The sequence below is a fragment of the Chiloscyllium punctatum genome, chromosome 14, assembly GCF_047496795.1.
Source record: "Chiloscyllium punctatum isolate Juve2018m chromosome 14, sChiPun1.3, whole genome shotgun sequence".
In the NCBI taxonomy this organism is placed as follows: Eukaryota; Metazoa; Chordata; class Chondrichthyes; order Orectolobiformes; family Hemiscylliidae; genus Chiloscyllium; species Chiloscyllium punctatum.
Window position 1 is genome coordinate 21,664,116 of NC_092752.1, and position 243,793 is coordinate 21,907,908.

At 41.4% G+C, this 243,793-nt stretch overlaps 1 protein-coding gene and 1 long non-coding RNA gene across 2 annotated transcripts; one reads left to right on the top strand and one right to left on the bottom strand.

Annotated features, from left to right (window-relative positions):
- Nucleotides 1-104,113: 104,113 nt before the first annotated feature.
- jade1 (jade family PHD finger 1) lies at nt 104,114-240,164 on the top strand. The gene is made up of 11 exons (XM_072584067.1): nt 104,114-104,356; nt 161,500-161,577; nt 167,103-167,188; nt 171,780-171,937; nt 181,646-181,836; nt 190,303-190,514; nt 200,174-200,341; nt 202,721-202,837; nt 211,530-212,039; nt 222,022-222,139; nt 237,122-240,164. Exons 2-11 carry the CDS (start codon nt 161,526-161,528, stop codon nt 238,126-238,128), a joined length of 2,619 nt encoding a protein of 872 aa, XP_072440168.1. The 5' UTR covers nt 104,114-104,356; nt 161,500-161,525; the 3' UTR covers nt 238,129-240,164.
- On the bottom strand, nt 138,102-143,495 carry LOC140485472 (uncharacterized). Its single transcript, XR_011962339.1, has 3 exons — nt 143,395-143,495; nt 138,512-138,721; nt 138,102-138,270 (listed from the first exon to the last, which is right to left on the bottom strand). It is a non-coding gene; the product is annotated as an uncharacterized lncRNA (long non-coding RNA).
- Nucleotides 240,165-243,793: the final 3,629 nt, after the last annotated feature.

The following is a 243,793-nucleotide window of genomic DNA, read 5'->3' on the forward strand; positions in this document are numbered from 1 at the left end:
CACTGACAATTCTCATTTTAAACGCCATTAATAATGTATCACCAATCTCTGAATAGCCAGCCGGATAAAAGCACTTTGAAGGTTGGCAGCAGGATATACAGCACAGGAAGATTACTCCAGTGTGATCCATGGTCCATGCTGCTGTGAAAGCTGTTCACTGGCCATCGGTTATTGACTTCAGCAGAAGAGGATCTGAGAGAGAGAAAACAAATCATTGCTATTTTTGTTTGCTGGAGACACTGGGGAAGGATGTTGTGTGGAAAATACATTAACTGTGTCAGTCAGTGTAACTCACTTAGTGATTAGCATCACTCTTGACATGGTTTGGTTTTACATAAACTTCCCATCACTGGTATATACCCATAATACAGCCTTCTCCAGCCAATAGTTTATTGTAATGGCTTCAGTGAAGACAGTGCCACTGACCATAAACCGAGCAAAGTGTGCGAGAAACTGCAGTGTCACACCAGATGCTTAGAAATTCTGTGCAAGTAAAGCACATTCTTTGAATGATTTAATGGAATTTCTTCTTTCAATTGCAAGTCAACAATAGGACAATTATTATAAACATGGACAGTTTTATAAGACCAGGTTAAAATGAAGAATGGTCAAATGCTGTTTTTTACTTTTAAAATGTATTATTAATGATGCAGCAACTTCCGAGTGAACATTCTTTACTTTAATGGAAGAAATATTAAAGTCAGGACAAGGTGGAACTGAGAAATCTGCAGAAGCTATTATCCAGAAATGTTTATAGCAAGGTTTGAATGCAGTGGCTGGTGTCTATTCAATAACTGCATGGGTGTCTAAATGTGGATCTATGGGGTGTTTTGATTTAAAAAGAAACTCTAACATCAGAGATGGCTCAATTCCAGTCACCTTAAACACTCTCTCTATCGCTGAATGAAAGAAAGGCATTTATACATGGCGCTATACACTTTGGACAATGAAATGGTTGTATGACAGAATGGAGACCTCCAGTGGTTCTGATGTGTATAACAGACAGAGGGGAAGATGAGTTCTACACATACTGCCTTTTGCTGTCATTTGTGTCAATTACTGTTTTATAAAGACTAAGGTAACCATTTACAGCTAGCTGCAATTTACAAACTTGAATAATATCTGTACATTACCGATAACATGGCTTGATGTTGTAGACATCTTAATACGGCAGTGCCTCAGGGCAGAAAACGATGATGGGAAACTTTAATACAGTTAGGTTCTAGAAGTTATTGTGCCAAATTTTGATTAGCTTTGTGCACTGCTGCGTGGATGAAGAAAAGAAAAATGCTGTAAATATCTTTTTTGTTGGTGACACAGACTGACTGCAATGATTTCCGAATAAGTACAATCACCACTCAATCATTAATTCACTGTGGATCGTTTTTGAGATTTATTGACAATCGATTAGTTGGAAATAAATGCAAACATTCTTCAATTTCTATGGCAGTCCTTTGTACTAATCAGTGTGGTGGTCACACATCCTTAATCCGAATTTAAGCTTGAACAGTTTGGGAATTGAAGCGTGAAAGCATAACAGAGAGGAGGGTGACAATTGGCCGATCTTAACTTGTTTATCAAAAATAAACTGTTAATCCCATCCAAGATTTCTCCAATCTACTCCAATAATTTTGTCCTGAATTGGAAGTTCCCAGTGGGATCAGCACATGTGCAAAGAATTGCCCAACACCAGCCCTAAATTTGCTACTGCGTTTACACCCCCTTTTCCTGTTCTCATTTTTTAGCAAAATATTACTTTTCATATGCTAATTTCTAATCCCCCGGATGAAAACTAGACAAGCTACTGAAGGTGAAGTCTCAAAGCACCAAAGCAGTCTAGGCATGACTTGTGCTTCACTAGTTTAGCTATATAATTTGTTATGGACTAAGCCAGACCGCTCAAGACATTCTTAAGCAGGCAGCTCAGACCATAACTTTGCAATTTGTTTTGGTAAGTGTACAGTGAAAATTACCCGGATTAAGTTAGCCAGGTTGACAACTAGATTTTAAAACAGACAAAAATGTATTCACAAAATTATACAATGGAACACAAAGAATAGAATAAAGAACCCCTACAGAACTCAGCCTATCCAAAGTAGGCTTAATTATGCTGTTCCGAATATACACAACAGTCCCAATAAGCGACAGTCCCTTTGAAAACCAGTATAAATGGAACACATGCTTACAGGTTGAAGTTGAAGGGCAGAAAGAGAGAGAGAAAGTTTCCACACAGTTCTCTGTTGAACTTCTCACCAGTTCAAGACTGAAATAAAACTGCTCACCTCAGCTAGAGAGCTGACTACTCCCCTCTCTTTATACAGGTCACTTCTAAACCATGACCACTTTGGCCTGAAGCCTCATCTGTTTACATACAAACAAAAAGCCTCTCAAATTTCTTTTCATCTCAATACCAAACCAGACTGATCGGAGCCCAGCCTGGTTTATTACCACTCTGAAAAATATCAAGGACAGAGTCTCCTTGAGCCAAGGAACAGTTTTTAGAAAAAAAAGGGACTAGCTCTGTGACAAATTCTCCATTCCAATAATCTTGCGGATTGCAGCTACTCCATAACTGCTAAGTGTAAAAAAATCCATCAATATGGGAACAGGACTAGGCCAATTGACAACAATAATAATAGCTGATCTGTGACCTAATTTCACAGAACCCTACTTTGCTTCATAACCCTGAATAGCTTTGGTTGACAAAAATTCTATTAATCTTAATTTAAAATTAACAATTGGCCTAACATCAATTGCCATTTTCAGAAGACATTCCAAATTTCTTTCATAAAAGCCAATCCTGTAAGCCTGGTTCTAATTTTAGACCTTAGCCTGCTGTTTATCCTATTAGTTCCCTTAATTTCTTGAAAGCTTCAACCAATTCATTCAACTTCCTGAGTTAAAGCAGCAAAAATGCTTCATTGTCTGCCAAGTGCTTTGGAATGTCCTGAGAGTCCCGAGAGGCTTCACGCAATTTGTACATTTTTTTCTTCACTTGAGCCATTCATCGAGTAAAGAAAGGATGAACTGTAATGAAGGATACACAACAGCCAATTTGTACAGAGCAAAGAACACAAGCACCAATGTAATAGTGACCAAGGAATCAGTATAGATTTTATTGATGTTAATGGTGAGAACAATGGAACCCTGACTATGCAGAAATAAGCCATTCGGCCTATCAAGGCTACACTGACCCTCTAAAGAACGTCCCACCCAAACTCAACTTTGGTGTATCCATAACTGGTTTGGGAAGGAGAGCAGAGTCATAGATCAGGTAAGTGACTGTGGGTTCGAAAAATTTAGATCATAGGTTGAGGGATCTGAAAGCTTCTTGATAAGTTCTAAAGGGAAATTGGTTCATTACATTGAACATAGAACATTACAGCGCAGTACAGGCCCTTCGGCCCTCGATGTTGCACCGACCTGTCATACCGATCTGAAGCCCATCTAACCTACACTATTCCATGTACACCCATATGCTTGTCCAATGATGACTTAAATGCACTTAAAGTTGGCGAATCTACTACCGTTGCAGGCAAAGCATTCCATACCCTTACTACTTGCTGAGTAAAGAAACTACCTCTGACATCTGTCCTATATCTATCACCCCTCATGAGGATTAATCATCACAAGATCTTTCTTTACAAACAAAATGACTAACACTTGGAATGGGCAGATTGTCGGAGGTAAATTCCTGGAATCGGTTCAGAATCAATTTGTCTTTGCAATGGAGTGTAGGGTTGTTCTGAATGGGATGCTTTTCTAAGATGAGATCAATGGCCTTCATCACCCTTAAGTATTTCAATAATCTTGTGAAATTCACAGCCAGAGAACGTCCAGACTGCATGTAGCATGCCAGAGTAAGGACCGAGAATGGAAAAAAATCATGGTCAACAAAAGTCACCATGACAACATACTGTGTACGTATCCTCCACATAGAGTGGGTAACACAGACTAGTTTGGTGTTTTTTATTTGACTGTTATTAAAATGTTTCGTTAAAGTTTTCCAAACTTCTTCAAATCAGCTCATGAGACTAACTGCTATCTGATGGCACCTATCGTCCAAAGATCTAACAAAATGTTTAATGGTTGACTTTGCATTAAGGTTAATATATCATTCAATGTAGAACAGGGCTTCAAAACCCCGAAACTGAAGCTCCAAATCCATTACATTAAACTGGGAGTCTGGCAGGAATGTTAGTGTATGAGTTGTAACTTTGTATTCTTAAATTATCATGGATAACCTGTGAACCTTTCAAGCAAGAAACTTCAAAATACCTGTGATTTTGAAAATGGTGGTGCTATTTATGTGTTTTTGGGATCCTGATTAGTATTCTTAGTTTTCCTGCTTGACCAGCCTAGCCATAATTATATGTAGTGAGGACCAAGCTTCAGAAGATCTACTCCGCTACCTCCACTTGCCCATTTCCCTCACCTTTATCAGTTCACCTCTTGCTCCTTCCTACAGTGCTAGGATGTGTCAGAAATCCTGTTGCAATTACTAGGACTCAGAAATTTCAGAACGTTTTAACAGGAATCAAAAAGGCGCACTTACACGTAAGCCTAGACTGAAAATCAGGCTGTAGTTCTTTGATCTCATTCTTGAATCACCTCAGGTCATTTATTAAGATAAAGTCACAAGATAATTAGTCAGTAGTATTACTGACAGACAGTTTCATTCTGAAACCAAAGGCTATCATTCGGAATTATAATCAAAATAATGTATTTTTTAAATGCTGTAGGAGTAAGTTTGAAATAACCATTAAGGTCTCAAAGAATATTTTATGACATTCCTTGCACAATGTAAATGTAACTTCTTTTCTCCAAAAGCTCCAATTTTGTCAAACACTTATTATTAACTAGTTATATTTTGCAGAATAATACAGTGCAGTGTTGTCCTCTTGTCTCTTGAATGCATTTGTGGTATTAGATAACCAAATTTATTGAAATGCTCTCGGCCTCCAGTTCTCCTGTACTGACTAATCTTTTCCCTACGGCCGAACAGATTTGCAATGAACATATTGGTTAAACAAGAATCATATAATCAATGTTGAAGGGTATGAAGTTTGCAAAGAAGGCTTTAATTCCATGAGGGACCATTTGCAGAGCCAGTCGTATAATCTGGCTAATCCCAAGTGCTGATTGATGTAATTGCTTTTCATTTTAACAAGGATAATAGATGCTAAATTACAAATAATTTGTCTTGATTTGATGAGTTACTTTTTTTCATTTGATGGAACAAAACCAATATTAAGGACAACATCTCAGTGCCAGAAATAATTAAATAACATGTGGGCGGCACGGTGGCCCAGTGGTTAGCACTGCTGCCTCACAGCGCCAGAGACCCGGGTTCAATTCCCACCTCAGGCGACTGACTGTGTGGAGTTTGCACGTCCTCCCCGTGTCTGCGTGGGTTTCCTCCGGGTGCTCCGGTTTCCTCCCACAGTCCAAAGATGTGCAGGTCAGGTGAATTGGCCAGGGTAAATTGCCCATAGTGTTAGGTAAGGGGTAGATGTAGGGGTATGGGTGGGTTACGCTTCGACGGGGCGGTGTGGACTTGTTGGGCCGAAGGGCCTGTTTCCACACTGTAAGTAATCTAATCTAATCTAATCTAAAAAAAAACATGACATTTATCAGTAATGATCTCTGGGTACACTCTGTAGGTTTCGTTTGTGTAAGTTATCATTTGTTAGTCCTGTATTTGTACAAAACAATGTCCAGTTGCTCATAATTATATTATAATCTTTCAATAAACTGGATGTAATCAGGTTGTCATTTTTCTCTGTTTCTTTGACGATTACTGCACAGAAAAAGGTTTTGGAAAATATTTCTTTTCAATTCACAGATGTTTTAAAGCAATTTAAGTTTTTAAAGGGGGAAACACAGATAAAAGGCTGGTTATTAGGCTAAGAGGAAGTATAAAAAGAAATTAGCCTTGTTCAGATGAAAGGTCATTGACCTGAAATTTTCTTCCTCTGCAGATGTTATGTTTTTTATTCAGATTTCCAGCGTTGGCAATGTTCTCTTAAGCATTAATGGTTCTTTGGGTTGTTTAGATGATCAGGAAACATCTCTCACCCAGTGTGTTGGAAACCTTTTGATCTGTCTTTGAGCTGAGAGTTAAGAAAGAAAACAGACACCAAAAAGGTCAGCCCAGCTTTAAAACAGGGCATTGCTCAGGCATTCAGAGAGCAATAGGTAGGCTCATTAAAAGAGAGGACTTGGCGGGGGACGGGGGTGCAATTTAGGATGGAACACAGAGGAATCAAGCAAAATGACCTACCAAAGCAAAATAGGTATCATATTTGTTATTGTTATTGTTATTGTTACAGTACAGCACAGTACCGGCCCTTCGGCCTTTGACGTTGTGCCGACCTTTTATCCTGTCCTAAGATCAAACTAACCTACAAACACTTCATTTTAGTATCACTCACATGCCTATCTCTTAAATATCTGACTCTACTGCCACTGCTGGCAGTGCATTCCACACACACACAACTCCTTGAGGAAAGAACCGACTGCTAACATCTCCCCTAAACCTTCCTCCAATCACGTTAAAATTATGCCCCCTTGTGATAGCCATTTCTGCTCTGGGAAAATGTCTCTGACTATTCGCTGTATCTATGCCTCTCATTAGCTTGTACACCTCTAGGGTGTAGGTTTGCTCGCTGAGCTGTAGGTTTGATATCCAGATGTTTCATTACCTTGCTAGGTAACATCATCAGTGGCGACCTCCAAGTGAAGCGAAGCTGTTGTCTCTTGCTTTCTATTTATATGTTTGTCCTGGATGGGGTTCCTGGGGTTTGTGGTGATGTCATTTTCTGTTCATTTTCTGAGGGGTTGATAGATGGTATCTAGATCTATGTGTTTGTTTATGGCGTTGTGGTTGGAGTGCCAGGCCTCTAGGAATTTTCTGGCATGTCTTTGCTTAGCCTGTCCCAGGATAGATGTGTTGTCCCAGTTGAAGTGGTGGGGTTTTTTTTCATCCATGTGTAGGGCTACGAGGGAGAGAGGGTCGTGTCTTTTTGTTGCTAGCTGGTGTTCGTGTATCCTGGTGGCTAACTTTCTTCCTGTTTGTCCTACGTAGTGTTTGTGGCAGTCCTTGCATGGAATTTTGTAGATGACGTTGGTTTTACTTAGATTAGATTACTTACAGTGTGGAAACAGGCCCTTCGGCCCAACAAGTCCACACCGACCTGCCGAAGCGCAACCCACCCAGACCAATTCCCCTACATTTGCCCCTTCATCTAACACTACGGGGCAATTTAGCATGGCCAATTCACTTAACCTGCACATTTTTTTGGATTGTGGGAGAAAACCAGAGCACCCGGAGGAAACCCACACAGACACGGGGAGAACGTGCAAACTCCACACAGAGAGTCGCCTGAGGCGGGAATTGAACCCGGGCCTCTAGCACTGTAAGGCAGCAGTGCTAACCACTGTGCTACCGTGCCACCCATGGTTTTGTCCATGGGTTGTACCTGGAGAATTCCTAGAGGCTTGGCACTCCAACCACAACATCATAAACAAACACATAGATCTAGATACCATCTATCAACCCCTCAGAAAATGAACAGGAAATGATATCACCACAAACCCCAGGAACCCCATCCAGGACAAACACATAAATAGAAAGCAGGAGACAACAGCTTCACTTCACTTGGAGGTCGCCACTGATGATGTTACCTAGCCAGGTAATAAAACGTCTGGATACCAAACTTACAGCTCAGTGAACAAACCTACACCCTAAACCTCAACCTGAGCTACAAACCTTGTACATCCCTATCGAGGTATATACTACCTAAGTTGTATCAATTGAATTAAGTAAATCAGATCATAACTTTTGACCTATATGATCATCTTTCTGTGGAATAAACCAATTTCACAGTCATTAGAGGGTAAAAAACAAGGGGAAAAGTAGGCATTTAACTCATCAAGGTGAGAAAACAAGCAGGCACTACTGGGATTTAAACCCAGGGTCTCCTGTTTACTAGGCAGGCTCTTTAACCATCTAAGCCATGGTACCACAGTACAAGATGATGATACAGTAAGCAAGCACCACTGCTTGCTGTATCAAACAGCATGATCTCCTGTTCACTAGACAGGTACTTTAACTACCTAACCCATGATGCTCCTGCTCCTCAGATGCTGCTATGCTTTTCTAGCACTACTCTAATTTAGACCCCACATTCAACCCATCAATCCCACTCAGCCATTCAGTGAGATTATGGTTGATCTTCTACTACCTGTCCTAGGTGTGACTGAACTGACAGCTCATATTTAGACTGCATAAGGTTTAATGCAGTAACTTCAATGAGTTGCAAATGTAATGAAAATGAGGAAGATACAAAGAGAGAAACAACCCTCAGTCCACCCAATTTAATCCCCTGCTACTCAAAATTCAGGGTTTATATATCCTTAGTGTTTTCATCTACACTAACTTGCTCAGTTAATTATTTCAAGCATTTGTCATCGTTTTTTAAAAGTATTCATAAAGTCTGTTTTAGATTTAATTTTCATTAAGTATAGGCCGAATTCTTGCCTCAATCATCTATCCTCTTTCAAAATGCATACAAACCATTTAATATTTTCCCTTGTGACCATGAAGCAACTCTCTTAATCACACTCCTCTAAAAATAAAAAGAAAGAAAGGTTTTCATTTATGTAATTATTTTCAGGATCACTGGAGGTCATAAATCACTTTACAGCTGATTTAGTCATTTTTAAAGGATGTAGGAATTGTAGCAGCCAATTTTTCAAACACAAAGCTCTCACAAACTGCAATGATGACTAGGTGACCTTTTTTTAAAATGTTGATTGAAGCATAAATATTGGCCACAACGACAAGAATCATGCCAGCTCCTCTTCAAAATATTACCGCAGCATCGCTTTGATTCACCAAATTAGGCCTCAATTCTGAAAGACTGCATTGCCAACAATGCAACACTCTCTCTATTCTGCACTGGAATGTCAGCCTTAATTATAGTATTCAAGCCCTGGACTAGATCTCGTACCTGAAACCTTGAGACTCATAAGACCTGAAGATATCGAAACAGAATTAGGCCATTCAGCCTGTTGAGATTTCTCCGCCATCTGATCATAGTTGATATGTTTCTCAACCCATTCTCCTGCTCTCTCCTCTTCCCCTTTGATTCCCTTACTAATCAAGAACCTGTCTATCTTGATCTTAAATATGCTCAATGATGCACAGATTCACCACCCTCTACTGAAGAAATTCTTCCTCAACTCAGTTCTAAATGATTGTGCCTTCATTCTGAGGCTGTGCTCTCTAGTCTCTCCTACTAGTGGAAACATCTTCTCCACACCCACTCTAGTGAGGCTTCTCGATATTCTGTAAGTTTCAATCAGATCCCCCCTTATCTTTGTAAGCTCAATTGAGTACAGACCCAGAGTCTTCAACTAATCCTCATATGACAAGCTCTTTCATCCCCCCCAGAATCACTCCTGTAAACCTTTACTGGATTCCCTCCAGGACCAGAACATTCTTCCTTAGATACTGACCCAAAACTGCTCACAATATTCTGAATGTGGTCTGGCCAGAGCCTCATACAGCATCAGCAATATATCCTTGCTCTTACATTGTAGCCCTTTCAAAATAAATGCTAACATTCCATTTGCCTTCCTAACTGCTAACTGAACTAGTGTGTTAATCTTAAGAGAATCCTGAATTTGGACTCCCTTGGTCCCCTTGTGCTTCACATTTGTGAAGCCTTTCCCCATTTAAATAGTCTACACCTCTAATCTTCCTAGTAAAGTGCATAACCTCACACTTTCCCATATTGTATTCCATCTGCCACTGTCCCAGCCTGTCCAAGTCCTTCTGCACGCTCCCTACCTCTTCAACACTATTTGTTCCTCCACCTACCTTTGTGTTATCTGCAAACGTAGCAAAAATGTCCTCAGTTCCTTCATCCAGATTATTAATATACAATGTGAATAGATGTGGTCCCAACACTAACTCCTGCAGAACTCCACTATTCGATGGTTGCCATATTGATAAAGATCCTTTTATCTCTTCTCTCTGCCTTCTGCCAGTCAGCCAATCCTCTACCCATGCCAATATCTTACTTCTAAAACAATGGACTCATATCTTATTTAGCAGTCGCCTATGTGGTACCTTGTCGAAGGTCTTCTGCAAATCCAAATAGATCGTGTACCCTGGGTCTCCTCTGTCTAATTTGCTCATTACATCCCAAAGAAATCTAACAGATTTGTCAGGGATAACCTTCCCATGATGACGCTGTGCTGATTCATCCTTAATAATAGACTTTAAAATCTTACCTATGACTGAGATTGGCCTAACCGAATTTCCTGTGTTCTGCCTTCCTCCATTTTGAAACAGGGATGTTACATTAGCCATCTTCTAGTCCTCTCAAATCCACTCTCACTCCATGATTCCTGAAAGATCACCACTAATGCCTCCATATCATCAATCATCTTCAGAATGCTGCAGTGTAGTCCACTCAATCGAGGTGATTTATCCACCTTCAGACCTTTCAGCTTCCTCAGCACCTTCTGCTTAGCAATGACCACTACATTCACCTCTGACTCTGACTCTCTTGAAGTTCTGGTATACTGCTGGTGTCTTCCATTGTGAAGACTGATGCAAAGTATGAATTTGGCTTCTCTGCCATTTCTTTGTTCATCAGCACGACTTCTCCAACATTATTTTCCAACAGTTCAATGTTCACTGTTGCCTCTGTCTTACCTTTCCGATATCTAAAAAAAAACTCTTGCAGTCTTTTTTTATATTATGAGCTAACTTATCCTTATTTTTCATCTTTTCTCCACTTATTGCTTTTTTAGGTGTCCTCTGCTTGTTTCTAAAGTCTTCCCAGTCTTCTGGCTTCCCACTAATCTTTACCACACCATATGCTTTTTCTTTTAGCTTTTGTGCTGTCCCTGACTAGCGTTGGCCAAAGTTGCCTCATCCTCCCCTTAGTACATTTCTTCTTCGCTGAGATGAATTTCTGCTGTGCCTCTTGCATGTTGAAGTCCCCCATGACTATGTAATAGTGTCTATCTTACATTTCTTTTCTATTTTCTAATTTATTTTCTCCCCTGCATATTGACTAATGCTAGGAAGCTTGTACATAACTACAATTAAGGTTTTTTTTTCCCTTTGCGATTCCTCAATTCTACTGCGATTCAGAGGCAAAAGTTCAATCAACTGACCCTTGATTAATGCTACAGGAATTAAGCTTTACCACTTTTTCCACACAGCTAATTGTTTTGTTTTGCTTTCGCCCTTTCCTTTGGCTTTTTCCTGAATGTTTTTTTTTGTCGCACTATGATTAGCATCATACCTCAAACCTGACTTGATTAGAGCTGTGTCGAAGAGGGTAGTGCTGGAGAAGCACGGCCAGTCAGGCAGCATCTGAGGAGCAGGAGAATCGACATTTCGAGCGTAAGCCCTTGAAGGGCTTTTGCTCAAAACGTCGATGCTCCTGCTTCTCGGACTCCTAGTTGATTAGAGCTGTAACAGCCTCAGTGATGTTTGTTCCAATGTTCTGGAAATTCTGTTTTTTATTAGCTCTTCTTAAACTGCTCAGAATAATGTCGAGAGTTTAAAAATGATTAGTCAATATTAGTCCCATGACTCTTTTTAATTGCTGATGATAAATCTATTCTATTCACTCTGTTCTTTTTTTCTCCAATATTACAGGTTACACATTCTAAGATCCTGGGTCAGGTTTTATTTGTTAAAGTCATAATTCTAAGCTACAAACTGTTGGAATGCAGTGAAGTTATCAAGAGTATCAGGATCCACGGAGTTTGCCTCTGAGATCCCATTTTCAGCAGTATATGGTATTAAGACTATTATGATTGCACCATTTGAGTGGACCCTGGCTCCTGTGTACAATATATCTGACCTGATTGTGACATTTGATGTTCTTTGATAGTTTGAGTTTATTCAGTAGTACAGTAGCGAAGCTGTGGCACTGAATAAACTTCAACATAAAAGCATACTTAATGACTCAAGATTGTCTCAGTAGGGTAGAACTTTTACTTAGTGGTTTCTTCAGCAGTTTGTCCTTAGGTAGTGATCTCATAATCACAATTATGCTCATAAACTCAAAAGGCTGAGAGCTTCCCTGTTAAGCTCCTGGAACAGGGTAATATTAGTTATATTGAAACTGTATTCTGTCTTAATCCAGGTTGCTTGCGCGGACAATATAATAGCTCATGAAAGTCGGTTGAATGCAAACTTTAGGCATCAAATGTTTCTAATAAAGCATTTTGACAGAGACAGAACACAAGATTCTATTGTCATGGTTAGTCCTTTTCTTGATTTTTCTCCAATAAGTGCATTGAGTGTAGGAGTAGGGAGGTCATGTTATGGCTGTACAGGATATCAGAGAGGCCATTTTCAGAAAACTGCATACAATTCTGGTCTCCCTTCTATAGGAAGGATGTTGTTAAACTTGAGGGGGCGCAGAAAGATCTACAAGCATTTTGCCAGGATTGGAGGATTTGAACTGCCGGAGGGAGTTGTGGAGGTGAGTACAATTAAAATATTTAAAAGGTATCTGGATGGGTATATGAATAGGAAGAGTTTAGAGGGATATGAACCATGGAAATGGCTCATATGAGCAAATGGAACAAAATCAGTTTAGGATATCTGGTCAGCCAGATGTGTTGGACTGAAGGGTTAGTTTCCATGCTGTAAAACTCTATGACTCTATGATTTAATAACTCCATAGGGAAGCAATAATAACCACAGCAAGGATTCACATAAACTACTTGGAGTGATTTTATTGCTCCTTCCTTCTTTGTTTTATTGGTAGGTTCTGTTAGTTGTAGATTCTTTGCATCCAGATGTGGTTTCTAGTTCCTCATTGGTCAATATCAATGCCTTTTCCTAGATTTTGGAAATCCTTTCTCGTTAAAGTATTTGATGCTCTCCTTCTGCAGAGTATTCTAGGAGTCACAAACTACTCAGCACCTTCAGATCTGATAATGCCAACTTGTTGTATGATGCAAAATGATTTTTCAGAACCATCTTCAGTGGACATTTTACAGGCGTGCCTTCCAGTTCAAGTACTGCTTTCCCTATGTTTGACATTTCTTTTATGTTGTGTTCTTCACAATATTTTTATCTTGTCGTCCAGTCTTGATATTTTCTGGCTTTTCTAAAATTATTACTTCTTTTTTCCTGGTCAGTTGTTCACATTTGCTGGAATGTTTTCTCTGCATAATGAAATTTCTTGTCTTTTATCCCGTTAATACAGTCTAGCTGATAATTGACAATTTTAGAGATTCTGCACAGGTCACTGTCTTTTTTGAGAGTAAATTTCTCCTCTCCCAGCAGACATGCCCTCATGACAGAATTATATATACCAAAACATCCCTGATATGATCAAGTTTTCAGTTGTCCAAACTTTCATATCTAACTAGCTGTATCAAAGTAGTTATATAATTATTATTAGCTTCCCTACAGCTCTGATGTTGCACAAATAACATGTAAGTAACATTAAAGTGAGGTTCAAAGGTTGAAAAGTCTCTTCAGTCTGTCTTTTCTGCTCCTCAGTGTGATTTAGACTAAAATACAGTTTGTGGCACTCTTCAGAGAAGATGGGAAGTGAATTGTCTTTGGGACCAATACCTGACATCTTCCCACTTCTGTGAAAGGAAGTTCTGGGCAGAAAGACCCATAGGTGCCTGCGCAACCAGGTTTCCACTTAAGACTCTTAAATAGTTAATTAACAAATATTAATAGATCATTTCAGGCCTTTTCCCATCTTGGTTGCAATTTTCTCAGCTCTAAGTGGGACAACTGATGAGCAGCCTACTTCACCAGTAAGGCTTCGTAGGCTGTGATAGTTGGGATGGTGTCTCAACGTGCAGTAGTTTCTGCATGATCATTGGGATATGGGATAGGTTGGTGGTCACTGGCCGCCAGTCCCACTGTCTTGGTTTCAGATTCCCATGGCCACCTTCTCCCACGATCCCCACCTTTCAAGACCGCACTCTATAGCACTTACCTCTTCCCTGAGTCACTTAACAGTCATGGGACTCCTGCCTAGTGCTGCCTCTGACTGGATGGCAGCTTTATCTAGGTAGGATGTCATATCCTGGGATCTACAGTTGGGGTGAAAGCCTGCTGCTATCTTTTTCAGTGCCTGATAGGCAAACGATAGAGGAGATCTGAGCGCGAATTAATGTGTCTCCATACTTTCTCAGACAACATAGTAAAACCAAGCAGAGATGTACATGGTAACTTATGCCTGGATGGAGGAGATACAGGCAGGGTTCTTCATGAATACTTTAAATCTGTCCTTACAAAGGAGAACAATGATGTTGTCATTATTGTTAAAGCAAATGAGTGTGAAATATCAGATACAATAAGTATGAAGCAAGACTGACATCCTTGAAAATCAGTGAATGATCAAAGTATCCAGGCTGTTATAGGAAGTGGAAATAATGGATGGTGTAGTGATCATTTTCCAATTCTCACTAGATACAGGTGAGGTACCAGATGATTAGAGGTCTGTGAATATGGCACCGTTTTTAAAAAGGGTGTGAGAGAAAGGCCAAATAATTATAGGCCGATCAGTCTGACTTTGGTGGTGGTCAAGTTGCTAGAGTTGATTCTGAGAGACAAAGTAAGCTGTTACTTAGTCAAAATGATAAATTAATTAATCAATGTTGGTCTTTTGCCATGGCATATATTAATGATCTCGACTTAACAGACCAGTAAGTCTCATGTCTGTCGTCTGCAAGGTGTTAGAAAGGATTCTGAGGGATAGGATTTATGACCATCTGGAAGAGCATGGCTTGATTAAATGCAGTCAACACGGCTTTGTGAGGGGCAGGTCATGCCTCACAAACCTTATCGAGTTCTTTGAGGATGTGACTAGAAAAGTTGATGAGGGTCAAGCTGTGGATGTGGTGTATATGGACTTTAGCAAGGCATTTGATAAGGTTCCCCATGGTAGGCTCATTCAGAAGGTCAGGAGGAATGGGATTCAGGGGAACATAGCTGTCTGGATACAGAATTGGCTGGCCAACAGAAGACAGCGAGTGGTAGTAGAAGGAAAATATTCTGTCTGGAAGTCTGTGGTGAGTGGTGTTCTACAGGGCTCTGCCCTTGGGCCTCTATTGTTTGTAATTTTTATTAACGACTTGGATGAGGGGATTGTAGGATGGGTTAGCAAGTTTGTAGATGACACAAAGGTTGGAGGTGTCGTTGACAGTATAGAGGGCTGTTGTAGGCTGCAGCGGGACATTGACAGGATGCAGAGATGGGCTGAGAGGTGGCAGATGGAGTTCAACCTGGATAAGTGCGAGGTGATGCATTTTGGAAGGTCGAATTTGAAAGCTGAGTACAGGATTAAGGATAGGATTCTTGGCAGTGTGGAGGAACAGCGGGATCTTGGTGTGCAGGTACATAGATCCCTTAAAATGGCCACCCAAGTGGACAGGGTTGTTAAGAAAGCAGATGGTGTTTTGACTTTCATTAACAGGGGTATTGAGTTTAAGAGTCATGAGATCTTGTTGCAGCTCTATAAAACTTTGGTTAGACCGTACTTGGAATACTGCGTCCAGTTCTGGTCGCCCTATTATAAGAAAGATGTGCTTTGGAGTGGGTTCAGAGGAGGTTTACCAGGATGCTTCCTGGACTGGAGGGCTTATCTTATAAGGAGAGGTTGACTGAGCTCGGACTTTTTTCATTGGAGAAAAGGAGGAGAAGAGGGGACCTAATTGTGGTATACAAGACAATGAGAGGCATAGATAGAGTCGATAGCCAGAGACTATTTCCCAGGGCAGAAATGACTAACACGAGGAGTCATAGTTTTAAGCTGGTTGGAGGAAAGTATAGAGGGGATGTCAGAGGCAGGTTCTTTACACAGAGAGTTGTGAGAGCATGGAATGTGTTGCCAGCAACAGTTGTGGAGGCAGGGTCATTGGGGGCATTTAAGAGACTCCTCGAAACACATATGGTCACAGACATTTGAGGGTGCATACATGAGGATCAGTGGTTGGCCCAACATCGTGGACTGAAGGGCCTGTTCTGTGCTGTACTGTTCTATATTCTATGTTCTATGTTACCTGGAGGACATAGGTTTGGGAAATTTGCAGATGACACAAAAATTGTCTGTGTAGTTGATTGTAAACAGGATGGCTATTGACTGCAGGATGATTTCAATGTTTAGTTGAATGGGTGGAAAATGGTGAGTGAAGTTCAATGTCGAGAAGTGTGAGGTGACATTCCTGATGAAGGGTTTATGCCCGAAACATCAACTCTCCTGCTCTTTGGACGCTGTGTGACCTGTTGTGCTTTTCCGGTGCCACACTTTTTAACTCTGATCTCCAGCATCTTTCTTCTATTTGGGGAAGGTGATCAAAGCAACAGAATACACAATACATGGGAGGGTATTAAGGCAAGAGAGGAAGTGGGAGATCTTAGAGTATATGTCTACAGGTCCCTGAAGGCGGCAGGACAGGTAGTTAAGGTGATAAAGAAGGCATATGGGATGCTTTCCTTTCTTGGACCAAGAATAGAATACAAAAGCAAGAATGTAACACTATAACTGTAACACCACGGGTTCAGCCAGAGGTCACTGCATTACAGGAAAAACATAAATGCTTTGGAGAGAATATGAAGGAGATTTACAAGAATGTTGGCTGGGGCTTTAAAATTGCAATTATAAGGAAAGATCAAGTAAGTTAGGATTGTTTTCCTTAAATCTGAGGAGGTTAAGGCATGATTTAATGGAGGTATACAAAATTTTGAGGGGTCTAGATAGAGTAGACAGGAAAGACCTGTTTCCTCTAGCCAAGAGATCAATTACCAATGGCATAGATATAAAGTGATTAGCAGAAGCATTAGAGGGGACATGAGGAAATTTTTCTTTCATTCAGAGTATGGAAGGTGGCTGGAATTCTCTGCCTGGTTTGATGGAGGAGGTAGGAGCCCTTAACCTCTCCAAAAGGTGCCTGGACCTCTGCCTGAAGCATTATAACCTGCAAGGTTATTGACCTGGGCGGGGGATTTGAATGGGTGGCTACTTTCTTTTTCTTGACCAATGCAACGAATGACCTCTTATTGTGCATTAACTTTTCTTTGGTTCAATGAATATTGACATTTAATTCATCCTCTAGTATACCTCAGTGATATTAAGCATTCTATTACTTTCTCACCCATTCAGAATGGATAATCTAATGACAGTATGGCCAAGGGTGCATCTTTCATGGCTAAAAGGAAATGAAGGTAAATGCTCTTACTCCTGAGAAAGATACCTGTACTAGAGTCAGAATACTTGTTGTTTAATTGCTAATTCAAAGTGATGAGATCTAAGAATCTTACTGCATTTATTGTGAGAATTTTCTTGCCATATAACTGCCTTGCAGTGGTTACCTTAAAACTGCAAATCCTACCTCCCAAAGAAAAAATAAAATCCACTTTAAAGTAACCCAGGCTTAATGCAGCAAATTGAGGGAGGGGAGTGATTATTTCTAACTCAGCTCCAGTTTGGATAAAATGAGCACCAAATTGGGAAAAAAAGTCAGGTTTGTTAATGGTACAAATATCTAGTACCAATTAGGTGGTGAACACACACAGTGCCTAAACAAATATCTCTCAGATTACTTACAATGTTTCCCATGTGTTCAATCATTAATGAACCGCAGCACTGAATCTGTCAGTCTTATTGCAAGTATATGAAATATGCCAGTTAGAGCAAATAATTGGAGGAACAGACAGACCCAGTCAGTCAAGAACAGAAACAAATGTAAATGCACCAACCAATTAAATAACCTTTTTGAGTGATTAGAATTGGTTAGGAGAGACTTTATCATAGGAACGTTTATCACAGGATCTGGAACAGATGGGCCAATGGGCTGAGAAGTGGCAGATGGAGTTTAATTCAGATAAATGAGAGGTGCTGCATTTTGGGAAAGCAAATCTTAGCAGGACTTATACACTTAATGGTAAGGTCCAAGGGAGTGTTGCTGAACAAAGGGACCTTGGATTGCAGGTTCATAGCTCCTTGAAAGTGGAGTCACAGGTAGATAGAATAGTGAACAAGGCGTTTGGTATGCTTTCCTTTATTGGTCAGAGTATTGAGTACAGGAGTTGGGAGGTCATGTTAAGGCTGTACGGGACATTGGTTCGGCCACTGTTAGAATATTGCATGCAATTCGGGTCCATTCCTATCGGAAAGATGTTTTGAAACTTGAAAGGGTTCAGAAAAGATTTACAAGCAAGTTGCCAGGGTTGGAGGATTTGAGCTATAGGGAGAGGCTGAACAGACTGGGGCTGTTTTCCCCGGAGCGTCGGAGGCTGAGGGGTGACCTTATAGAGGTTTACAAAATTATGAGGGCATGGATAGGGTAAATAGACAAAGTCTTTTCCCTGGTGTCGGGGAGTTCAGAACTAGAGGGCATAGGTTTAGGGTGGGAGGGGAAAGATATAAAAGAGACCTAAGGGGCAATTTTTTCACGTGGTATGTGTATGGAATGAGCTGCCAGAGAAAGTAGTGGAGGCTGGTACAATTGCAACATTTAAGAGGCATTTGGATGGGTATATGAATAGGAAGGGTTTGGAGGGATATGGGCCGGGTGCTGGCAGGTGGGACTAAATTGGGTTGGGATATCTGGTCGGCATGGATGGGTTGGACCAATGGATCTGTTTCCATGCTGTACATCTCTATGACTCTATGACTCTACGACAGCTCTCAAAACTGAGAACCCTGGAGCAACTTTTCTTGTTCTGTCTTGTGAGGTATGAGTGAGAACCTTTCTGAAGACAGCACTCATGGGAAAATAAAATGTTCTAAGCCTGTGGTAAATCTATGCAGAAACAATAACATTACTTGCATTGACGAGTTAAAGACACGAACCCATCACAAATGTAATCTGCGGTAAAGATTATATTCATCAAATAAATTTGAAACTTGCATGTACTGCCAAGTTTGATTTTCTGATCTTGTAGGAAGTATTTAGAAACTATATATTACTTAGCTGTTTAAATGTTGATGAAATTACAATGATGCTCTTGAATGGTACATGGTCTAAGTTGTTGATCTCTACTAGTATGTGCCAAATAAATGACAGCAATATCTTCGAAACTAAGGCCTCTCTCCTGGACACGGTGTAATCCATTTGTAGCATGGTTACATTCATAATTATTGCTGCAGCCTGAAGACAAAATACAGAGGAACCTCGATTAATGAGATGGGCAGGCACTGCTTTGTTCAGATAATTGATTATTTGTATAATCGATTTTACCTTAAACAAGGGAAGCCATACTGACCTAATGCTGTGCTATACCGGAGAATTTGTTTAAATCTATAAGTTTAATGAGTCTGCTATTTAAACAAACTAATCCTTGCATTCTGCAAATTACAGGTTAAATTGAGAAGGACTGAACCCTTACCATCACATAAATACTGTAAATGAAATCCCAGTATTAAACAGGGTCCCGAATAGCTTCTACGATCGCAAGGGTATTTGTCAGTTTCCGGGAGCTTTGTGTCATGATAGAAAGACAGAAGCATTGCCTTGCACATACGTTTACTTTCTTGGCCATTTTTTTTCACGAATGGCCCCGTAACGTGACGGGTATACTGTAAAACACTTACTTTTGCAAAGGGCTATGTAACACCCTTACCTAAAAAACATCCAGCCGCTGATGCTTGAGGTGCTTGTGTTTCTTTGTTTTTGCCAGTGTTTTCACATCTTCTTCAGTACAGGTAAATTAAATACACTTAACATCTTTGGTGTAACGTTTTTGTGGGACCTTGAGATCTTCTTCAGATAATCCGAAATTCAGATAATTGATATTCAGATAATCAAGGTTCCTCTGTACTGTGAAAAAAACCATGCTGGTGTCTGATAACAGGAGATGCTTGACACTGCATCAATTCAGACCGAGACACAGTAGTCATTAGTATCCTTCAGAATAGGAGATGGTCTGGTAGAGTACAATGACAATGTTAGGCTGTCAGAGAGGCTGAGACCTGAGGTTAATTAAGAAATAAAAATCAATATTTCTATTCTGTACGTTTGCCCATGATATTGTGGAACATGACAATTCATTTGTCTTCATTGAGCTACAATTCTTACATACCACCTTGAACTTTTCAATTCCTGAAAAAATGGCAGTTAAATGTAATTCTTTTAATGATTTGATTGGTTGTTTTTTTAAAAAGAAATACTCATTGCTTATTGTACAATTTTGATTGGTTGTTTCACAAAAAACAAATTGAAATCAATTAATTGCAAAAGCTTTGCATATCAAGAGATGTGATGTTAAATTATGTGGATATATTTTGTATCCTTAATAAATGACAACTCATAATGCTTTAAGATCAGATTATGATTAATATGGTCTGGTAGCATGGTGCATTATAAAATTATCCTCTAAGGTAGACAAGGTAGTGAAGAAGGTGTTTGGTACTTTATTGGTCAATACATTGAGTACAGAAGTTGGGATGTCACGTTGTGGCTGTACAGGACATTGTTTAGGCCACTTTAGGAATACTGCATTCCATTCTAGTCTTCCTGTTGTCGGAAAGATGTTGGTAAACTTAAAATGGTGCAGAAAAGATTTGCAAGGATGTTGCCGAGGGCTTCAGAAATCTCTTCCTTTGCTTACCATAGCAGCCTGGAGTACATCTCATCAGGCCCTGAGGACTTTATATCTGCTAAAATATTTAATACCTCTTCCTTATTAATCTTAATATGTTCAAGAATCTTACCCTATTCCCAATGAAATACCTAGCTACATTATCTTTTTCCTCAGTGAATATAGATGAAAGTATTCTTTTAAATCATCGCCTCTGCTCACTGGCTCCACACATACATTCTTTCCCTGGTAATCCTCTTACTCTTAATGTACTCATGAAAAGCCTTGGAGTTTTCCTTAATCTGTCTGCCAAAGATATTTCGTGACCCCCCTCTTTGCCCTCCTAATTTTGTTTTTAAGCTACCTCCGACACCCTCTAACATTTGAATGTCCTCTCCTGTTTTTAATGCACTGCACCTGACATATGTTTCCTTCTTTTCTTTATCAAATGCTCAATATCCCTTGACCTCCAGGGTTCCCTGGACTTGCTGTCTGTGCCCTTCACTGTTAAAGGAACATGCTGACCCTGAATTTCAATCAACAACTTTTAAAAGACTCCCACTTTCCAAATAAAGCTGTTCCCAGTCTACGTTTGCCAGATCCAGTCTGACGATATTGAAATTGGCATGCCTTAACTTCTGCTCTATCCTTGTCCCTTTTTATAATGATTGTCATCCTTACAAAGTTATGGTCACTATCCCCAAAACACTCACCCACTGAAACTTGAACCCCTTGACTGGCTTTGTTCCATAGGATTAGGTCTAACACAGTCCCACCTTTAAAAATGCACCTTTAATAGTCCATGCTGTCTAATCCATTCATAGTAAGGTGATCCCGATTCCTGCCCAGTTAAGTTCCCAGCCTACCCTTCCTATAGGTCCAGGAATGCCCTGACGATACCACCCAATGTTTCAGGACTGCAACCTTCAATCAGTATTACCTTCGCAATTGTATGGCCTTTTTTTAAGTATCAATGTTTCTTACAGAATCGTGTGGTGTTAGGGCACAAAAGGAGGCTAATCTCTCCATTGAATCTGCACGATCTATTCACTCAAATTTAAATCAGACTACGTTTTAAAAAAACCACATGCTGTACTTAAATCATCAATGTTTCAGGTCTGTGACCTTTCAACAGATGAAAGGTTTTGCTCATCAACCTGAACCATTAGCTCTGTTTCTCAGTCCACAGATGTCGATAGGCCTGTTGAGTATTTGCAGTATTTCCTATTTCTGTGACATAAGTAATGAACTGTGTCTGTTTTTTGAAACTGTATGGTTTAAATTAATAGTGTAGCATCTGGGACACACTCTGTAGTTCAGATTTAATGAATGATTTATGGGGTGGATTATTCTCCACAGTTCTCCTCTTTCCCCTGAAGTTATTGATTTCTAGCTACAGGCAGGAGGCAGCCTCACACTGCTGATGTCAGCGGAATATGGGACTGTATGGGACTTTGCAATTTGACACCAGCCCTGTTGCTTCGCAAGCACAGAGGTAAAATAAGAACTATAAGAGATAGAAAACACTGAGCATGCTGGATAGGTCAGGACACCAACTGTGGTGCAACAAGCAATAGATGCTCATTGAAACTTACAGACTGTTCATCAAAATGGACAGAGACTACAGATGCCACAGGGACTAGAACCATTCAGCTGGATGAGAAGCATCTATGGCACCCAGGCTGTGAGTGGTAAGCTGAGGTTTTGCTGTCATGAGCTGAAATTTTGGGGTCATGTGAACTTAGGACAAGGAAGAGAATAGGCCACTCAGCTCGGCCATTCAGAACGATCATGGCCAATCTGATTTGAACCACAACTCTGCATTCTAGCATATTCCCGATAATCTTTCATCTCCTCAGCAATCAGTAATCTGTCTACCTCGGCCTTAAAAATATTTACAGATGCTACATCCACTGCCAGCTGACATGAATGGCTGCTCTAGAGCTTTGACTCAGGGATAATAACCACATGTCCCCTTTCAATCACTGGAGTCCTTTTAGAAATGGGTGTGAACTAACTGACTGTACCTTGAGACCTGAATCCTGTGCAGAAGAATCCTGTGGAGAAAGAAAAATGCTCACTTAACTTTCAAACACTGCAAATGAAGCAGAGCCCTGTTATTCAGCACTAAAATTGGGGTAGGTGGGGGGTGGTGCAGGTCGGATGAGTTCACAGTGAGAGAAAGTACTCATCAATGGAGAAATAATATATAGAGAGAGAGATAGAGTTAACCTTTCAGCTCTGTGACCTTGCATCAGATGCTAATGTTGAGCTATTCTTAAGCCAATTCAAAGCCTGGAAAAGAGGGATGGGGTGAAGAGAAACATGGAAAAGTGAGCTTTGTGATTGGACAGAAGGCAAGATTGACTAAATGGCAAAGGAATGATGGTGCAAGGCAAAGGAAGTAAAAATTAGGATGAATATAGAAACCAAAGCTAAGTCCATGTAAATGACTACAGATTAATTTGGGGAATAGAGGGAGTTGAGTAGAAGGCTAATTTTTGTTTCCCAAAATGCAGCAGCACAGAGGCACCATAGACCACTCCCATCATCATCTTTTGTTAAAAATGTATTTTTGTTGAAAATAGATTTTTAAAATACTACAACAAATATAAAACAATACAATTCAAAACAACACAAAGAAAGAACACCAAAAAAAGGAAAAAACCCAAACCGCCCTCATGTACAAATATATACTGTAAAGATGTAAAAAGAATATATATATAATATATATAAACCCCAACTAACTACTTAACTAAATAAATAATAACTAACAAACCAATAAATAATAATAAATAATAGATAAAGTATAATTATAAATATAAAAAAATAAAATACAGCTCAGCCAAACAAAACACAAACTCTTGAATATTGAGAGCATTAATTTTCACCTATTCATACGTTCACAGATCCCCTCTCTGGATATTGGACTTATAAAGCACAATCATGACAGCTATATAAAAGCCCTTATTAGTGTGTGGACAAATCTGTGTCCAGGTATTCCAAAAAGGGCTGCCATGTCTTAGAGAAATTCTCAGTTCTGTGGTGTACCATACTTGTGAGAAAATCCAGGGGGATATGCTCCATAACAATCTTCCGCCAACTGGACAGGCCCGGGGGTTTTTGGACACCCAACCTAGCAAGATATTCTTTCTTGCATGGAAAGTGAGGATGTTGAAAAGTCTTTTCTAATGCGCATCTACAGGGATCACACTGGGCCGGCTAAGAAGAAGAGAGAAATCAGGAGGGCAAAAAGGGGACATGAGATAGCTTTGGCAAATAGAGTTAAGGAGAATCCAAAGGGTTTTTACAAATACATTAAGGACAAAAGGGTAACTAGGGAAAGAACAGGGACCCTCAAAGATCAGCAAGGTGGCCTTTGTGTGGAGCGGCAGGAGATGGGGCAGATACTAAACAAATATTTTGCATCAGTATTTACTGTGGAAAAGGACATGAAAAATAAAGAACGTAGGGATATAGATGGTGACATCTTGAAAAATGTCCACATTACAGAGGAGGAAGTGCTGGATGTCTTAAAAGTGGATAAATCCCCAGGACCTGATCAGCTGTACCCAGAACTGTGTGAAGCTAGGGAAGTGATTTTTGGCCTCTTACTGAGATGTTTGTATCATTGATAGTCACAGGTGAGGTGCCAGAAGACTGGGTGTTGGCTAACATGGAGCCATTGAATAAGAAAAGTGGTAAGGACAAGCCAGGGAACTATAGACCAGTGAGCCTGACGTCGGTGGTGGGCAAGTTGTTGGAGGGAATCCTGAAGGACAGGATGTACATGTATTTAGAAGGGCGAGGACTGATTCGGGATAGTCAACATGGCTTTGTGTGTGGGAAATCATGTCTCACAAACTTGATTGAGTTTTTTGAAGAAGTAACAAAGAGGATTGATGAGGACTGAGTGGTCGATGTGATCTATATGGACTTCAGTAAGGTGTTCAACAAGGTTCCTATGGGAGACTGGTTAGTGAGGTTAGATCTCATGGAATACAGGAAGAACTTGCCATTTGGATACATTACTGGCTCAAATATAGAAGACAGAGGGTGGTGGTAGAGGGTTGTTTTTCAGACTTGAGGCCTGTGACCAGTGGAGTGCTACAAGGATCAGTGCTGGGTCCACTACTTTTCATCATTTATATGCATGATTTGGATGCGAGCATAAGAGGTATAGTTAGTAAGTTTGCTGATGACACCAAAATTGGAGGTGTAGTGGACAGTGAAGAAGGTTACCTCAGATTACAACAGGATCTTGATCAGATGGGCCAATGGGCTGAGAAGTGGCAGATGGGTTGAGTTTAATTCAGATAAAATGCGAGGTGCTTCATTTTGGGAAAACAAGTCTTAGCAGAACTTATACACCTAATGGTAAGGTCCTAGGGAGTGTTGCCGAACAAAGAGACCTTGGAGTGCAGGTTCATAGCTCTTTCATAGTGGAGTCGCAGGTAGGTAGGCTAGTGAAGAAGGCGTTTGGTATGCTTTCCTTAGTTGGTCAGAGTACTGAGTACAGGAGTTGGGAGGTCATGTTGCCACTGTATAGGACATTGGTTGGACCACTGTTAGAATAATGCGTGCAATTCTGGTCTCCTTCCTATTGGAAAGATGTTGTGAAACTTGAAAGCATTCAGAAAATATTTACAAGGATGTTGCCAGAGTTGGAGGATTTGAGCTATAGGGAGAGGTTGAATAGGCCGGAGCTGTTTTCCCTGGAGCGTCGGAGGCTGAGGGGTGACCTTATAGAGTTGTATAAAATCATGAGGGGCAAAGTCTTGTCAATAGACAAAGTGTCTTCCCTGGTGTGGGGGAATCCAGAACTAGAGGGCATAGGTTTAGGGTGAGAGGGAAAAGAGATAAAAGAGACCTAAGAGGCAACTTTTTCACACAGAGGGTGGTATGTGTATGGCATGAGCTGCCAGAGGAAATGGTGGAGGATAGTACAATTGCAACATTTAAAAGGCATTTGGATGGGTATATGAATAGGAAGGGTTTGGAGGGATATGGGCCGGGTGCTGGCAGATGGGACTAGATTGGGTTGGGATATCTGGTCGGCATGGATGAGTTGGACTGAAGGGTCTGTTTCCATGCTGTACATCTCTATGACGCTATGACTCGCTGGGAGGTCCATCAGGACTGGGCACCTTTCCACTCTGAAGCTGCTTCACAGCCTCCTGCACCTCTTGCTCTGATAAGGGGGCATTGAGAAAAGACTCTTGTTCGGGGGTCACACCCGGGAGTTCCAGATCCTTGAAAAAGGATTCCATTGTGGCCCACCCCTACTCACATCCCTCAGATTGGTATAACTCACAGTAAAATCTCTGGAATGCCACATTAATCTTTTTGGAATCACATGTTAGGTTCGCAGACCCTTCCCTAATCGACCCAATGGCTTAAGGAGTACTACTTTTCCTGTGGAGATATGCTAGGTACTTGCCTTGGCAAAAGTACAAAGAACAAAGAACAAAGACAATTTACAGCCCAGGAATAGACCCTTCGGCCCTCCAAGCCTGAGCCGATCCAAATCCACTGTCTAAACCTGTCGATCAATTCCTAAGCATCTGTATCCCTCTGCTCCCCACCTACTCCTGCATCTATCCAGACGCATCTTAAATGAATCTACCGTGCCTGCCTCTACTACCTCTGCTTGAAAAGTGTTCCAGATGCCCACCACCCTCTGTGTGAAGTATTTGCCGCGTGTATCCCTTTAAACTTTCCACCTCAAAAGCACAACCTCTCATTATTGGATCCTTCACCCTGGGAAAAAGCTTGTCTCTATCCACCCTGTCTATACCCTTCATGATTTTGTAAACCTCAATCAGGTCCTCCTCAATCTCCTTTTTTCTAATGAAAATAACCCTAACCTACTCAACCTTTCTTCGTAGCTAGCACCTTCCATACCAGGCAACATCCTTGTAAACCTTCTCTGCACCCTCTCCAAAGCGTCCACATCCTTTTGGTAATGTGGCACCAGAACTGTACACAGTATTCTAAATGCGGCTGAACCAATGTCTTGTACAATTTTAACGTGACTTGCCAGTTCTTATACTCAACACCCCGTCCAATGAAGGCAAGTATACTATATGCCTTCTTGACCACTCTATCCACCCGTGCAGCAACTTTCAGGGTACAATGGACCTGCACTCTCAGATCTCTTTGCCCATCAACTTTTCCCAAGGCTCTTCCCTTCATTGTATAATTTGCTCTATAATTAGTCTTGCCTAAATGCATCACCTCACATTTGCCTGGATTGAAAACCATCTGCCACTTTTCCACCAACTCTCCAGTCTATCTATATCCACCTGTATTGTTTGACAGTCCCTAATGCTTTCTTCTACTCCACCAATCTTCGTGTCATCTGTAAACTTGCTGATCATATCAACAGTGCCCTCTTCCAGATCATTTATGTATATTATAAACAACAGTGGCCCCAACACTGGTCACCTTTCTCTATTTTGAGAAACTCCTTTCAACTAATACTCTGTGTCTCTTGTTGCTCAACCAGTTCTTTATCCACCTAGCTAGAACACCCTGCACAGCTTGTGACTTCACTTTCTCCATTAGTCTACCATGGGGAACGTTATCAAATGCCTTACTAAAGTCCATGAATATGACAGCAAAGGTAGGAGATAACTAACCCCTGGCATAGGCTTTGGCAGTTTCCCAAAGGATGGATGGACTACTAACTGAGCCTGAATTAATGTCTAGGAATGCCCAAAATTCCCTAGAGAAGTACTCCATAAACTTACTCTCCTTAAGGATAAAGGGATCCATTCGTCAGTGCCTCGGGCCCACTATAGTGTCCTTAATGTTACCCAACAGGTACACTGGAGCATGATCAGAAGTGGTAATATTACCAATCATAGAAGATGCCACCAAGTTCAGGGTTGCCACGGGGGTCAGAAAAAAATCAGTCCTGGTGTGACATTTTTGTGGATTGGAAAAAAACATAAAATCCCTGCCTGTAGGGTGGAGACGCCTCCAGATGTCCACCAACCCTAACTCCACACACAGATCCACTAATTGTTTAGTTTGTACAGAGGGTATCGGGGGGGCCTTTGGGCAACCTGTCTACTGTGGGATCCATGAGACAGTTCAAAATGCCAGGACTTGAGACTGATCAGTTTAGAGAACACATCTACCAAACATTTGAAGGGATGGGCTGGAGGGCAATAAACATTTAAAACACCATATTCTTCCCCATTTATCAGGGCTTTGAGAATTACAAACCTCCCATTGTGTCTTTAAAACATTCTAGTAACTTAAATGGGAGATTCCTCCTAACCAATATAGCCACTCCCCTACTTCTGGTATTAAAAGATGAAAAGTAAACCCGATCAAAGCTATTTTGCTGTAGTTTTAAATGCTCCCTATCATCCAAGACTGTCTCCTGTAACGAAGCACTATCCACCTTCTCATTTCTAAGACTCAAAAGTACCTTCTTCCTCTTAATTGGTGAGTGACTCCCCTTGACGTTCCAGGTACACTGTTTAATCAAGTCATTAGCCATAACCTTCTGCAGTAACATTTAAATTCCAGAGAGGAGGAACTCGAATTACAAATCGCTGAGCCTTAGTGTCACAAGATCCATCAAACAGAAAAACTACATAAAGTAAAACCACTACAATTAACAAACCTACAAAGCTATCAAAGATTATATACAACAAAAACCCAGAAGCAAACCAACACATAAAGCGGCAATGATGTTGAATAGGGGAATCAATCCCTTGCCCAAAGGGAGCAACTACCCATCCCCAAACCCAACTTCCCATCCCACTGCCAATACTGCAGCCTGGGCATTTAAGTCCCTGAACTAGGCATAAACTGCCCATAAGTCGGCATCTAGCCATCCCAACTATTTTCCTTCCCCCTAGCTAGAGCCGCACTGCAAACACAAGCAGAAAAGAAAGAAAATATACCATCAAACAGCAATGTGAGTAAAGAAATTGTGAAAAAAAGGGTAAGTCCCCTACCATCCTTTGGTACCCCAACTTAGAAATTGAAAGTACACACCTCAAACACCGCCAACATTGTTTAGACCAGATTATTACCAATTTTAAAAAAAGGAAAAGAAAGCTTGCTCCTTTTTTTTCAAGAGAAGAAATGACATACCCAAACAACACGACTATTTGTACATACTAAGTGGTTTAGATTAAGTTAATTGTCCACGAATTCTCTTGCCTTCTCTGATGTGTTGAACGTGATCCGAAGACCACCGGATACCTCAGAGAGTACTGGATCCCAAGCTCCCTCAGTCTTCTCTTGACACTGTCACAGGATTTTCTTTTCTGGATCACTGCCACTGAGAAGTCCTGGAAGAACATGATCTCAGAGCCCTCATAAACTAGGGCCTTCGGATCCTTCCCCTGGATTCTGAAATTTGCACGGTTCTCTCCATATCTCTATAGCGATGAAACCGCACCAAGAGAGGATGAGGACGCTGGTCCAGACATGACCTCTGCACCATGACCTGGTGAGCCCTCTCAATATTCAAACCTCTCATTCCAGCCTCCAAGTTAAGGAATTTCAACAACCAGTCTTCAATAAATCCTGCTGGCCACTCACCTTTCTTACCCTCCGGCAGACCGATGATCGGAATATTTTTTCTGGATGTAGGTTTGCTTGCTGAATTGGAAGGTTTGTTTTCAGATGTTTCGTCACCATACTGGGTAACATCTTCAGTGAGCCTCTGAATGAACCTCTGGTGGTGTAACCTACTTGAGTTTTCTTGGGTTGGTGATGTCATTCCCTGTGGTGACCTCATTTCCTGTGGTGATGTCATTTCCTGTTCTTTTTCTCAGGGGGTGGGAAACGGAGAATATTTTTTCTCCTGCCCCTGTTCTTGAGGCCATCAGCTTGGTCAAGCAAATTACAGACCAGCATCTCCAGGGCCTGGATCTTATCCTTGGAGGAACTAGCTTCCACTACTGTGACTCTGTGCTGTACTTCATCCATCCTTTTCTCCAGGTCTCCCAGCTGCTGTTCATGCTTCTACAGCATGATAGAGATTGGGGCCAGCTTTTCCTCTATCTGCTTCTCCAACATCTTGCGAGATTTTGCGAGCTCCTTCACCAGGGCCTGGTAAGAAATTGAGTCCATGGATCCTGCAGGCTGGGCCACAGGCCTGGCCTCGGAATCACCTCCTCCTTTCTTCAGCATCTCTGGATGTCAAAAACCAAGATAAGTTATTTTTTAACAGTTTCCTGGAACTCCACGACCGTCCCAGGGTATCATGGTCGTCTGGGGAAGGTGAGCTAGGATTTCGTCCTACTTGTGATGAGGTGCGGAGCCCTGCAACGTGATCTTCCTAGATCGCCGCCATCTTGGATTCCACTTCCCATCATCATCTTTAAAGAGATTAAACTGAGAACCTTCCAGTTCTGTTTGGCTCAGATATCAACTTGATCAACTCAATGAGAAACAGAAGAGCTGAACGTTATTGAGACTTCTCAAAACAAGCTTCACTTGGAAAATAGTTGCCCTAAAGCCACATTTCGCATGCGTATGTTTAGACATTTATTGGTATCTTTCTACATCTCAGTATCTTTAATAGGAAGGCCATTACTGCGATTGCTAATGAGCAAGACAAAACTGTACTCCACTGTTTTGTGAGTCAAATCTTTGAAGCACCAACAAAATGCAGAATTTGCATTTCTTAATTAAGTGGTGACAGTGACTTGAGTAGTTCATTAATACCAGCTTTCTAACATCATTGTGGCATTCTGCCAGCCAGTTGCAAATGGTGAAGAATGCAGTGCATCATCACAATTGTAAAATGTTTCAAGGACAGCAGGATCTGGTCCAATGAGTCATGAATATTTGCGTGCTCTGTTCTTCTACTCATAAATGCAATGCGCCACAAATTATTTACTTTCTTCCCTTTTAGATTATAAACCATGACTTTTAATTAAAGATGTTGTTCACCTTGTGGTATTTCTGATACATTTGCAAAAGCTCACAGCAATAAATATATATATCATTGAGCCTGCCATTTGTTTACATTTGATACAATCATATAAAGCAGACACACATTCCTGAGAAGCACAGGTCACTGACACTAACATATATCATACAGGAAAGTGTAAAATCAAGAACTTGAAAAAGAAAATTTGCTCAAATGCCATGGAGTGTTACTAACCAACACCACCATCTAGGGGTGAGGAATGAGACATTCAGATGTTTGGTAATTGCTGGTTTCGGCTATTGTTCTGGAAGAGAGCTCGCATTAACAATGGAAACGCAAACCTCAGAGAATGTAGAGCAGATGAACGTAAATGAGCTGAATACAGTACCATGCCAAAGACCTAGTTTAGAAACTTCTTGAGAGGGATCAGGGATTTGCGTAGGTAAAAGTTTAATATGAGTAGCCTATATTTGCTTTGAAGGTCCGAAATCTACAGCCATAACATACCAACCTAAATATCCAGTTGCGCCTGATAAGTGATCTCCAGAATCCACACTGTTAAAGATTTGGGGCTCAAAGCAATCAGTAAATTGAAAGAAAATGGGGGTGGCACAGTGGCTCAGTGGTCAGCACTGGTGCCTGAGCACCAGGGACCTGAGTTCGATTCCAGTCTGGGGCACCTGTCTATGTGGAGTTTGCACATTCTCCCTGTGTCTGCATGGGTTTCCTCCGGTTTCCTCCCACAGTCCAAAGATGAGCAGGTTAGGTGGATTGGCTATACTAAATTGCTCAGAGTGTTCAGGGATGTGTATGTTAGATGGATTAGCTGTGGGAAATGCGGGGTTGGGAAGGAGGGTGGTGGCGGTCAGTGTGAATAGAATGCTCTCCACCGAGTCAGTGTGGATTTGTTGGGCCACTTGCCTGCTTCCATACTGTAGGGAGTCTATACAAAAAAAACCCACTCGACCTGCAACAGTGCAAGGGTTAACCATGTTGATGTGAGTCTGGGGTCATATGTAAGCTAGGCCAGGTAAGGACAGTAATTTTACTTCCATAAAAGGACCTTAGTGAACCAGATGGAGTTTTACGACAATCAACAATGGCTTCATGGGCTTCATTAGACTCTGGATTTTAATTCTAACGTTGGCAGGAGTGTCCACCATATGCTCCTTGTGGATATAACATCTAGGCTTCATATTGAGGACATGCTTTAATTCAGTTGGTGGACAACTATAGGGAACTGAAAGCATTTGCAACAATCCAGACAAATTGAATTAAAGCATTATAGTAGTGACCATTCTGTGTACTGCTTTTCACTGTCCCAAGGACATGCAAAATTTTGTACAACTGCAAATTAATTTATTCTTCTGTTTTTACAAGATAAAATAAGCTTCTGTGCATTTGATAGGTAAATTCTACTTTAAAATGGGTTGTTAATTGTTGGAGTGGATAATGTCATGTGCATACACTAGCAGGCGTGACTTTAGAGAGAGTTTCATTAACTAAGATGGAAAGGAAATTGGATTTGAATGGTTATTTGTTGGAGGTTTTTAATCAAGTGAAGCTATCAAGTATAATAATTGCATTCTGAGATAAAATTTGATGATGGTTGAATATTTTAACCTTGTCTCATTCACTGGTGTACCATTTTCAGAATAATGGCACTTTGGTTTTGGATTAGCGTTAATACATTAGAGAAGAACTGCAAAGATGGTGCAATAATTTATATACATAAACTATACAAAAACAAAATCCTTAAACTAAATTAGCTTTCACTGCAGGGGAAAAAAAATCAGAAGAGGGCATGATCCAGGGAAGTAAAAATGATTAAAGGCATTTGTAAGAAGGTTACTTAATTTGAACTTTGATCAGAGCATCAGAGATTATGAGTACAAAGCTAATAATCCTTTCACTACATTATGGAAAAGTAGATTATATGCTGATTGCAAACACTGTGTTGATTTGATTTTCTTTAATGAAAGAATTGGATAATGTAGTTCAGCATATGTTTGAAGTTTACACATAGAAATAGAGAGGATCTAATGTAGAATGGAATGTATTAATAGTTTGCTGCTAAAAATGTCAACTGAGCTAAAGAGCTGACAGAGATTGAATAAGGTGAAGTAAGATCATGTCCAATTCTCCCAACAACCCACCCTCTCCTCCTGGCACCTTCCTGCCACCGCAAAACCTGTGCCCACACCTCCTCTCATATCTCCGTCCAAGGCTCCAAAGGAGCCTTCCAAATCCATCAAAGTTTCATCTGCACTTCCACACATGTCATTTATTGTATCCGTTGTTCCCGATGTGGTCTCCTTGACACTGGGGAGACTGAACGCCTTCTCTCAGAGCGCTTTAGAGAACACCTCTGGGACACCCGCACCAACCAACCCCACTGCCCCGTGGCCGAACATTTCAACTCCCCCTCCCACTCTGCTGAGGACATGCAGGTCCTGGGCCTCCTCCATTGCCACTCCCTCACCACCTGACACCTGGAGGAAGAACACCTTATCTTCTACCTCGGAACACTTCAACCCCAGGGCATCAATGTGGACTTTACCAGTTTCCTCAACTCCCCTTCCCCCACCTTACCCCAGTTCCAACTTTCCAGCTCAGCACTGCCCACATGACCGGTCCCACCTGTCAATCTTCCTTCCCACCTATCCGCTCCACCCTTCTCTCCAACCTATCACCTTTACCCCCACCTCCATCCACCTATTGCATTCTCAGCTACCTTCTCCCCAGCCCCATCCCCCCTCCCATTTATCTCTCCACCCCTGAGGCTTCCAGACTCATTCCTGCTGAAGGGCTCAGGCCAGAAACATCGATTTTCCTGCCTCCTCAGATGCTGCCTGATCTGCTGTGCTTTTCCAGCAACATACTCTCAATCTGATCTCCAGCATCTGCAGACCTCACTGTCTCCAAGGTGAAATATAGATTCACCAACATTCCAAGAGATACAGGAAATTATGACTGGTGCATTTACTTCCCCCGGTCATTAGATATTTTGTAATTAACCCATTCAGGGATGTTATTAAACACCCCTGGAGCAAATGGAATTTTAACCTGGGTCTCTAATCCCCAGGATCTGCAGTTCTCACTTTTGCCTCGTTGATTTGAACCTGGGTCCACCTAGCTCTGAGGCAGGGGATGCTACCACTACCACTGCACAATAAGAGCCGCTTCCCCAGATTGAGGGCATATGTTTAGGATGAGCAGGGAGAAATTTATAAGGGACCTAAGAGGCAACATTTTCACGCAGAGGGTGGTACATGTATGGAAGTGGTGGAGGCTGGTACAATTACAACATTTAAAAAGGCATCTAGATAGGTATATGAATAGGAAGGGTTTAGAGTGGTGTGGGCCAAGTCCTGACAAATGGGACAAGATTAGGTTGGGATATCTGATCGGCATGGACAAGTTGGACCGAAGGGTCTGTTTCTGTGCTGTATATCTCTATATCTATATCTCTAAAAGGCATCTGAATGGGTTTATGAATAGGAAGGGTTTGAATAGATTAGTTTAGGATATCTGGTTGGCATGGACAAGTTGGACTGAAGGGTCTGTTTCCGTGCTGTACATCTCTCTGACTCTATGATTCTAAAGCCGTACCAGTTTGTTGTCTGCATTTATGATATTATTTGAAGCAAAAACAAAGGGAAGGGGTGCGGAAATAGCAAAATACCATGCAGCATTGGCCTCCGACCTTACCACTTATGATGCCTTGGCCTCCAACCCCACCTTTTACAATGCCTTGCATTTTCTCTGAGCCAACAATTACACTATTGGCTGCAGTATAGGAAAAGGTTCAACAATTTAACCAGGACAATTAAGATGAGAATTTTACCTGCATCGTTAGATTTAGATTTATACTTTATTGTTACGTGTACTCAAGTACAAAAGCACATGGGTGGCACGGTGACACAGTGGTTAGCACTGCTGCGTCACAGTGTCAGAGACCGGGTTCAATTCCCGCCTCAGGCGACTGACTGTGTGAAGTTTGCACATTCTCCCCGTGTCTGTGTGGGTTTCCTCCCACAATCCAAAAATGTGCAGGCTAGGTGAATTGGCCATGCTAAATTGTCCGTAGTGTTAGGTGAAGGGGTAAATACAGGGGAATGGGTCTGGGTGGGTTGTACTTCGGCGGGTTGGTGTGGACTCGTTGGGCTGAAGGGCTTGTTTCCACACTGTAAGTAATCTAATCTAAAAGGAGTGCAGTGAAAAGTTTTCAATGTTGCCACACATGGCCCCATCTTAGTTACAAGTCCCTAGGTACAAAATGTTAAGAGAAAAATGGAAAGAAATAAGGAACAAAGTTAAAAGTTAAACATTACAGCATAAAAAATAAAGAAATAAAGTTAAACATTACAGTCCTTATTAGTATTAAGTCAAAAATAAAGAAATAAAGCTAAATGTTGTCACTTTCTCTGAATGAAATTTCTTTCGTCACATGACATTCTGGATAGTTCCATGGGATTTTTCACCACATTAAAGATGCTGTATCAGTGCATATTGACGTTAATGGCACCATTAAAGCTTGTCCTGTAAGGGAAGAGGGAGTGAGTTACTGTCTGGGCTGAGTTTGTACAGGTTTGCACTATAGCTTCAGGCAGTGTTTCTGCTGGGGAAGGAGAAACAGTAAGTTGAGAGTAAAGGGGCAAGGCAGCTGAGTGTAAGAAAGTGCCTCCAGTGTGAAAGTAGCTCATAGAACAGTGAAACATATTGCATTGATTAGTGGGTAGCTGTGGAGTGTTGTTTGAGCCAGTTTGGTGGCAGTGAAGATAGGTAGAAAGAAATGTAATGCAGTGGCACATTGGAGGAGAAGCACATACAGTGGGGCCAGGTTAGAAGTGCTGAGAAGGAACTGTGGCATTGCAATAACAAACCACAGAAATAGAGCAGCTTTAAAATGGTAAAACACCCTGAGGAACTGGAAGCAAAAAATTGACAAGGCTTCATTTTGAGATAAAATGCAAACAAAAATAAAACTTCCACCTTAGTCCTGGTTAAATTATCGAACTCCTTCCTATATCGCAACCAGAGCTGGGTGTAAGGCTGTGAGTTTTGAGCATTGCTGCAGCCTGATCGCTGGTTTGCTCATGCATCTGACTATCATTTGATGAAAGTAGATTTCCTTATGGATCCCCCCTGCTTTAATAGCATGTCCACATGACTATTAAAAACACAGGGACACCTCTAGGTTTTGAGTGTTTACAAACTGCATCTACCTCAAATCACCGATGTATATGCAACTCCACCTTTAAATTACACAGTCTTTCTTCAAATGAACAGGGGCATCATGGTCTTGCCAAAGGGTTAACTGTCCATCAGCCTCAAAATGAGCCATAAACGCACGTTGACGACTATAGAGCTGTCAGCAGTTGGTGTAAAGATTTATCTGGATTCTCCAATGTCCTTCGGGGAAGGAAATCTGCCATCCTTACCTGGTCTGGCCTACATGTGACTCCAGACCCATAATAATGTGGTTGACTCTTAACTGCCCCCTTCCTCTACAACCGTAAAAGATGTAAAACCTGCCGGCACACCACTCCCCTTGCCTCCATCCAGGGCCCCAAACAGTCCTTCTAGGTGAGACAAAGGTTCACCTGCCTCTCCTCCAACCTAGTTTACTGAATCAGGTGCACCTGATATGGTCACCTCTACATCGGGGAGACCAGAAGTAAATTCAAGGCACGTTTCACTGAGCATCTCAGCCAGGCCTGCAGGGGCCGACCTGACCTCCCATTTTAATTCTCCTTGCCACTCCCTTTCCGATATGACCATCCTTGACCTCCTCCATTGCCACAACGAACCAAACTGCACACTGGAGAAACAAAACCTCATCTTCCACCTGGGCAGCCTACAGCCCGGACAACTCAACATTGAGTTCTCCAATTTCAAATAACCTCCCTTCCCAGCCCCTCCCTCTGCCTTCCATTCCTCTGAGCAACCTTTCCTTCTAGCCACCAACCAGATTATTTCCTCCCATCAGCCAATCAGCTTGTACCCTCTACCTGTGTTCACCCCATCCCCACCTCACCACCCTGTCCCTACACCCCTTTTATCTGCAGCTCCCCCTACACCCACCCCCAGTCCTGAAGAAGGTTTACACGCGAAACGTTGACTTCTCTACCTCCTGGCTTGCCGTGTTCTTCCAGCCTCCTTCTTATCTACTTCTGAAATGGCCTAGCAAGCCAGTCAGTTCAACAGCAATCAGGGACGACCAACAAACATCAAATTTGGCAGCAATGCCGATATGTCATGAATGAATGAAGAAAGAAATGAGCAGTTGTGGCCAAAGCATTGATAATATTATCCCGTAGTTAAACTGGGTATTCTGTGTTGCTGCAAAACAGTTGCTGGTTTGCACAGATGTAGGAAACAGGTTGTAGCTGTGGCTTAAATGGCAACAGTCCAGTTTTTGAGTTGAGTTAGAGATTACCAGGAGGAGGTAGTTGGGCTTCCCATCAGCTGTACTGTCACTGTAGCTGGTGCAAAGTGAACGTTTTCAAACCTTAATTTAAAATTTACAAGACACCTGTGAGGCCCTATTTTGAGATGCCTGCCTGATAATGGGATTAAAACTTCCTCACAAATTAGCGTGAGCTAATCTGGAATGAATATCAAAGAAAACAAAGTGAACAACGGAAGCAGATCTTCATTAAAGCGTAAAAACTGTCAGTGAAGGTCATGCCAAGTTGATACTGTGGCTGATTTAATATCTTGCAGACATATTTAATAAGCATCACGCTTGCTGCAAGATGATGCAAGATCAAACAGAAAAGTTGCTGCAGCTTTACTATTTAGGAGATTATGTTTCTACGCATACTTTGTTTCTTATTATGAAACAGCCTGTTTGAGATGCTTTCTCAATTAGAAGCACAGTAAAATAATTCACTGCAGACAGGTACAAAGGAAAATAGCCAAATGATTATAATGGAACAGTTAACAAGTATAATTTGGCACATCTGCGTGGCATTCCAATGTTTGCCAGAAGGAATGCAATCCTCATTCCATAGCAGAAGCTAACAATAACCAAATACGGAAAACTATTCAGGAATTCAGTTCTCATTCCAAGATGTTACCTTATCAGAATTTTGGCATTTGCTTTCCACTTCTACATGTATAAATGTTTGATATTAATGCTGCTGTTAAGATATACATTCACTGTAAGTAACCAGATATAATTCCTACATCTGGCTGTGTGCTAGATCATGAGAGTTAACTTGTAGCGACCTATATTGAGAATCATGTGCATTTCAAATATGCTGTTTTAATTTATATGATTTAGAATTCAGAAGAAAATAATTACTTCATTTTAAAAAAAAATTGGTGATGATTGTCAGAGTGTTTCTGCAGGTGTTTGTGTGAGACATATTTGTACTGATGAGCTAGAAGTGAGAATCAGTTGAAATCTTCACATATATCTTCAGATTTTTACAGGTTATCACAGGGCGATACTGAATGGACTGTTGAGGTGTTTTCAACAAGAAACTGGCAATTGGAAGGGAAGGTAACCTGGACCTCTGACATGCCATGCATTTCCCTGTGTCAGTTTAGCACCTCTTCCTCTGAGTTAGGACTTTGAAAATCCAAAGGCTCTATTAACAGTAACCCATATCCAGGCTGACATGTCAATAAAGTGTCGAGAGAGTACTGCATTGTCAGGGCAGCACTTGAGTGGCACGTTAAATGAATGATTATCTGTCTATTCTGATGGTGCAGGTGGATGATAAAGATCCCAGGACACTGTTCAAGTAAAATAGCTGGCAGATTTGTCAGCACCTTGGCCATCATTATTCTTCTACTCAACACTGCCAAAAACAGATTCACTGCTCATTCATCAGATTTTTACTACCTTAGATTCTATATAAATCCTACTTGTGGTTCATTCCGTTTGTGAGATTGTGCTTCATTAAAAAGAGTTGTGCACAATAAGGCAATTTGCTGTGTTGACAAGTATTCTGAGACATGATAAGGCAACATAGCCTCATTATAGAGATCAATTGCAGAACTAGGCAGAAGTGAGGACTGCAGATGCTGGAAACCAGAGTTTAGATTAGAGTGGTGCTGGAAAAGCACAGCAGGTCAGGCAGCATCCGAGGAGCAGGAAAATCTCTAGATTAGAGTGGTGCTGGAAAAGCACCTTGGATGCTGCCTGACCTGCTGTGCTTTTGCAGCACCACTCTAATCTAGAGATTTTCTTGCTCCTCAATTGCAGAACTGCACTGGCAGAGATCTGAGAGTTCTTCAGTCAGCATGGGCTGAAGGAATTTAACAAAATTCATTATGTAGGCTCCTTGGCATACCTAGGAGTTCTGAGCCAACTTTCTCATCCACTGGCTGTTGTGATGTTACATGTATCTATGATTAGGCAAGTGTGTACCTTTAAGAAAGTTAAGAGATGATACCAGTGCCATGTGATATTCTTGTACTGTTGTATAAAGGTATCAACACCATCTTGAGTAACTACTGCTATACATTCTAGTCCATTGCGAAAGTCGGTTTGTCAACCAGCTAGAACCCACATGATATTAATGTCTGCGATAGAGTTAAAATGTATTTAGTTGCTCTGCAAATAAATTTTCTGACAGGTTCTCAGTAAGAAGCAAATTTCCAGGTTCATGTTACAAGAATAGCCACACCAGTAAAAGTCAAAGAACACGCCAAAGACTGACAGTGCTAAAAAAAATTAAACATTAAAATGTCAAAGGGAAACTGTAGAAGTGTAATAATATTAAGAAAATAATGTACACTTTGGCAGTATTTATATTTGAGGTTCCTGTGCTTAAATTGTTCTTAGTGTCTTAAATTTTTCTTCATTGTATTAACCTTTATAGAAAGGAGTACAGATAGAGTTGACACTTACAAAGAACCTATTGTTTGAATAGATTTACTCTACCAGTTGTTCTTTATACCATCCAATTTAATACCAGAGTCTACATTTAACCAAATATTCTACTGGTGACATTTATGTGATGTACAGCTCTTAGACATGAACTTACACCATGTCCTTTGGGAATCCACTAACTATATCATTCATTACAGCTGCACTTTCCTCAATGGTGTTACTCTCTACTAACAGGGCCTCGTGTTAGTTAAATCTGGCAGGGCAATAAATTACAGAATTCTCACAAGCAACTACTCTACTCAAAATGTGGTAAAGCAGCCAGTGTTTGAAAGCCATGGGGTTAGTAAGATGCAGCACAAGGTTTTCCTGCCACCTAAACACCCATTGAACATGTCTTCATTTTATGGAGGTGTGGGGATACTGAAGGCATTGTGTAGCTGACACACTCTTGGGCTTAGTCAATGGCCAGTTCAGTACTTCATCTAACCCCCAGCACTGTACTACCTGTGGCAGGGAAGGCCATGTGCCAAGTGGGTAGTCCAGCACCTTTAGCTTTGCAGGATACTGGTCCGGGCTTTGGCAATATCCCAGAATTACCCCTAGGCTGTCTTTCATTAGCTCCTCTTCTTCAAGGACTGTTGCAATCCCAGCCATGGCCACCGCTTGACTTTGGTACTTCTGGGATTCCAGAGCTGTCCACTATCTGAATAAATGGCAGCTGTTGAAGGCAGGACGGTTTTACCCTGAGCCAACTAATACACCATCAGACAGTCAATGGCTGCAGGGTAACTGGTAACTGCGGGGCAACTATATAGTCTCCACTGACTCTTCCAGTCAACACTACCAGCACCATGTTTTACTTCTATAATGAGACCATTAAATGTAAGTAAGACACAGGATATGTTTCTAGGAATGAACCAAAAACAGGAACTACTGGAGAAACTGTGGAAAGACGAGCAGAGTTGACATTTCGAGCAGAAGGGCCCAAACGTTCACTCTGTTTTCTCTCCACACCTGCTGCCAGACCTGCTAAGTTTCTCCAGTAATTTCTGCCTTTCTTTCAGATCTTCAGCATCTGCAGTGCTTTATTAATCTTTCCACTGCCTGCAAGAGGAGGTTCACAATATTTATATGAGTGGAGTGTGTTTTCAGGAGAATTAAAAGTTCTCTACCCGTGACTTGAAATTTCTGACAAGATGTTGGAAAGGTTGAAAGAATAAATTACATAACTAATTTTCCAATGTTCTCCATAACAAACATCTGCATTTACATGGCATTTTGAAAAAGGTCTAAGGCAGTTCATAGGAACATAAGTAGTCAAAATCTGTCAGCGCGCCATTTTGAGGTGTTGTGATAGGAGGGAGAGGGATAGGTTTTAAGGAATATTTTAAAGGAAGTAGTAGAGACTTGGAGAGGTTTAGGAAGAGAAATATTGAAGGTTTGAGCTCACAGCCAACTTGTCCCATAATGAAAGCAAACACTCCAAATACTGTAACAAACACAGAAAATGCTGGAGAAACTTGGTAGCATCAGTGAAGAAAGAAACAGAGTTAATATTTCAAGTCTGAATAAGGCCCTTCCTCAGACCTCAATTCCTTAGAACTTGTATTTTGAATGTTTCCTTTCTGAAACCTCTCCACCTCTCTGCCAGTTCCTTTTAAACAATCCTTAAAAACTATTCCTCTTCCTCCTGTTCATAATACCTCTATGTGTCAGAGTCTGACTGCTTACACCTCTGTAATGTGCCTTGGGCCTTTTAAAAGTTCTGAAGAAGAGTTATAGAATTGCTAAAATGCAGAAAGATGCCAGTCAGTCCATTGAGTCTGCACCAGCCCTTTGAAGAACAACCCATCCAGACCCAATCCCCTAATTCACCATGGCAAACCCACATACCAATGAGGCAAGTTAGCATTGCCAATCCACCTAACCTGCACATTTTTGGACTGTGGCAGGAAACTGAAGAACAAGGAGAAAACCACACAGACATGGGTGGCACGGTGGCAGAATAGTTAGCACTGCTGCCTCGCAGCGCCAAAGACCGGGTTCAATTCCTGCCTCAGGAATTCTGTGTGGAGTTTGCACATTCTCCCCGTGTCTGCGTGGGTTTCCTCTGGGTGCTCTGGTTTCCTCCACAATCCAGAAATATGAATTGGCCATGCTAAATTGCCCGTAGTGTTAGGTGAAGAGGTAAATGTAGGAGAATGGGTCTGGCGGATCAGTGTGGACTTGTTGGGCTGAAGGGCCTGTTTCCACACTGTAAGTAATCTAATCTAATCTAATCACATGGAGAGATCTACAAACTCCACCCACAGACATTCGTCCAAGGCTGGAATTCAACCTGGGTTCCTGGCGCTGTGATGCAGCAGTGCTAACTACTGAACCACTGTGCCTCCCACCTCTAGCATATCAAACAAGTCATATTGAACTTGAAATATTAACTCTGGTTCTAACTACACAAACGCTGTCAGACTTGCTGAGAACCCATCCTATTTCTTCTTAAGAAGTGACTGTCCCATTAACCTCTCGCCCTTTAAACTGTAAACTGCCTAAAGACTGCATGTTCGTATTGGCACCTCGTCCCTATAATTCAATTATGCCGAGACTACAGATAGGCAAAGTCTCCATGCCAGTTCCTTTTGGTGAGTTCATGTTCTGTCCACCCACGTTAACACTGGAATACAATTCAACACTCTCATTCCCTACGCCACACCCATATTGTGGTGAGAACTGTTTCTTACTTGCTCTTGGAAATAGTGCAGTGAAATAAATGGGCTGTTCAAGTGAGTGGAGTACTGTAGTAGAATTTGTTTAAAAATACTGGAACTACAATTAATTAGAGAATGGTAATATTCCTATCCTAGGATTGAAAGGTGAAAAATACTTGATAAGTATTTTCATTAATTGATGATGATTTAATTCATAAATTATGTTATTAGTTTTCAATAATCTGGTCATAATCCACTTGTGCTTTGCAATTGTTTTTCACTTTTTCCCTTTCAAAGAGAAAGTATGTGGATGAAACACTGTGATGTCATTTAGAACCCACAGAGTATTGATGATCTGCCAGTCTGGACCTGAATAAGGACTGACTCTCATGATTAATAACAGTTTGACACTCACACAATGTTCTCGCTTGCTGTGTTTCTGTGGAGAATGCTGGGGGGTCAGCCTTGCGCACTGTGCTTGCACTAACTGCAAAACCCTAAGCCCACTTGGGCACCTTCCACTGCAGCAAGTGGGATATCAGCAGAGTCAGGTTTTCTCTGACACTCCAAAGGGTTCAGGTGACAACGTGTCAGAAAAGCACTGAGCCTTGCCTGTCCTTTTGTTAAGTGGTTGGTTGTGTTACTGTGATAAGCAGGAAGCCAACAGTTATTCTGTCCTCACGATTGGTCTGTCCTGTCCCTCTCAAAAATATAACATCCTGTTCTTAAAAAATGTTCAATGTAACAGTCTGTCCAATAACTGATTAAACTGGTCCCTAACACTGGCAGATAGCTCAGGAATTCAATTTCAGGACATTTCTGAAGTGGAACAACAAGGCATGAATTATAAATAAGAAAACTCATGGGAGCAATTTTATAATTTAGCGCTCCTGCTGGGAAGCCATATTGAATAAGAACAGATATCAAACATTTGGACATGTACTGTGCTCTATTTTCCAACTGTTAGTTTCGAGCCTAGACAATAAAGTTGAAATATTGCTTCTTTGGAACTAATTTCCCTGATGATTTAACCTGTAAACTCATTGTATTGTGTACTACCAATCTGTACAATTCAGACAGCTAAGACTGACTCCAATGTACCAGTGTTATGGAGATGACAACTCAGTGGCATCCCATTGTGTTTGGAGTTGTGTACAAATTGACTTGTGAGTGGAACATGTTCACTATCCAATGACCCCTATGAGCTTGTTAATACAGGCAGTCCCAAGGCTACAAACATATTCTATTCCTAAGTCCATTTACAAGTTGATTTGTACTCAAGTCAGAACACAGTGCCAAACAATATAAGGAAGTTGTTCATAAGTACAGGAACTGTCAATATGTCAGATCATTAAAATGATACCACTGAATGGAATTGTGTTCGTAAGTACGAGTGTTCATAAATTGGGGACCCCCTGTATATAGGACATAGTTGGGAATGGTTAAGACTATGATGGACTTTAGATTAGAATAGTCAGTCAACATTCACTTGTGGACTATGACCACGTAAAACTGACTGATGTCTGAAAAACTGCACCTCACATTTTGTTTAGGCTGTGCCTTCAGAAGCAGAGTGATTTTAATTTCAACTGACTGGAGGATAAAGGCAAGGATTCAAACACTATTTTCTGGTAGACTTTTGGTTTAATTCATTCTACGGAAGTTTTACAGCAGGAATGAAATGTGATTTGTCATTGTTGTAGTTGCTGTTGTTTGATTTTTTTTCTTTCAGCTGTCAACATATTTTTTTCCTTGGTTGTTGGTAAGAACATGGAGTCCATTATTAATTATGAAATTGCAGTGCACTTGGAAGTGGATGGTAATTTAGGGCTGAATCAGCATGGCTTTGTCAAGGGGAGATTATGCCTGACAAGTCTGTTAGAATTCTTTGGGGAGGTCATGAGCAAGTTGGATTAAGGACAGCTGGTGAACATGATCTATGTGGATTTCCAGAAGGCCTCTGACAAGGTAACAGTCAGGAGATAGCTAAATAAGATAACAGCCAATAGTATTAGGGACAAGGTGCTGGCATGGATTGAGGATTGGCAGAATGACAGAAGGCATGGAGTCGGAAAAAAATGGGTCTTTTTCAGAGTGGCAGCTCATGACCAGTGGAGTTTGACGGGTTAGTGTTGGGATCATAATTATTCATGTTATACATTAATGATCTAGATAAAGGAACTGAGGGCATTTTTGCTAAGTTTGCAGATGACATAAAGAAAGGTAGAAGGACAGATAATGTTGAGGAAGTGGGGAGTCTGCAGAGGAACTTGGACAGCCTGGAAGTGTGGGCAAATAAGAGGCAGATGGAATACAATGTATGAAAGTGTGAGGTTGTGCACTTTGATAGGAAGAATAGAGGCACAAGCCAATGTCTAAATGGGAAAAGGCTTCAGAAAATTGAAGCATAATGGGACTTAGGAGTCTTAGTTCAGGATTCTCTTACAGTTAATATGTGGGTTCAGTTGGCAGTTAGGAAGGCAAATGCAGTGTTAACATTCATTTCAAGAAGGCTAGAATACAAAAGCAGAGATGTACACCTGAGGGTATAAGGCTCTGGTCAGATTGCATTTGGAATGTTGTGAGCAGTTTTGGTCCCCATATCTAAGGAAGGATGTGCTGATGCTGGAGGGGGTCCAAAAGAGGTTTATAAAATGAGGATTGGTAAAGGACTCTGGATCTGTACTCGATAGAGCTTAGAAGGATGAGGGGGGAGTCTGACGGAAACTTATGGAATACTGGGAGACATGGATAGAATGGATGTGGAGAGGATGTTTCCACTAGTCGAAGAGCCTAGGACCCAAGGTCACAGCTTTGGAGTGAACGAACGACCCGTTAGCATGCAGAAGAAACTTCTTCAACCTGAGGGTGGTGAATCTGTGTAACTCATTGTCGTAGAGAGCTGTGGAAGTCAAGTCATTGAATGTATTTGGAAAGAGATAGGTAGGTTTGTGTTCAGTAAGGAGGTCAAATGTTACAGTGGGAAGGCAGGAGAAACATATTAGTCATGACTGAATGGTGGAGCAAACTCAATAGGCCGAATAGTTTAATTCTGCCCTATATTGTGTAGATTTATGGGCCCCTTAAAATGTACAGGAGACCAAGAGCATCTCATCCTCAATGTCATTTGCTCTAGATGAGTAAGGTACAGTGTCGCTGCAGACTGATCTATTCTAACTGCTGGAGTAGGGCCTGTGACCTGAAGTGATATGCAGCCATCCTATCCTGTAGCTGTCAAAGTCACATGTGTGTTTTTTTTTGTATGCAATTGGCTGCTCCCAATCTGGATGCTCAGATGTATCAATGCTGTTGCTGACGTAATTTGTGGCAGATCACAGCCATCTCTCATTTCCCTGGGGTGAGGTCAGCGCTAAGATCTGGGCAGTAGAATTTGTCAACAACTGGCTTCCTCCAGGTGCTGGACTTTATAAAGGTGGTGTTGAGAGTGCCATATCATAATGCAACAGATCTCAACAACAGAAGAGGGATCTATTTCATCAATGTTCATGTCATCTGTGATCATCAGTATCAGAACTTAGAATTTTGTGCTTGGCAGATGGCATCATCCTTGAGATATCGCATGTTCCTGCTGCTGTTCAAGGACTGGATGCCTTACAAGGATGGTTACTGGGAGACAAGAATATCCTCTATAACCATGGCTAAATCCAGTATGCAATCCTTTACCTGAGGCTAAGCATAGATACAATGCAGCTTGTTAGCCCTGGTGGAACTAGTGATAGGCCTCCTGAAAATCAAGATGTTTGTAGTGGTTTTGAGGGGCTCTTACTGTATGGTCCGCAGTGTGCTGAATAATCCTTTGCACAATTGGAGCAGGCAAAGAATATTGGGTGCTGAAGAGCTCAGAGAGCAGCAGCAGATTTCAAGGAAGGAAGATGAAGACATTAGACAGGCAGATTGAGTCTTCAGCATGAGAGAGCACTGATGTATTAGGTGATACAAGCCAAACAGGATTTAATTGATAAAGTAAAAGCAAGGTACTGTGGATACTGGAGATCTAAAACAGAAAGGGCTGGAGGAAGTCAACAGATCTGGCAATATCTGTGGAGAGAGAAACAGAGTTAACATCTTGAGTACAATATCACTCTTCTTTGGAATTAATTTCAACTAAGTAATTGGTTGAAAAGGACTTAGAGTCATAGAGTCGTAGAGGCACAGAGTCATAGAGTCATAGAGTCATAGAGTCATAGAGCCACAGAATCACAGAGTCATAGAGTCATAGAGTCATAGAGTCACAGAGTCACAGAGTCACAGAGTCATAGAGTCACAGAGTCGCAGAGTCATAGAGTCATAGAGATGTACAGCATGGAAACAGACCCTTCGGTCCAACCCGTCCATACTGACCATAGAGTCATAGAGATGTACAGCATGGAAACAGACCCTTCGGTCCAACTCATCAATACTGTCCATAGAGTCATAGAGATGTGCAGCACGGAAACAGACCCTTCGGTCCAACCCGTCCATACTGATCATAGAGTCATAGAGATGTGCAGCACGGAAACAGACCCTTCGGTCCAACCTGTCCATGCCGACCAGATATCCCAACCCAATCTAGTCCCACCTGCCAGCACCCGGCCCATATCCCTCCAAACCCTTCCTATTCATATACCCATCCAAATGCCTCTTAAATGTTGCAATTGTACCAGCCTCCACTACTTCCTCTGGCAGCTCATTCCATACACGTACCACCCTCTGTGTGAAAAAGTTGCCTCTTTTATATCTTTCCCCTCTCACCCTAAACCTATGCCCTCTAGTTCTGGACTCCCCGACCCCAGGGAAAAGACTTTGTCTATTTATCCTATCTATGCCCCTCATAACTTTGTAAACCTCTGAAAGGTCATCCCTCAGCCTCCGATGCTCCAGGGAAAACAACCCCAGCCTGTTCAGCCTCTCCCTGTAGCTCAGATCCTCCAACCCTGGCAACATCCTTGTAAATCTTTTCTGAACCCTTTCAAGTTTCACAACTGCTTTCCGATAGAAAGGAGACCAGAATTGCACACAATATTCCAACATTGGCCTAACCAATGTCCTGTACAGCCGCAACATGACCTCCCAACTCCTGTATTCAATACTCTGACCAATAAAGGAAAGCATACCAAACGCCTTCTTCACTATCCTATCTACCAATGACTCCACTTTCAAAGAACAATGAACCTGCACGCCAAGGTCTCTTTGTTCAGCAACACTCCCTAGGACCTTACAATTAAGTGTATAAATCCTGCTAAGATTTGCTTTCCCAAAATACAGCACCTTGCATTTATCTGAATTAAACTCCATCTGCCACTTCTCAGCCCATTGGCCCATCTGGTCCAGATCCTGTTGTAATCTGAGGTAACCCTCTTCGCTGTCCACTACACCTCCAATTTTGGTGTCATCTGCAAACTTACTAACTGTGCCTCTTATGCTCATATCCAAATTATTTATGTAAATGACAAAAAGTAGAGGGCTCAGCACCGATCCTTGTGGCACTCCACTGGTCACGGGCCTCCAGTCTGACAAACAACCCTCCCCCACCGTCCTCTGTCTTCTACCTTTGAGCCAGTTCTGTATCCAAATGGCTAGTTCTCTCTGTATTCCATGAGATCTAACCTTGCTAATCAGTCTCCCAAGGGGAACCTTGTCGAACGCCTTACTAAAGTCCATATAGATCACATCGATTGCTCTGCCCTCATCAACCTTCTTTGTTACTTCTTCAAAAAACTCAATCAAGTTTGTGAGACATGATTTCCCATGCACAAAGCCATGTTGACTATCCCGAATCAGTCCTTGCCTTTCCAAATACATGTACATCCTGTCCCTCAGGATTCCCTCCAACAACTTGCCCACCACCGAGGTCAGGCTCACCGATCTATAGTTCCCTGGCTTGTCTTTACCGCCCTTCTTAAACAGTGGCACCACGTTTGCCAACCTCCAGTCTTCCGGCACCTCACCTGTGACTGTCGATGATACAAATATCTCAGCAAGAGGCCCAGCAATCACTTCTCTAGCTTCCCACAGAGTTCTCGGGTACACCTGATCAGGTCCTGGGAATTTATGCATCTTTAACCGTTTCAAGACATCCAGCACTTCCTCCTCTGTAATCTGGTCATTTTGCAAGATGTCACCATCTATTTCCCTGCAGTCTATATCTTCCATATCCATTTTCACAGTAAATACTGATGCAAAATATTCATTTAGTATTTCCCCCATTTTCTGTGGCTCCACACAAAGGCCGCCTTGCTGATCTTTGAGGGGCCCTATTCTCTCCCGAGTTACCCTTTGTCCTTAATATATTTGTAAAAACCCTTTGGATTCTCCTTAATTCTATTTGCCAAAGCTATCGCATGTCCCCGTTTTGCCCTCCTGATTTCCCTCTTCAGTATATTCCTACTTCCTTTATACTCTTCTAAGGATTCACTCGATCTATCCTGTTGATACCTGACATTTGCTTCCTTCTTTTTCTTAACCAAACCCGTAATTTCTTTAGTCATCCAGCATTCCCTATACCTATAAGCCTTCCCTTTCACCCTGAAAGGAATATACTTTCTCTGGATTCTTGTTATCTCATTTCTGAAGGTTTCCCATTTTCCAGCCGTCCCTTTACCTGCGAGCATCTGCCTCCAATCAGCTTTTGAAAGATCTTACCATATACCGTCAAAATTGGCCTTTCTCCAATTTAGAACTTCAACATTTAGAAATGGTCTATCCTTTTCCATCACTATTTAAAACGAATAGAATTATGGTCGCTGGCCCCAAAGTGCTCTCCCACTGACACCTCAGTCACCTGCCCTGCCTTATTTCCCAAGAGTAGGTCAAGTTTTGCACCTTCTCCAGTAGGTACATCCACATACTGAATCAGAAAATTGTCTTGTACACACTTAAGAAATTCCTCTCCATCTAAACCTTTAACACTATGGCAGCCCCAGTCGATGTTTGGAAAGTTAAAATCCCCTACCATAACTACCCTATTATTCTTACAGATAGCTGAGATCTCCTTACAAGTTTGTTTCTCAATTTCCCTCTGACTATTGTGGGGTCTATAATACAATCCCAATAAGGTGATCATCCCTTTCTTATTTCTCAGTTCCACCCAAATAACTTCCCGGGATGTATTTCCAGGAATATCCTCCCTCAGCACAGCTCTAATGCTATCCCTTATCAAAAATGCCACACCCCCTCCTCTCTTGCCTCCCTTTCTATCCTTCCTGTAGCATTTGTATCCTGGAACATTAAGCTGCCAGTCCTGCCCATCCCTGAGCCATGTTTCTGTAATGGCTATGATATCCCAGTCCCATGTTCCTAACCATGCCCTGAGTTCATCTGCCTTCCCTGTTAGGCACCTTGCATTGAAATAAATGCAGTTTAATTTATTAGTCCTACCTTGTCCCTGCCTGCCCTGACTGTTTGACTCACTTCTGTTCTCAGCTGTACCCGTCTCAGATCGATCTCTTTCCTCACTATCTCCCTGGGTCCCACCCCACCCCCCCACCTTACTAGTTTAAATCCTCCCGAGCAGTTCTAGCAAATTTCCCTGCCAGTATATTAGTCCCCTTCCAATTTAGATGCAATCCATCCTTCTTGGTCAGGTCATTTCTATCCCAAAAGAGATTCCAATGATCCAAAAATGTGAATCCTTCTCCCATACACCAGCTCCTCAGCCATGCATTCATCTGCTCTATCCTCCTATTCCTGCCCTCACTAGCTCGTAGCACTGGGAGTAATCCAGATATTACTAGCCTTGAGGAACTCCTTTTTAAATTTCTGCCTAACTCTCTGTAATCTCCTTTCAGAATCTCAACCTTTTCCCTTCCAATGTCATTGGTTCCAATGTGGACAATGACCTCCTGCTGGCCCCTCTCCCCCGTGAGAACATTCTGCACCCTCTCTGAGACATCCTTGATCCTGGCATCAGGGAAACAACACACCATTCTGCTTTTTCTCTGCTGGCCACAGAAACGTCTGTCTGTACCTCTGACTACAGAATCCCCTAACACAATTGATCTCTTGGAAGCTGACGTACCCCTCGTTGCATTAGAGCCAGTCTCAACACCAGAAACATGGCTGTTCGTGCTATGTTCCCCTGAGAATCCATCACCCCCTACATTTTCCAAAATAGCATACCTGTTTGAAATGGGTATATCCACAAAAGACTCCTGCACTAGCTGCCTACCTCTCTCACCCTTCCTGGAGTCAACCCATCTATGTGACTGTATCTGAGACCTTCCCCCCCCCCCCTTCCTATAACTGCTATCCATCACATACTGTTGCTGTTGCAAATTCCTCATCGTTTCTATCTGTCTCTCCAACCGATCCACTCGATCTGATAAGATTCGCATCCAACAGCATTTATGGCAGATATAATCTGCAGTAACCCTTAAACTCTCTTTAAACTCCCACATCTGACAAGAAATACATATCACTGCAAAGGCCATTTTTGCTCCTTCACAATCTATAGTCCCAGAAAATAACACCGTCTTATTCCTCTAAAAACACTGTTCCAGGTTAAATTAATAACTATGGCTTATATTTTAAGTTTAATCAAGTGACTTATCTCCAAAGACATATAATCAAGGAAGAATCCACTATACTCACTACTGCAGCCTTTCTCTTGGACAGACTTAAAACAACAATTAACTTATCTGATTCCGTGCTGTGAACTTTGCCCAACAGGTTCCTCCAAGATTAGTTGTGAATTTCACTGTTTGTTAATTTTCCCAGATGCACTCCGATGTCCCAGCGATACACGAATTCAAACAGCAAAGGCAGTAACTGTGCAGGTTCTCTCTCTCTCGCTCTCTCTCTCTCCTGCACTGTCCTCACCATGTGCTTCCTTTGACTGTTCTTCTCCGTTTTAAAACTGCTGTTGTTTTGACTTTTTTTCCCCCAAAGTTCCAAAACAATGCAACAGCATGTTAAAAAAAGTAATTGCTGCCCCTGGAATTCGAGGAAATCACCTTCAACACCTAAAATACCTCAACAAAACGGAGCAGCTCTTACAGCCAGAAAATTTTCCCGTCCTCCATCAGTTGCCTAATGATTGTTGTAAAATGTGGATTAATGTTGTTCCTGCTCACTGATAGTAGAACTATCATAATCATGATATATAACAAGTGGTAATTTCTTATATTGCAAAAGCAGAATAAATATGGAAATTATTTTCCAAGCTTATTGTTTTCTAAAGAAACATAATTTGAATGATATGTTGGAAAAGTGAAATATATTCTAAGAAGCAGCTAATCCTGTTTTCCACCACAGTTATTATGTGTGCTATAACTGTAATTTCCAGTAAAATAAATCATCAATATTATTATAGTGCACATTTACTGGACATGATAGGTTTTACTACCGAGTTTCCTACACCCATTGATCTGCATTCTTTGGAAAAGAATTTGTAGATTATTTGAGTTTGAATGTGATCTGTTTGGTTGGGAAATAACGTTTAGCCATGCGAAATGATTTCTTTTTATTGAACACACAAAATTATATATATTTGTTTATATAAACTTCACAAGGAAATAACAAGATTAACCTGCTTTTGCAGCAGATAAACTATTAGAACAGTATTTTTTAAATCTTGGCACCAGCCATCACAAACTCAAATCAAACTCAAGTTCTGTGCATAAGCATAACCCTGACCTTGCCGTACATGGTCATTTTAACACAGTGGCCTGCTCACATGTCACTTGTCTGTCCTCAGCACGCTGCAATGCTCTGTGAATCACAGTGCAAAATAGGGGAACAACATCTTCAGACTACGCATGTTACAGTCTTCTGGACTTACTATTGAGTTCAACACCTTCAGATTGTGAACCAAGTCCTATTTCTTCCTGTTCTTTTAGCTTCGCTAGTTACATTCTCTGTCACTGTTCTATCTTCCCTCCCCCCACTCTAGGGGACTGTCTGTTCTTTCCAATCTGGTAGCTAGGCACACCACTGTTCCGCCATTCTCACATTCCGATCTCTTAATCTGAATTTTTAACATCTTTTCTCCCCTAGCAGTCTACACTGCACCATCACCACGCTCCCCCACTAACTATTGCATAAATACTGCCCCTCCACACTTCAGCTCTGATGAAAAGTCATCTAGACTTGCAACGTCAGCTTCCTCTCTCTCCATGGATGCTACCTGACCTGCTGTGATCGCCAGCATTTGTTGCTTTCAGTACAGATTCCAGCATCGACAGTAATTTTCTCCTTCAAAATCAAATCACATGCAAGGACAATGTGGTTTCAGCCAGGAAGTCATGTGTGTGATTTTCATCGAGAATGGAGATATTCTTTATATCAGCACCCTAGGCTTCCAACCACTCCTTCATAACGGATCCCTGTTGCAGGTCAATGACTTGTGGCTGAACCCAGGTCATGTGAACTTTATGGTCCACCTCATCAATGCTCCAATTAACCAGGCTTTCATCATCTGCATTTCAACCACATTGATGGATACCGTGGTCTGATGGAATACTTCCCGGAATAGTCTGGTAAACACCATCTCCATCAGGCACAGCAGCTGCAGTTTCTCTTTCAATTGCCACTGATTAATGGTCAGGCAGGTAGGTTTTCAAACAGAAGAACATCTCCACTTTCGCTCTATTGAAAGCAGGGTATCAATCTATCACTGTTTCTATTGATCATGCAACAAACCCAAATTGAATTCATCAGCAGCATCTAAAAATACAGTTGTTGGCAGTGATCAGGATGGGGAGAAATCTATGAGAAAGGTCAGAACAGAGGGGAAGGGCTGATGCCATTATCAGGAGGGGTGGAGCAAGGTACGGCCAAGGCACTTCTCACCAGAAAGAAAAACAATAATTTTATAAAAAAGGCAAACCTGTCAGAAGCGGCTGAGAAGCTAAAAGAGGAATCTACAGTGCTTCCCGGCCCAGACCTTGGTTCAAAATTGCAGACTGATCCCTGCTATGGTCATGAAATGGTATAGTCCAAGTACTTTAGATGGGTCAGTTTTTGTCCATTGTGTGCAGGAGGGTTTCCTGACACAGTATGTAGACAGGCCAAAAGAGGCGAGACCAAGTTGGATTTGGTACTGGGTAATGAACCAGGCCAGGTGTTAGATTTGGAGGTAGGTGAGCACTTTGATGATTGTGACCACAATTCACTTATGTTTACTTTAGCGATGGAAAGTGTTATGGACTAGGCCAGACCACTCAAAACATTCCTGAGCAGGCAACCCAGACCATAACTTTGCGATTTGTTTCAGTAAGTGTACAGCAAGAATTACCCAAAGTAAGGTAGCTAGGTTGACTACTGGGTTTTAAAAACAGTCAGAAATTTATTCACAAAATTACACAATGAAACATAAAGAACAGAATAAAGAACCCGTACAGAACTCAATCTATCCAAACTAGACTTAATTATGCTCTTCCGAATATACACAACAGTTCCAATAAGCAAACCCCCTTAAAACACAGTAGCAAAAAGGAACAGATGCTTACAGGTTGAAATTGGAATGGCAGAAGGAGACAGAGGTTTACACACAGCTTACAGAAACTCTGGACTGAACTACTCAGCTAGAGAGCTGACCACTCCCTTTTCATTATGTAGGTCACTTCTAAAACATGACCACTTTGGCCTGAAGTCTCATCTGTTTACATATAAACAAAAAAGCCTCTCAATACCCTTTAATCTCTGGACCAAACCAGTCTAATTGGAACCAGGAGCTGGTTTATGACCCCTCTGAAAAAAAACCAAACACAGTATCCTTGAGCCAAGGAACAGCGCTTAGAAAAAAGGGACCAGCTTTGTGACCTTGTGACCATCAACATCCAAACTATGGCTTCATTTTTAAAACCCTTCAAAAACAAACTGGCTCGTAGTCTAAAACACAAAGATACATGATACTAACTATACACATACTAACATGCACAACCACATGCAAATTCAGGCCATGGCACACCCGCCACGGAATGCCCCCGTATCTCATTCAAGTCTTGATAACGTATTGGCATTCACGTTTTCGCGAACTGCCACATGCCCAATTGTCAAACTGAATGGCTGCAACAACAAACTCCATCTAAACAGTTTGGCATTTTTGTCCTTAAATTTGCCCACAAATGTGATGATCAGTGTATATGATTATCTCAGATGCATTGTTGCTAATATAAACAAGAAAGTTTCTTTCTCCACCATTGAATATTTCTGTTGATGAACGTTTAACTTCCTGGAAAAGTACCCAATGGGTCTTTCTATCCCTTTGTCAGCCTCCTGCAGGAGCACCGCACCAACACCCACATCACTGGCATTCATAGCCACCTTGAAAGGCTTTGTGTAATCCGGTGTAGCTAATACAGGAGCAGTGGTTAGCACAGTTTTTGGCTGGCAAGTGCCTTTTGACAGTCTGCTTTCCACCGAAACTTCTTGCCCTTTTTTAACAATTCAGTGAGTGGAACAGCCACACTGCTAAAGTTCATCACAAACTTTCAGTAAAATCCACTCAATCCCAGGAACCGTAGAACTACATTTTTCGTTGACGGTGTTGAAAATTCCCCAATTACTTTTGTTTTTGCATCCTATGGGACCACTTGTCCATGTCTAATAACATGGCCCAGGAAGGGGACTTGGGCTTTGGCAAATTCACTTTTAGCCTGGATTACCACCAAGCCTGCCTTCCGAAGTCGATCGACCAAGTCCGATAAATGCTGTAAATGTTCCTTTCATGTGTGACTAAAAATCACCAGGTCATCAATATACTCCACGCAGTTGGGTAATCCAGCAATGACCTTATTAGTCAGTCTTTGAAATGTGGCTGGAGCGTTTTTCATACCAAATGGCATGACTTCAAACTGATATATTCCATTTGGGGTCATGAAAGCCGAAATTGCCTTTGCTGTCTCTGACAGAGATATTTACCAATAGCCTCTGAGCAAGCCCACTTAGAAATGTAAGTTGCTTGTCCCACTTTTTTGACACAGTCCTCCAACTATGGAATGGGATATGCATTAGGCCTTGTAACAGCATTGACTTTGCAGTAGTCCACACATAACCATTGGGTACCATCTGGCTTTGGAACCATGACTCTGGGCGAGCTCCAGTCACTGTAACTCAATTCAATTATGTCTATTTTTTTTTACTAATCTTCTTACTCTGAGGTAATCTATTTTTAATAATCCACGTCAACTTCTCCTTTTCTCTGGAGGAACACATCTAGCTTCAGCTAAAACTCCTGCAGAACTCATAGAACTCCTATAGTGTGCAAACAAGCCATTTTGGCCCAAACAAGTCCACACTGACTCTCTGAAGAATAACCCACACAGACCCATTCCCCTACCCTATCACCTTACATTTCTCCTGACTAATGCATCTAACCTGCACACCTCTGATCACTATAGAACAACTTAGCATCGCCAATTCACCTAACCTGCACATCTTTGGACTGTGAGAGGAAACTGGAGCACCCAGTGGAAACCCACACAGTATGCGCAAACTCTACAGTGATAGTTGCCTGGGTCCATGGCGCTGTGAAGCAACAGTGCTGACCAATGAGTCACTGTACTGCCCCTCCAAATTGAAACCGAAAATACATACTTTTTTTCCAAGCTATGGGTGTTTCTGCTATTTAAAATTAATCAATTGCAGACCTTCCAAACTGGAGCCCTAATGCACGGCTGTTTACTTTATTCAATTGTAAAATTCTATCAATATAAATTTTTAAAAATTGTACTCGCCAGGGAGTATTTATCCCACACTGTGATTTAAAAGAAATCACCATGGCTACAGAAATACTTACATGTTAATCATTAGACAATTTCAGACACACAGAAAATCCAGATGCCAATAGTTCAGATTCAAAAATCCAAACTCAAAAAATAAATATTAGAATTTATATAAATCCCACATCTTACATCATATTTGCATATTTTAACTAGAATCTTTCTACTTTTCTATAGTTTCATGTTTGCCTGCTCAGAAGACCATGTTATTATGAGGAGTTGTGGGATGTGACTGACTTGCCATATTTTAACACCAGGCACAAGCAGTTGAAATTGGGTCTGATATTCCAGATGAGGCAGATCATCAGGGAGAGGAGAGATGCAGATTAGTGACAAGTACACTTGTGTTTTTGTGAGTTCAAAGCAATGAAAGTATGCACATAAATAATTGAACTAGCTTCCTACATTGCTTCTGACAACACAAACAGGCCACCCTGATCCAAGGGTTACTTCGATAACAATAATAATTCAATAACAAAACAAGTCAAAAGAACTGAGTGCAGCAAAACTACTTGGGTCAGTCTATTAATTTGATTGGTGGTCATAAAGGTCTACAGCACAGAGAGAGAGAGCCTTCAGCTCATTGGTTATGTGCTGGCCAAAAACAAGTGCCTAAATATTCTAATACATTTTCCAGTGCATGACACGTTACCTGGCATACCTTGGCATTGCAAGTGTGCAACTAAATATTTCTTAAATGTAACGAGAGTTTCAGCTTCTAACACTTCCACAGATAGTGAATTCCAGATATCCACCACCCTCTGTGTTCCCATATGTTTGAGGGTTGCTTTTCAGCATACACTTGACATTAACTATAAGGCTCTGGAACCATGTAGTTGAATTTCTGTTTGCTGTAAATAGTGTTTTGTGAAACAAGCCTTGCTCGCTGATGATATTGTGATACTTACTTCTGTGTAACTTTAAATTTGGGAGTTACCCATTGATGTAATATCTGTATGGCAAAATGGTTTGCCTGGCTCACTGATTTACCTAGATATATCTTCTAGTAGAGACCATTTTACCTCATTTATCTGTTAGTGTGGATAGTTCTATAGTCTTTTGTTTTTCTGTGCATCCTTCTTTGAAACATTTTCTTGTGATAATACCATTTTAAAAAAAAATGCTCAGCACTGTTTCCACCAGAGAAGATTCTTTGTTTTACACTATTTTCAATGCCTGGTGTCTGTCCTACCCACAGCATTGTCTTATCTGGTGTCTCTTTTGTGGTTTTATACCTTTAGAAATGAATAGATTAGATTACTTACAGTGTGGAAACAGGTCCTTCAGCCCAACAAGTCCACACTGCCCCGCCGAAGCGCAACCCACCCATACCCCTACATCTACCCCTTACCCAACACTACGGGCAATTTAGCATGGCCAATTCACCTGACCTGCACATCTTTGGACTATGGGAGGAAACCGGACACCCCGGAGGAAACCCACGCAGACACAGGGAGAACGTGCAAACTCCACAGTCAGTCACCTGAGGTGGGAATTGAACCCGGGTCTCTGGCGCTGTGAGGCAGCAGTGCTAACCACTGTGCCACCGTGCCGAATAGATTGCACAGATCTTCTATGCCAAGTCTAATATTCTCTTCTTAGAATTAACATCTTCTGCTTTACTCACCATCTGCAAAGTTGTCACTGGCATTACATCTTCTTTAGAATGTAATAAATCTGACAAAGACACTTCAGTAATATCTACAACATATTTTTACAGCCCATGTCATGGTGTCTGCATGCTAAAATAGCAATATCTGATCAGAGTTGCAACTTGCTTTATATAATATTAGAGTCAGAAGAATTTCACCATTTAAGGGTTTCCTGTTATTACAAGGACTTTTTTTAATTTTAATTTTTGCAAGCCTCATTGTCTGGACTGTTCATTGACAACCATTTTGCCATTGACTTAACTTGAACTTTAGACTGCTTCCACAGACCACCATCTTACAATGCAGCCTGTATCCGTGCCTTGGATTTGCAGATTTCTTTTGTTCTTGCATATCTTCCATAAAGTCTGAAGTGCTTTCTATCTCATTCTTTTTAGTTTTCTTATTTGTTGAGTGTTACCATAAGGTATGCTGTCATCAGCAATCAGCAAGATTTGTTTGTCTCTGGATCACCAGAATATTTTCTCCCTGTTTTCATTTCTTGAGGACTGAAGCCCTAGTTCCCTTGGTCGGTACCATTTAAAGTAAGTTATCTCTGCTCACTGTGCCATAACATGGATCCACCTTTGTTCCACTGCTGCTCATCAGTTTGCTGAGCACCATACCACTGCTGACCACACTGCAGCTCACCATGTTACATGGGATTGTTTCCTCAGGCCTGAAGTACTATAGTGTGTATAAGGATCACAATCTTTCCGATCTTTCTAACTGAAACAGGCTTGTTGATTAACAATATGAAGTTTATACAGTTGATATCGATAAGACCTACATTAACACAGAGGTGGTTAGGAAAACACCACCTTCAGGACTGTCTCCAACAACCTCTTGCTTTACTCTGCTCAAGCCTCTGTGATTTTATCACAATGGAATTCGGAGATAATGGATGCATTGGCTGCAACCTGAAAAGCCACCAATGTGACAGCTTTATTCAAAAAGGGAAGGAGGCAAAAAACAGGTAACTATAGGGCCAATTACTGTCACGTCTATTGTTGGAGAAGTATTGGAATCAAATATTAAGGAATTGATAGGGGAGCATATCGAAAATCATAACCTAATCAAACAGAGTCAGCATAGCTTCATTATAGGGAAATTGTGTCTGACTGATTTATTAGAATATTTTGAGGAAGTATGACCAAAGTGGATAGAGGGAAATTAGTAGATATGTTGTATTTGGAGTTCCAGAAGGCATTGGACAAGTTACCTCACAAAAGGTTAAGTAATAAGATAAGACTCCATGATTTTGGAGGTAGTATAGTGGTGTGGATAGCGAATTGGCTCATGGGGAAAACACAGCAAGTGGGATTAAAGGGTTCTTTTTCAGGTTGGTGACTTGGGAGCGGTGAGGTACCACAGAGAACAGTGCTGGCACTACAATTGTTTGCAATATATATTCATGACCTGGAAGAAGGAAGCAAATATGTTGTAATCAAATTTGAAGACAACACAAAAATCTGTGGAAAGGCAGGTTACGAGAGGGATACAAACAGAGATATTGTTGGTTTAAGTAAGTGGGCAGAACATTGGCAAATGGAGTATAATGTAGGAAAATGTGAAGTTGTTCATTTTAGAAAGAAGAACAAAAGAACAAGGTATTATTTAAATACACAAAATTGCAGATAGCTATAATACAAAAGGATTTGGGGGTACTTGCAATGAAACACAGAAAGCTGGTACATAGGTACGCAAGTCATCAGAAAGACTAATGGAACGTTGGCCCTTATTTCAAGGAGGTTGGAGTATAAGAGTAGAGAAGTCTTACTGCAACTGTACAAAGTGCTGGTAAGACCACATCTGGAGTACTGTGAGCAGTTTTAGTTCCCTTATTTTAGGAAAGATTCTATTTCATGGGAGGCAGTGCAGAGAAGGTTCACTAGGATGATCCCTGGTATGGAGGGATTGTCTTATGGGCAAAGGCTAAACAGGTTAGGACTCTACTCACTGGAGTTTAGAAGAATGGCAAGTGATCTCATTGAAACATGTAGGATTCTTAAGGGACTTGACAGGGCAAATACTTAGAGGAGAGTCTAGGACCAGAGACCATAGTCTCAGAATAAAGAGGTGCCAATTTAGGACTGAGATAAGAAGGAATTCCGTGTCTCAAAGGCTTGTGAGTCTTTGGAGCTCCTTGTACAGAAAGCTGCCGGGCAGAGCCCTTGTGTATATTTAAGGCTGAGAGAGATAAATTCTTAATCAATAGGGGAATCAGGGGTTATGGGGAAAGGGCAGGAAATTGGATGTGAATAGGATTAGCCATGATCCTAATGATTGGAGGACCACATTCAAGGGTCCACATGGCCTGCTCCTGTTTCTACTTCATATCGTCCTTTGGTAATTACTGCACGCCCTCAAGTATTAACCCTTTCAGATCAATATACACCAGATACAATCCTAATGCACTGCTGAAGAAGAGAATGCAAGTTAAGCTTTTCTCAACAACCAGCACAGAGACATGCACAGAGGAAGGTATAAGAATTACACCATGCTTGTTCAAATTACAACTGAGTTTCATATTAACATCTGTTTCTCCCATACTTAGTAGATGTTGTATTGTATGGTTTAAAGTTAAAAATTAAGCAATGTGAATATGCAATTTTGGGATGTAACATTCTTTGAAGATTTCTTTACAATAATGAGTGAAGATGTAAATTAATCTCCAAGCTTATTATGGGACACAGATGTAAGGAGACATGGATACAGACAAAGCACCCTCTTTTTGAAAGTTAAGACATTTCAACCTATTCAAAATTATTGAGTAATTACAGAGAAAACAGCGAGAGTGGATTGGACTGAAACTGAATGACAGTTAAATACTTAATAGAGTTTGATACATTATTATATGTCTTCTAACAATGTATCATCGTCTCAAATTTCTGAATAGAAGTCATTTTGATGGCACATACAGTATGATTTCCCAGCAGAACTTGACTTTTGTGTGTCAGATGTTCCAGTGGAGGGTATAGCATATCAAAACATTCATCACAAAGTAAGTTGTTAGCAGCCAAGAAGGTTATTTGCAAAATCTTGGCTTAATTAACTACAATTCTTACATAACTCTAGTTTCCACAAAATGACATGACTACAGAAAACAAAACTATATTAACCATATCTTTCTCTGGATCTTATCTTTAATATCCACTGGTTCCAATTCTATCATGTACAAATTGTCAGGTGAATGACAAAATGGGATAATCCACTTTATTGTGAGCTTTTCTATTATGATAATAAGTAAACATTGAAAGCTTGTGCTTCTAAACCCTTATCTGCTCTGCCTACTCTATACTCACAAATTGTAAGACTATTGTCTTCAGTTAGTGCAGGTCATTCTGCTATAATGTGACAGCTGTGTACCTTTGTAACCTCGCGCTATAGAAAATTGCTCTGTGGAAGATTGCTGTAGAAAATTGCTATACACGTTCAGTAGAAAGTTTGTGTTATCCAAACATCATCCACGATTTGTCAGTCGTGTTCTAGCCAATTTGGATTGACGAAACGCGCGTTATACCAGAACAACCTGTACTTCTCCTTCAAGATATCTTTTTATTTGTTCATGGACTGTAGGCATCACTGGCAAATCCAGCATTAATTGCGCATCCTTAATTGCCCAGGGGACAGTTCAGAGACAGACACACTACTGTGGATCTGGAGTCACATGTAGGTCAGACCAGGTAAGGATGTCAGATATCCTTCCCGAAAGGACATTAGTGAACCAGATCCAATTTTACAACCATTACCAATAGTTTCATAGTCACCATGCTGTTATTTTTTTTTTGATTATTGAATCTAAATTTCACGATTTACCATGGTGGGATTCAAGCACATGTAACCAGAGTATTAGCCTGAGTTTCTGGATTCATAGTCTAGTGACATTGCCACAATACCATAGCTTCTTTAACTCTAGTATCCTGTCAGTTTCTGAAAAAGAGAGAGGTTTAATGTCACTTGGTCATGCAAGTTAGGATTATCTTATTATCCCTAAAAATTTCCTTTATACCCCAATGTATGGAAAGGATGCAATATTTGAAAAATATATATTGCAATGTTCAGAGTCCTATAGCAAATACAAACTGGCAAACATGCACTTCATGGTTGGCAATGCCTAATGAACATAATGAGATCTGGAGTTGCTTGTGGTGTTGAAACCTGGCATACTTCTTTTGTGACAGGCTCATTAAGGTCTCCAAAAACATGAAATGTAAGGCTGGTCTAACAACGTCGGTATTCCTGCTCTGCGGATGCTGCCTGACCTGCTATACTTTTCCAGCACTAGTCTCATCTAGACTCTGATCTCCAGCATCTGCAGTCCTCACCTCCGCCTAACATTCTGACTTAATGATGTTTGTTAGTTCAGAGATCTGGTACAGGTTGCTGTTTGATAACGCACATTCTGGCAGTACAACGTCACTGAGGAATTAAGGAACAGTATTTTCGAGAATGCTTACTTCTGTTCACAATAGCGTGATTCCAGCGGTAATTGTTTTGCGCACTTTATTCTGTGCACGTGCCGAAGTCAGCTACCGACAGAGCAGCTTCCTGTGAAAGGTACACCACTCCTAGATTATCCCTTTTGTTGAAATGTTGGAGGGGCATAGTGACAAGAATGTTAGCAAGAAGCATCCTGGTCACAAAATTGCAGGTGGTGAACACAAAAGAGAGACTATAATACTGGAAGAGAAACTAGATATTATAAAGTGTTTTGAGCGTAAGGAGAGAATATGTGATATAGCTAGCTTAACAGGAATGAGGGAGTCAACCTTACCATGATGACCCTCTGTCCCTGCATTAACAATATTTTTTGAATATACTGTGTTAAATTTACTTTTAATTTGATGATAAATATGATTGATACCTTCATTCAGACCGTGCTATACTTTGTGTTAGACTTTTGGCTAATGTTTGAACGAAAGTGAGTGATATTTCTTGCTGTTCTGCCCCTAACCCCACTGTTTCCATAGGCCCCATTATTTATATTAAGTAATTTTCTATTAAGTGAGGTTTCACTGGAACGCAACTATGGTGTTGTAGGAGAACTAACTGTACAGAACTTAGCCCTCATAACACCTGTGAATGTCCTGTTGGTCATTTTTTTCTCCATCTGAATGATTTGGAGGACAAAAGACAAAATCAAAGCAGGCAAGTGCTCCGGCCAGATATCCAATCATCTTGTAACCTTATGTACCCTCAATCTGTAAAAGAAAAAAAAAAATTTGTATTGCACTTTTTACAACCACAAGATCTCTCAATGAAGTACTTTTGAAGTACAGTCATTTGGATTGCATTGCAATGGCAGCCTTGAATTTTGTGTTAAAGTCTGAGAATCATAGAATCCATGCGGTGTACAACAAGGCCATTCAGCCCATCGAGTCATCTGCCAATCTGAACGATATCCCATCCAGATCCAGCCACCTACCTGATCCCTGTATCCCTGTATTTCCAATGGCTAATCCACCTGACCTAATCTTTGAACTTTACAAAATGAAACTTAAAGCCAAAATCTTGTGAATTAGAGCTCAATGAGAGTATGACCAACAGAGCCATAGTGCAGATGACACCTGTAAAACATTATTGCTATGGATCGAAAAGCAAGAGAAGTCACCTCAATCAGGCACAAGTGTCCATTCTGGCCACCGCTCACAAAAATGTAAAGGCAGATATTATTTGTATCTTCACACAGATCAATTTGATGACAATACAGAGACCAATGCAAAACCATGCACATATTAATTTGGAAAGTAGACGAGAATTCATTAGAGTGTCTGCTCTCTTCTCCTCCGAAGCTGCTGCAGGTTCATATTGAGCAGGACATTTTGACTATTTTGACGTTGACAATGGTTGTTTTTAAGGCTGGATTCTTTTTAGCAGCCTTCTGTATTATGAAGGGTAGGTTAGCTCAGTTGGCTGGATGGCTGGTTTGAGTTGCAGTATGATGCCAACAGCATGGCTTCAATTCCTCTACTGGTCGAGGTCATCAGAAGCTCTTGTCTTCACCACCTTGCAGGTTTGGTAAACTCACTACCAGTCGTCTCTGTCTGGGAAGAGAGTGGCCCTCTGGGACTGTGGTGATTTTACCTGTGCATTCTGAGATGTTTTAAATGGTGGTACCCAAACAAAAAGACATGTGGGTTTTCTCTGGGGCGAAACAGTAATTAATTTGCTGGTGGTCTTGGAAGCAACAAAAGTGTGACAATTTGTATTCATTTATCACAATGCTTCTGAGGAGCTTTATAAAACATGGGATTAGAATTAGGAGATAGTTTAGGAATTAGGACAAGTTAAAAAATTTGGTCCAGGAGCTATTTCTTATATTGTGTCAAGGAAGAACTTCTGATATAGGGAATTTGAACATGAAAATTCAAGAAAGATAGCCACGATGTGGAGGTGCTGGTGTTAAACTGGAGTGGACAAAATTAAAAATCACACAACACCAGGTTCTTGTCCAACAGGTTTATTTGGAAGTACTAACTTTCAGGAGCTACCTGCTCCTTCATCAGGTAGCTGTGGAGCAGGATCATAAGACACAGAATTTATAGCAAAAGATTACAGTGTCATGAAACTGAGATGATCTGTTGAACAAGCCTGGATTGTTGTTAATTCTTTCCTCTTTTAGAATGGGTTGCATGTTTTGGTTCATTGATATGTTAATCCCAAAACTTCTTTTAAGTCACCTTCTCGAGATAACTTAAGGTTTTATAACAAAAGGTGACATTTCAGCTCAGACAATGCATCAAAAAGTGAGGTTAGAGTCTGTCTGTATCCCAATCTTAGATTATCCAAAGTAGGAATTTATAAAATGTTATATGAATTGATTGCCTGCATTGACTGCCTGCATGCTGTGTGCTTTTTGAGCAAAAGTAACTCTAACCTCACACCTTTAATGCATTGTCTGAGCTGAGATGTCACCTTTTTCTTATAAAACCTTAAGTTATCTCGAGAATGTGACCTAAAAGAAATTCTGGGATTTACAAATTAATGAACTAAAATCTGTAACCTATTCTAAAAGATGAAAGACTCAACAGCAATCTAGGTTTGTTCAATATATCGTATCAGTTGCATGCGTGACACTGTGATCTTTTGCTATAAATTCTGTGTCTTATGATAATGTCCCACGAATTACCAGATGAAGGATCAGTGCTGTGAAAACTAGTTTTTCCAAATAAAGCTGTTGGACTATAACCTGGTGTCGTGTGATTTTTAAGAAAGACAGCAACATTTTTGGGAGGCTACAGCTTGTCGAAGGGCTTGGAAGAAGCAGGAACGCTTGGAGATGGGTTAATCGCAAGATGGCAGCAGAGTAGCAGCACAATGTGAAGGCTCGTGCCCAGAGCTCATCTGCTCCATTCACTTTTATCTTTCTTTTCTTCTTTCACTGTTTTCTTTTCTTACTTTCATCTACTTACCTTCTGTGGAGAGCAAGTCTATGCAGCGTAGAGGAGATCAGTGCAGAGGAGAGTGAGCCCAATGTGGGGGTGAGCAAGCCCAACGTGGCAGTGAGAAAGGTCACCCAGACTTTGTGGCGGCATTGAGAGATGGCAGCTCTGGGGGGTGACCGAGAGCAGAGAGACCCAGGTCTCCCGGCATCTGCGGCAGCGGTGAGCACGGTGTGGAGATTGAATTTACCATTTGGGGAGAACTCAGTTGTGGATGCAGTGGTGGTGCCAGCAATGTGGCTTTGTCTGGTCTGGAGTGTGGCAGCAACCAGCAGCTCGGAGCAGAGGCTTTGGCGGTCGGCAGCATCACGGCTCATTGCGGTCTGGAGCATGGCAGCGGCTGGGGGCCTAGAGCGGGGAATTTGGTGAGTGATGGCATCACAGCTCATTGTGGTTTGGAGCATGGCAGCGGCTGGGAGCCCAAAGCAGGGGCTTAGATGGTCAGAGATCGAGCCTAATGTGGGAAGGGTGAGCTTGACGTGGTAGTGTGGAAGGTTTCCCGGCATCTGCGGTGGCAATGAAAGCAGGTAGCCTGAGGTCTTCCGGAGAGTGAACCAAAGTGGAGGAGATCCAGCCCTTGTAGGGAATGTTAGCTCAGCATGGCTAAGCACATTAGAAAGACTGATGAAGTTTTAACTTATTTCTTTAATTTTCTACTTTGTACCTAGGTACCTTTGTACCTAAGATGTCACTGGGAATGGCGACATTGTACACTTTACACTGTACCCTCGTATTTCTGTACTTGAGTACATTTGACAATAAAATCTAATTCTAAATCTAATCTAATTCTAATAGTTTGTACTGATAGTTGTGGGCGGTGGGGGGCGGGGGGGGGGAGGGCTGGGGGGGGGGTCAATGCTTGATTTTGTTTGAGATTATTTTCAGATTGCTCATAATCAGAAAGAAATTGAAAACCTTCCAGCAGAGTGGCTGTGGCTGTGGACTAACTGTCAAATGCCAAATTGCTAGTTATTTATAATCAACCAGAAAATACAATCAAAACTAAGTCAGCAGTGCTCGTCAGCTCACGTTTTAGATTTTTCTTAACTTGCATTACACGTTTAAAATTTCTTCAAGCCATTTCTTCAGGAAATGGTCACAAATCCAGAAATCAGTCAGGGATGTAAGGAAGAGGGTTGACCTGTAATGAGTGGTAATGACTTGGAAGCAGTGCATTTGGGGGTGGTGAAAGTGGAGGCAATCATTAATGCCAGAAAGGAATTGGATGGAATTTGAAGGAAATAACTTTGCAAAGCTTTGGGGATAGAGGCAGAAAAATGGAATGTGTTAAATTCTCTTCAGAGATTCAGCATGAAATTGTTGGGCTGAAAACTCTTCTTCTAACTGCTGTGATGACTCAATGCACAGAATTGCTTGAGGTGATTGGATATCTTGTCAACTGATACAAAGTCAATGAGGGGGCATGTGTTGCCTCTTCCAGGGAGGCTCAACACCTTGAACTACTGTCAACCAATAGACTACTGTGGGCCTGCCCCTAGAATAAGGTGCCTTTGGCTGCAGATCATAGGCTGGCAGTTATTGCGCGCAGTAGTGCCACCAAAGAGACTGTAGATTGAGCAAACAACATACTGCCCCACCCCCACAGGAGTCCCAGTATCTCAGAGGGTCCAGGACAAAAGGAGTTATGTGGGGCATGTTAACTTGGGCTGGTGATCGTTGGAGGGGAAGTCAGGGGCGCGGTCAGAAGCAAGGGCATGGAGGGTGACTCTCAATGGACAGCCCAGTCTTAGGTCCAGTGTCTCCATCAGGCTCTTATTGCCTTGGATACACCACCCTCCACTCTCTTCCTCCCATCCCCAGGTCACAAGCTGCCCACTAGGTAGAAGGTATTGTGAATGCTATGACAGGATCACTTGCAGTTGGGTTAACCCCAGTAGATCTTATTGGCAATTTAAAAGCCTCAATTGCTGGTGTGTCAGGAAGATTGACTACTACCCAGAGCTTAATTCTGGTGGAGACAGAAAAGGTTTGGATACGCTACCATCCTAAATACTCAAGAGCTCTTCCTGCTTCCAAGCTCACCATCTCTGGAAGCAGAAGATCCTGGCCAACAGCTTTGAGTGTGAGAAGCAGTTGCTTGTTAAATTGATTCCTTCTGGAAAGGTATCTTGTAGGAAGGTCATTGCTGATATGCAGCAATCAGTATATGTAATGTCTGTCTTGCTATTATGATGTTAATGAAATAAAAGTTTCAGCTAGGTTTCAGAGGCTGAAAGCCCATTAAACCATCGACCATTAATTATACCTCAAGGTTTGCAAAGCAGTAAAGGAAGAGATTTGTAAAGGATTACAGTTATTCTGTATTTAATCAATGAATACCAGAAACTTTTAACAAATGAGAAACAGTCAGATATAGTTGATGGGATCCTACCTGGCAATTACTGGCTGCTTAGCAAGACATCAATCATCAGAAACAGAATAGAAAAGCATATGTATGAAAATAGCTTCCTGAGTGGGTAAACAAAACAGCTTTAGCAGAGTAGAGGTTGCCAGAACAAACTTCACGGATTAGTGCATATGATGCCATATGACCTGGTGTGCTCAGCCTTCCAAGGAGGCCTTTGATTACCCCTTGTATGAAAAATTCCTTCTTAAAATTAGGTTACTGGGTATCATAGAATCTTGCCTGCCTAAAGGAAAGGGAGCTGGAGGTATCGAATCAGAGTGATGGGATCTTTGAAGTAAGGTGACCAAATCCTACATTGTTATTGATAATATATAAATTCATGATCTAGTGCTGTGTTAAATTTACTACCAACTCAAATCTGTCAGGAACTGTAAACATAGTGAAGAGCGCCAGGATTTACAAAGAGAACTGATTCGCAGTAAATGAAATTCAATGCCTTTAACAAAGTACTGGAGACTGGTGGTTAGATTGGTATTCTGCAGTGTCATTTACACAAACACATGGTAGGATTTAGGCCGTCCAGTAGTTAGCACTGCTGTCTCACAGTCCCAGGCACCTCGGTTCAATTCTAGCATTGGACAACAGTCTGTGTGGAGTTAACTTGGGTTGGTGATCATGGGCAGGGGGAGTCGGTGGTGGGTGGAGAGGTGTGTCAGAGGCAAGGGCTTGGAGGGTGGCTCTCAATGGGCTGTCCCAGTCTTAAGTCCAATCTCTCGATCAGGCTCTAATTCTCCCTTTGTCTGCATAGGTTTCCTCCCACACTTGCAAGGATGTGCAGTTTAGGTGGATTGGCCATGCTAAATTGCCTATAGTGTCCAGCAATGTCTGTGTTAGGTGGGTTAGCCATGGGAAATGCAGGGTCACAGGGATACAGGGGTCTGCATGGGCTGCTCTTTGAAGGATCAGCGTAGATTTGATAGACTGAATGTTTTGCTTCTATTTCCATGATTTGGGGAGCCTTGATGGCGTGAGTGCAAATTAGGAGGTAGCTGTCATCTGCACTCCCAGTGAGGATTAGCACTCATATGGATCATTCCTTAGGTAACTGTAATTACAGAACCTGTGATTTTTCCTTCCATTAACCTTTGGTAAAACAAAATGGATTATGTGTTTGCAATTTCCTAAGATTTATATCCTCCATGTGGCACTGTGCCAAGAGTTGCATAGGAGTCTTTGTTGGGGAAGCACAGATATAATCTGCATGACATTTTATTTGTTAATTTTAGAAAAGTAGGTTATGGTGTGTCCAAAGGGGTGGGTGGAATTTTGCCTTGGCAAGCTTTGGACTTCAAATATAGTCTCTGTGCTGCCAGTGAAATTGAGAGATACTTTGTTTCAATTTAAATCTACAATTCATTCCTCTGTGAGTTATTGTGCAGACATGATACAAATTGAAATGTTGCCTCTGCTGCGGTTTTGCACTGGACACCAGGGACAAACACTTGTCCCTTGCACCCATCATAGAAAATATATCAAAGAAAGTTATGGCAGACAGAAGTGGGTGTGGCAGAACATGAGCTCAAGCAATTTTTCACCTGCACTTTCCATTCAAAAAGTAGTGAAGAACAAAACAGAGGGGTGATTAAGTCAAAATATCTGGTAGTTAATAAGCTTCTTATTGACAACACTACTGAGTGAAGAAATCAAAAGAATGATGGGCATTAACCTGTAGGTGTGGTTTGGTCATCACTGAAAGGTATGCTTGGAATTTGTAAGATGAGGCATGCATCAATGTGAGCTGCTTTGCTGTTGTTTGAAAAAGACGAAAGGTGTTCAAAATGCTTGATGTATATCAAGTGTAAGAATGCAGCAGGTTGAGATATAAGTGGGTGTTGCTAAACAAAGTTGATCTTTCTCTGCACTATCTCTGTTACTGTAACACTATTCTGCATTCTGTTGTATTGCCAATGTACTCATGTCAGGTATAATTTGCCTGCATAGCATGCAAAACAATACTTTTCACTGTATCTCTGTCCATATGACAATAACAAATCAAATCAAAGCACTGTAAACTTATACAGCCAGCACTGATCTTGGCAAACATTTTCAAATTATTAGACTTCTATACCTAATCTGAGGACTATCTCACTGCAAAAAGTGCCAAGTCCCACATACCTCCACCTTGTCACGAAACCCTAATGCCTACTTTTTAAGGAAGAACCCTCTCTAAGCCAAAGCTGTTGATCCTTCTTTGCTTCATTTCTTAACATTACCTCCAGGCTCAGCTAAATAAAGCAACGCTTCCATTTGTATTATGCCTTTTATGACCTTATAATGTCCCAAAGCCTTTACAATCAATTATGTACTTTTGAAGTGTAGTTGTAGAGTAGGAATTACAGCACCTAACTTATTCATAGCGAGATTCCACAAATAGCAATGAAACAAAAGACTGGACAATCTGTCTTGAATGTCAACGATGGTAGAAATGTTAGTCAGGATACTAGGAAATTTTCAAATGAAAGTAAAGTACTGCAGATGCTGGAAATCTGAAATGAAAACAAAATACTGGAAAAAAAACTTAACAGAGTCTGGCAGCATCTGTGGGAAGAGAAAAAAGCTAACGTTTCGAGTCCAATATGAGTTTACTTCACAACTCAAGCTCTGAAGAAGAGTTACATTGGATCAGGAAAGACTGCCTGCCCTTCATAAAACAATGCTGCAGGATCTTTAAGATTAATCCTAAGAGACACCTCATTTTATGTCTTATTTGAAAGGTGGCATCTCCAATAGTGCTGCACTTCTTCGGTACTGCACTGAAATGCAATTTAGACTATGTATTTAAGTCTCTGGAATGATACAGTGATGCAGATGTGACTGTGCTACCATTGAGCAATTGTTGACACATGCAAACAAAACATGCAACCTTCCTCCATGGACTTTTTAATCATTCTCTGTCATCTTTAATATAGCTGTCAATGACAACTTGAAGTCCTGAATTTATAAAGGAAGGCTAGCTGTTTCTTCAAGGCAGCATAGTACTGCTCTTTTACACCACAATGAAATAGTTGTCAGCTTCATTCAATCACCTTTTTTGCAGCATTTACTTTATACATTGTGCATTAAGATATCTCTTTGTGTTCCTGTCAGCAGTTGTTTGTTCCTGACAGTTTCTTTTCTGCTTTTACCGTGGTTTTCCCCAGTTTGACTCTCCTAATGTGATGATGTGTGAGTATTTTTGCATATGTTCTCTCTCAATCTGTTCTTTCCGTTCAACCCTCTCCCCCATTCAGCTGCTCTAGGATTCTATCTCATTATATTTTCTTTGTAAGCTCTAGGTTTTATTGCTCATTAATCTGTCTGTCATTTTGGTTGTTCTTGTGCTTCATGCCTCCTTTTATTATTCCCACCTTGCATTCTGTCTCTATTACCTTTCATTTTCCTCATGTGACTGGTTCTCCTGTCATTTGTTTTTAAGTGTTCCCCACCTGTACATCATTTCCAGTTTCTTCTATTTTATTTGTCATCACGGACAGTCACTGGAAACTCGTGGAGCTGTATCGACCTAGAGAGTACAACATATTCAAACCATAACTAGTACAGTGCAACATAGAATGACACCTGATATTATGACACCAATCAATTGCACAACTTTTATAACATTCCAGATGTAAAGTGAACATTTATTCCCAGCTGTTTTAGTTTCAGTGCAGAAAACCTTTGTACAAAATGGTTCAGAATGACTGATCCACATCCCATTTGCAGCCCCCTATACTTGGGCAATCTTTTTCAATTTTTTCTTTGCTGGAATGTTATCCCAACTTTTATAACAATACAATTTAACTTTTGGCTCTTACTTTATTTAGCCATTTATTACTATGATATTCATGGTCTTCATGAGACGGCAAGACAAATAGTCATCAGGTCCTCATTCATATGAGGCATGTAGTTGTGAATTACACTTCCATGAAGATTTGAATCTATTTCCAGCAAGGTCTCTGATCTGATACAGCAGTGCTTATGCTATCTCCTGTAACATAAGAAACTAGGTGTGGATATTGTGGTTTTGAAGAATTCAACAGGTGTTTCTTATAGATTATTGTCATTGTACAAATATTACAATTCTTAGGCATCTAAATGTCCAGATAATATTAAGTTAATAGGAAACAGCAGAGGAGCCTGCTTCCAGGATAGTGCTATGCTTCAAATGATCCTGGGATAAAATGGAGACCAGGTCCTTTTTATCCTCAGGTCTCTTGCTATGATACAGTGATGATATCATGAACATGTCTCAGCGAGGTGAACTGTGAGAGTGAATGCAATGACCCCTTTATCTGAAGATAGAGTCCCAACCAAATATACATAATCATGCATTGTCAATTTGATAATTATAAAAATTGGATAAAACAGATTTAATAAAATAAAAAATTCAAGCTTCAATATAATGTTTTGGATGTTTGATACTTCATTCTGATCTTGTGATCACATGCCCATCTGAATAGGTATCCCACTGTCTGTGTCGCAATTGTATGAAAACTTGGTTGTCTTGCTGTTTGTTGCTTTCACTTAATATTTATTCACAATTATCATTGTCAGATTCTCACTCTCTTCATATATAATTGATATGTCATACATTGGTCTGAGCTGCCTTCAGTTCCTTTGCAATGTGGCACCATGATCAGTCATGAAATTATGCAATCTGGACTGGTTGTATATTTTTGAAATTTTGGGGAAATCCAAGCATTTGTCTTTGGATTTCTGAATCATACCCTTTGCTAAGTGCAAAGTTGTCTCTACCTGCTCCCTGGGCATATATCTCTTTCATTCTCCTGTGTCTCTGTAGAAGAATGTCATGTGTCTCTGAATGGTTAGATAACTGGACAGAGTTATTTATACTTGCTTTGTGAGTGTATTTGGATGTAGGTTTGCTCGCTGAACTGCAAGATTCATTTCCAGATGTTTCGTTACCCTACGAGGAAACATCTTCAGTGGGCCTCAGGCGAAGCAATGGTGAAAATTACTGCTTTCTATTTATATGTTTGGGCTTGTTTGGGTTGGTGATGTCATTTCCTGTGGTGATGTTATTTCCTGTGGTGAAGTCACTTTCTGTTCCTTTTCTTAGGGGTGGTAGATGGGGGTCTAACTCAATGTGTTTGTTGATAGAGTTCCGGTTGGAATGCCATGCTTCTAGGAATTCTCGTGCGTGTCTTTGTTTGGCTTGTCCTAGGATGGATGTGTTGTCCCAGTCGAATTGGTGTCCTTCCTCATCCATATGTGAGGGTACTAGTGAGAGAGGGTCATGCCTTTTTGTGGCTAGTTGGTGTTCATGTATCCTGGTGGCTAGTTTTTTTTCCACATATCTTCTCAAAACTCGCTTTGTGAGTGTGTGTTGTGTTAGGGTTGTAAATTCCTTCTTCATCATAATTTGAGCAAAAATGCAGCAATTCATTGCAAAAGCTTGTTTTGCTGCCTAACAATTAATCATAATTGATTCAATAATCTGTATTGATCATTCTGCTGAACCATTTGTGCATGGATGGTGGGGTGATGATCTGATATTTGATGCCGTCTACTTAGTACACAGTTCTTGAAATGGTTTGTTAGTACACTGCATTCACTATCCATTCCGAAGGTATCAAATAAACTGAAATTAGCACTCATGGGGTCAGCCACTTCCATGCTAGCTGTGAACAAAGGAAAATTTGGAGAAGTTGTTGAACAAAGGGAAATTTAGAGAAGTAATCCATGAGAAGATGTAATCTTGCTTCTCCGCAGTGAATAGGTGTGTTGCTGCTTCCATTCAAGGAGTGAATGAAATACGTGTGAATGTAAAGGCTTTCTGCTGTTGAGCTTGATACATGCCACACATGCATTTGTGAGCTATTGAATACATTGATTCATCTCTGGCTAGGACACAAATTCACAGCTGTCTTGTGTTCTTGCTAGTTTTCTTGTACTCTTGACACAAAATGAACACAATATGTTGAAGTAATGTTTTTAGTATGAGGACTTGTTTGCCCTTGAAAATGACTTATTGTACCAAGTTCATCCCTGTTTGGCTAAAATAAACAAGTCTTCACCAGGACCTTTTAATGCAGTTAGGCTACTCCTGGATAATGATCGCTTGTGACTGTTCACACTGGATCTGACTAAAGCATATCAGTTCAAGCTTGAGTGCATCTTTGACTTTATAGTCCATATTGTCAACGTATAGATCAAGCTGACCATGTTCACCTTTGGGTAATCTGCTCAACATGTCAGATATAATCATCCTGGTGCTTAGTTTATATTTTACTTCAAAATCATATCCTTGGAAATTGTTGACTGATTCAATTATGTCATGAGTAGTTTGTTGTGCCAAGGTGGGTGTGGTTTGAATCTCACAAATTGTGATTACAGTGACATCTGTGCATACTGGTCTTCCTACACGGCTGGACCACTGGTATCTACCAAATAGCAGATCTTAGGAAATCAAGATGAGCTTGCACAATGAATCTGCCAAGGCAATGCAACTGATTATCCATTGCACACTATGAAATTGTCTCTTATAAATGGCACCATAGAGGGCCACTTGCTGAAGTACAACTTTCAGGATATATAGGCATGTTGACAGCAATTCCTACAGTAATTCTACCTTTTAAAGTGTGTTGTCCTGCCTACTAAGTGGTATTAATGGATGTACAGGCTTCTGATCGCCATGTACCCATTGACATGGAGTGTGAGTTTGCCAATATGGAAAGCTTGGTCATCCTTTGAAATGTGTCTTTTGGTTGGTTGACTCTAAACCTTGTTGATGTGTTTGTGCACCATCTTTGCTCACGTCTGCTTTGTTCTGGAATCTGGCTTGGCTTTTGGAACCAGATTTCCTCTACTTGCAGACCCAGTTTCCCTTGGGCTGACATGCTTTACAGGTATCAAGAAAACCTGGAAGCTTTTGGGTAAGTGCATCACACCGCATCTGTTACAGATGTTGTTGGTTTGTTGCACTGTTCCACCTAAAGCACAGAATTGTTTTTAGCCTGCTACTTTACTTTTATATTTCCCACCATCATGAAGTAATGTGTCAATAGTACAGTCCTTTATCTTGCCGAAAAGATCCTTTTTAAAGAATTTCACTGGTGTACAAACAATGGCTAACTTAATGATAATTCTTCTTTGGAAAACTTACATTCATGGTATCACCTGTCTCATTTTTCCACAACTGATGGGGCCTTGGAAAGAATTTACCTTGTAAGTTTTATGTTGTGAATGTATATTTTGAACATGACTAACTTTACAGATATGATTGGATATTATTAACCCATTGAGCTACTAACCAGAGTCACAGTGGATTTTGTTTTGGTGTTTTTAAAAAAGTTTCAAAAGCCATCTAAGTACTGATAACATAACAGGGGACCAAAGAGTCATGCAAATATTTGTTTGGCAATACAGAACTTGAGTTTTGCTGAAAAGAGACACATTTTGTCAAAGCTTGCTCACATTAATGCAATTTACAAGAAGTAGCAAATTAAAGGGAAAACAAGACTTGTACTATGGGAGAGGAGAGTGCTGATTCATTGGCAAGTAGATTGGTAGAGGTATCGTCATGCAGATTGTATCAGTTAGATAATGACTGACAGTTAGCTGACAAGATTTGTTTAAATTTGAAACCCAGGTAAGTGACTTTGATTGGTCAAAGTATTACCCTCTAACATGAATCAATGGCTGTCATTTATTTAGTTGAATTGGAACAGGTGCAGGGTACATGCATGTTACTTCAGAATTTTAGCATCTGCAGTATTTTGCTTTTATATCAGTATGTGCTTACATTCTTTCTTTCTGCAAGGAACAGAGCCATGTATTAAAATATGTAGTTTGCAGTACATGCAAGTAATTTGCAAGCCTAACTGACAAATCTAAGTTGGTTGCTCAGGGATTATGTAGCAAATGCCATTCAATCATGGAATCACATATAATATTGACTACTTGGGTTTATGTTTTGCAAGTTTGAGGTGGTTTGGTCATGGCCAGCATCCTGTTTGCTGCAATAGCCAAAGGGATACAATGCTTGACATGACTTATCAAACTTTAGGACATATACATTGCATCACACCTGCCCTGAAGTTCCTATATTGCAATATTTATTTGTGTGATAAGCAGAATGTCATTTCGTATTGATGGCAACATCCTGTTAGTAGCAAATACCATTTGCATTGTGATGGCATAGTAGCAATGTGGAACAACGATATTGTTCACCTGTTGTTGAAATATTTGAGGTACCTGACCCTTCCAGGGCAATCAGATGTGGAGAGACCATTTTCAGAACTAAACGTGACAACCTTAGACTTGTTCATACTTTTGAGATAATATATGGTGAGAAATGATCTTATTAGGGTAGCCATTATCACCCAGAATGGCTTGTGTCCTATTTCAGCATCAAATGAGAGAGATCAGGACTGAGAGGGGTGGGAGAGAGAGTGATCAGGAGGACCTGGGAAGGGGGCTGGGGTGTGCAGTGCTGGTGGGAGATTGGGTTCCAGGAGAGAACTGGAGGGAAGGGTGGTGGAGGGAGCCGGAATGGGGCCATGGAAGAGAGACAGAGGGGAAGAGGACCTCCCATCTCCCAGGGTCACCTCCTCACCCACATCTCTGATGAATTAGCATTGACTGCCTTTTGAGGAAACAGGTTCCAAGCCTCAACTACTCCTTTTGTGTAGAAGTGCTTTCTAATATCCTGAATGGCCTGATCTTAATTGTTAGACCATGCTCCCTGCTTCTAGAATTTTCAACCAGTGGAAATAGTTTATCTTTATCTACCCTGTCTTTCCCCATTAATATTCTGAAAACCTCAACTGGATCACCCCTTAACCTTCTAAATTCTGGAGAATAAAGGAATAAAGACCCAATTTATCTAATATTTCTCAATAACTTAATCCTAAACTTAAATTAAATTGCATCAACACCAAAATATCCTTCCAAACGTGTGATGCTCATATCTGCTCACAGTACTCTATTTGTGGTCAACTAGGGTTTCTTATAACTGCAGCATAAAGTCTGCATCCCTAAACTCCAGCCCTTTAGATATGAAGACCAGCATCCATTAGCCTTCTTTGCTATATATGTGCCTGTTCATGGCATCTTAAAGAGCTAGGTATCTGAATCCCCAAATCTCATTGGACACTCAGTGTATATAACATCGTGCCTTCTAACAAATACTCTGATCTATCGTTTTTTGGTTTAATCTCACACTTGCTTATACTAAAACCCATCTGCCACAGCTTTGCCCATTCACCAAATGCATCAATACTGTGTTGTAAGCTTATGCTGTTGTCAATTTTAGGTCATCAGCAAATTTGGATATTTCACTTTGTATGCCATTATCCAAGTCGTTAATAAATATTGTGAATAATTGAGGCCCCATCACAGATCGCCATGGGACACTATTAGTCACTTTTGTATATGTAATCAATATATAAATAAAATTCTTAAATGCTGGAGGCACTTAACCTACACATATATTCTATTTACTTCTATGTTGTTGTTCTTTGCATGAGACCTGGTCCTATCTTCCCTGTCTTGTTTTGTCAAGGGGTGTTGGAACAACTTTGTTGCCTTTCTAGGAGACACCAACTACATCAGCATAGATCAGGGGTGGAACCTTGAGATTTCAGTGTGTGTGTTTAGTTCCACCTTGTTGGTTCCTTTGGTGAGTAGGCCTTTGGAAGATTATCACTGCAACATTCTTCAAACATGGGGACACCTTTTTAAGATGAGAGGAGAGAGATTTTAAAAAGACACGAGGAGCAAATATTTTACTAAGAGAGTGGTTACGTGTGGAATGAGGAAGTGGTGTGTGTGGGTGGAGTTACAATGTTTAAAAGACACTTAGATAAGTTCACCAAAAGGAAAGGTTTGAAGGGATTTGAGCCAGAAGCAAGCAGGTGGGACTAGTTTAGTTTGGGATTATGTTCGGCATGGACTGGTTGGACCGAAAGGTCTGTCTCCCTATTGTCTAACTCTATGACTCTGTGATGAAGAACTCCATTCAAACCCATGGACGGATTTTAATTTTCAGCTGTGGCTTTAGTGGAAAAGAAAACTGGATGAAGCATAGAGCTAGTGGCACCACCATCATAAATTAAAATAACCATAGTGAGGTTTACTGGAATGATATGCACAGGTTCAAAATATTAACTGGATGTTGTTAATTCAAAGGAATCACAACTTGAAATTCTAGCCAGCTGATATTGATGTCATGACTTATAAAATCATTAGAGTGAACAGTGTAAAGGACATTACAAGGAGAAGATTGCTGAATCAGAAAATTCATCCATGTGAAATGTTCATTTTTAGCAGGATAAAATGCTTACAATAAACAATATGAGACTTCCCATTGTTTTCCATCTCAGTAGCCCTGTTGTGCTATTCACCTGTCTTATTTTGCTCCATTACAATGTAATACTTTAGATTGGGTTTGGCAACAACAGGTGACACATTGATGATTGCCAAATCTTTTCTTTCTTCCAACCAGGTTTGAGATCCATGTGAAATCACCATCTGCTGTAAGTCCAGGAGAATCTCTGTTCATGTGGAAGACAACGTTTGAAATTTTGGCTTGTGGTCAACAGATCATTCGACTGCTCTTGGCCAGATTCTGTCTTTTTTGGACATCTTCTTCTGCGTGACTTGCTCCTCCAGCAGCAGAACTATGTGGTCTGCATCCAATCTTCACGAATGTGCTCTGATATATTCACTTTTTTACAGATTGCTCATCATGAAATTCAGCCTTTACCTGATTGCTATTAGTTCCATGCAAGAAACACCATAACATGACAATGCTAAACATGTTGAATAGATAATTCTACCATTATTAAAGGCAACATTTAAATTCACTCCCAACAAATGGGAAGCAAAAGTGAAGAAATGCCAGCTCATTTGCTACTAACATTGCTATAATGGAATTTGTCAATTAAGACGTGTGATCCTTTTTCAAGAATTTTTATCATTCTATGGTAAAGGGACATTATTGAAAAGGTCAGCATTTTTTTTGGCCGTCCCTAATTGCCCTTGAACTGAGCCACTTTCTAAGTTATTTCAGGGGCAGTTTATGGTCAACTTCATTGCAGTGGACTTTAACCACATGTAGACCAGATCAGGTAGGGAAGGTAGATTTCCTTCCCAAAAGAACATTAGATGAGTTATTTTTAACAACAATTGGTGATATCTTCATACACCATTACTGATACTAGCCAGATTTTATTAGTTAATTATAAATTCCACTTGTGCTGCATTTGGATTTGAATTCAGATCCCCACAGCATTAACTTGGAGTTCTGGATTACCAATCCACTGACATTACCATTATGTCTTCATTCCCCCCAACTACAAGGTGATCCAGGTTAGAAGACTCTAAAAGAATGAAGAACAGCTCAAAGTAAGGCCCAATAGACTGCAAGGCAGTAGTTACAGAAGCCATATATTATCCAACATCCTCCAACATGGGGAACGTCGGGGGATGTGTGGTGAAATCAGAAAAGCAATAGGCCAATCAGTGAGAAAACAGTTCCACTGAGAAAAAGGCAATGGAGGTTCATTGATTACAATGAACAGGTAGAAAGAAAGTTGTAACACTAATCTGAGTTACACAATATGGAAAACAGTGTTACTGAGGAAACTCTGGACATTATACAGAGCCTGTCTGTCATGGAAAGTCCAGCTACTACACTCACAATGGATGAATTTAACAAAGCTATTGACTTATTTGCCAAAGCTCCAGGTGAAGATACTATATTTCATGAACCTATCATCAATAAGAAACCGGCACTCATGCAGCATTTGCAGGAATTACTGTGTCTCTGAACGGGATAGTACAATAAGATATATGTTGTGCAAAGATTATGATCTTGTACAAGAACCAGGGTAACTTCAGCGATTGTAAGGAACATTGGCATATCTCCCTTACAGTCACTTTGAGAATGGTATTCTTCTGTGTTGCCCTTGTCAGACTGTATATTATGGTTGAGTGCATCTATCCTGAATCCCAGGGCGATTTCAGAACTGGAAGATCCATAGCCAGTATGATCTTCTTAGTCTGGTAACTGGAGGAGAAATACTGTGAACAAAGATGACCACTACATATTCCCTTCATTGACCTGGAATTTGGCCATACGAGCACAGCCAGTGTAATTACACTTTGAGAAAATTGTCTGTCTGTCTGTCAAAGTGTCAAAGTGCATTCTCCCTTTATACGTCAACATGATAGATAAAGCCAGCTATGGTCTTAAAGATGACAGTTTTTGAGATACCTTTCAGATCTACAGCGGAGTCAAAAAAGGTTGTGTTCTAATGCTGCCTCTTTAGCACAATCTTCCCATTGTTGATGTTATATACCTCAGGTAGGTCTACTTATAAAGCAGAACTGGCAGAAATCTGTTCCACCTTGATAACTTGAAAACCAATGCAAAAAATATGTCAAGTTCTCAACAGAGAGTTGTTCTGTGCTGATGACACCACAGCAGCGTTCCATACCGAGAAACACCATCAAAAGCAGGCTCCTTTGCATCTGTAAAAATTTGACCATCAGCAGCACAAAGACAAATTTCATGGTCCAGGAATTTGTCATACTGCTATCTGTTAGCATTGACAAGGTGATGTTGAAGGCTTTTGATAGCTTCACAACAAAGAGCAATCTGTCAATTAATGCTGACTCCTCAGATACTGAGGCAGTCCATGTCCAAATGCAACAAGATCTGGGCAATATCCAGGCTTAGGCTGAAACGTGGCCAGCTAACATCCATCTCAAAAAAGAGAAAGCTAACCACAGCCCCTTAACATTCAATGGCATAACCATCACTGAATCCCTCACTATCAACAACCTTAGATCTACCATTAATCAGAAACTGAACTGGACCAGCTACAATACCGTGGCTAGAAAAGCTGGTCAGAAACTAAGAATTCTGCAGCAAGTCACTCACCCCCTGACTACTGACTATCTATAAAGCACGAATGAGGAGAGAAATGGAAAACTCATCACTTGCATAGATCAGTGCACTCCTAGAACAAGTCAAGAAACTTGACATCATCCAGGAGATTGGCCTCACATCCACAAGTATCTACTCACTCCTCCAGTGATGGTCTGTAGCAGCAGTGTGTACCATATTCAAGATGAACTGCAGAACTTCACGAAAGATCCTGTGACGGCACCTTCCAACCCCGCTACTTTCCAAGAGGAACAAGGGCAGCAGTTACATGGGAACACCACCACCTGCAAATTGTTCTCCAAGCCACTGACCATCCTGACCTGGAAATATATCACTGTTCCTTCACTGTTGCTGGGTCAAAACCCTGGAATTCCCTCCCTAATGGTGTCGTGGGTCTACCAACAGTACATGGACTGCAATGGTTTAAGAATGATATGGAGGTGCCAGAATTTAACTGGGGTGGACAAAGTCAAAAATCACACGACCCCAGGTTATTGTCCAACAGATTTATTTGAAACCACAAGCTTTACGTGAATAAGAACCAAGGCTCCAAAAGTTTGTGATTTCAAATAAACCTATTGGACTGTAACCCAGTATCGTATGATTTTTGATGTGGTTTAAGAAGGCGACACAACATCACTTTATCAAGGGCAGCTAGGGAAGGGCAATCAATATTGGCCCATGAGTGAGTTAAAAAAAACATTGCATTGCAAAAAGCTGCAACTGCTATGTCCAAGTTGAATGAGAACGCATGAAACAACAGAAACCTGTCTGGGAACATTAGACTACAAGTTTACCAAGCCTGCATCCTGAGTGTTCTCTTCTACAGTGGTGAGACCTAAACAACATTGAATAGGCAAGAGAAAAAAAACAAATAGCTTCCACAATTGTGGTCTAAGGCATATCCTTTTGGTAAGGTAGGTTTATGTACTCACAAGATCTTGAATGCATTAGTTATGCACCCTTTATTAAATCCACGACTTTTATAATGAATCAACCACATTTATCAGATGGTTAACAGCCAAGTACCTGAAGTCCCTTTGTGCTTTGTCTTGACTTGTTGGGCATTCATACTTCGCTACAAGGACGCTTGCAAAGGAGATATGAAAATCATGGAAAATCGAAGAAAGTTTCAGGGGATCGGGACCTTTTAAGGCTGATAGAACAGGTGAGGAGTAACAGAATGCTCAATTGGGTTGAGAAGAGGGCCAAGAGATAACACAATGGCTCAGTGGGCAGCACTGCTGCCTCACAGTGCGGGGGACTCTATATATTGCACATTCTCCCCGTGTCTTTGTGGACTTGCTCCAGTTTCCTCCCACAATCCAAAAATGTGCAGATTAAGTGAATTGGCTATGCTACATTGCCCATGGTGTTCAGGGATGTATAGGTAAGGTGCATTAGTCAGGGATAAATGTAGCGGAATGGGTCTGGGTGGGATACTGTTCAAAAAATCAGTGTGGACTTGTTGGGCTGAATGGTCTGTTTCCACACTGTCGGGATTCTATGTTTCTACAACAGAGTCAAGTGAACCCTGCATCTGCACAGCCCACTCTTTCACCTGCAACAAGTGTGGTTCAGACTGCTATATGTGGGGATCCTGAGCTGCAATGTTTAACACCACATTGACCATCAACGCACAAACTGCTGCGCCACAAATTGGAGAGTTGTAAATATATTCACATCCAAAAATAGCAACGAAAGGCCTCGCAGGATGTGAGGAGACAAAACAGTGCAATGAAAGCTGGTGAAACTTTACATGCCCATAAATAGGTTAGTGCTGTCAGAAATTGTAGTTTTATGCTATTGATTGGAAACATGGCCACGCTAAGTGTGCAGTCACTGTAAACAGCTGCCCTCAATTCATCAGCACCAATATACTTCTGTTTTTTTTCTTGAATCTTTCAAAAGTTGGTCTTTATCTTTATTCACTTCTTTAGTTTTCCTTTTGGCCATGCTGTATTCCATAGGTTAAGAAAACTGGCAACTTGCGTGTTTGCTCTCTACTAGTGTCATTTTGCAACTGATTAGAAGTAACATATCACAGTTTTATTTGTAGAGCTGCTGTCTATCTGATTTTGAGCTCGAGATTTTGAGGGGGACGCCTCGCAGATTTCTAAAATGTAAATTCATAACACCTCTCTTTCCTTCTCTCACATCTGTATCCATTAGAGGCTTCAGAGGCCAATTTCAAGAATTTAAAAGAACAGAATTGTTTTCCCTTGTTACACAATCCTCTAGGAGAAGCAGAAAAAATATTGTTGCCAATTTAGAAAACAAACTCAAGGAAACTACTTGATCTCTGACCTCTAAGGCAATCAAGCATTCTTTAAGGAGGGTCCAGTAACGGTTATCATCAGTCACAGGTAACCCATCAGCCTTCTATAACTCAAGTTGCCTTACTCTTGCAGAAGGTAAAAACAATGACTGCAGATGCTGAAAACCAAATACTGGATTAGTGGTGCTGGAAGAGCACAGCAGTTCAGGCAGCATCCAACGAGCAGCGAAATCGACGTTTCGGGCAAAAGCAGAAACCCGTCCTGCTTTCATTGGAAAATGGAGAAAATCTATACCCAGCACAAGTCCAGCAATCTATTGTAAAACTTGATGACTATCCAAAGAGAAGCATTTTGGAGTCATCTATGGTCCTGATTTTAACTCTTTCCCCAACTAGAGGAAAGAGGACAGGGAGTGGAGAGAATTAAAGTAAACCCAACAATTTCCCACATGAAAGATCATTACCTTCCTGACTGAATTGAATTGAATTGAATTTATTGTCACGTGTATTGAGGCACTTTACAGCATCATCTGGAAGGCAGCATTTTCTTGCTTTTACAAGCAATAGGACCTGACTGTAATTCTTGTCTATGTATGTGAGCAAGGGAGCAGCAAGGCCCTGACTGGGATCATGGAGCAGACAAATCCCAGGAAGGTATTCAAAAAACATTCTTAGGCTGCCTTGTGAGCCAAGTGGGATGCTGTCCTCAATCCTTCAAAGAAACCTTTAATCTCCCTTCCACTGACCAAACAAAATTCTTACAAGCCTCAAGAGTTGAGGGTGGTCAATCTTTAGAATTCTTCACCCTGGAGGTCAGTGGAGGTTCTTTCATTGAGTAATTTAAGACAGAGATCATTGGATTTCTAGACATCAAAGATTTCTAACCATTTGAAGATAAAGTGGGAAAATGGTAATGAAATAGAATATCAGCCGTGTTTTCCTCAGCTCAGGGACCAAACAATCTTCTCCTGATCCTATTTCATATGTTTTGAAAGTGCAGTCACTTTCAAACCCCTGATACTACCAGCAATTTCCCCATATCTGTCATCTGCTCCCTGGCCCTACACTTATCCCTGGAACATCTGGACAACAGACCATGTCAGACTCCTATTTATTGACTTTAGCTCCATCTTCAACACTATATTTCCAACAAACGTCATCTCCAAACTCCAAGAGCTAGGACTCTGCTCCCACTCTGCAATTGGATCCTTGACTTCCTGACCCGCAGATTGCAATCAGTCAAGGTGGGCGACAACACTTACTCCATAATAATCCTCAACACCAGTCCCCTACAAAGCTGCATACTCAGCCCTTTATTATACTTTCCATACACTCACAAAAGTGTGGCTAAATTCTGCTCTAATTCCATTTACAAATTTGTTGATGACTCCACCTTAATGGGTTGGATCTTAAACAAATAATGAGACAGATTACGGGAAAGATATAGACAGCTTAGTGGCATGGAGTAAAGACAACAATCTCTCCCTCAATGTCAGTAAACAAAGGAGCTGGACATCGACTTCAGAAAGTAGAGTGGAGGACACATCCCTGTCTGGATCAATGGTGCTGAGGTGGAGATGATTGGGAACTAGTTCCTAGGAGTAAATATCACCAACAATCCATCCTGGTCCATCCACATCAATGCTACAGTCAAGAAAGCACACTAATGCCTCCACTTCCTCACAAGGCTAAGGAAATTTGGCATGTCCACAATGACTCTTGCCAATTTTCATAGATATACCATAGAAAACATCCTATCTGGATGCATCATTGCCTGGTATGTCAACTGCCGTGCCCAAGATCGCAAGGAATTATAGAGAATTGTGAGCACAACCCAGTCCATCACACAAAAAAGTCTGCCTTCCATTGACTTGAAAAGTGTGGCACTGCAAACGCACAGCAGGTCAGGCAGCATCCAAACAGCAGTAACGTTGACGTTTCGGGTGTTGGTCCTTCATCAGGAATGAAGGGCTTGTGCTCGAAACGTTGATTCTCCTGCTCCTCAGATGCTGCCTGACCTGCTGTGCTTTTCCAGCATCACACTTTTCAACTCTGATCTCCAGCGTCTGCAGACTCACTTTCTTCTACCTTCCATTGACTCCGTCTACACTTCCTGCTGCCTCGGGAAAGCAGCGAACATAATCAAAGACCTCTCCAACTCTGATTATACTCTCTTCCACCCTCTTCTATCAGGCAGATGATACAAAATTTGAAAACACATACCAACAGATTTAAGAACAGCTTCTTTCCCACAGTTATCAGACTTATGAATGGACCCCTTCTATATTAGAGTTGATCTTTCTCTGCACCTTCTCTGTAGCTGTAACATGATATTCTGCATTCTGTTCTATTACCCTGATGTACTTATGTAAGGTATGATTTGTTTGGTTAACTCACAAAACAATACGCTTGACTGTATCTCAGTACATGTGACAATAATAAATCAAATCCTGTGAATGCAGCTGTCACATTACTCCCTCACCCTCTCTCGAATTTGCACACTGCCTATTGACTATTATCTGTTGCCATACTGTTTCCACGAAGAAGAAGCAACATAACTAGCAACTGTTTGACAAATCAGAGTTAGACCCGCCCAGATAAAACAATAGACAATGAAATGCAAGATGTTGGTTTTTGGTCATGAAAAGATACGATGCAATCAATACGATACAGTCTTAGGCAGCTATTATGATTCCACAAAGTGGCAGAATCCAGTCACCATCTCCTTGGTGTAATGCATGTTGTTCTGGCTTAGGTGAAGTGGTGGGGTCAAAGCTAGAGAGGCAGGCTCAAAATTGGCAGATCTGATATCCAATCAGCTTTCAGTGCTGACTAATCGACACCATGATCTGCAGAACAGTGAATACCTCATGCCCGTACTAATGCCCTCGCCAAAGATGGCATTTGTCACAGGTTACGCTGGAAGTGTACAGAAGCAGTTACTGATTTGATACTAAACTGGTGCAACGGGGAGCTGCATTCATCAAACCTCAAGGGAATGGCTACTTCCAAATCATTCAAACCAACATACTTTATCTTTACACTAATCAGGTGTAAAAATGAGTTATAAATTTTACTGGAAGTGACAATAAATGACAGAGAAGTGGTTGTGGGTATGAATGGTGCCCTGTGTAATGGTATCACACAAGCCATCAGGCAGTGTAGCTGCACTCATGCTGTGATTGGAATGACTAGGTTGACTTGGTTTTTAAATCTGTGTGTTCATTGGTTGCCATGCCTTTGCTGAAGGCTCGTTTTTGTCTTTAACGTGTGGTTTGCGACAAGCGTGAATTAGCAGGAAATACTTCTCCCCTTTGAAGTTCATTCTGTGACTAAATGAGGAAAATAGTCTGGTTAAAATAATTCACGGCAGGTGTTATTTGAACTGTGCCAGTGATAGGATAAATATTAAGCTATTTCCATCAGTGAATTCTTCTGAGCCCAGGGATTTGAGAAGGAAGCGAAAGAATCCACTCAGGACTGTCAGGTTATTACAACTACTGTACAATTCCATTAAAATGACATTAAATTCATCGGATTAGGAATTCATTCACACAGCTTCCAATGGTACTGTGGGAGTCTATCTTGTTTCCCTATGTTCAGGCAGCACTGTATGCCTCCAACTGCAAGGTTTGCATGCTTTTTTTTAACTTGTGTGTATGACCGTCTAGGCCAACATTTATTGCCCATGGAGAAGGTGGTGGTGAACTGCCTCCTTTAACTGCTGTGGTATAAGCACAACCATGGTGCTGGTAAGAAGGGAATTCAAGCCTTTTGGCCCAATGATAGTGAAGGAACGGCAATATAGTAATGTTCTGATGAAGGGTCTTGGACCCGAAATGTTAACTCTGCTTTCTCTACAAAGATGCTGCCAGACCTGCTGAGTTTCTCCAGCAATTTCTGTTTTTGTGCCCAGATATTAATTGGAGGGGAACTTGCAGGTGGTATCATTTGCCCTTGTCCTTGTTGACTTGTTGCAGAGTATCTTTAGGCAGCATACAATGTACTTTGGTGCTGCAATGAGCGATGTTGAAGGGGATGGATGGTGTGTCAATCAAGCTAGCTGCTTTGTCATCACAACCACTTGATGAAGGAGCGGCGCTCCGAAAGCTAGTATACTTCTAAATAAACCTGTTGGACTATAATCTGGTGTTGTGTGATTTTTAACTTTGTACACCCCAGTCCAACACTGGCATCTCCAAATCATGCTTTGTCTTAGATGGTGTCAAGTTTCTTAATTGCTGCAACTCCTGATGTGCCTTATGTATTGTATCAGGTTTTGTGGAATCAGGAGATGAGTTACTTACCGCAGAATTCCTAGCCTCTGGCATATTGTTATAGCCAAAATATTTACATGGTTGGAACAAAGTTATAATTTGGTACAGAGCTGAAGTGGGTCTGGCACAACTCAAACTAAGCGAAGCTACAACAAGGAATATTTACATATCAAGCATTGTAACTAGCATACGAAAATGCGAGTTAATTGATCCCATAACCAATGAATCAGTTCCAAGTTTTGCAGTCCTGCCACATTCAATTGTGAATGATGGCCTGATCGAACCTTGAACAAACTCAAACTGAGCATCTGTCAGCAGATTATTTTTGAGTAAGTGCCACTTGATAGCTCTGTCACTGACAACTTACACCACTCTGCTGATGATGGAGAATAGACTAATGGGGCAGTAATTGACTGGATTGGACTTGTCTTATTTTCTTTGGACAGAATATGCCTGGGTACGTTTCTACATTGCTGGGTAGATGGCAGTGTTGTAGCTGTACTGGAACAGCTTGCCTAGAGTTGCAGCTAGCTTTGGAGCACACATCTTTAGTACTCCATTAAAAACAAAGTATTAGAGAAGATGGGGATCTGAAATGCTAACAGAAAGTGATGGAGACACTCAGCAGGTCTGGCAATATATTTGTGGACAGAGAAACACAATTAACATTTTGAGTCCAATATGACACTTTTTAAGCAATACTGCTGGAATTTCTCAGGGTTTGTAGTATCTAGTGCCTTCAGCATTTCTTGATAATACAAGGAGTGAATCAAATTGGCTGAAGATTAGCATCTGTGTTGCTGAAGACTTCAGGGGGAGATTGAGATAGATTGTTCACTTGGCACTTCTGGCTGAAGATTGTTGTAAATGCTTCAGCCTTATCTTTTGCACTGAACTGCTTTATCATTGAAGATCAATATTTATGGTGTCTACTCCTCCTCCAGTGAGTTCTTTAATTATCCACTACCATTCACAACTGTATGTGGCAGGACTGTGGAGCTTAGGTCTGTTCCATTAGTTGAGAGATTATTCAGATTTTGTCTATCATATGCTGCTTCCAGTACTCGACTTTCAATGGTTCTATGTTTCACTAGGTTGACACCTCATTTTCAGTTATGACCGCTGCTGCTCCTGGTTTACCGCTCTGCACTCTTCACTGTACCAGGGTTGATCACCTGGCTAAAAGGTAATGGTAGAGCTGGGAATGTGCCTGTGTGTTCTGAAACCGTGTGTTCTCCTGATTTCACATAGCAAACTGGCAGATGAAAGGCCAGGATTCCAAATTTTTGCAATGTATGTGCTGGCAAAACCTGCAATAGACACTCCAGAAAGAAAACAGAAGTGCAATCCATGAGGAAGGCATTGCGATAACGTTAGTTAACAGAGCCAGGCACTTTGATTGCAGGTAAGTAAAATTTACTGAATTTGCAACATTAAAATCACTGGAAGTACTCTGAAATGTTTCCAAAAGTGGTTAAATCCATTTTCCAGGGTGTTGCTGCATTGTCGTAAGAATGGCAGTGGAGTAGGTGATCTGTCAATGCAAAGGTTGCCACTGTATTTGGGGCAGTAGTGCCCTCTAAGTTTGCTAATCAAGCAGGTAATGGAGTGGAGGCTATGAAGAGGGCAGGCTCCGCAATGTCACCTCTGCCAAGTTGTAGCTGGACTTTTCCATGTTCTTTGACACTAAGAGGAGCTGCCTGGCATGTAAGCAATTTGCCCATGCCTCTGGCTGTGCATGCCTATTCAGTACTGTCCCTGCATGCTGCCCTTCCAGGGTTAGTTGAATCCTTTGCAGCAATATGTGTCTGCCACTGCTCCCTCCAGGGAACTGGCAAATAAACCATTCCTTATCCACAGCCTGCTGACTCATTTCTAGTGGCCAATAAGAACATGATATCAACAGAAATAGGAGCTGGAGTAGGTCATTCAGCTCCTTGAGCCTGCTCTGCCATTCAATTGGATCATGGCTAATCTGATTGTACCGTAACTCCATTTTCACACCTGACACCTATGACCCTTGACCCCCTTGCAAATCAAAACTTTAACTTTAATATATTGAATGACCCAGCCTCCAGTGCTCAATGTGGAAGAAAAGTCTAAAGTGTAATGACACAGTGTCCTCTCAACATCTTCGTTGTCAAGCCCACCTCAGAATCTTACATGTTTCATATGAACACATGAGGAGCAGAAGTAGACTAATTAATCCCTCAACCCTTCTCTACTATTCAATGAAATCATGGCTGACATGTTCGTGCTTTGTATTCCACATTCCCATCTACTCCTGATAACTCTTGATTCCTTTCCTTGCAAAAATGTATCTCTGTCTTAAACATATTCAATGACTCCATCTCTTCTGCCTTCCCAATGCTACACAATCCTGAGAGAAAAACAATATCCTCTATCCTGAAAGATCAGCTCTGATTCTTCTAAAGTCCAATGAATATAGGCTCAACTTGCTCAATTATTCCTCATAAGACTCTGATTCTTCTAAAGTCCAATGAATATAGGCTCAACTTGCTCAATTATTCCTCATAAGACTCATAATTTGCTGATCTCAGCTCTATTTTCACCCATAAAATACAGTGCCTTGCTAGTCTTTGAGTTTGTGACTTCAAGTGTAAGATCAAGTGACAAGGCCTCTTCATTGCTCTTCCGTCCTTTCCTCCTCCTCCATGGGCTGTTCCTGTGTACATGTAGCAGTTCTTCAGTGTCAGAAAGCAGGAACTCAGAAGGAAACATTTGTTGTGAGGGAAACGGGTTTGGAAAGTGTAAGGTATATGGCCACACCATCAACTGCTTCCCCATGTAGATGGTTAAGGATGAGCTAGGAGTTGAGTTGGGACAAAAAGCAAAAAGCTGTCATCATTGTTAATGTTCTCAATGATGCTAGATGCTGTGGACCCATCATAATGAGACAGCCATGTTCTCTATTGGGCCACTTTCTCCACATGCTTCAGGAGATCCCAACCATGCTTTTCCAAACCAACTCTACACCGCTCCATTCTACGGTGTTCCCCCTTCTCCTTGTAAATCTGGACAAATGAATTTCACATGGATAAAAATTTGGGCTGTTGCTTGAATACTGAACATATATTTAGCACAATTGCATATGAATATAATACAGGTAAAATTAATTTGTAACTAGTGATAGAATTATTCTGCAGCAGTAATCAGATTTGATAGAGATATGAAATGCCACTCCAATCACCTTAACTCTTAGCTCTATCAAATGTTTGATCCATCTTCTGTGAAATAATTTTAGAGTGCCTCCCACATGCTTAACTACCTAATGGATATGGCAGAGGGTCACATAGAGGAGAGATTATAACTTTGATTACTGGTCTAAGAATCTCAGCAACAGGTATAATGCAAATATGGCTCAGTGCACCAGAGCTAATAAGGTGAAAAATCAGCCAGAGTTCTTGGTTTTAATTGCTGTTCCATGACCTACTGGAAAGCACCCATTTATAGGTGTCAGGTGAGGAGATGCTTTGACTTTGCTGTGATGTATCTCATGGCCAAAACTATTCGTATAAACACTTAAAAAAAGAATTGACATACAAGTGGAAAACTGTCAGCATCAGCAGAATCACATATGACAAGATTTAGGGTTGCAAGATGAAAGAAAAAGTAAAGAACCAGGGAATGGAACCAACCATAGCCCGCCTATGTGTGCACTGAAAGTACTGTTGTGTACTTATATGTATTGATACACTACATCCAATAATATTCAATTATGGCTGTGTAACAGAAGGTAGAATTCAATGAGAACGTTCATTTCTATGAATAATATGATTGATTTTACACATAGTATAGATCTCTCATGACATAGTGAATTGATTAATTTGTTTGTGAAGGTCGGGAGCAAAATGCACAATCTTATTTTTATGTATTCTGTTACTATTTTAGTTTTTTAAGACAATGAAGTGTGAAGTGCAGTGACCGGTGCAATGTAGGAAACGACAGCCTCTTTGCACAAAGTAAGGTCCCAGAAAGTGAGATGCCTCTTCTTCTGCTTCTTGTAGATTTCTCTGTCTCAGCTCCATTTGCTGAAACCTTCATCAATGTTTTGTGTGTTCTAAATCCTCCAAAGGTATGTGGTTCCTTGAAGAGATGCAGAGACTGGGACTGGGAATAAAGGATTTGAGCTCCAAGTTAGGTTAGACAAACTGGGATTGTTCTCCTTGGAACAAAGGAAATTGATGGGAGACCTGATAGAAATGTATCAGAGTGTAACAAGTTTAGATGAGGTAGAAAAGGAACAGATCATTGTATTAATCAGTACAAGGATGAGGATGGTACTGAGGTCAGAGTTTCGACGAGAGAAGTGGAGTTGAGGAGAGAGTGGGGTGTTTTGATGTGAGGAAAACTTTTTTACACAGACAATGGTATTAACCTGGAACTTATTATCTTAGAGGTGTGGTCACACAGTTGATGAATGATTTCAAAAGGAAATTTGGTCGGCACTTGAAAAAAAAACTTCACGGAATGTGGGTGCTGCTGGTTAGGCCAGCATTTCTTGCCCATTCCCAATTGCCTGGGAGAAGATGGTGGTGACCTGCCATCTTGAACCACAACGGTGAAGGATTGGCATAGAGTTCTCAGACAGGATGGTATGTGGCTTGAGGAGGAACTTGTAAGTGCTGGTGCTTCCACGCAGCTGTAATTTTGTCTTCTTGATAGTAGAGGTCACAGGTTTGGACCATGTCGTCGTAGGTACCGCAGTAAGTTACTGCAGGACACCTGGTAGTTGGTCCACAGTCCTACCACTGTGAGTTGGTGGTGAAGGGACTGAATGTTGAAGATGGTGACTGGGATGCCAATCAAGCAAGCTGCTTTGTCCTGGACGATGTTGAGCTTGAGTGTTTTTGGAGCATTTCATCATTTTCCTGACTTATACCTTATACAACAGGATCACTTATTTCCACCTGAGATGGCAAACAGGACTTCAATGTAACATCTGGTCTAACAGTCAGTATTTCTCAAAATGCAGCACTCCATCAGAATTGCAGTAGGATGTTGGATCTGAACTGTATGCTGAAATTTCACGCATAGAACTTGAGGAAATCTGTAAGCAGGTGACTCCCATCTCCTTCTAATCATCCTAAGTGTAAAGTTGACCTGAACCTGCACCTGGGGAAAATGGTCAAGGTTCACAACTCTTCATCAATTTATTTTGGCATTGATAAACTTACAAACTTCAGCATCCTGCCTGTTTTAAGTTAAGTCAATGCTCTACCTACAAATGTTGCCCTTGTAACTCCTGACCTGTACTCATGCTGTTAAACCTTGAATAGGTTTGGGCGGTACAGTGGTACAGTGGTTAGCACTGCTGCCTCACAGGACCAGAAACCCAGGTTCAATTCCTGCCTCAGTAGTGTTTGCACATTCTCTGTGTGTCTGCGTGGGTTTCCTCCCACAGTCCAAAGACGTTCAGGTTAGGTGAATTGGTCATGCTAAATTGCCCTTAGTGTTAGGGGAATGGGTGTGGGTGGGTTGCTCTTCGGAGGGTTGGTGTGGAATTCTTGGACCAAAGGTCCTTTTTCCACACTGTAAGTAATCTAATCTAGTTTCTTCTTGTTTGTTTTGTTTTTTTGTAGCTTAGTCATCCTATTTTAGTTCTTCCAAAGTCATTATTAAATATATTTTCTGCACCTTCAGTGGTTTAGCAAGTTGGCTATATTTTTCTAATTCAGTAAAAATCTTATAATTTGAGGTATGTATGCTTTCCGTATTATTCATTTGCAAAAATAGTTAAGGTTTTAACTGTGAATGTATCTGCAACCTATCAGAAGTGAGGAAACTGGTGAGAAAAATACCAATAGGAATGCAATCAACCAATTCTCAATGAGCGGTGATGACAACCAATTAACACAGAAATGGCACTGAATCAATTAATTACTGCTAATCACACATTTCATTTTCCAGAAAAGTAGAAAAATAACACTCATGACAATGATTGCCAGAAAACCCTCACACTTTTTGATTGTACTTTCTTACCTATTGGAATAATTTCACATCCTGAATAGATCATTAATATGTGAAGGTGTTTCAATGGACAAGATTCTGGTTTACCACATTATCAAACTGTGCTCTAATGAAACAGTTCTTTGGGATTAGTGTTTCCAAGGCTTGTGGGTGGGGGTGGAAGCAGACCCAGACACAGTAGCTCCTCATCTAAGTATTATTAACATTTTAATGGGAGTTCCCAGTAATCCAATGGTTCAGATAAATCTTTTAAATCTTGGATGGTGCTTTTTTATAGTTATCTGGCTTAATTGCCTCTGTCATCTGCAGACTAGCATATTGAAAACTTCACTCATTGTGTCTATACCAGGTATCATGATTTGTTTTTGGTCTTGTTCTGAGATTCCTGGAAAGCTGGGCAGATAAGTTTGTCTAATTTGTGAAAGTTGTCCATTACAGTTGTCATTTTATGCAGTTTTTTTTCCTTTGGAACTTTCAAATGTGGACTTCTTTCAAGTTGAATACAGTTTGCTGAAGGACTGTCTGTACAAGCAGCCTTAGAACTCCAAGGCTAGAATGCTACTAACTGAGCCTCAGCTGTCACGGAATCATAAGAAAGTATCACCTTTCTGATGAAAGGTCACTATTCAGAATTCTGTTTGTCTCGCTCTTCAGATGTTGCCTGAGCCACTGGGTGTTCCCAGCATCTTCTGTTTATATTACCATTCTTAAAGGGTTTTGTATGCATAAAATTGCCAGAATCAAGTTAATATTTATGTTAACAAACTTTTGAAGGAGTCACAGTCTTGAATACATTCCAAAATAATATATTTTATACCTATACTTTTATATTTTAAAACATCAGTACAATTGAAACAATGGTACTTTAACTCCACACTTTGTTGATTGATAAATATGAAAAATGGGAAATGATCAAGGAAATTACAACATTTAAGCAGGGCATTTTAGTCTTTGCTCATATTTTTGACCACATGAACCACTTAATAAACAAAGATTTGCCTTCATTAAGCATCTTTTACAATTTCAGATCTTTCCAAATTTTTCAATAATCACTTAAAAGTGCAGCCACTGTTGTAATGTAATGCAATGTAATTTTGCAATCTTGCTTTGGATGCCTACCTCATTGTATAATAATACTTTGAAGCAGCTATCTAAGTGGATTTTAAGTGTTTATAATCTCTGCTGTTACAACAGTTTAAGGCATATAGTTCCAAATCCTGACCATGCTCTGCCAAAAAAAAGTTACACCTCCTTTTAATTCTCTTTGTGATTAACTGAAGTTTTTGCCCTCTTCTCATTTTTCTGACCAATAGAAACAATCTATCACTAATTATCAAATCTTACTCAAATATTACTCGGTTACCTCTGAGCCTTCCTCGTTCCCATAAAGGAAAAGCCCTCATGAACAAAGTCTCTTTTAATTGTAACCCTTCATCCTTAGTGACATCCCAGTGAGTATATATCCTTTTCTATTGCCTTAACATTCTTCTTATATCATTGCAGTAAAGGGATATCATAACACTTCAACTGCCAAGTATGTGTTTACACAAGTTCAACATTGCTTTATGAAATGTCATCAAATTGCAATGTTAACTCTGTTTTCCTCTCTACAGATGCTGCTTGATTTGCAGAATATTTACAGTATTTTCTATTTTTTTAACATTTGGTTTTGCTTATGTATTTTATGCTTTCAGCCAGAAAACTGTAATTAATGTTTTCCCTATTTATGGCCTTGCCTACTTCCTGTGGATATTTCATGATTTAAGCAAAGCCCCTACACATCTCTATTTAATTTAAATATGCTATAATTAAGATACTTTTGCTCTTCTGTCAAAAGATCTTGACATTTATCGACAGTGAAATGTATCTGCAACTTCTCAAGAGTGAGGAAATTAGAGAGAAAAATTGTAATACGCATGCAACTAACCTCAATAGCATGTGAGCACAACTCACCACCATAGAAGAGACAGCAATGACTCAATTAAATGGTGGAGGAGCTGTTGTCACCTGTTCTTACTGATTGTGGTCTATGTGTCAGGAAGTCAAGGATTCAGTTACCAAGGAGGGAGCCAAAACCTAGGTCTTGGAGTTAAGAGATGAGTTTGTTTGGAATTTTGGTGCTGAAGGTGGAACTTCAGTAAACAAGCACGAACCTGACGTAGGTATCACTATTATCTAGATATTCCAAGGATGAGCGTAGGGCCAGGGAAGTGGTATCTGCTGTGGACCTGTTGTGCTGGTAGGCAAATTGCAAAGGATCGAGGCACTCTGGTAGGCTGGAGTTGATGTGAGAGCATCCAATGAGCAGCGAAATCGACGTTTCGGGCAAAAGCCCTTCATCAGGAATAAAGGCAGTGAGCCTGAAGCGTGGAGAGATAAGCTAGAGGAGGCTGGGGGTGGGGAGAGAGTAGCATAGAGTACAATGGGTGAGTGGGGGAGGAGATGAAGGTGATAGGTCAAGGAGGAGAGGGTGGAGTGGATAGGTGGAAAAGGAGATAGGCAGGTCGGACAAGTCCGGACAAGTCAAGGAGACAGTGCTGAGCTGGAAGTTTGAAACTAGGATGAGGCGGGGGAAGGGGAAATGAGGAAGCTGTTGAAGTCCACATTGATGCCCTGGGGTTGAAGTGTTCCGAGGCGGAAGATGAGGCGTTCTTCCTCCAGGCGTCTGGTGGTGAGGGAGCGGCAGTGAAGGAGGCCCAGGACCTCCATGTCCTCGGCAGAGTGGGAAGGGGAGTTGAAATGTTGGGCCACAGGGCGGTGTGGTTGATTGGTCCAGACCAAAGGCGTAGCCATGGGCACACGTATGGGCCCCAGCTATGCCTGTCTCTTTGTTGGCTATGTAGAACAGTTGATCTTCCGTAATTACACCGGCACCACTCCCCACCTCTTCCTTCGCTACATTGATGACTGCATTGGCGCCACCTCGTGCTCCCGCGAGGAGGTTGAGCAATTCATCAACTTCACCAACACATTCCACCCTGACCTTAAATTTACCTGGACCATCTCTGACACCTCGCTCCCCTTCCTGGACCTCTCCATCTCCATTAGTGACAACCAACTTGACCCTGACATTTTTTACAAACCCGCCGACTCCCACAGCTACCTGGATTACACCTCTTCCCACCCTATCTCTTGCAAAAATGCCATCCCGTATTCCCAATTCCTCCGCCTCCACCGTATCTGCTCGCAGGAGGACCAGTTCCACCACAGAACACACCAGATGGCCTCCTTCTTTAGAGACCGCAATTTCCCTTCCCACGTGGTTAAAGATGCCCTCCATCGCATCTCGTCCACATCCCGCACCTCTGCCCTCAGACCCCACCCCTCCAACCGTAACAAGGACAGAACGCCCCTGGTGCTCACCTTCCACCCTACAAACCTTCGCATAAACCAAATCATCCGCCGACATTTCCGCCACCTCCAAAAAGACCCCACCATCAGGGATATATTTCCCTCCCCACCCCTTTCCGCATTCCGCAAAGACCGTTCCCTCCGTGACTCTCTGGTCAGGTCCACACCCCCCTACGACCCACCCTCCCATTCTGGCACTTTCCCCTGCCACCGCAGGAACTGTAAAACCTGTGCCCACACCTCCTCCCTCACCTCTATCCAAGGCCCTAAAGGAGCCTTCCACATCCATCAAAGCTTTACCTGCACATCCACTAATATCATTTATTGTATCCGTTGCTCCCGATGTGGTCTCCTCTACATTGGGGAGACTGGGCGCCTCCTAGCAGAGCGCTTTAGGGAACATCTCCGAGACACCCTCACCAATCAACCAAACCGCCCCGTGGCCCAACATTTCAACTCCCCCTCCCACTCTGCCGAGGACATAGAGGTCCTGGGCCTCCTTCACCGCCGCTCCCTCACCACCAGACGCCTGGAGGAAGAACGCCTCATCTTCTGCCTCGGAACACTTCAACCCCAGGGCATCAATGTGGACTTCAACAGCTTCCTCATTTTCCCTTCCCCCACCTCACCCTAGTTCTAAACTTCCAGCTCAGCACTGTCTCCTTGACTTGTCCGGACTTGTCCGACCTGCCTATCTCCTTTTCCACCTATTCAATCCACCCTCTCCTCCTTGACCTATCACCTTCATCTCCTTCCCCACTCACCCATTGTACTCTATGCTACTCTCTCCCCACCCCCACCCTCCTCTACCTTATCTCTCCACGCTTCAGGCTCACTGCCTTTATTCCTGATGAAGGGCTTTTGCCCGAAACGTTGATTTCGCTGCTCGTTGGATGCTGCCTGAACTGCTGTGCTCTTCCAGCACCACTAATCCAGTATTTGCTTTCCAGCATTTGCAGTTATTGTTTTTACCTACCCTGGAGTTGATGTGAGCCATGACTACTTTCTCAAAGCACCTCATGATTATGGAGGTCAGAGCAATCGGGTGGTAGTCATTGAGGCATGCTATATGATTTTTCTTGGCACTGGGATGCTTATGGTCTTCTTGAAGCAGGTGGGGACTAAGAAGAGTTTAAAGATGTCTGCTAAAACTCCTGTTTATACAGAATTGCATTAGCAAGTAGTAAATTACAGCTCATTTAATATAGGGTGTTGGAAATGAGTCAGATAACACAAATGATGGACATTGGTCAATATAGATGCTGGAGGGACTAATTTCTTGGTGTTGCCAGATCTGCAGGTATGGAGGTGTTTTTCCTCTGTGTTGTATGAGGATCTCTGAGTTTCTTTGCTTTTATGAGTTTTTTGCAAACAAAATGAAGAATGCAGTTTAAAGCTTTTTTTCAGGTAAAGGCTCAGATTTAAACCATCAAGTGCCTTTCTTTCATCTGCAGAGAGAATTTCTCGTTGATAAAGAGAAAGTAACTACAGCAAATGATGTCTACTTTTGGTATAATGGTAAACAGTAACATCATGACAAAACCATATATATTTTAATTAGAATTAATGTTGAATGCTGTCATTCTGAACAAGTCATAGAATCATAAAGTCCATACAACACAGAAACATTCCCTTCAGCCCACCATGTCTATGCTGACGATCAACCACCATATTATACTAATCCCATTTACCAGCACTTGTCCCAGCATTTTAAGTGCTCATCCAGGTGCTTCTTAAATGTTGTGAGAGTACCTTCCTCCACTACCCTCTCAGGCAACAGATGTCATATTTCTATCACTCTCTGGGCAAAGATGATTTTTTTTCAGGTCTCCTTTCAACCGTGTACTCCTCACCTTAAATTTGTGCCCTCTGGTCTGAGACACATTCAAAACAAATTGAAAACAATGAAACATTGAGAACTAAATGTTTGATATTAAACTGTTCAACTTTATTTTGGAGAGACAGACAGTGGTAATGCTTTCTTTTGTACATATTGAGAATGTCAAATCAATAAGGTGTAATGATACAAAAAACCCCCAGAAATTGTTGGGTTGATTAGGGATAGTCAGCATGGCTTTCTGTGTGGGAGATCATGACTCATAAAGATTGACTTTTTTGAAGAAGTAACAAAGAGGATTAATGAGGGCAGAGCGGTGGACGTGTTCTATGTTGACTTCAGTAAGGTGTTTGACAAGGTTCCCCATGGGAGACTGGTTAGCAATGTTAGATCACATTGAATACAGGGAGAACTAGTCATTTGGATACAGAACTGGCTCGAAGGTAGAAGGCAGAGGGTGGTGTTGGAGGGTTGCTTTTCAGACTGAATGCATGTGACCAGTGGTGTGCAACAAGGATCGCCGCTGGGTCCACTACTTTTCATCATTTATATAAATGATTTTGATGTAAACATAGGAGATATAGTTAGTACATTTGCAGACGACACCAAAATTGGAGTTGCAATGGACAGCGCAGAAGGTTACCTCAGATTACAACTGGATCTTGATTAGATGGACCAAGGGGCTGAGGAGTGGCAGATGGAGTTTAATTTAGGTAAACGTAAGGTGCTGCATTTTGGAATAGCAAATCATAGCAGGACTTATACACTTAATGGTAAGGTCCTAGGGAGTGTTACTGGATTAGTGGTGCTGGAAGAGCACAGCAGCCCAGGCAGCACCCAACGAGCAGCGAAATCAACGCTTCGGGCAAAAGCCCTTCATCAGGAATAAAGGCAGTGAGCCTGAAGCATGGATCTCTCCATGCTTCAGGCTCACTGCCTTTATTCCTGATGAAGGGCTTTTGCCCGAAGCGTTGATTTCGCTGCTCGTTGGGTGCTGCCTGGGCTGCTGTGCTCTTCCAGCACCACTAATCCAGTATTTGATTTTCAGCATCTGCAGTCATTGTTTTTACCTAGGGAGTGTTGTTGAGCAAAGAACAAGGTTCATAGATCTTTAAAAGTAGAGTCACAGGTAGATAGGATAGTGAAGAAGGGGTTTGGTATGCTTTCCTTTATTGGTCAGAGTATTGAGTACAGGAGTTAGGTCATGTTGCGGCTGTACTGGACATTGGTTAGGCCACTGTTGGAATATTGAGTGCAATTCTGGTCTCCTTCCTACTGGAAGGATGTTGTGAAACTTGAAAGAGTTCAGAAAATATTTACAAAGATGTTGCTAGGGTTGGAGGGTTTGAGCTATAGGGGGAGGTTGAATAGGCTGGGGACTGTTTTCCCTGGAGCGCGAGAGGCTGAGGGGTGACCTTATAGATGTTTATATAATCATGAGGGACATGGATAGGATAAATAGATAAGGTCTTTTCCCTGGGGTGGGGAGTCCAGAACGAGAGGGCATGGGTTTAGGGTGAGCAGGGAAAGATTTAAAAGGGACTTAAGGGGCAACTTTTTCACACTGAGGGTGGTGCATATATGGAGTGAGCTGCTAGAGGGAGTGGTGGAGGCTGGTCCAATGCAGCATTTAAAAGACATCTGGATAGATATATGAATAGGAAGGGTTTAGAGGTATATGGGCCAATGGGACTAGATTATGTTAGGATATCTGGTTGGCGTGGGCGAGTTGGACCAAACGGTCTGTTTCTGTGCTGTACATCTCTCTGATCTAACTCAGTAGGGCTGGCCACAGCTGTGGGAAGAAAGCAAAATTAATGTTTTGAGTCCAGTGACTATTCACCAGGACTGATAGCAGCTAGGAAAAGGTGGTATTTATGCTGACGACGAGGTTGCGGGAAGAGGTGGGGAAGGAAGCGGTGAGCAGACAAGTGGAGATGGAGCTCAGAGAGAAAGACATGAAAACGATCCACAATTTTCAGTTGTCAGCCACTTCAACACATCACCATGGCCCCACACCAATATTTCTGCCACAGGCCTGCTGCAGTGTTTCAGCAATCCTCACTGCAAGTTTGAAGAACAGCGTCTTATTTCAATTTGGGGACCCTGCATCCTCTAGCGCTGAGGAGCAGCATGGTGGCTCAGTGGTTAGCACTGCTGCCTTTACAGCACCAGCATCCCAGGTTCAATTCCAGCCTTGGGTGACTATCTGTGTGAAGTTTGCATATTCTCCCTGTGTCTGCGTGGGTGTCCCCTGCAGGCCAGGTGAATTGGCCATGCTAAATTGCCCATAATGTTGTGTGTATTAAGCAGAGGGAAACGGGACTGGGTGGGTTACTCTTTGGAGGATCGGTTGTTTCACACTGTAGGGAATCTAATCATGGAACCTGTTCCATTCTTCCACTATTTTTACGCAATCGCAAACCCAGGTCTGACATGGATCTCTATGGTTCTGTGACATGATTTGTTTTCAGCACAGACTATGTATTCCTGATGAAGGGCTTTTGCCTGAAACATTGATTTTCCTGCTCCTCGGATGCTGTCTGAACTGCTGTGCTTTTCCAGCACCACTCTAATCCATAATCTGGTTTCCAGCATCTATAGTCATTGTTTTACCTCCTTCAGCACAGACTACCCATTCTCTGCTACCTTGAGCTCTCATTGTCATTTAATCTGCTTCATTTCTTTGTCCAGGCCTGGTGTCCATAATCCCCTTGTTTACTGACTCCTTTTATATCTCTCTTTCTCTCTCATTTGGCCCATTCTGCTCACCTCCACTGCGCCCCTCCTCCCATCCTTCCCCAATTTAATACCACTTTTTCCTAGGAACTACCGGTTCTGATGAAGAGTCACCAGACTCGAAACATTAACTCTGCTTTCTTCCCACAAATCGGCCAGACCTGCTGAGTTTCACCCTGCTGTTTCTGTTGCAGACCTTCAGCACCTGCAGTTCTTTATTTCATTTTATGCTGTTACGAGGCAGTAGCGTTTCTATTTCACCAACTTGATCTTCGAACTGTTCTCTCTGCATATGTTGACGGGATCGGGATTTCCACTTTTCCTCGTGTTGTTCCTCATTGAGAACACCGGCTCACTCTAAAGCCAGCAATTTCCCATTTAACCTGCTGCCAAATCTGAAGATCTCTCCCGATTTCAGCAAAACCAAACCTGCCTGTTTGAAATGAAATGCAAATATTCTCTTAAATATAAGCCGAATACTCCGGTTCAGCAAATCTAGAGTTTCGAAGAAGGGTCTTAGCGGAATCGAAACATTAACTCTGTCTTGCTCTCCGCAGATGCTAGCAAGAAGTGAGTTTCTACGTTTATGCCGAAGTTAAAAATCATGCAACAGCAGGTTACTGTCCAACAGGTTTATTTGGAAGTACAAACTTTTAGAGTGCTGCTTCTTCAGGTAGATATGATTTGGAGGAGCTGGTATTGGACTGGGGTGGATAAAGTTAAAAATCACACAAAACCAGGTTATAGTCCTATAACCTGGCGTTGTGTGATTTTTAACCTTCTTTATGTAGCTAGTGCAGCAGGATCATAGGTCACAGAATTTATAGCAAAAGGTCATAGTGTCATACAACTGATTCCATATATTGTACAAACCTAGATTGCTGTAAAGTCTTTCATCTTTTAGAATGGGTTGCAGGTTTTGACTCATTAATACGTAAGTCTCTTTCAAGTCACAGTCCCCAGATAACTTTAAGGTTTTATGAGAAAAGTGACAACTCAGCTCAGACAATGCATTAAAGGTGTGATATTAAAGTCTGTATGTATTCCAATTTTGAGTCAGACTGGTTATATTTCCCAAGTAGGAATTTTATAAAATTTCACATGGATTAATTGCCTACAGATTGTGTTTTTGAACAAAATAGAATGTATCTACAAACACAATTCTGCAAATGCAAATTCATGCCATAGACTTATATGTGTGTGTGCATGCAGGTGAGAGAGAGGGTGTGTATATGTGTGTTTGTGTGTGTGTGTGAGAGAGAGGGAGAGTATGTGCATGTGAGAGAGGGAGAGTGTGTGTGCACGCACATGTGCTTGATAGAGTGTGTGTGACTGTGAGTGTGATGCATTACATGCCTATGACAGGGTGTGTGCATGAGTTGTGGGGGGAGTGTGTGTGTATCCTGAGAGACTGTGTGTGAGAGAGGGTCTACACAAGTATGTAAGAGTGTGTATGTTTGTGTGTGCGTGTGAGAGAGAGAGTGCAAGGTTTGTAGCTCAGGTTGAGGTAAACACATAGATCTAGATATCATCTATCAATCCCTCAGAAAACGAACAGGAAATTACATCACCACAAACCCCAAGGACCCCATCCAGGACAAACATATAAATAGAAAGCACGAGACAACAGCTTCGCTTCACTTGGAGGTCGCCACTGATGATGTTACCTAGCCAGGTAATGAAACATCTGGATATCAAACCTACAGCTCATTGAGCAAATCTACACCCAAGACAGAGAGTGTATAAGTGTTATGGGGTCACTTGTGGTGTGACATGAAACCAAGATCCTGGTTGAGGCCATCCTCATGGGTACCGAGCTTGGCTATCAGCCTATGCTCGACCACTCTGCATTGTTGCGTATCCCGAAGTCTGCCTTGGAGGACGGTAACCCCAAGATCATGGACATTCAGGTCTTCCAGGTTGAGGCCATCCTGGATCTTGGGTTCATGTCACACTACGTGACCCCACAATGTTTAAACACACTCTCTCTCTCACACACACACACTCACATACACTCTTACATACTCACACACTCATGCAGACCCTCTCTCATACACACGCTTTCTCTCAGGCACACACACACTCCCCCCACATTGCATACCCTCTCACAGGCATATACCCCATCACACTCATGAACACACTATCAAACATGCACACATGCTCTCATATGCACACACACACATTCACACTGTCTCCTTCTCTCCCACACACACTCTCACTCTGTCTCCCTCACATGCATGCACACACACATATAAGTCTATGGGGTGAACTGCATTCGCAGAATTGTATTTGCAGATACATTCGATTTTGTTCAAAAAGCACACAATCTGTAAGCAGTGAATCCATGTGACATTTTATAAATTCCTACTTTGGAAACAGGACCAGTCTGACTCTATTCTGGATTAGTGATACTGGAAGAGCACAGCAGTTCAGGCAGCATCCAAGCAGCTTCGAAATCGATGTTTCGGGCAAAAGCCCTGTCTGACTTTAGATTGGAATACATAGACTCTAAGGTCACACCTTTAATGCACTGTCTGAGCTGAGATGTCACTTTTTAAAATAAAACCTTAAGTTATCTAGGGAATGTGACTTGAAAGAAGTTTTTGGATTTACATATTAATGAATCGAAACCTGCAATCCATTCCAGAAGATGAAAGACTTGATTGCAATCTAGGCTGTTCAATATGTCACATCAGTTGTACAACACCATGCTCTATTGTTATAAATTCTGTGTCTTATGATCCTGCTCCACTAGCTACCTGATGAAGGAGCAGCGCTCAAAAAGCTAGTGCTTCCAAGTAAACCTGTTGGACTATAACCTGGTGTTGTGATTTTTAACTGTATCCACCCCAGTCCAACACCGGCACCGCCACATTAAGTTTATGCCAACATTTCCTCTTCCCTCACCCGATGCAATACAATACCAGTATTTCCCTCCTTCTCAACAATGTCATGTCCTCCAACTTAACCTGGACAGCACTGCTGGTGACAGTGAAAAAAACCCACATTACCGTCATTGCTCTTCTTTCATACACAGCACATTTTCTGGCCACAAATTCGTACTTCACGATTTTTTCTAACATTTTGCTAGATTTGCACAGAATGTAATCCTAACTGACCATGCCTTTCAACATGCAGGAAAGCTAAGACACTGAACAATTAAACTCCTGATCTCACTTAGCGTTGGTGAAAAGCAATTAATGTTGAAAAATGCATTGTGAATGGCATTAATGCAAATTTCTTCGTTTGTACTTAGTATAAACAGAACTGTATCATTTTAAAATTACCCTCCTTCCTCAGTGTATTTTTGAAATTCGTTCGTTAAACAAGGCATCGAGCTTTAGAATTTTGTTTGGGAAAACGAAAGCAAGGTTGCAAAGGAGACTTACAGTAATGCTGTTGACAAGACATGAGACTGCTCCCTCGTCTGGCAGCAAGTGTGGACTAACAGAAAGAGAAGACAAAATCCTTCCTTCACCCAACCAACTCCACCATAAGGACCAACGTCAGTCAGTGCATATGTGAAAGAGGGAGCGAGAAAGAGAGATAGAGGGAGCCACAATCTGCTACTGCAGCTGCTTCAACTCCACATTCAAAAAAAAATCTTCATTTCCATCCAGTCTCACCTCAACAGACCAGCTTTAAAGCAAAAAAAACAAATACAAACACACACAAAAATATTACAGCAGGTACTGTCCTCTTTCAATACTTTTTAAGCGTTTTGGGCTCGTTATGGGGGGGGGGGTTGTAAATAATTGTGAAGGAAAGAAAAGCAGGACGATGGGGAGTACAGTACGGAGAAAAGAGGAAGCAAAGGAGGAGATCTGGCGATTTAAAAAAATCGTCAAGCTTTTGATGTCTTTTCCGTTGTTGGCCGAGTTTGGCCTGCAAAGGGTTTTTTTAGTTCAGCAATTTGATTCCGAAGGTCGCTGATGATGGAAATAATATAGTACGTCATTAATATGGCGCCAAAAGCTTGTGTGTGATATGAGTGAGAGCGCAATGGGGGGGTGGAGAACAGAGCGGGGAAACGGCATGGGGTGTGTTTGGTGGGGGGGAAGGAAGAGAGGTTTTTCCTCTTTGCAAAAGTTGAGGGGCGGCTGCAGTGTTGAATATGCATCAGGATTTCTATTTAAGCATTGCCAGCGGTGTTATTTTGTATCCTGCCTGTGGGCTTTAATAATTTGTAGCAGGTTTTCACTGGCAGTGCGCAGTGATGGCATATGGGGTGTTGTGCTGAGTTGTTCGGGGAGTCCCGGCTGGGTTCTCCCTCAATGTATCCATTAGTTGCTCTCTCTGTGTATCCATTAGTTGGGATACAGTGTATCCTTTTGCAGCCGCTGTTGCAGAGCGGCGTGGAACGTGACGCGGATAGAACGCTGGGTCCGGCTCGCGGATCCGGGCCAGCGGCTCGTGCTCACTCGCGCCGTGCAAACCTCAAGCGGAGCAAGCTTTTTCTTCCCCCCGGCTTTCTCCCTCCAGCGACAGGGGAACGATAGTTATTTTAGGCATCGCATTATTTAAATTGCCAAAGGACGTAGATTCCGAGCGGAAGCATAATCTCATCATTGGTCTAATATAGTGGGTGGGAAGAGTCTCAAACAAGTGTCCCGGCGTTTTTTCGGTTGTTAGGGGAGGTGAACTGAGGATAGGGAGGGAGAGGGATGAGGACTTGACCTTTTAACATACATTGCGCAGATTAGAGGCACGGGGAGGGCAGGGGGAGAAGGCGGACTGTAAGGTGCACCGGCTGTGCGACTTTAGCACACCGCCTCCAAGTCCTTGCTGTTTAAAAGGACTTTTTCTTTTGCCTCTCAAATGTCAGTTTTGTGTGTGAACGTGTGCACTCCGGCTTCAAGTTTCTCTCCCGCGCACACGCGGTTACTATTGTTTACATGAACCATAACCTCACTCCCCATCGTTTTTTTCCAAATCCTCTTAGCATAATTTTAGAACTGTTAAAATTATGAATGGGTTTTGTTTCTTTGAATTTCTGTCATTTTCTATGAGGGGGTAAAAGAATGTGCGTGGACTTCAGGAATGCTTTAGTGCAAGCACAGCTGCTGCCATTCGCTACAAAGTTAATTGAAAGAGAATGAGGCAAAGTCAGTTATGTTAGGATGCATCTTCTGACAGTTTTGGTCTTCTGTTAAAGAATATTTAAAGACTTTGCTGAGGTAAAGAAAACATTAACGTTATTTGAGAAACATAGAACAAGCTTCATCTTGCCATGAAGCTCCAAGAGTGAATAAAATCAGGTGATATTAGATAATGTGAAACTTGTGCACTTTGTCCCATAGTATGCATAGATTCTCTGTCTTTCCATGAAGAGTTGACATGAAGCTAAACTATTTTGGAGTGAGTTGAATGATACCTCAGAAGTCCAAGTTAAATGTTATCGTTCTTCTTCACTCTTCACTCTTACCCTCCTCAGTCAGCTTCTCCATTGGCTTGAGGGTAAGCTTGTAGTTTGGGTACATCCATAGGATGCTGTGAACTCTTTAAAGCACTCAGTGGCAATCTGTGGCCACTGGGACTTCATATGTTGCAAAGATCTCATTGAGCGATGTAATTATTGGACAGTGCGTGCTCTGCAGTACCTTGATTTCCATCTATTCGATCATTGTACCTGTATTCCAAGGGGTCCATCCCATGACGTTCCTATGGTAATATCAATGGTACTCCTGTCTCCCGCCAATAAATGTTACAAGTAATACAGCCTGATATAATCTCTTCCAATAATTTATGACTTGGCCACCAAAAGAATATGTTGCTATGGCTTGATGTTTTCTGATACTCCGATGTCCTCTTTACAGTTGGTGATATTCAGAGGACTCTCAATAAGTGACCTCTCGTTATAAGAAGTAAACATTCACCACACTGAATTCACGATACTGTCTGAGAATGCGTTAGCACAGTATTGTCTGACCTGAACATACTCTTTATTAGATTTCTGTCCATCTCTGATTTCATTTAGCTGCTGAATTATTGCTGGAAGAGCTGGAAGTTTCTTTGATGTAAAAGTTTCCACCACTTTAACGAAAATTACATCACCTTATTCAGGCCTGGCCATGAGAATATGTGACAAAGCATCTGCTGTTTTCCTAGAACATACCCTGAGTTTGCATCAAATCACATTATCTTCAATCTGAATCATTGTACTTATGATGGTGCTTTTGTCAACTCTTTGCAATGTTAAGGGTTTTTGGTTATCTCCATCTTGAATTAAAGACCAATAACATAATTTGCTGAACTTTCACAAGTTTGTGTAGCATCTAATCAGTCTTTCCTTATCACTGTTCAGGGTCTGTCATGGAACCGGATGTGTAATAAATTGACCTACACTTTCAATTAATCTTTATCTGAAAGAGTACACCTCCCAGTTCTGTAGAAAATTGATTTGCAGCAATTATGATGGGTAGTCTTGTGTCATATTGAGCTAAAATATTGGGTGATGTCAACATCTGAGTTTCTCCAAAGGACCTATGTGTGCTTCTTCCTAGCAGTTTGTATTATAGAGTCATAGAGATATACAGCACAGAAACAGACCTTTCAGTCCAATTCGTCCATGCCGACCAGATATCTGAACCTAATCTGGTCCCATTTGCCAGCACTTGGCCCATATTCCTCTAAACCCTTCCTATTCATATACCCGTCCAAATGCCTTTTAAATGCTGTAATTGTACCAGCCTCCACCACTTCCTCTGGCAGTTTATTCCATACACTCATCACCCGCTGTGTGAAAACGTTGCTCCTTAGGTCCCTTTTATATCTTTCCCCTCTCACCCTAAACCAATGTCCTCCAGTTAAGGACTCCCACACCCCAGGGAAAAGAACTTGTCTGTTTATCCTATCCATGCCCCTCATGATTTTACAAACCTCTATAATGTCACCACTCAGCCTCTAACGCCCTAGGGAAAATAGCGCCAGCCTATTCAGCCTCTCCTGATAGTTCAAACCTTCCAACCTTGGCAACATCCTTGAAAGTCCTTTCTGAATCCTTTCAAGTTTCACAACATCCTTCTGATAGGAAGGAGACCAGAATTGCATGCAATATTCCAAAAGTAACCTAACAAGTGTACTATGCAGCTGCAACATGACCTCCCAACTCTTGTATTCTAAGCTCTGACCAAAGCATACCATATAGGAAAGCATACCAATGCCTTCTTCACTATTGTATCTACCTGTGACTCTATTTTCAAAGAACTATGAACCTGTACTCCAAGGTCTCTTTGCTCAACAACATTCCCTAGGATCTTACCATTAAGTGTATAAGTCCTGCTATGATTTGCTTTTCCAAAATGCAGCACCTTACGTTTACCTAAATTTAACTCCATCTGGCACTCCTCCGCCTATTGGTCCATCTAATCAAGATCCCGTTGTAATCTGAGGTAACCTTCTGCGCTGTCCATTGCAACTCCAATTTTGGTGTCATCTGCAAATGTACTAACTATATCTCTTATGTTTACATCACAATCATTTATATAAATGATGAAAATTAGTGGACCTAGCACTGATCGTTGTGGCACTCCACTAGTCACAGGCCTCCAGTCTGAAAAGCAATCCTCCACCACCAATCTCTGGCTTCTATGTTTGAGCCAATTCTGTATCCAAATGGCTAGTTCTCCCTGTATTCCATGTGATCTGACATGACTAACCAGTCTACCATGGGGAACCTTGTCAAACGCTTTACTGAAGTCCATATAGTTCACTTTCACCGTTCTGCCCTCATCAATCCTCTTTGTTACTTCTTTAAAAAAATTCAATCAAGTTTGTGAGTCATGCTTTTCCATGCACAAAGCCATGCTGAGTATCCCCAATCAGACCGTGCCTTTCCAAATACATTTACATCCTGTTCCTTAGGATTCTCTCCAACAACCTGCCCACCACCAATGTCTGGCTCACTCGTCTATAGTTCCCTGGCTTTTCCTTATCAAATTCCTAAATAGTGGCACCACGTTAGCCAACCTCCAGTCTTCCAACAACTCACCTGTGACTATCGATGATACAAATATCTCAGCAAGGGGCCCAGCAATCACTTGCTTAGCTTCCCACAGAGTTCTCAGGTACACTTGATCAGGTCCTTGGGGATTTATCCACTTCTGTACGTTTCAAGACATCCAGCACCACCTCCTCTTTAATATGGACATTTTTCAAGATGTCATAATTTATTTCCCCATATTCTATATCTTCCATGTTCTTCTCCACAGTATATACTGATGCAAAATACTCATTTAATATCTCCCGTATCTCCTGCAGCTTCAAACAAAGGCTATCTTGCTGATCTTTGAGGGGCCCTATTCTCCCCCTTGTTGCCCTTTTCTCCTTAATGTATTGCTGCAATTTAATAGCTGACATTATAGCTCATTGATGACTTGGTTTATCAATCCCATAAATATCTGGAGTTCAGTCAAGTTATGAGGAGGTGGAATGTCCTTGATTGCTCTCATCTTCTTTGTCCACTCTGACACTGGATGCATCCACATTAGGTCAAAGGACCTTGATCGTCATTGAATTCCTGTAAACACTGACGCATAGTTCACACTCCACTCCAGTGTCATGTTCTGAGTAGACCCATGAATCAGGATATATAACTCCCTCCAGTCTTCAATAGACACTTGCTGCGGTCCCTGGAAGATTTCTAATGCTGATGTGATGTTGACGGCTCAATTGTTGAAACAAAATCTCCCAAACTATGCAGTGAAGAGTGTGAGCAACTTAGACTCTTCATCACGAGGTAATTACCAAAAAAAACTTGGTACCCATTTTCATGAAGATTTAATATTTTCATAATTATACTATGTCTTGACCACAAATGATTATATGAGCTTTGTGCTCACCTGCTTTGCATTAGATTTGAGCAGGTTCTGGTAGGTCTGTTGGGTTTTGCTACTGCAGCTGCCCTCGAGCACCAGCTTTTTGGTCCTTTTACAGGTGCGTGAACCCCTTGTTTCCTTCTTTACCTTTGGCAAGAGTCAATTTGGAACATTTCTGGGAAAAAATTAGACAAACCGGCTTTGTTTTAGAATACAGAGAAATGTATGTATGTTGTCTCCAGCTTTGAGTCAATGAACAACTGTGGCAATTCACCTCTGAAATCTTTTGACTCATTTTCTTGGCTTTCCAGTTCCTTTATTCTGCAGATGAGGTGTATGCTTAAGCTCTGTGCTTTCTCTCTTTATATTGAAAGGTTGAATTCTGTTGTTGTGTGACCTTGACTTCCATATCACCTGGCCCATTTTGTTTTGAAATCGCTGAAGAGAACTTTTCTCCAACTGTGGTTCACTTTCCGAAAAAAACCTACACTGCCATACACATGTCTAAGTTAAAGTATGTCTTGTTTCTTCTGTAGCTTCTGCTTGGTCTCTAAATCTTTCTAAGGAAAGGGGTCTCCATATCAGTGATATCCTCTATATCATGGATCTCAAGATCTTTTGAGGTCTTCTCTTTCTACTTATACTGTACCAGCCTCTTGCTGAGAGAGAGAGCTTCATGGAATCATGGATTCCCTGTAGTGCAGATAGAGCCCTTTCAGCCCATCGAGTCTGTACCAACCTTCTAAAAAGCAGCCCATTCTATTCCCCGTAACTCCCCCATTAACCAAGGCTAATCCACCTAGCTTTCACAATCCTGGACACTAAGCACCTCACACTATGGGCAATTTAGCATGGCCAATCCACCTAACCTGCATACCTTTGGCCTGGCTGTGAAACTCTGAAGTCATCTTTCTTGTAAAAATGATGTTAAAAATCACACAACACCAGGTTATAGTCCACCAGGTTTATTTGGAAGCACTAGCCTTTGGAGCGCTGCTCCTTCATCAGGTGGTTGTGGAGTTTAAGATCGTAAGAAACAGAATTTACAGCAAAGGTTTACAGTGTGACAGTTTACTTTTGCTGTATATTCTGTGTCTTACGATCTTATACTCCACATCCACCTGATGAAGGAGCAGCGCTCCGAAGGCTAGTGCTTCCAAATAAACCTGCTGAACTATAACCTGGTGTTGTGTGATTTTTAACTTTGTCCACCCCAGTCCAATACCATCATCTCCAAATCGTGTAAAAATGATGTTCATCCTCTTTGGCCAGTCACTACTCACCTGTGTTTTTACTCAGCGACAGTTAGTCGGGGTAATTTCTTCCTCCCTCTGTGGTTTTTGCATCTTCCTCTTTGCTTTTGTGCTTAACATCTCGTAAAAACAGCCAACTTGTTGAAGTGGAATTCTCCATGTTACCCTGATCATTTATCGATTTTTACAACTTGACCTCACCTTGTCTGCTTGATTGAATGACTTCTGTTAAATTTATATCATCTCTTAACTACAAGTGGTCAGACAATGTTTCATCAGAGAATCCAACAGCAAACACTTGGTGGTATGGTGGCTCAGTGGTTAGCGCTGCTGTCTTAGTGCTAGGGACCGGGGTTCGATTCCCACCTTGTGCCACTGTCTGTGTGGAGTCTGCATATTCTCCCTGTGTCTGTGTGGGTTTCCCCTGGTGCTCCGGTTTCCTCCCATAGTCCAAAGATGTGTAGACCAGATGAATTGGCCATGCTAAATTGCCCATAGTGTGAGGTGCATTAGTCAGAGGGAAATGTAGGGGAATTGGTCTGGGTGGGTTACTCTTCAGAGGGCTGCGTGTGGACTTGTTGGGCTGAAATAGCCTGTTTTCACACTGTAGGGTAGTGTGAAATCTGACCTGATACATTCTTTTAAGCTGTCACAATCTCTGTTTGCATGTCTGAACAGTAGTTTGTCAAATTACCGATATGTTCCTCTTTTCGCAGTGTATGATTATTAAACTTGGACTGCGAGGCAATGCTATGGTATCACATTATAGTTACTAAATTTTAAACCTTCTTATAGCATTTGAATCTCCACATGCTTGTTTGGTTAAGATACTGTCTTCACAGCTCCTGTTGCAAACAGTAGGACACTGACCTACTCACTGCTTGTCTTCATAGTCAGGTCAGATGCTGTGCAATATTTCTGAAACCTTTGCCAGTTTCATCACACTTATGCATGATTGGAACCGGCAAACTGCTTTACTTATCTTTGGTTATGAAAGAAATCCTACCATATTTGATCCTACACTTGCTGCTACCAGGTAATACTTTCAGTGTTATTGTGCTGCTAAAGGATACTTGGAGAATGCTGAGGTAAAGAGACGATTAAAATTAATTTCAGAAACATTTTACTGTGTCTTTGTCTTGCCATGAGGCGGCAGGAAAGGGTAAGATCATGTGATATTGCATCACTTGCTGACATTATGCTGTTTCTCATTTGTGTATCGCAGTTAAACATGATATTTACAGAACAAAGTGGGAGAGATGACAAGGAGGAGTGTCCACTGTGTTTTGAATGTTATGGGGATCGAGGGGGAGCATCAAGAATTAAGACTATTTTCAACACTGAGCAAAATGCCTAAGGTGTATTGGCAAAGGACTTCATATGAGCATATGAATTGTTGGCTGTTTAAAATGACCCCCTTCCCATTTTATTTCAAATCATCTTAATATAATTTGAGAACTGTAAAGTTATGAATGGGGTTCTTTTGTCTCAAGTTAGCAGCTTCTATCTTCATTTTTTTGAGAGGAGGAAGTAAAAGACTGTGTGCATTTCAGGAATACTTCAATGCAAACATGGCTGCTGCCATTCACAACATAGTAGACAAACAGGAGGCTGGAAGAACACAGCAAGCCAGGCAGCATCAGGAGGTGGAGAAGTTGATATTTTGGGTCTAACCCTTCTTCAGGACCAGAGGTGGAGGGAGCTCAGACAAGGTGGGGTGTGGGTGGGGAGAGCGGTGGAATTGTGAGGTAATGATAGGTTAATACAGGTGGTGGGTACAACCTAATTGGTTGATGGGAGGAATGAATCTGGTTGGTTGCTGGAAAGAAGGGTTGGAGGAATGAATCTGTTTGATTGCTGGAAGGGAAGGGAGGAGGCGGAACTGGAAAGGGAGTTAGGGGATGGGTGGGAAGGTTATTTGAAATTGGAGAACTTAATGTAGAGTGCACAATGCAACCAGTTTTAAAAATGAGGCAAATTTTGTCACATTGGAATCCACCTTTACAACTGGGGCCTAACTGTATTCGCAGTAATGTATTTGTATAGTTAAGTTTATTGACTTTGCTTATCTTTGGCAAACAACTGCATTTGGGAGGGAGGGCTCACTCCTGATCTCGACAAGGCTTTGGCAATCTCACTTAAGGTTTATTTTGGTTGAAAGGTTTATTGACTTGATGTTTTTGAGAAATCGAGTACACACGTTAGTCTATCAATGCATCTAGGCAAAGCTGATTTTATTACCTCTGGTAAACCAATTTTAATGTAATGCCCTTTGTGACTTTTTGATCGGGTTGGGGGTGCATGTGTGTAATCATTTCTGTTCCAAAGTATCATCTTGCTTCAGTGAGGCAGATGCTGATAGCAGATGTGAGTAGGAGCTAATGACATTTCAGTGTATTGAAATGTAGGCCTTATGAGGCTGTTGCTCAATAAAATAAAGTTTTGGCAAATACTGCTTTATCTGAATCAAATATATTCAGTGATGGTAGTGCAGAAAATTTCCTGCACAGGGCTTCTAATTCATCACTGACACTTCCAGTTTTTGGTTTGTTAAAGACTTGTTTGTGTCAGTACGTTTTCAGGGAGGAGAAAGTGAGGACTGCAGATGCTGGAGATCAGAGCTTAAAAATGTGTTGCTGGAAAAGCGCAGAGGTCAGGCAGCATCAAAGAATCAGGAAGGGCTGATGCCCGAAACGTCGATTCTCCTGTTCCTTTAGTGCTGCCTGACCTGCTGCGTTTTTCCAGCAACACATTTTTAAGCTCAGTAAGTTTTCAGTCAACTTTTACCAGTTTGTTTGGATTCTGTTGAATTCACGTTAGCTCTCTTGTGGATCAATGCCCATCCCTCCCCACTTCCCCTGCTCTGCCTATAGCTGTGAGTCTTTCATTTCATTCAGTGTTTATCCATTCTAAAATCATTGCTCATCATTGAACTGTCCACTTTTTATAAAGTCTTTATTTTAAAGGGAGAAAATGGGGAGCAAACATAAGGAACAAACTTTTAAAATTGCTTCGGATTTTGGTTCTGCCTTTTGTGGCAACCTATATAGTTGCCCTAGAGGGGCAAAGTAGATTGGGATTTATATTTTGTGGGGAGAGTTTTCTTGGAGTAGGTGTAATCAGTTGCATAAACATAATTTTAAAAGAAGCAGCTGTAATTTACACGGCAGAAATTCAGTGCTACATTAGAATTAGCTGAAAATTATTTTAATCCTTGGCTTCAAAAAAACACTAAAGGATAGAACCATTCAGAACTTGCTGAATACCACCTGCTAATGTCTTGCTATGTGGGCATCAGTGATGCATTTTTTTTGTAACGGTCTTGTGGTGCAGTGGTAGGGTCCAAAGTTCTGGTTTCGAGTCCAGGTCCAAAACCTGATGGCTACAGAAGGTGCATTCGTAATGTGGCCAAACAGGTTGTCTATCAGCCACTAAAATCCTTCCCATGTGCCTGATGGCAGGACAGTAGAACAGGTGAGTTTATTGATCTGTCACACTGCAGGAGGCAACAATTTCTTTACAAAGATATACTTTATACGTAAACTTGTTTAAAGAAAATTACACAACATTTCAATTGGACCATTAGAGCTTTTGCAAGAAAATTCAACTTGTCCCAGAAGGCAGTGGTAAACTATTGAGTACCTTTCTCAACATAATCAAGGACGAACTATAAATTCAGTGAACAACCATGATGCCAATGTCCTCTGCAGATATGGTATTTGCAGGGGGAGAGAGACAGAGAATTTGATTTGTTATTATCAGAGTAAGCATCAGTTTGGTTTCAAAATAATTTAGCATTCATTTAGCATCATAAATTAGAATGCAGCAGTACCATATCACAGCTTTAAAGGGGGTAAACTTGTATAGTGAGTGATGATGTTTAGAATGTACTTACTGAAGTTAGCAATTTGAAGCCAAGTTACAAATTGCAGCATGCTATCTGTTTATGTACATGTTGGGGATGTTATGGCTCTTAAGATTTTTCTTTGTCAAAACAATGCAATTCCTCTCTTGGTTCAGATTTCTTTGAATGAGTTCACTGCATTACTCTTTTGGTCTGTCTGTCATCTTTTTCTCTTCAAGCCAGCATCAGGCATGTACTTTCACTGTTAGGTACTTTTCCTAGCTTATCATTGACTCGAGTGTGCAATTACACTTGAATACAGTACTATAAAATGTTTCCATAACTGCTTTACAAATCTGCATTATTCACTTCAGCATTTCACCCAATGTTCTTTATTTGCCTCAACAGTTACCTGGTACTCTGCTATACTTTTTTTTTGCTTTAGAATTTAAATGAAATACCAAAATTAAAGCTTACACAATTTCTTATTCAAGGTTAGGATTTTAACATTAGATTACTTACAGTGTGGAAACAGGCCCTTCCGCCCAACAAGTCCACACCGCCCCGCTGAAGCACAACCCACCCATACCCCTACATCTACCCCTTACTTAATACTACGGGCAATTTAGCATGGCCAATTCACCTGATCTGCACATCTTTGGACTGTGGGAGGAAACCGGAGCACCCGGAGGAAACCCACGCAGACACGGGGAGAATGTGCAAACTCCACACAGTCAGTCGCCTGAGGCGGGAATTGAACCCGGGTCTCTGTTGTGCCACCGTGCTGCCCACATGGTGTTGTTCAGAAATTGCTTATGAGATTAAGCAAAGAACTGTTCTTTAAATAACTGGCTGAACAAAGTCTTGCCATCTAGGGTCTGAAAAATGATAATTAAGTTCCAATTAAAATTGCATGTTCAGTTTAAATTTTAGTTTTTTTATCTGACTTTTGTTTAGGTATTTTGTATGCCCTGCATTGATTAAAAGTCAACAAGCTACTGTGAATGTTATTGTTAACAGAAGTGATCCAAGCCCGAATATTATTTTTCCGTGAGATAAGAAGGAAACTGTCGTTTGTTTGATTTGTACCACTTCAGTCATTATCATGTCAGGTTCAAGGTCAGTTCAAACACCAGTTTGCCATTGGACATGAAAATCATGTAAAGAAATTAACCCCGCAGTACTGGATTTGCCACAGAGTTTCCAAAATAATTGCACCTTGTGTTGTAGAGATGAGATCTATGTTGATTAATTTGTTAACTGCAGTGTCTCTGGAGGTGGCCAATTCAGGACTGCCATCCCTCTGGCAATTAACACTCATTTGCTCTGAGGTGTCTTCATTCTGTGGAGGTTTGATCCTGTTGTTGCGCTGGAATCTGTTTGTTGAGTGGGCTCCATTCCCACAGCAGTCAAAAACTACCTGAATTCTGTCATTTGTGTATCATGAGGAACAGTTATATTGGAGCAGCTGTTGTCAGATGTGGCTTGAACACGTTCACCTGTATCTGTTTTACTGTTATTTAAATAGGAGAAAGTGAGGACTGCAGATGCTGGAGATCAGAGTCAAGAGTGTGTTGCTGGAAAAGCATAGCAGGTCAGGCAGCATCCGAGGAGTAGAAGAAGGGCTTGTGCCTGAAACATCGATTCTTCTGCTGCTCAGATGCTGTCTGACCTGCTGTGCTTTTCCAGCAACACACTCTTGACTCTGTTATTTAAATAGCTTGATATTTCATGCTTCTGTAAACTTTATCTTTACTGTACACTGATAGCTGCATGAGAATATGAAAAAGAACACCTTAGCTAAGTTTGAAATCTGAAGGAAATGGTATTGAATGGTTAGCCTCCAGTGATTGTAACTCTTTAAGTCACTAATGTTTTCTCTGAAGAGGCAGTGGCAGCCTGCCTCCCTATAAGATGCTTGTTAGTACCATGTCCTGCGTATTAGGAATCTTCACTCTGGTTGGCAGTTCCTGCCACATTGTCTGATGGAGAAGGTATAGGATTCACTGTTTTCTTTGAATGCTTTTTAGCAGCCGGCTCTTCCTTGCTTGTTCATCTCTTTCAATATCCTACAAACAATGAGCTTCTTGAGGTCATGGTTGTCAGTGACTGCCTCCCATTTCTAAGCATCAGGGTCTGCCAATTTCGTATCTCACGAGCAGGTCTCCTAGTAGCAGAGGTATGGACGCCCAGGAAGTTTTAGCCCAGTTGAGGCTTTGCCGTTCAGAAGGTCTTTGGCTGAAAGGCTGTCATTCATCCACTGAATAAAATTGAGACACGCACACGACATTGGGTTTGCTGTGAGTGATTGCTGATGAAAGTGATCTACTGCAAGACCACTGAGTTGGTGATCTTCTCCTGACAAGAGGTGCTAATGTGTGTCTGACATAGAGAAGGTAGAAATTGTTGAGCCCTTTCTCCTTCTAAGCATATGTTTTCCTAGACCTGCCTGGGAGGAGCATAGGAGGATGCAGGCTTGGTAGACTTGCAGTTTGATGCTGTCAGTCTGGTTTGCTGTTGTTCCAAATACACTCACTCAGCTTAGACATAACAGCTGCAACTTCTGCAATGTGTGTGTTGATTTTGGCATCAACTGACACATTACTGGTGATTGTGGAGCCTAGATATATGAAGCTATGAACAACTTCTTGTGACTCATTGAGAGTGCAGATAGATGGCAACAGGACAATGTGTTGGATTGTGAGATTTGTCTTCCTGATGGTCACACTAAACTCTTCGCAGGTGTGAGTGTGTCTGTCCCTTTGTTGCTGAAGGAGTTTCTTGTTATGGTGTGTCAGTGCAACACCATCAGTGGAGAGCAATTCTCTGGTGAAGACTTGGTGCACCTTTTATCTTGGATCTCAGGTGAGCAAGACTGAGCAGCTTATTGTCAGTTCTGGTACATAAGTTGACACCACTTGTAGATGACAGCAAGGCAAATGACAACTGCAAAGAAAAGAATACAGTTGGCTCTGATATAATGCGATAGTTCGGTCCTTGTGCGATCCCGCGTTATAAGAAAATTGTTCAGTATCAGCGCCATTTAAGCTAATAGGGTCAGAATCGTGTTATAACCAATATAGCTAAGGAAAGTTTGCCCTCTGCAAATAATGATCTAAATTCTTCAATCGTGTTAAAGCCAATTTGCGTCAAGAAACATGCATTATAGCAGAACCTTTTGTATGCCAAAGCATGTTGTTTGGGCCCACTTTCTAACTCGCAGGCTTCCAACATTGCACTCCAAAGTTGACCTTACCCATGAAGTCCTCATGAAAAGAGATCATGCTGGTACGTTGGTCAAACAGTCCATCTCTGTTCATGTGGTTAAGTGCCTTACTGAGGTCAATGAAGGCAGTCTGTAGTGGTCTGTTTTGTTCATGGAATTCATTTTGCACTCGTAGGATGGCGAAAATGATGTCAACTCTAGATCTTCTAGTTCTGAAACCAATTGGGATTTGGGCTGGAGGCGTTCATCCAGGATCTGCAGTCAGACTGTCACATGCAGATTTTTATTCCATGATGCTCACGCTTTGATAGTAGCTGGAATTGTTGTGGTCACCCCTGTTCTTTTAGGGTCATGATTTAGCACCATGCAAATCTTAAGGCACTGCCCTCCTCCTCCTCTGAAAGAGAGAGAGAAGTTTATGTAGACGCTGTTGAAATGCCACCCCACTGAGGGTGCAGTCTTTGAAGATTCTTCACTCATAGCGTGAATACCTGCCCGGATTAAAAAACCAACAGTTTTGTGACTTGGTTGAATAGTTACTGACCATAATCTCGCAAAGGGTGCAGAAGCCAACTGAAACATGACTCAAGACACCAACTACAATGCTACTGCCTGAAATGTAGGAAGCAAGAGTAGTAACATGCTGACAGGATCTATCTCAGTGAAACAACTATTGATACCAAACACAGTAATTACAAGAGAGCTTTGCGTGAGAAGATTTTGAATGCTCTTAAACCCACATCAAGTAATGCCCAATGCCCAAGAGACTGGTGTGCCAGTGACTACTGATTACAACTTTGCCAGAAAATCTAGATGTCATTCAACACATGCTAGGAAACATAAATAAAAGGAATCAGAAAGTAACAGGTACATCAGTGAGGAAAATGGCTTAATTGAAAGCAAAGCCAGGGGAGGTCGTCACTAACTTCACTTAGACAGTAGGGAAGATGAATGGAGCACTAATTTGAGTTATACTCTGGGGAGAAAGTGTAAGCATGGAAGGTCTAGACTGTATTGAGTTCCTGCCTGTCAGGAAAGAGCTGGCTGTTGAACCCACAATAGAGGAGCCGAGTGAAGCTATTCATTCACTTGCCGCAGGCAAAACTCTTGGTGCTAATGTGAAACAACTTGAACTTTCAAGAGACAATGTTTCTTAAATTCTATGAAAAGCTGTTTACTTGAGTTTAAATTGCTGAGGATGACACCATCCTGTGGAGGGGTTTTTCCAAGAGTTTCGGCAACATAGTGTTCTAAGTTTGCAATGTAAAAATAATGTAACTGATGAGAATGCACACCTGAAATTGTCTGTTCTTATGTATTGTGAGGTGAATTCCAGAATTTTATAAACATCAGTGCTACAAAATGTTCTGCGTTTACATCTGATAATGAATCAAATTTTCCTTGACTTTTTTTAGCTCAGCAATTAAGTGAAAACTTGAATCAGAGGAGATGATTCTAATTGGAAAAACACAATTGGTGTGAGAGTATTGGATGAGGTGAGGAGAGCTCTAATAGCTCATAAATGATCTAAGGTGATATCAATACAGCAGTTTGCCACAAGATTGGAAACGGATGGAGAAGTAGTCTTATTGCACTTAGTGATTCAGTTTACATATGCCTTAACGTGTTTTTCCAACACTCTTAGTTGTCATTTGGCTGTGACTTAGTCATGGCCTTGACTAAGTGGAATGCTGCTTTTTGTATTTTAGTAGAGAAACATGTTTTCTTCTCACTCCCTGGCTCCTCATCAACATCGGTGTAGAGTCCATGGGTACAGATTGCCACAATGATTGTTCGGGCGAAAGCTTTATCGAATCTTTTTCTGCTCTTGAAAGTGAGGGGCATCACTCTCGTGGCTCATTTTGCCATTACTCTGTGTCCACTCTCGCATGTACAGTTCCCGGCTCATGAGCCAGCAGTTGGTCAGTTTGTCCTAACGTTTGGAGGCCAGTTGTAGTATCCCTGTAAGGTGACTGTGTAGCTGAGTGTCGTCCTGTTTCTTCACCATGATTCCCCCCCCCTCCCCCCCGGCACCTCAGTCAAAGCAAAATGCTCAGAGAGACAGTACAGTTTTACCTCCTTCATCTTTATTCCGGGCCCTAGAGGGAGAGAGAACGATCACCCATGTGCACACGGACATGCGTTCCCAGTCTTCTCTGGAAGAGCAGTTTCTTAATGAACTATATAGTCATTTTACAGGGACAAGCATGCAGTTAAGACAGCATACATATTAATTGGGTTACTGTTACAATCAGCGAGTGACAATAGCAAAGAGTAAGCCATCTGCTGTTACACAATGAATGTTCTTAACCTTAACTGGCTTCACATAATGAATACTTTTCACCTTGTTAAACTGACCTTACATACTGAATGCTTCCAATATGTTAAAAAGCTCTACATAATGAATGCTTTTCCACCTTGTTAACCCATTACCCTTGCCTCCAGCACCCCAGTGTTAACTGCAAGTTCTTATCTGATCTGAGACATGCTCAGCTGAACCTCTTGTTTCACAAAATTCGGAACTTAACTCTTTCCCTGTCTGCTTATACCCTATACATATTCTCATGAGGAAATGTCACTTGGCAGAGATTGCTGAGTTCCCCTTGGAGTTTCGCTTTGCCGTGGCATGTGAACACTCACAATGTGATGAATGTGGAAAAGAAATGAAGCTGAGGACGTACAGTTACTGAACAAGGCTTTCCAGATTGGTAGTCTAATGCTGGCTTAAAATCCATATGTGCAAGCTCTCTGATAAATGTTTGATTTATTTTTGTTGCAAAGAGGAAGTTCAGATTTGTCTGATGGATATAATGATGTGTAACTTAGAGGTGCTGCAGGAGTTCTGGTTGCTTTTTCCTCTTCTAATTAGCTTTTCCTCCTTAATTGGTCATTGGAACCAAGGGGTGTCTTTAATCCTATGGTGAAGCTCCACATTCTCTGCATTTACAGTTGATCATTGAATGTTGAGGGTGGGGAGGGTGTGTGTGTTTATGTGTGTGGCATGCAAGAGACAGTGTACAGGTCAGGCACATCTTATTAGCTAGTGGAAATCTTTGAGCTGAGGAAATCCGAAATTGTACTAACATCAGAGATATTCTCAGGGGTTCTCAGTTGATTTGCAGACGTTTCATCCCCTGTCTAGGTGACATCTTCAGTGCTGTGGAGCCTGCTGTGAAGTGCTGCTGTACTGTCTCTTCTGGAATTTATTTGGTTCCGTTCCTCCTCCTCCTGGTTACCCGTTCTGGTTGTTCATTGTAGTGCCCAGTATATTGGGTCTAGGTGCTTGTTGATGGAGTCCGTGGTTTAGTGCCATGCTTTGAGGAATTATCTGGCTGTCCTCTGTTCAGCTAGTCCTATTGTCATTGTGGTGTCCCTGTTGAATTTATGGTCCATGTCATCTGTATGTATGGCTACTAAGGACAGCTAGTCATGGCATTTAGTGGCTAGTTGGTGTTCGTGGATGCGGATTGCTAGTTGTCTGCTTGATTGTCCTATATAGTGTTTTGTGCATGGAATCTTGTAAATTACATTTGTCCTGCACATGATGGTGCTGGGTCTTTTGTTCTGGTGGGTTGTTGTCTGAGCGTGGCTGTCAGTTTATGGGCTGTCATGAATCCCAGTGATGGAGGAGTCTGGTAGTCAGTTCTGAGATTTTTTTATACAAGGTAGAGTGGCTAGTGAGTTAGTTCGTGGCATGTCCCCATGTTGTTTGTCTGTTAGGTATCTGTGGATGAAGTTGCGGAGATATCTGTTCTTGGTGAAGACTCTGTAGAGGTGTTTTTCTTCTCTTTGTAAGGTCGGGAGTGCTGCAGTGTGTTGTTGCTCTTTTGAACAGGATCCTAATGCAGCTTCTCTTGCGTTTGTGTTCGGGTGGTTGCTGTTGTAGTGCAGGACCTGGTCGGGTTGTATGGCTTTCCTGTACACTTTTGTGATGCATTCACTGTTCTGTGTTCTTTCTACTATCACAGCCAGAAATGGGAGTTAATTGATTGATTGTTGGTTGATAATCCGGTGTGTGTTCTTGATTTCTGTTCTATTAATGATAACAAAAGTGTTCTGGGCAGCCAGAACAGAAAACAAGGACTGCATACTCAAACTACTAGACATCTGCTTGATGACACATTTCACATTCAACATTCAACACCCAAATATATGAACAGATCAATGGAACGCCTATGGGCTCACCCATCTGTGGACTTATACTAGAAGCAGGGGTACAAAGACTGGAACAAACAGCCCTCCCACAAATCCAATCAAAGCTCTGGATCAGATACATGGATGACACTTTTGTTATCATTAAGAGAACAGAAATCGAGAACACACACTGAATTATCAACACCATGCTCACAGGGATCAGGTTTATGAGAAAGGAGGAAACCAGCAATCAATTCCCATTCCTGCCTGTGATAGTAGAAAGAACACAGAAAGGTGAATGCACCACAAAAGTGTACAGGAAAGCCACATATCCTGACCAGGTCCTACACTACAAGAGCAATCATCTGAACACACACAAGGGAAGCTGCATTAGGACCCTGTTCGAAAGGTTCACTGCAGCACTCCCGACCTACGAAGGGAAGAACAACACGTCTACAGAGTCTTTGCCAAGAATGGATATTCCTGGAACTTCATCCGCAGATGCCTAATAGGCAAACAACGTGATGAGGAAGTACCACAAACTAACTCACTAGCAATGCTACCTTGTATAAAAAAAGGTCTCCTAACTGACTGTTAGACTCCTCCCATCACTGGGATTCATGACAGCCTATAAACCGACAGCCAAGCTCAGACAACAACCCACCAGAACACCCAGTACCCACCATGTACAAGACAAATGTGGTTTACAAGATTCCATGCAAAGACTTCATGAAACACTACATAAGACAAACAGGCAGACAGCACAGCCGCACAGTGGTTAGCACTGTTGCCTCTCAGCACCAGGGACTCTGGTTCAATTCCAGTCTCAGGCGACTATCTGGGTGGAGTTTGCACATTCTCCCCGTGTCTGCGTGGGTTTCCTCTGGGTGCTTCAGTTTCCTCCCACAATCCAAAGATGTGCAGGTTAGGTCATGCTAAATTGTCCATAGTGTAGGTTATTAGTCAGGGGTAAATCTAGGGCAGGGAGAATGGATCTGGGTGAGTTACTCTTTGGAGAGTTGGGTGTGGACTTGTTGGGCCAAAGGGCCTGTTTCCACACTGTCGGGATTCTAATTCTACAAGATAAACAAGCAATCTGCATCCACGAGCCATTAAACGCCACGACCAGCTGTCCTTAGTAGCCACACGCACAGATGATAAGGACAACAAATTCGACTGGGACAACACAACGATCATAAGACAAGTCAAACAGAGGACAGCCAGAGAACTGGCACTCGTTCACGGACTCCATTAACAAGCACATAAACCTAGACCCAATATTTCTCCGGGGGGTTGATGTTGCGAGGATAGCCATTCTTGGCGAACAACCGGAGTCAGCAACCAGAAGTAGCAGGAATGAAACCAAATAACTTTCGGAAGAGACAGTGCAGCAGTAGTTCACAGGAGGCTCCAGAGCACTAAAGATGTCACCGAGACAAAGCGACAAAAATTCCCAGCGCGATGGACAAACCCACAACTATAACAAATACTTGTTGCCTGTTCTCCTGGTGTTATTTTCATAATAAAGACAATGGCATTAAAAACACTCTTTAAATCACAATCCAGTGTAACTGGCACAATGCGATAGCACATCTTCAGTCTGAGACCCAGCAGATGGCTGTAAATTTCTCTGTTTGCTCATCCTTTTTAACGTGATTTTTAAAAATTATTTTAACATTTAAACCTCTGCGTTTAAGTTATGTGTATATTGTTGACAGCTTTCTTGACTCCTGTCATTCAGGAGTGAAGTGATCTCTTTTGGATCTAAATTAATGCTGAATAACTAAATGATCACATCATCATCTCACAGCTTCTCTTTATCTGAATTAATCTTTAAAGATCCTGCTGATTTTTTTTTCATCGAGACTAGAAAATGCAGGAATGACCCTGATATCTGCTGTTGAGTGTAACTCCATGCTGGGAGCCAAGAGTTGCAAAATTAACCTCCATGTATCAGATGCAAGTGGGAGTAATTGTTGGCTTATAACAGCAGTATAAAATCTGTTGAAGATTCAAAAGAGTTCCTTTCTTCTTTGCTGTGTGTCAAAGCATATAATAATTTCAAGTGCCGTTCATAATCTGTTCACTTTGTTTCCCATTCACAGTTAAATATATATGTTCAGAACAACCTTGGTTATCCGAACATCAATTATCCGAACAAGATTCTGTAAATGCTTCCTTTGTTTATGATCAGATCGTTTATCCGAACAAGCAGTTATCTGAACACAGTTCTCCCTGCCCCGTCTCGTTCGAATATTCGAGGTTGTTTAATACTTGCTAACTTTAGGATTGCTGCTCTGAGGTTTCTGCTTTGTGCTGTTGATAAGATTTTGGAATGGCAAGGCTACCTGGATGAAACAGCTGTAATGGAGGGAAGTGTGATGGATGTTGGGAGTGTGAGAGTTGACATGTATGGAAGTTTCCCTTGGGGCATAAACAGGATTGAAGATCGAGGGTTTATGCTGCTAATCTTGCATTGCTGAAGTTTGAAGCTTGTGATGAAATCCATTGCCAGCAATCAGCGAAAATGTAACGTGTAGGGTACAGTCAGTTCCAAGAGTTTCTAGGTGGCAACATTTCTGCACAGCAGTGGGTGAAGAGGCCACTGCAAGGCTTTTAGTAGGTCACTCAGGGAAATGTAAGTGGAGGGGAGGTCACTGAAGAAAAGTTCAAAGGTCACAGGCAGGTCTGAAGGAGGAAGAAAGGATGGAGAGTGCAGTCATTTCTGCTATAATGTGGTAGTTCTGTTCTTGTGCAATCCTGTGTTATACGAAAATGGTGTAATAGGCGTACCATTTAAACTAACAGGGCTGGAATTGCATTACAATCAATACACGTTTTAAAACTTTGCTTGAAAAAGTGTCCAAGTTCATCAGTAGTGTTATAGTGAATTTGTGTTAACGAAATGCGTGTTATAGCAGAACGACCTGTAGACTCTATTACTGATTTTTAGCTGTAATGCTGGGAAAGCAACGGGATCATACAAATTCTACAAAGGATGAAGGAGTTGGATGGCTCCATGCTGCAAAACTGTGGAAGAAGTTCTAGGCATTAGACAGCTAAGTGTTGGAGTCAGAGCTCAGGAAATCCTAGGAGCTGGGAAGGGTTTAAAGAAAGTGCTGGAAAAGCACAGCAGGTCAGGCAGCATCCAAGGAGCAAGAAAATTGATGTTCCGGGCAAAAGCCCTTCATCAGGAATTCCTCATTTCCCTGAAAGGCTTTTGCCCGAAACATTGATTTTCCTGCTCCTCAGATGCTGCCTGACCTGCTGTGTTTTTCCAGCACCACTCTACTCTTGACTCTAATCTCCAGCATCTGCAATACCCACTTTCGCCAAGGGCTCAAAGGAAGCCAGTGCACAGTTAGTAGATCAACATAACTGAGGGTGAGCGTTGAAAAGTTCACAAGCAGAATTTACAGGATATAACTGAGCAAGATTGGAGTTTTAACAAGATCCAGGTGTACGACTGACTTGACAAAGTGTGATATTTGTGAGAAGTTGGAGTTGTGCCTGTGGGAAAGAACACTTTTTCTGAATCCAGGCATGTGTTGATCCAGGAAAGGAGAGTGATTGTCCAGAATGGGAGTGATTGTCAAGGCAGGCCATGACAGATTGGCCCTTGATGGGGAGTTTTAAAATTAGAGCGTCAAAAGGTGAAGGATGGTGATCCTTTTGAGAATTTAAATGAGATTTGATGACCTACAGTTTCATTAATGTCTGGGGGAATTGCTGAGAAATCCGTGGGATCTGTCTTGATTGTATCTGCTATTTGATGTGTGCTGTGAGGTTTGGTCACCGTCTGTTACCACCATGTGTTATTTCTGGATGTGAGGCATACTTTTGAAATGTATTGTAGTCTGTATTGTAGTTCTAACATTCTACGGGCAAGTTTACGCTTTGTTCTCAAAAGTGGAATCTGTTGTTGCTTTTTTTGTGTTAGAAGTCCCTTGGATCTGCCACTTTGAAAGAAAAAAGTTACAGATCCTTGTCCAGACGCTCTGTGACAGGATGGTAACAAATCAGCTGCCTGGGTTTAGAAATGTTGGAGGAAGTGGGGTCCAGTGAACCTCCTGATGTTGGGTTTAAGTATTTGCTATGGGCCCAGCTACCTGCTAAAAACCAGTGAGTGCAGCAGATGATATTTAAAACTGTCTTTGCTCCTCTTTAGCAGAGTGCTGGCTTTTGGCTGTCAGTGACTTTTTCTGAATGTGGACAGAGGGAGAATGTGTAAGGATCTTACAGAGGTTTATAAAATCATGAGGGGCATCGATAGGTTAAATAGACATAGTCTTTTCCTTGAGATGGGGGAGTCATAGGGTGAGAGGGGAAAGATATAAAAGAGACCTAAGGGCTAACTTTTTCACACAGAGGGTGTTGCGTGTATGGAATGAGCTGCCAGAGGAAGTGGTAGAGGCTGGTACAATTACAACATTTTAAAGGCACCTGGATTGGTATATGAATAGGAAGGGTTTACAGGGATAAAGGATATGGAGTGGGTGCTGGCAAGTGGGACTAGATTGCATTGGGATATCTGGTCGACATGGATGAGTGGTGAGTGGGGGGTGGGCGGGGGGGTTGGGGGGGGATGAGTGGGGGTGGGGGGGGGGGGGGGGGTGGGGAGGTGGTGGTAGTAGGCGATAGTGGCAGTACTGAAATTGCTCTTTAGGAGGGCCGGCACATAAACAATGAATCAAATGGCTTTGATGCAAATTGTAACAATTTCATGATTCTTTAGTGAAGCTTTGCAAGAATTGTACATACAGGACAGCAATATTTGGTAGCCAGTGTGAGCTGGCAGTATTTAACTCTGGTCTGTGGGGCGCACAACTGGACGGGGTGTACTTTACTGATGAAACCAGTGAATTGTGCTTGCTTTTCCTGTTTTCTGAATCTGGGAAGTAACTCATGGCTAGTAAACGAGCAAGTGGAATTTTCCAGTCCTGGTTAGGACTAGTTGTTTTGATTATCAGAGGTTGCAGAAATAGTTGGCAAGCAATGAATGCGTGGGAATATGATACCTCTTGGGGGATGGAGTTTTCTGGATTGGCTGTGTTCTGTGGATTTTTAAAAACATCTTTTTGGAACAGGATAAATAGTTTATATAAACTTCGGCTAGACCGGGGTACTTTCGGGATACAGCCCTTTTTACCAGTCTGACTAGTCAAGTGCCATTAATCGTGGCTTATTAATCTGAGCAGCGTGTGAGACCACTCTGTTTTGATGACTCTCAAAATCATGTTCTCACAGACACTCGCTGATTAAGTCGATCCCCTTTATCAAACACGAAATGCTATACTTGGCATTTTCCCGGCCCACAATGCAAGTTTTGTTTAACTGCCAGCTTATAACTAAGTGTAAGGGATCAGAAAGTGGGAAGCAGGTAATGAATGCAACCTACATTTCAAAGATGGATGGGAGTTTAAGACCCACTTTTCATCAGCTGCTGGTGCCATTTCCAAATGGCGACCATTCACCCGCACCACACTGGCATTTCACTTTTATACTCTGTTTATAAGTTGGCCCTTTTTGTTTTTTGGAGGATGCTTCTGGACTTCAAAGCTTGACCTGCGTGTTGACATCTACGGTATTTGAAGAATGGCATAAATCTCAAACATGTTCAACTTTGAAAGTGCATGGCTTCAAATGAAAAGCCCAGCCGAGGTGAACTGACTTATTGGGCTACGGTGAGGAAGTGTTTTTATTTTCTCCTTCTGCTAAGTGACAGTCTGGAGGATGAATTGTACATAACTCATTGAATAAGGTTCTCCCGATGGTCCTATCATATTTTCTGTGACTGAGTGAGAGTAAGATAGATATAGCTTTCTGGATTTTGAAGGCATCGGATGATATGAGAAGAAAGTGGGAATATGATGTTGAGATAGAGGATCAGTCCTGATTCTGTTGAATGGTGGAGCAGGCTTGATGGACTCCTAGTTTCTATGCGAATGCAGTTAAAAGCATGTAAGTCTATGAGCTTGAATGACTGCAAAGATAAAAATAGAATATATCTCTTTGCTGAGTTACCAGATTAGATTAGATTAGATTTCCTCCAGTGTGGAAACAGGCCCTTCGACCCAACCAGTCCATGCCGACCCTCCGAAGAGTAACCCACCCAGACCCATTCCCCTCTGACTAATGCACCTAACACTACAGGCAATTTAACATGGCCAATTCACCTGGCCTGCACACCTTTGGATTGTGGGAGGAAACTGGAGCAAACCCACGCAGACATGGGGAGAATGTGCAAACTCCACACAGACAGTTGCCTGAGGCTGGAATTGAACCCGGGACCCTAGTGCGGTGAGGTAACAGTGCTAACCACTGAGCCACTGCCCTCTTCTTGGAAGGGGCAATAAATAATTAGGATTCACCTTGTACAGTGAAACATGCTACAAAAAGCAGACATGTAGGTAAGGAAGGAAGGCTTGGGTTTATGTGATACCTTTCAGGATTTGTGGACACTGCATGCAGTTTTCATTGGGAAGAGCAAAAATAGTTGCAATATAGGAAACATAGCAGCTATGTCTGTTCATCGCAAAGTGATGATGTGAGACAGTGTGTGAATGTGATGTCCATTGAGAGATAAACATTAGCTAGATGTTGTGTGAAGACAGCAATAGGTTTGTTTCTGCTTCCTCTCATGTTGAATAACCAGCTAGTCTTGCTGCCTGCAGACATGTGAAGAATGGTTGGTTGGAATCAGGAGGGAGACTCCGTGATTGCAGGGACGACGTGGCAGAGTTGTCAATGACTGAATTAATATATCATTTGAGAACTTACCTTTTGGTCCTGTCGTAATGACACTCCTGTGTACTAGAGATAGTTATACAGATGTGTATGGGCTAGGTTTGATTCTGGGCCTGTACTCAGCTGGGTTGCTGTGTTTGGACTAGGAAGAGGGCAGTGGCACTGTGGTTGGCACTGCTGCCTCATAGCCCCAGGGACCCGAGTTTGATTCCACCCTCAGGCAACTGTTTGTGTGGAATTTGCACATTCTGCTTGGGTTTCCTCCGGGTACTCTGGTTTCCTCTCATAGTGCAAAGATGTGCTGACTAAGTGGATTGGCCATGCTAAATTGTCCCGTAGAGTCCAGGGATGTGCAAGCTAGGTGGATTAGCCATGTGAAATGCAGAGTTATGGGATAAGGTAGGGAGGTGGGTCTGGGTCAAATGTGCTTCAGAGGGTTAATGCAGTCTTGATGGGCTGAATGGTCTGTTTCTGCACTGTATGATTCTAAGATGATGGACCTGTTTGGTTTTGCATTCCTGACTAATTCAGTGATAACAACTGGACAGTATGCTGTACTAACATTGGTTAAGCACAGAATCTGTGGGAGTGTGACTCCCATCTTTGCCAAACTAGAGATTGTGGCTGCATTTACAATTAAGAAAGCAACCATGGAGAAAAGTTGAAGACATATCTTGGGAAATGTTCTTTTATTAATTATGAATGGAAGAGACTTCTAGCCTATAAGCCTTGATACGGGATCAACAAAATAAGTGGAGATGCTGCTTGTGTTTTGTTCTAAATTTAGAATTAATCTTCCTCCTCATCTCCCAACTGAGAGAGTGCGTAAGCTGCAGTAAGGAGGTGAGCTTTTCCATATTTTACATCTTGTTCTGTTTATTACATGCGAAAATATGAAGAAAGAAGAATTATAGGGAGAATTTGTTTTGTGTGTTACAATAGAGTTAAATACCTTTATCAGTTGCAAGGTACCTTTCAATGTCTTGATTTACGGAAATCTAAGTACAAAGGCTAAGTCTTTATCTTGAGGAAGGAACAATGAAAATATCGGGGGCCTTATTTTCCAATTTTGGGAAGCTGTTTTTTGAACTTTTTTGCCTATAGTGTTTCATGTTAGTGTTGTATAGTAAATCATTCTCTTACCACAAGCTCAAGGCATCAACCCAATTTGGAAATGAAGCAGAGTGATGACGCTGGCTTCTTGAGTTCCTTAATGTGCTTCACTGGAAAAAGTAACAAAAAGGTCATTGCTTGCTGCTGGCATGGGAGAACAGAAAGTTAAGGCTGTGACTGTTTACCATGTACTGTACATAGAGAAGTATTGGGCAACTGGATATTCTGTGAGGTTCCATTCTATTTAGGGTGACCATTCTACTTGGCTGCTTTGATGCCCAACTAAAGTCTCTAGGGGCAGCAGATTTGGGGAATTCTAGCTTATGCTCCCAGGAGCATTGGTGACCAGTCAACTACTGACCATGCCGTCTTGACTAGGCTAGAAGCTGGCAGGATCGGAAACGTGGGCACAAACTTCAAAGCCAAGTGTCACGTTTACAAAATGGAACCGTGAAAATCAAACAGTGCCACATGGGAGAACTTTGGGAGTTTCACACAATGAACTTGTGATCGTGTCTCTATTCATCAATGCAGGAAGTTGCAACAACTTCAAACTTACTCTGTCCTCTCCATGTGCAGATTGGCTGTCCTTAAGTTGACATTGGCTGAATGACAAAAGTTATGAGAAAAAGCGAGCCCAGACAGCCCTGATGTAGAAAGGGATGGAGATGAACGGCTGCATTGGACAGTTGTAAATCTTGTACAAAACTGAAAAGAAGTTGCTAAGAGCACAAAATTTCACAAGAATATTTCACTTTGTGTTTGCTTCCTTGGAGTGGTAAATGTTATGTCTTGTTCCTCTGCAAGATGATGTGTAATTGTATAATAATGGTCTTCATGCTTTTCAGGCTTGGCGGAATTCAGGCTGAGCTTGTCAGTGTCTCTCTCTGAGTGGTCAACAATGCAGTGGCTGTGATGTTCCTGATTTCCTTTTTGTGCACCCCCGCCTGCCTGACCTTGCATGTAATGCTCACTGCTTCAGTAAGTTTTATGTTGAAAGTGGTTCTGTTGACTGGTTAGCCCCAGCGCTTTTGCTGAGCATAATCCAATGCTTGAGCCATTTACTTGCCCCCGGAGGAAAAGGCATTTGTCAGTGTGTCAACTCATTCACAATCACTTAACTCAGCAAGCACTGGGGACAGATTGAATGTTCAGAAAGGTACTGTCTGGACAGGCTGGGAAAGCTATGAGTTATCAGTCCTGTGCTGGAGAAAGAATGGCACAACTTTATCAGAGTTACTTGCCTATTTTAATATGTCTCTCTACTGAGAATCCAAGAATCCCTACAGTGTGGAAGCAGGTGATATCATGTCCACATTGACCCTCAGGCGAGCATCCCACCCAGACCCACCCTCCTTGTGACCCTTGTGACCCTGCATTTCCCACGGCCAATCCACCTAGCCTGCATATCCCTGGACACTAAGCAATTTAGCATGGCCAGGCCACCTAACCTGCACATCTTTGGACTATGGGAGAAAACCAGAGCACCCATGGAAACCCATGCAGACACAGGGAGAATGTGCAAACTCTACATGGATGGTCACCCGAGGATGGAATCGAACCCGTGTCCTTGGTGTTGTGAGGCAGCAGTGCTAACCACTGAGTTGCTGAAAAGAATGATTGCAGTCAGAACATTGACCAACCCTGCTGGTGTTACACTTTAAACGTTTTCTTTAAATTGTGGGAGCACCAGTGAAGCCAGTTATCCTATGCTACATTACAGGAGACTTCAGTTTATACAGTTAAAGAGCAGTGCCCTTGTTCTCTAGGTATGAAGTTCAGTGAACGAAACAATTGCAAGGGAATTAAAACCAGCTTGTAATGATGGCCTTGAGTATTAATCTTGAATTATTTGGCTGACAGGGTTATGAAATGCACCTCGCTAATTGTGTAGAATAATAAAACATACGTATGGGTCCTTTTGTTCTAGTTTAGGGGTGAGGTCAGTGAGTGCAATCAGCTGATGTACTGCCATAAGGTGAAAGCTGATTTCAACCCCACAAATATTACATACTCATTAATTCCTCACTTTTTAGCTAAAAAGCAGTCACAGAAATGTTATTTTGACACCGACTGTATAAATAGTATGTTTGTACTAGTTGCTTGTGGAAGGAGCCGAAGTTAATTAGTGCAAGTGAACTGATAGTTAACCTGAGGCTTGGAATGGTTTTTGAATCTGTATGGTCAAATCATTTAAGATGGGATATTTCTTAAAGTACCAAACACTACAATTGATACAGATATAAAATAGGATTAAAAACATTAAAAGTGCCCTGGTGATAGAAACTGGAATTTTATGTTTACATTACATTCACATTAAATATTATGCGTTATATACAAAAGGTGCAGATATAATCTCAAGTAACTGTGCGAAAGCCTGAATTTCATTTTTGTAAACACTAATTTATCCTTCAGATGTAAATGAAAAGCAGAACATGACTGAAAAGATCTTTGGGAGGGCCGGGGGGTTGGGTGCACCTGAGGGGGTGATTAAACCCAGAGTAAAGAGCATCAGGCCTCTCAGATTTTCTTCATGCCACAACAATGTGGTTTACTGTTAAAGTGTCCTCTGAAAAGGCTGAGCAAACCACTCGGTTGTCAAAAGCAATAGGGATGGGCAACACATTCTGACCTTTATCAATGATGCCCATGATAGGATAAAGGAAAAACATCCACACTGTACCTTCTCAAATACTGTGGTATGGAGACAACATCACATGGCTTAATTAAAACTTTATATCATCCATTATTTGCATTTTACTAATTAATCCCAGTGCACTGTTCACATTTTAATGTAGATAGGCATTGGACTGATGGTTACAATATCTAGGCAATAAATCTCAAATTGTCATTTCCTTGGTTCTTGATAGGATATTCAGGGTTTTAAATTTTGACCATAAAGATGGTTGAACGCATTTGAAGTTAAAATCCTTTTGCACAAAAAATGCAATGGGAGGAGTTGTAAAATAATTTCTGCTCTTGACCGATTCAGTGTGTCTGGTTTAAAGGCTTTTAAACAGCTACGTGCAATCCAGGCTTTTTAACTGTCAATTCAAGCCAAAGTGTCACTAACAAATTATAGTTAATTTGGCAAACAACTGCTTTTGTCTTGTTTCTTGATAATTGGATTAGCTTTATTGTCACATACTTAAATGAGTACAGTGAAAAGTTTGTAAGTTGCCTCTTGCAGCACCATCTTGGGTACAAAGGTTCCGAGGTATAATCGTTAGTTACAAAATAGAGAAATGAAGAATAAAAGTTACATTACAGCGATACACAGTATAACCAGAGGCCAGAAAGCCAAGAACCAAAGTTAAAAAGACAAACGTCACAGTCTCTTTGCAAGGTCTCTCCACAGCAGGCCAATACAGGGGGCCTCTGTTTGGTCTGATCACTGCATCACTATCCCTGCTCCGCACTGGGCCACTGGTCACTGCTGTCCTCACTCCAGCTGCTGGTGTCTGTCCTGACCCTGCTTCGGACGCTGGGAGTCGGAGGCTGGGACTAGGTATCCCAGGCCAAGAGAAGGGAGGAGAGAGGGGGAAAAATCCCCCTCCATAATTTTCTTTTCCTTCACAGTTTCCTCTTTCACCTTCTAACACGTACCCCCTCCTTCGATCGACCTTACATCTTGGTGCTGCTTCTCTTCTGGGGTGCTGAAGATTGCTGCTACCTCTGCTGTCACAGTGTGCTTTGAAAGGGTTGGTAAAATGTAGGGGAAGGAAAAAGAAAGACTTGTACTTGTATGGTTAAAAATTGCACAATACCAGGTTATAGTCCAGCAGGTTTATTTGAAAATACAGAGGAACCTCGGTTATCCGAATTACACGGGCAAGGAGTATTTTGTTTGGATGCTCGAGTGCCGGATAACACAGTTTAGCCAAGCATCGGGACCTTGCGATCTTGTTTGGATAATCAAATGCCGGATAATCAAGGTTCCTCAGTACAGGCTTTTGGACTCTGAAAGCTTGCAGTTCCAAATAAACCTGTTGGACTATAACCTGGTGTTGTGTGATTTTTAACTTTGTCCACCCCAGTCCAAATGCACCTCCACATCATGCATTTGTGCAGTTCTTTTTGAGACTATTGTAGTTTCAGTGTTTTGCACCTGGTTAAGTACTGTTGTTTTAAAAGAGTGATCCCTGTTTTAATGTAGGAAATACAGCAGTAGCTGCCAGCTCCTGCATTGTGTGACAATGACCAGCTAACATTTTTTTTGTGCAGTGCTGATTGAGCGCTAAATATTGGCCAGGGTATTGACAATAGCTTCCCTCCATAAGTACATGAATAAGCAATGTTTGGAGGGATATGGACCAAGTGCAGGCAGTGGTGACTAGTTTAGTTTGGGATTCTGGTCGGCATGGACTGGTTGGAGCAAAGAGTCGGTTTCCGTGTTGTATGGCTCAATGACGAGGGTGTTGCATTCTGTTCAGAAAAAAGTCCTGCCTTTTCCAGTACTTATTCAGCAAAGAGTGTCCAAACCTTGGGAATGATTAAGAGTTATTAGTCAAATCAGGAGATTTGAGCTAGAGAGGGAGTTGCACTGACTACACTCTAATTGTCGTAGCAAAGTTTGGGTGTATTATGTTGTTTATTTGAACCCTGGAGGTGAGATAGGAACCATGTGTGTTGCTTCCAGACATCCCTTTCTTGTTTTCTGTGTCTGTGGCCGCTGTTTATTTATTGTTGTTGATGTGATGGGACTTTGACACGGCAGCTTGCTGATTAGTTTATTGATGCTATCTGCTGTTTATTGAGATGTTGTCAGCCCAGTAAGTGCCCTTGTAATTATATTGTTGAGAAGAGCCCATGTTTGGGTACTTTTGAGTTTATTTTACTGACAGGAAAATTCAGGGTGCTTGGGGCTTGGATCTGTTTGTATTAAATCAAGTAGGTCGCAAGATATGTTTAATCACTTGAAAAATCTTTACAGTGTCAGAAGATATGTGAATGTCTGCTGATGTTTCTGTCATCTAGTGCCACTCCCCCTCCCCTTTATAACTTCTTATGAAGTCACTATCCATTTCTCCTTTAAAACAATTTACAGACATCGTTATGCACTGAAATGCTTCATATTCTAGTTGGACTGTATGCAGATATTTTATCCTCTCTCTCCTTTGTACTTTTCCCATACTAAATAAACAATCTAACAACATTAACCTTTTATTGCAGCCTTTCAAAATCTTGGCAGCTTTATATACATTGTCCTTTTTCAAAAAGACAGATGAACTGTTTTTATCCATCACCTCTGCAACATGCAAGTGAAACTATTTGGCATTATTTCTATTTCTATTTCTATTTCATCTGTCCCATAATCTGTCTTGTATTATATTGTTGAAGATTGAGGCAAAATGCTTCACCAAATGCCATCCTTACTGCAACTGTTGTTGCTTTCTTGGGATGTGAACACCACTGACAAAGTTGTTGCCTGGCCCTAATTGTCCTTGAACTGGTTGACTTGCTAGGTCAGTTCAGAGGGCAGCTCAGAGTAAATCACATTTCCGTGGGTCTGGAATCCGGTGTCGGCCAGACTAAATGAGGACAGTTGGGATTTCCTTTCTGAAGGACATTGAATATGTTTTGCTGTATGCTAAACATCCTCAAATTTGTGTTATAAGTAAATAATCTGTTTTATTCTATTTTATCTCAATTTCTTTCGGATAATAAAATTCTACTTTATTGTTAAAACAAAATCTGCAACATTGTATGCTTCTGTTTCAGTGAGAGACCACCTCATTCAGAACAAAAGATAGTATGATCCATCAAGCCAGCCTTCAATCTGGGATCTTCTTTGTCCGGCAATAACAACAGCTGGGGTTATAACACTGTGTGTCCACATACAACTTAAAATTGCATCAAATAACTAGTTTTGAAACTAAGGTTTCAAAGGTATGGAATGTTAATAAATAAAGTAGGGCTAGACGGAGATGGCTGGACAGGTGAAATGTCACAGTTCAGCATGTGGGAGCTTCATGTCCATCATTTACTGAGGCAAGTCTTCAAATCCGGATCTATTTAATACTTAATTGAATTTATATCCCTCCGGTAGCCTTGGTGAGACTTAAGACCAGAAGAAATAGGAGTGGAAGTAAGGCCGTTCGGCCCATCAAGTCCACTCCGCCATTCAGTCATGGCTGATGGGCATTTGAACGCCACTTACCCCCACTATCCTCGTATTCCTTAATTCCTTGCAAGATTAAGAATTCACCAATCTCTGCCTTGAAGACATTTGACGCCCCGGCCTCCATTGCGCTCCGTGGCAGTGAATTCCTTAGGCTTTGAACTTGTTTTTCCGTGGTACTAGTTCTGGCCCCTAGAGAACTAGTCCATATTATTGCAATAACGTTATTGTCCTCCTACTCTCCCTATGTTTTGAGAGTGAAGTAAGATGGCTGGTTCTTAAAATGCCGGAACCTAAATTTGCACTTGCCCAGCCTCAATGACTGCCATGCCCCTGCAAAAGACTTGAAGAATACTCTTACCTACACATGTTCAGTTCTATGCATTTCAAGTTCAAGCAGCTGATCTTGTTCCGACATTGTGTTGTTTTTTATTATCTCTCTGTGCATTCTCTCAAATTATAATATTACTTTTCAGTGACCTGTTAAAATATTCAGGTGGAAATGTCACAAAAAGCATTTTCAACATTTAGCCTTGCAATAGTCAGTTAGTGCCAATGGCACTAACTGACTATTGCAAGTTGCTAGATTTTGTAAATGCTTTTTATTTGATTTCTGCAAAAAGTGTTGTTTTCCCAAACTCTGTATTTCACAATGACTGAGACTGAGTCACTTAACAGTCTTGCACCAACAAAGTGAGGTTACGTGACTTGTGCCCTGTACTAAAATGATGCCCTGCAAGAGCTGAATAATCGTTTCACTTTGAGAAGCTGAATTTCCAAAACTTTACCTGCCACGTCGTCTCAATCCGGGACTGGTGGCTGATCTTGCTAATTCATCGCTGCAGCTCCAATCTACTGAAATGACTGTGTATCTGGAAATGACGTACTTGCACCTTCCCATTGCCCTAAAAGATTTGGGAATTTAAGAATAATACTGGAACTAGGCAAACTCTTAAAGATCTGCTGGTGTTCTTCCTGAAGTGTGTATTGTTTGTTGAAATGCCTGAGTGAAAATACATCAGGAGGCATTTCAAAATGGGGAGAGATTGGAGAGTGAAGAGCATCATACAAGCTGCTTCAAGAATTTGAGTAGAAGCACTTCAGCATAGCAGCATAGAGAGAGATGATTGCCACTCGAGGGAAAAATAAAAGTGCCCTAAGGTAGAGGAGTAAGTTGACAGGCATTTTTATGTATTCTTCAGGGTCATTTTGTTTGGGTTTGAGTTTTGGATTCTGGCTTGGTGGCATGTAGGGTTTCCTGTGTGTCTGAAATTGGTGTTTGACTTCTGGGTATTTCTGTGGCCGTGGTGATTTCTTTTGGAAGTTTGAGAGCGCTTCTTTGGCAGTTTTGAGAGGTTTTGTTTACCTTGGATTTTTGTAACTTAACAGGGTGGACCATTGTGCTTTAGGAAATTTCTGGACTAAGTCCTTTTTTGAGTTTGGGAGAAGTACCCGTAGCTTAGCGAGAGAGGCTTCTTAATGTTACTTTGGAGCAGCTTTGTGAAGTTCTGGAATGGAGATGGTTGTTTAGAATCTTTTCTTTGAAAAGAAGTGAATACAGCAAAATAAAGTTACCTTAGAGTAAGTAATTCATTATATCCCAACACTTGTCATTTGGGACAAAGCCCTGAGATGGTTACTTGAAGCTCAGTATGTTTAAACTCATCCTTCCTGGATCATTATCCACCTACCGGTATTTCCAGTTGATTTAAGTACCCAGTTAATTAAAGCCATTTGAGGTGTTAGGAATATATATTTTTTTTCTTGTGTGAATTCTGTGCTTTGGGCTCTGCACAAGGGATTTTCTTTTTGAATTTGTAAAGGCGTGTTTTGGAATTAATTGGATAATACTTTTACTGTGCGTTTAAAAATCTTTGAATTATTTTTATAAGTTTGGTTCATTCGGTTTTCATTTTTCTTTTGTTTAATAAACTTTTATTGTTAAACAACGTCTGCAGTGTTGCATGCATGAGTTTTAATCTCTTTAAACCATACCAAACAAAATATGGTCCATCAAACCAGATTTCCCTCTGGGACGTGACTCGTCCAGTAATAACATCAACTGGCTCAGTGTGCAGTTTATCCACACAAAACTGTAGCAAGTAACTTGCTTTGCAACAAAAAAACTTAAGTTCATCAAAGGCGTGAAATTTTATTCATTAAATGAAGTAAGGCCAGACAAGAACGGAAACACAGATGATGTGCAGCACATGGGAGTTTTGGGGGGTTTCACGCAAACTGTGTGGGTAAAGAGGCTGGGACTGACAAATTCAGAGCTTCACCTCCCAGTGGCATCTGTAGGTTCGGTCTTTTTGGTTGCTGCTCCTCTCACCCTTGTAAATCATAAATCTGATTGGAAATGTAAACAGAACAATCAGAAAAACACAAAATAAGTGACTGTGCTAATGTTGAAAATGTCTGCCGTGTTATGAATGATGGTTGCTGTAGGCACCATTTGGAAGTGGCACTTGCAGTATTCATTGCCTTTTTAAAAAGTTGTCGTCTTGAATAAATCAGCAAAAGGCTTCCTTGTTTAATAACACTCAAAATGAGTAAACCAGAGGTGAAAATTGGTAAAGTTACACAATACCTGATGGAACTTCAGTGGATTCTGAAGTTTGTTTTGCACTGGAGGTAAGCATATTGATGGTCACGTTGGAAATTTCAAAGCATAACGTAGACCTGATTGATGTTGGATAACCTTTTTCATGGCAGTCTTTCAACCCATTGTCTTTTAGTATTGCAAATCCAAAGTCAACTGGTGAAAGGTTTCTTTCCAAACTGAGCATAATGTTCTTAACTGAAAGATCAAAGGAGGCAAATCAATTATTGAAAATAATTTAGTTACAGAAACATTGGCAGCCGTATGGATGACTGAATTATTAACTAGAAAGTTGTGGTGATGGAATACTTCTTTGTACTGTGAAGTTGAGCTTGATGTGAATTTTATTTCTTGCTGCTGCAATTCACTGCGGCTACTGGTGTTCCGAATTTGCTTCATTTATATTGGAGGGGCACTGTATAAGCTTGTATTAGATACTATTTGTCAATGTAGAGCAACTGCTCCTGCATCATGACATTTAGGGACTTGAGGGTGTACTTTGAGTGCTTGTGGATTGTTCGAACAGGTCATTAATTTAAAAACAACATTGCTGCTGTGTGGACACATTGGCTATAAGTGGACTACTCTGTCATTGAGCTATTTCCAGTACTGTACTGCGTTGGAAAGTCTTGAGGTCTTTCACAAATGGTCAGGAGATTACTGAAGGACTGGCCACTGAGATGAGTTTTGAGAAGCCTTTTGAAGGCTGGCCAAGATGTGGCAAGGCTGAGGAATTTGTGCAGAGGGTGGAGGAGGAGGAGGGAGGTAATGGATTGTGATGATGGTGATGTAGAAAACTGGAAAATGCAAATTAGAACAATAAGACAGGAGGACTTTATAGTAATAGAGTGCAGCAAATCTTTGAAAGTAGTTAAAATCAAATGAGGATTAATTGAAAATGCAGAATGTCAGATGAAGTGATAGATACAGGTACAGTTATAACTTTTGAAATCCATTTGGACATGTACATTAATAGGAAATATTTAGAGGGATATGGGCCAGATGCAGGCAAATGGGATGAGCTTAGTTTGGGAAATCTGGACAAGTAGGATTGAAGGGTCAGTTTCTGTGCTGTATGACTCTGACTAAATAAATGATATGTACTGCAAGATGAAGTGAGTTGGAACTTGAAAAGTCTGAGGCTTGAGAGATCAGAGTGGTGTGTTTTGGAGATGTATCTGGAGCAATGGCGGACTGTGAAGACTGTTTCAGAATTGATTAAGACTGGTGGTATTACTGTGGTGATGAAGATTTGATGCTAGAACTCCATGCACAGTTCAATTTGAATGAGCAGCTAGCAAGGGCGATAGAGTCAAGGTAGATCAGAGGTAGATTGGAACAAGATGGTTTTGGCTAGTGCAGTGCAGAGAAACCTGGTTTATTCACAACACAATATCAGCTGGGTAGTTGGATCAACTGTTGTGCAATTGAAGATGGTGGCTAATGTTTCCGACATTGATATGGTGGGACCAATCAGATGAACACCAAGGGGTGCAATAGAAGCAACCATAAGGGCTTGGATGGAAAAGTAATTGCAGCAGATATACTGCTTGTTTTGAGGTGGAAAGTAATATGGGCTGAATGGAATAGTGAAGGAGGATGGAATGATCCACTGGATTGAGGAGGACAAAGGTGATTAGTACATTGAGTTGCACAATTGACCACAGCTTTGTTGTATAACTGACTAGAATAAGCAAGATGGAGAGCACACATAAGTATAGCTGGCATGGATCAGATGACCCCTTCTGTGTTGTAATAAGGACTCTGATGAAATTTGATGTTGGGTAGTGTGTTATGAAGATGATTGCACTTTAGGATCGCTTGAGACCTTCTGACCTGTGAAATTGTTGTTTACTTGGGCATTTGAACATGTACAATGTGTATAAAAGTCATAAATGTGTTCCATGCTGCTGCATTTCTTCAGTACTATAATATGTAACTTGTATTTTCATGCTTTGCTTCTGGAGTTGGACTTGCTGTCACTGCTGCCAGCGCACTTTTTTTTTACAATTAGATTATTCCCTGTGGCTCTGTGTGGTATAATTGGAAAGGGGAATAAAATCAGAAGAAAATTATGCAGTCCATTGGTGGAAATAGGGGTGACATCTCTCCTTTTGGAGAGGGACATGCCATGACAACCCAGTGCCCCGTTTGTTTTGGGGCACAACTTTTGATGGGCAGTTTTGAGTTTCTGTGTGCTAGAGTTGGAGCAGTGGAATGTGGAATGTCTAGCACTGTGACTTTGCAAAGCAGGCTTTCCCCTGTTTCAGACATGTGAATGAGGGGAGAATTGCTCTGTTTGCAGGAGAAACTTCAGGAGGCAGAAATGAGACTTGCCTCTGAACATGTGTTTGCGGTCATTGTTTATTTTACAGCGTACCCTCCAATACTTTGCTTTAAGCAGTGCAATGGTTTAAACAGCTTTGTAACTGATAGCACACATTTATACCTTTGAGGAGGAGTATTAAATGTATATGATTCTCTAAAGAGTAGTTTAGGTATTGCTAATTTGTATCCTTCCCTTTAACCTCTTTGGTGATGCTTCATTTCTTTTTGTACATTTATTTGTTTTCGTTGCTTTTGTCCTCCATGCGTAACAGTCCATTGGAAACGTAATCGCCCTCATGCAAGCTCAGCATGTTTTGAGATGAGTGTCAAGTCCGTTTATTAACTCCTCCAGCTCATTGTGTTTACAGAGAGGCTCTCAAAGTGCAGCAAAGATCTGAGTGCTGTGTCACATTACTTTGATTTTCCTTTACTGAATTTCATTTAAACTCACTTAATTGTCTTTTATTAATCTGTATTTTTTATTAGGACTAAGGGAGTCAATCTCCTCCTAGTATCACTGGAGCCAATTTAAACACACGAGTACAAATGCAAGGAAGTTATGGTAAACATTTACAAAACATTGTTTGGCCTCAACTGGAATATTGTCTCCAATTTGAGCCATTTGACGACAGGTGAGAAGGCATTGGGGAGGCTGCAGAAACTATTTACAATAATATAGGTTGGTAAATCTATCTGGAGAAACTGATAAACTGGGGCAGCATGCATTAGAACAGTGATTCTCAACCATTTCTTGGCCACGGCCCCTCCTCTTCTCAGGTTCCAAGCCTCCCTTTTGAAACAGGGATATAACACAAACTGACAGAAAATAATTTATTATTGAGCACCAAGAAAACTTGAACATTTTGTAATACTGGACAAAACTTAAAAAGAAGACTGTGTGAAATTAAACATCTTTAAGGCCTAATGCTATCCTTGAGCTTGGTGCTGTTCTGCAAGTTTCGTGATATTGGGCTCCAGATTAGACAATGACAGTCAGAGGTCACCTCTTGTTGCGACATCAGTTCTGTTCCTGGATTTTGTCAAGGAAACGTATCTTGCAGAATCACCTGTCAATCAAATATGTTGAGGGAAAGGCAATAAAAAATATTTGGGCTTTTTTCCCCCAGAGTGTTGTAAATTTATTTGGCAGATCACTCTTGATCCAAAAATCTTTCTGAAACTGACTGAACTGATGACATCCAGTTGTATCACTCTGAAGATCAATCAAAATCTCTCAAATTTCTGCCTCAGCTTGGGTGGGTTGTACTCCAAATGGATTCTGTTATAACTATAACAATATGATAAATAGGAAGGAAATGTTTGACTTCAGTGAAGGTTGTTGCTTGGTTATTTCATTGGTTCAGTTACCCAGGCCGCAATAAACCCTTGGGGCTCCCCTTCTCACAGTTTTCGGTCTGTGGCCTCCTTCAAATGTGCCAGGGTCCCAAAGGGAGTCATAGGGGCTCCATTGAGAATGGCTGTTTAGAAAAGAGGTGCTTCAGGGAAAATTCGACTGCTGTGTTCAAAATCCTGGGAAGTCTGGACAGAGTGGTACATATTAGATTGCTTGTGTTGTTAGAAGTGTTGAGAATCAAATGTCACAAATTTAAAATTTGATTGGAAAAAGAGCCAGAAATATGAGGAAACGTTTCTCTGTGCCTTTGAGTGGTAAGGAACTAGATTGCACTTTGTGTGATAGTGGCGGTGGCTGTTTTAATTGTGGCTTTCATCAGGGATTTGGATAATTACCTAAACACAAATTTGCAGAGTGACAAGGGAGCAAAGAAGGGGAGTGGCGAAGTTGCTGTTTGGGAGGGTTGGCATAGTCAGGTGGACTGAATGAGCTGCTAGTGTTGTAACCAATCTGTGATTAGTTGTTTGCTAATACAAAACATGAGTATTGCTGGAAAAAAGAGATACATTTTGTCGAAGTTTCACTCCTCTGGACAGTTTTCAAGATTCGCAATTTAAGGGGAAACCAAAATTTACTGTACAAGAGGCACATGTTAGGTATGTTTTTGTGCAATTCCGCGCTATATAAAATTTGTACAATATAAATAGTACTTAAAGTTGGCGGTGCAATCGCATTATAGCCAACACGTTTTAAAAATTTGCACTTTAGAAATAGAATCCCCTATGTTATGTGTTATAGCCAATTCGTGTCGATGAATTGTGCAGAAGACCTATATCAGCAATACTCATTGAATTCAATATTTCAGTTCTTCCATTCCTAGGACGAAAGGACATCCACTGGAAAGGTAATTGTTGTGTTTGGGAATCATAAGGGGTTTTGTGGGGAAAGAGAATGAGGCCAGAAACAAAGATGGCGTTAGTTCCCAGCAGCCGTCTTCTTCTAGATCCAGTCCCACCATCACTCACAGGTTGGTGCATATTGCAAGGAAACCCCATCTTACTGACTGACAACCTGGCAGCATCAGTTAACCAGTAAGGTAGCTTAACTCTCTTTCTCATCTGCCTGGAGCTAAGAGGACTGTCACTGAGGCAGGATGAGGACTATACATAGTTATGAATGGGTTACTTACTGGCTTCAGTTGGCAACAATGGAAGAAGCAGGAGCTTGGGCCTTCCTGCCCACCACCTTTTGGACCTGGAAGATTCCACCCAGAGTTCAGGTTTCAGGACTGTGAACTTTCAGGGGTGTGCAATGTTAGCACGGTTTCCCTCAGCACAGATTTACCAGACCTGCTGATATCTCCAGCATTTTCTGTCATCAGTATTTTGCGTTTGTTCTACAAAAGGTTTTTTTAAAATGTAGTGAATGAAATTCACTGAATAATCCAAAGTTGGGAACAGAGCCTGAAATGCCAGAGGTTAAATCAATCATTGTACAATCAACTGCTGACAGAGTAATGTACCAGCGTTGAAGAAGACGGCAACATTGGAGCCCTGAGTACACAGATCTGTCCGCATTAAATTTAATGAATAAAAGATATAACTGAAATGGGGCGGATAAATTAATTAATGCATTTAGAGGGCACAATCATGAGTTTTGCCAACTTGAAACAATGATAATTTCATTCTTAATGCCTGTCATACAACCTCTGTTTCCACCGTCTGAAAGTGCGATGATAGGATATGACTGAAATATCTCGCTTTGCAAATACTATAGAAGTAGGAACTTTGGTGAATTTTATAATTAGTCATTATTAGTCAATTTAGTATCAATTTGTGCATTTTCAATTGCAGGCTGTAGCCAATTTTCTCCCTTTTTTCCCCTCTTTTCAAGTAAACATTAGAAGCTAGCTGAACTATAGTTTCTCAAGTGCTGCTGTCCCGCTTAATAGTTTCAGTTCTGTCTTATACGTGTGCTCTCAGAGCACCAGGTATTTTGGATTCTGAGGTCATCAAAGTTGAGCCCAGTTGAGTTTACGCACTCACCTACCAGCAATGGTTACTGCACATGAGGAAGAACAGACAGAATAATTGTGATATGCCAAAGGCCAATGATAATTTACAAGTAGCCGATACTTGATTCCGATCTCAGACATGGCAAGTCTTAGATTGTGGGTTGCTCCTTGTGGAAAGCAATTAAGTATTTGAATCCAAAAGCACATGCCAACAAATCGGAAAGCAAGCCATCTTTCAACTAAAATCCAAAACATCTCCAGCAGTAAGTTTTTGACAAAACATTTCTTTAAAATACATTTCGGAAATGTGGAGCTATTAGAATAGAATCCCTGTAGTGTGGTAGCAGGCCATTCGGCCCAACTAGTCCACACTGACCCTCTGAAGGGCATTCCACCCAGACCTGTCCCTGTAACCCTGCATTTCCCATGGCCAACTCACCTAATCTATACATCTATGAATATTATGGGTAATTTAGCATGACCAAGCCACCTAATCTGCACATCCTTGGACTATGGGAGGAAACCAGAGCACCTGGTGGAACCCTCCGCAGATACGGAGGGAACGTGCACATCCCACACGGACAGTCGTTGGAGGGTGGGATTGAACCTGGGTTCCTGGCACTGAGAGGCAGCAGTGCCGCCCATAGGAGTGATTAATTTTGTGGCCAAGTCATTAGAAGTAACTGCTGTCAGCATTTGTGGACAAATATGTTCTTGTGACATTTCTTTATCAATGTTTAAATTTGATTTGATTTATTATTATCGCAGGTACTGAAGTACATTTGAAACGTTTTTGCATGCAGTACAGACAGATCATTCCATGCAAAGTGCATAGTGGTAGTAGAACAGAGTGAGGTGTACAATGTTATGGCTGCAGAGAAGGTGCAAGAAGAACGAGGTCACCATTACATTTAAAATTTGAGATGTCCATTGTGAAGTCTAATAATAGCGGGTAGAAGCTGTTCTTGAATCTCTTGACATTTCTGCTGAAGCTTTTGTATCTTCTGCCTGATGGAAGTGGTTGGAAGAAATTGTAACTGGGGTGGGAGGGATCGTCAGTTATAGTGGTTGTCTTCCCAAAACAGTGAGAAGTATAGATAGAGTCAATGGACGGAAGATTGGCTTGCGTGATGTACTGGGCTGTGTTCACAACTCTGTAGCTTCTTATGGTTCTTGGCAGAGCAGTTGCTGTACCAAGCTGTGATGCATCTGGGTAGAATGCTTTCTATGGTGCATCTATAAAAAGTGTTAAAAGACTTTATGCTCAAAATAAAACAGATTAACTCCTGTGTTAAAGAAGACGAGTGTCATTACTATTGTAACTTTTATAACAACTCTTATAGCAAGAAACAAGTTTATTATTTTCATTGTTGACAATATTTTGTTCTCAGTTTAGTGGGCTGTAATGTTTCTCTTAGGATGCAGTATACACATCACACATATTTACGTACAGAAACTTCCGACAGAGTGAATTGTCAAATAAATTTGATCTTTTACAGGGACATGACTCCCAGATTTTGAAGATTAAATCTCACTTCTAAAATTTTCAGTAAACCGCAGCATTTAAATAATATAGCATATCCTTTTGTGTGCATTTATATTAAGGTTTACCATGATGTCATACAAATCTTAAATGTCACTTCCTACTAGCTTACATTAAAGGTTTTCTGATGTTTCAAAACTACAAAACTATAGCTTTATCAGATACTGATATGGAATAGAAAACTAATGGCATGAAGAATTACTTTCATGAACCACATAACACATGACAGTACAAGATGTTGAGTATGAGCTGAATATGGTAGCCACTACAAAGGAGAAAATGCTGGAAAAGCTAAAAGGTAAAAAAAAATCGATGAATCTCCTGGCCCCGATGGGCTATATCCTAGAGTTCTGAGGGAGGTGGCTGAAGAAATAGCAGAGGTGTTGGTTGTAATCTTTCAAAAATCACTGGAATCAGGGAAAGTCCCAGATGATTGGAAAATCGCTATTGTAACCCCCTTGTTCAAGGAAGGAATAAGACAAAAGATGGAAAATTATAGGCCGATTAGCCAAACCTCGTTTGTAGGTAAAATGCTAGACTCCTTTGTTAAGGATGAGATTTCTAAATTCTTGGAGGTGCATGGTTGGGATTAGAACAAGTCAGCGTGGATTTAGTAAGGGGGGGTCGTGCCTGATAAACCTGTTAGAATCCTTTGAAGAGGTAACAAGTTGGTTAGACCAGGGAAACCTAGTGGATGTTATCTAGCCAGACTTCCATAAGGCCTTTGATAAGGTGCCTCACGGTAGGCTGTTGAGTAAGGTGAGGGCCCATGGTGTTCGAGGTGAGCTACTGGCATGAATTAGGAAATGGCTGTCTGACGGAAGGCAGAGAGTTGGCATAAAAGGTTCTTTTTCAGAATGACAGCTGGTGACAAGTGGTATCCTGCAGGGTTCAGTGTTGGGGCTGCAGCTGTTCACTTTATATGTTCATGATCTGGATGAAGGGACTGGAGGCATTCTGGCGAAGTTCACCGATGATACGAAGTTAGGTGGACAGGCAGGTAGTACTGAGGAAGTGGGGAGGCTGCAGAAAGCTTTAGGCAGTTTAGGAGAGTGGTCCAAGAAATGGCTGATGAAACTCAATGTGAGCAAATGCAAGGTCTTGCACTTTGGAAAAAGAATAAAGGTATATACTATTTTCTAAACGGTGAGAAAATTTCTAAAGCCAAAGTACAAAGGGATCTGGGAGTACTAGACCAGGATTCTCTAAAGGTTGACTTGCGGTTAAGAAAGCAAATGTAATGTTGTCATTTATCTCAAGAGGGTTGGAATGTAAAAGCAGCGATGTGCTACTGAGACTTTATAAAGCTCTGGTTAGGCCCCATTTAGAATACTGTGTCCAATTTTGGGCCCCATACCTCAGGAAGGACATACTGGCACTGGAGCATGTCCAGGGGAGATTCACATGGATTATCCCTGGAATGGTAGGCCTAACATGATGATCTGCTGAGGATGCTTGGATTGTATTCATTAGAGTTTAGAAGGTTGAGGGGAGATCTTATAGAAACTTACAAGTTAATTCATGGCTTAGATAGGGTGGATGCTGGGAATTTGTTTCCATTAGACTGGGTTACTAGGACCCGTGGACACAGCTTTAGAATTAGAGGGGGTCAATTTTAAAATGGAAATGAGGAGACATTTCTTCAGCCAGAGAGTGGTGGGCCTGTGGAATTCACTGCCACGGAGCGCAGTGGAACCGGGACATTCAATGCCTTCAAGGCAGAGATTGATAAATTCTTAATCTCACAAGGAGTTAGGGATGTGGGAAGAGCACGGTTAAGTGGCGTTGAAATGCCCATCAGCCGTGACTGAATGGCGGAGTGACTCAGTGGGCCGAATGGCCTTCCATTCCTGTGTCTTATGGTCTTATGTTGCCTTTATATCAATATTAGTGCGGAGATATGTTGTGAATCCATCTCAGGTGATTTACCTGGTAATGTCTGTGCAAATAAAAAAAATTAATATCAGCTAAAGAAATCCATAGCCTACTTATGTCAACCTTGGTGAAGCTTTCTTAGACTTTGAGGTTTCTCACCTCTCAATCAAGTAACTTTGCATGGTTTCTCAATTTCTTAGATCTTCAGTTCCAGCCTTCGTAACCCCATTTTGCCACTAAGCATGGATCCTGTGGCTAGGATTTATCATTTCTCAAAATCATGGTGTCCTGCCAAAGGTATAATCTACTAGTCTTACTGGATATATAAAATTCACTGGTTCTCTGTCACTTAGATTCAGGATGACACAGTGGCTCAGTGGTTAGTGCTGCTGTCTCACAGCGCCAGGTTCATTTCCACCCTTGGGCGAGTGTCTGTGTGGAGTTTGCACTTTCTCCCTTTGTCTGCATAGATTTCTGCTGGGTGCTCCAGTTTCCTTCCAGAGTCCAAAGATGTGCAGGTTAGGTGAATTGGCTGTGCTAAACTGTCCAGGGATGTGCAGGCTGGATAGGATAGCCATGGGATAGGATAGTGGGACGGGTCTGGTGGCATGCATTTCAAAGGAGTGGTGTGGACTCGATGGGCTGAATGATCTGCATTCACACTATAGGGATTCAATGATTTTCTGACTGCTCTTTTCTGGATTGACTTCACTTTCATGAGAAACTATTTTCAGCTGGAGAGTAATTTTAATGTTTCTTTGTTGCCATGAATTCTGAACATTAAATTTTATCTGCGTGTCATTAATACATGTTCGCGTATTGTAATGGAAGTTCAATTTTATGATAAATGCTTGAAAGCAGCAGATCAAAGCACTGATTGAATGGAGCTTGCTCCCTGGCAATAATCTCCACAATGATTGTACAATTGCCTGACAGTCTCAAAATATTTTGACACGTGAAGGTGTGAGCAGCTGGTATTTGGGGATCTTGACTTGAGCAATAAGTTTAATGCCTGGGGGCAGTGGGGGTGGAATTGGACGCAAAAGAGGGAAGATTAAAATAAAAACTTACAAATTACACAAGTGAAAACAAGTTTCATTGAGAAAATCTGGCATTTAAAAGCCAATATCCATAATTGAGGCCATAAAACAATCCAATTGTGGATTAAAAATTATGGGTTCATTAATGATTTTTATGCAAGGAAATTTGCTGTCTGTACTTGGTCTGGTCTTTGAGAATCCAGATCCCCAGAAATGTGGTTAACTCCTAACTATTGCCTGAGAATCATTTGTGCACAGCCCTGTCATGCATTGTTGGAAAGTTGACAAGTCTACCATGCGGAACCTTGTTGAAGCCTTTGCTGAAGTCCATGTAGACAACGTCCACTGCTCTGCCTTCATCTATCTTCTTGGCCACCTCTTCAAAAAAAAACTCCATCGACATGATTTCGCATGCACAAAGCCATGCTGACAATCCCAAATCAGTTCTTACCTTTCCAAATGCATGTCGATCCTGGGTCTTAGAATCCCTTCCAACAATGTACCATTGATGTCAAGCTTACTGGTCTGTGTTTCGCTGGCTTTTCCTTGCAATCTGTGTAAAATAATTGCACATTAGCCAGCCTCCTATCAGCGTGTGATGTATAGTGCTCCCTCTCAACTGTGCCTGATCAGAGGATCCACACATACCAACTGACATGCGGACACATTGTTTTGGATGCTACTGCCAAATACAGCCCTCAGGTCTGCACACTGTCAAGTAAAATTTAAAGAGGACCTAACTGGTCCATTGGTCATTACCATGGACAACAGTGTCATACATGGTGTTACTTTGCGGTCTAAACTGGAGACAATTCTTGATTTTGCTTTTTCCTCCACCAATCTATCTTGAATCCAAATTCCTCGTGTGGCTTTGAACCACACAATAAAGACAGCTGGTCTATTACAGCATACCCTCTGGCTTGGAGCACAAAGAATACTCTGTGGGACATTTTATATCTGGGAAATTGTCCACTGAGCTGAGTTTTTAGTGAGGGATTTTGTAACTCCTCCTAGATGTTTATGCCTCACGAAAAGATACAGAAGTGAAACAGGATAATATTTTTATATTAATTATTTTGGATCAACTGAAAGCGCTGTATGGCAGCAATAGATAACAAAGGAGAAAATAAATTTTTAGTTTAAGCAGAAATTATTTTCTTTTATGATTTCATAATTTCGCCAATTAAAGTTATGATTAAAACTTTGCAATTATTGCTGAGTGTTTAAGCGTTGTCCATTGTGAAATTGGATTCTGGACTGTAACTATTTGCAGAGTTAGATAGCACATCCTCAGTAAGACGGTACTGCTGTTTTCTGTCCTTAGTTTTCTTGTGATATTGATTGCTGGTTATTAAGTTATTTAATCTGCAAGTGTTATTGACATTGTGATATGTATGTGAAAATATTTAACCAAATACAGATGGGGTCTGAATTAGGTTGTACAACATTTGCCGATCTGTTCCCTTCAACCTTGCTTTATCGGAAGACTGCAAATGGGTTTAACATCCCACACGCAACAAAGTAGAAGACTAACTCCTCATAAAAAAACTCGCATATAGTGCAAACACTCAAATGGTTCCTCTAGTGCATCAAAACAAAAGATAATTAGTATTGCTTATTCTAATATAAGTAAATTGAAGAGATGCATTTATTATAGTTTGTGAGATGGGACATTTCATAATAAATGTATAAAAATAAAAAAATAATGTGATGTGATAGGAGTATCATTGGAAAGGCAACTTTGGCTTCCAGGCAATCTCTGCGTCCATTGCAGATTCATAGTGGTGGAGGCGAGTTTGGGCCCAGTATAAGGCTTGACGGCAGCAGCAGCTGCATTAGTGCGGTCAGCCTGAAGTGGCAGCGGTGACATCGAGTTTGGGTCAGTCTGATACCTGGCAACATCAGTTGCTTTCTGCATTGGCGAGGACCAGTGAAGATTCATAGTGGCGAGGGCGTGGGTGGAGACGAGAAGGGGATTCGTGACTGACCAGCAAGCCCTTGGCCCATGATGGAGCACTTAACAAGAAGGGCTATACAGTTGGACACTATTTATTTATTTCTTTGTTTTTCTGCCTTTACATTCTATGTTTTGGTTTATTTTTCTGTTTTTTTAAGATGGCACCAGAGAGTGGTGACACTATACGACACTTTCACTGTATTTTGTAACACAATGCACGTGACAATAAATAAATCATATCAAAGCAATTAATTTGCCATTCCTAAATAAACTTAAGCTTTCGATGCAGTACTGCCTTGATCTGTGGCATTCCATGTGATGCGGCTACTATCTTGGGTATAAAGCTCCAGGAATTGGGCTTGACAGCAATGAAGGAAATGTGATGTTTGACTTGGATTTTGAAGTTGGTAGTGATCCTATGCTCATGTGATTAACTGCCAGCCCATCTGCAGCATTCTGCAGAAAAATATGTTAAACTAATAGAGGAGGTTTAGGACAGGCATAAATGTAGGGAAGGTTGTATTTTTAATAATGATTCCTACTCTTTGAATAGCTTGAAAATTCTCATTCCAGAATTTTGTTATGGATATAGGAATTGCTGAACTGTTCAACTCTTGCCAAGAATAAACTAGTTGTCATTTGGCTATACTTTACAAAGGGAGTGTAACATCAGTGGTAACATCTTTAGGTGGTGTAGAAGCCCATGAAGTGGAGTCTCAGTTTTGAATATGATGTGTGATTCATTTGCAGATTGGACCCAAATTTATGTTGGCCCCCAAAACTTTCCCATCTTTTGTATTAATTTTGCTGATTTCACCTGAATTGCAGAAAGATAACATCTCGATTTGAGAATAAGTTCCAGGTCTAATTTGGAGATGCCGGTGTTGGACTGGGGTGTAAAAAAATTTTTTAAAAATCACACAATATCAGGTTATGGTCCAACAGGGTTTATTTGGAAGCACTAGTTTTTGGAGCGCTGCCCCTTCAGGTGGTTGACGAAGGAGCAGTGTTCCAAAAGCTAGTGCTTCCAAATAAACCTGTTGGACTATAACTTGGTGTTGTGACTTTTAACCAGGTCTAATGTGAGTGTCTTCGTTGGTAAGTAATGTCAGCATTCATTTCTGCAGTTTACATCAATTCCATCATACAGACTTCAAGCAACACACACCTCTGATCTGTTTAAAGCTGCACAATGTTTCTGCCTTTTGCAAAGCAGGTTTTCCCACTGTGAGCTGCACTACAGGAGGTGTATCCTGTTTGCATAATACATTCATAGGGAACTGCTATTGAGGCTGTAGTTTCATGTCTGCCAATTTCATGGGCGATTTTATTTGAATTGTCTTTGTTGCCAGCTCGTGGTAGTTTCCTTGTCATTACTGTGAATTCCTCAAAATGTTAACAATTGTCTGCATCGTGCTTGACACCTCATGGAGACATAATCGCTCGCTTATTAGTCGGAAATAACACTGCCTTAATAGGCTACTTTTGGTTCATAACAACCTTGTGTGTGAATTGGATTTTTGGGAATTCAAGCTCAGCTACAAAGTGAAATATCTTATGGATTATCTTGGGCTAATTGTGCAGCACTGAAGAGATTCTACTTTATTGGAGAAAAACTGAACCAAGGCAGTGTCAATCTACTCTGGTTGATGTGAAGGATCTTGAGGCAGTATTCAAAGCAGACTAACAGAGCTGTGGTTTCATGGCCGATCCTCTTCCCTTCAACATATCACCTTTTCATCAGCTCGACGCATGTGTCTGCACAAATTGGCTGCTGCGATGGCTGTCTTAGATAACAGTAATGTACTTCTTAAAAAAAAAAAATCCTCACTGACTGGAACGTACATCAGGACAGCCTGATGTCCCATACATTTGCATAATATCGCAGTATTTAATCCAGAACAACGAAAACTAAGAGTTGTGACGTAGCCTGTGGGTATATATTCATAGAGATGTACAGCATGGAATGTTGATAATCTTTAACATTTAACGTGAGACCTGGAGCTTGAAACGTTTCATAGAGTTGGTTGAAATTGATGCACTGTTCTATTCTTGTCTACACAGATCCAACCCAAACCACCCCATGAGTGCCTTTTCTTAAAAAAAAACTGTTGGTAAATACTAATCTTTGCCAGTTCCAACTTTTCCCTTTTGACTTTTACTGCTCATACCTGTGATGTTACTGTCACTTTAATGGGTTATTTTGTCCTGTCTTTTGTTTTGAGGTGAGGTTATAAGGCAGAGGTAGCAAGCTGTCTCTAAGAAAGTAAATAATTTGTGAGGCTTTGGGGTTTTATTTAAAAAGTTGGAGCAATGGGAGCAAACTGGGTGTGGCCAGCTGTCACAGACCAGGCTTTCCGGGTGTTTTTATTTGGCTTTTAGGTTTAGTTTTAAGCAGAATCCTTTAGGGTCTTGAAAGAGTTGGAAGCATCAGTGAATATCTCCTTGGTTCTACTTCCTCTGAATGTTTTTCTTGATGTTTTTTTCCTCTGGGATTGGAAAACTGCATGTAAGAATCTCTGTCTGAATTTGCCAAGGGGTGTATTTATGGGATGTTACTATATTGGTACAGTTAATTAGTAATAGGTACTGTGTTTATAATTTGGTTAGGTTTTCCAATTGTTAAGTTATTCTAAATTCAGTTTTCTTCTGTTTGTATTTTAGATTAGATTAGATTAGATTAGATTCCCTAGTGTGGAAACAGGCTCTTCGGTCCAACCAGTTCACATCGACCTTCCAAAAAGTAACCCACCCAGACCCTTTTCCCTCTGACTAATGCATCTAACACCATGGGCAATTTAGCACAGGCAATTTACTTGGCCTGCACATTTTTAGACTGTGGGAGAAAACCGGAGCACCCGGAGGAAACCTACGCAGAAACGGGAGAATGTGCAAACTCCACGCAGGCAGACACCCGAGGCTGGAATCGAACCTGGGACCCTGATGCTGTGAGGCAGCAGTGCTAACCACTGAGCCACCTTGTCGTCCCTGTTTGAATTTTAACTACAATGTTTAAAAGAAGATTGTGTTTTGCCTAACATTAAGTGCCTTGACTCGTTGCATTTCAACAAGGCACTTCACATCTACCTTGAAAATTAGAAAACGTTTGGATCCAGGCTACCTTCTTAAAATATATTGATGTTGTCTATTCTCGTCTATAACATATTTTACGTACTCTATTACATCTGCCACTATGGCAGCTGCTTTCTGCAGCATTGCATGGCATGTGACAAGTGTGAACCATGTTATGATTGTAGATTAGTCTTATCTCATTCAGTTTGTCAGTCAAAGGAAGATATGTTGTGTTCTTCTCATGTGACAGGAAAAATGTTTTGATGCATAATTTTAGTTTCTTCTTTTAAAACGATCACTGTCTTTAAAACACTTTGTTTACTATCATCATGATACGATTAAGATGGAGACCATAAGAAACACACCTAAAATAGTGCTTTTGTAGTTCTTCTCATTACTAGAAATAACTGGCAGAGAGTATGGGGCAGAAGATGTGAGTGGATTCTGGATTAGTGGTGCTGGAAAAGCACAGCAGTTCAGCAGCATCCGAGGAGCAGTAAAATCGGTGTTTCGGGCAAAAGCCCTTCATCAGGAATACTTGATTGTGAGTCTGGAGGGCTTTGTTTTGGTGGGTTGTTTAACCTTCTAACTTTTTTTCTTAAATTCTGGTATGGCCAATGTGTTGGTTCAGCTTATTTACTGAGTTGTGAACGTTCAGTGACCCCTTATTTTGTGTTTTTATGTTTATTATGTGGAGAGGACATTTGGGCAACATGCTCTGCTGTTTCTGCCAAACCTTTACCCTGGGAAGGACCCAGGGACACGCCAGATAAACTGTTTTCCTTTTTCTTCCTATTCATCTATTCGGGAAACACATGGCCTTCATTTGCCACCACCTTCAACCTTCTGACTCTGTCTTTCTCCATTAGAAGGCTTTAGTATCAAAAAGTGATGCTGTTTTTCAGAAAGTGACAGTGAAGCTGTACCAAGAGTATGTTTGCATATGTTTTACCATGTAAGTCATTATGACATCAGTAAAAGTGGTTTTGTTTTTCCATTCATTTTCTCCCACCCTCATTAAAGAGGGTTATCTTTGATTAAATTTTAACTTAAAGACCTCCCCCTGTCGAATTATTTTGACTACAAAGCCATCCAAGGAGGATAGACCTTGGATTTATCACTAGGGTCATTCATTTAGTTACACTCACCTTGTTGGCTCGCAGTAGTAATTCTTCTTAATTGCTGTCATGTCTTGTGGAAATTGAGTGCTTGGCATGCTACACGTTGGGTGGCTGTTCTCTGGTGGCACCTTCACTCTAGTGTGAATTAGTACAGGAGAGGAATGGAGATGGTGAAAGGTTTAGAGAATAGATAAGCTTGCTGCACACAGAATGAATGGAGGGCTGGGTTTGACATGGCTTTCCGGATCCTCCATCCTCTATTTGTAAGGGATTCCTGATGTATGCATTTTTCTTCTCTGTAAAAATAGGCTTTTCTTGAATTAGGAAAGCTTAATAGAGTAGGTTTCAAAAAAAATAATTAAAATATGAACACATGGGGTCTGCAGTAGGCTCTGCTTGTTAAGCTTTTCAAATTCATTCATTCTCGAAGGAGATTTTTCTGTAATGGTGTGACCAAAGTGTTATAGAGTGAGCATTTGTCACTCAGCCAGTCTAATGCTGGTCAGTGACAAGGACCTTGTAACCTCAGTAAGTTCAGCTTCAGCTTCTGTTAGTTTTTAATGGAATGGGAGGGTCCATTGGTGTGTTGCTACTTTTATGTGCTTTTGTTACCTGCCTGCGGTGTAATGTCAGTGGTTCTGTCAGTAAATCTGTCAAAAGATTTTTGAAGTTTAATTTCGTCCATATATTGAGAGAGTATAGTTATTTTCTTGGCAAGAAGTGGTAAGAGCCTTACTTATGATGCTGGCTGAAAGAAGTAATTATCCTCCTTTGTACCATGTGCTGCAGACTTTCTTCTCCTCAGTGTTTTTTTTTGTGGCTGTGAATATTGTCTATGAAACTAGATGAGGACAAATGTCTGCAGCTCGTTTGGCAAAGTATAGGTGCAGTGCAAGACACATAATGAGTTGAAATGATGTGGGCTATGATGAATTAGAATTCGTTAATGCTGGTAGGTTTCATATAAAAAGATATACAAGCGCACACTCAAGATCTGAATCCATGTTGGTCTTGCAACTCTCTCTGCTGGAATATTCAAACATAATCCATATTTACCAAGGCTGAGAATTAAATGTGAGGATCACTGAGTTGCCCATAATGTTTCATCTAATCGTGTGGATTGAAGATGGAAATTGTGGTTTAAAAAAGGATTAGGTATAACTACCAGAGTGTTAGGAGCTTCAGGAGTTTTGATCCAGTGACAGTGAAAGAATGATAATATAGTTTCAAGTCAGAATGTGAGGTGCACATCCAACACCAAGTTTACATCAGTTTAAACAGATGTATGCATTATGCTCCTCTTGAGCCGAATGCAATAACCTACATGGCTAAGTACCAAGAAATGGGAAGTGCAGTCTGGCTCAATTGCCTTCTTCAGTCATGTCTGTGCTCGGCAAGGCCTTCTCAGTCTTAAATTTCCTATATTTTTACCCAGCAAGGGATAAGCCATTCAGGACTGTAATGAGGAAGAATGTCTTCACTCAGAGAATTGTGAACCTGTGGAATACTCTCCTACAGAAAGATGTAGGGACCAGTTTGTAAGATATATTCTAGGGGGAGCTCTGTGTGGCCCTTGCAGCTAAAGGGATCAAGGTGTATGTAGAGAAAGTGGGAGTGGACACTGAGACTGCATGTGTCGAGAGTGTGGTGCTGGAAAAGAACAGCAGGTCAGGCAGCATCCGAGGAGCAAGAAAGTCGACGTTTCTGGCAGAAGCCCTCAGCCATGATCATATTGAATGGCGGTGCAGGCTCGAAGGGCTGAGTGGCCTGTTCCTGCACCTATCTTCAATGTTTCTACATTTCTATTCATGTTTCCTTTCCTAAAGGATATTAATGAACCTCAATGTTTTTAGGTAATCCAACAATTTCTCAGTCTCATTGAATGATGACAGTCTTTTCATTTCCAGTGTTTTCAAAAGTTGTATTCAACTTCTCAAACTACCTCAGGATTTGAACACTCACTCTCTGGATTGCTACTTGTATAGAATATCCTTCATATACCTCACCACAATCTTGCAGTATATTAGAGGTGCTGCTGTTGTTCTTCTGTCAGAGACTTTAATCTGGCAACCTCTAATATAATGGTCCCCACAGACTGCAGCTCCTCTTATGTTGTATTACAAGGGAATGCTGCAGCAATACTGACTTAATGTGTGTGTGAGGGCATGGGAGATGGGAATTAATAAAAAGAAGTAAATTGTGAATCAGGCTCTTGAGGGCTGCATTGCCTACTTCTGCACTTAACTCCTATGTTCATGTTTGTTAAGTTTAAAATTGAGCTGAACTCCATTCAGTAATGGAAAAAAGAGCACTGTAATAGTTAATCAGACCTAGAGCCCTTTATCCCCTATTAATGGTTGAGTTGAGAATGTGGCTTGCAACATTACCTCGTGTGTCCTTGCGGTCATTTACAGAAAGCATTGTGGGCAGAATTCCTTGTAAAAATGATCACACTGGGAGACATTATTCTGAATCCTCAAGTACCAGCAGTATTTTGTGAATAAGCCACAGACCATTTTTTGAAATGGGGGCTAGATCCCTTTCAACTACTTACTCCGACCTTGTGCAGCAAAATGTGCTGATTTGCTGCGTTCAGTCTATTGATGAGCAGCACGACTGGGGTGAAGTCCTGCCTAGCAAAGAGGTTTACTGTCGAACATTAAGGCAGGCAGGAGGCTGGAAGAACACAGCAAGCCAGGCAGCTTTCTGGGAGGTGGAGAAGTTGATATTTTGGGTGTAACCCTTCTTCAGGACTGGGGGTGGGGGGAGCTGCAGATAAAGGGGGTGGCAGGTGCAGGGTGATGAAGATGGGTAGAGGGTATGACCTCATTGCTCAATGGGAGGAATGAATCCAGTTGGTGGCTGGGACCAGTGGAAGGGAGTTGGGGGATGGAAAGGGAAGTTATTTGAAAGTGGAGAATTCAATGTGAGTCCTCCATTCGATAGGCTGCCCATGCGAAAGATGAGGTGTTGTTCCTCAAATTTGCAGTGTGATTCATTATGGCAATGGAGGAGGCCAAGGATGGTCATATCTGAAAGGGAGTGTGAAGGGGAATTAAAATGGGCAGTGACTGGGAGGTCCAGATTCCTGCATCTGCAGTTTTTTTTGTCTCTAAACATCATTAAGGAGTAGCCCAGTCAAGTTTCATACCTTCATAGTGTCTGTAACCTGGCTGCTAGAGAACAATTTGATGCCTTGCGATTGTTTCTGTTGCTGCTTCAAGTCCTCCTCAAATCTGGAAACAGTCCTGTTACACTTCTCATACAGACCTTTTACAAAAGGAATCCCCGTGAAGCCAACAGTTGGGCGAGATAACATTTACGAAACTTCGACTGTGAAAAAGCAATCTCCGTCATTACTGAATGAGTGGAGGATTTTTTTGTTTTGCATTGATTATTTTCACTCTGCTCCCTTCCTCGTACTGGCAAAAGTGGGATCTGTTGAAAAGGTGGCTGGGGCTTCCATATCCAGGTGCCTCCTGCCGTTTTCAAAGGTCTAGGAGATTTTCGCGACTCTAAGATGACTCAGGCAAAAAATCCTAAGGACAACATAGCCTTGTTAAAGGAGCAGCTTTGTCACAATATCGTAATCAGGAAGTCAATTAATCCTCCTTCAGATTACTCCCTGGTACACACTGGCTTTAAAGGGATCTTTCACGAAATAAACTACAGCCTTTACACAACTTCTGTGTCATCACACTGCCTCCTATTATCTTCATGGTGCCCCTTGGCAATATCATCAAAAGACATGACCTGTACACTGAAAGCACTCAAATCTACCACACTAAAACCTCTAAATCCCCTCAGAGCTTGTGTTACAGCTGGTGTACTGTCATTCTGCTTGGTGACATCCAGTCCTGGATGAGAAATTTCCTCCATTTGAAAATCTTGATGATCCAAACCATTCTTCATTGCTAGAAACTTTGTTCATTTGACAATGTTGCTGTCCAGTTCTGTGCCGAACCAGCTTATTTGTGACCTTTTTTGAGCTTCCGATCCCATTACATTGCCATCACAAAACCAGTCAGTGTTCCCCTCTCGTGTCAGCCTCCATCCCTGCTGCTGGTCACTTGCTGAAACCCTCATCCATGCTGTTTTTAATCTCCAGTCTTGAGGATTCAAATGTGCTTCCACCTTCATGCTCCATAAACATAAACTCATCCAAAGCACACTAAAGGTGCCACATACATGCAAATTATTTGAGAATTTGCATGACCACTGTCCTTACACTGACTTAGTTAAATAATGAAACATGTGCTGCTTGTTGTACCTTTGCTTCATTAATTAGGGAGCTGGTCCGAGCAACAATTTAAAATGGATTACCCATCTCCCTACAATCTTTCCTTTGCATGTTTTTGAGAAGTTCAGCTAATAAATTGATATTTTTGCTTTGAGCTGGTTTTCTTCTCCTTTTATGCCCGTTGAGAAATAGATTTTCAGATTAAAGACAATCTTTGTTAGAAAATATTACCTGCTTCCAAAGTTATGCTGCAATCAAGTAACTTCAAAGCCAGAAACCACTTAGAGTAATCTTTGGGCAAAACCTGGCTGCTATAAGTGACCAAATAAAATTCACATTTCCATAAGTTGGAAAAAAAAGGGCTGTTCTGCTGTAAGGATAGGGAGTCTAGATTAGAGTAGTGCTGGAAAAGTTCAACAGGTCAGGCAGCATCGGAAGAGCAGGGAAATCGACGTTTCGGGCAAAAGTCCATCATCAGGAATAGCCTTTTACAAGGATAGGGACCCTACCCCTGAACCAGGAGATACAAATCCTACCTTCTCCTGAGGTGTGTCGCAGAAGGTCTGAATGGGTTGATGAAACATATTTAAGGTTTGGAATTTGTTATTGCACTGCTGTGCACAGTGAGCAGGGATAATAATTGGTGTATGTTTTGTATGAATGAGTGATGAAGAATGGTGAACTCACTTGTAATTCATTTCAGAAATTACCCACTATCTCATGAGATCCTGAGTCATTGACCTGGTATTTTGTGATATCCCACATCAATACCTAAAGCTCGGTCTGAACGTTAACTCTGGCCAATTCACAATGGCAAGAAAATCCACTTTATTGTAGAAAGCACAATACCATTTGTTGGAATTGTTCCATGGCTGACGATCTTTCTCAGTGATGTTAGATTGAAGAAGTTTCCCTGACAGGAAAAGAGGTTGAGGGTAAATGATATACATACAGATAATGACAGGTTTACATAAATAAGACAAAACTATTGCCAGTGGATGATCGTAAAAGGACTAGGGATGCAGGTTTAAGGATTTGGAAGAGATGCAGAGAGAACATGAAGGAGATCTTTTCTGTGATTGGAGCAGTGATGATGTGGAACCCATGCCCACCAGGATGGTGAAAGTGAAAACTATCAATGATTTCAAAAATAAATTGGATGGGCTCTACAGAAAGCCAGCATGGATTCGATGGACCACATGGCTTTCTTCGGTGCAGTAATGACTATGATTATTGTCTGTACTGTGAAAATGGATCAATGGCAACAGTCTCATTTTCAGAATCTCACTGAGCTTCGTTCTTAGAGAATCCTTGTAAGGTATGAGAATTGTGGCAGATGTGAATGAGTCTGAGTTTGGATTCATTTGATTGTCTAAATATCCTTGGGCCTGTCGTTGAGAGTAGACAGATAGTTGAAGTGACACAGGAGTCTGGCCACGATAAGTAGTTAAGTGTCTTAATTTAACTGCTCTCAGCTTTAGTTGACTCTGCCTATTCAGTTTTTTAAATCAAATTGTACCTTTGAGCTGGCTTGGTTGATTAATCTGCCTGCCTTATTCTGGTAAAGAGAGGAGTAGATGGCCCCATGGATAGCGGCCTGTTCACAAGTCGCTACATTGGAACTATTGGCAGGAAGCGATGCTTATGGAAAGAGCTATGGCCCACTCTGTCTTTTGAGAGGAAGGGGGGGAAAAACCTAGGAGGGGACACAAATTTGCTTGAGTTTAGATTTCCTGCAAGTTGCTTGAACTTTTGTTTAGGTATTGCTTGTATTAACTGTGCTATTGGATTTATTTCAAATTGGCTGATAATTTTTATGATTATCAGGTAGCATCAGAATCAGGATAAGTCTCAGATCAGCTGGAGCTACCTGTCAACGTGTACCTGTTGTTTTGACTACACAATGGTTTCTGTGTAAACATGGCCCAGAAAATATACTGTAGCCTAACTGATGGATGAATACTGGCTGTCCAACAGTCTTCCCTGCTGTGGATGTGCTAACCCCATTTTTGTTCATGTTTAATGCCTTGGTTAATGCTAATACCTGGACTGCTATCATATTAGGAAAAGGAACTGTAGGCCCGCGCTTTACGTGTTTATCTTCTGACATTCTACTGTGTAATTTCAGGACCCAACAGTGACTTGAGTGATTCTGTTTATTTGCATTCTATTACAAAGGCAACTAATTGTATGCAGTTCCCCTGACGATACCAAACATTGCCTTATGCACAGGAATATTGTTTCGGTGCTTGCCAAACCTCATTGTAATTCAAGGTTTTTGTCCCTTCTTGGCTCGTCAAAGACTAGCTGCCTTTATTGACCTGAGGTGGTGAGGACTGTATGATCTTTGCAGAATTTCAGATCCGCTTTTGAGAACGGACCACCATCACTCCATTGACCCTTGACATTAACCTTGATCTCTTTCTTCACAGTTTTTGTGCCAGACATTGAGAAGATCATGAAAAGAAGCCGGCTTCCTAGCAGCAGTGATGATTCTGATGACAATGACAGTAAGTGTGTTTTTTTGGTTACAAAGAAAGTGTTTTTTTTAGTTACAAAGAAAGTGCCTCTCTGGTATACTAGCAACTATAAACTATTTATAAGAAATGAGAGAGGGGACCATTGAGCTAGTTCAAAGTTACTGAGTAGGTGCTGTTACCCTATCGGTCACTGCATTTATTCTGGTCAGATCCTAGTAATTGAAATACAGCTGTTCCTCATTTATTTTCACTAATGTGTTGGTAAAACAAAACAGCATTCTAAACACAAGGAAAACATCAAATAAGGATGGGTTGCATTCCTGGCAAGTAATTTTTATAACTAAAACCTATTAGCTGCCTGAAACCTAACTAGCCCCAAAACTGACTTTCTATGTACTACTGTTACTTAGCTTATTATTCTTTCTACTTTCCTCCCCTTCACTGCTTTCTGCTGGATGCTTTCCTCTTTCAAACCTCTAATGCCTTCACACTTACTTGTTCTCTTTTCCAGCCCCTTAACCAGTCCCACATTCCCTTTTTGAACTCTCTCTTACTGCCCTCTACCTGCTATGTTTGCTCTCCTCCATTGTCTTCTGCTTGTCACACCTCTCCTTGTGACCTCTTTGCTGCTTGTCAGTCCCTACCTCATCCACCCTACCCCTTCTCCCCGATTCCTAACCTCATCCCTCTCCTTGCCCTGTAAGCATGAGCCCTTTGGAGATTGATGGGGGCGGGGGTTCAACATCAGGAGAGTGGTATTGAGTATCGAGAGAGGAACAGTGAATGTGAGGGAACAAGGGGGCCAGGAAAGAGATGGCAAATAGGAGTAATGAGTTTTGAGAGAGGGGCAGTGAATGGGAGGGAATGAAGTGATCAGGACACCTGGTGAATGGGAGGAAGTGACGGGTGAGCAGACGAAAGAAGGTCGAGAGAGGAGGCAAGCAAAGCAGATATGATTTTAAAAAAACACTGAATGTTTACAGTTACAGCACATGGAGAAAATGGAACAGTGCTATTTGGGAAAGTTCCATTATTTACAAACCACACTAAAGTGAAAACATACTATAAGAATGATCTTTAAATAGAAGATATCTGTGGATATTGAATGGGTTATGGGGCAAGTAATATTAACAGATGAAATGCTGTAGACTAGATCCTTGTCCTATGCTGCATTAACTGCTTTTCGTCAGGGTATTATTTCGAGTTCAAAGATGGACGGGTTGCCTTAGTCTTGTTTACTGACTCCTGGAGTTGAACTCGTGGATGAAGAGTAAAGCCTGAGCTATGTCGGTCTCTTTGAACAAGTCACTGATATGAAACTGTACGGACTGTGACCTGAAGAGTAGCCACAGTTTGTGGAACTGTAAACACAGTCTGTGAATAACAAAGAAGGGAATTTGAGGTTCAGTATTACATCCTCCAAAGGATTGGAGAGAAAAGTAATTTTTGTAAGTTGTATTCTAAAATTATCGGCAGTAATTTGTTCCTACTTCTAATATTGTAATTTCATTTCTGTCCATCTATATGAATTCTTTACTGAATCTGTGCATTCTTTAAACACAAAAAAGCACATAAAATATTGTGTTATATTCGTACAGAAGGGAAGCTTTTATCGAATTTGTCATCTTGCTTAATTTGCCATGAACGTGTATCTCTAATTTAGGAGCAAATATCTGTAAGCCGTATCGGATTTCCCGCTGTGTGTAGTCTCTCGCACTAGTGGATGATTTCTCATTCCTTTCTCTTGTGTCATATTCCTCAAAATGTTAAGTATGAATCAGCTACTGTAAAGTAAGAAGCACTTTTAACCGGAATTCCTCTCATTACTTGTGTTATCTGCTTAACTGAATTCAGCTGTGCTTTAAATTAGTTGGCATTTCCTTTATTTGTGTAGCACAGCTTGTGATCTTTGATTTTGAGAAGTTCATGTGTTGTTTGATTATCCTTTGCCCTCATCGGAACAAAGTGAAAGTAACTGTTCATCTGAATGAAATATTGTTAAAAATCTCTTCCAGCAGATTTTGATATCTTTAAAAAATGTCATGGGAATTCATCTACTTTGATCAGATGTATTAAAAATATACATATTTTGCAGGCTCTGTAAATGGCAAGATCTTCCACAGTGATTAGATTAGATTCCCTACAGTGTGGAAATGGGCCCTTCGGCCCAACAAGTCCACACCAACCCTCTGAACAGCAACCCACACCCCTCTGACTAATGCACCGAAAATTATGGGTAATTTAACATGGCCAATTCACCTGACCTGCATGTCTTTGGACTGTGGGAGGAAACCCACACAGACACATGGAGAATGTGCAAACTCCACACAGACAGTCACCCAAGGCTGGAATTGAACCTGGGACCCTGGTGCTGTGAGGCAGCAATGCTAACCACTGAGCCACATGTTTATTGTGACTGAGGAGGAAAGCAGACTTCTGTACAAAGTGAAATTTAGTTTGGATTTTTTTTTCTTTGAGGAGAAATTGAGGACTGCAGATGCTGGAGATCAGAGCTGAAAATGTGTTGCTGGAAAAGCGCAGCAGGTCAGGCAGCATCCAAGGAACAGGAGAATCGACATTTTGGGCATAAGCCCTTCGATTCTCCTGTTCCTTGGAATTCCTGAAGAAGGGCTTATGCCCGAAATGTCGATTCTCTCTTTTTTTTCTTGGCTAATTATGTGTCTAGATCAATCTGTCCACATCTCTGTTTTTTAAATTTGTCTATCTCTCTCTCCATCTGTCATTCCATGAATCCCAGTACAACTCCTGTTTTCCCTCCCTGTAAGAATGGCGTAGCTTGGCTTTTGCTGCTCTTTGCAGTTTACAATTTCTTTCTCATTTGTCTGTGGGACGCAGTGAGCCATGCCAATTTTGAGTGGGAAGACATCCACTTTAACCCTGCACCCCCCCTCCCCACCACCACCATCAACACGGTGGACAGAGTCTTTCATCATGTCTGACCATCTCCTGCACCTCTGCCCTCACCACTTCCCTCCTCCCGGAGCAATTATATGGTTCCCCCTTGTTCACTCTTTCCACATGTCAGTCTACGCACTTAGTGGTTCATCATCTACTATTTCCACCACCTCTGGCAGGATACCACTTGCCAATCTATTCTCCTCTCCCCTCCACTGTCAGCATTCCACAACGACCATTCTCTTTGTGACACACTGATCCAATCTTCCTTCACTCCAAACGTTTTCTCACTCCGTCATGGTACCTTTCCACGCACTCGGAAAAGGTGTGACATTTGCCCATTCAGCTCTTCGCAGCTTGCTGTCCAAGATGTCTTTCAGACCTTCCAGGTTAAGTGGTGTTTCACATGTCCTTCCTTCAAATGTAGTCTACTGTATTTGCAGCTCAACAGTGCAGATTCATTTGCATTGACAAGATCAAATGTAAATTCTTAAATAAAATGGAAGGAAGTAGTGAGGAGCTGGTTTTTCAGTCAGAGGCTGGGTCTCTGTCATTAATTCACGTTGCTCCTTTCCCATGTTTAATGAACCTGTGTTTGGAGAAGAAGTGAACAGTTAGGTAAGGAAGTGGTTACAATGAGTGAGTTAACGGGGCTGTGTGTGTGAGTATATTGGAGGCCTGTGACCAGCGGTGTGCCTCAAGGATCGGTGTTGGGTCCACTGTTTGCATCATTCACCATATATACTCGAGTAGCGGTCTATCTCATGTAAAAGTCAGCCCCCTAATTTTGGCCAAAAAAATCTGGAATTTTCCATATATCTCGGGTAAAAGGCAACCTTAATTCTTCATAGATAACAGATCAACATTTGAGTCAGTCTGTTGGTTGTACTCGTCCACTCCGGGTTTTCAGCATTACCATAATTCATTGTGTTTGTTCTTTGTGCATTTAGAAATCAATTGGTCTTTATCTAATGATAAGGTATGAACTTTGACGGGCATGAATTTTAGCCACTCAAAAGTAATATCCATGTAATAGTTGACCCCGTAAATTTAGTCAAAACAATTTGACTATTATTCAAGTATATAGGGTATAATATAAATCATTTTGGATTTGAGGGTATGGTTAGTAAATTTGCAGATGACACTGAAATTGGAGGTGTAGCGGATAGGGAAGAAGATTACCTCAGAGTACAACGTGACCTTGATCAGATGGGCCAATGGACTGAGGAGTAGCAGGTGGAATTGAATTTAGATAAATGTGAGGTGCTGCATTTTGGAAAAGCAAATCAGGGCAGGACTTGCACACTTAATGGTAGGATCCTGGGGAGTGTTGCTGAACAAAGAGACCTTGGAGTGCAGGTTCATAGGCCCTTGAAAGTAGAGTCGCAGGTAGATAGGATAATGAAGAAGACGTTTGGTATGATTGCCTTTATTCATCAGAGCATGGAGTATAGGAGTTAGGAGGTCATGTTGCAGCTTTATAGGACATTGGTTAGGACACTTTTGGAATACTACGTGCAACTCTGGTCTCCAAACTACAGGAAGGATGTTGTAAAACTTGAAAGGGTTCAGAAAAGATTTGCAAGGATGTTCCCAAGGTTGGATGGATTGAGCTATAGGGAGAGGCCGAATAGGCTGAGGCCATCGGAGGTTGAGGGATGACATCCTAGAGGATCCTATAAAATCATGAGGAGCATGGATAGGGTAAATGGCCAAGGTGTTTTCCCTGGGGTGGGGGAGTCCAAAACTAGAGGGCATAGGTTTAACGCGAGAGAGGAAATTTTAAAAGGGACCTAAGGGGGCAACTTTTTCACACAGAGAGTGGTAATGTATGGAATGAGCTGCCAGAGGAAGTGGTGGAGGCTGATACAATTACAACATTTAATAGGCGTCTGGATGGGTATATGAATAGGAAGGGCTTTGAAGGATAAGGACCAAATGTTGGCAAATGGGACTAGATCAGTTTAGAATATACATTCAGCATGATTTGGACCGATGAGTCTGTGTCCATGCTGTACACCTCTATGACTCTATTTGTTTGTTTGAGTGTTTCAACCAGATGCTAAAGATCTCATGGACGAGGTTGAAAAACATGTAAAGAGATTTGGAATGAGAAAAATGGGTAAAATACGTAGCCAGTTGTTACAAGAGTAAAAATTGCCATTCATTAACCTCGACTTACTGGGAAGAACTGAATCACTAAATACTACTTAGTGTAGAGATGAGGAGCTTTGTTTTTGACTTGTAACACATTGGTACACTAATGTGATCAGATGGGCCAATGGACTGAGGAGTAGCAGGTGGAATTGAATTTAGATAAATGTGAGGTGCTGCATTTTGGAAAAGCAAATCAGGGCAGGACTTGCACACTTAATGGTAAGATCTTACCTTTCTGCCATGTTGCAGGCAGGCCAGTACGCCTTTGTGATGTTTCTTCTGTGTCCGTAGATACTAACCTCTGAGTCAAAATGTCACTGGCTCCAACCTGGCAGGGTTTCAAACAGTAAACTTGGCTGACGCTTCAGTGTGGTTTTTTTTGTCGCAGAAGTTAAACCGAGCTCTCATCTTCTCAACTCCGGTCTGATCCGAGTCCTTCCATTGTAATAAAAAATAACTGCTGTTGACTTTTTTTCGTTTAGGTCATTCAACATCCTGGTCTCAGCATTCCAAGTCACGACACAGAAGAAGCTCCACGTCGAGGCACGAAGACCGAAAACCATCTGAGGTAATCCCTTGTTCTGGTCTGAAATTTTCTCTCCTCTTCAACACTGGTCTCCTGTTCTCTTCTTCAGGAGATCTTGATTCTAATTCCAGCATATGTTTATAAAAATAGTGGCCCTCTGTCAGTCCTTTCCAATGTGTGGGCCTTGGTAATGAGTGTTGATGGACAATAGGTAGTTGGAAGGATGGGGGACAGTGGTCAGGCCAACCCTTCCAGTAGAGGTGGCTGCATAGTGCTTAGAAGATGCAATGCCAAATGATCTTTCTCCTCTGTAGCTTTGAGCCTTGATGTCTAATGCAAAAGTCAATCAACTGACCAGAGACTGGAGGTTGAACTTGCCTCCTCCAAATGACTTTGATGCATATACCATCTTGAGCCAGATGATGTGGTATCATCCTGTGTCCAGGCTACCTGACCATTGAGAGATAAAATCAGTCGTGGCATCTTACTTGTTTTATTTTCAGAAGTCTAGACTTGCAGCACAAGTTCCAGTGCAAACATCCAGGAGGTGGGATTCTGATTGGCCATGTCCAGAGCCTAATTAAGGATGGCTTGTGGGTTCCTGATGCTGCAGGCCCGACCTGAGGGATTGCTAACAGCCTTAGAGGGAGCGATATACACTGCTCAGTCAGAACAGGGTGCCTCAAAATGGAACATCAGTGCGATTTCAAACATAACGAAGCTCACAGCCAATTAGGCTCTCAAAATAGAGGGAAAGCTCTATTTTGAACTGCACTGCACGCACGCCATCATTGGTACCACCTTTATTTGTCTCTCCCTTGTTCAAAGTTGGGCAGTAAAACTTTTCTGATTGCCCCAGATAGAAATTGCACCTCTTAGACTCGGAGAGTTGTACAGCACGGAAACAGACTCTTCAATCCAACCCATCCATGCTGACTAGATACTCTAAATTAATCTAGTCCCATTTGCCAGCATTTGGCCCATATCCCTCTAAACTTTTCCTTTTCGTGTACACATCCAGATGTCTTTTAAATGGTGGTATTTGTACCAGTCTCCACCACTGCCTCATGCACCACCCTCTGTTTGGAAAAGGTATCCTTTAGGTCCCTTTTAAATCTTTTCCATCACACCTTGAACCTCTGCCCTCTAGTTTTGGATTCCCCCCACACCAGGGAAAAGACCTTGACTATTCACCCTAACCACGCCCCTTATGTTATTATAAACCTCTATAAGGTCACCCCTCAGCCACTGAATCTCCAGGGAAATTAGCCGCAGCCTATTCAACCTTTCCTTATAGCTCAATCCCTCCAATTGGCAACCTTCTTATAAATCTTTTCTGAAACCTTTCAAGCTTAACAGCATCTTTCCTATAGCAGGGAGACCAGAATTGAATGCACTATTCCAATAGTGGCCTAATTGTGCCATACTAATCAAACAGTGGTCCCAGGTTTGATTCACTGTCTGTTTTGAATTAGTTGATCTTGGTCACAATGGTGGTTGGTCTTGGGAAAGGTAAAAACTAACTGGGAATCCCAGTCCTGGCTGAATTTTTCAGAAAGTGGACCTGTGTGGATCTCAAAGCATGGTGCATGTTTGGTATCATGTCTCAAGTGGTGGTATGCCAGAAGGCTAGTAATCCAAAATCTCCTGCTGATTGTCAAATTCCATCCTGTTAGATGATGAAATTTGAATTCAATAAATATATCTGGAATTAAAAAGCCATGTTAACAGTGACCGTGTAATCAATGTTTACAAACACACCTGTTCACTCTTGAGGAAGGTATCTGCCATCTTTACCTGGTCTGGCCTAAATGTGACTCCAGAGCGATGTGGTTAACTCCTAACTGCCCTCTGGGTAATTAGGGGTGGACAATAAATACCAGCAATGCTCTAAGCAAATTAAAATAAAGCCTCCTTTGTTAACGAGCCTGTAGGCCCTGACGGCCCAGGTTCATTACTAAAGTATGGCCTCTTGAGATGGGTCCGATAAGTTTCGGGCACCGAAGGAATTTTGCCACGTTCTGGATCAGCAGCTTGAAGAGAAGAGAAGGAAACTGGGAACAAAAGACGTGGATTGTACTATTATCTGACTAGTATGTCTTCTGAGATTTCATTTTTCACATTAAACCAAAGTTTGTATTGCCATTTCCTCCACAGTTTTGATTCAGTTGTAACTGGAGCAATAGCATTAAAAACAAATTGTGCACTGGATAAAAAGATTTAGTTTGCATATTTATTTGCATTTTACTTTGCAAGCTCGTAGACAGAAAAAAGGGTCATGGTTAGGGTGAAACTTCTGCAATGTGCGCAGGACAACTTTCTGGAACAGTGCAGTTTTAGTCCTGCCAGAGAGGAGGCTGTGCTAGACCCCTTGCTTTTTCTGATCCATATCAATGATTTGGCGATGGGTGTTGAGTGCAAAATATCTAAATTTGCAGATAATGCTAGGGAGAAATTAGGGAGAACAGTGAATTTTCAGGATGGTACTGAGCAACTTCAGAGCGAAATTGACAACTTCGGCAAATTGGCAGACACCTGGCAGGTGAATTTCAACACAAAGAAATGTGAGGTAATGCATTCTGGTAGAAGAAGCCGAGAGAGACAATGCAGGCTCAATGGTACAACTTTGAGGGGGAGTACAGGAGTGGGGGGATCTCAGGGTTCATGTGCCTAATTCTCTGAAGATGGCCAGGCAAGTTGAAACATTTGTCAAGGCAAGTCATAGAACTCTTGGCTTTGTAAATAGAGACCTTGAATATAAAAGCAAGGAAGTGATGCTGCACTTTTACAAAGCAATGGTCAGACCACATTTGGAGTATTGTGTTCAGTTCTGGGTACCTGACTTAAGGATGATGTTAAAGCACTGGTGAGTGCAAAGGAGATTTGCTAAAATGATAGCAGGAATGAGGGATTTTAGACACAAAGAAAGATTAGAGAAATTGGGCTTATTCTCCTTGGAGCAGAGAAGATTAAGAGGTGATCTTATTGAGGTGTTCAAAATCATTAGCAATTTTGACAAGTTAAAGAAGAGTATTCTGTTTCCACTAGTTGGCATGTCTGTAATTCGGGGTCACAATTTTAAGGTTGTCACAGCAGGCGAGTGAGCTATGAGATGAGGACAAGCTTCACTCAGAGTTGTTAGAATTTGGATTGTGCTGCCTGGGAGATTCCATTCAAGGTATCAAAAGACAGCTGGATGCATATTTGAAAATAATGAATTTAGACAGACGTAGGACTGAAGAATGGGACTAATAATCATCAAAATTTCCTTGGAGAGTCCGTAAATGAAGGATTAATCATCAGACTATTGGTGTGAGCAATCATGTTACGTGGACAATAATTATCTAGGTGGCTAATGAAGTTGGTGTGTAAAGATGGGCACATCGGTTGGCAAGTGGGTGCGAGACAGTTGAAGGCAGGAAGTTGTGCACCAAAGTGTCCAAGGATATGCTGACAAAAATTGGAAACAGTATTTCTGACATTTGGGCTGGAGTTCGTGGTAAATGGTGGGATTTGTGCTTTGTCTGAGTTAGTGTGCTTTGGGAATCTTTTCACTTCTAAGAGTGAGCAAAGTGATCACAGGCAAACAGATCTGAAGACATCGAGAGGATAATCGGGCATGGGGTACAGGATAGAAAAGGAGCAAAGTATTAATGAGTCAAAGATGAGCAGAAAAGGTTGCGGGGAGAAATGAGCAAATAACGTGACAGAAGAAGAGCCATGTTTGTTTTTGCAGGAGCATTATTATACTGATTTTCATGAACTTATATTTTAAAAAAATCAGACTTCTTTAATATAAGGGTTACTACTATGCATTCAGTTGAGAAACCGACAGGTTTTATAAAGACGGTGAGGACAAGCAAAACAGTCAGTTGGTATTTATATAAAATAATGATATGTGGAAAGGTCAGATTTTGTGCCCTTATTTGCATGATCTGACTATTTCATGTATTCTTTAGGTGTATGTGATAATGATACTGAAAGTCAACATTAGAGAGCATTAGGGATTAAATAACCAAGAATTTATTCCCATTGATGGAATCATCAAGAACCATTACATCCTAAATTAAAGTGATTGACAAGGGAATCAAGGGTGAGGTGAGGACAGTTTTTTTTTATTTTACAGTTTAGGATCTGGGCTGACTGAAACTGTGATGAAGGCAGATTTGATTGTGCCTGTCCCAAAGGAAGTTAGATAATTATCTGTAGAGATAATCCGCAGGGTGACTGGAAAAACGCTGGATGGCACCAGCTCAGAGTGAATTGCCTCTCTCCTGCACTTTAACCATTCTATAATTCTTCTCTTTTATGTGTTGCAATTCTTCCAGCCTGTAGTTCATTTTATTGGTTCTCAAATTAAAAGTTGGTTTCTCCCTGCGTGGAACCGCTAGGCTTAGAATTTCAGATAAAAGTGGCCTTCCAAACATCTATGATCTCTGTAGTCGTGAGTTCCAATCTGGAGTTAAGAGAATCCTCATGGGTGGAAATGAAAATTCTTGATGTTTCATTGGCATAGACTTCATTGGTTTGGTTGCATTTATGTGATAATGGTTTAATGTGTAACCATTGTTACTTGGTTATTCTGGAACTTTGGAATCATTTACATGACTGTTTTATGTCTTTTTTTTGTCAGGTCTACAGAACAGACCTGATAACTGCAATGAAGCTACATGATTCACATCAATTGAACTCTGATGAATACTATATTCTGGCTGACTCATGGAGACAAGAATGGGAGAAGGGAGTTCAAGTGCCAGTTAGCCCTGAATCTGTACCTCAAGCGACTGTCAGGTATGGATGTAGAGTGCAGTGGGGTTGTCTATGTTCCAGTGTTGGTTTAAAATGAATGGGACCACGCTGCTTAGTTATAATTTTTTAAAATTCCCGCCAAATCTTCCTTTTAACTTTCCATCACCTCGGGCAGGAGGTTGAATGGGTTAAGGACGTGGTGTCATGGCCAGCTGTCATTCCGTGGTTTGGAGGTGCAACTCAGCATTGTGAGCACGGTTTCGATATCACTCCTCCTCCTGAACACTTTTCTTCAAGAAAACGCAAGGTGTGGGCAGTGCTAAAACATTCAAATGTATGATTGCTTTAGGTGCCAGACCACTTTGCAAAGTCTTTCACCCATCTCACTGGCATTATGGCTAGCTGAAGTGCAAGAAAATGACTTTTTACAGTCCATTAAAATAGGCTTAAATCTGAGTTTGATTAAGACACTCCTGATCAGGTTTAAACAGTTGTATTGACGTACCTTTATAGTCATAAGATTGAGCATTCCAGTGGAGTTTCATCAAAGCTTTAATGGATTTCCTAACAACTGGATCTGGGGGACATGACATGAAGTCAATCAAAGGTTTACATAAAGCCTCTTCAGGCGAAAGATAAATGGATTAGGTATCTTGATTTGGACCTTGGTCTCCCATTGCCTAGTAGCTGATAACATATTTGTTGCTGCTGACATTTCGTTGATCAACAGCAGTTCCACCCAAATTAGAAAAACAATGACACTTGTGGAATTTTCTCTTGAACGGCAAAAGATGCAGAAGTAAAGCAGAGGGTGAAAAGTAATCCACGACATGAACAATCCCGTTGCCAACTCTGGTCAGAGGTTTTCCTAAAGGTTGCTTCCAGCTGCTCCACCCAGACAAACAGTTCTTCTACCACCACCACCCTGTGTCCCCATTCCCACATCTTATGGTTTATAAATATTAAATACTTAATTAAGTTGAAAAAAGACCAATCAATGTTACAAACTCCACTTGTGCCCCTCGAGCCAGTACGTTTAGCTGCCAAAACCAAATCAAGTAGTATCATGGATCACACATACGTTCTCCAGTGGGAAAACCTGTTGTACTCAAAAAAATGTTTGTTGTAAAGTTAGAGTTTCTACAGCATTGAAAGGGGCCCTTCAGCCCATCATGTCCATGGCAGTTGTCAAAATTGCAACTATTCTAATCCTATTCCAGCAATTGGGTCACAGCTTTGTATGTTATAGCATTTCAAATGTTAAGGCATTCAGGTGTTATGCTTCTGATCTTTGATTCATGTGAGAAAGTATTCGTGTAGTGAGTTGTTTCATTCTAATACAGCCCGAACTGCACAGTGAAGACATTAAAGCACTTATTTTGTCATTTTCTCTTGGGATGAAGGCACCTGGAGGATGGCAGTATTTATCCGTACTGCTTCAGTCAGGACCATTTGCATAGTTCTGTTTACCTTACTAGGTCAAGTCTGGGTCAAGAGTGATTAGAGGGTCGGGGTGGGGGGGGGGGAGGTGGGCGCAGAGGGCGCGGAAATGGTAGCAGTGTGTATTCAATGAAATTTTGTTTTAAACTTGATGTCTGGGTAATGAGTTTACCATAAACATATCAGCAAGGCTTCACTTCTTACCCCCTACACCATTGGCTCCGGACAACCCTTTCCCCAAGTTTATTCTTGGCATAATTTGCAGATTTGGGGTATGTTATCACATGTATGCCTGCTGCTTTGATTGCCATGACCCTACATCTGTACAGCAAACGTATGTTATCTGACTAATTATCAGACTAATTGACTAAGATGCTGCAAGTCTTGAAGATTTCCTGAATGCCATATCTCTGACAGTGAGTACCATCCTCTTCTTAGCTGAACTAGCCTCTGCTCAGCTTTTCAGTTTGAAGCTCAAATTCTCTCCATTGCTAAATCTGAATACGCCTACCAAAACTTAGCAACACAACTCTCCAAACCTGTTCCACTGATTGTACACTCATCTGTATTCCCCTTACTCTTAACTCAGCAATGCCTTCAGCAGCCTCTGCCCTTTGCTGCTCTGAATTCGGTGTCAAAACCCTCAGCAGCTTTACCTCTTCCTTCAAGGCTCTCCATAATTCCCTTTCTTTGTGAAGACTTTGATTACCTCTTGATATCTCCTTCATTAGTTTGGCATCTGTATATTTTTGATTATTTCCTTTGAAGCAATATGAGGCATTTTTCTGCATTAAAGATACTGTATTAATGTAAGTTGCTGGGCAGGATAAAATTCAACAATGATTTTGCGTACTGAACTCTTTGAAACATCAAATCAAATGGTGAACCAGACTAGAGCATTGGGCCTGAATTTTTATGCTATGACACATAAGATTAAATATGGTGCTGGAGGCCTGCATTTGACCTGAGCTAAACCAGGCTTCATCTATTTGGCCAAGAGGACCAGGGAGAGTTGTGACTTTTCACAATGCGTTCAAACGTTCATGCTACAGCACACATTCCTAAATCAGATTCTATTTTCATTCATGGGATGTACAAAATATATAGCTTTAGTCTAGTCAGGAGAAGGTCTAAACTTTTCCCAGAGTTCTTTGGAGAGGTGGAATACCCTTTTTTTTGGAGAGGTAAGGTACCCTTAAAAAGAAATTAAGTGTATTTTGGGAGACGTAAGGTGTCCTTTAGGAAATTGTTAGAAGTAGATTTGAGCATGCATAAAAAAATTGATGTCAAGCTCGTTGGAGATTTTGAGGGAGCTATCATTGTATAAATATTTGCAAAAATCAATTTGCCGTGTTCTTAAAAAAACAGTACTTTCTGTTTCACCCTGGTGACATAAATCTGAGGGTTCTCTTTATAGGATTAGCGCTGCATGACTAATCCAACCTATAATCATCACATTGGGATGCTATTAGTTCACAGTATGATTGGCAGCTCCAAGTGGTTATCAAGTCTTTGAAGTAGCACTGTGAATACAAATGTTTTTTTTTAAATAAAGGGTTTTGGGAAGTTACATGTAGCAAGTGGTGCTACTAATGGTGTTGCTCTGTATAGTTGTATCACTGAATTGACTGTCCAGATTATAAAGTGAAGTACTGAGTGGAATTTGGACCCACTAACATCCAATACAGAAGTGGAAATTTGATCGTAAAGTGAAACTGACATCAGTTAGAGTTATCAACATACTGTCAATTTATAAGTAACTCTAGGTTAGAAATGGTTAACTGTTAGTTAAACACTAGGTTAGACGTGTAGAGTGGGACACTTGGAACTGGAAGAGATCTTGAGCTGAATTCATAGACATTATAGTCATACAAAGATTTCTTTGTTATTTCCCTTGCTCATTCTTCATCTTGTAGAAACAGTTTATAAAGAATAATTTCTGAACTCGCTCCTCAATTCCATACACCATGAATTTTAAATGATGGAACTGTGGATTGTACCTTTATTTTCAGCAGGAACGTAGTGCGGGTGCTAGCAGACTGACTGCCATACGCTTCACTAACTTCACATTCCATTGACTTTAATGGAACATACACTTTCCATTTTGCTTCCTAATGGCATTTTCCAATTTAGTTTGAGCTTGGATAATTGTGGTTAATGATCCAAGACCTGGATCTGCCTTTGTTTATTGGCTTTCCACTTACTAATTTACTTTACCTCTGCTCAGCACACGTCTTCAGGCAAGGTCCATGCTTTGTTATGTCACTCCTAATGGCAATGTAGAAGCAATGCATAAAAAGAGCTTCTATAACTCTGACATTTCTTTAGAAAATAAGGATCCCCCACCTGTTTCAAAGGTTATCATTGGCAGCTTCTAAAGCTCAACTGGATCGTATGAAATCAGTTCTTTTCAACACTTCTTCATTTTACACAGAAAGCTTGATACAACACCTGGAAGTGCTTTAACATTTGCTGGTATCACTGTATTAGAATTGCTTTAACACTTGCAGATATCACTGTATTAGAATTGCTTTAACACTTGCTGGTATCACTGTATTAGAATTGCTTTAACACTTGCTGGCATTGCCGTATTAGAATTGCTTCTATAATGTTACATTCTTTTCTCTTGAGGAAATTCCTGATTCAATTCATGTCTTTTGTTGAGAAACCTGGGTGAAGGCTGGATACCACTAGGGCTGCAAAGAGTAGATTGAAACAAAACAGAATAAGCACACATTTCCCAATATCTCTTGTTTTTTGTCATCCCTGTCTCCTGAAAGATTAACTTTTTGTTAGGTTTCTGTTCTGAGCATTGCATTCATGTGCATTTGCATTAACACCAACGAAAAGGGAGATTTAGGTTTCTGTAGCACCTTACATAACAACTGGATCTTCCAAAACATGTAAAGTTGATAAATACATTTTGAGGTTTTAAAAAAAAATTAAATTACTGTGAATGCTGCGAATCTGAAATAAGATCATCTGATTTTTATACAAATTCTTTTGAGGTGTTGTCGTCGTTGTAATGTAGGAAATGTGGCTGCTGGTTTGTGCACAGTAAGTCCCTATGGATGTGATAATGATCAGACATATTTTATGTGTTGATTGAGAGATGAGTATTAGCCGAGAAATGGGAAAACTTACCTACTTTTGTTCACATAGTGCCATGGACGCTTTGAAATTCACCTGACGGGGAAGCCAATGTTCGGGCAAAAGCCCTTCATCAGGAATGAAAGGTTTTTGCCCGAAACTTCGATTTTCCTGCTCCTCAGATGCTGCCTGACCTGCTGTGCTTTTCCAGCACCCTTTCCCCTTTTTAACCTAGTTTTTAACATCATATCCAAGTGATACCACCTTGGACAGTGCAATACTCTTGTCAATATCAGTTTTATTAATTCAATACAGCGTGTTGGTGTGCATATGAATCTTCAAAATTAACCTTTCCCCTTTTTAGCCAAAAGTGAGGACTGCAGATGCTGGAGATCAGAGTCTAGATTAGAATGGTGCTAGAAAAACACAGTAGGTCAGGCAATATCCGAGGATCAGGAAAGCCAATGTTCGGGCAAAAGCCCTTCATCAGGAATGAAAGGTTTTTGCCCGAAACTTCGATTTTCCTGCTCCTCGGATGCTGCCTGACCTGCTGTGCTTTTCCAGCACCCTTTCCCCTTTTTAACCTAGTTTTTAAATGGCCTGAAGAGAAGTCTGATTCAGAGTAAAAATGCCAGCTGACCTCCAGCTGTGCTGAGTGGCTGTATGATGCTGTTGAACTGTTGAAGCTGTTGATGGCACCATTGGCATCTGGTGGACCAGTGCCCATAGACATTTCACCCTGCAGATGTCAAACAGCTTTGCAGTTTCAATGGAATGAATTACTGTTAGCCATCTTGCATGCAGAAGGCTGAAAATATTCTATGGATATCCTCATTTACCAAATTGAAACTACTTTTGAATTGATTTTGAGCGGTCAACTGACAGTGTACAGTTGTGTGTAGTAGGCAACATTCTTAAGAAATCTTGCTGTATTTGCTACACCAGACCCCAGGGAGATTCTGTTGTTGTTCACAAGGTGCACTTTAGAATTGTCACTGGTTGCAAGCAACTCAGGCACCAATGGTACTAATTGTCAGCAAACCTCCTGTACCTTTCCTGAGTGGAAGTATGAGTGTTGGTGGCACATGTCTGTCATTCATCCAGGATTTTACTCCCCTCAGCTGATCTCTGGACAACAGTGAAGAGTGACAACTAGAAGTGGGGCAGTGCAAGTCATTGTACCACCTCAATTGATATGTGGGTGATGGATTATGACTAAATATAGGGTTGGGTTGTAGAGACACTCCCTGCTAGGCATATTTCCCATTGGATAGTTGTATTTGTCAGTGACCAGACAACATTTACCTTTCCCAGCCACCCTTTTGACCCTGATGAAGCTCTTAAGTGGTGGCCAGTTATTGCCCACTTAAGTCACTCAGTCTGTCTCCACTGCTTTAATATGCTGCACAGTGGAAGGTGAAACAGAATTGGAAAGCAGTTCTTTCACCAAAGTTGGCGGAAGTTAATGTCCACCAACCCCCACCTCCCCCCCCCCCCCCCCCCCCACCCCCCCGGGTCCTTTATGAAGCTGGACAAAAGCCACATGCACTTGCAATTGCAGTTAGACGAGGATGCTACAATTAATACTCATGAGAGTTTGTAGCAATATGCAAGACTGCCATTTGGGGTAAAGCAAGCCTGTGCAAGTTTTCAGCGGATGGTGAAGAGCATTTTGCAAGGTATACCCTAGGTAACCATTGACCTAGATAATGTGATAATAACAGGGATGACCGTTAAGGAGAACTTGGAAGCAGCCTTTAGATATTTTTCTCAGCGGGGCATACACCTTAGAAGGGAAAAATGTGTGTTCCAAGCACCCCAAGTGACCTACTTGGTCTACAGAGTTGACAAGACTGGGTTAGATCCATTGGAAGATAGAATGAGGGTGATCAAAGGTGTCCTGGCTTTCACATCTGTACAGGAGCATACATCTTTCCTTGGACTGTAGAATTATTACGAATAGTTTATATATAACCTGGCTTCCATCCTGGCAGCTTTACATTAACTCGTAAAAAAGTGTCAGCCTTAGAAATGGTCACCCATAGTCAAGCCACAGCTTTTAGGGAAGTGAAGAAACAGCTATCATTCTCAGAGGTGTTAGCATGCTATGACCCATGCTATTAACATTTGGTGCCTCCCCATATACCCTCAGGGTAGTATCAGCTCACAGATGGCCCAATGCAGTGGAACACCCAATAGCGTATGGATCCAGGACTTTGGCTAATGCAGAGCCAGATAGAGAAGGAAGCTTGATGGTCATATTTGGAATCAGGAAGTTTCACCAATACCTTTATAAGTGTAAATTCGTAATAATTACAGGCCACAAACCCCTGCTGGGTCTACTTAAGTCAGACAAGGCAGTGTCAACCATAGCTTCAGGCTGAATTCAGTGGTGGACTCTAATATTGAGTATGTATAATTACAAGTTGGAACACTGCCTGGGAGGCTAAATAGCAAATGCGGATGGACTGAGCAGCCTCCCGCTGACAGATACCTCACTGGGACTGCTACCACTGGACATGTTCGCAATAGTTGTAAAATATTTTGGACGCACACATCCAATCACAGTTGATAATGTCAGACTTTGGACTCAGAAAGATCCGGTCCTGGCAAAAATAAAACAACTGGTGCTGATGGGGGAAACCAAAAGACTGTCACAACCAAAATTGAAACCTTTTTGGACCAATCGAGACCAGATCACAGTATAGGATGGCATATTATTATGGAGAGTAAGAATGATTGTCCTGAGCAAAGGTTGCCACCAGATGCTGGCTGAACTCCACCAGGGTCATCCCAGGGGTTTCCAAAATGAAGGTGCTAGGGAGAAGTTATGTCTGGTGGGCAGGATTGAATGCAGGCATAGCTGTGTTGGTGGGCAGTGCCCATAGTGCCAACAAGGACAAAAATCCAGCAGCTCCCCCACATTCACGGGAATGGCCTTCTATGGGCTCACTGTTCTTAGTATTGTGGATGCCCACTCAAAGTGGCTGGACATGCATAGACTTCATTTGTCAAATATGGGGACGATGAAAGAAGAACTGCACATGATCTTCTGTAATACACAGACTCCTGGAACTGTTGGTCACAGATAATGGGCAGTTTACCAGCATGGAATTTGAGTTTTTCCTGAAGTTGAATGGAATTCAACATACAAGGACAGCTTCATCCCATCCATCATTCAGGGGTCTGGCAGAAAGACCAATCCAGACTTTGAAGGCAGGTTTAAAGAAACAGCCTGTAGCTTCATTACATACCAAACTGTCCCAATTCTTGTTTGATTATAGGACTGCCCCTCATGCACCTACAAGGATAGCTCCAGCAGATTTGCTGTTGGAGAGAAGACTCTGCACCAGGTTAAATCTGATTAGGCAGCAGGGTGAAATGGCATCAGTAATGCCAGTGGTGGACACATGACTCTGCTAAGGGGGAGCGAGAGTTTACTTCATGGGAGTTATTTCACTCAGTCCACCAACAGGCTGTCTCCCCTCACCTGTGTCTCCCTATTTGGCCTCTAGATTATTTCCCCAGCCCCTGTCCTTAGAATGCCTCCCTGCTGTAAAAGCCTGGGGCTTGCCTCTCTCTGGCATTGTGACACTTCTTTGTGGGTCTCCTTGCAGTTCCAGAGTTGCGCACAGGGGCTCCCAAGATCTACTGGCAAACAAGTGGGCAAGCAGTGCTTGAGAATGCCAGTTCCTGTGCATTGAGGTGTGGATGTCAAATCCTCAGCTTGTTAAGGTCTTAAAAAGACGGTCACCTTTTCCTTCGGCAAGGCACAAAACCTCTTAAAGTTTCGCTCCCTCTGTTTTTGATATACCACCTCTTTCCTTGCCTCCATTTGCTGGTTCAAGGTGCACACTACTCTACTGATTGTTTGTTTGGTAAATGTCACCTGAATTACACCCATCTAGAACTTAAAGGTTGATAAGAGCAAAATACAAGTTGCCATTTGAATCTGAATCTGGGGTGTGTGGGTAATTAGTTGGAGATCAGCTCCTGATTTCTCTGCGATGTAGGTGAAGATTGAATCTGGATCTGGATCTGCAGCTGTTGAAAAGCCTGCACTATTTATTGCCAAGGCTCTTGCAAAGATAATAGACACGAGCAGCTGATGAATGTTACAGAAGCAGCTTTCAGTGGCAAGTTGGATCTTACCTCTTCGCTGTTCCATGTTTGGACAAGAGCCGCACAGAAGCAGTAGGCTGTAACAGTGCCAGAAAAGGAGCTTTTTTTTTCCCCCACCTTGTATCTGATTTCACAGTACTCGAGGAGGACTGAATGAGTTTGATATGCAGTGCCACAGAGCTCAGAGTGTGGACATGAGCCGGCACTGAACCAATCCCTGCAGAGTGGGATATATTGACTCAGGAAAAAAAAACACTTCCACTGTATCTGCAAAAAGAAAGCAAGTATGAGTGCTGGAAATTTAAATTTGAATCAATTAATGTGCAACAGGATAAAGTATGTCTTGACCTCTCTCACAATACGATCCTGATTGAAACATTTGCTTTTTGTTTTGTAATTTACCTACCTGCAACTAGTTGAGATTGGCGTTAAGTTGAGCAAAATCAAGGCAGCATCTGTTTCAGCTCAGGCATTCCAGGTACTGTATTGTCCTGTATTAAATTTAGGTATCTAAGCATAGTGCACAAAGAAGCACAAATGTGTCTCTCCATTGTTAGTTGAGAGGCACCACATAGGCAAGTGTGAGACAAGGTGAGGAAGCAGATCTTGCATTGACTACAACAGTTGTTATGACGATTGACCTCACACCTTTGGTGTCATTCTACATCACACTAGCTAAGTGACCTCCAGTGATGCTGAATTTACATTGTGTTACTTTGTTACCTCTAATTAAGATGAAGGATGTGATTTAATCTCTTGTGCTGCGCTTCCTAACTTGTTTGAAATATCAACAGAATAGTACGTAAATGCACATGTAAGCCAGACTTGGTCCACCAGCTATTTCCTCCCTGACATACAAAATATGCCTCAAATTTTCAGTCATGTCAATATTGTGTGTTGCTGCACCAATAAAGGACCCTATAAGTGAGTGGAGTTTTTGGAATTCAATGATCAATATAAGTTTAATTAATCACTAAGCAAATTTCTTAACAAAGCCATTGAGAGATTCTAATTTTAAATGTTTTAATTTGCTGTCCGAAGGACAACCCTGATCACAAGGCACGTAAATTGACACTTTTTTTCTCTTTGTATTTGCAGAATTACTGAGGAAAAGGATAAAGCTGTGACATTTGCCAGACCAAGGAAATATATTCACTCCTCTGGTTCTGAGCCCCCAGAGCTTGGTTACGTGGATATCCGCACACTTGCGGAAAGTGTGTGCCGTTATGATCTGGATGACATGGATGTAGCCTGGTTAAACATGCTCAATGAAGAATTTATAGGAATGGGTATGATATTTTTTTGGCCAGACCACATGTAAAATAAGGTTGCCACACACATGACAGATTTTAAGAATTGCTTTTATTGGAAACTTATAAAAGCTATTAACTTGTACAATCTTTAACAGTGTTATTTACTGCCAATGATGTGTTTAACTAGGAAGGAAATAAATGAACAAATTTGTTTTTACCAGTTATGGAATGCACATTGTCCAGGACACCACACAAGCTTCCATCCAATTTCTTTTGTGGATTTGAATGGAATCTCTTATCCAGTGCAGTAATGGGGGGAGAATCATAATATCATTGCAGAGGGCTTTTTTAAAAGTGAGACTTGTCTGTTTTGATTGAAGTTAAAGATCCCATGACACTATTGTAAGAAGAATATCCAACATAAAACCAATGCCACGAAAGACAAGTTGACTGGTTATTAGTTTTCGATGATCACTGCTGCTATGCAGTAAAGTGTGGAATGACTTGGATGAGGTAAGCAAAGACATGGTTGCTAAATTTGTAAAGGACATAAAGATAGGTCAGAAACTGGATGTAAGAAAACATAGATGGGCAATGGTAGGTTGAGTGAGTGATATTTAATGTGAGAATGCATGAACTTGTTCAGTTTGGCAAGAACTTGTTCACTTTGGCAAGAACAATGAAGCAAAGTATTACTTAAATGGAGAATACCTGCAGAATTACAGTTACAGCACAATCAAGGTGATTTAGTGCATGAGTCACAAAATAATAGTATGCAGATACACAAGTAATTAAGAAAGCTAATAGAAAACTGTCCTATGTTAAAAGAGGAGCTAAACATAATTAAAGTATAACATCTTCACTTTTATATAGGGCATTGGTGAGTCCAGATCTCAAATATTGTGTGCAATTTTGGTCATCTTGCTTAAGGATGCAGCTGAGAGCAGGTTTATTGGATTGATAACTGGAATGGGTTATCTGATGAGGAAAACCTGGTGTTGTTTCCACTGGCATTTAGAAGAATAAGAGGTGACTTGATTGAAGCACAGAGAGTCCCGAGATTGCGAATTCTGGAATCCATTCACAAAACGAACTGTACATAAGTCAGATCACAATGCAGGACCGTATAAAGGAACCATTTGTAAGTACAGGAATTGTTCCAGTAGCGGCTCTTCAAAATTATACCTTGTATGGAATTGTTTTCGTAAATTGGCCGTTCGTAAGTTGCATGCCCCAGAATGTAAGAGCCTGAACAGTCTTGACAAGGTGGAGGTAGAAACATTATAAGTTCTTTAGAGTAAATCCAGAACCAGGGGACAGTGTTTAAAATTTATGGATTGCACTTTTATGACAGAAATGAGAATCTTTTTCTCTTAGAGTTTGTGCAACTTTGGAACAATTTGCCTCAGGAGGTGGGGTCATTGAATATTTTTAAGATGGACTAATTCCCTTGCCTGACAGCAATCAATGGTTATTGAAGGTAGTAAAGAATATGGAATTCTAAACATGAATAGATCAGCCATGATCCTGAAGTGCCCTGAAGAAGGGTTGCACCCAAAATGTTGACTTCTCCACCTCCTGATGCTGCTTGGCTTGCTGTGTTCTTCCAGCCTCCTGCCTGTCTACCTTGGATTCTAGCATCTGCAGTTTATTTTTGTCTCTAACCAATGATCTTATTGAATGGCAGAGCAGACTTGAGGGCTAAATGGCCTGCTCCTGCTCTTGGTTCATAAGCTTATATGAATCCATGCCACTCATTCTTGGAAAATTAAATAGTTATACAATTTGTGCCAGGTTTTAAACAATTTTACGGTGCAAATGTGTTCTGATTAAGAGCGAGACTAAAATGCTTCACTTGGGACTTTTGACTGTTCCAGATAGCAATGTTAAATTCAAACAAGATGAAAGATTACTGTTTTCTTTTGATGTTGCATAGTACAGTGTAAGCATGCTACACATTGTGGAATGAGTGTGTGTGCATGTCAAAGCTACTTTTGGTCAAGTGTAAAAAAAAAAGTGGAACCTAACCGAAAAAGGATGCTTTATTTTATTGCAAGGAAACATAGGCAAAGGGTTCAATTCCAATCCAGTGTGCCTCCCTGGTCTTATATTTCTTCATGTTGAAATCTCCTTAGTATGCACTCAGCACAGTAATGATGTTAAATTGATGTGGTGTGGTGCAGGATAAATTACAGCTGGTAGAGATATTTAATGTTGAGATGTGTGTGACATGAGACGACAGAAACTGTTTAAAGGCTGTTTCCGTAGCAGATCACAGGATAATACACTGTGCATAATATGGATTTATTTCCTGACTGAATACCAGCAGGGGACTTTGCCAACATGAGTACATAGTGAAAATTTAGCCACAAAAGCATTTTTCTGGCCTTCGGTTTCATGATTAGAAGATAACTGAGTGGTTCCCACTTGTTTTTTGTTTGATGTACATTCCCAGCATCATACCTGCAAAGCCAGAGGATTAGCTGTACATGGTCAGTTTTACTGTGTGCATGCAGAGAATGTAGTACAGTTTTTCTCCCTTTATAACAGGTTAGTTGTTCGTGAATTATGTTCCTCTAAACATTTCTACAAACCAGACTGGTTAGAGTGTAACAAGCTCATCGTCCTTTGGTCCAGGATAAAATTGGGAGTTTCTCAGTTTGTGTTGGCACAGATTAGACTTGGCAAAATTTGACTGTTGTATAGTACATTGTGATCTACATTAGAAGAGCATATATGAGTTTTCGTGACTTTTATTCAGTAAAAATCTTCTAATTGCTTCAATGCTCTGTGATGTAGCAGAATAGAATAAAATCCTGTACAATTCTTCTCCAGTTGAAGATGATGTACTAAAAAAAGTTCTGGTAGTTTGTCAGATGCGTTGATAGGTTGTGGATAGAGATTTCTTCAGCCTCAGGCAGTAGTTTCTGAAGCATCGACATGATAGTGGAAATGTAAAGCTAAATTTTACTGGAGACTGAGAGGTAAACTCTGGATTGCTGGTTGTGGATCAGAACAAATCAGCACTGTTTTCACACCCTAACTTATCCACTGTGCCTCTTATGAAGTGCTAACACGTTGAAAGTGCCAGTATGAGGTTAAGTCAAGACCTTGTCTCCTGTCTCCTTTTGTGTAAAATATCCTATGACAGTAGTTGAAGCTTCCAGGCTCCTGGCCCACATTTATCTCTCAACTAGCTCAAGGCTGAGATGGACAGATTTTTAATCAGTGAGGGAATCAAGGGTTATGGAGTAAAGATATGAAAGTGGATTATCAGATCAGCTCTCATTGAATGGTGGAGTAGACTTGATGGGCTGAATGGCCTGCTTCTACTCCTATAACTTATGGAGAGGTGTGTGTCTGGCTAGGATACTCTTTAGAGGGTCAGTACAGATTCAGTGGACCAAATGATCCCATCTTACTGCATATCAGTCGATGCACGTATCTCACAAGGATTGAAGAATCACAACAGTACATTATAACAGTGAACAGTGCACACTTCCAGAGCAATTCATTGACGATGCGATGCTTTGGGATACCTAGGGTTCGTGAAAGGTGCAAGTTCTTTCATTCTAAATTCCATGTAATGATCTTCCCATTGATCTGTTGGTCCCAACTCTAGAGATGCTAATCGAATGCCAGATGTTCTCTTGCAAGAGGAAAATTTGAGAGGAAGCCAGAGAAGCATTCCAACAGTGGCATGGTGGCTCAGTGTCAGCAATGCTGCCTCACAACACCAGGGAGCTGGGTTTGATTCTAACCTTGTACTGTCCGTGCGAAATTTGCATATTCTTCCTCCTGTGCTCCGGTTTCCTCCCACAGTCCAAAGATGTGCAGGTTAGGTGGATTGGCCTTGCTAAATTACCCATGGTGTCCAGGAATGTGTTGGTTAGGTGAATTAGCCATGCTAAAAAATTGCCTGGTAGAGTCCAGGGACATGCAGTCTAGGTGGATTAGCCATGGGAAATGTGGCATGATGTGGACGGGGAGGTGTGGGTCTAGTTGGGATATTTCTCAGAGGGTCAGTGCAGACTCAGTGCACTGAGACAGAATGGTCTCTGTCTGCTCTGTAGGGATTCTGAGGACACCATGTAATCTCCCTAATACAGTGTTCAAGATTGTTGTGAAGACACATGAAAAGAGGGAAGGAAAGTTGTTTAAAGAATGCAGGTCATTGCAAACGTCTTAACACTTGCCATGGATACTTCTGTTAATTGTGTGTCATTATGGTTAATATATGAAAATGAAGGTCAACGATCACATGTGCTCAGGTAATAATTTAAAGAGACATCTACTGGTGTTGGGGTGAAGTTTGAGTTAGGAGGTCTATATTTGAAAGGATTCATTTTGTATAAATCTAAACTGAGTAAAGGCATGTTGTGATTTCATCCTTCACCAACTAGCTATCGGGTATTTAAAGATGTAGTTGTAAAGGCATTTCACACTTCATGACAGTTTTCTCCATTTAATATTGTAAATTCCACACTCTCTTCTGGAATTGATTACCAGGTCATGGTTCTTTTATGTTTTCGGATTGTTTCATGTGTGCACTGCATTTTTAACATCTGTGAAAGAATGATCTGTTTTCTTAATGCATTGTTTAAAATTGGTGACAGCTTTAGAGTTTTGCTCAATGATAGTTATGATCAGTCCAGCAACAAAATGTAGCTGAATGGATGATTATTAATGAGGTGTGTACCTTGTGAGATGAAAGGTTTGAGCAGCATGTGTCTGATGATTTATTGGTGAAATTCTTTATAGGCCTTTGTGACAAATGGTTGCTTGGCAGAAGAACATGTTGAGATGAAATACAAATCGGGAAACCCAAACTCAAATGTGAGCTTCATTTTTTACTGCGTACAATCGGCAGTAAACAAAGTTTCAATGCATTGAATCTTCAAACTGTGTTGTCCTCAAGCACTTCCTGAACTGTTGTAAATATTATAAGTTCACATCAATGTTATTTTTCTTAATTACTTTCCTTATGGTGTCCACAGACACCTTAGGAGGACAGAAATATTCCAATACATGAAGTTCAAGCTTCAAAGCGCACAGGTACTTTATTAATTTTAAAAGAAAGCAAGAAAAAGCCTTACTGTATCCTGCTCAATCTAACCGTGGCCACCTCCCTATTGTTCTTTAGTCCTCCACATTACCTCATGGTCCCTTCGTAAACCTGTGCCCCCTCATATCCATGCCAAACTATGGTCTTCCACCTAGACCTCTATGGCCCTCATTTCTTTCATCCAGGCTAAGTTTCTCAACCCACCCTCCTTTAGCCCCTCATATTCTTCATGTCAAGTTATCTAATGCAAAGATGAAATAAAAAATTTCTTTGTGATTATCGATGGCTTCATTGTATTAAACAACACTCACTGATATCAAAGAAAACCTCAGTTACTACCTTTAACAACCTTCCTCATTTTCATCCCTTATAGAAACAAGCATCATTAAACTTTATTTGGAGCTGTTAATTAAACTGTGAACTGACAGACATCCTACTGTGCTAATGATAGGTTGTGAAATCAGTCACACAGCATAAACTCTATAATGATGGCATTAAGGCTGATGTCAAAAGGCAGAATGAAATAGCAAGCACTTTCTTTTTCAAAGATTTAAGGATGACAATATTTCATTGCCTTAACTACTTGACAGATTTGACAAACTTATCCACTTCTTTAACACCTTCATGTTAATTTTTAAAAGTCGTAAAAGGCACTTGACCTCTTTCAAAGGGCAGTTGGCTCTCTCAAAGGTTACTCCGGCCCTACTTGAAGGAGTACCCTACCTCTCCAACTAACTCTGGCAGCTTTAGACCTCCTGAAAAATATCAAGTCTGGTGTTTTGGATATCTCACGAGATTAAGTGGATTTATTTGAAGACACCTGAATTTTAATTTGTGCAGATGCCTTCATGAACCGTACGTGCAAAGTTCATTTCCTTGTCCCCTGGTGTGAAAATGGTAAGCGTGGAGTTCAGTGGAGGGGCATCTGGAGTCAGGCCGTTGGTGGCATTTTGGTTCAGCTAGCGCACTTTGATACTGTGACAAAAAATTTCAGACCATTGTTCCCTCATAGGAAAAATCTAGGAAACTCAAATGTACAATTTTGAATTGGATATTTTCTGAATACCAACGAGTTTGCGAACCAATAAGACTCAGTAAATTCAAGTGTGTCTGAGCATTGTCCTGTGCACCCGGCATCAGTTCCAGTGATAAGGACTAGTTCATCAACTCACGACAAACAAACAAATCAATGTCCTTGCCCCTTAAGGCAAAGAAACGATATAAATAGTTTGCTGCCATCAGAAAGATGCATGTCCTGAAACCACTGTAACATAAATGATGTGTTGGAGAGTAAAATCTTTTCTCATTGACGTGAAAGGGGAAAGGTTGAAGTTACTGTTGCCTTTGTGTATTATGGACGATCCCAGAAATATTCCGGTGCAGAAAGAAGCTGTTTGGCCCATCAATCCTCCACCGGCCCTTTAAATGAGGATCATTTCCTGGTAAAAACAATGACTGCAGATGCTGAAAATCAAATACTGGATTAGTGGTGCTGGAAGAGCACAGCAGTTCAGGCAGCATCCAACGAGCAGCGAATGTCAATCTCCTGCTTTTTTTTCTATATCCTTGAACATCATTTTATTCAAGTAAACATCTAGCGTCCTCTTGAATGTCTCAATTAAACCAGCTGCCATTTTCAGGCAATGCATTCCCTACCCTAACTGCTCACTGAATGTAAGTGTCTTTCTTTGCGTTACCCTTGTTTCTTTTACAAACCGCTTTCAATCGATGACTTATTGTCCTTGTTCTTTTTGAGAATCCAGCCTGCTCATGATTTTTAAATCCTCTATCATAATAATCTCCTCTCAGCCACCTTCTCTCCAAGAAAAACAGTCCTAACTTTTTAAATCTAGCCTCCTAATTAAAGTTCCTCCTTGTTGGAGTCATTCTTATATCTTGCTTCTGTGCTCTCCCCAATGTTTTTACATCCTTCCTCTGATGTGGTGCCAGATCTGTACGCAGTACTCCAGCTGCGGTCTAATAGGTGTCTTGTACATGCTCAACCGTACCTTCTTGCTATTGTTTTCTGTGCACCTATTAATAAAGCCAAATATGCTTTACTTAATGCTCTATCAACCTATTATTTCAATAATCTGTGCACATATTGAGCCAGGTCGCTTTGCTCCTTTACTCCCTAAGAATTGAACCTCCTATTTTATATTGTCTTTTCATGTTCTTCCTACTGAAATGCATCACCTCTCACTATGATTTGAAACTCATCTACCGCTTATTTGCCTGCTCTGCTAATTTGCCGATGTCCTTCCAGAGTTCCACTATGTCCTCATTGTTTACAATTCTTCCAAGTTTTGTGTCATTTGCGAATTTTAAGATATGCCCCCTACACGATGAGATCTAGATCATTAATACCTATCAGGAAAAGTAAAGGGTCCCAATACCAATCCCTGAGAATTCCACTACAGGCCTTCCTCCAGTCCAGAAAGCATCCATTGATAATAACTCCGTTTTCTATCACTCGGCCAATTCTGTATCTATGTTGCTATTGACTTTTTGTACCACAATATATGATTTTCCACAATTGTTGTGCGGCACTGTATCAAATGCCTTTTGATGATTAGATTATTGAGATTGATTATAAAGATACTGTTGATAATTGAGCAGGCAGGTTTGGAATGTTTGTTGTGACCTAAGGAATGATGAGGAGAGCCAGTGTTGGACTTGGGTGGACAAAGGTAAAATCACGCAACAACAGGTTATAGTCCAACGGGTTTATTTGGAAGTACTAGCTTTCGGAGCACTACTCCTTTGTCAGGTAGCTAGTGGGGCAGGATCATAAGACACAGAATTCTGCCCCACTAGCTACCTGGCAAAGGAGCAGCACTCCAAAAATTAGTACTTCCAAATAAACCTGTTAGACTGTAACCTAGTGTTGTGTAATTTTTAATTGTGAGCTAAGGAAAGCAGAGACAGTTGTGGAATAATGTCTTCAGAGTTACTAACATATGGAATGGATTATGACTTAGTACAGTGCCTAGAATTGTTTTTTGGAGACTCTTCAAATCAGCCAAGATATCAGATGGGCTGAGACTACATCTTCATGAAAGTTGCCCTCCCAATACATTACACAGGGTTGAGATTTCTACTTTAATATGTTTTTGAATTGTTTTTAGACAGTAAGTTATATTGAAGATCTTGTGACCAATACGATTCGTATAAGATTTACTAAAAGTGTACTGTTTTCTCTTTAGTATAAATACCTTTATAAATAATAATCCATCTCTTGACTGCTAACCCAGATGAAATGAGCCTGCAGCAGTACCATTGATGTCCAATGTGAAGCATTTTGGCCAACTGTTTTGGGGTCGCAAAATCTGGCCAGTGTTGAACTGGAATGAATAAGAAAGTATAAAATTATTAACGGATGGAAAAATGCAAACTGGCACAATATTAATGCAGAATGTTTTGGCTGACTTTGTCAGGGATGGCTGAATTGGATGAATTCACCATGGAGAAAGTCATGGAGGATCTGGAGCGTAGATGTTACGATAACATGAACCATGCCATTGAGAACGAAGAAGGACTAGGAATTGAATACGATGAAGATGTGGTGTGTGACGTGTGCCAGTCTCCAGATGGCGAGGATGACAACGAGATGGTTTTCTGTGACAAATGCAATATATGCGTCCATCAGGTAAGATTGCTAGCACTCCTGCATAGTTCATCTGTTTTACTGAATGAGCACACTCATTCAATTGGAAGATGAGCTTGTAGAAAATAATTGTTGAGCATCATGCTCCTGTAATCAAGCTAAGCATGGAAAATGTATACAGCTAGTATGGTGTTAACTACAGTTCTATGTTATAATGGTGAACATTTTGAAAACAGGGAGTTGCAGAGGTAGAACAGATAGTGGCTGATCATTCTGCTAACCCTGGTGAGATTCTGTGTCTGTGCACGAAGAATGGACCATTTAGAAGGAGATGAGAGGCTGAAGCAAATCTCAAGATATGATGTGGCAGTGGCAGAGTGATTGATTAAAAAAGAGTCAAGAATTTCAGATGTGATGCATTCAAGGACAGAGACCCAGAGCTACACTGTGAGAATGTGGATAGTGGGCAGTGTAGAACTGGAATCATGTGGCAGGGTTTTGAGTTTAATTGAAAATAGAAAATGGAAGGCCAGCCCAGCAGGTGTTTTGCACATTCAAATCCAGGGGTGACAATTAGTTTAGCATGGCTAAGAATAGACGGTGGCAAGTAATGTTGCAGAGGTAGGAGAAAGTGATCTCAGTGAGATAAGATTTTGGTCTAATTGAACTAAGTCCTAGGATAGTGTCGTTTGGTCCATAGATATATGAGCAGAATTAAACCACTTGGCCTGTTGAGTCTCTTCTGCTGTTTGATCATGTCTGATAGGTTTCTCCTGCCTTCCCCCTGTAATCTTTGATCCCTTACTAATGAAGAACCTATCTATCTCTGTCTTAAATTCACTCAATGATTTGGCCTAGACAGCTCTCTGTGGCAATGAGTTCCATAGATTCACCACCCTCTGGCTGAAGACATTCCTCCTCATCTCAGTTCTAAAGGGTCATCCCTTTACACCTGAGGCAGTGCCTTTTGGTCCTAGTCTCTTCTACTAGTGGAAACATCTTCTCCATTTCCACTCAATCCAAGCCTCTCAGTATTCTGTAAGTTTCAATCCGATCTCCCCCTCATTCATGTAAATGCCATTGAGTACACATCCAGAGTCCTCAACAACCCTTCATATGACAAGCCTTTCATCCCCGGGATCACTCTTGTGAACTTCCTCTCGGCCCTGTCTAATACCAGCATATCCTTCCTTAGAACTGGGCCCAAAACTGCTCACAATATTCCAGATGTAATCTGACCAAAACCTTATTCAGCTTTAGCAGTGTATTCCTGCTCTTGTATTCTAACCCTCTTGAAATGAATGCTAGTGTTGTGTTTGCTTTCCTAATTGCCAAATGAACCTGCATGCTAACCTTAACAGAATCTCGAACTAAGACTCCTTAATTCCTTTGTGCTTCAGATTTACGAAGTCTTTCTCCATTTAGAAACTAGTCTAGACTGCTGTTCTTCCTAACAAAGTGCACTATCTCATATTTTCCCACGTTGTATTCCATCTGCCACTTTTTTGCCCCCCTCCGAGCCTGTCTAAGTCCTTCTGTGGTCTTCTTGCTTCTTCAACATTATCTGTCCCTCCCTCTGTCTTTGTGTCATCTCCAAAATTAGCAACAACGCCCTCAGTTCCTTTGTCCAGATCATTAATATATAATGTGAGTATGGTCCAACACTAACCTCTGTGGAATTTCACTGGACACCGGTTGCCATCCTGAAAGAGGAGATAATTGGGTGATAGAGATTGTGGAAATAGCGGGTCAAGGATAATTACCTGTGTCTCTTCCTGATGCTGAGCTAAGCAGATGGTTTGAGAGTGTAGGGGCAGAGAAGAGGTGGTGGAGCAGTAAAGGTGACCAGTATCAGTGACGTTCTACTTATAGCTGATGTAGCTGAGTAATAGCGATTGCCAAGTTTTGTGCTGTAATTATGGCCCAACATGTCATAGAATCATAGAATCACTACAATGTGGAAGTAGGCCATTTGGCCTATCAAGTCCACACTGACTCTTTGAAGAGCATTCCATCCCGATCCAACCCCCCTACCCTATCTGTGTAACCCTGCATTCCTCCTGACTAGTTCATCTTGCTTGTACACTCTTGGACACCATGGGGCAATTTCCCATGGCCAATCCACCTAACCTGCACATTTGTGGACGGTGGGAGGAAACCAGAGCACCCAGAGGAAAGCCATGTGGAGAATGTACAAGCTCCATGCAGAGACAGTTGCCCAAGGGTGGAATCGAACCTTGGTCCTGGGTACTGTCATGCAGCAATGCTAACCACTGAGCGGCCATGCCGCCCACATCCATGTTATGGATGTAGGTTTGCATACTGAGCTGGAAGGTTCATTTCCAGACGTTTCATCACCCTACTAGGTAACATCTTCACTGGGCCTCTGGATGAAGCACTGTTGATAATTCTTGCTTTCTATTTATATGTTTGGGTTTCTTTGGGTTGGTGATTGTATTTCCTGTGCTGATGTCATTTCCTGTGATGATGCCATTTCCTGTACTTTTTCTCAAGGGGTGGTAGAAGGGTCTAACTCGATGTGTATGTTGATAGGGTTCCGGTTGGAATGCCATGCTTCTAGGACAGGAAATGACATCACTTCCAGAAATGACATCAGCAAAGGAAATACCATTAACAAACCAAAGAAACCCAAACATGTAAATAGAAAGCAAGAATTATCAACAGTGCTTCACCTGGAAATCCACTGAAGATGTTACCTAGTAGGGTGACGAAACGTCTGGAAATGAACCTCCCAGTTCAGCGAGCAAACTACATCCAGAACCTCAACCTGAGCTACAAGTCTTCTCAAAACTTGCTCACATCCATGTTATGTCAATTCACACAAACCTTCTCCCACCCCTCTTCAACTAGCTCTGTCCATTAGCTAGCAAAGAGGAGAAGCCTATTGAATATGTTGTTAGGAACATTGGATACAATGCTATGTCAGGGGAAGTTAGTTTTCATACTGGTTATGTTCAGATCGATTGGAATGCACCTTTGCCACGGAGAGTCAGTAGAGCCAGAGAACAGAAAGTAGTAGTTAGATGCAGATAGCATGGTCAACTGTACTGCAGGCTGTGGAGTGGATCAGGAGGAACAGAGCATAGTGGCTACAGTGTTGAGGAAGGAAAGCTCTGCTCAATGGATTTGAATGAAGTTTTGGGAGGGATAGGAATGAAGATGGGAGGAAGTGTTCTGTTCCTTGTCTTCATTCCTGCCATTTTCAATGATCAGTGCCTATATAGACTCAGGTCCCTTTGCTCTTGAGCACCTTATTTTATGTTGTATTTCAATTTTCATCTGACCAGAATGCATCAATTTACAGTTCTCTAAATGGAACCTCATCTCTCTCCTTCCTGTCCATTCCACAAACTTGTCAGTGTCCTTTTGGAATTCTGCACTGCCCACCTCACACCCTACAATTCTGTCAAGTCGTGCATCAACTGCAAATTTTGAAATTGTCCCTGACAGACCAAGATCTGGATCATTAGTATATATGAAAACAAGAAAAACAAGAGTCCCACTACCAACTTCTGAGGAATTCCATTACAAATCTTCTGCCAGCCCAAAAAATATCTATTGAGCTTTATTCTCTGTTTCGTATTGCTCAGCCAATTTTGTATCCATGTTACTACTATCCATTCATTCCTTGGTTTGTGATGTTCCTCATGAGTATCTTGTATGACAGTGTGCCGGGCACCTTCTGGAAGTCTATCTACAGTCAATCGTGTCAGTATTGCCATGCTTCAAGAATGGTTTTAGACTGTTACTGTAATGTTTTCTTCCTTCTCTCATGGAACAATACAGGATCTAATGTTGAGAGATTTTTCCAACTATCTGGACCATGTCCAGTCAATCCTAGTAATGTTGCAGGATCTGGTAACACGAAGGACGTTAATGTTTGTTCAAATGTCCTCCCATTGAATCCAGAGAATGTCGTGATGTATTGGTACTGGAACTATCGAGCATTCTTATGTGTCACGAATACACAGTCAAGGTCTCAGTGCAATACATGAGTGTGATGATGACAATGATTTTGTAAGCTTGGACTTCTCTTGACTAGTGGAATACTTGTTGTCAAATACTCACACCTGTAGTTTGTAGAAGGTTCAGGTGATGCAGCTGTTCTGGTGGTAGATTTCCTTCTCACTGGTAAGCTTTTGAGGAAGGTGGCTGCCAAGATATGGGAAGTATTCAACCTATTTTCCATTTGAATCATTTATTGTCACACATATTCAATATAAAATACAGTGAAAAGTGTGTGCCATTGCCATCCATAGACACCATTCACACTAACTTAGAATAAGATTTTAAAAAACTTGAAGAGAATTCCAACTTTTCCTTCTCAGCTGCTGCAGCCATGTTCTGGCCTTCCCAGTCCATGCCATTGCTGCTGCCAGGAGCCAACTCCACGTGAAGCGAATGCCCCGCTCTAGGTTTCACAACCAAGCTGCCTCCAGAGGCTGTCTCATGTATAGCATATACGGGAGGTGGAATATCTGACTGACCAGGTCTGGATTGATATGAGTTTTGTTTTGGCAGAGTTCAAGAATAGGCTCAGTTTCTTGCCTGGAGACTTGAGGTCAGGGATTATTTGCAAATCTGATGCAGAGTGGGCACTGACAAACCAGTCATCTTGATACTGTATATCATGTATGTTTATGGTGGCCGGTTCAGTTTTGGCATGGTGACTGAGGTTTAAGTGGTTTCCACCTATTTAATACTTGCATCAGAAGTCCTTGTGATGAGCAACCACTGTTGCCCTTCTAAATCTATTTTAATTTAATTCCTTCCCCACTCTTGCCCTCCTGCACTGCCCATGATGAGTTTTGTAATTAATCGATGAAACTGGTCATTTCATTAAAAATACTCTTGGGTATTATGCCATAATGATTTCTCTGTACTGCTTCGCTTCCTGTTCATCCCACACATTGGAACCAAGTATAGAGCTTGGCATCGTTGACAGAAACATGCAATATCCTGCTTACTGACACAAAGTTCTGGTATGGGCACGCTTGTATTGAACCTATTGCAGCCCTGGTCCAAACATAGACAACACAGCTATACTACAGGGATAAGCTGAGAGTAACTTAACATCAAAGTAGCATTTGACAGAGTATGGTCTCAAGGAGCTCAATTAAAACTGTCATAGAACATAAAAAAGTACAGCACAGAACAGGCCCTTGGACCCACGATGTTGTGCTTAAGTCATCATTTGGATCAGTTGGATTGATAGATGGCAAGTAACTGTCAGGCAATGGCAAGCTCCAACACTAGAGAATCTAGCCATCGCTCCTTAATATTCAGTGGCATTACTATCGCTGAATCCCCCACAATCAACATTCTGAGGGTTACCGTTGAGCAGGAATTGAACTGGATCAGCCACATGGCCTGCTATGCTATGGCATTTTAAGTGTTCATCTCTATGCTCCTTAAATGCCTCGAGGTTTCCTACCTTAACCATCCTTCTAGGCAGTTCCATTAAAAACTGAATAATCTATATCTAATAGTCTTCAGATGAGTCCACCACATCCTGTTCAGTCATTTGTGTTTTCCTTATTTTCATGTTGCAGTGCAAAATCCTGAGCATCTCTACAGCCTTTGAAATCTTTCCTGGGGCTGAGGTCTCTCCAATAAGATTGCAATTGACTGACTAATTGCAGAGTCTTTGACAGTTGTTATCAGTCTCAGTCCATCATACACTGCCCATGTTCTTTTAAGCTGTCATGCTGCTGCAATACAGCTCCGTTATGGGTTATATTGCTGGGGAAGTTCAGTCCCAGACGCCTGGCTGCTTCAGCTGGAGACATGAGTTCAAATCCCAGTTGGGCAATCCCAAGTCTGGAAAACTGAGCTACACTTGGGCTGGCCAGGGTGCCGTTTTCAAAGTGTTCAGATGAAACATAAGTGTGAAGTATTGTGAGCAGGGTAGCCACGGATTTGAAGAGGATGCAAATGGAATGGGTAGATGAGGTTTAATGTGGAGAAACGTGAAGTGTTTCACTTTGGTGGGAATAAGGCAAAGGGGCAGGATAAAATGAAGGCTCCTGTTTTTAAGGAGATGCCGGTGTTGGATTGGGGTGTACAAGGTTAAAAATCACACAACACCAGGTTATAGTCCAACAGGTTTAACTGGAAGCACACTAGCTTTCGGAGCGACGCTCCTTCATCAGATGATTGTGGAGGGCTCGATCGTAATGCAGAATTTATAGCAAAAATTTGCAGTGTGATGTAACTGAAATTATACATTGAAAAATTGATTGTCTGTTAAGCCTTTCATCTGTTAGAATACAGTGATAGTTTCACTTTAGCAAATTTATAGCAAATCTTTGCTATAAATTCTGTGTTACGATCGAGCCCTCCACTATCACCTGATGAAGGAGCGTCGCTCCGAAAGCTAGTGTGCTTCCAATTAAACCTGTTGGACTATAACCTGGTGTTGTGTGATTTTTAGTTTTCGAGGGAGTGCTGGATCAGACAGGTCTTGAGGGGTTGGTGGGTGTGAGCGCACAAAAGCAGCAAGAGAAAGTGGTTGAAAAAGCACAAAGAGTCCTGACTTTTAAAATTGGACCATAGAATGCAAGTCTTTCAGCAAATTTGATAGTTCTTTCCAAAATACTGTTTCAACTTCAACTAGATCTTGTGCCAAATTCCAGACTCCACACCTTCACCTTAGGAAGGATACATTGATCTTGGAGGGAGTACAGTGCAGATTTACAAAGAATGATACCTGCACTTCAGGTGTTAAGTTATGAGGAAAGACAATACAAATTAGAGGGGAGTGATATGTTTGAATCTGCAAGATACTAACAAGAAAAGAAAGGGTAGATAAAGATGAACTGTTTCCACTTGTTGGGAGATTCTAGAGCTGGGGGCGTAGTCCGTGAGTTAGGGCCCAACCATTCAGGACAATGTTAGGCAGTACTTTTACACACAGAGTGATAGACGCTTGGAATTCTCTTTCACCATCAGCAGTTGATGCTAGATCTGTTATGAATTTTAACTCTGGCACAGCTAATTTTTTTTATTAAGATATGTGGGCCAAAGGCAGATATATGGAGTTAAGCCAGTAGACAGTTAAGAAGGTTATCAAAGGTTACAAAGGGATCTTGATAAATTGGGCCAGTAGGCTGAAGATCAGTAGATGGAGTTGAATTTGGATAAATGCGCGATGTTACATTTTGGTAAGATGATCAAGAGCAGGATTTATACAGTTAATGCTAGGGCCCTGGAAAGTGTTGTCGAACAGAGAGACCTCGGGGTTCAGGTGCATAGTTCCTTGAAAATGGTGTCACAAATGGACAAGGTGCTTAGGAAGACAATTAACATGCTTGCCTTTATTGTTTAGGCCACTGAGGATCGGCATTTGGACATCATGTTGCAGTTGTGCAAGATGTTGGTTCGGCCACTTTTGGAGTACTGTGTACAGTTCTGGTCACCCTACTATAGGAACAATATTACTAAATTGGAGAGGGTGCAGAAAAGATTTACAAGCATGTTAACGAGATTAGAGGGTTTGGCTTATAAGGAGAGGGTGGATAGGCTGGAATTTTTTTCACTGGAGCGTAAGAGGGTGAGGGATGACCTAAAAAGAGCTTTATAAAATGATGATGGGCATGGATAAGGTGAATAAGAATGACCTTTTCCCCCAGGATTGGGGAGTTCAAAACCAGGGGGCTTATTTTGTAAGGTGATAGGAAAAGAATTTACAAGGGACTTGAGCAGATTTTCACACAGAGGATAGTTTGTATGTGGAAAGAACTGCCAAAGGAAGTGGTAGATGCAAGTACAGTTACAACATTTAAAAGCAATTTGGGCAGGTACGTGAACAGCAAAGGTTTAGAGGGATATGGGCCAAATGCAGCAGGATTAGTTGGGAAACCCGGTTGGCATGGACAAGTTGGACTGAAGGGTCTGTTTTCATGCTGTGTGACTGTGACTATGTGAGAATATAAGTCAAAACTGCAGTAGGTCAGAGGCTAGGAATTCTGCATCAAGTAACTGACAACCTTGTGGCAATTTACCATCTACAAAACATAAATCAGGATTGTGATGGAGTACTCTCCACCTACCTGGACAAACAGCTCCAAACACTGTTGAGATGCCCAGCATCATCCAAGGCAAAGCTGCCCGCTTGATTGGCACCCCATCCTCTACTTCACATATTCACACTTGCACCTGTAACACACAGTGTCAGCAGTGTGTACCATCCGCAAAAGTACATTACAGCAACTCAGCAAGGCTTCTTTATCGGTACCTTCCAAACCCACAGCCTCTACCACCTGTAAGTCAAGGATAGCAGATGCACACTGGTACTTGTACGATTCCCCTCCAAGGCCCACACCATCCTGAAGCAGAACTATATTATTGTGCCTTCACTGTCACTCAGTCAAAATCCTGCAACCCCCTGCCTAATGTCTCTGTGGGTGTACCTACATCCCAAGGATGACATTAGTTCAAGAAAGCAGCTCACCACTACCTTCTCAAGGGCAATTAGTGATAGACAATAAATGCTGACTCAACTGGTGACAACCGCATTCCATGAACTAATTAAAATAGAGAAAAGCAAGTCAGAAAAGAGTCATGCTCATTGTCTTTACAATTTAGCATTCCCAGTTAATGTTAGGAGATTTTTTGAGATATTGTAGAATAGACAGTTTGATGCAAGCGTCTCTGTGACTGGCCTACAAGAGAAATTAGACATCAGTGGGTTTTACTGTTGATCAGGTTTACTCAGTGGTATAAGTTATAATTATGAGATTTTATATTGCTGTGTGTTTGTGTACATATCGTCTGTTGGAGAAAACAAAGTGGGGATCTTTTTTCAGATCTGAATGACAATATTTTAACTTTATTTGATGTTATCAAAATACTGCAAACATTTTATTAACGAGAGTTGACAGTGTGGTGCTGGAAAAGCACAGCAGGTCAGGCAGCATCCGAGGAGCAGGAGTATTGACGTTTCAGGCATAAGCCCATCGTTATGATTCCTGATGAAGGGCTTATGCCTGAAACGTTGATTCTCCTGCTCCTTGGATGCTGCCTGACCTGCTGTGCTTTTCCAGCAACACACTCTCGATTCTGATCTCCAACATCTGCAGTCCTTTTTATTAACCAGCACCGATGAGACCTGGAATGTACTGGTCGATCAAATATTCCAGTTGACCAAGAGACTAATCAATGTAAAAACGTGCACTAAGTAACAGAAACATAATGCAGGAGGTATCCTTTATTTACAGCATAAATCATTCGAATAATTCAAACTTTGCCTTAAAAAAAGATCCTTCATGCTCGCACCCTCAACTGACTATTTGGACAGCGTGGAGGTCGTGATAATACACTTCAGATATATAATTTTAGCTGGTTTATGGAGGGTGTTGGTTAAAACAAAATTTGCTGAAGATTTCTAGGGGTGAAAGTCAGTAGTTGATCATTTGAATTTGCAGATGATCATCTAATGATATATAACCTTGACCTAAGGAAATGTGCTATGTCCTCCTGTGTTTCAGTATAAAAGAATGGAACTGGGAAACGTTTTATAAGCATTTAAATACATCCACATGGAGACAAGTTTAATAATTGTCATGACTTTAACGCAACATGTAACTGATTGGGTGTGACTAGGAGGCATAGGGATCTGAAAGTTTGGCAGAACCAGTCATCACTGTGTGTATTGAGTATTCTTTGTGCATTTATTGTAGGCTTGTTATGGAATTCTGAAAGTTCCGGAAGGCAGTTGGTTATGTCGGACTTGTGCGCTTGGTGTCCAGCCCAAGTGTCTGCTTTGCCCTAAGAAAGGTGGAGCAATGAAGCCAACCCGTAGTGGGACAAAGTGGGTTCATGTGAGCTGTGCTTTATGGATCCCTGAGGTAAGGCATGAAACATCGCATTGCCCTTGGTGGAATGTATAATAGGTTGTCACTTTTCTTGACGGGGGAAAGAAATGCACTCTGGTGATCGAAGTAGTTCAAGTAGGCAAATTTAAAATGATGGCTTTGTTATAAAACTAAAATATGCCCTTTTCCGATAGCAGAGCTTTTTAAAAAGTAGGCCTGGGTATGTGTGTGTGTAAGTGGAAGTTGTTAATATTCAAAGACATTCGGAATTCAGTATTGAAATGTACTGAATGTTGTCATATATATCACAATGCTCCATTTAGCTCACAACAGTGATAAAATAATTTAAGGATGGCATATTATTTTAAAGGTAAAAATTGATCTTAGAATTTCATCTTGTGATGGCACTCCAATTGTTTCAAAATAAGTGAGTTGCTCCTGCTTCTTTGTATGGATTTAAATTATAAAAACATCCTAGCACTTCTGAGTAACTTAGAGTGCCATTCCTAAGAGCCTGAAAACATGACTTAATCTCTGAGTTGAAAAATGCTGGAAAAGTGCAGCAGGTCAGGCAGCGTCCGAGGAGCAGGAGAATTGACGTTTCGGGCATAAGCCCTTCTTCGGTTGAAAGGTCAATGGCGAGCTCAGCCACCTTACTGACAACTGTCTCTCAGCAGTTTAATGCTGGGAGCAGTGCTACATCCTTTAAAGTGAGACTTAAGCTTCGGTCTTAGACAGATAGTGGGCAATCAGATGGCTAGCAGGTGTGTAGTCTCAACAGCACCAGGTGGGAGTGTGGACACTGCTGGGATTATTGTTGGTCCCAATGGAGAGGAGCAGCATCTTAAGGCAAGTCTGGGGTATTGCTGGGGCCAGACCAGTTTGCAACCCCCTCCCCCACAATCTTTCAACCCGATGTGGGGAGTAGCGTCAGACGGGTGCGCAGCAGGCAACCACCTGCTGGATTTTATGAACCCCACCCCTTTCTGGCAGATCTAGAAAGTGCAAAATCCAGATCTAGGTCTCAAATCCAACTTTAGAGGGAATTAATCTGTCGTAGCTCTGAAAAGGGCATGGAGAGAAAAGTGTGAGCAAGGATTTGTCAACACAAGCCTGCCGCAGTCATCTGTTCTTCCTCCTTGTAGTAGACTTTCCATAGGTTTCTAATTCAAACCTTTGTAGCTCACACAATGGACCCTGTGACTACACCCAGTTGAATTGCTCTGAGGTAATTTCATCAGCAAGTTGTGGTCCAATGAGATGGTTGACCACCATTCATATTGTGGCCATTTGCGATTCTAAGGCTGTGAGAGCTTGAAAGTTTACAAGAAATTGAATCTCCAGTTCCAAGTAAATTTTTAGCGGTGCACAATAATGTGGACTCTTTGCAGGTTAAGTACTGTCAGTAGTTTCTGGAGAAGAGGAAGTGTTTGCAACTGTGTCTAGTGAAAATGTGGCGCACAGCATATCAGCATGTGCAGGAGAAATGTATTTTAGCCCACAACAATTTCACTTAATCTTGTGTTCTGTGCCTCTACGACCCGTCCCGGGCAAGAGAATGGTAGGTAGTGAGTGCCCAGTGTCTGCTGCTGGGTAACCAGTTGAAGCTGGCCTGGGCTAAGTCTTGTTCATTTATCTTCTTTCTATCGGGAAACACCCAGCCTCGAAACAGCATCCCGTGGACCGCGTGACACTGATTGAAAGCTGGTTCGCTTTCTCCTCCATACCGTGTGGCTGCAGCAATACTCTCTAAGTTCAATTACAGTTTATTAGTACCGGCTTGCATTTCAGCAACTTAGCCTGTGTCCCTGTTAGAGAGGCAAGATCCAGATGTGAGCATTCGCAGCATCTCATCCAACCATTTAAAGATCTGCTGGGTGTAGAAAGTAGTACTGGAACCAGGTAAATCTGTCTGCATCTTAAAGTGTTCTTTTTAGTGGTTACTCCTGTGCTTTTTTTAATGTAGAGTTTTTTTTCCCAAAATAAATGTCTGTAAATATGCCAACGCTCCAATATTTGGAGAATGCTGCTTTATGATTAAGAAGGAGCCTGAGTAGAAGCAGGTACTTGGCTTTAGACCCAATAACCGGAAGAATGTTGGCTATAGTCAACTTGATAATGCATTCAGTCCATTCGCAGTGAATTATTCTAGCTGGATCATATTCAGATTAACAGTCACAAGCTGAAATCAAGATGGACTTGTTTTTTAAGTTTGTTCTCCCAGGTTTGGAACTCTCAAATAAAATGCTCCCATTGTTTTGCTTTCCAACTAAAGAGCCTCGATGATGAGATAAAGCAATATTTCTTACACTGGTGAATTTGCTATGTCGCTCCCTGTAGCGATCTTTGCCTATGATGTTTCAAAAATAAAATTCAGTCTGGTTTGATTTACAAAACTTCTGTTTACTTCAGGTTAGCATAGGATGCCCAGAAAAGATGGAGCCCATCACAAAGGTCTCCCATGTCCCTGCCAGCCGATGGGCATTAGTGTGCAGCCTGTGTACTGAGAAGACTGGAGCCTGTATACAGGTTTGGAACAAAATCACTTTATAGCAGTTTTTCAACTAATGGTGTCACATCATGTGATGATATGATTTAATAAGCAATACAATCTCATTAAATGAGAGCTGTTTTGTATTGAGATTTGAGACAAACCGAAATGATTGTTAAAATGCTACACAAATGGTAACTTCATTGTCTTAGCCTTTGATAGCTATCAGGCTGTATCGATTGTCTGAAAAGTAAAGGATCAGTTGACTAAACTTCAGCATATTTATAGAAATTTTGTTAAACTGATTCACATTGTTCAGTTACTTCAGTTAAATTCTCAGCATATTTACAAATAGGCAGATTCAAATGATTATTAGCTATGGGCTGTCTTGGTATGTGCATTTGGACAATGAGTTGTTCAGGCCAACATACCCCAGACTTCATCTTCTCATTGTTTGACATCCTGTAATGGTGCCATGATTGTTGTAAAATCCTCATCTGGTTCACCCATGTTCTTTGGGGAAGGAAATCTGCCATCCTTACTCAGTCTAGTCTGTATGCAACTCCAGATCAACAGCACTGCAGCTAACTCTTAACTTCCCCCTGAAATGGCCTAGCAAGCCACTCAGTTGAAGGGCAAGCAAATCCTGAATCCCATGAATGAACAAAGATGGAAAAAAAGCACTATATTATCATTCTTGTATTTTTTCCAAAGCCTCTATAATCTTACTTTTTATACGAATATGCCAGCTGGAACTGTTCACAGTAATCCCAAGTGTAACCTGATCAAGTTTGGTATACATCCAGCACTTTTGTCCAGCTACCCTTTACCTCAGCTGGCTGCTTTCTATCTTGCAGCCGACTGTCTACCCATTCTTCTGCTTGTCCCCTCAATTCGTGAGCTCTGTCCTAATTCATTACGTGTTACATGGTTTTGTACCAAAGGTTTTGGCAAAATCTAATCTCAATACATCTCCTGTATTATCCTCATCTGATATCTGTTCACTCTTCAAGTAATTTAATCCTATACATTGGGGAGACAGGCCGCCTACTTGCGGAACGTTTCAGAGAACACCTCTGGGACACCCGCACCAACCAACCCAACCGCCCCGTGGCTCAACACTTCAACTCCCCCTCTCACTCCGCCAAGGACATGCAGGTCCTTGGCCTCCTCCATCGCCAGACCATGGCAACATGACGCCTGGAGGAAGAGCGCCTCATGTTCCGCCTAGGAACCCTCCAACCACAATGGATGAATGCAGATTTCTCCAGCTTTCTCATTTCCCCTCCCCCCACCTTTTCTCAGTCCCAACCCTCAGACTCAGCAACGCCTTCTTGACCTGCAATCTTCTTCCCAATCTTCTTCCGCCCATACCCCCTCTCCGGCCTATCATTCTCACCTTAACCTCCTTCCACCTATCGTATTCCCAACGCCCCTCCCCCAAGTCCCTCCTCCCTACCTTTTATCTTAGCCTGCTTGGCACACCCTCCTCATTCCTGAAGAAGGTTGATCCTCCTGCTCCTTTGATGCCGTCTGACCTGCTGCGTTTTTCCAGCAACACATTTTTAAGCTCTGATCTCCAGCATCTGCAGTCCTCGCTTTCTCCAAGTAATTTAACAAGTTTGGTTGTGCCTTATTTTCCCTTTTGAAATCCAGGCTAAATATTTATAATTTATTTTTCGTTTCCAGATTTTTATTTACTTTCTCCTTTGGTCAGGAATCCATTATTTTTCTGTTGGCCTTTTGTTCCTGCAGCATGTTCTGTCTCCCTCTTTAAATATATTTATAAAGTTAGTTACCTGCCAGTCATTTGACCCTGCATTACTTTGAAACAAAATATTTGATAGTGGTCCTATTTAGAATGTGTTTATCCTAAACTTTATTCAACGTAGTTTTAATTGTTTCATATTGTTTTTCAATATTTTTGCTCATTTATTTTTGACAAGTTCTATTCTTCCTTGATATCATCATCTTTCCAAATTATTGTCTTGTTTTTATCCTGTTTGTTCTATTCTGTTACAATGTTAAACCATATTATAATACGATTATGACTGCCTGGATATTCATCTTTTTTAATTCTATTCCCTGTTCTGGTTTATTACCCATTCTCGATCCAATGTTGTTTTATGGCAGGGATTAAAGCATGAATGGACAGATAGATAGATAGACCAGAAAGAGAACACAGGTCAAAGCCTTTTAATCAAATTGCTGTCCTCCGTTCTTCAGTACTGTGCACAATTGATTGGAGCCATTTATTGCTGTTCAGTCACATTTTAAGTTACAATCTTGTTTTGCCCAATAGAAAATACATGTTGTGATTTATGACTTGTTTTGACACTATGTTTATGTATGCAAGCTCATTGTAATTAATAATCTAGTTCATGGCCAAAGGTTGGTTCCGTGGTAATTTTTATGCAGATTTGGTTTGGTGTTTCAGTCAACAGGGGATTACTTTGGTTCAGATTTAAATCACGTAAAAAGAAATAAAGCATTCCCTTTGTTTTGCTATCCAGTTAATCATTGTTGACATTGACAGCCCATGTATACTGTCTTGTTTGTAGGATTGTCTTCTAGGTATTTCTAATATGGGTTGTTAACATTTTAATAATGTTCAAATACTTTACATTCTGAATGTACCTGGATAACATAATAATTTACTTAAAAATATTCTGTTTTAGCCGCCAATGCAGAGGTCAATTCTGAATACCAGTTTAAAGTGCTGGTGTCTGGGGAATTAACATACAGTATTGAACAGCAATGTAAGACTGTTCACGCCTGGTTTACAGAACATCTTAAAATTTAAAGGAGGTGGGGAGTTGGTGAAAGTCTTCTCTGCTTTAGGATCCTTTGCAGAGTGAGTTTGGGTGGTCTTGAGAGAAGGTAGGATATAAGCCAATAGGACTGAATTTCCCCCTGTTCAACACTGGGGGATGATCAATGGAAATAAATGCCACACTGGTAGAGCATTCTGGTGTTGAAGCTGAGGCACTTTGAGGCAGATTAGAAGGAGTTTTCATCTGCATCTGTCTCTTATCACCTTGAGGCTAACACTGAACACCTTAAATGGAAAGAGGTCCAATTCCTATTATTAATATTCTTTACATTTTGTAAAAGATACAGAGGGAGGAAGCTTAATTTAAATCTTCTGATACTTGAGTTAATGTTAAATAATCGTAATGTTTTTGGAATATTGTTACCTTAATTTGTGATTAGCTGAACAGGGCAAATCAAGAAACTTCCTAATTTGATCCTGATTTTTGGTGCTAGTAATTCTCAGCTGGTGTGGCTATAGAGCAGTACAATTGAATAGCTTCAGTAGCTCTTAACTGGAGAGGAGTGAATATGACAGCTGTTGCTTCTTACCATTATTGACTGCTTATTAGGGTGTCGGTGAATGAACAGCTACGAGGACAGGATTAGAATTCAAGCTTGTCTGTACTCACTCCTACAACAGTTGTAAAGCACATTGACACTCATTGACTAGATTCTCATGACTACTGGGAATCTGGGTGTCTGGGTTAGCCTGAACAAGATAGGCCAAATGATCCCCTTCTGTGCTGTATCATTTCTCTGGTTTATTGTGAGCATCGATGGTGACTTGGATGGGATACTGCTGTCTCATTACCATTCTTATGGAAACGTACTGTGTGAAGGAGTCAACATTTATTTAAAGAAGAGCAGGGAACAGGGTGGATGAGCTAACAGTCGTCTTGCTGTTGTTGATGGCCTGTTTGAGCCTGGCAATGGGGAGGTGGATTAGTTTGACAGTAGTTTAGTCAACGGTTAGAACATCACTAAAGTTGTCGAAAAATTGCCAGTGAATGATTACATCCCCCATTGCAGCGGTGTTATAAAAGTGAAAAATGAAGGTAGCTGCGTCCCAAACTTACAAACCAGGGATACAATGCTGAAAGTAAATCTAATTTGACCTAGTAATAATTTGAGGATGTGAGTGTTTCCCAGTTTTCTTGCAGGGATTGAATGGGAAAGAGGTCTGGACTAGGAGTGAGAGAACCAAAGAAACATAAAGCACAGATGCAGGCTATGTACATGATGGGCTGAATGGCCTTCCCCTGAACCATCTCTTTGATAGAGTTATCTAATAAGTCTCATTCCCCTGTGATTCCTCATTTTCACTCCAGTTTATTTATCCTATTAGATACTTACTTCTCAATCTGCAGCCTCCATCTTTTTGTGACAGCTTATTGAATGGCTCCTGGATATCCAAATACACCGCATCTACCAGTTCCCTTTTATACACTCTGTTTGTCATATCCTCAAAGAATTCTAGCTAATTTGTTAAACATGTTATTGCTTTCTCAAATCCACGTTGATTCTGATGGTATTAAGCTTTCCTAACTGTCCTGCCCAGTCTTCCTCCATAATGAGTGGACTGTAGTACCCAACAGACGTTGGACTAACTGGTCTGTAATTTCCTGCTTTTTGTATTCCACCTTTCTTGAACAGGGGCAACACATGAAATTGTCATAACTTGCTGTCTTGTGTTCCACTCCCCTTTGTTTTTACCAATTAATCTTAAATCTCTGATTTCTGAGGTGGATCTACCTGCAAGTGAATGTTGTTGCTCTTTATTTTCTCAGTCAAAACATTTTTTTATGTTGGATAGCTCGCTTAAATCTCTACCTAACCATTTACTTTCTGAAGGAGCAGTCCTAAAATTTCTCTGAACTGATTGAATATCTGAAGCTCCTTATCCCCTGTGCTACAATTTGTTGCACCCTCTAGAGGGTCCTAAACTGTCCCGTATAGATTTGGGCACAGTGCTCCACCATTTATTGCGCATCTGTGAATGCCTTTGAGAAGGTTGTGGAAAGCAACTGCCTTGCTCTGCTGCAATCATGTTCTGTCTGTATATCTGTTGGGAAGGGTGTTTCAGGATTTCTGAGCCAAGCACAGTGAAGGAGTGGTTATGTAGTTCCAAATGTGTGCTTCAGAGAAATCCCCAGCTGTGTTTCTGTATGTCTACTGACTTTGCTCTTCAAGATAATAGAGGCCACTGCTTTGAAAGGTTCTGAATAAGGGGTCTTGTGGAGTTGCTGCAGTGCATCTTGTAGGTGGTGGAAGAGGTGAATGTTTAAGATGTTGGATGGGGGTATTGATTAAATGGGTTATAGACAATAGACAACAGACAATAGGTGCAGGAGTAGGCCATTCTGCCCTTCAAGCCAGCACCACCATTCATTATGATCATGGCTGATCATCCTCCATCAGTATCCTGTTCCTGCCTTATCCCCATAGCTCTTGATTCCACTATCCTTAAGAGTGCTATCCAACTCTTTCTTGAAAGTATCCAGAGACTTGGTCTCCACAGCCTTCTGGGGCAGAGCATTCCATACACCCACCACTCTCTGGGTGAAGAAGTTTCTCCTCAACTCTGTTCTAAGTGGCCTACCCCTTATTTTTAAACTGTGTCCTCTGGTTCGGGACTCACCCATCAGCAGAAACATGCTTCCTGCCTCTAGAGTGTCCAATCCTTTAATAATCTTGTACGTTTCAATCAGAACCCCTCTCAGTCTTCTAAACTCAAGCATATACAAACCCAGTCGCTCCAATCTTTCAGTGTAAGATAGTCCCGCCATTCTGGGAATTGACCTCGTGAACCTGTGCTGCACTCCCTCAATAGCCGGAATGTCTTTCCTCAAATTTGGAGACCAAAACTGTGCACAATATTCCAGGTGCGGTCTCACCAGGGCTCTGTACAGCTGGAGAAGGACCTCTTTGCTTCAATACTCAATTCCTCTTGTTATGAAGGCCAGCATGCTATTAGCTTTCTTCACTGCCTGCTGTACCTGCATGCTTGCTTTCATTGACTGATGTACAAGAACACCTAGATCTCGTTGTACTGCCCCTTTACCCAACTTGACTCCATTTAGGTAGTAATCTGCCTTCCTGTTCTTGCCAAAGTGGATAACCACACACTTATCCACATTAAACTGCATCTGCCATGCATCTGTCCACTCACCTAGCCTGTCCAGGTCACCTTATAATCTCCTAACATCCTCCTCACATTTCACCCTGCCACCCAGTTTTGTGTCATCAGCAAATTTGCTAATATCATTTTTAATACCTTCATCTAAATCATTAATGTATATTGTAAAAAGCTGCGGTCCCAGCACTGATCCCTGTAGCACACCACTGGTCACCGCCTGTCATTCTGAAGGGGAGCCATTTATCACTACTCTTTGTTCCCTGTCAGCCAACCAATTTTCAATCCATGTCAGCATTTTGCTCCTAATACCATGCGCCCTAATTTTGCTTACTAACCTCCGATGTGGGACTTTATCAAAGGCTTTCTGAACGTCCAGATATACTATATCCACTGGATCTCCCTTGTCCATCTTCAGAGTTACATCCTCAAAAACTTCCAGAAGATTAGTCAAGCATGATTTCCCCTTCATAAATCCATGCTGACTCTGACCTATCCTCTTACTGCTGTCCCGATGTGTCGTAATTTTGTCCGTTATAATTGACTCCAGCATTTTTCCCACCACTGAGGTCTATAATTCGATTTTCTCTCTCCCTCCTTTCTTAAAAAGTGGGACAACATTAGTCACCCTCCAATCCGCAGGAACTGATCCTGAGTCTATAGAACATTGGAAAATGATCACCAATGCATCCACGATTTCTAGAGCCACCTCCTTTAGTACCGTGGGATGCAGGCCATCAGGTCCCGGGGACTTATCAGCCTTCAGACCTAACAGTCTCTCCAACACCATTTCCTGCCTCATATAAATTCCCTTCAGTTCAGGTCCTTCAGCCACTATTAGATCTGGGAGATTGCTTGTTTCTTCCCCAGTGAAGACAGATTAGATTAGATTATTTACAGTGTGGAAACAGGCCCTTCGGCCCAACAAGTCCACACCGCCCGCCGAAGCGCAACCCACCCATACCCCTGCATTTGCCCCTTACCTAACACTACGGGCAATTTAGCATGGCCAATTCACCTGATGTGCACATCTTTGGACTGTGGGAGGAAACCAGAACACCCGGAGGAAACCCACGCAGACACTGGGAGGATGTGCAAACTCCACACAGTTAGTCACCTGAGGCGGGAATTGAACCCGGGTCTCTGGCGCTGTGAGGCAGCAGTGCTAACCACTGTGCCACCCAAAACTGAAAGTCCCTAATACAACACATTTGATCAGATCACTTACAGTGTGGAAACAGGTCCTCCGTCCCAACAAGTCCACATCTAAAGTACCAATTCAACTCTTCTGCCATTTCTTTGTTCCCCGTAATAAATTCACATGTTTCTGTCTTCAAGGGCCCAATTTTAGTCTTCACCATTGTTTTTCTTTTCACATACCTAAAAAAACCTTTACTATCCTCCTTTATATTTTTGGCCAGTTTAACGTCGTACCTTATTTTTTCTTTGCATATTTCCTTCTTAGTTATCCTCTGTTGTTCTTTAAAAGCTTCCCAGTCCTCCGATTTCCCACTCATCTTTGCTATGTTATATTTTTCCCTTTTGTCTTTATATGGTCCTTAATTTCCCTCGTCAGCCATGGCCACCCCTGCCTTTCCTTAAGATCTTTCTTCCTTTTTGGAATGAACTGGTTCTGAATCTTCTGCATTATACCCAGAAATACCTGCCATTGTTGCTCCACTGCCATCCCTGTTAGGGTATTGCACTTTGGCCAGCTCCTCCCTCATAGCTCCATAGTTCCCCTTATTCAACTGAAATATTGTCACTTCCGATTCTACCCTCTCCCTTTCAAACTGCAGATTAAAGCTTATTGTCTTGTGGTCACTACCTCCGAATGGCTCCTCTACTTCAAGGTCCCTGATCAAATCCGGTTCGTTGCACAACACCAGATCCAGAATTGCTTTCTCCCTGGTAGGCTCCACCACAAGCTGTTCTAAGAATCTATCTCGGAGGCACTCCACAAACTCCCTTTCTTGGGGTCCAGTACCATCCTGATTCTCCCAGTCTACCTGCATGTTCAAATCCCCCATAACAACTGTAGTAATATCTTTGCGGCAGGCCAATTTCAGCTCCTTATTCAACTTACACACTACATCCAGGCTACTGTTTGGGGGCCTGTAAATAACTCCCATTAGGGTCTTTCTACGTTTGCTTTGTCTTGGGTGGCATCTTGAGTGTTGTTACAGCTGCACGTATTCAGACAGGTCAAGAGTGTCTCATTCATCACTCCTTCCTGATTTATGCCTTGTAGGTGGTGGACAAGCTTTGGGAGAGTCAGCTGCTGGGAATCTCAGAAGGAGGCTAAGATGGATTATCCACCTGGCACTTTTGCCTCAAGGCGGTTGCAAATCCTTCAACCTTGACTTTAGTCTTAAATGCTGGGCTCCCTTATCAAGAAGAAATGGGGATATTATTGGAATCTCTTTCTTTTGTTAGTTGTCTAACTAGCCACCAGTATTCATGACTGGTTCTGGAGGGACTGCCAAATTTTGATCTGTTTTGCTTAGTTGCTGATCAGATTGCATGCACAAGATGATTGCTTTCAGCAATAAACATGAATGTTCCAGAGGCCAGGAAAAACTCAATTAGTCTTCCCTATTAAAAAGATAATAGCTAATAAGTTATGAGCATATTCTTATTGGGGGTTGCAAGGCATTTCCTCATCAAAAAGTAGAAGATTAACATTTCAACGTGACCAGAAGTGCTATTGTATTCTCCACATGATCACTTGGAAATATATCTTGCCTTATCGTAACTGGACTTTTTTTTTAATATCCTTGTAGTGTTCAGTGAAGAACTGCCGCACGGCTTTCCATGTGACTTGTGCATTTGATCGCAATTTGGAAATGAAGACCATCCTGGCGGAAGATGATGAAGTGAAATTTAAATCTTACTGCCCGAAGCACAGCAGCAAGGACCCCGATGAGGGAAACAAAGGCTATTCCACTGAGGAGATACAGGAGAAACCTGCCATTGTGGAAAGTGCCCTGGACAGTATGGACCAGAGCCAGGAGGAGGCTCAAAGGATCAGCCTCCGCAAACAGAAACTCCAACAATTAGAGGACGAATTTTATAACTTTGTCAGCATCTCGGAGGTGTCCCAGCACTTGAAGTTGTCCGAGGAACTTGTGGATTATATTTATCAGTACTGGAAGGGGAAGAGGAAGAGTAATTTCAACAAGCCTCTCTTCACTCCCAAAAAAGACGAGGAGGACAATCTGGCAAAGCAGGAACAAGATGTCTTGTTCAGACGGCTGCAGCTTTTCACACACCTCCGCCAGGATCTAGAGAGGGTGAGTGCTGTTGCTTGGAGCTGCAATTCGGCAATTTAATATCATTCTTGGGGCAAATTTCCATTCTCTTTTTTTTCCCGTAGGAAAATATTGTAATTTTGAATGTTTTTTTAAAACTTAAATGTTTTTATTGAGGTGATTTTATTCACTATGTCTTTGAAAGCAAAACAAATTCTCCCATTGCAAATTCTTCTCTGATTGGATGGTGCGTGTCCTCATGATTGCTACATTTTTGAAGAAAGAGATTGTTAATTTTTCCCCGTGACTTAAGTTGGTAAATTGCTACAAGGGTGTTAGTAATTCATTTAGTGTTCCATGTAAGAACTGCTGGTATTCATCTTAAGATAAATGGTAGGTCCTGACAAATGCAAAGGAGCTAAGGAGTCCTGAGACCCAGTAAAGTTGGTTGGAAGGTGGTTTGTCGGAGCTAAGGAAGACTGATTGCAATGCTCCAGTCTTTATGAGACTAGGCATTGAATATAAGAGCTGAATATATAAACTGAGAAGAAACATGAATAGAAACAGCTCGAGTACTGCTGCAGTTATTAGTCGCCATGCTGGAGGGATGATGGAATTGTGCTAGAGAGGGTACAGAGGACATCTATGAGGATTTGCCTGGATTACAAAACTTCATTGAGGATAGGCTAAGGTTGTTATTTTGGAACAGACGAGGCTGAGGGGAGATCCAAGTTTTAAAATTAGGAATAATGCAAGTATTTGAAGAAGTAGAGATTTTTTGAAACATCGGAGAATTGAGGGCTCCCAGAAAGAGGAGTTGAGGCCAGGGACAGATCAGTCATGATCTTGTAGAACAGTGGGGCAGGCTTTAAGAATCAAGTGGCCTACTCGTGATGCTGTTTCTAATGTCATTATGAGGGGTATAGTCAGATGAAAGGCTCTGTTCCCTTGCTTGAAGGATGCATAACTGGAGTGCATGGATGTAGGGTGCAAGGTAGAATGTTCAGAGGGAATTCAAGATGAAAAGGTTTTACTTAGATGGTGGTGGGATCTGAAACTCACTGTCTGAAAGGATAGTAGAGTCAGGAATCTCCATAATATATTTCAAGTACTCCAAGATATACTTGATGTACTGAATGGTACAAGTCAAGCACCAAGAACTGGAAAGTGGGATTTGTCTGGGTGGCTATTTCTTAGTAGTCATAAGAATGATGGGCTGAATGTCCTCCTTCCATGCTGTAAATTTCCAAAATTTATAAGTTGAGCAGCACAATACAAGCAGCTTCACAAACCTTGCCAGAGTAAATTCTGTTGTAGCCAGCAGGAAAAAATATACAAACCCTGTATTCTCGTTTTAATTTGACTGCGAAACGAGGTAACAAAGTCACATTATTTTTGCAACAGTTTGGTGATTTGAGTCTTGCTGTTGGCCGCCAAAGTACAATAATGGTCAGGTGTGTCGCAGAATTTGTCGTCGTCTTGCCTTATTTGAATGAGATGTTCTGCCGCACGCAGAATTAACTCATTTCTATTAAGTTGTCTGAGCAGGACTTTGTAATTCCCATTGAGCAGCACAGGAAATTCCTGCAACTTCTGAATCAGCAAGTTAGAGCTTGCACACAATCTCCTTACTTGAGCTGAGGGCACCCTGTTGGAGTTGGGTGGGGGTGAAGAGTGTGCAATCCAAAAACAGTCCAGTCCCTACTCTGGGAGGAACACCTGAAGAAATGTGTTCCTATAGGTTCTTATGTACATGGATGGCTGAAGGGTTGGAGAACATGCTGGTGAAAGATTGTCTTCTTCAAGATTAGCTGTGGCATCGGCGCTACAGTATGAACCAACTAATGACGTGTGCAAGGAGTGTTTCCTTAACAATAGACGTGTGATCTGGTAAGTTCTGCTTATGTATTTTTCACCGCTTATAATTTGCCTTATTTGAAGTCCAGCCCAGGCAGAGTTGCCTTTAGTGGCCTTCCTGATGATGGTCAGGTCTGGCTGTGCACTTTACATAGGTCTTTCTGCGGGAGTTTGGGGGAATGTAGAGTTGAGGTTAAAATTAGATCACCCATGATCTTGCTGAAGGGCAAGGCAGGGTCGAAGGGACGAGTAGCCTACTCTTGTTCCTGTGGGTATGTACGTATTCTTCTTCCTTTTCACCATGCGTCATTGTAGCCTCCACTTGACACGTGAATCAACTCCGACTGGGAATAGAATAAAGTGAATTCAAAGCTGTATCCATTGCTGTTCCATACCACCAGCCTCTTGCCAAGCCTCAAAGCATGTTTTGGATTGTTTTAAAGTTCCATTCATGTTGAATTTTTCACGAAGATAAATGGCATGAGACTCGCAAGTGTGTAAAATTTGGCATAAATGCTTTGCCACACGAGTTATATGTTGCATAATTTTACAAAGAGCTCTAAATTCATCAAGCTGTTTCTTTTGTTTTTTTAAAAACTACATTTGAAGAAAAGCTCACTTTCTATTTTTGTTCTTTTACCTCCCTTGTAACTTTGTTTAGTAGCTTGCCAAGTTAGGTTAAAAAAACGGATGTTACAATGCAAAGTGTTTTGTTTAAAATTGGCTTTGATTACATTTTACTTAAAATGACACATTTCTGTTTTCTAAGAATGTGTTTCAGCAGTAAACAAGTTCCCTTGGAACAAAACGACAGCCAATTAACTGTAGAAAATAAAAATAGAGACAACAAACAGAAAAACGAAAGTTTGTACATTGAAATGACATATATAATCTTTTCACCACAAGGGAATATTTGAATCTGAATGTAAACACACCGTTCACCTCTCCAGTAAATTAAAATAGAGGTTGACTTTCCAATTAGGTACATCTTTTTTGTTGAGCATTCTGTCATGGGAATCACCATCGCACCTTTTTGGTTTGGAATATGAAGATGTGCATTGGTGTAGAAGTACCTGAATTCTCGATATTTACCCTGTAGAATCTAGAATAAGATGGGCATCAAATATGAGCTATTGCAGCTTTCTTTGCACAATTCCGAGCCCTGAAACTCTGTGGAACTCCACTTACCTACAGATGGGGATTGGTAAAGAACGTGGGAAGTTGGCGTAAAATCCTCTTTGTGCTGCTGCTGTGGGCAAGGGGACTCTGTAAATCTTCAATCTAGGAACACCTCTGGAATTCCAGACACTGATCTCCAACCGTACATCCCAGAAAACTTCGAACTTCGTTCCTGTTTCCTCCTCAATTTCACTGACTGGAACAGCAACACTTAGTGGATTAAAGAAAGGGGAAACCACACAGGATTCCTGCTTCTAATTGCCGTCCCATAGCCCCTGCTGGACTTATACATGTTTGACTTTGAAACAGCACAGATGTTTTTTAGCTTGGCTGTGACATCCACTGCTGCAATGTTCACTGGCCAGAATCACACATGGATAATTGCCACTTTGGTGAAGTACTGGATATTGTCTGTTGCCTTTGGAAATTTTCCTCGGGAGTCAACAGATGCACAGTTAGCATTGATATTTTTCTTGCTGGTAATAATTGTGGAGAATCAACCATAATAGCTAAACCTTAGGATTCAGCAGGAAACGTTATGGCAAATCTTCTTCGTCGTGAAGGAAACGTGGTTATTGCATGTTCAGGTTACAGCCTTTTATTTAATTGGCAGGACACCACAAAACGCTGCCTTTTCCCAACTTTGTTGGTTTTTCTCCCATTCATGTTTCGAAGTGCGCAGAGAATTTTGCCACCAGTTCTTCCTCAATCAGTATGTGAGCTAGTCATTTGCTGTTTGTAGGTTCTTACGTGTAGTGTTAACTGCATCACTTGCTACATAAGAGTAGAAAAGCTCATTCAGCTCATTACATCCCCAAGGCTGTTCTGTTATTCAGTAGAATTGTGGTTAACTCCATTAACTAGATTTTACTCGGTAATCTTTGGCTAACAAGAAACAATCAATTTCAATTATAAAATTACAAACGTTTGTAGCGTCAACTGTTGTTTGAGTAGGGAATTCCAATGTCTGCTATATTTTGCATGCGACGGTATTTTCTGATATTATTCTTGAAGGTTCTGTCTCTAATTTGTTTGAGTCTGTCAACTGGCCCTGCGCTCCCCACTGGTGGACTGAGATCCCCCCAGTCTATCCTATCTGTTCTCCTTTAATAGCTTAAGAACTTTGGTCAAATCTCTGCTTAAACTTCTACATTCCAAGAAATGCAGAATACTAAAATATTCACTGCTGAAGAAAAGTCACACGACTCGAAATGTTAACTCTGTTTCTCTCTCCACAAAGCTGCTTGACCAGCATTTTCCATGTTTGTTTAATACAGAGTGCTGGTTTCTGTAATTTCTCCTTTGAACAGCTCCAGGTGTCATTCTGATCAGAAGTCTATAACACTCTAGTCGCAAAACCATTTTACCAAATTCTTAATTGGGTCCATGACATGTCCACTCCTGTTTGCCATTCATTGCACCCTTTCTTATTGAAGTGATTTCATTCTTAATCATTAGGGCTACTCCTCCCTGTCTACAATTGTTTCGGTCTTGCTTGAAGCATGGTTCATTAGTTATTATCGAGACTGTAATAAATAGGGCTTAGCATCATTTTAAGTTCTTTTACTCACAAATGTTCATTCCAATAAACCAAATGCTTGAATTATATTTTGGTTTATGTATTTTGCATCATTCTTCTTCGGTGGTCTAACTTGTGCCTCTTCATCTCCACCTAAACATTGGAGAAGGAGTCATTGATCTGAAGGTTATATTTCACAGGCTCCTCAAGATTAATTGTTTATTCCTCACAAAAAGGGGATGCAGTCAAAGAGGTTATACAAAGATGTGTCTCTATTATGAGGGGCTTGCTGACTGGAAATAAATCAGACTCTCAACAGTTATAACTGCAAACAAAACCGTAAGAAGAACTTAAATGTTTCTGAGCTTCATATCCTCAATGTGCTTTCCCATTTCAACTGCCCAGAAATGTGACCGAGACCAAGTTCTTCAATTTAATCCAATTGTTGTGGAGCAAGCACAATGTGTATGAAGTTTAGTTTTAATTTTTAAATATTTTATTTCTTTGTCTTGTATATCTACATTTGTATCCCCTTTACATACATAAATATATTTATTAATCTATCTAATTTATTAATCTAACTCAGGGCTTACAAGTTGTTGACAATCATCTGCAGACAATGCGCAATAATTATCTAGCAATGCTGGATGTCAATATGTACCTTTCTTGTGGGTTATGGAATATGGACCACTGCTTGATGTATTCTACAAAGGCTGAATCACTTGGCTAACCTGTTTTGTGGTTTGGCTTTGCACAATTGGCTGGAAGTGTGTTATATCTTTTAACAAGCTTTGAATTATTTTTAATAAATCTAGCATTGGCTGCAGCTGTCAGTTATATCACTTACAGTTTTGTTCTGTCAAGTGCCACATTGGAGTTTTATGGCTGGAAGCTATTTTTCACTGATCTACTAATCTCGCAGTGCAACTGCTGAGCGTATACAGAATGGGATAGAGATTTTGTTCCCTGTGTGGGCATGCTTTGTGAAGGCAATATGGGCATTCAGAGTTTGGGAGATTAGTAGGCAGTTTGAATATCATTTGCTTTAACCTATGTCATTTATATTAGCTTTTCCCTTGTCACAATGCTCTTCTTAGTACATTTATAGGAAAGATTTAAAATCTTTTCAGGATGGCTGCTTTACATATAACACAATATTGTGGTGTGCTTTAATTTTAATTGTCATTTTTTCCTGTTGCAATATCAGGGGTAGTCAAAGCATTAATTTCGATGGTCAGTAAGGCCATTCCAGCACAGCTAGATGATTATTGTGCTTCGTTTACAAATGAATCTGTCAATGTTTAACTTTGAATGTGTTCTCACACTGATGATGGCTAGTTACTGATTTTTAAAATGGTCCAAGATTTGTTGCTGACACGACAGATAGTTTTGTGTGTATTTCCACAGAACCAGAAATAGCTGCACCACAGTTAGCAGTGTTCTATTTTTAATCTGTGTCATAAATATAGAATTATGACCAGCGAAGGATGAATTACAAAAAGTTAGATTCACAATCCAATCCAGGGATTCAGATGTTGTGAGAGTGAGATTAGATTACAATTCTGACCTTGCTGTTTTCTATCATTCATAGTTCTGAAAAAAACTGCTAAGTTGCACATTTGATTTATTATAATTGCCCAGTGTATAATCTATAAATCTGTGGGAGATGAGGCTTGGTTAGAGGAAGGGATGAAAGTAGTGTTGGGATAAATGAGTGGTATCTATCTCATTAAACTGTGCAGCATTAGGAAATCATATTGCATTGAATGAGTGACCTTCTATATATGGTGCATTATTTCGAACACAAATTCGGCAATCAGTCATCCCGGGTATGTTACTCATGAGTAATGCTTTGTAATTTTGAATACACATTCAATGTCTCTCTTGCTGCATGTTGTGCAGATTTTGCTCCTGTGCTCTGTCTCTATCCCAACTGTGCACTGTTTATGAAACATCCTGATGACAGTTTATTTTTTCCTCAGTGAATTGACTGAATTATTCACTCATTTACTGATCAGATTACTAGGCTATATTTGGAATAAGGTGCTCACTAGCATGGCTTGTTACCTATAATGCTTATCTCCACATATATGCAAATTCTTAAAGGTAAATGATGTGTTCTGCCAGATCCTAATTGTTTCCTATTGGTTATTGTGTTAAATTAATTTGTTATTGTTTTTGATGCTGATTTTAATCCTATCAGAATAGATCTGTTAAACATTGGATTTCACAGTCAGTCCCATGTTTTGGATTACACAGTTTAACAAAAGAGCTTTCAAGCTAAGAATATTGGAATTGAAATGTAATTAATTTTCATCTGCACCCATGATATTAATTTGTGCTGACACTCTGCGTTTGTTGAGTGACTATTTAATTTTACTAAAATTGCCCATTTTTTTTAACATGTTAAAAGTCACTTCTATAGGATTAATTGCAAGCATTTAATTATTTCAACCTTGTCTCTAACAGCAAAGAATTAAAAATGCTACCATCAGACCCTTAGATTACTGAAACTGTCCATTCCATAATGAAGTGTGCACAGAAGCGATGTAACTGAAATACTTTACAACAAATGCTTGTTCAGTGAATGTAGTGAATATGGGTTCTGAACTGTACTGGGTGTGAGGGACAAACTCCAGTCCTAACGGTTTACCTGCTGACCTTTGGGGAATAAGCTGTAGATATCTGCAAATCAGGGCAGTTGCCCATGTTCCTTTCTAAGCTGTACCTGAGATCAGGTGTGTCTCTGGCTGTTTCCTTATGGCTTTACTTTACTTTCAACCTGTTGGCTTTTACTTCTGTGGAGTACTGAATGTACAGTATTTATAACATTGTACTGTAATAAAATCTAATAAAAGTGGGTGTATTCTTTTATATAGTACACATTGTGTGGTTAATCTTATTTTCTGATAGTACTGTCTCTGAGACAATACGTTTAACACTATAACTGGTACAGTGCTGTAGTGGTGCCTGTCACCAGTTAATGTGGCCTTCTCTTTTCTGTGCTCTGTCCCTTTGGTTGTTTGTACTTGATGTGTGGATGGGTAGCTCCTTACAATCAGATCTCACGCATTCCTTTGTTGAAGTAACATTTAAGTGATGTTGTAGTTAGGAAGTGGCTTGTCTTGTTCTGGAGAGGGTGGACAGTGAGCAGCTGAAAGGTACCCTCATTCTCTGCATCTGTGTGCAATTACATTTCCTCAATCTAACTTTGAACACTCCATGGGTTTCTACTGACCTTTTAAAGTAATTATTAAGATATTCAGTGGTAAGTTAAACAGTCAGCAGCAATACGCCTTGTAATCCGCTCAAAATTATTCTTGTGTGAAAGCTTTAAGATCGCAAAGTTCAAATAACCTTTTTTGAGCCATGCTTGGTTCTAGCATGAAATGAATGGGACAGGGTGGGGGAGGGGTAGGTTTTGGTGAAGTAATGCAATGGGACCATGAGGAAGAATTTTTTTTAACACTGGATGTGGTACTGAACTTGAACTTGCAACCTATTAGGATGATGAGGCGGAGGTGATTAATAATTTTGCGAGAAAGTTTGATTGGTGCTGCAGGGAAGTAAATTTGCAGGTTGACTGGGGATAGCGCAGAGCTGTGAGATTGACCAGATTTTTATACAGAGAGCCAGTGTGGACTCAATAGACTGGAAGGCCTCCAATGTCATAAAAGGTGCTGTGACGATAACTGTGCCTGTTTGTCTGGGGTTTATTTCCATGCTTTGGGAATTTTTGAAGCCTGCTATGTGAGGGGCCCATTTGGGTCTGTCACAGAATATGCTTGCTGGCTGCCACAATCTACTGTCAAAACATGTGGCACTGGGAAAGCACAGCTGGTCAGGCAGCATCCGAGGAGTAGGAGGGTTGACGTTTCAGGCATAAACTCTTCATCAGGAATGTGGGGGAGGCCCAAGGGGGCTGAGAGATACGTGGGTGTAGGGTGGGGTGGAGCAAGGAATGCGATGGGTAGATGGAAGTGAGGGGTGATGGTGATAGGTCCGAGAGGAGGGTGGAGCAGACAGGTGGGAAGGAAGATGGCTAGGTAGGACAGTTCATGAGGGCGGTGCTGAGTTGGAGGGTTGGAGCTGTGATAAGGTGGGGGAGGGGAGATGAGGAAACTGGTGAAATTAACATTGATCCTATGTGGTTGGATGGTCCCAAGGTGGAAGATGAGGCGTTCTTCCTTCAGGCGTCAGGTGACTAGAGTCTGGCTGTGGAAGAGGCCCACGACTTGGACGTGCTTGGTAGAGTGGGAGGGCGAGTTGAAGTGTTGGTCACAGGGCAGTGGGGTTGTTTAGTGCGTGTCTCCCTGAGATGTTCTTTGAAATGTAAAGCAGGTTGGCGTCCTGTCTCCATAATGTAGAGGAGGCCACATTGGGACCACTCGCACTCTACATTTGAGGAGACAGGACGCCAACTTCCAGATCATTTCAGAGAACTTCTCCAGGACACATGCACTGAACAACTCCACTGCCCTGTGGCTGAACACTTTAACTCCCCCTCCCACTCTGCCAAAGACATGCAAGTTCTGTGCCCCTTTCACTGCCAAATTCTAGCCACTTGACGCCTGGAGAAAGAACACCTCATCTTCCGCCTTGGGACCTTCCAAACACATGAGATCAATGTTGATTTCACCAGTTTCTTCATCCCCCATTTCCCCTATCTTATCCCAGATCCAGCCCTCCAACTTGGCACCACCCTCTTGAACTGTCCTACCTGTCCATCTTCCTTCCCACCTAGTTGCTCCACCCTCTGCTCCAACCTATCACCATCACCTCCCATGTATCTCTCAGCCCCCTTGAGCCTCCCCCCACATTCCTGATGAAGAGCTTGTGCTTGGAATGTCAACTCTTCCTGCTCCTCGGATGCTGCCTGACCGGCTGTGCTTTTCCAGCACTGCACGTTTTGACTCTGATCTCCAGCATCTACAGTGCTGATTTTCTCCTTGCCACTATCTACTGGATAATACTGACAGGCTGGCGGCAAACAATTTCAGGTCGAGATAATTGCTGAAAGGTCAGCTTGTGGTGTTGGGGAGTGGGGGAGAGGGAGGGAGGTGGCTGTGGTTGGCGAGGGGGGAGCATGTGCCATTTTTTGGCAAGGGTGCATCCCAAATAAATTCTGTTGAAGTTGACAGGAAACTTAATGATGGGAATCTGGTATAAAAGATGGAACCATTCTGATCAAGCCAAAACGTTAACCTATCTTTCTCTTTCAGATGCTGACTGAGCTGCTGTACATTCCAGCATTTTCTGTTTTTACTTTAGATAGATCTAGTGCTAAGTTATGGGTGACATTATTTGTTTTTGTTGTTTTGAAGAAGGTGACGCAGGTAAGTTTTGGTTTACTTCTTGTTGTATCAGGATAGCGGCATCTAAAATAAGGAGTAGAATGACCTGTTTGTGTGTAAGCTAAACTGTCTGTAAAGTCTGGTGTAACAACGGCTTGTGATATATCTTCACCAGGTTCGAAACCTTACTTACATGGTGACCCGGAGAGAGAAGATTAAGCGGTCGATCTGTCGTGTCCAAGAGCAAATATTCCACCACCAGATCAAACTCCTTGAGGAAGAGTGCGTTTCTGGTGAGTGTAAGCCATTAGTTTCTCTGAATCATAAATTACACTTCTGAATAAAAAAACGGAGCACAAGTTATTTTCCTTACAGTCACTTAGAATGGATAGCACTGTGTTTGATATTATATGGACCTAACGGTGTTGGACTGGGGTGGACAAAGTTAAAAATTGCATAACACCAGGTTTTAGTCCAACAGGTTTATTTGGAAGCACTAGCTTTCCAAGCGCTGCTCCTTCACCAGGTGGCTGTCTACCTGATGAAGGAGCTGCATTGCAAAAGCTAGTACTTCCAAATAGCCCTGTTGGACTATAACCTGGTGTTATGTGATTTTTAAGTATATTTAATAGCTTGGAGGTAAATTGTCAGGGTTAGGCATTGGGGATCAGCTGTGTTCTGCGATCGCTTTTGGTTGGGAGCCCAGGGTGGCAGTGACCCATGCTCGACCTATGACTTTTTGGAACCACAGAGGATGCTGTGAAATGAACTCCCTCCCCCACCAAAAGTTCCTAAATACATAATATAAACTTAGTTTTTATAAATTTTAACAACGTCTGTCACACGCTCTTGAAATTTAATATCGTGCTTGAATGTAACCACAGGGTGGAAGAGCACCAAGCACTTTTTTGTGTCACCTGGTTACAGTCTGGTGGAAGGAAGTTTAAAAATAAATCATGTCTGCCCCACATTTATCCTTCACAACTTCTTAATGCCCGCGTAAGCCAAGCTTGCTTATGACTTCGGCATTGCCTCACCCTTTAATTTTCATCCTGTGTGGCTGCAGTTGAGATGTTTTGTAGTGGTTGAAGCAGAATGAGAATGTGCTGAGCCAGAATATTGAACATCTCTGTGCGTTCTCTCCTGATACTTCTGTTCCGAGTTTATAAATGGAATGCTTCTTGATGCCGGTGTTAAGTGCATCACTTTCTGCCTTCGCTGATCGTTTTAACCCGACCAGTCACTGCTGCCCTCAACTGGTGGAATGCCATAACATTCAAAAGCCACATCACGGCAATTTCTATTTACTATTAAAATTGACCACATTGTGCTCCAGCATCTGCAGTCCTCACTTTCTCCACATTGTGCAGTGTCTTCACTGGCAGGTAAATGGATCTAGAAATGAAATCCCTGTCAGTGGGGAAGATGAGACTCCTGTGTGGTTACCAGTTTATGTTTTACTTGTGCTTTCACGTGAACAAAATGGATAAGTTAAGATCGAAAGTGCTGTTTGGTTGAAAACGGTTAGGTGTGGGTTATAACTTCTGGGGACAGGCCCCGTGTTCCACCTGTCAATATTGCAGTTATTTTATTCAGCCAGTTTGGATATGCTGTGACACACCATGAGGGCAGGTGGGACTTGAACCAGGATCTTGTGGCTATGAGGAAGGGACACTACCACTGCGCCACAAGAGCCGTCATGCAGGTATTGTGTGTTGTGATATAAAGGACGCTGTACCACCAATGGTGAGCAGGTTTCAGCATGTCACTGGTTTTCCACAGGAGATCTGGGCCCCAGAACAAAGCATTTGGTTCCCCAGTCAGGGTTGACAGCCTGTTAGGACACTACAAAAAGGGCAGCGCTAGCTTTGGAAATCATAGTACTTCACAAGCAAATCAGACTTTCCCCTTTGTAAAACTGGCTTAAGATCAGCATAGGTGCTATTTGGAATTGGTTAACTTTCTTTCAGTTGCACAGTCCTGAAAGTGTAGAGGGAAAAAAGCGTTACGAATATGCTGTGGTGAAACTGGATGCTCCTGTCCTTTTTGTACTGCTTTAAGCTTTGGTTTTGCTGAGTTATGTGAACGCCCTGCTCCACATAGGTGCATGTTTCAGTCTATCTGCTCAGGTTGCTGCTGGTGGTTTAAATGTGTATGAAGCATTGTTAGTTATCTTTTAGCAGTGAATAGTTAACTTCATTCTTCAGGGACTGGAAATTTTCACTTCCCATCATAACAAAAAAAATCGCTTTGCGTTGCTAAACATGGGACTGCAACTGAGGAATTGGTGATGCAGGGATTCCATCTTGACAGAGTGGGGTATTTAGCGGAGGCATTCTGGATGTGGATCCTGCCAAAGCCCCACAATGCCTATTTTCAGGAAGGGCCTCTGCAGTCGGTGCCCCTCACATGGGTGAGGGTGTGTCAGCGGCAACGGCAGAGGGGCAGCTTTTCGCAAGCTCCCCCTCCCTGATGCCAGGTTCTGGCAATCAGTCAGTCTTTGAATGTGACCCTGCCCTAAATTGTGCTTTCCACAAGCAGGCACTCCAGCGGCATTGGGTTAAATACCAGCTGTGGGGTGTTGGCATTAATTGTCCACATAAGGGCCTCAATTTGTGGCTGTGTAGGCAGGCCCAGTGTAAGCATCAATGACCATTGCTGCCACAGGCTTGATTGGGGGGTACAGGTTGGGAGGGGGATGGCATTTCACAGCACAGTGTCCAGGCTGATTGAAAAGGGTATGAATTACACCCTTTATGTGTCACACTGTTGTTGAGATTGTTTTGTTAATATTTTGACTTGAGTTTGGTGCTTCATTTAACACTTCCAATTATGTTAATTAGTGACAATTTGTGTAGTGACTCCATATCACAGTTCTATTTACCCTTTTGTGCTTTTATTTGATTGTTTCTTCCTCATATGGGATTTCCTGAAATCTGGTGCGGTATGAGGTGTGAAGTCTGTACGGTTTTGTGTGTAATTAGAATGAAGAATAATCTGGGTGTGCATTTCAGATAAATAAATATATTTCAGGAAAATAAACTCCATGTGTTGACTTGGCATCAAGATCATTGAGTGCAGCTTTGTTTGTGATTTTGATGAAAGCATTGTTGGACTGAATCCGTTGCCATGGTGACGCGGGGCTTAAGGACACAGCATTAAGCAGCACCCACAAACTGGCTAAACTCAGTTTATTTGGTGAGGCCATGGTAACTATGTATAGCCTGCTGACTCAATTTGTTTGCAGAGATTAAAATCTCAAACAAGCCACCACAGATTAAACATGTTCAGTTTGGTCAGCTGCGAAATTCAGCTCTGGAATGCCCTACAATTGGCATTGTCTGTGGCACCTTGGCACACCAGCGCGATCCTGGCTGTGTCAGTGGCTATTTTGATGAGGGTGTTAGCACATGTTAGGGAGCACTCTCTCTGGGAGGTGTGCGAAATCTGCAGATTGTATCATCAGTGAGCATGCAATGCATTCAGGGATGTTTTAATTCCAATGCTACTGTTTTCAGGCTCAACCTTGCAGCTCCTGATCTCCCTCAACATCCAATAGCGTGCATTCAGCAACAAGGGATCAGTATTCATTGTTAGATTAGTTGTTGATTGATTTCTACTTGGTAGTGTTGTAATTGCAAAATATGATGGTTTCCAGTGCTTAAATTTGTTGAAGTCTGCAGGCAGTGGTGGGACTCGTCCTGAAAAATGTTTGAAATGAAAACAGCACATACTGGAAATACTCAGCAGCTCAGAGGAGAAAAAGAAGCAAAGAGACCTGCAAGTCTTTGCCCTGACTTTGAGGATTCTGCACGATCCACGTATTCGCAGCCATTGTCCAGCAGTTTGCATCCCTCACTTGGTCTTCAGCCTGACAGTGCGCAATGGTAACATGGAGCAGGGCAAGAGAGATGGGGCAAGGTGGATGGGAGGCAGCGTGAGGCATACAGGGCATGGGGAATGAGGAGCGCTCAACTGGAGGCTGTATCTGCTGAGAATGTTCAGAGAGCAGCTGTCCTACCACCTCAACATGGAACAGTATGTCAGACATCTTCAAAGTTTGGGAGAAGATTTGTAGCTCGGGTGCTCATTGTTGTGGTTCTGTTCGCCAAGCTGGGAATTTGTGTTGCAGACGTTTCGTCCCCTGTCTAGGTGACATCCTCAGTGCTTGGGAGCCTCCTGTGAAGCGCTTCTGTGATGTTTCCTCCAGCATTTATAGTGATTTGTATCTGCCGCTTCTGGTTGTCAGTTCCAGCTTTCTGCTGCAGTGGCCGGTATATTGGGTCCAGGTCGATGTGTTTGTTGATAGAATCTGTGGATGAGTGCCATGCCTCTAGGAATTCCCTGGCTGTTCTCTGTTTGGCTTGCCCTATAATAGTAGTGTTGTCCCAGTCGAATTCATGTTGCTTGTCATCTGCGTGTGTGGCTACTAAGGATAGCTGGTCGTGTCGTTTCGTGGCTAGTTGGTGTTCATGGATGCGGATCATTAGCTGTCTTCCTGTTTGTCCGATGTAGTGTTTTGTGCAGTCCTTGCATGGAATTTTGTACACTACATTGGTTTTGCTCATGTTGGGTATCGGGTCCTTCGTCCTGGTGAGTTGTTGTCTGAGAGTGGCTGTTGGTTTGTGTGCTATTATGAGTCCTAGTGATCGCAGTAGTCTGGCTGTCAGCCAGCTGGCCGAACTGACAGCCAGACTACTGCGACTACTAGGACTCATAACAGGTTTTGCTTTGGGCTGACCTACAGTTTCTCTATTGAGGATATGTCCTGAGTGAGGCTTTGCAATTGCCTTCACTCAAATGGTGTTCCCCAAGCTCAGTCAGAGAGTGTCCACTTCCATCGGAGCACCCTGCAATTCATATGCTCCATTTGCTACATTTTCCAGTGATAAAGCCAATTGTAGTGCCTGTTTGAAATCCAGTTGGGCTTCAACTGGTAGGCACTTTTGCATTAATCCCACATACCATCCTGTGTCTTCACATCTCATTAAGAATTAAACTAGGGTCACGTACCTCGGCCAGTTATCTTAACCCCGTCAAAAATTCAGATACGGATTTCACTGATTCTTGATTGCTGAGCAAACCCAATCGGGTCTCAGTATTGGAGGAGGCTTGGGATCGTAATATTCCTTAACTAAATCTGTCTACTCTTGAAAGGTTTTTAGTATTTGGTGCCTCAGGGAATGTAAGGCTCCTAATAACCGAAAAAGCTGCAGGTCCACAGGCTGGCAAGAGAATTACTCGTTCCTTTACATCTGCCCCAACATTGCCTGAAACAAAAAACATATAACCCTTGGGTCCAGTCTTTGACGGCAGGATCGAAGGCAACACATTTCCAAAGTAATGGCATGATGTCAGAAATGCTTACCCCAGCTCAAAGACAACAGTTGAGAGCGAATTTCTTCAAGAACATGTTTTTCTCTTGTTGCCACTGAAATAACTCCACAGAGGCCGGTCTCCTGTCACCAAGTCAGCCACATGGTGAGTCTTTGACACTGCTCCAGCTTCCTCAGAGCCGGCTCTCAGAGTGAACAGAACCTCTGACACTCCTGCTCTTTTCTGTCAGTCCAGGGTTCCTGGATTGTACCAAATTAACAGCCCCAATCAGGGAACTCATTTTCGATTAGGTGTATTCGGCTGACCTCATGACAGTCACTACAGATCCCACTTCTAAACTATTCTTTCAGAAAATCACTATGTCAGAAGCTGAGCAGGTGACTGCCAGTGAGATAGTGAACAACAGTTTTCTTCTTATTCACCGTTTTCATGCTGCTCCAGTTCTTCCTGCTCAGAGGACGAACTCTCCTTAAACTCCCATCAGTGACCTTCCCTCCATCATAAGTGGGGACGTTTGCTGATGATTGCATAAACACCAGCATTCGTGACATCTCAGATGCTGGAAGGACCAGGGCAGCAGATACATGGGAACAGCATCACATGCAGGTTCCCTGAAAGCCAATCTTGACTTGGAAATATATCGTCTTTCCTTTAGTTTTGCTAAGTCAAAATCCTGGAACTCACTCCCTGATGGCATTAGGGGTCTCCTTACACCAAATGGACTGCAATAGTTGAGAGGCAGCTCACCACCATCCTCTCACAGGAGTCTCGGAATGAACAATAAATGTTGGCACAGCCAGCAATGGCTAAATCCCATCATGAAATTCAAAGAAAAACGTCTGTCCAAAATCTCAGAATTTGGAAATAATCCACAGAGTCTCTCAGTGTGAAAAAAACTATAGTACCATCAGTAGTCAAACTGGATGCATTAGAGCCTGGATGAATGACTGTGGCAAATGATGGGAGCTCATACCCTTTCCATGTTTGGTTCATTTTCCCTTCCAGGGCAGTTACCCAGATTAAAGAGACTGCATCGTGATCCACTCCAAAAATGTTGGTGCACTGACTTGGGATGATTCATAGCATCATCCGAAGAATAAGCAGAGGCAAGCAATAAGTGGACATTGTTTATGGTAGTCATAGTATCCTCAGCTTAGGGAAGCACCATAGCATAATGATATTTGGGCTATTCACAGGATGAGGGGCTCACTGAGGAAAGCATTTATTGAACATTCTTAATTGCCCCTCCTTTGGATATCTCCAACGTTTTGAACTGCAGTAGGTTGTTTAGTGAAGGTGCTCTCTCAGTGCTTTTCGGGAAGTGAATTAGAAGGACAGTTGTGTCTTCCAAGTCAGGACAGTGTCTTACATGGAGAGAGAGTTGGAGCTGGTGGTATTCCAGTGTACCTGCTGCCCTTGGCCTTCCAGTGATGGGAATCGTGGGCTGGCGAAGAAGTCTTGGTGAGTTGTAGCAGTGGATCTTGCAGCCATGGTGTGCCAGTGGTGGCGGATGTAAAGTGCTGGATGGGGTACAGTTCATGTGGGATCCCCCCCTGCCTTTGCCCTAGATGGTGTTGAGTTTATAGAATGTTGTTGGAGTCACACTCTTAACAGGCAAGTGGGGAGTATTTCATCGGTGGCTAATTTTGTAGGAGCTGTAAAAGTTTTGGAAAGTCAGAAGCTGAGTAAACTGCTGCAAAATGCCCAGACTCTGACCCCTTCGGGCTGGTCCAGTTGAGTTTGAGGTCAGTGGTGAGTGATGATGTTGATAGAAAAGGTTCAGTGATAGTAATGTAATTGAATGACAAGAGGAGTTGGCTAGACTCTTAGTAAACATGTTCACTGTCTGTCCTTGTGTTTTGTGAGTGTTACTTGCAACAGGTTCAGTTATTGTGTGACCACCTGGCATTTGCTGTCAAGGATTATACTTGGAAAAATAATGTACCCCAGCAAACAGATCATACATTTGGAAGGTGAATTGTGAAAATTATTAAATAAGTACAGTGTTAATACTTAGAATATACATTACATGTTATTATTATTTAGTGAGTTGAGGAGTGATTTGACTTTGTAAAGCACTGTTGTGTCCAGCTTTGAACTAATATGATGACCAGGCAACCTGCCTTAAATTTGATTTGCTGATTGAAAAACAGATGGGTAACTGTCAAGTAAGGCAGTTGCCCCCTCAGAAAAGCAAACAAAGAATAAGAATGTTGAAATATTTGACATTCTTATTTATCAACTAATTTCTACTAAGATGTGCAACTGACGTCCATTATTCAGCTTCCTTTTTGAGCTGCTACTTCACCCTCCAGTTTTACACCAGTAACTCCACCAGTCAGATTCTTGCAGAGTCTGCAGTTCAACTGTGAGCTTTAAAGAAACAAATAACAAATGGGTGTCTCTAACCTAAAGCACCATAGGGATATGCAAATACAAGAGGAGATACTGGCAACAAACAGTATTATTGTAAGTAGCAGTTGAATTGTAAATGGGGTTACCATTAAAGTACATTATCAAATAAGGTCAGGTTGAATGTAAGTGACAGCAGTAAAGAAGAAGCCATTTTGCCCTTCTAGCCTGCTGCACCATTTAGCACAACCAATCATTCCTCTGCAATATTCCTGATGAAGGGTTTATGTCCAAAGCATCGACTCTGCTGCTCCTCGGATGCTGCCAGACCTGCTGTGCTACTCCAGCACCACACTTTTCGACATTATTCCTTAATTCCCTTGGTATCAGCTCTTTTTGAGTAGTAACAACCCTCATTGCTCTTTGATGAGGGCCACAAATCTGCGATAACCAACTTTTTCGAACAGCCTGTTTTGTTGCTGAGTTAGTGTTCCTAAGAGCATAACACCCCGTTCTCCATTATCCCTTCTCCACAGTACCCTCACTCCTCCAAAAGAGGACAAAATCTGAGCGAAGTTTTAAATTTTAAAAAATGTAAACAATCACCGGCAATTTAGCTTTCATCTGGACTCTTTCTGCAGTCTTGATTAGATTAGATTACTTACAGTGTGGAAACGGGCCCTTCGGCCCAACAAGTCCACACTGACCCGCCGAAGCGCAACCCACCCATACCCCTACATCTACCCCTTACCTAACACTACGGGCAATTTAGCATGGCCAATTCACCTAACCTGCACATCTTTGTGACTGTGGGAGGAAACCAGAGCACCCGGAGGAAACCCACGCAGACACGGGGAGAATGTGCAAACTCCACACAGAGAGTCGCCTGAGGTGGGAATTGAACCCGGGTCTCTGGTGCTGTGAGGCAGCAGTGCTAACCACTGTGCCACCGTGCCGCCCACAAGACTTTAAAGAATAATATTCATGACCAAACATTGTTTTCTTTATATACTTGTGTGCGAGTTTATTTGTGGAGTACAGTTTTTGGAGAACAATCTTTCTACAGGTGATGTTTTCAAAGGAGTTAGAATCATAGAATCCCTACAGCGTGTGGCCATTCAGCCCACTGGATTCACACTGACCCTTCAAAGAGCATCCTACCCAGTCCCAACCCCCTTATCCTATTCCTGTAGCCCCACATGACAAATCCAACTAACCTGCACGACTTTGGACTGTGAGAGGAAACCCACGCAGACACAGGGAGAATGTGTGAACTCGACACAGACAGTCACCCAGGGCGGGAATTGAACCCGGGTCCCTGATGCTGTGAGGTAGCAGTGCTAACCACTGTGTCATCCAAGTTAAAATGTGTTTATTTGGGTTTTATTAAAATACAAGAATAAACCATTATAATGGAATCAAATAAAAACCAACTGCACTAAAGAAAGCAGATTAATTATCATCCATAATCTCATTGCTTGAATCATTGAATAAATAGAAATATTACTTTAATGTGTATGCATATCAAACATTTGTGTATTAGTACTCATTCACTCCAGTTTCTATGCATTTACAATTGAATCATTTACAGACCCAGAATACTTAGTTTCTGAAATTAATGGACTGGGATACTGAGGTTTACTTTGACCTGAGATATGTGAGCAATTACACTTATCGGCCAAAACTCATGGCATTGATTTTTACTTGGGATTAACTGTTATACTGGCATATATTGGACTTGAAGCAGAAATTAAAAGGGAAAATCTTTAAGCGAAGAATCTGATATTTGCAGACCCCCTATAAATAAGTGGAGTTGTGTTATGGGAATTGGTTTATTCGTTTTTTTCTTGCATTTCTTTCTACCATTGCTAATCCTTGGGAGAAGGTTATAGTCAGGGCATTGATGTTGGCTCCTCTCCAGCCTTTAATAATGCAGGATCTAACCTCCTTACCACAGTTAAGCTGGACTCAAAAGAATTGCGTTTCCTGTTTCAGAACTCAAGCGCTGTACAAGATCACTCGCTTAACAACTCGAATACAGATAAGCATCTGGGGCTTAACACTTCCTCTTGACTCCATTCAGAAGGGATTACGGACAACTGGGATTTGAGCTCGTTTTGTTTAGCTTGCTGTATCTTAAAAAAAAGTTTCTGAAATCAGTTTATAAATAAAATTAGAATACATTTACAGTACAGAAGCAGGTCAGTGGCCCATTGTGTCCACTGACTGGAAGAAACGGCAACATTGTTGAATACCACTTTCCACCTCTAGATCTGTGGCCTGTAAGAAATAGCATTTCCAGTGCATACTTGTGTGTTTTTCAATCAGGTGCATGTTTTTGCCTCTAGCACTTCCAGGCACTGAATTCCAGCTCCATTGAAGCCTCTAGGGTTATTCTAAACTCTTCCTCTAATCCTTCTGCTGATTATTTGCTCCCTTGGTTATTGAACTCTCTGCTGAGGAAAACAAGTTCTTCCTGTTCACTCAGTCTCAACCCCTCATGATTTTGTTCAATTCAGTTCAATCTTTTCTCAGCTTTCTCTTTTGCCAGAGAAAACAACACCAGCCTATCCAGATTTTCCTTTATATCTGAAGTTCTCCACTCCTGATGGCATCCTTGTAAATCTCCTTCTGTACCCTTTCTTGGATTGGGGGGTAGGCAGGAGGTGCAGGGGTGTAGCATGATAGCTCATAGTTAGCACTGCTGCCTCATAGCGTGAGGGACCTGGGTTTGATTCTGCCCTTGAGCAACTGTCTATGGAGTTTGCACATTCTCCTATGTCAGCATGGGTTTTCCCTGGCTGCTCTGGTTTCCTCCCACAGTCTAAAGATGTTCAGGTTAGGGTGGATTGGCCAAAATAAATTGTCTGTAGTGTCCAGGGATGTGAAATGTTAGTTATGAGAAATGCAGGGTTACAGGGATAGGGAAGGGGTGTTAGTCTGGATGGGATGCTGTTCGGAGAATTGATGTGGGCTTGATGGGCCGAATGGCCTGCCTCCATACTGTAGGGATCCTATCATTCTAGTGTGACCATATCCTTCCTGTAGTATGGTGACCAGAGCTGTATACAGAGTGTGGTGCTGGAAAAGCACAGCAGGTCAGGCAGCATCCGAGGAGCAGGATTTTAGCATCTGCAGTCTGCACTTTCTCCTTCAGAGCTGTATGCAGTCCTCTACCTATTATAGAGAAACCACTATTGATCGTTGCTCATAATAAGTGCTACAAGCTTTGATATTAATCTTTGCACATTTTATAAAAGGAAAGGTTCTATTTAATAAAAAGTGAATTGCCCAAAATCCGAAGCCACAGTACATCAGACTTTTAAGCTATATTGATATTGTTGAGTCCTGTTGCTGTTGTTAATGTGCATCACTGATTACTGTTAGTACATTTATTTTTAGGGGACACAGATTAGGGTCAATCATGATAAATTGTTTTATTGGACAACATCCAAATACCAGTTCTTTCTGGTCTGTTTTATGTTGCTGTATTACTTGATCGGAACTGCTCCACACTCGTGCATTAATTTTGTCAAATCAAGGGCTCACTATCTCAGTGTTCAGTACTCTACACCAGCTTGTTTTTCTGTTGCCTAACGAGATAAATCAGTCACACTTGAGTATTTCCTGTCAATAGAGCCCTTTTATTTGCATTATTTCAGTAGACTACAAAAATCTTATTTGGTTATTTATGTACGCGTAGATTTACAGTGTGAAATGTTGCACACTATTGAGATCGCAGTCATAGGCCTTGAGTTTTTCCAAGTCAGGTTGACCTGGGAACCTTTGTAAAAATGGCAAGCCATCTCCTGATTCAGTGATGCCCCACCCCAATTCTCAAGGTTTCTGATTTCATCGGGGCTTTTTAAGGGTTGGTTTAGGTTGTGCATTTGTATCCTGAATTCCCAAATTGGCCAGCTAAATTGCAGAGAGAAGCATTGCCTACTCCTCAGCAATTTAGCTGAAGTCATGTCAGCTCTTCAAGGACATGTGGTTCATGCAACTTTCAAAAGAAGCCCTCATAGTTCACAATGCTTCTGAGATAAAGCTCAAAAGGACTACTCATGCTCCTCCATGCCTCGCTATTGCCCCCCCCCCCACTCACCCATCTACCTTCCTACCCCACTGTGCTAAAAGGGTGTTGATATACCTGAGTCACAGGGGAAAAAAAATGTGTTATTGACAGTTGGGGCTTTCTGGTCTATGCAGTCAGTTGCACACTATTGATCTTTCACAAGGTTAAGAGGCTTCAAGTTCTTTCACCTTTTGTGGGTTATAATTTCAGACCTCTGGATGCTTGACACTTTAACTAGTTGCAGAAAGTGGGAAATCAGAGCTGCCTTTTTTTGAAAACACTTTTTATTCATGCTATTGCCACTACCGGGTTCTTTGTTTCAATACAATGTGTTGTGCATGAACGGGCATTGATATGACAGCCACAGGAAATGGGTTGGGGGTGGATTACATGTCGTGTGTAGGGCATAGGTTGTCTGTTGGGATGAGGACTGGAAATCTTTAACAGTTTGTGTTAGTTATACAAAGTCCCACAGCAATGAGGTGGACCTTTTTAAACGCCGCTTATGTGCTTCCTGGCTTAGGTGGACCCATTTGCTACCTATCCCTGTCCCCGCCAGGGAAGATCCCATCTGCACTTGCACTTTTCCTTAATGCAGCATGTGAGTCAAATTAGGAACATTTCCTCCCTGTTGTCTGTCTCAGGGTTGAAAATCCAGGCCTTAGTGTCAATGGCATTGTGTTTTCCAGCATGTCTTTGTTGAATATGCAACAGTTGGAAACATAACCTCATTCTTTGCTGTGCTTAAATAAAAGACGCTTAACTTTATCTTGTGATATCCGGTAGGTCACCACAATAATTAGACCTAATCCTCAGATGAAGAAAGACGTCTGGGACTTTTTTGCAACAAGGTCAATAAGGTAATCGGAGATACAGGGCTTCTGTGAAAACTAGGATGCTGTTTGGGAATTAAAGGCACGGTTGGAAAGATTTTTGAAAGCAGAAGAAGACGACAATGTTGATTTGTGAGGTGGAGTGGAGATAAGGAAGTGGTCATTGAGTGTGTCATTGATGACAAAGATGATGATTTTGGAAGCCAGGAGTAATTTCAAGATTGGCGAAGGGATGTGGTTTGGAGAACATATGTTTGAGGGTGAGGTTGGAAAACAGTGAGCAAACCAAGAACAATGCTAGAGGTAGGGTCAGCTGGATCCAAATGGACATTGGAACTAAAATCACAAAGTACAAATCCTGACATCCAGAGAGGAACAAGGCTTTCTGGGAATACTGACTGATGTAAAAGAGAATGTGACAGATGGAGAACCTTAAAGGAGATGGTAAAACTGAAAGAACAATGGTAAAGATTGAGATGGGGGTGTGGCGTCAAGACTCCTGTGGCCTAGACGGGAAGTTGGTTTGAATTAAGCCTCATGGGTCATCATTTGTGATGTCAGTCATGAACCAGGTGCTAATCAAAGGCATGATGGCAAGATGTTCCTTCAGGATCAGAATATATTTGTAGATAAATGTACTCCGTCTCTTTGAGTCCAAAGTGCTGCTTTTTCAAATTTAGTATGTAAATTTCTGCTTTGAGCTGATGCAGAGTGATTTTACTATCTGACTGTTGAATGCGTTCATGTGAAATTTCATGGTTTACCCGAGTATCTTTAAATGGGTTAGTTTTCATGTTATGATGGCATAAGTATAATCTGACTGCTAGTGTGTTCAACTTTATGAAGCATTTTGTTATAAATGTGTAAAAACAAATTCTGTTGATCCATGAATGGTTAACAAGAGCAAAGATTCACGATTGTGACAACAAGAATAAAGAGTCAGATTAAGAAAGGGGGCTGCTGAATGATTTATCCCATCAGAAATAATAAACGGAGCAGAATTCATAAATACCTATAAGGAAGCAAATTGAAAAAAAATTGAAAGGGCATTAGGGAGGGAAGAATGGAAAACTTGTGCAGAATGTTTCAGCACAGAAGCAGGTCATTTAGTGCCATATCAGTGTTACTTTTCTCTTAACTTCACCTCAGACTATCAACATACACTTCATTCCTTTCTCCCTCATAAATGTATTGCTTAAATACAACTTTGCTGATCACCTCAGGCAGCTAAAGTGAGTTTTTATTAGTTAAATGGCCTAGAGGTAACATTCTTTAAAGGGGTGGAGGGGGTTGGATGTGAAACTGGTCAGGTGAATTCACGCCCTCCTCAATCTGTATCATGTCTTTGACAACCTTGCGACATTCAAAGTGCTTGCAGCGAATTCGATATATTTAAAATGTAGGAAGTGCACCCAATTCTGCGCAAGGATTTATAAACAGGAGTGTAATAATGACCGCAGTTTTTGGTGGAGTCTAGGGATAAGAAACTAGCCGTCTTTTTCAGCACCACTCATAAACCTCATGCTGGATGAACAGGAATGTATTTTAATGCGTGTTGGAGCCATTTGAGAGCTGCCTCATTGTTCTATTGGCTAAGATGATAGACTGACTACAGGGGAAATCAAAATTAAAATATATCCATTACGAATATGAATAATATTATCTGTGGCCAGATTTTGGAATTGTACATTGTTTTAACAGATTATGTAGAGTGCTGTCCCTATTAAATTTATTTTTACATTAGATTAGATTACAATGTGGAAACAGGCCCTTCAGCCCAACAAGTCCACACCGACCCGCTGAAGCACAACCCACCCATACCCCTACATTTACCCCTTACCTAACACTATGGGCAATTTAGCATGGCCAATTCACCTGGCCTGCACATCTTTGTGACTGTGGGAGGAAACCGGAGCACCCGGAGGAAACCCACGCAGACACGGGGAGAATGCGCAAACTCCACACAGTCAGTCGCCTGAGGCGGGAATTGAACCCAGGTCTCTGGCGCTGTGAGGCAGCAGTGCTAACCACTTTGCCACCGTGCCGCCCACCAAGTTCTAGTTTTAAATTGAATGAGTTTGGGTGGAAGTGCTACAGGTCATTCTGCTTTCACACGTGAATTAGCTACAATGTGGTGACAAACTGTGAACGTTGTTTGGATAACGCAAACTGAACGGATATAGTGATTTTCTGTTAGTGATCTTTTACAACACTATTTTCTATAGCACGCTGATCCATAGCACGAGGTTGCAGAGGGACACAACTGTTGCGTTATAGTAGAACAACCTGTATTTGAACAATTTGCGAAATTATTAAAAGCAGCAAGTGCTGAGAACTCTAATCCAACAGCGTTTGTTGACAGAGAAAAACACAGCTAACGTTTCAAATCCAAAATGACTTTTCTTTGGAATTCTTGTGGAAACGTAAAATGGGAAAAATTTGAAAAGAGAACACACGTTGAGTCTGAAATAGATAGTAATTTCTGGCTTATTCTGGAGGGTCGGGATGGGAACATGTCAGTATCTGTTTCTCCAGACTGTACAGGAGCCGATTGCTCAATTTATTCTGCATGCGTTTCAGTGGAATCTTGAATGATACTTTCTGACTCCATGTTAAGAGATGTGAAAATCAAAACTCTGAGAGCACGGTGCTATGTAAATTGTGTGTTTTGTTTGCAGGTGTGTCTTCAGCATTCCCGTCGGAAGGTAGCTTATTCCTCGGTTGTCTGGCACAATCCCACCCAGTTTCCAAAACGGGGTGTTTGCAATGGAAGTCGAACAGAGAGCTGGAGACGGCTCAGTACCAGGACAGCCACCAGAACAAGGTCTGGCGGGAAAAGAGTTCTCACCTGAGTGGCCGACCGCAAAGTCGCACTGATCCTGCGAGTCAGAGCTTGTTGAAACAGTCAAACCGATCCAGTGAGTGCAAAAATGTGGCGAGCCTGCACAATGCCAAGGAAGGCTATAACATAAAGAGTATTCTTCCAGCCTGCGCTAAAGTTCGTGCTGAGTCACGAGCTAATGGCCGAGAGAGGAATAATGGCCAGGCTGCACCCGACCACAGGAAGAAAACTGACAGCAGCGGGCGTAGTTTGGGAAGTAAATCAGAAATGAGGGAAAGAGTGTGTTTAAAGCGGGACAAATCCTACTTGCCTGCAGAGTTAACCCTGCGACATTCTGACAACAAGCGGGCTTTGTGTGCACCTGTGTGTAAAATGTCCTCGGTTAGCATCCACAGGTTGTCTGGGGATGGCAGCCACTCGCACTCCAAGTGTAACGGTACCTTGGGCAAGGCAGCTTGCACTCAACCAGCAGTCCCTGCCAGCCGCCCTGCAGCCAAAGTGCCTACAACACCTACCAGTCCAGTGAAAAACTGGGGTGGGTTCAAAATCCCAAAGAAGGGAGAAAAGAAGCAGCACGAGGAGAGACCAGAGCCCTGCAGGCAGAACTCAGAATCTACAAAGTACCAGCAGCTGAGAGCGCAAAGAGCCTCCCCCAAAGAGAAGCTAAAGGTGAGGTTGCTGCCGGACCCAGAGAATGATGGCTACAGCCCTGATGCTGAAATGAGCGACTCAGAGACCGAGTCGACAGATAATTGCAAGCCACAGCGGCTAAGTTCAAGCAGTGCAATGGTGAACAGGAGGTATGGGGCAGACATTATTCGAAGAAGTATTCTAGCCTCTTGATCACAGAAGAGAGGCAGCCAAGAACCCTGGACTGCCTGTATCCATCTCCAATCCTGACAGTGTTCGAATGAAATGCCTTGTTGTGATTTTATATTTCTTCAGATTAAGTAATTGAAACCCATGGACGTTTCCCATCAAGGAATGTTTGTATTAATACACTTGTGTTTAAGTTAAATGCTACAGTTTTGTCGTCTACAATCTGCCCTATAAATCAATCAAACTTTCAGGTAGTCCTTCCGCCAGGTATACTGAATCAGAAAAGTAACCAAACTGTAGGAATAACTTAAAGCGTAGACACTAACTAAAAAGCTGATTAAAAAATAATCACATTTGCTAAGCATCCTACCAATTAACTAAGTTAACAGTCAACATTTTTTGACTTTTAAAAAATGAAGAACACCTTCTAGTATGACAGGTTGTATAATTGGTTGACTGGACTTTCTCCAGCACTTTGGACTAATAAATGATCATAAAACAAAAGCAGCAAGTTCTAAATTTCTAAGTGGGACAAATTATGGTTTGTTTCTCAAATTCTCAAAATTTGGTGCACATCAGTGGTAGATTTTCACATGTGAACATGTCAGTGTTCTTTGCTTTCAAGATCTACAGCTGGTCTGTAAACATAGTCAGACAGAAGCACAGTAAGTTAAGCATGGAAACAATGAGAGTTGAAATATACAGCAGCTGCAGAAAGGAAGGAATTCCTTGTAGTCTATGAATGCTGGCAGTGATACAGTAACTGAGCAGGAGTGGCTGGCCAAGTATTCCTGGCATCTTAACAAAAGTGGAGATTTGCTGCAGGGAATTTTGATGTCTTTCTGCATTGTTCCTGTACGATTTGAGTGAAACATTTGTTAAGTGTGCAATACTTCATCAGACCACGCGAACTATAACTTTGTAAAGAAACAGTTTATTTATCGCATGTATCCATTACTTTGATTTCAAGTTGTTCCCTCAGATTCTACTGTCTCATTCCAGAACTTTGATTTTAGTTAGATTGAATTTCCAGAGTATTGGAGCTGTTGGGAAGGGGAGGCAGAGGAAACTGTAAATGTTTCAGGATTTAATTTTTCCCCATTGCTTATCTTCTTTGGTATCTTAGAACTCTACCATTTCCAATTCAGCAATTTTAGTTCACCCTCCCACAATTCTGCAGTGGTTCTCTTTATAAACTACATTGCTTCAATGGACTACATCATTTATATTCATTGTCAAACCTCGTGACCAGTGAAGGAAGGTGCAGTATCAGCACTAAAAAGAGAGGAATTAATTTCCGTAAATACTTCTCACACTGTCACAATAATTGTAATCTAATTGTTGTTTAAGTAACCTTGACATTCCTTTTCGGGCTTAAGTACTATTGAGGCTTAACTTGGGTTACTCCTATTATGGGAAGAATTCGGTCATGTCTGGATAGGATCAGGGATTTAGGGCGGAAAGATATAAGGGTTTGTCCTCCCAAATTTAAGACTGGCCGTGTTTCTATTGTCCAATAAATGTAAAAGTATTTGACTCAGTAACTTTTAAAAAATGTTAAATGGCCATTTTAAGTAATTTGGGCAAAATGCGTTTAAAATTCCAAGTCTTCAGACTGTAACAAATTTGTTAAAAAAGATCTTAAGCAAGTTTAAAAATTTTCCAGAAATTTTACTATGTAAAGTGTTGCATGTACTGTACTGAATTTATTTACTGCTCATTGGTTGTAATGCAGTAGAAAATACTTCAAGTAGACACTATCAATATTGAATAAGTATATTTAATTTTATTAAGTGGCCTTTTCTAATCTTTATTCAGTGCAATAGCTTTGTATTAATTTTTGTAAAAAAAATTGTTGGAAGGAGGTATTTCACTACATGTTTGACATGGTGTATTTATGTATCTCAGAGCTGCAACTTCCTTGAAAATTTGCAGCATCTTAGTCCTCAGTGTTTAACATGGAGGTATCTTCACATTGTGTTGTACAGAAAGGAACAGTCACTAATTCTATGCCTTGCTAAGTTTTACACCTGTAATAAATAATTTTTTGGGTAGAGATAGACAGTAGATTAATAGTTTGAGTCCAATGGTTTGTTTAAAGAACCATAACTTAGACTGATAGTTTCATGTTAAAGCTTTATTTCACCCAGTCGTGCTTAGTTGTCAAGATCATTCTTAAATTATGATTTAGTATTTTATATATACAGTACTGTAGTTTAACATTAGGCTAGTTGAGCTACTGTGTAGTTGCTACTGGCATGCATATACATAGTTTTAAACAAACGTGATGTAAAGGGACAATTTTCACACATTCTGCGTCCAATTGTTCCGTACAGACCTGCTGAACAAACTTTGCAGTGTGGTGTTGTACACAGGAGTTCATTCACCATGTGCCTAGCAAAGTTTAACTGGTGTCCATTTAGTTAATAAAGAGCATGGAAATAAAAGCAGAAATAAAATTTATACAGAGATGACTATTTTAAATTACCTGACTCTTTGCTGTATTTATTTTTCTTGTAAACTATTTATAAAGTACTTTTGAAGGAGAAAATTCTGTTCTGTGAATGTTGAAAACATTTAGATGAATTGTGCCTTTTTTGTGTTTGATATTGTTGAGTTTACTCAAGTAGTATGATAATGGTACATTAATCTGTCAAATGTTTCTCAGAATTAAATCTCATCTGGAATCAACAGGGGCACTAGCCTTTATTGTGGGTCTGTATAGGAATTATATAAAAAAACTGTAACATTGTCTTCCTTAATGCATCTGGGATTTTTCATAAAGAATGAGATGTTTTAATTAAACTTTAATAATAGCGATAAATCTAATTCCTTATATTTTAAAGACAGTGTTATTAGAAAATACATGGAGTCATGTGATGTCGAATATGTCAAGAAATTATTTTTTTACTTTTCTTTAAAAGATGGTTCACATAGCCAGCCAGTGACAAAACCAAATGGGATTTTGTTTTCTAGCTAAGTTACATAATACCAATCTGCTTTTTCATCACCCATAAAAAATCTGCTTGATGTCATTGTCCCTGTTTAGTTGCATCTGCTTTTCTAGGATGAAACATTGCAAGCTGCCGGTTCCTGCATACAAAACCCTACTTTTCACCTAAGTGAAGCACTAAGCTACTCCAGAACATATGTACCACTCTGTGCCGTGCAATAAATGTATATGCTCGTTTTCTTGCCCCTAGTAAAAGTAAACTACGATGAAAAATCTTGAGATCTGTGTGTTTCTTTCAAGTTAAAATTATCGTGACCAAGTTTTTGCTTTCCAGATGTGACATGCAGGTATTAAAGAGTTACAGTTCTAACTAAGCTGAAGGGTAAAGGGTTAAAGGAGTGAATCTGAGTGCATACTGTCAGTGTAGATAAATGCAAAAGTACTTTAAAATTCAGTACTGCTGAGACTTCAGCAAACAATGGGACAAGATGTCCGTGCAAGTACGCATTTCAACTGCTTAAAAAAAATGTTGAAAGAAATCTGCAGCCTACATTTTGGTTCCTCATTGTGGTTAAACCTAAATGTACCGTTTCCAATAGATACTTACACAACTGTAAAATGGTTGCAAACTTGCTTTGCTAAGTTAATTTTTTTTAAGAATTAAAAATTATAGAAACTAATGACTGATAGGGAATATTTTATAGCCAGGTTAAGAGCTCCCTGAGACAAGTTGAACTGGAAAAAGAAACAAGTCCTGGACTGAGAGGTGGGTGGCAGGGGAGGAGGTGTAAAATTGAACAGGCTGTATTAGTATTTTATTATTGTAGTATTGTACTGTATTAGTATCCCATTATGCATTCTGCCCAGCATCTCTCCTTGTTGATTTCAAGAAAGGACAATTGGCCAGAACGTTAAACATCAGCCACTCCACTGCCCCGGAAACCCTGTTTAAAGGCAGTTTAACTTGAGTGCCAATGGATTGCAGCTTAGGCAATCATGAAATTGTTCACTTTCACCCTAAAGGGGGGGTAATTTCTAAATGGTGAAAAGTCGTAAAAAGTGGATGACCATGTATATGAAGCATTTTAAAAAGCCCTACACATGTACAGAATGTGATCAAGGTGGCTTATGGAAGGTCGCTTTTATCGAATAGAATATGAGGGGATGGAAATAAAGTGTCTGCAAAACCAAGCCCTGGTTAGACTACAGCTGAACTGCATTTTAGGGTGGATAGATTGCCTTGGGAGTTCAAGATAATTTACCTGAGTGCTATTTTAACACAGAAGATTAAAAAAGGAGAGATTCTATAAATTAAGGTGGAATCCCTGGAATTTATATAGTTAAGTAGTGGTAAAATGGAAATTTTCGCAATAGAAAGGGGAACAGATAGGATCTAGAGGAACTATTTCCACTGCTAAGGAAATCAAAGGTCATTGTCTAAAAGGAGCCAGATTTTCAGGAATGTTTCTGCTGATGCAATGATGCTGGATCAGTTAATTTGAAGTCTGTGACGGATAGGATTTTTAAAAAGATTACTGGGCACGAGGCAGGGGTAGGTACTTAAGGTTACTTCACAATGATCTCAGCGAATACTGGAACAGGACCAAACGCTGAGAGGGCTGCCCCATTCCTAAGTCCTGTTTTCCCCTTAATGACCTGGTACACTTCAGGCTTTCAGTTATTGATCTGCCAGTAATATGAAGATTTGCTTTAGCCTCCAGTAGGTTATCTTTATCTTTTTCTCAATTGGTCAGAAGATGGGTCTTGTGGTTTTCATGTGATTCTTTTGGGTTGAGATCAAGAGTGGTATACATAGAATGATGGTGAAAAAACAAACATGAATGTTCAATTGGGAAATACTTTGACTTGTTAAAAACACTGTAAGCATTGAAAGAGTCTAGAGAATGCAGATCAAGCAATGGGGAAATTAAAATTGAATCAATGTTTGAAAGTCCATTGTTGCTGCAATAGACTGTCAACAGGTCCATGGAAATCTTACTTTTCCTTCGCTGCTTAGTTATGATATCCTGGACTTTTCATGTGTATCAGATTTTAAAAGTGTTTGCACTGCAAATTGCTGAATGTGTGAGCCGATTAGTAGGGCAGCGAGTGAAACAGGAACCTAAGAGACCAGGACAGGTAACTGTGTAGCTCCTTAAGTAGTAAGATTGAATAATTCGGACAGAAATGAAAAGAAAATTTTGAATTCAGTGACAAATATGTTACAGAAAGAAAGAAAGAGAAGAAGTTTGCATTGAGAGCAGGAAGCAACAGGTTTCAGAAAGGATTTTAAATATGACAGAAATCTCCAACAGCAACTGATGCCTGATCAAGTGAGACCTCACATTTGTAATAGTGAATTTGTGATTCCAGTTGTTTGACAATGGTTAGCATTTGTCACTTTGAGTGTCCTTATAGTTTTCGTGGCAACATTTTAAGCACATTTCCCTGCTGTGCAAGTTTAGAACCTTCAGGACATTTAATGCCTATCAAGAGTGAAGCAGCAGCAAGATGTGGGCGGCACGGTGGCACAGTGGTTAGCACTGTTGCCTCACAGCGCCGGAGACCCGGGTTCAATTCCCGCCTCAGGCGACTGACTGTGTGGAGTTTGCACGTTCTCCCCATGTCTGCGTGGGTTTCCTCCGGGTGCTCCGGTTTCCTCCCACAGTCCAAAAATGTGCATGCTAAATTGCCCGTAGTGTTAGGTAAGGGGTAAATGTAGATGTAGATGTAGAT

Bases quoted from the DNA above. Each gene is read 5' to 3' on its own strand.
- jade1 (XM_072584067.1), top strand. From the start codon at position 161,526: ATGAAAAGAAGCCGGCTTCCTAGCAGCAGTGATGATTCTGATGACAAT. The intron at 161,578-167,102 runs GTAAGTGTGTTT...TTTTTCGTTTAG, and splicing joins TGATTCTGATGACAATGACA to GTCATTCAACATCCTGGTCT. The intron at 181,837-190,302 runs GTATGATATTTT...TGACTTTGTCAG, and splicing joins TGAAGAATTTATAGGAATGG to GGATGGCTGAATTGGATGAA.